General features: G+C 39.2%; 3 protein-coding genes and 2 long non-coding RNA genes across 17 annotated transcripts in view; 3 read left to right on the top strand and 2 right to left on the bottom strand.

The window, feature by feature from the left end:
• Positions 1–1,603: 1,603 nt before the first annotated feature.
• ITGA6 (integrin subunit alpha 6) lies at positions 1,604–137,768 on the top strand. 3 transcript variants are annotated; one of them, XM_027636719.1, is made up of 28 exons: positions 1,604–2,158; positions 2,835–2,881; positions 5,922–6,003; positions 66,803–66,889; positions 113,009–113,136; positions 113,539–113,618; positions 115,396–115,651; positions 117,113–117,244; positions 119,588–119,798; positions 120,255–120,448; positions 120,587–120,675; positions 121,409–121,536; positions 123,200–123,295; positions 123,751–123,812; positions 125,068–125,225; positions 126,174–126,329; positions 127,062–127,177; positions 128,067–128,256; positions 128,344–128,427; positions 128,629–128,708; positions 128,864–128,941; positions 129,042–129,144; positions 130,108–130,281; positions 131,333–131,431; positions 131,800–131,910; positions 131,994–132,092; positions 132,425–132,550; positions 135,712–137,768. In XM_027636719.1, exons 6-28 carry the CDS (start codon positions 113,550–113,552, stop codon positions 135,850–135,852), a joined length of 2,952 nt encoding a protein of 983 aa, XP_027492520.1. In that variant the 5' UTR covers positions 1,604–2,158; positions 2,835–2,881; positions 5,922–6,003; positions 66,803–66,889; positions 113,009–113,136; positions 113,539–113,549; the 3' UTR covers positions 135,853–137,768. The 3 variants fall into 3 exon arrangements, with proteins under 3 accessions (XP_027492520.1, XP_027492518.1, XP_027492517.1); XM_027636717.1 differs by lacking the exons at positions 1,604–2,158; positions 2,835–2,881; positions 5,922–6,003; positions 66,803–66,889 and adding exons at positions 88,988–89,202; positions 133,961–134,090; XM_027636716.1 differs by lacking the exons at positions 1,604–2,158; positions 2,835–2,881; positions 5,922–6,003; positions 66,803–66,889 and adding an exon at positions 88,988–89,202.
• A 2,082-nt stretch (positions 137,769–139,850) lies between these two features.
• PDK1 (pyruvate dehydrogenase kinase 1) lies at positions 139,851–153,535 on the top strand. Of its 2 annotated transcripts, none has more exons than XM_027636420.1 (11): positions 139,851–139,963; positions 144,236–144,377; positions 145,861–145,932; positions 146,454–146,638; positions 146,933–147,022; positions 147,313–147,390; positions 148,020–148,096; positions 148,789–148,887; positions 149,829–149,939; positions 151,067–151,180; positions 151,309–151,449. In XM_027636420.1, the coding sequence occupies exons 2-11, from the start codon at positions 144,268–144,270 to the stop codon at positions 151,447–151,449; spliced, it is 1,077 nt and encodes a 358-aa protein (XP_027492221.1). In that variant the 5' UTR covers positions 139,851–139,963; positions 144,236–144,267. The 2 variants fall into 2 exon arrangements, with proteins under 2 accessions (XP_027492221.1, XP_027492220.1); XM_027636419.1 differs by lacking the exon at positions 139,851–139,963 and adding an exon at positions 140,880–141,118 and having other exon boundaries at positions 151,309–153,535.
• Positions 153,536–153,947: 412 nt separating this feature from the next.
• On the bottom strand, positions 153,948–198,086 carry LOC113943964 (neurabin-1-like). 8 transcript variants are annotated; one of them, XR_003526526.1, is made up of 20 exons: positions 197,980–198,086; positions 195,608–197,458; positions 184,767–184,899; positions 184,286–184,406; positions 183,663–183,767; positions 183,364–183,484; positions 182,756–182,902; positions 180,955–181,008; positions 176,710–176,939; positions 174,964–175,060; positions 174,697–174,886; positions 173,729–173,880; positions 172,602–172,935; positions 169,885–169,972; positions 168,745–168,816; positions 168,036–168,231; positions 162,293–162,409; positions 157,397–157,585; positions 155,759–156,034; positions 153,948–154,403 (listed from the first exon to the last, which is right to left on the bottom strand). XR_003526526.1 is itself a non-coding variant. In XM_027636414.1 (19 exons), exons 2-19 carry the CDS (start codon positions 197,213–197,215, stop codon positions 155,867–155,869), a joined length of 4,122 nt encoding a protein of 1,373 aa, XP_027492215.1. In that variant the 5' UTR covers positions 197,216–197,458; positions 197,980–198,086; the 3' UTR covers positions 154,482–155,866. The 8 variants fall into 8 exon arrangements, 5 of the variants coding, with proteins under 5 accessions (XP_027492215.1, XP_027492217.1, XP_027492216.1 ...); XR_003526527.1 differs by having other exon boundaries at positions 153,948–154,400; XM_027636414.1 differs by lacking the exon at positions 153,948–154,403 and having other exon boundaries at positions 154,482–156,034.
• LOC113943966 lies at positions 184,773–190,117 on the top strand. 2 transcript variants are annotated; one of them, XR_003526530.1, is made up of 3 exons: positions 184,773–184,884; positions 185,585–185,754; positions 189,890–190,117. It is a non-coding gene; the product is annotated as an uncharacterized LOC113943966 (long non-coding RNA). The 2 variants fall into 2 exon arrangements; XR_003526529.1 differs by having other exon boundaries at positions 185,585–185,768.
• A 22,014-nt stretch (positions 198,087–220,100) lies between the features above and the next one.
• The window catches only part of LOC113944420, a 52,581-nt gene continuing 37,742 nt past the window's right edge, over positions 220,101–234,939 (bottom strand). Inside the window, exons 3-4 of one of the 2 annotated variants that reach the window (XR_003526671.1) lie at positions 232,677–232,796; positions 220,101–220,587 (exon numbers count right to left, since the gene is read on the bottom strand). This is a non-coding gene — a long non-coding RNA (uncharacterized LOC113944420). Of the gene's footprint in view, positions 220,588–230,832; positions 231,766–232,676; positions 232,797–234,939 lie in introns of those variants that run through there. The other variant, XR_003526673.1, reaches the window with a different exon arrangement.

Here is a 234,939-nt window from a genome sequence, read left to right as displayed (position 1 = left end):
TGGGACCCTCCCGGTCCCCGTCGTGCGGCTCAGGCCGCCGCCCCTATGGTCGGACGGGGCGGTCCGACCCACAACGGCGAGCGTTGGGGTCTGCGGCTCGGCCCGGCTTTTTCTGCCCCGGCTGTGCCTCCCCTGTGTGTTCCCGACCGGCCGGCGACCCCAGGGGCCTCCCGTGAGCGACATCTGCACGCGAGCGCGCCTGGCTGCAGGCCGAGCTGGGAGCGCCGCGTTCGGGGGTCCCTCTCAGATGTTCTAATCCCCGGGAGAACGGGCACATCGGGGGAGATCAGCACCCCGTTCTCCGTGCCAGAGCGGCAGCGCTTCCCAGCGGAACCTCCGCACGTTACGCGTGTGCACCCAGCACACGTTACGCGTGTGCAGCCAGCAGCTGCTGGCGGCACCCACGGGCCATCCCGACACGCGGTAGCCGCGAACGGCGCGTTGTTGCGGCCCAGGCACGACGGCGGGGCCGGTGGTGCCAGGCACCTCCAAGCAGCCGCCCGCGTCTCTGCCCGTGGGGGCTGCACCGGGGCCATCGGGGCGCGTGTCGGGCGGGCACGGCGGCGCTGTCCTTGGCCGCCCTCTGCCGGGGCCGTGCCGGGGGGCAGCGGCCAGAGTAGTGTCTCAGGGGCGCTGGGAAGCGATTCAGAACTTTATTCTTGTCCTCTCTCTCCGTCGCTGGACTGTCCCGCAGCGCAGCGGGACCGCGCGCGGCTGCCGGGCGGGGAGCGGCCGCGTCCCTGCGGGAGCCTCCCGGGTGTTCAGTGAGGGAAGGGAGGGAGGCGGCACTGGTGCGAAGGTGGCTGCGAATGGATAAAAAAAAGGTAAAAAGGATTAAAAAAAAGAGAGACCGGCCGCCGTGGCGTTGTTCCAAGACCGAGGGGGCAGCGGGGCGCCCCCGCACCTGCCCATCCCGCGAGCCCCGCGCGTGCCCCCTCAGGACGCTGCTCGTGCTCGCCCCGCCCGGCGGGGCCGCGCCCTCAGGGCGCAGGGGCCGCGCCTCGGCCTCGGCCGCTTTGAAGCGGAGCGCGGCGGGGGCCGGGCCGTCCGTGCCCGGCGGGGCGGCGGCGCTGCGGGGGGCCCGAGGGAGCGGGGCCGGGCCGGGCCGGGCCACGCCACCGGCGGCAGTGGCAGGTGGCTCCGGGAGCGGGACTGCGGGAGGTGTGGCGCTCGGCCGGGCCGGCGGTGAGCCCGGGGCGCGGCCTCCGCGGGAACCGACGTGCCCAGGGCTCGGGGAGGCACCACCGGGACCTGGCGTCCGGCCTTACTGGGGCGAGCGGAGCCCGGGAGGGCCCGGGGCCGGGAAGGAGCAGCGGCGGTCACGGGGGGGGCCCGGCGCCCGCAGCAGTGGCTCACGTCCTGCTCACTCTCCCAAATATAGCTGATGTTCAGTGCAAAAGAAAGCCGGTTCCTGCAACCCGCTGTCTGAGCGACTGCTGTCCCAGGTGTCATATTTGTAGGACTATTTCTGTCCGTTGCTGGACGTGGGCCGGCAGCCTGAAACAGCCGCTGGCTGGCGCGGGAGAAGGACAGACAGCGTTTGGTGACTGTCAGCAGACAGGGCAATCAGCTACCCTTCGTACGTTCTGAAGCGTGCGAGATGGTTTAAAGAAATACAAAGAAGAAAGGACATATATTATCTCATCATAGGATTTAATAAAGCGAAGGATTTACTCGGGAATTTGTCCTTCTATGTGGCAATTTTTGTTTTTTAATTAAATATTTTAGTGCCGTGTAGCCCTATGCATGTGCATGGTGATCTATACAAAAAGTAAAGGGCGTGATTTTGTTTACTTCAGCTTTTTTGTTTACTTCGTGCAAGTTGTTCCTCCTAAGTTAGTGCAGGGCTCACAAATTTAAATGAATTGTTACATGGTAGCTACTCCAAAGTCTTACAGCTTTGTTCCTGCAGTTTGTTTTGCTTCTGTGGAGGTAGAGACTTTGCTGGAATGACCACTGGGGAGTTACTTATGCATGTATTCACATGGCTGATCTTGTAGATCTGATTTTAGTATTTCTAATTGAACTTTTCTTGTGAGGTAGTTGTTTTAAACAACTTGTATAAATAAAGGTATGACTCTCTGAACTGCGAAGTTGAACAGCTTATGATAGAGGAAGACATCAGGCAGCAGGAAGGAAGGAGGAAGGGTTGTATTAGGTAAGAAACGACTGCTGTGAATGTTTTAAAACACACTTCTCTGAATCAGTCACTGTATTAGCAAGATGTTTTAAAAAATAATGGCATCAGGCTGGCCCGTGTTTTTGTGTTCTCACGTCAAGCTAATAATTTTAATTCTACCTTTTTGCCTCTGCTTTGGGAATTTTGAATGTTACATGGATGGGTAATTAGAAAGGACCCAGGGAGACTGGGGTGTGAGATAAAACTCAGAGGACTAGGAGTGTTTTGTATACCTGCTGTTCACTACTCGTCAGTCCTGCTTGGTTTTGGTGTTATTATTTATATCCCGTGAGAAGGAATGTTTGGGTGATACAGATTTTGTATCTTATGGACATTAGTGAGTCCATAGTGAGTCAGTTGCACACGGGAAAAAGATGCTTGCTTTCTCACTGCAGAGCAGTTAGGTGTTCCAAAGGTTTGGTTGTGAGGTTTATATAAATATACAGCACTTATTGCCAGAGGCTACAAAACAACTGAGCTGGCTTTGTTGTTGTTGACTTGTTTTCTGTACAAGCATCCTCATGCTGCTAGGGCTGTGGACATATTTTGTTTATCAAGTATACTAAACACAGTGTGTATAAACACAAAAAAGGACCATCAGTCTTCAAAATCATCATCTCCAACTGATCAGCTTGTATTTTTTTTTTTTTAACAGGGCAGTTATATATGACTCATAGAAATGGCTACAGTAACTCCTGGTTGGTATGTTTTCTTTTTTATTAAGTATTATTTCTACGATTCCCTTCTAGAATAGACTTCTTCTGAGAAAAACGTGAAAGCACTTAAAGGCTGATATTCTCACTTCATATGCATTCTATAGATTTAACCAAGGGATCAACAGAGCAAGTTGTTCCATAATGTCTTCTCAAGTTTTACTTGAAGAGAACCACACTTAGCATGAACAAAGAGATTAATTTTTATTCTGGTGTATTTTTTAATATTATTTTCCCCATTATGATGCACATTGGGCTGAACCATTTCACTTCAGTAGGAATGTGGTGAATCTTGAGAGATAGGCCTGTTATTTCTGATAATGTTGCACAAAAGTAATTGGACAGTAGTCTCTACTGCAGTGGCACCTCAACAAGTATGGATTTCTTTTCATGGCTGAGGGAAATGCTTTCCGGTGGATTTATGGTGATACATATAATGCGTGGTATAGTCCTGAGTGTTTGCCTTAATAGTAGAAGAGTAATTTAAATCATGTACCAGATGAAGCCATGAGAAGGGTTTATCCTTGCATTATACCTGTGAGATCTGGTATTACATTTTAGAGTGATGGTAACAGTTAAATCTTCCTTTTCTGAGGGATTAAGCATATCACCTTTTAGGAAATTGTACAAGTCTTTCCAACACCTCTCTGTAAGCCTGCTGCCTGCTGTGCTTAGTTTCAGAATCCAGCGTAATCATTTTCCTCTCTAAAAACTGTTTATTGTCTCATTCATCTATACATCAGATTACTTCATATCAAAAATCACATAACTCTTCTGGGAAGAATATGCCCCCTTGTGTGGCTCCCTGAGGATTCCTTTCTTAGCCCCTTGTTGTAAACAGCTTATACAAGCGTGATAGGAGACATGGGCTCTGTAAAATCCTTTCAGAGTTATTTATTAAGCTGTCGTGGTCTCAGATTATTTTTTTCAGTGATGATTCACTGGCAGCTGAGCACCTTTCTTCAGTAGAAACCTTTGCAGACTGGAGCACAAACTGTGACTTTTAATAGTGGATTAGTCTGGTGTTATTTAGCACAGGTGTTTCTCAGTTGTTTCTTTGTACAATGGTGGGGAAGTGCACAGCCTGATGCATTGGGGTGAGTGTCTAATACTAGCACATTCGTAGGTCTAATTATTGCTACAGATGCATGATGTGTGGGTGAGAAGGAAGGTCTGTGTGCAGAATGTGAAGGCAGTAGAGCAGCAATCTTTGTAAGTGGCAGCAGGTTTTGGGAATAAAGCAGAGCATGCCCAAGCAGTCCCTCTTGCCTCCTTTAAGAATGTGAAATTCTACCCTGTGCTTTAGTGGGGCCCTCATGCTGTTCTGATCACCTCTGGTGCTTCCAGGTATTTTTTTTTTCTTTACCAGATGTATCATAAGTAATACCACTGACAAAAGCTATGTGGTATGTTGGAGTTTTTTTAGTAGAATGGGATTGGTAGAACAGCTAGAAAGTAATCTTTTTACTAGTGTTTTATGGGAATGTTAACCAGGCACAGGCTGGGTAATCATGGCTGAGGTACATGTATACTCTGGAACAAGTGCTTATGAGTCCACTTTACAGTGGATTTGGGCAAACTCACATTCAGCTTGCAGCTACATCTTTGTTGAAAGTGTTTTGTATGTGAATATTTAGATGGGAAAAAAATCTTTAGTATGAGCATGCATGACAAATGCTTTCAAGATGAATCACTAGATAATTTCTAATATTGCTGTTGATGACAAGTGTGAGAGAAGCTGAGAGGCGTATTTTGTGGGAGCAGATTTAGGCTGAGTTGATAATTATAAACTGATAATTATGAACTCTTGTTTTGCACAGGTAGTGGAGAACAGATTTTTTTGCCTTGACTGTAACATCTGCACAACCTTTACTTGTGCAGTCTAAGCACAGTTAAGCAAACTGTTCAACACTGAGAATAACCTAGACTGCTTTGGTTTTAGCTCAAGTGTGATTATTTTAAAGGTTCAGTTTAGTGGACAATGGTATTTGGGGCTCAGAAATGCTGTATCACCTCAGTGTGGTTGGATGAATTTTGATTTGTAGTGCCTGAGGCATGGAGTGCAGTTTCTCCTGCAGGATGTTGTTTGCGATGACACCTCCTCTGGCTGTCAAATAACAAGGTCTGTTCCTGATGGAAAACATGAATGTCTTGCTTGGAAGGATGAGATGTGTCTTTCACTTTAAAGAAGATATGTACAGGAACAGATCTCCTAAATGGATTATACAGCTGCAACACACTTGGGGGATGTACATTCCATCTGGAATGCCACACTAAATCGACTCAAATTGTGGGCCACACAAACTGCAGAGCTTCTTCTTGGGAACACTTGGATATACGCTCTGGGATTTGGCACTGGCTATCCCCAGCCTTTTGTAGGCAGCTTAAGTAGAGATGATAAATTGCTTGAAGTTGTAAATTTAAAAGAAAATGTTCTTCTTTCCTGTAGTGAGAAAATATGCACATATAAAACTTACAAATTAATTGTCCTTGAAGTTAATTTGCTTTTTGTTTTTAAAAGTGATGAAGTCAAAATGATCAGAAGTGAGTACATTAATATGATTTTGAGTGGTAAAGCCACAGTTGTCCTGTGAACTGGCTGGAGAACCTTTTTTTCAAGCATATAGCTGAAGTCCATTGTGCAAGTATGAAAACAGAGAGAATTTGTCTGTGAGGAACACTCAAATCTCGTAGTCTGCACATATATCTGTCTTGAAACTGTTCCTTCCTTGGAGGGAAGGGGATGAAAGGAAGTGTGTTCAGATTCACAAGAGTTGCTGGCCTTTTGTTTTCTTGCAGTTGCTTAGCTTACAATATTGGCAGGTGCTCTGCACATGTATTTAATCTCATAGTATTTTTCCTGTTGGCAGAATGCCTAGATCTGAGAAGTATGTGCCTTTTATGAACAGTGCTGTAAATCTAAATAAATTAAATTAGAATGTTGTTTTTTACTTGTATGCATGGCTGTGAGGGGTTAGTGTTGTCATCTAGACCAGCTCGAGCTCCTTAAATTTCTTTTTATTTTTCAGCTTGGAAGCTATATACCCCAGAAGAAAAGATCTTGAAATCAGAGAGAGCACAGCAACTTCTGAGAAGAGATTATATAAAGTGGTAGGTGGGAAGTTAATTAGGTGAATTCTTTTGCCTTTGGGCCCTCTCATGTTATTAAATGACTTTGCATGTAATTTGCTAAAGTCATTGAACAAATGCATTAAAAATAATAATAATATGAACATTAAAGTGTAAAGAATATAAGTGGCCACAGGATGTCCCCACTGTTCCGTGCTGATACATCCTCATAGGCTGTTTATGCTGTAGTACAGAGCTTGGCATATTTCTTAAATATGATATTTTGTATTGCAGAGGTTTTGACATTTATTTTCGTATTTCAAATGTTTATGTGGCAGGGCAGCCAATTAACATCTAGACAGAGGTAGAAGGGGAAAAAGGAATTGCTTTGCTTGGTTGCTTTAGGTCTGAGTTTTCTTTTAACTTCCAAAGATTGGGAATCGAGAAGACTTGATTTTTTATAAGTAACAGTTATTCATTCCATGTAAGTGCAGTCTGGTTGCTCAAATCAGAATGAAAATTTATTCAGAAAGGTAATTTGCTGCCCGCTTTTAAAAGCCTACTACCAGTGGTTTGCATGTTCACAGAATTACAGAATATTTTGAGTTGGAAGGGACCCACAAGGATTGTAAAGTCCAACTCTTAAGCGAATGGCCCATATGGGGATCAAAACCACAACCTTGCAGTTATTAGCACCATACTGTAAACAAGTGAGCTAATCTCATGTTGACCAAGAAAGTGAAGTGGCATACTTATCTAAGGACTTGTTTGAACAATGCTGGTGGCGTAAAATACACTGAGGTGTCAAAGTAAAAGTAATGTTTTTGGGCTACTAGGATGGCTTACAATGGAAGTGGTTTAATTTAAGGAGAAGTGAGTCATTCTGCAAAATAAATGTATCTAAGTGGGAAGCTGGTGCAGAGAAAGCTTCATAAAACTTTCTTCTGAATAGTATATGTGTCCCAAAACTCTGTAAGTACTGTATGTGATGGATCAGACCGTGGCTGATACTGCACAAGGGATGTATGTCCCATCCCCGCAAGTGTTCAAGGCCAGTTTGGACAGGACTTTGCACAGCCTGGTCCAGCGGAAGATGTCCCTGCCCATGGCAAGGGGAGTTGGAACTAGGTCATCTTTAAGGCCCCTTCCAACCCAAATAATTCTATGATTGTATCAAAAGTATAAAGCATAAGGAGCTCTATGTTAAGGCTGGGACTTAATGTTAAAATGTACTCCTGAGTTGGTTTTACTAAGACCATGCTGTTACATGTAGGCTATGGCATCAATGCTTTCCTTAGGAATTCGTTATAGCTACATTACCTATATCCAGTTGCTTTGGATTTTCAGCACTTCTGAAAATCACATCCTGTGTTTTGAAGTCAGATAGTACTTTAGATGGGAAACAATGACATTTTGGGTAGCCCGTTGTGCCTGAAAACTCAAGCAGTGAGACCTTGTACGTTGGATACGAACAGAAAGCCTGAAGAGGAAACTCTTCTTTCCTGAGCAGCTTACTGCTTTTGTTTGTCCTTTCTACAGTACAGGAGCTGTGAATTACATTTTTGTATCAGTGGCACGCCTGCCTTTTCTTACTGAATTGAATGTTGCAGTACCAGTAGTATTCTGCAGTCTTGTTTATCTGGTAACTTCCAGGCTTGGATTGTCTATCCTATTACAAATAGCTCTATAGGCCAGACTTGTCTGAATAACTGCAGTAATTGTGCTGCAAACAACAGATGACTGGCATTTCACTAGAGGTGCTTCCTCGGGACTTGGTGAATTTGAACTTGCTTTCTCAAGAACTGCTCTTAGAAGTAAGCTTGGAGTACAGCACTCAACATATAATCTAAGTCTATTCTTGTCCAAGAGGACATGCTGCACGAATCTATGTGATTGTATATGCGTTTATTATTGAAAGAGCTTCAGGGGAGACAAATGTTTTCTCTTTTCCAGCATTCCTTTTGGGTGTTTTATGTGGAATGAAGGTTGGCTTTTTTGTATCTGTGGTTTTTATGACAGTATTTTTATAAAGGAAGCATATGCTATCATCCACTTCAGTATGTGCAAGATTCCCACTGGACCTGATTCATACTACTGCTACTGCTGCCTGCTTAGTCATTTGGCTCACTGACATCAGAAGCAGTTTTGCGTGAAAGAAAAAACTGATGGAGTTGTTAGTGGGGATAACTGTTCAAAACAATGGGACTCTTATGTATCCAGAGGCTGCAAATCTTGACTTGGACCCGTCTTTGAACTCTTGCACTGACTGATGTGAAGGGATCCAGTGAGGGAAGCTAATCACCAAGTAGATAAAACTTTCACAGTGCTTTTGGAACTGAAAGGCTGCAGTTGCAATACAGTGTGTGCAAGCTCCCTGTGAGCTGGGAAGGTCATGCATGGGCAACTGGGCTGTTGAACTCTGAGTGATCAGGTTTGTAAGGAGCCTGCAGTGCTGCTAATTCAAGAATCCTGTTGTATGAATCTTAGTGCTTTGAAGAGTTAAATGCATTACTAAGTGCACTGCAGCAAAGGAAAATGCTACCCTACAAACAGGGGATTTCTGTGCTTTAATTGAAGCTGTGAACAATTGCTCTTGAACAATGTGAGGCAGCACATATTGGAGGAGTAATTGCCCTTCAGACATAAACTATACAGTATAAGTGTTGTAAGCTTGCTTCAGAAGACTCTTTGTGTCCCCTTGGTTGCTGCCTTTCTTTTTCCTTCTTGCATACACATAGCTCCCTGGAATGAGGAATAATTAATGTAATTTTTTAGTGAGAGAGCTAGCTGCCCAGAGGTTATGAATTCTCTCATTTTCTCATTACCTGACAGGAATGAGGCAGGAGATGGAGTTCCTGCCTGGATGGGTTCAGGTTACATTCCCCATCTCATTCTATGGTTCTGGCCCTGTAAATGGTTAGGAAAAGGCAGCAATAAGAAATGCGGTCTCAGGCCCTCTATACAGTATGGCAATGATGGTGTGACTCTTTGGGCTCTCTGTGTGTCTGTGTGGCACAGTAGTGCTGTGGTTGGAGTATAGCAGCTCCCAGCTTGCTGTGGGAATGGGGATTTGGATGTTGCTGTCTCCAACCTGAAGAAATGTATACCATGTCCTCAGCCAGCTTGATTTTGGGAAAGAAAAACTGAGTGGGAAACATTGTGTGTTCAAGTGATTTGCTTTATGTTAGCTGGTCCAATCTTGACAAAATCCAGGAGCAGAGACAGATAGGAAGGTGTGTTCATAGCCACATTGTCAGGAAAATAAGCTTTCTTCCAGGAGAGGGCATATTTCCACTAGGTTTGTACCAGTACAGCTGTGTTGGCAGGCAGACTCCAGCCCTCTGACTGAGAAGGACATTCTGTCTTTGACCTTTCAATCATTCAGTGATGAAACCACACCTTTCCTGGCAAACTCTGGCATGGTAAAATAGGTGTGACAAGAAGCATTCCTCTGACTGGTAACTAGCTGTGCCTGCCATTTGGTACTTACCTAGCACGTGGCCTTGCATATTTTTACATGTTGAATTCTGATGTTATGTCAGTGGTAGGGAAGCTGGGCAGGGCAGAAGAGAGTACTGTTGAGTGTGAAAGTTATCTGATGCTGGAGGAGGAATGGGAAGGAGAGAACACTTTCATCTTTCAAATGAGGCGAGGGACCAATGTGTTTTAAAGTCCAGAGATTTGCTGTTAAGTTGAACCAGAGCTTGCTTTCCTGTTATTAAACTTTTTTTTTTGTTATGCATGAAGAAGACATTAAATACTTTTGAATTCTAAAAGTGTCCTCACTGTTCTGGGGAGAATTGGATAGAAGTAAGTTAAGAGTTTGTGGGAGTATCTGTCTTTCAAACAAAAATATGCTTCTGTTGATCCCTGGTTTGCATGACCTAGTGAACTCATTAAGGTTCTCTGCATTGTTCTGCAGAGACTTGATAATAACCTTACACTGTAATTAGCAGTTCTTCAAAGAAATACCAAGCTTCAACTAATGTATTACCATTGATGATTTACTTGGCGAACTGATAGCAAAGGTAGACAAATAACTGCCTTTTTCCCCTCATATGCTACCCATCAGTTACTTAAGCATATTACAGGGAGGTAAATAAATTGGACCTTTCTTTTTTCAGGTGACATGTCTGACAGCTAGCTGTTTTCTTGTTGCCTCTCACGCATTTTCTTTTTTGACAGGAGCAACTCACCTGATAGAGTTGATGTGCTGTCTGTTGTTTAGCCAGAAAGTCAGTGATGCATCATCTCTTGAATTTCTGTTAGTTTTAAATTCTCATTGCTGTATCCTTCCTTTCTTATACTGTTTTTTGGGGGGGTTGTTTTTGTTTGTTTGTGTTTTGTTTGTTTTTTTTTACTGTAAGGGTGAGCCACATTCTCATGGAAGTTGTTAAGGATGCAGTTACATTTAAAATGACATTTAAAAACAAATATACATCATGTCTGTTGCTTAATTGCACAATGATATATAACAATACTTAGTTCATCCACATACACAAATGTGCATTGGCAGTTTTAACAGGAGGTTCTGCAAGCTTAGTCTTCCTCCCTGGTTATGGTACTTGAAGGTAAAGAATACAGCTATATACTTATAAAAACCAGCAGAAAAATCTCTTTTACAATAGCAATGGTTATACTCCTACATCCTTATTCCCTGCCATTGTGCACTACTGAAAATGGATAATTGAAGTTGGAGTCAATGTAAACCACAACAGTCTTTGTGAAAAATGTGAAAAATAGTTTTAACAATTTTGTCAAGTAGCTTTAAGCTGTGCTTAAGGGTAATATCAGGAAATCTCAGACAATCCTCTACAGAATCTACAGAGGGAATAGCAACCATATTGCAGACTTAATGCAGTGCCTTCAGGAGGTTTTCTGGAGGTAGTGTTTGGACTTAATCTACACACAGCATTCATGAAGAGAAGCATCCCTGGGTAATCCCTTATTTGCATTGGGTATTTCCACTCTTACCTGAAGGAGCAATGCCTGAACTTTCTTCTGCATGAAACTGAAACTTTAAAACCATGTTGTTGCCAAGTGTGTCTGGTGTATTTGTCACTGGAGCATGGCAGTATCTCTTGAACAAACATCACTATTGTGACGAGATGATTAATGGATTAGTGCTTTCTAAATGTGTCCACTTGGCTGCACTGTAGATTTATAAATACATCCCTCTCCTGGCTTGTTTCTTAAATTAGTACTTCACCTGAAGTTGACAAACTTTTAATTTCTTGGGATGCTTCCAAAGTTCTGGCATCACATCTTCTGGGAGAACAAGACTTTGGAAAATCATCCTGAATGTAGCATAAGGATCTACAGCTTACAACCTCTGCTGGTTTTTTGTGTTTTCTCTTATATAACTTGTTGAATACAGAAAATGTGAAATTCAGTAGTTTTGTTAGTCTGTCTGTGTGTCATTTTCAGTATAGTTTTTTGGGCAAAGAGCGTCGTTTTGGAGTTCTGGAGTTAGGGTAGGGGATATATGAGCTGTGTGCAACCACAGGGACTGGCATCCCATCCTGCTAGGGTTCACTTCCCTGTCATGCTGCCTATGGCCCGGGGGAAATGCCTAAAGGGGGCAGTAGTCAGGAGGGAGACTCCTATCCACCCAAAACAGTTGCAGAGGAGGGCTCTGCATCATGATCCCTGCTCCTCGGTGGGGCCAGCTGCTCCAGTATCCACCCTGGCAGGGCATTGGACTTACAGGGACAAGCGTGGCAAAGCCAGTGGGATTTGTGCAATGTGGGGACATTAAGGATGGGTGTAAGGAGATGAAGAAACCTGGTCTAGTGGAAGGCATCCCAAGCCGTGGCAGAGGGGTTGGAACTAGATTGTCTTTAAGGTCCCCTCCAGCCCAAATTGTTCTGTGATTCTATGTGGTTGATCTCCAGTAGACTCATAATGCTGTGACCTCTTCTGAGGTACAGGAAAATTAAAACAAGAGCAATGCACTGTCACAGATGTCTAGTATAATCTCTACCAATGTGTTCCCAAGCAAAGATCTGGACTCCACCTAATTTGAAAGCTGTTTTAACAGTTGCTAGTAGTTCTACTTGTTTCATATCTCTAACATTGAATATCATAAATTGGGAATTACATTTCAGTAGAAATTACATGTTACATATCTTTCTTAGGATAGCAGAGCATAGCTATCGATTTATGGATTACTTAAATGAAATATTCTCTATTATTATTACATATTGCTCTATCAAACACAGTATTAGCTTTAAAGATCATGCAGAGAGGAACAGTGTTTGGTAATGCATAGCATTAGCAAACAGCATTACTGGGCAGTCTGACCACCCGGCTTATAACAAAGACTTTGGCTTTCACATCAGTGAGATCTTTGTATTGCTGCCAGCATGCTTTCCACAACACTGCTTCATGGTTGTGTAAAACTTGTGAGAGCAGAAGACTTATAGAAATAACAGGCTACACCATTATGCAACAAGATTATACACTGCTTATCATAGTTGAAGTGCTAAGTACTGGCTGAGTCATCAAAGAGATTGAGATTGATGTGTGTGTGAGTGGATGGCTGCATATTTAACTTCTTCCTTGTGTTCCTTAGTGTAATAGTGTCTTAGTTGCTGAGCCTGAGTACTTTCACTTACTCTTGCTGTGATTAGCTACTGCCAATTTTGACTGAGCACCAGTCACAATAAGGAGTAGAAACTCTCTAACCTTGTTTTTTCTTACCTGATATATATCTGCCAAATTCCTTAAAAGAAGCTTTATCCTTCTTACTTGGTGCTTTCTGTTTCGAGATTACCTGGATTAATACCTCTGAATTGTGCTTGATCATGACTGGAGAGTGATGGTTTTAACAAATCTTTTAATTCAAAACAGTTTCTTTTATAAAATTAAGTAGCTTCTTCTCTGTTATATAGATGTCTAGCACTTTCCTCCTTTTTCTTGTGCCTATCGATGTTTACTTCAAATACATCTTAGTTATTGCAGTGGAATCAAAGACATTACAACATGTAATGTTTTTACATAGGCAAAACAGTGTCTTGACTTAAAGCCAATAATAAAATAATTGATGACTTAAACTACAAGAACTTAAACCAGTAATTTCTCTGAAACACTTTCTTCTGTCTGGAAAATCAGGAATCTGCTTTACAAAATAGTCTGGAGCATTAAGGAAACTTACAGGTGAGGTAATCGAAACACTATAGTGCTACCCTGAGAACAACTAAAGACTATGACAATTTTATCTTTAGGAAAGAACCCTACAGTTCTTATTATCAGTGAGCATTAACACCTCTTACAGTAGACAACACTAAGGTATTGGTATTACAGAAAATAAGAGCTTGCTATTTCCTGAACAACTTAAAAATAGATATCATAGTAAGTATATTTCATTATGTGCTCTACAAGTACTTCAGTTTAGCTGCACAAGAGACTTTTGGGGGCATTTGTTTTCTTGTTTAGCTGCTAAGACTTCGTTAGGATTTTTTTTTACTGACAGTCAGTCAGTAACATCATTTGAAACTGATAAGTGGTACTGAGCAATCAATAAGCTTGCTTTCAGGGCTGACTGACGTGCTGGTTATTACTGTAGTCATGTCTGGCAACCACAGCTGCTGTTGTCTGTAACACCAGTTTCACATTTTATTTTGTAAGGCTGCTGTAAGCCCCAGATGAGGTCACATGACTATAAACAGCAATGAGTGAGAAGAGATAAAGTTGTAGGATCCTAATTTTTACACTTTAAGGAAATAAGGGAATCTGTAAATCTGCTACAAAAATGTGGAATGAGAGCTGAGAAGAAAGAAAAAGCAGCAGTGATCTGAAAACAGTGACAAGTGTCTAAGGAGCTGTGCTTCAGGGTTAGGGGGTTTGCTGACTTTTAGACCTCTGCCTATTAGGTCATTAATTCCTGGCTTCAACCTTTGATCTTTCTGCAATTCTGGAAGCTCTCTTCATGTTTTTCCAACACAAGGCCAAAGTTGTGTGATTACAATGAGGCCATTGTATTAAACATCCCACATAGGGATACAGAACAGAAGACTCAGAGAAGTGGCTTATGTTGGAAGAATGCAACAATCCACATTGTAAAATGTATATTAATCTCAAACAGCCTTTATTAAGGCTGAATAAGGCATGATTATTTTTGTTTAAATAGAGCTTAGGAAGTTGCACCTCAAGACAAGTTAGAGGATGGATAATCTAAGCTCCACTGTGACGCATTAGGCAGAGAGAAAGGGGCTGTTCGTCAAACCAGGACTGCTGGAGAGCAAAGCTCTTGGAAGACAATGAGGAGCAAGCAACATGAGACTACGAAAACATCACTAGCATTAAAAGATTATTTTCACTATAGCTAACCATGCCTTGCTGACTGTTTACATGTAAGTGGTTTACTTACTCTCTATGAATTTAAAGTACGAATTATACCAACGGTATTTTTGTTTAATGAGGTAAATTAGATTTAAGACCTATGAAAAGCTGTAGAAATTTTGGCATAATATAGCAAGATAAAAAACCCCCTGAAATAATTAATCTGACATTATTTCTTTTGTCTGTTAATAAAATACCACATCCCTGATCATATTAGAATATTATTTACAAATCAGGATTTTAAATACCAGAGAGTGAAGCTAACACTTTGTGAAGTATATTATCCACAAGATATTCATATTAAATCCCCAAAATCTTTACACAGTTGATTATGTACACAGAACTATGTTATGTGTATTGAAACTTTGACAACTTTGCTGTAACTCTCAATAATGTTATATCTCAAAAACCACCAGAATTGATAAATTATGCACCGCAGATTAATTAGAGACTTGGCTAACTTGAAATTACACATCCCAGGGAGCTGTGTGTCCTCTGAGGCAGGGCAGAAGATGCTGGATGTATGTATTTCTTAAGAAGGGTTCCCCTGTTTGATTTTTAGGAAACATTTTCTTTCTCCCTTGGTATTTAGGTGAGTTATGTGGTAGTGTCTTTAGTGGTTTCTGGAATTGCCATGCATGACTACCTTCCCTGTTGATTTTTATGGGCCAGATTCTTGGCCATTGTAAGGTGTCATTGACCATTCAGGAGCATCATTGCAGATTTGGGAGTACAATGTAGAAATTGTAAACACCATGGCCTCCCCAGTGTCTTTCAAGTTGTTCTGGTTTGTGGAGTAGGGTCAACCAAAGAGCTCTAACCTGCTTTCTGAGGCTGTGAAAGAAAAGAACTTGGAAATACCTGGAACTGCCTGATTACCCAAGGCTACTCTCTTACATATTTGCTAACATATTTGCTAATATTTTGCTCCTTCTATGGAAATGCTTTATTTTTCCTAGCTTTCCTTTTGTTCTACTCTACCACCACTGACAATCTGAACTATGGGTCTAGTAAGCTAATGGTTCCCAGGGCCCAGCTTTTGGACTATTTACCAGCTCTGACTGAAGCACAGACATCTTGTTGATAGTGCAGCACCTCTTCCTCATCCTCCTCGTCTGTATCTAGTTTAGATGTGCTGACCGTCTGTTCCCCTCCTCCATGTTGCTCAGAGAGCCTGCCCAGGAGCAGTGGGTGAGGCACTGAGTCATGGAAACAGGAACTGTATATGCCACACTGGCAGGGTCTTAGGGCACATTGGGGCTGACTCCAAGACAGATTCATTCAAGCTCACTCTTGCCTCTCAGGCTTAACCACTGGCAGGCTCTGTCTTGTCCCACATACCAACACCTGGACTCACATGGGGTTACAGAGGAGAGTCCCAGGATGTCTGTGCTGTAAACAAAGATGTAACTGTGGAGCCAAATACCGAAATCTTTTTAAGGTCTCGTAGCCTGGAAGATCTGTGTCATGAAATCTGTTTCAGCTAGTTCAGTCTGGTGACTTTGCATCTTTTTATTTTCCATTTTTTTAAGGATAAAAACCAAAGGGAACCATTAGATTATCTTTCTTGGTCACTCTCTGAAAATTAGCCAAGCTACTAACTTACTTAGCAAACAAAACTGACAAATGTATAATAAGCTGTAATTAGAAAGAATCCTCGGACTAGTGTAGGCATTAATAGCAATAGGAAAGTTAGGAAGTCACACTGTAATCAGAGGATGGTGTCTAAAATGTTACCATTAAAAAAAAAATTGAAAGACCTTCTTGTTTTCTTTGATACCACTACCAAATATTTTTCTATTTGGAAATTATATGCTTTTCCGTTATTAAAAAAGGAGCATGGCAGCATACCTAGGCTTCCTGTTAAGGTGTGATATCTTCCTACACAGTCAGTAGGCAGAGTGTCTTTACCAGGAAATGACTGAAAATCTTCCTGGAATATGACAGATGACCTGTCCAGAGCCAGCTGTCACTGACAGTCCTGGTAGAGATAGATCTCTAATAAGAATCCAGTAGTTTGGGATATATTTTAATTAGTGGCAGCCCTTCTTTTGGGTTCAAAGAGCTGGATCAGTAACTTACTACTACCAGTTGGAATACTTAATTTATATCTTGTATCTTGCTGTGTTCAGTCTGAAGAGTGAAACTATTCATTTCATGTTGTTTTTCTTATTTAAGTATTATCACTTAAGCAGTACTTCACAGTGTCTGACAACATGGCTTTAAAAAGTTAAGGTTCTTTAATAAATTTAGGAACCCACAGCCCTGTGAATTTGGCTTGCTTTTCTGAAGTGTTGCTGTGCAACTATGCATGCTTATCCTTGGCTACACTGGGTTTGATCTGTGTGAGTTTGCAGAAATGAATAGCCAGCCCAGTGGGATCAAACTTCTTGTGGAAATTGGCTGCTCTGTTGCAGGGACTGCCAGTTTTATTCAGGAACAGAGGAGGCCCATGGAGCTGAGTATGGTGAAGATTTGATCTATTTGCTGGTTGGGAATGGTTTTGCATGTGCACATTGTTAGAAGTTTGTCACGGTATAGAGAGCCCTCAGTAGAGCTCAGTATGTAAAAACTGCAGTCAGCATGTCTTGCCTGTGCCATTCAGAACAGGTAAAGCAAGGTGGACCCTGGAAACCAAGAGTGGGCAGGGTGTTCCCTTTGCAGGAAGAAGCATGCATGCCTGTTGCTCTTAAAACCCAGTAACTTGTGTTACTGAGCACAGTTAGTCTGCTGTGTGGGTGGGGAGCTGGAGTGCTGGAGACACTGGAGGTAGTGTTTCTCTTCCTTTTTAATTTTCCATTGCTTAGCGGTGCAAAGGCACTTCCCTATATCCTGGAGCTGGCTGTGATCCTGTTGTAACCCTGTTTGTGCTATAAAGGGCAAATCTGCTCAAGCAACTGTAAAGTCATCCTGATTGTTTGAATCAGTAACAAACTAGTGCTGAAGGATTCCTGTGCAGGGTAGGGTGAGGGAGGGAAAGGCAGGTGGGCCCAGGACATGGCCCAGGTGCTCAGCTTGGACTGTCTGTAGTGACCACTAACCCTCCCAGCATCACTTCTCCTTACTCTCACACTGCTGCTCACCCTCAATTAGCCCATCTGCTACTCTAACCTTGTATGGCTCATTGCCACCTCATGTCATGCTTCTTGTATACTTGAGTACAAGACCCAGGGACACTTGAGGTCTCTCATGGGTTGGCTGCAGTCTCATTTCACCTCTGAACTCTCCCCAGAACCCGTGGTTGGGCCTCTGGTGATACCAGAGGCTGTGCTACTGGCTCCAGGGCATACTGAGAAAGATTTAATAAATCCCTAAAGGAAGTTAAATGATGTGAGGTCAAGTTTGTCCTTGCATTCTAACACCTCAGGTTCACATTAGCCTGGCAGTGGCTGACACTGTCTGAGTGAGGTGGTCCTGCTGCTAGGGTTGCTTTTCCCCATGCTGGACTGGCCCCTTCATGTGCTGGCGTAAATGTACTTGTGCTAAACTGTGCATACAGTAGAGTGGCTTAATAGTGAAGTGACACCCTTGATGCTCTTCAGTAGTGCATTTTTCTGTGCTGTTGGCACACACAGTTACGTAAACCTTAAGGTGTGTCCAAGAAGCAAAGTGAGACAGTTGTGTGGCCTGAGGCATAGGACTTAGGTTTGAGAAATGTGTTGCAACATTTTTGAGGGGGATGGAAGGGAAAAAAGGAGAATTGGCCTTTCCCCCCCCCTCCACTGCTTTCCCTGTGACTTGGAAATACAGTTTTGAGCTGTAAGGGTTGATTTGAAGATTTCCACACTAGGCTCTTTGATCCCACTCTTTATGCACTTTGTGTCTCTGGAGTGACAGAACTGAAGATGGATTTTTCTTTTGGTAGGGCAAGTGTAAACTCTCTCTAAACAGGAAAGACATTTTAATACTCAGAAACATTTTTCTGTAACTGAAATGCTGCATCTCTTGCATCTCTGGTATTTGTACCCTTTCCTGGGTTACTTTCAGGGGTGTGCAGGAGAGAAGTATTTAACAGCAGAGGAGAATGTCATGGACTCAGGAAGGTCTGAAAACAAAACAAGCTATGTAAAAATTCAAATGATCTCATTCTCTTCCCTGTTTTTTGTTCTTTTTACAAGATGATGACAGACATTGACTTGCTGGACTTCTGTTTCAGCTGCATGTAATATATTCCAGAGCAGCAGAAGACACAAAAGCCATTATATTGAAAGTGTAAGTTAACTTGTACTCAGGACTGTTGCCAGATCAGAGAACAGTGTGTGAAGCATACAAATGACAGAGCTGAGTATGTGGCAATGATAATCAGGCCAGAGAGGGGCTGCCACCTTTTTGCTCCAGTGATACAAGAATTGGCAAGGAGAGAAAGAGCAGAGTCTTGGAGCTATTCATGAAGAGGAGAGAAAAAGGCATTAAATTAGCATTTAGTGTTTCTAGCTGCCAAAATGTCTCACTTAGGCTGCGTGTGACTGCAGGTCTCTGTATTCCTAGCAGCATGTTTCTGGAGCCCGAGGAGTCTGGGGAGGAGCTGGGAAGCACCCACCGTGGTGCACTCCCAAACTGCAGTAGAGTGTGGAGGCAGGAGTTGGCTGCCAAGTGGTAGCTTCTGCTGGATGGTTTAAGCAATGGAAATCTGTGGAAATCTACCTGGGATGTGTATGGAGCTAAACTGAGTGACAGAGTTCTAGTTGAAACTTCAGCTTCCAGCTCTGTGCCAAGATTAAAGGAAAGACAAGATGTGCAGGTTGGATGTGCGTAAGTGTAGGAAGGAAAATTGCTCTTCAGCTTGAGCAATGTCTTCCTCTTACCCCAGACAGAACAACCTGAAAGCACTACCTCCAGATGTGTGGGACCAGCAGGCAGCTGAATGAGGCTAAATTGCCTTGTCTAGAGTTTGAGAGTTTTTATCCACACTTTTGACATTGGACTGGATTATAAACTAGGAAACAGAAGCAGCTGAGTTATGTGAAACACAGCAGTGTGAGATCTGCAGCTAAAACAGGGTTCAGATAACTACTGTGTTGTCTATGAATGACTGGCAGATGCAATCCATGTATTCTTAGGGAGGCTTTGTATCCTGACACCTAGGAGTCAGGGACTGTGGTTGCATTGTGCAGGACAGACACAAGGAAGCGCGGGCCATCAGTACATAGCTTATTGATGAATACAGTTACTTTAAGAGATTTGCAAAGCTGTATTGCCCATTTTTTTTCTTTTTTGCAATATTTTATCAGAGGTAGCCAGGTGTATTTATTCTGTTTGCCAAAGCTGCTTGGTGGAGTCTTTTTTTGATGCAGGCTAATCTTATTTAGAATCTGTGTCAATGAATGTGTGTATCAATAAGCTGCCCTTAAGACATTGGAGTGTATATTAGCAGATTATTATCCTTCGAGTTGTTATATGGATTTTTAGATATGCTTTAATCTCTTGCTGCCTCTTCTCTGGAAGACTGATTTTTAAGTAGCAAAGCTGATTAAAGCTTTTTAAGTTTTGGGTTTTGTTCTTTTCTATTCTATTTTATTTTTATTTAAAAGGAAAGGACTACATATACTTTTATCTCTTAACAATTGTTCACCTCAGCTGTGAGTAAATGTTTACTCTCATAATTTAAAATATAGCCATTGTGGTAGTGTCTTGTTCCACAGTGTTCAGCTGTGACTCTGGTGCTAATTTATTCAGTTAATCATTAAAAGAACAGTATTGCTTACCAGTAACAAAGCAGAGTTTGAGACTGAAATAAAACTGCTGCAGAGGCTTAAGGTGGAAACTGATGTAGGAATAATAGCAATGGAACACCAGCTGGGTAAGATTTGGCTTTTATGTCTGTTTACTTTTGGATATAGAGGGAGAAAGTAACTTGGAAAGAGGAAGAAAAGTACTTCCTAACTCTCTACATGGTATATGAACTTGGTCCAACTCCTTTACTCTGATATCTAACGTTTAATGTAATGCATTCTTATTTACCTGTACTTGCTTAAAAATGAAAGTGTTTCTAACACAAGCACATTGTTCTGACCTTCAGTGTTAACATTAATTGTATTTTCCAATATCCACACTCTGAATCATAACTGAAAGACCTTTGATTTATGATAATTTAAAGCACCTCTCTAGGTTTTGTGGATTTTGTTTGGTTCTTTTATCTTTCAATAACTAAAAGGTCAATAATAGCTGCATTTAGTAGTGATAGCATAGGATTTATCCTGCTGAACAACAGTGAATACTGGGAGAAACCTGCGTGGTATAAGTATGGTTTCTATGGCTGAGGCCATCTGGTTAGATGAACTGTGATTGTCCATTTTGCAGCTGAGTTAGGCAAGTATCTAATATGGTCTGAAAAAAAGCCACTTCCCTTTTCTTTGCCTTAAATCTCCAAAAGCTAAATTGGTGGATGCTACCTTTTTCTGGTGCTTGACCATTTGTCTGTTTAGACTGAGAATGGTCCAGTCTGCTATCAGTTGCAATATCACCATGTTCTCCAGTACAATTGAGAGTATTTAGCTTAATGGAGGGAATCAGAAACCATTTTGTTATGGACACTAAGTCATTCAGAAGCAGCCTACACAATGCAATAGACAGACTTTTGCAGACACCTGATGTGATTGAATCTAAAAGATGCATTAGAGGGGATGACAGAAGGAGACTGTTGGGGACCAGCCTGGAGGAACTATCAAACCCTCTTTTATCCTGGGCAGATCAACTTTTGTTCCTCACCTTCTATTTTTAATGCAGTTTCCATGATTCAGCAAGTTTGGGATTGAGAAAAGCGCCAGACTGATGTCTGCAGGTAGCCCTGTCTTCTATATCCCTTCACTTGTGTCTGCTATCTGTGTGACCCTGCTTGAAGAAAGCAGCAGCTGACTTGCTGAGCAGCTTGTTACTGTCAGTAAGCTGCGTGAGGCATCTGGTGGCTGGTGCCCGCTCTCTGAAAGTTGGGTTGCAGAACACTTGACTTGCTACAAGCTGCACCTTGCACCTTCGCAATTTAGATGAGGAAGCACATCCTTAATTAACCTGTGAGGCTCTTATCACCTGCTAGTTGCCCCTTCCACTCTGGAAAGGAGAAAGTCTTTTGGCCAGCTCTACAGAGAGACAACTGCTATCTCCTGGCATGGTAAGCCCAAGTGAAAATGTCTTGAAGGAGAAGCAGGCACACCGTAAAGAAATCTGATGCCCTTGGCATAAGATGATCTGTAATTAGTATGTAGTTTTAAAAATAATTCTACAAGGAGAGTAACAATACTATTATGAACTAGTTGCAGCATTTCTGCCAAACAGCTTTTCAGCAGCAAAATAAGTTTGAGAAATCCTCTCTTTAAACCGCTTTTTCTTCTGATTTACATCTCAGCCACAGTCAAACTTCTCTGTGGTTTTTATTAAGTTTCTGAGTCAGACTTCTTCTTTCTCTTTTTAGATAACAGCCTTCCCTCTGAGAATAGCAGTCCTATTGTACCTGCCAGTTCCTCTCTTCTTCATGAACTCTTGTTACTCTACATTGCATAGCTCTGCTGCCCTGCAGTGGGGGTCCAGGTGCATCTACAGCCTGTGAAGCACTAGTCTTTTGTCACACCTGTCTAAACACAGCTGATTCCTACCTGCTGTGGTAACTCCTCCAAATCCTGGATCACCTTTGAGTAGTTACTGAGGAGACTGTTTGGGATACCCCCGAGCTGACTTCCGTGTTTTAGAGGGGAAAACAATCTAGAGGGATTAAAATGTCATTTGTGGGTCTCAGCTACTGCTCTGCAACACTGTGAGTAAGAGCTATGCTTTTCCTTTATGCTTTTACCTTTAGCATGTTCAGGAAGTCTCCAAGCACAACCTCTGCACTTTGGCTTTTGTCTCTGTGCCAGGACTCCATCTTGTCCCATAGTCAGGCACTTAGGCTAGGAAAGCAGTGCAAGATGAGAATTTGCTATGCTGGGTGAATGCAGTAGAAATTTTGGATAGCAGGAGTGTGTCCTAGAATGAAATGAGAGCTTGTTTTTTTACTGAAGATAATGTTTTGTTTGTTGTATTTATGTAATCTGAACTTGGAGAATTGGAAGTATTTCTTTCAGTTCCCGGCTGGTTAGTGTTGCCAAAATATTTTAGTGGGACAACTATATGACAGTGTGGACCTTAGGAGAGGATAACATATGAAAATGTGGAGTCCTTTCTGTGGATGTGAGCATTATGAAACTTGGTAGTACTTGATATAAGGCTTTAAGTTTTGCATTTTAATGGTATGGTATAGCATATTGATATCTATTTCTTTTACCTTAATGTAGCCAAGAAGTGATGCTGTTATATTTAAATGAATCCAATAGAAACAGAAAGTGTTCTAGTATGCCTTTTGGAACTAATGGAAAGTGTCCATGGCACTTCTTTGCTGAGACTGTGGTCTCATTTGAGCAAAGGCTTGGGTCACTGAGCACAGTTAGGTTCATTAGCTAACCAGACATCTTGTAGAGAACTGCTTTTGTTTTTAGTGAGAAGTGTCATATTATCAGCACTATTTTGATGTGGAGGAGTCAGAATTGCTGAGCTTGTTTGACATTTTCCGTTGGTTCTCTTTTCTTTATTTTTGGCTTTTTTTAAAAAATAAAAATGTAATAGTGACTGCATGCTGAAAGTACTTCCTTTGCTCATGGTATAAGAACACTTTTCCTGTGCTGTGTATGCATTTGGAATATGATCTAGAGCCCTGGAGTGATTCATGATGCCTTTGTAATGGGCACCTGACTCATGTGTATCATGATGAATCAGCTTCCTAGGCATGGTGGATGCTGTTCTGTGAAACAAATGTTCTTTGGACATGACACACCGTGCAAGGAAGTCTGTCTTTTTGTGTTCATCCCATCAATTACTCAGACTGTAAATCCATGTCTAAATTGTATTACTCTTTATGTAAATTAACATTTCAGAGAAACAGTATTTTGCCATTGGTTCAACTTCTCATATGAATAGAAATTCCTGGGCTGCTTTTACAGAGCCTCAGGGTGGTTTTTTCTTTCCCGTGTGACACTGGTTACTTGTAGCTGCCTCAGTGGTAGCTTTGTCCTCACATCAGAATGGCTCTGCAAAGAACAGATTTACAAGTGGGAAAGTGTTGCAGTATGAGAGTTTTTAAAGCTTCACATTCAGCTTGAATATAGTGGGATGAAGTGGAAATGAAACAGGAAAGTTCAGCTTAGGCAAAACAACACGTATTCTGGAGGGTTTCTTAGGACTAAGCTGAATTGACTCTTAAAATATTTTAGTTAACACTTTATTAGCCTTGGTGTGTTTGGAGGACTGAGAATGGTTCGTTTTCTCTCACCACTGGCCCAAGAGAATTTGTGTTTGCCTTCAGCTTTGTGCTGCACATTGTCATACTGTCATTATTATAAGAATGAAATACGTGACAAAAGGCACTTATGAAAAATGTAGATCACCTTTCATGAAATGTGGACTAGGCACAATTTTCTGTTTGCAGATATACTTCTTGAAACAGATAGTGATTATCATAGGACATGATTTCTTAACAATGAAGCATCTTAAGTACCATAAATAAAAATTAAAATTACATTATTTTTTAAAAAGTAAAGTCGAGCATACCTGTATTTCTGGTCAAGAACAAGCAAACCTTTTAGCTCTGAAAAGAATTTTGTCGATGCTTTGTTCTTTACAACAAATATTATACAGGCATATGTTAATTAATGTTCATTATGTCATCTGCTTTGATTTTGGGTGTATGTTTTTGGTCATGAAGCATGAGAACTTCAGAGTGTGCAAAATGTAGGAGTACTCTATGTAGTGTATATACTTAATGTTAATAGAGATGATTGTATTCCTTGAAATTAAGGTTGTCTCGCATTTCTCTGTAAATAATCACTTTTAAGAAGCTTATAACTTGATCAAATTTTAATATTTTGGACTGATGTTTGATCTGTGTCTGAGGGTGAAAATTTATATCCATAAATTTTAGGGAAATTATGACTTGTATTGGTTTTGTATAATGACATTTAATTTTTTTTTAAGAGTTAGGAATTCACACCTGAAGAAGTTATGTTAAAAGAGCATATGTTAAATGCAAAGTGAAACATGTTTGGGAAATACCAGATGTAAATTTTCCTTTGTAACTTGGATTCAGTAGTTTACATGGACAGAGGCATCACCTATATTCTTAGAGGAGAAAAATAAATTCTGAATGCTCAAATGCCAAATAAAGAAGTGTTTCAGAGAAATGCTTCAATAATGTAATTAGAGACATAGCCTAATGAGTATGCAAAGAGAGTCATCTGAGATTGCATGAGTAACTTTTCTGTGGGTGTGTCTGCAGTTTAATCAACTTGATAAGTCAGTTTATTAGACATAATGAACCTAAACGGACATAAGTGATTATTCTCTGGTTCAACTTTTGGGGGGTAGAAATATGGATAAGAAACACTTTTCACTGTCACTTTGTACTATGCAATACAGTTAGTTCTTGTTGGTATATAAACCTGAAACAATTGCTTGAATGTAGTGAAGTATTTTCTATTTCTCATTTTGTTGTAATGCATACTGAAGCTTTTTAATGTTATATTAATATGTAATTACCTGTAAGGTGTACTGTACTGGATTTCATCTTATACTTCCATAATGAAAGTAGATTTTGTATGCTCCACTGCTGTTATACTTGCAACAAAGGATGAAAATGTTTGATTCATAGTTAAGACTGCATTTACATTGAAGTATAACCTGGAATATTGTGTTGACTAAGAAATGGGAAAGAATTAGTGGTTTATGTGCATTTATCAGGTGTGTAATAACTTTGAATTCTTAAACATCATGATATGCTTTATATACTATGAATATGGCATAAAGTGCTGCCTTACACCTACCAAAGACCTCAACTCAGATACTGTGTTTGTAGCTAGGTACTATTACTACAGCAGTAGTTCAGAAAGTGCTACATCTCTGAGACTTCTCATCAGCCCCCAGTTTGGAGGCACTTAGTGGTAGAGGAGGCTGCTGCAGTGGGAGTGGGTCTGCATGCAGCAGTCTGGTTGGGGTACGTGCCTGAGCCTCGAGCAATGGGAGCAGGAGTGGTACCTGTGTCACTGCTTCTGCCTTTTTTCCTTTCCTGAGCCTGCAATTTTATACAGGAGAACAGAAATGTGAGAATGTTCAAGCTTTTGATGAGCTTGTAGGTTCTAAGTCTGTGAATTTTGTTGATATTTGCCTATAAGATTGTTTAATTAGGAATAAGTTAAAAAGTATTGCTAGCAATCCTCTGTAATTGCACCTGCTCAGATGGAAGAAACTTCCCATAAACAAGATCAGACTCCCATCAAGAAAACAATATTCAGCAAAATTTCATGCATGAAATAAGTGGGATCAGTTTCTGTGGCTGCCAGAATCAGAAGTTCCTTAAACAGAATTTAAATTACAGAATCATAGAATGGTTTGGGTTGGAAAAGACTTTAAAGATCCTCTAGTTTCAACCCCCCTTGCCGTGGACAGGGTCACCTTTCACTAGACCAAAGCCCCATTCCACCTGGCCTTGAACACTTCCTGGGATGGGACAGCCACAGCTTCTTTGGGCAACCTGTTCCGGTTCCTCACCACTCTCATAGTAAAGAATTTATTCCTAATATCTAATCTAAACCTAGTTTATTTCAAGTTTAAAGCCATTACCCCTTGTCCTGTCACTACATGCCCTTGTTCAAAGTCCCTCTCCAGCTTTGTTCTAGGCTCTTTAAGTGCTGGAAGTGTGCTATGATATCTCCTTGGAGTCTTCTCTTTGCAGGCTGAACAGCCTTACTTTCTCAGCCTGTCTTCATAGGAGGAGTGCTCCTGCCCTGTCATCATCTTTGTGGACTCTCTCCAGCAGAATCACAGAGTCACAGAAGATCCACATCCTCCTTTATGCTGGGGCCCCCAAAGCTGAATGCAGATTTTAAGTTCATGTTCTGTGAGTGGATTAAGACGGGGAGTCAGATCCACATTTTTCAATAGCTAAAATGTATCTCTAGCATGTCACTTCTGTTAATGTAAGAACATAACTGAGGAGAATATTGGAGGGGGATGGAATAACTGTTTTAAGCCACTTTTATGGTTTTCCTCCAGCAACTCCTGATACAGTGAAATGCAGGAGGGAGATCCACATGAGGTGATTCACCTTGCTTATGGGCAACTTACTGCTCTACTTGAAACAGGAGTGATAGGAGTTGTGTATACATCATGTTAATACCATCCATAGGGCATGCAATTCTCTCTTCAAATCTTGCAGCTAATTCAGGAAAACTTTCAGTATTGACAGATGGTGGAGACAGTACAGCACTAATAGACTTGCAGGCATCCAGGATTTCTGTGCCACCCTTATATCTGGACAGATGGCTTACAGGTCTCTGACAGTATGGGCTGTTGGTTGTTATAGTGCTGCTGAACTGTTATCAGTCCTCTTCTGATCATTGCTAGTGAATGTGTTGAACCTCTTGAAACAGCCCCATGAAAATGTCTTTTCATATTTGAAAGTTTTGGGTACAGTGCATATTGCTGTCTGTCCATTTGCAGCATGGTAGCACAATCAGAGTTTGGTTTTGTATCCTCTCTCAGTTATTCTGAACACAAGCTATATATGTGCCCTCAGACTAGCATTTGAGGCTCGTCAACTTTATGGCTTAGTTGCTTGAGGAGAAACAAGGAAAAGAAATACTGACTTCATAAAAAGCAGCAGCGTTTGGTTCCAGTAGCTGGGGAAGATAGGGTTGGTTTCCATAACACATAGCAGCTTATACCATGCAGCTGTAGCCAGTTGTCAGAAATGGATTTTGCAGTCATGGACCATTTCTTCCTACAATTGCAAGACCAAATAGCATCCTGTGAGTGTGCTTAGGATGTAGTGTGTTACTGGCAAGGGCAAATGCAAGTTCTTATCTTATAGCTAGTGTGTAGTACTGATGGTGTTATAAATGCTTTACGAATTAGAGATGCTTTTTGTGGGTTTAGAAGAACTTAAAAATAAGCCCAAAAGCTTTTCTTTTTCTCCCCAGCAAATGTAAACTTGCACTTTACCTGCAGTGGAGTCTGAAATCCAACGTCCTATTGTATTGTGTTTCCCTATAGACAAACAACTTCCTTATCGGTCTTGATAAGAGTTAAATAACCTCCTGCATTCAAAAGGCAATGTTCACAACTGGCTTCTATTTCAAAGCCAAGATCTTATTTCCTATGAAGACTATCATGCTGCGTCAGCTGAAATTATTATTGGAAGACACAGCAGTAATCTGCTTCCACTGGAGATTAAATGTTCCAGTGTGAAATTTTATTTTATGTTCCAAAAATGTCAGCTGCATAGCAGGCATTGTAACTTGCTGGAGGAGTTTTGAATTTAACAGCTGATACATTTTTGAGAGTCATATACATCTTTAAAGTTGATAAAATTCTAATGGCTTACTGAAATAATAACCCTTTTTTTTTTTTTGGCCTGGATTTTGTGCAGACATCACAGCTGCTGTGATAGTCATTACACAGGGAGTAATGAATGCTGTGCAGCAGAAGTGGGCCTTGCCCAGATGGTGGCACAGAAAACTGAACTCCTCCCATGCAAGCACTGACCGCACCTGGCATGCTCTGCCTTTCCCAAAAGGATCTCTACAGGTTGTCAAGGCTTAAGTCATTCCAATTTATGAGTTTAGGACATAGATTTGTTGGCTCGTATTTTCTCTGGGTCTTCCTGCTGTGCCTGGTAACATTTTTGCCTCACGAGTGTGAGGACTGTATATGTAACATATATAGAGCATGGTTTAGGGTACTGGCACTGGGTTTAGGGTAGTGACAAGCTGAATATGGTTTTATGATTTTGCCTAAAAGAAACTGTGAAATTTTATTACAGAAAACAATCTACAGCTGGAAGGATGTACTCTGTTTCTGCAATAGGTTGTGGAGGGAGAGTTGTACAAAACTTGTGTAAACCAGTAAAATTATTTTGGTGATTTTGAGTTGTATTGTGAAGAATTATCTTGCTAATCCAATCCACATGAGCCTGTCTCTGTGCATAGTGAACGATAGAGGGGAGTTGGGCTGAGTGGTGCTATGGTGGTTTTTGGCTGGAAATTTTTGGGGCAGGAGATCTGCTGATGCAACTATGGGCAGCATGAGTATTTCACTTTCAGTTTTATCAGTTACAAATGCAAATGCTGTAATACCTCCTGGACTTTTTTTTCCCTCTGTGCCTTCAAAATAACAGTTGCCAGGACTGCTTCCCTGTTTTACTCTATTTTACGTTTTCCAAGACTATGGCAGAGTTGCTCTAATTTAGCAGCAGAAGCAGAAAATCCATATGGATTGGTTAATAGATGATGTCTGAATGTGCTGTTGTATCATTATGACTTTCTGATAATTGAAATGGTGAACTATCTTTTGAAGGTTGGGTAGCCCATTTTAGCTGAGAGCACACCGGCCTGATATGGTTCTTGGAAAATGTTATTTATTTATTGGACTTTATGTGGAACTGGTTTGGTAGTTGTTTTTTGGTTTTGTGTTTTTTTTGTTTTTTTTTTTTCCTGTGGCCACAACTTTTTGCAAGCACAGAGAATCCTGCTAGGACAGGCCTTGGTAGCCATTTTAGGGCAACATTTTCTGTTCATGGCAATTTCTAACTACTTCAGCAAAAGCAACAGGGTTGGACCTGAGTCAGAAAGCATCAGTAGCAGGTTTACGGCTGTGCTTCAAGCAGGTTTGGGAGTATGAGCCTAGGAAAACTCATCTTGTCTGGGCCAACAGTATCTGTAACTCAAAGGCAGACAGTTGAATGAAGAGGCACTGCCTCTTCCCTGCACCTCCCCTCTTCTTCTCAGTAGCTTTCCCTCCTCCAACTTTTTCGGCCCAGGATGATTTCCTGAGATTAATGTTTTCTGTCTAACAACATGAGGCAGGCTCCCTTCCAAGCATGTATTTGCTCCTCCACATGACCCCAGCTCTATTTAAATGTCTCCATGGCATGGCTTGATTTTGATTGCCACAGTTTGGTCAGCTGTGTGAGGAAATGCTGCACATGTTGTTTCTGAACTGGCTTCTGATGACTTCATTTGTTGGATCCTATATCCAACATCAGAAGAGGCCATGAAGAGCATTTTTTACCTGCTCCTTACTCCTTTCCATCTTTTTGCCACTTGCTACTGTGACCATCACTTTCCCAGGCTGATCAGTCATAACCTGTCCAGCTGACCCATACCTCTGTTCTCCCTTGCTGTCTCCTCTGAACCTTTCACTTAATGAAATAATTGGACTAGTCTGAACTGCACTCAAGTTCTGAAAAAGTATGGATTTATTCAGCAGCATAATGTTGTTTTCTTTTGCTCACTGTCCTGTTCTTAATAACTGAATGGGTTTTTGCTGGTAGCCGAACCTATGTTTTCATGGAACTGTCATAACCCCAGTCCAGGAGGTACTGTGTACATTATAGAATTAATGGCTAAGAGTCTCTTTTCCTCCTCTGAGGTGAGAGAATCGAGTCTTTTATACAGTGGGGATATAAGAGTAGCACCTGTTCTGAAGAGAGTTTGGACCTAGTAATTTAAAAAAAATCATCTAGACATTCTGCCATCTTTTTAAAGTGGCTTGATCATAATATTCCTATAAATATTATCAAGAAAATATGCCATTGCTATGACATCTCACATGTATCTTCATACAGATTTTTTATAAAACTGCACTTTTAGTTTTATTGCAGTTGTCCAGGTTGTTAGAAATAGTCTAGCAGTTGCATTCAGTTGCACTATACATTTGAATAACAAAATATTTTTTTGTATGTCAGCCCTTGTTTTGCTTCTTAGTAGCTCTAGAGAGTACATTATCTGTACAATCCTGGAAATTTATGCTTGACTGCATTTGCTGAAAATATGAGAAACATTTTATGTTATGGAAACACCTAGGCATGAAACTGAGATTGTATTTTCTGTAGGTTTACATGATGGGCTTAAAATCTAGGGTGTTTATTTCCAAAAGTATGTATAAACTGCACCTTGGCAGATGAGGGTTAGAAAGAAGCTTCCAGTACTGGCAGACTGTGCTGAGGCTGTCCTGTGTCATGTTGAGAGAACTTGAAATGCTGACAACTCTTCCCCCAGAACATTTGGTAGCTGGGGACAAGGTTGTTCTGTGTTAGTGCTGTTCAGTGCAGGTAATACTGTAGCCATATGAATGGTCAATGTGGTGGGATAACAAACACACAAGTAGATGCAGGATTTGTTATTGAACAGTGGCATGATTAACAGGTATTTCTCTCTACCTTGCTTGAAAATACATATAAATTTTATATATGTATTAATCCTTCTATTTAAAACATTTTAATGTGATGTATATTACTACACCTCGGTTAACTGTATATTTTTAAAGTATTTCTACTGTCTCATTGCTACTTACTTCGAAAGCCTGGTTTAACTGGACTTAGAAATACCTTCTAAGCAGGGGAAGAAGGGTTTCAAGACATGGAAGAGTAGTAGGGCAACATTAGTGAGAATGGGTAGCATTTGAGAGACTAATGAAAGCAAAAATTATACAAGAGGAAAAAAAAAAAGTTAAAATTAGCTAGAGGTGTGTGGTGAACCCTGGTGGTTTATATGCAGCCAGGTTTACAACAGCAAAGAAACATGTACGTTTGCATTGTGGTGTCTGTCAGATTTTTCTCTTTCTTCCTTTTTAGTCCATCACAACTCTTGAACCTATTGGCTGTGAAATTTATCACGCGAATGAGATGTCTCAAATATATCTGAGTTCCTACAAATTTAACGAAATTCAGCAGCTGGATGAAAGAGAACAGCCTCATTAATGCTCCCTGCTGAGAAAAGGCAGCTACATCTTGGCTCCCAGTCGCCTCTGCTGGGCATCAGCCAGCTGGTCAATGAGCACACACATCCTGCACCGGCCGGTCAACCGGCACACATGTAGCTGTGAAAACATCATGACCCATATGTCACTTGTCTGGCTGAACAGAGTGCTTGGAGATAAGTGGGTTAAAAAATCTGGGACATGTCTGTAGGAAACCAGGCATCATGTTTCCAGTGGCTTGTGGAACAACATACTGTTTTAGTAGTAACCAAAATGTGATGTTTTACCTCTTGTCAACTAATGTGTGCTTAGAAAGCTTCAAGATTTGTGTCTCAAGAACCTTATGGTCAAGTCCCACACGATAGGACAGGCTCTAAAGTTAATCTCTGGAGGTCCAGCTCTGGTGTTAATGCAGAGAAGTAGTCACTTTGTCATAGTTGCAGTGATGTCAGCCAGTTGATGCATGTGCATTTCACTTTTCATAAAAGACAATTGTATTTATCCAGACATGAAGTGATATAAAATATTACCAAGTTTTCTTCACTCTTTATAGAGTTGCTGCCAAAGGAAAGAAAGGTGGAGAAATGGAGAAAAAAAATGCAGTAAATATCGCCATTAGCACTTCCTTTTTTTTTTCTTTGATTGAGAGTGTATTTTCTTCAAAAGTTTTTAGTGAGTTCTTCTGTTAAGATCTCAGTCTTCTAATTCTTAATGTATGCTATGATATTTTTATTTGAATGAAGGAGTAAAAATTTTGGCCATCATATTTTTGAGGAAATATACTTTCCATTTTAGTGATGCTGATGTAATTTTTCTGTGTATCCACTCTTAGTGGCATCAAAGCACTTTCTTATTCTGTATTTTAACGAGTAAACCTTTTTTATAGAAAAGTATGTCAGTGATGATAAGATAATTTTAATGAAGAGAATGGGAGGGGAACCTCCTAATAAACCTATAAACTCTTTAAAGGATTGGGAGAAAACCAGAATCCATGAGGACTTCCAAAGCAGTGACCTGTCTGTCACTGCCATTGTGGTTCAGGGGCTCATTGACCACTCCAGTCCAATATGCCTTTTCACTCTGTGATGTTCCTGGGTTTGTGCTAAAATGCCAGTTTCTAAATCAGCATAATACATGCTCCAGTTCCTGTTGCATGGGTTGAATCTGAGAATCTTTATCCTGTGCTTGACAGAGTTGTGCTGAAGAGAGGGAGTGAATGTGGTGGTCACTGCAGAGGGTGTGGGGACTCCTGCCCCTATCCCAGCCCCTGCTGTCGTGACAGTGCTTGTTGGTCTGCTCTCAGCTGGGGCTTCCTAATGATCACATGGCTTATGGTGATCCTTATTGCTGTGGTTGTACAAGTGGTGTTGCTCTCTGGGAAATTATGTCATTTGATGTCAGCTTTTCTGAGCAATGTTAGGAGATTAGTACCAAGCCCTTGGGAATATCTGTGTAAATATATGGGAAATCATTTGCTCAAATACCTTTAAAACTAATGTGATTATGAAGAAGAGGTTACTCTGGTTTGCATATTTACTCATGATAGTTCCACTGAAATATACATATGAAATATAAATGCAGTTGATTTAATGATAATTTGTCTTATGTTGGAAGTTGAAAGGCATGATTTATTTTAATTACATTTATATGTGTGATCAGGACTAAATATACTGATGATTAACATAACTGGGGTGAGAAGTGCTTTGCCATTATGAATGTGCCATACAATGATGTATTGCAAGCTACAAAGGATTGTAAAATTAAAAAACATCAAATTCTGGAGAACATTTGCACCAGTAGGGTATAGTGGTTAATGATGAGGGTCAAGTAGTAGTACAGTGGAAAGGCTGTATCTTTGGCACTTGTAGCACTTCTGTAAATATGACTGTATCTTTCACAGTTGAGCTTGGCAGTGTTTAAAAAACACCATATGATGGAAAACAAAAGTCTGTCTTTAAAAGTACTGTAGTTGCCTGTGTTTGCCCAATATTTCATTGGTCAAAACAGCGTGTAGCAAAGCAAAGAATCTGTTAGCAGAATCTTTTCATTGTAATTTTCAAGTTCCGTTAGCAAAGAGATGAAATCAATAAAAATTGATGGACTGTAATAGAGTAAAAGTGAACAGAAAACGCCCTTCTATTATTTAGTGATGAACTACTCTATACATCCACTGTGAGCGAGTGTCTGGTCTTTCCCTCAGATAGTTGAACTAAAAAACCAGTATATATAGTGTGTTTTCATCTCAGCACTTCAGGAAATTTTGGAGATTCACTTGATAGTACTGTGTTCTGTGTTAATGATAAAGGTGCTGAAGCATTGAACATGGGTTTGGGAGAGGATGAGTGTTAAGAAGAAACCATAACCTTGAATTTAAAACAATGAGGTGCTTTTTTTCAGTGGAAAAGATGTCTTCACGTTCATCATCATGCTTACATTTGGCTAAGAGTGTTGTATGGTTAAATACCTGCTTTTAAAATATTTTTGGTGTTTTACACTGGTTTTGATTGTCACCATAACTTTCATTAACTTGTGTGATATTGTGCTACTTAAAAGACTTTAAAATTCTTAAAACATAAAATTATAATAATGAGTGGAGGTAAAAGAGTATCAAAAAAGGTATTCTGGATGGAAGCTGATCTAGGCTGACAGAAGTCATGCTGTGTAATTATCCTGATTTGAAACAGTAACAGAAGAACAACTAGGCAAAGGGCATTACTGGACAGGTATGTGGAAAGGATTTTTTTTAAATGTTAGGCCAGCAGAAACAAGTTTAACTGAAAACAACAGAAAATCCATATGAGACTGGCAAATATGTTTGAAGTTTGTGATGAGACACTGAAAAAAGGACTGTGCTCTGCAATGACACTCCCTTTGCTCTGACTCCTGTCTTGATTTACAAGTTTTTTTTTGTGAAGTACTGTATTTCTTTGTGCATAGTGGGGAATGGAGTAGAAATCTAATGGTATTAAAGTCTCTAACAGTTGAGCAGAGCCTAATAAAATTAGCCACAAACTCAAATCTGCTTTATCTTTGAAGAATTTTTATTAAATAGTAAAGAACAAATACTTTCAATGAGAAATTTGAAACTGGTACTCAAATCACTGTCAAATGAAGCTGTTAGAAAAACTGTGGTCCTCACTTTGTTTTCCTATTAGAAACATCTGGAAAAAGTGCTATTAGAAATGGCTGGAAGAAATGTGTTATCAACCCCCACTACTTCACTGCTGTAAAACTAATAGGGAAGAGCAAAGCAGATACAAATTTTCTAGGCTTTCCTACTTGGAAAGGCAGAGGTCAGTAAATTGATGCTTTGTAAGGTGATGCCTTGGGTTACTCTTTAGCAATTTCTTTGCATAAGCAAGTTCTTCAGTTTGTCTCTGGCACAAATTTGCAAATAAGTTTTTCTTAAAATGTTAATATATTTGACAACACTGATGACAAGATTGAGGGACATTATATGGCCTGAGACACTGTTTATCCTGTGTATTTGAAAGGTCAGTGCTTTTCTGAACCTGAGAGAGATTCAGCTTAGCACGAGCAACAGGGGGAGAGATAAACACAGAAGAGATACAGAGAAACAGAGATAAATAGCAGGAAGTTAAAGACAAACAAACCAAACCCACCAAGCACTCTTTAACAACAGAAAAAACCCCAACACTCTAATCCAAACAATCCATCTATGAAGGGAAGGAAAAAACCCCAAACCACCCTATGTCTTAAACCTGGGCTTCCTCTATTTTAAAGGTATTTTACAAATTAAGTTTTAGATATTTTTTTCTTTTAACCTTTCTTGACTTGGAAGAAATAAATCTTGGTTGGGTACTGCAGTTTTAAGAGACATATTATAAATTACATCATCAGTATTTTATCTTCTAAGATAATGTAATTTTAGATGAACCTAAGGAACGACAGTCAACCATTTAATTGGCATTGTGTACAAGGCAGAATATACAAACTAAAGGTTACCATGAGGTCTGCAGCTATAATTACCATTGACCAAAGCAGACTTTTCATTTAATTAGCCCCCAGAGAAATAATGTTGCAAGGTTAAAGGTTACCATTTTTCAAGAAAGATGTCAATAAGGAATGAAGACTGCTTACAATTTTACAGGCTGTCTTGTCTCAGCTGTGCTTGAAATCTGATAGAGTTGGACCCTTTAAGTATGAAAAGGAACTATATTCAACTCATTCCTACTAAGAAAACCACCACCCCCTCAGCCCCCCCAAAACCACAGAGAATTTTGAAGGTGAGAAGACATTCAAGTGGCTTTGAAATACCTTTAATGCTTCATCACATTCTAGTGAATTTTTTTTTTTTAATGTAAACATCTAAAGAATTGATGGGGAAAAATGCTGGAAGTACAGAAGTATCCCTTGATATAGAGGCAGCTGAGATTATTTGGGGTGCTAAATTTACAGCTGTATAAATTCGGGAAGAGAGAGGTTATAGCAACTTTTATGTCCTTAACAAAGGCTTCTTAGCTGTAAAATATGCTTCCCTGCTTTCATGGTTGGTTCACATTTGGTTATGATGAGAAAATTCTGAGAAGCTGTTTACTAGATACTTTCTGGTGTTGAGGTAAAGGGTTGGGATACATAAACTTGTTGAGGCTGGGATACATAAGCTTGAGAAAATACATACTGTGACCAATGTCTTGTGCTACCTGAGCATAGAAATACAGATAAAATTGTATAAACAAAGAGAGTTACTTCTAGCTTTGAATACAGGGCGTTAAGGAGAAAAAATGTTGGAGAGCTTTCCACCTTTATTTAAAACTGTATCCATAGGCCCTGTGCAAATGGGGTGTCTGACAACTTGCATTAATGAACTGAAAACCTTTTAAGTAGCTCCGAAATAGTTTTGTGGCATGGCTTGAATCACATAAAATGGACTAATCTAAATATTGTCTAAAATGAGACTGCATCTTCTCCCTCTGGGTTTTTTGTTTGTTTGTTTTCATACCTTGGGATGAGCGTGATAGTTATGTGAAAGTAGAAAACACAGCAAAGAGAAGGCACATTAACACCATATGCAGAAAACCCTTCCTGCTCCTTCTGGGGAAGGTGCAATCAGGATGCTGGAGCAGCTGAGTAATTTCTAGGCTCTGGTGTCCCTTGCAGTACTCAGATGCTTGTCCTCCAGCAGGGAGGGGTTGTGCCATGACACCATGTGAAAAGCACAGGGCCACTGCTGCAACACTGAGCCTCTCTTTGGTTGCCACTGATCAGGAAATCTACCTCTGCCCTTGAGTTGTTGCTGTCATCCTTCCTTTCGTGTCACCTCCTTCCATCTGTGTGTGGTTTTGTCCACTTTCTGTAGCAGGATAATGTAACACCTAGGTAGTGTGGGACAGGAGTTAGCTCTACTGTGACTTGTTCATGCAGCAATTAGCACAGTGAGGCCTCAGATTAGTGTAACAGCTGCTATCTTGGTGAAGACCAGACGCTTCTCTGTCGATCTCCAGAATTAAAAGCACAGCCTTGTATGGATCTCAAGTTAAGTGCAGTAGCTGTCAGGCTTGAATTCTTGTCACATGGAGGGGCAGCACAGCTGAGTGATGGGCTGCATTCCTGCAGCAAACACAATAGTACTGGCACTAAGGAGCTGCTACAAGGGGCCAGTGAAGGAAAGCACAAGTACTACAAATTTATTTGTCTGCAATGTGGGAAAAGTGTGGTTCCTTGCATTTTAATCCCTGAAAATGTATATATAGGCCATACCCAACCTCTCTGTATCTACTTTGGTTTGTATCTCAGTGATTCACAAGTCACTTTCCTTTACACCATCTGATTTTCAAATCAACTGCAAGATTCAGGATGTGATAGGAAACATCTTAAATGTTCACAATGAGCTCAGCTTTCCAATTTTCATCAAGCTAGAAATATATATATAAGACAAAACATGGAAGTCCTACAAATTATCAGTGAATGCCTGTGTTCTTTTTTACAGGAAGTATGCTTTGGCTTACAGATCCCTCTCAGTACAGAGTTCCCCAGCAGTCTTGCTGGACAGTTTGAAAGTGATTACCCTGGTAACGCCACTTCCCACGGCCAAAAAAGCTTCAGGCAGCTTGTCTTAGTGTTGCCTTTGTGCTCAGTGCTCTTAACAATTACAGTGTAAGTCCCTCATTATCCTGCTTCACAACAACTTTCCTTCTCTCCTGCTGGAGCACTTGAAAGGGTGCAGCAAAATAGAATAAAGCAAGGATTTACATCTCCGAAACTTGTTCAAAATCAAGTCCTGATAAGGTAACAAAATGCATTACAGAAGAAAAAAATTTTAGTTATCAGTTTCCTGCTACTGCATCCTCCTGTTTTATGCTAATATACACAGACACACACACACACTTTCTCTCTCTTCCTTTAAATCTCAGATGGAACTGCGAATATGGTGCCAATTAAAAGTATAATGCTAGAACTACTAGACCCAAAAAGGGTGTGGCTAAGTGGGAGTAAGACAGTGATCATCTGCTTTTGCTTTCTGAGTTCCTTTCATGGTCTAGTTTTCAGATGTAGAGCATCCAAAACTGTACAGAGATCAAAGAAACAGTACCTACTTGATTTTTCTGAAAATTAGGTATTAGTTATTCTGCTGCGTTCTGTTCCAAATACTGCTGTCCTGCCTATCTTATGACAATGACAAATGTTTGTTTGTCCCAGGATTGTAAAACTTCAATAGGAAAGCTGCAAAGGTGAGGAGATTGCAGAATTCATGATCTTTACCTCAGAGGCAGCAGCAGAATGCTCCTAACTCAGTGCTAACTTGCCTTTCTTCAAGGATTGACATGAGACACTTTCTTAAGTTAAATTTGAGACTTCTGCCGTTGCTTTGCAGTTGAATCCAAGGACTTCCTGTATTAATAAAAACAAACAAACCCCACACTGAAGTAGCTCTTGCAACTGAGGAAAATACTTCGGTGCATCATAGGCCTTGATGTCACCTCATATTTAACTGGTTATAGTAGAATAAAGATCTGTGTTTTGGGATCTATTGTAGATACTTCTTGTGGAGAGAAAGCAGGAACCTTTTGTTAGCCTGAGATGGTTCTGTTTACCTGGGTTATGTCTAGTATTATGGCCAAATATATATTAGTATTTTTTAGAAAAAGTCTTGCTTGTCTTTACATTTTTAGGAAGGCACGTATCTTTATTAGAGAAATAAAGTTACTATTAAATGCTTCTTTTGTTGTTGATGGAAATTCCATGTTCAATTGTGATGTGTCAAGTCTGAGTGTAAAAGATCTACCATTCCACAATAGCTGTCTACAATATGTCCTGATGACAGTGAAGCCAAACTAATCTGCTGCATGCAGGTCAATATTTGCAACTGTTTAGAGAGCTTCCTTGATGGACATTTATATAAATAGTGGTTCATTGTCCCTTAAGTGGATGTCACCTCCTGAGAGACATAATCTCCCAGGGGGAAAAAACAATCATGGCAAACCTATAATCAGTCCATAGACTGAGAGACATTAATTTTCTTTTTGTTTCACTGTGAATACCTATTTCGTGTGCCTGACACTGATTTCTGTTTTTTATTTACATTCTGTAATGTACAATTGCCATGAGACAGAGACAAGTATATATATTTTTTTTTTTGTGCACAATTGTTATTGGAAATTAATAGTTTCCTTTTTTTCCTGTGAAATACAAAGTCAAGTTTTAAAAGCAGGACTATATAATTAAAATGCTAAGATACTAAACATTTCTGTGAAATTCAAGAGTTTGTACGGACTTGAGAACTACAATTGTGAATTCGTCCTATTTAGATTCAGTATGAAAGAGCTGCCAGTACATTCAGCAGCTTATCCTTAGCAGCTTCCCTGTCTTCTCAGGTCTTCTGCCAAACCCTTCTATAGTGCTAACAAGAGCCATCTGTGCTCTTTCTCTTCTCTAACCCAGGCATCTGTAAATCACCAGGCTGTTCAGTGTTGAAACCTGCTTACAGGAATAGGTGATACATTTTTATATGTGAGCATTTATTTAAGAAAGAACAATGTTTGGTTAACAATGCCTTAATGTGCACTTCAGGAAATTTATCTTTACTCTGTTTTGCTAGATTACTGATAGCTTTAACCCTCTGCTTGTCAACTACTGTGCTTCACGTAAAATAAGTAGTAGCTTCACATTCCCTAAATGTTCCTTTGAAAACTTATCCAAATAAATGTCTTTGCTCCTCAATACCTTTGTGAGACAAAATGTTTTGCTTCTGGCTCTTCTAGTCTTCCATTTTTAAAATTAGTTGTGTTGGGAAACTTCTCAAAAGAACTTCCATCTACACAAGTGGATTTTATTTATAGAAGAATGGAGTTGTTTCTCCTGCAGGAAGGACAAATTTCTTCTGTCAGAAACAAATAAATAAGCAAATTAAAACAAGGAAAAGGTCTATTTTGGCTGTCCTTACTAATTAAAGAATGAAAAGGCAAAAGATGGGCAGGGGAAGGGAGATCAGAGTCTGATTTTCTGTTTGGCTTCAGTTTCTATTTTTCTGGCTCAATGTTAGGAAATCCTCTTCCTGTGCCCCTAGTGTCACGAAAGAGCAAGGGGAGAAATCTTGGGGTCACAGATGTCTATGGAAATGGTATTAACTTCTACCAGCAATGAGCAAGTGATTTACAATGCTCAAGAGAGAGACTGACCTGTTAGCCCAAAAAAACACTGAGAGGGAAGAACTATTATGGCCATTTGAAAAAATTGTCCTGAAACCATCCTTTTTCTTTTGTGTTGTGAATGGTTAAAGCTTTAAGAGAATGAATTGTCTCCTGACAAGCTTGCCTGTCAGTCTATAATGCCAGTAACATCCAACCCTGAGGCAGCTCATCCTCAGCCTCCTGTACTTGCCATGCTGCGCTGCAGGCCTTCCTTGGAGGCTCAATATGTGGGCAAGGCTCTCAGGAAGCAGGACGTGGTTGTTGTTTGTATCTGCTTGACTTGCTGTGTAACGTGTTATGGATTTGGGGGTCACTTCTTTCACTCTAGCTTGTCCTTCTCCCTCAACCTCCAGCACTTTAAGGTGCCCGAGGATTTCACAAATACATTGCATGAGGGAAGAATACTCTCCTGTTGGTAGGAAATTTAGGTCAATGGTGGGTGTCCCCTGTGCCAGAGAGGCACAGTTTCTGTGCCTTGTGATGTTTGGGTTTCTTCTGCAATTTTACTTACATTTAGTAACTGAACAGTCCTTTAAAAAATAATTAGAGTTAGCAGTGGTTTATTTTTGTATATGTGTCTGTCTGTGTGTGATTTGTTTTGTTTAAAGCTACTCAGGAAACAATTATTAAACAAAATCTAAAACAAAGTAAAACATGTTTATAGCTTGATTATATACAGAAACACAGCAGAAAGTGGCAGAATAAATAGACAAAAATGAGACTGGATTGATAAATAACAGTATTTATCAAGGGTAGATTGAAAGAAAGGTGGAAAGAAGGGCAGTTTACAATTAAGTACTGTGTTGTGCACATAGCAATAGGATATTCTGTGATGCTCCCACGACATTTATGCTTGGCCATGTGAGGCTGTCAGTATCTTAGTATTTGGAGCACCCTTACACGTGGAGGATGTGCTATCCTGCATGACAGCTGAGGGGTGGGAGAATGTAGTTTATTCAAGGTTACTCAGGAAGTCTAGCTGTTTGTCATTCCTGTGACAAAAGCACTGGAATTAATGTCCTGTTGCAGTGCTGGTGGACTCCTCTATACACCAACTCCTAGGCAGTTGATATATAGCAAAAAGCTCTGCAGGTTTCCAGATTTTTGGACAGTGAAATGGCGCATTTAGAATGAGTCCTGCCGAGGGTGTTTGTCCAGTTCACAGTAGCAGGTAGGGCTAGAGGAGGAATTATTCTGCAACACACAAACACAGAACTCTCTGGAGTCAAGTTAATAGCTTCAGTCCCTGAATGTCCATTTCCTGAATCTATTCCAGGCTCATCTGCAAAAAATCTTGTTGCCACTGCAGCATCAAGGAGTCCTGGTCAGTACTGTGGTTATCATCATCATTTTTCATGTATATACAAAGAGTCCATGGGCCTCATTTCAGAAACAGCTCTTGTACAGCAGGTAAATTTTTTCCATTTTTAGAACAGTTACAGTTAGAAAAAGTAATAATAAAATGTTTATGAACTACATTAATAGCTTATTTTTTCTCTTGCTGTTACTGTTTTGTTGAACTCCCTGTTAATGCCAAGAAATTCACATTGTACTATGTTGGATTGTGGCCCTAGATGAGGCAGAGGTGTGTCTCGTAAGTGGCTTTTATCAATAAATTACCTCAAAGGTAATACTCCTATGCTTCACCAGTGGGGTTTTTTTTGTTTGTTTTTTCTGTTTGCCTTCCGTTTCTCACACTAAAGGAGATGCCAGTGACAAATAGTTTTGGGCAATACCCTGTTTCTGGTATTGTTTGGATGTCGATAATATTTCTCTGCAATGCAGCCTCAGGGATTGTCATATCCCCTACCCAGTGGTTTGCGAGGAACGCATTGGATAATGACAAACTGCAGTGCACTGTGCTCAGAGAGCTAATGAGGTGCATTGTTCTTGAGCATCAGTACATATTTCATCCACACCTTTCATATACAGAAGAGGAGTTTTAACTGACATTGTATGCGTTTAAAAGGGAGTGAATTTTTTTATACGAGTATAGGTACTACACTAACCATAATGATTTCATTATGTTCTCCAAACTCAGCATCAGGCTGTCCTCAGGGGAAATGGACATTTTTAATGTAGGGTAAGAAATTACCAAAGGAAGTTGAGGATGCCCTTCTGAAAGGGTGTCATAAAGATGCTGTGACTTGATAGAAGGAACAGGTCTGATATATTCTCAGACATGGCTTTATAATTGTTTCCTTGACACTAAGCACCTCTACTGAATGCTAAGGCTGCATTTCTACATCATGAATGTAACAATACAGTAAATGTACAGGAAATAACATTTGAGTTTTGTCCTTTTTTGCCTTTTCTACATATTTGAAAAAATGTCATGGAAATAGGGACACATAACCTCTATTTTAGAAAGGGGGAAAAAGGAGGACCTCAGGGACTACAGGATGGACAGTCTCTCCTCAGTGCCCAGTAAGTACATGGAGCAGATTCTCATGGAAACTGTGCTAAGGCACATGGAAAATAAGGAGGTGATTGGTAACAGACAACGTGGCTTCACTAAGGGCAAATCATGCCTGGCAAATTTGGTGACCTTCTGTGGTGGGGTGACAGCATTGTTGGATAAGAGAGGAGGGACTGATGTTATCTATCTGAACTTGTTTAAAGCATTTCATACTGCCCAGAATGACATCCTTGTCTCTAAACTGCAGAGGCCTGGATTTTATTGATGGACCACTTGGTGGATAAGAAATTGGCTGGGTGATTGCACTCAAAGAATTGTGGTCAATGGCTTGATGTCCAAGTGGAGTCAGTGATGAGTAGTGTTCCTTAGGGATTGGTACTGAGACAATTGGGGTTTAACATCTCTGCTGGGGACATGGAAAGTGGAAACCTTGAGCATTGGTATTTGTGTGAAAGATTGCTGTTCTGAGTACTATAAAATATGCCAACTTGCTGAAGTTGTGTCTTCTATTGTATAGGCTCTTATTGTGTGTTCATCACTGCTGTTTAATCATCCTGCAGTAGTGAATGAACAGGTACTGTTCATGTCTGCCACATGCTTTGTCACTGTTCTCTTGCAGGGAAAGAAGTATGTATAGCGAAATATTTTATATGAGATTTTTTGTAGCTGGGTGTAAATACAGGCTTGCACATTTTGTGATGCTCATGTACTGAGAGGTCAAAATTTAAGAAACAGTGGGGTTCATGACATTTCACAATTCAGCTGATTCTCAAGGTACCTTTGTCTTCTGCCCAGCTCAGCCTATTGCATCATGTTGCCTTTGCCAGAATACAAAAACTGTCTGCAGAGTTCTTGAGCTCTGGAGCAATGCTGGGTAGGTAGTGGCCCAGTCTGAGGTTATTTTGGCAACACTCCACAACCCCAAAGAAAAATCTCAACAATGTAAAATTTTCTTTGCATGTCTGAGTAAAACTGCAGCTCTGCTTCCCTCCAGGTTGATACAAATTTCATAGACTTATTTCTTTGCACTGGTGTATGTCCTCATGACCCCATCCCCTCCTTGTGTGTCACATGGTGGAAGTGAAGGGTGCTTCCTGAACTACAGGTGCTCTTGAAAGAAGAGTTGCTGGTTGTGTGTTGCAACCACAGGAAATATTTCAGTGTTTCTTCTTACCCCCTGCACTGTTCATCTCCTTCTGTTCCTCTGTTGTGCTGCCTTAAACTGCTCTCTCTTACCAGAAAGTAAATTAAATACAGTGTTAATAACATGAGTAATACCAGTGCTTGGAAGTGAGTAGGATAAAGGATGTAGACTAGAGGGCCTTTATCCTTCTGGTAGATCTCTGCACTGAAACTGAGCTGCAAAATTTGTTAGTTGCTGGGAAAATGTCTCCCGTGTCTGTTTGTTGCTGCCTACCCTTATTAAGATCTGCTTTTGGAAATCAATGCTAATGCAGTATTTCAAGGTGATCTAGAATCCACGTGTAGACTGTGACTTTGCTTCAGCTATGTTGCAGGCACATTAGTGCAGATTAAATAGAAGAAGATAAAAGGCAAGTTGATGCAATCATATTTGCAGAACAATGGAAGTGAGAGTGATCAAAGGCAAGAAAATGGCTGGGTCACTTTGCTGGAGTACTCCTCTCACTCTCTTCACTTGAGTTGCTCTTAGCAGTTTTCCAGGCTCTTTGGAACAGGAATTGGAAGCCTGGCCAAGACAGGTGTTTTGCCGTTATGTGTTAGTTTTTATTTAGTGCTCAATAGCTGAGAACCAAAGAGTAGACCCTGTTCTTTAATACATGGCTGACTTATTACATACCTCTATAAAATCCTCTCATCAGCAGGACTTACACATCAGCTGGTCCTGAGGTCTGAGATATTGAATGCCCCTTTGGTACGTGACAGATCTTTTGAAACCTTTGAAGTTACTAAAGCCAAAAGCACTACCAAAGTTCCAAATTGTTTGTAGGGTGTATAATGACCCACTAGAGAAAATGAGAAAGTTAGGGAATAGCTGTGAAATGTCTGAGACCTACAACTGCTCCGTGTTGAACAAGTGGTGTTCACTGCAGCACCTCAATTTTCCTCCTGTAAAATGCTTTGAGGCTGACAGCTGAAGGAGACTGTGGAAGTGTTTGGACTAATTATTATTTATTGTGATGTTATTATTGTGGCTACTGCTGCTATAATCTGATGTAGGTACATTTATATAATGAAACAATTATCTTGTCAGTAGAGATTTGAGTTGCAGTTCAAATCTGTTCCTGTGTTGAGAAAATGTAGAAACCTTCTTGTGACTTGCTGTAGCACAAACCCATTGCTGTCCTGGATTTCAGTGAGAACTGCTTAGTGAAGCAATGCACTCTAAATTTGAATAGCTGATCTGTTTGGGGTTTTTTTGAGAAGCACTGGAAGTTTGGATGTACCAAGGCTTTGATAATTTTTAACAACTAAAATGAATCTGGCTTAATGATGTGTTCCTGTAGTCAAGACCACAGACCATTCAGCAGGTGTAGAAGAGACATTGGTAAAAACATTTGAGAGATGAAGTGCCAATGTTACAATTCAAGAGAGAGAAAGAAAAACCTTGGGACTAAGAAGGAACTTACTGTTTACTCAGACTTTTTCTTACAGAAACTGTGGAAGTCAGTAGTTTTTGCAAGAAGGAAAGATGGTCAAAGGTGAAATGGCACTGGGGAAAGCTGAACTACCGCTTGATTTATGGCAATCACCCACAGCACACTGAACACCAAGGGCTGCTGAGGTATCATGCTGCTGGCATTAGCCACGGAAAAGGGTGAATAGTCTGGTTCTGAGGCAGACATCTAGGTTTTCTGAATATGACCCAAAATATTGACATTTTGCTCTGTCCAGGGAGGTAGTTTGCTCCAGCAGAAATCTTGTATTGTTTTGATTAAAGACTCTAATGCCCAAAGAGAGAAAAATCACCCCTCTTCTCATCCAAGACATACAAGTTTGGTTTTGTGACAGTTTGAGAATGAGGGTTTTCCTTAGTCTTGTTTTTTATTATTACTCTCTCTGGCTATTTTATTGTGTTTGGAGATGTTAATGAATCACAGCAGCATTGTCATTTCAGATGGGTTTGGTGAGGCATCCAGCATGTTAGTGCCTGTGAGCTGACTGCTTGTGCTCCAGCCAGCCACAGGATCACACCAGTCTTGCACAGGAATAAATAGCCTTACCTTCCCCCATCTTACAAATCTGCTGAGTGGGTCAGTCTGACTTCTTTCTTTCTTTGGCTTCTTCCTTCCAGCTTTCACTCTGCTATGCCTTTAAAATGCACTAGAGATGGTACAATACCAGTTTTACATAATAAAAGGAGAAGAGAAGGAGAAGTGAAATGACTTGACCGAGTTCAGGAAATAAGTAAGGCAGAAATAAATTTGTTAATTCCCAGGTAGAGTCAGAACAATCCCCACTCAGGCATCTGCTCTCTCTGGCTTTTATAATTTCTTTCCCATACACATTTGAAGAAAGTTTCAGGACTGCAAGCTTCCTTCTGCACTGCTTGACTTCAGTAGTAACCAAAGCGGTTTGAGACTTGAGCTATAGCTGCCGGTTTTTCTTTGTTTAGCTACATTTTAAATACCAGTCAAACTAGGTCAGATTTGTTACTTACTACTTCCGACTACTCTCAGCTACTTTCTTGCATAGACTAATAGAGGTGCTTGAGACCAAAGTCTAGTAATGCAGTTTAATTTCACAGTATGTTTAATTCCCGTCCTTAACCTGTTCACTTCCTCAACAGCTGTATCTGGGAAACTACACTTCCATTTTAAGATTAAAGACACTTCAGAGATTACTTCCATAGTTTTGGATGATAACAAAAAAGCTTTTATTGCATAGGTTACCAAAAGTTCATTTAACAAACATGCAAATATTGCTTTGCAAAAGAAACACAGTATGGACAGAGAGATGAAGGAGAAGGAGTCCCAGTGATCAGTCAGGGACTTGTGGAAGGATTATTTGAAGGTGGCAAACATTACTATTTTTTTTTCCCTCAATAACGTCCAGAAAATAAACTGTATAAATTTCATGAAAGTAGGTGTGGACTAGGTTCACCAAATTCAGAACTTCAGTCTTTATGCTTGCTTGTTCCACAATTGCATACATTTTGGATGTGGGTGCCTGACATCCCTATCTCAAATGAAATGCTACAACATAACAATCAGAGCCTGCAGCAGTGAAGAAGACTAACAGGCTGAAGTGCAGCTATCATAATGTCAGAGCCTGTCACTTTGAGCAGAAAATACGCACCTAAAGCTAGAGATTGCCTGATCAACCCTGCATCTGTGCTGATGCACGTGTGTCTCTAAATGTTGCAGTGCAGCATTTTCTACCCATTCTTTTTGGCAATTTTTAGTCATCTGAACTTGTGAAGGAATTTTTTTACTTGGGTGTTGGCTACACAACGGGGTTGGGTTATACACTGTTTAGTTTTGGCTGGGTAGTTTTTTTTTTAATATAATTTTTGGCTCATTTAAATTCTCTCTTCTGCTTCAGAGTACTTGTATATATTTGTGTACTTTTTTAATGCATAAAAATGGCTTCACAGTCAAATGTTTTCCTTCCATGCCAGTCTGCTACTTTACTTGTCTCCTTTAGTAGTTCTTGTTCTGAGGGCAGGAAAGAAAGGGATGAAGTTTCCATTTTATGCTCAGTTAGTTATCCAAAACACTTTGTTTTGTCTAAAAGAGTCATACTTTCCACTAGCAAGACCCCTCAGTCATAATTTGGTCTGTAGACATGATTTCCAAGAATTGCTTTATAGGCAACTTTTTAATGTAATTTAAGAGATTTCTCCATCAATCTTTACTGGCATTCTTAATCTGGAAAAGAAAATTGGCAGCTGAAGAGCTCTCTTACACTTCTATGGTATAAACGTGACATCACTCATTCTTTCAGTGTTTGTGGAGTGGGTTTTTTGTTTGTTTTGGGTTTTTTTAATCCTTTGCTAAAATTTAGCAGAAGCAGAACAAACAAAATTTCTAGGTAATGCAGTGAAGTTCAGTGTTTTACTGCAGTGGTTAAGATACAGTGTTCTATCATGTCTGACTGTATTGCTCACTGATTTCCTTTAATTCCCAGATGTGAATTCTTATCATACTATTTGCCTCTTCCACCCACTGCAATTACCTCAGCTAAAGTGAAGTTTCTAGAATCAACCATATTCCGTTTCATGATTGTTCTAAAGAAAAATCAGTCTCTCTCCCTGCATGTTTGGGGCACCTCAAATAAATAGCAGGTCAAATTACTAATCTATTAGCTCTTTGTCTGCCATAGTATGCACAGTTAGTCATGAAATATTCATGCAATTCAGAAGAAAGCTTGAGAGGGGTGAGGGAAGGCAGCTCCTGAAATAAAACCACAGTATCATAAGGTCAATCAGCTTGCTGCTTTTAGATTCAAGCGCAGGTCAAACCTTTCATCCTAGAAACTTTGCCCAAGAATTATTTACTTTCAGCTGTCAAGCTTGTTAAATGATTACCTAAGTCTATAGTGTGCATTTTTTTTCTTCACGGGAAGGGTTTTATAAATGACTTTTTTCCCCTAAAGGATTACATTTTTACAGTACATGGTTCTCTATATGGAAGCTTTTCACAAGTCCTAATCCGACTTCAAATTAAATCCATTGGCAACTCCTGTTGACTTCAGAACAGTATAGCGCCTGTCCATTCAGCAGTAGAAAGCACATTCAATGGCAAATAATTATAAGATTACTGGGTTTAAAAGAATACGAAGTTGCATATGTACATAAATACAAAACAAGATGTACTTGGTGTTCTTACTCCATGTCCTCATCCAGCTTTGGAAAATAAGAAAATGCATGATAAAAGAGGAGATAACTTAGATTTTAAATAAAAAAGAAAAATAAGAACCAGTGTTTATGCTAAACTTATGCTAATATTGTGTTCATTAATATAATATCACAGTACCATCTTCTGTGGACTAGCAACACACTTCCTTTCTGTTCTTGTGCTTTCTCATCAGTGTGAAAAATGTGTAAGAGAAGGCTTCAGTCTGAGGGTGATTTTTCCTCTTTAAATACAGGTATGTGCTAAGGAAGCTGAGACAGAATCCAGCTTTTAATCTGGAGTAAAAGGTGACAAGGTTGACTCCAAGGTGGGTTGAAGGAAATTAATTTTACAGATTCAAGCTGATGCTTGTAGACGCTCGTGTCTTTTTCCATTATTTCAGGTGAACGAAGTGTTGCCTGCCATCTTTATTTCAGCACCTCATTTATTTTGATTAATCTGGTTCAAAGTTTTGGAAACTTTACAAATTACCACCTGAGGCCCTGATTTTATATTTATTGATTTTACATATTTATATAAATATATTTATAAATCTATTAAAATGTATTTATTTTATATTTTTAGTATATTGTGATGCACAGTTTTGTGACTTATAGCAATTGCAGGTGTTTAAATATGTCTGGATTTTTGACACAGTTCACGACAGTCTCTCAGGTTGGAGACTCAGACTAATCAGAACCTCAGACAGACTGAGGATACATAAAATTGTGGAGTCATAGAGATATTGGCTAGAAAGAACATTTAGTCCAGCAACCCTCTCAAGGCACAATAATCGCTGGGCCAGCTGGAGTTTTGTGTGGCTGCATTCTGAAAACCTCCAGCGATGACAATTTCACCTATTCCAAGTTCTCCAGGGTGCCCTCTTACTGGAGTTATTTTCCCCCAAATATCCAGCCTGGATCTCCCAGGCCTCAATTTCCAGTTGCAGTTTGTTTTCCCATGTTTCAATCTTTGTTACTGAAGGAAGAGGTTAACTCCATCTTCACAACTGCCCTTGAAATAGCTGTAGGCTGCTGTTAGAACCTCCTATTGCCTCTAGATAAGCCTTGGCTAAACACGTTAGAAAGAACAAAATATTCTGGAGGCAAATCTTACTGTAGTAGAAAATATATCCTGTGGCACATGCCACATACACCCATCATCAGTGGCTGTTGAAGCTGATGAATCACAGTAGAATAAAGCGTGATCCATAACACATGAAATTTCCACTGGCTGCCAGCCAGAGTTTTTCTTGAACAATTTACTGCTCCACCCTTTAGCAGGATACCCTGCCCAGCAGCAGGATCAGGAAGTGAGACATGGTTTTGTTTTTTTGAATAAGAACCCTCGCTGACATGAAAAGAAAATGCGTCTAAATCCAACTACCTTTGTGCCTTCTCCAGCGGAACTGACACATTCCCATAACCTGTTCCTTTTTTCTTAATGGTATGTGCAGCCCTTTGGTCCAACACACTAGAGATGGAAGAATTGTGGGGAAATGGAGCCTGGTGTTGGATCCACCTACCTAGTGTGCTATTTCTAAAGAATCATGTTAAACACCCTCACATTATCCATTTGCAGATAGCACCTGGAGTGCTGTTGCTGTGATGTTTACGGCAAATATAAAGTAGTTCAGTAAAATTACTAAGACTGGCTAAAAAAGATTTGCCACATAACATATCATGTCACCAGACCAGTGTAATGTTTTTGCCTATTGTAAATCCCAAAGAGGCAAATGCAATTACAATTTAGATATTCTGAAGTGATAAATTTATCTCAAGTTACTGCATTGGATGAAAACGCTAAAATGAACCCATTTGCAATATGTACTGCTCTTAGAAAACTGATGCTGATAGAAGAAATGTTTTCTGGGTTACTTAGATACTGCTTTTTACATATGACAGAAGTGTTCATCCCTTGTGCCATGCTACTGACTGTGCCTTGCAGTAAAGCATTCATGATATTGCCATACAGAATTTAGGATTTTTAATGGGAAATCTCCTTTTCATTGTGAGGATATGGAAAAAAAAGCATGGTACACTTTGAAAAGATTGTTTTGTATGTGGTTATACAAACAAGATTTCCTTCAAGTGTTGACTCATAAACTAAGGTGCCATTGACTTTAAAAGTGCTGCATGTGCTGTTTCTCTACACAGTCTGGTGCTGTGACCATGAAATAAAGATCAGGTGCTGTGCAGCCCACTGAGGTCAAAATGCCAAATGCTGTTCTCAGTTGCACATGATATTGGATAATGGCTGCATCAATTCCTGCCCTGGGAGGTCGTGGGGACCTGCACGGCAGTCCCTGTGGGAGCCTGCAATGGCCACCTCGTCGCGGTGTGGGACACTCCCTCCCTGGACGCTGCTGTGGGCACACTGAGCCCCAGGCCCTTGCATGCTCTGCCTCACAGAGCTGGATAGATCCTTCTAGGAAAAGATTGCAGAGTGAAACACTGATTGTGCAGTTAAAATCTCTAGCTCTAAAACAAGGATTGTTTTGGTTATTATCTGAAGCATAACCTGCAAAGCCAAAATGAGGGGCAGCCTTCTCTCCTGTGCCAGCTTTCATTCCACCTGTATAGGAGGTCATCTCCACTTGCATTTCAAGTTCTGTTTAAATAATTTGGAGATATGCTGCTATGGGATGCTGGCTCCTGACTCCTGTCAGAGGCACTGTGAGAATTGCTGGTGCACTTGCATAGAAAATTTCTGCCTTATTAGCATAAATAAATAGAAACCCACCATGCATTTCCAGGGATTTGTGTGTTAATTATTACATTTCTCAGTTGAATCTGGTCCATGGTGACATATCTACAAGGAAGTGTTAAATCTACAGATGAAGAGAGGAGCGCAGTTCCTTAATGATTGTCATGATTCTTCTCATTTGTGACTGGAATCTGGAAAGGGCACTAACTTGCACACTGGTAGAAGATTTATTTAATATTCCTATATTTCCCTTTCTTATCTTAGATGATTTTTCTTTCTTAAGAGGTGAGACTAGTAAAATAATAAACTTGGGAATATAGGTCTACAGTCAATGTTTGATGTTATTATAGAATATTTAGAAATTGGTCTTTGATCTGTTCTTTTTTGTTCCAATGCTCAGGTCTAAAATCAAAGCTGTGCAGTGATATTGCTGAGGTCTTTGCAGTTTTGCCATCTGTAAATAAGAATAATGATACCGATTTTGCTGGCAAGGTATTTTGATGATAATCAACGTAAAGTGTTATTAAAAGCTGGGTTTTTATTTTCAGATAAATATTACGTTCAAATTGTTTTTATTTGTCACTGAATTAACATATTATATTTGTAAATTTTGCAATTTTTCTTTCTCCTCTGATGGAATAATTTTCATTTACAGTTTTCAAAAGGTATTTCATTTTAATAATTAGAATACATTTTTTAGTTTTGTTTTCTTTTTTTAATTTACCTCTGGTGGATCCCAGTCAGTACATGTTTTCCTATACTTATGCTTTTCTCTGAAGAATAACAATGGAGACAGCAGGTGTGGTGATTGATTCTGGTGACTGATTGACTAGTTAAGTGCTGATATCTACAAAAGGAGTTAAGGCCATTTTTATAAAATTGAAAATGAAAGAAAATTATAAGGGGTGGATTTTTTTTAGTGATTGAGACAGCTTTTGCTGTATATTGTTAGAAAATGAATCTCCTGCATAGTAGCAATTAGATTTCTTGAATTATATTATCATTCTATTCAGTTTAATATTATAGTTGTCACTTACATAATGAGCCTTCTGTATGCAGCTTTGATACACGGAGCCTTGCTATTTCACACAGGGAACATGAAGGAAATAAGTATCTACCTCTGGATTTCCCTGCATGCCCAATAGTCTGCACAGTAAGTTTTCAGATACAAATAATGGAACCGGCATGATCTCTAAATGGTAAAAGATGTCCTTTCTGCTGACTACCAGTGAGCTACACCAGCTCTCAGGCAGCACGTTTTCATTTCTGCTGCTTTGTTTCTAGTTAGAAATTCCCACATCCACACAGGCTAATACTGGGAAATATTTTTTTCATGGTTTCATGATTTTATTTGCTCAGATGTGTTTTTTCATTAGTGTTTAAATTTAGATTGTAAACAAAATATAAATGTATTTCTCTAGCATGAAGACATATAGTCACAATGTGAAAAAAGGGCCATGAAACAGGGTATTACAAGTTAAAGTACTGTGACACACACAAATTTACAGGATGGCTGGGATCAGGGAACCAAAGCTACATTAGCAGAAATAGAAATATTTTGGAAAGTGCTTTTCTGGAACAGAGCATATTCAGTGCTCATGAAGAATGCTGGTGCTACTTGGAAAATGATGAAGAACAAATCTGTTTAATTTGACTGTAGATAGGACCAACTCAAGTCCAGTACCAGTATCCTTGGTTTATTGGTTGGTTTTTTTTGGCCAATATGCCATGCTTGCTCAAGGTAGTCAGCAATATCAGTGTCTGAATGTTGGGTTCCTTACAATAGCTCACTTCCCAGACAGCTCCAATATAGGCAGGACTTCGGTGTGTTTCCTGTTATGGCAGTGTCTGGTTATTTCCTTTTTGTGCTTATTAGATCTTGCATGCTTAATGAAATTATGCTCTTTAGAGGCTCCAAAATGCAGGCCAGTCTCTATCTGGTATTGTTTTGGATGATCTGTGGAGTTTCTCTCTGTATCCAGATGAAATTGTACCAATTTTGCATGTCTGCAGCTGTGCAGAGCCCACTGCCCCATGGGGCGAGAACACCCAAAAGACTGGTGTGTCTCCCCTCTGTGACATAGGCTCTGTGGGGAAATTGGAGGTTAGGTGATCTGATGGATGAGGGGACTTTCCTGCCTGGCTGTTGTGGGTTGCCCTTGACCAGATTCTAGGCACCTGCTAAAGTCGCTCTGAGCTGGGAGAGGTCACACAAGCAAACCAAAAACTCAACGTGGGGTTAATACTAAATTTATTACTAACAGGATAAGATCTAAAGAGTGAGAAACAAAACACACTTTCCACCCACCCCTCCTTCCTTCCATGTTCTCCCTCCTCCCCCCAGAGCAGGGGAGGGAGACAAGTCCACCCCCTTGGGCAACAGGTCTTCCAAATCTGCTGTCCCGTAGGTCACTCTTCCATGGGCTACAGGGCGACAGCCTGCTTCACCATGGTCCTCACCACGGGTTACTGGGAGGGCCATAACTCTTGAGTCCTTCCGCTGCTCCATGGGGTCCCTCCCACGAGTAAGAGTCCTTGACGGACCTCTACAATGTGGGGCCATCCCTCAGGCAGTAGTTCTTCCATATCTGCTGTCCCGAGGGTCACTTCTCCATCCTTCATAGGATGCAGTCCTTCCTAGGGTGAGCGGTACCGATGTGGATCCCCCACAGGGCCATGAGTCCTACACAGGAATAACCTGCTCCGGCGTGGATTTTCCTCTCCACAGAACACAAGTCTCTTGAAGGACTGTGCTCCATCCTGGGCCTTCCACGGGGGGTAACGGCCTTCTTCCATACATCCATCTGCTCCAGCATGGGCTCAGCTGCACCGCAGCAGGCCACCTTGGCCCGGCTTGACTCGGCTGGGGGGGAAGGGAGGGCAGTGCCCGCTGGCAGGGACCACTCTGCTGCCCTGGCCTAGCCCATGGGGCACTCCCCCCCATCCCTCGCAGTTCACCTTGGAGGCTTTGGCACTGTCAGTGCTGTTCAGCTCCTCAGGCAGGACTGGCTCCAGCACGGGCTGCTTGTGGGGCAGGCCCGGGGGCTGCGCGACCGCTTTCCGCAGGACCGTACACCCCAGGCCCTGCTGCCCCTTCACAGGGGCCACTGGTGCCTGCTCCACGCTAGGTGCCGAGAGGCCTGGGCCGGGCTGCCGTCGACCGCCGGCCACCTCCCACCCCCCGCAGTGGGGGAGGCAGCAGGGCTGCCCGGGAGCTTCGGTCAGCTCTCCCCTGGCTTGAAAAAATTCTTCTGCGTAACAGCTTGTTCTTAAATATGTTATCACAGAGGCACAATTATTGGCTCTCCCTTGGCCAGGAGCAGGAAGTCCTTCCTGTAGCCAGCTGTCATTGTCTTCACTGGGGGAGAAACTTCTAGCAGCTTCTAACCAAAGCCACCCTAGGTAGCCCCCCCGCTACCAAAAACCCAGCCACCTCAACCCACGATACTGGCAAATACCCGAGGGTCTTTCTTCATTGTTCATGTGGTGGGATGTTGAAGGAGCACTTCCTGAAGAGGAGACATTGCTATGAGCTGAAGGGGCTGTGCATGGCTACTGGCATGTGCCCTTGCAGGCACATGGTCTTTCACTGAGAGACACCTTTTCCCCAGTCAGGGGTCCAGTGCTGATTTGCAGGCACCTGCTATAGGCACCCACCTGCCCCCCACAAGCTTAGCTTGGTTGTTTCCTCCTTGTGCACCACTCAGATGGCTGGGACTCAGAGGTAAAGGTGATGGGTTCAGCTGCACCATGAGGTATTTCAAGAAAATCAGGCACTTAGTTTGAGGCTTTGCTTGGACATTAAATGTAATGGTGTTTGTGCTTGAGTAAATAGGCTTGTTGGCTTCAAAGGCATCTACTTACATTATCTGCAAAATGTTTTCTGTGTTTGTATGAAGAACACGTGACTGCTTGGAAAGTGGGAAGTTGCAGTATTTTTAATAGAGAGAGGGATAGTGTTTAAATAAAAGGAGTAATTGAAAAGTTCATGGCTTCCCTGCCAAATCAAATCAGATTTTTTTTCAGCAATTGTCTAAGAATTTTTGGTAGATGTGCTATGTCTGATGGAGGGACATGGTGCTTGTGGATATGAGGACTAGTGACCATAAATCAAAACAAGAGCAAAATGTCCTTCCATAAGTGTGGGGCAGAAATGATTTTCAAATCAAAGGGCCATTTTGTTAAACCATCTTGTCTAGACTTAGTGTTTCACAGTAACTCCTTGTCTTTTTATGCTAAAATCATTGATTCACTTATGACTCCTAGACTTATATGAATAGACTCTTTCCATTTCACCTAACTTGCCTTGCAGCAAAATCACTGCATTTTAGGTTTTTAAATAAATGTTGGCTAAAATGAGCATTTAATTAAATAATAAGGACCTCTGTTGCTCAGCTGTTAAATAAAGATCAAGCTCCATTTCGCTGTAAAAACTTTTTAGACATTGCTTAGCAAAACATACTGTATTTTTATAAAGGCATCTGGTATTTCTGGACACAACGTTCTCTGCTAACTCTAACTGCCAGTTTCTTTTAGTGGTGTTTTTATTGTCTTTCAAGACTTGCTAAGTTGCTGCCCAGCCTTGATTTATGTCAGTAATGAAAACCAGTAGTTTGGAGCAATGTATAATCAGGCAGGATCTCATACATCCCATGACTAGCCATTATCTGTCTTAACTTATTCCCGTCATATATTTCTGAAGCAGTAAGTCTCCCAAAGAGACTCTTTTTGAGCAGGTGCTGCCTTTTCAATTTTATCCTCGTTAACAATTAATCCTTTTTCACAGTTCTTTCTGTAGGTAACAATAGGATATGTGTTTCTCCTTCTCAGAGTTTTGTATGTGTATGTCCAAGGAAGGAAAAAGGACACACTTCAGTTTTTAAGTGTGTTGTATGCTTAGCTCATTGTAAACAAGGAGTAATCTCTTAAATTCTGCTCCTTGTGTGTGCAAGTAGCAATGAAAACAAAAAGATTAAAATCACTTATTCTGTAGGATAGTGCTTAATGAGAGATCTTTTCAGAGAGAAGCATATTTCTCTTGGTAATAAGACTGGAGTCTCTTTTTCTTTCTTTGATCTTCATAAAAAATTAAGAACCCAGTGATGAATCAGTTGCATTAATGAAATTATATGGTGGTAAGTAACATTAAGCAAATTATATTTAGTTGGTTTTCTTTTTTTTCTTATGAAGATTATGAAGATTACACTGTAGCTCAGGTCCTTTATAATTATTTTGGATGTTTATACCATTCATATCTAGAAAGTGTAGAAGTCCTACAAGACTTATGTGCTTGTGGCTGTGTAGTTGCCTGTACATGAAACACTGTGAATTCTTGGCAGTTGGAGTGTGTAACTCAGGATTTCAAATAACAAGGTTAGCATAAAAAACCTGTACATTTTGAAAGTAATTTTTTTTGGTCACAGCCCTCATAAAGCACCTCTTGAGAGATGTAAGCCAGACCAGTGCATTGCTGGGTCTGTTCTACACTCCTAGACTTCCCAAGACTGCTCTTGCTTGTTTTCCTGTGTTTGAGGAGTGGCTTTTTAAAGGAGCTTTCAGAATCCTGCTCCACTTCATCACTGCTTAAGGGAGTGGATCTTCATGTTCTGGCTACATATTACGAGATTGCCTAACACCCTCCCCCTAGGCTCTATCTCTCCTTGTGCCCTTCATCTCTCAGAAGTTGTGCCTTACTATGCAGCCCTCTGGGGACACATAGCACGGAGCTTGAAACATTTACAAAGTCTTTTGTCTCCAGTTATTACAAGAAGCCACGATAGGCAGGAGTACTCTCATGCAATGCTCTGTTTCAGTATCCTCAGCACTCCTGAACTTTCTTAGGGCTAAGGTCAGTCTGCTCCTATGACTTGGCTTCCTGTTGGTTTTTTTTTTCTGTAGTTGCAATCTGAGTCATGAAGCAAGCCTGTGGATCTTGCCTACTTTCTTATTTGAACTTCCTTTAAATTAACCTGTGAGACTAATAGACCAAACTTCATGTGATAGCATGTGCCCAGCATGCTTATTGAATAGCTGAGATACTTCATTGGGAGACTGTCTGCTTGACTGTCGCTAGCCTGAAATTCATACCAGAAAACTTGACTGGCCCTGGATGTCAGTGGATTTACTAACTAACAGATGATCTATTTCAACTGACTGGCAAGTCTTGGAATATTGTCGTATAAACAGCTTCATTTGGGCTCAAGCCTGTATCATGTACCATACCTCTATGCACATTACTACTCCTGCATACTGTAAGTTTGCTATGCAGGTAAGGTAATAAGTGAATTTAAACAGCTGCTAAAGGTATTGTATTCTACTTCACTTTTCTGACTTCCCACTGGAAGTGCACAGAAGCATTTGCTTGGTACAGTGACAGTGGAGAAAGTAGTTTGGGAAGATGATGGGCTGCCAGCTAAGCCCAGGGATCTATGGTCAAAGTCAACGCAGAAAGAATCGTATCTTGCAGAATATACCACCTAAGGAGTCTTTCTGCTGTGCCTTTTGCAATCGGATATGTCTATCTTGTATTGGCCTCATAAGCCACCAGCGTGCCTGTAACAAAGTGGATAGAGCCTTCCTAAATCTTCATTTGCAAAGCCTGGCCGTGATGATGATAATATATGTTATTGGCTTCAAAAGCACACTTTAAAAATGAGGTTAAAAAGAAACCCATAGAAAATAAAAGGTATTAAGAACAATTTTAATGACCTTCCTAAAGACCTTGCTTTCTTCTAGGTAGTTAAACTTTCTTTCTTGGAATTTGGTGAAGTCCTTAGTTTTATTCTTGGGGTTTTTGTTTTGGTTTGGTTGGTTTTGTTTGGTTTTTTCTTTAATAGGTGAAAACTGCCTTCAAAATCTGTTATTGTTTGCTGAAGTATTTTATCCTGAGAGTGTTTACAAACTCATTATCAGCAGATTGCCAGGGTTTTCAATCAAGGACAAAACCACCCACCAGCCAGCCTTTTCTGATAAAGAACTTTATCTATACTTCAGCTTTCTCTTTTCTAGCTCAGATGACTCACTGCTCAGCTGAGTCATCTTCCATCACGGCTCATTATCAAGCTTGAACACGCATATACCCCTAAATCTCTTCACCAGCTGCTTGTTGATTTAGCAGAGCCAGGACTCGCTTTGGGTACAAATTTTCAATTTCTTTCTCTGAAGTTGCATTTTGCACATGTTTTGTCTCTTGAAATCTCATTTGGAGTTAGAGGTCTATTTTAATGTTTACATGAACATCAGAAAGCTGGCAGTTTTTCATCACTGAAGCTGGAAACCAAGCCAAGTGTGAAGACAGCAACATATTTTCTCACTATTCCCATCTACTCTTCCCTCCAGTTGCAGGAATAAAGGCATGGGTGGGCAGAGGCAAACAAAACCCAGAAATGAACATCCTAGATCTGGTCCTCTAGGGGAGTGCAGCTGTTATGTCAATTTTATTGAAAAGTGTAATTAATTGATATTGTAGGGGAAAAGTCAGATTTCATCAACTGGTGGACTGGAACTATACAGTGCTTCTGTTAAGCCTTCTTTGCTTTGCTCCACTAACTCTGCTGGTAAACTTTCAGTCCACACTGGGAAATAATATTGAACTAAACATGGGCCAATAACTTGTTTGACGCTCAGCATAACCTTGAGATAAACAGCAGGATGTGCAGCACTTTGCTTACAGCACAGTCTGTTTCACAAACTGTGGAAGAAGTTACTTATGTTTTCAGTAAAGACAAGTGGCTAAGTGGCCTTATTTTAAAATATTAAGGATTTAAAATCAAAGAACAGTTGAGAGAGTGATAAGCAGTGACCCAAACCTTTGAACTGAAGTTCTTTTGAAATTTTCTACCCCCCTTCCCCCCCCTTTCTTATTTTCTTATCCTCCAAGGACTGGCAGGGGCAGGGAGAAAGCAGTACAGCCTTGAAAAAAGTTTTCTTAACTCAGCTAAAACTTTGGAGGACTGTTTTTGCTGTTGTTGCCATTGTTACATGAGGACTCAGAAAACTGTGAACTGTCACAAAGCTCAGATGTGGATACAAACCCTCCCATAGTTTTAGACTAGTAAGATAGATAGTAGACTGTCTGTGGTGCCCTTCTTACTTACTTCACCCTTCTTCAAGCCACCTTGCAAGATGTCTCTTTCACTGACCTCAGTACTTTAGAGAAGTAGATGTTGTACCAAAAAAGGTGTTAGCTTTAAAATAAATCCGACAAAAATGTTGTGGAAAAAAACTCATAAATAGATGGCAGCAGCACTGCTGCAGTGTTGATGTATGTAGTATGTCCAGATTTGGCTTCATCTGATCAGTGTATATTTACCAGCTATGGATTTCATTTGTATTCTGCAAGGAGCTCCTTCATTTCAATAGACTGCTGATGGTCCAAGGCTGGCAGTTAACCTTAGCACAACCCATGATAACTGTGAGAAAGGAAATCATATAGCTAGCTAAAAAGGAAAAGCCTGTTAACATACAAAGAAATGAAAGTTGACTCTGAAAGCTGCATAGCTGAAATCTTCTAATGTAGGAGAGTAGAAGATATTATTTTCATCAAAATGCATAACTGGGAAAAATACATTCTCTTGGGTTTGGCTTTTCTGGCTTGGCACTGTTTCAGGATTGTGACAGTGTAAATGAGCATGAAGTGTACACTGCTAGAGCAGTATAAACCAGCTTTTTATGTAATAAGGATTTTATATATATATATATATATATATATATATATATAATGTTTTACTGGACACAGAAGATACTATTAGTTCTAAGAAACCAAGGTCCTGTTTCCTTGAAATCAGTGGTAAAAATCTTACTTCTTGTTTGAGAATATCCCCAAGGAAACACCAGTGCTTGACTATCTCTTTCTCTCTCTCTCTTCTGATACTATAATCTGGCATGCATGTTATGGAAGATCTGCATGCTACTGAACATCTTTTGTTTCTCACAGCAGTGCCTCTTCTTTGCCAACATACAAACCAGGATAAACCCCAACATTGTAACATGACAGGATGAATTTTCTGTGGGTTCAATACCACAGAGTCCTGTAGATAAAGACAGCTTAGAAAAATGTACAGTCCTCTTAGTTTGAAACACTTCCAATAGAAATGTGTGATTTCTGTTCCTCTGCTCCCCCAGAAATCCATCCATCTTTTGCTGCTTTAGACAGATTTCATCAGTTTTGAATTGTATTTAAACTCTACTTTTGCTTTTTATGCTTCAGCTATTTCAGGACATGCCCTTTGCTTATGAGTTCTTCATTTAGCCTTCTTGGTTGAATAACTTCTCTTTTAAAGCTCCTTGTTTCTTGATCTCTAACTTCAAGGCAGATGTATTTGTGACAATGGCAAGTTGAGTATGATACCTTAACTTGCTTTGAAATATTTTGAAACAGTGTTGACAGTCTTTACTTTTGATGCAATTAGTAGGATCATAGTTCTACCTACAACTCATATAATGATGTTGAATCTAGTAATTCTTGTATAATTTCAGAGGGCAGAAATCTTGCCCTTCTCTATAATTATTGTGTGGTTCTTTTGTATTGAGTTTTTCTTCTTTTTGCAGTATAAATTCCTACTGAAAGACTGTTTGGCCTAAAGCCTTTTGTAAAACAGAAGCTGACTTCATATTTTAAAGAAATGGTCACACAGTTTTTTCAGTAAAGAATGGTTAATTATTTCTTAAGAAAGTTGTTTATCACTCAAGATCCTATGTTTCTTAGCATTTAAGAGAAATCATATAAAGCCCATTAAATGATATATCTTTATTCTTTTCTCAGCTAGGGCTATGCAGATTTAAAACCAGATACTGGAAAGTCATGGAGAAAGGTCTTGCCCTGATAAATGTTCACAAAGAGGAGTTACTAAGCTATGCTGGTTCCTTCGATGCAAACACCTTTGCATGTGGCCTCGTTCCTGGGAACTGCACGAGTCAGCGAACACTTCTTAGATGTCTTTTGCTGGTATCTCTGACAACCTTACAGTGGAAAACCCTGTTGTCAGTTAACAGTTCTTCCGAGCCTGGAACACTGCATGATTTCATGCTCTCAACTGGCTACTGAACCAGGTTCTACCCAAAATATTCAACTAGACATTGATGCGCTGTGAGTCAATCCTCATAGTCCTGATGTCACAGCGGCTTTGGGGTTTGTCAGGGCTCCTGGCACCTGAGCCTCTCTTGTCTGGGTGCTACTGAATGCTTACTGTGGTTGTTTGAGGATCTGCCCTTGGAGTGCCACAACAAAAGCCTCTTGGAGAGAGTGGGTAATACTGCAATATGATCAAGCTGAGCTACAAACCACAAGTGCACAAATACGTGTTATTAACGAAATAGATTCTAATGCCTCTGAAGTACCAAACCCTCTTTGGGTAACCACTCCTTTTTTTTAGTGCATGGATTTTTGATATGATACATCTTGACAGCTCTTGCAGAGCCATTATAGCCTAGCACAAAACCAAATGCTTTTATTACAAAGACTCATGGCACAAAAAGACTTGTGATGATTTCTATTAAATATGGTAGTGGCACACATAGTTTAAAAATATGACACTTCCTTTGAAATTCCTCTAGCATATATACACAAGCTAGTGTTCTAAACGTGATTATGCAGTCGGGATATTTTTTCCCTTATTAGTGCAGTCTGTATTCTATGAAAATAATAGTTGGTACTTAGAGACATCTTTTCAAAGTCTCTTTCAATTTAAAAACTTTTAAAGCATTCTGAGATGCTTTAGCATGCATCATACCTGTTTTACAGTTAAGAAGGCTGAAGTGCAAGCTGAATGGTTTGTCTGAGGTCACAGAATATAGCAGTGGTAAATCTAGGAGAAGAGTGATGGTGTTAAAGCCTGTTGTTTCATAGCTCACTTAATGCGTGTTTTCTGATGTTGCTTTGTCTAGAGGTTAAAGTGCAGAAAATGCTTGTTCAGTTCAGAGATGCAGGACTGCAGAAGCATTATTTAAAATAAAATGAAAATCACATTCTGATTCGATTTTGTACTGATATCAAGACAAATTGTTTGGTTACCTTTTGGGGGGGAAGGAAAAGGGTAGAGTCATGAGTAAAATGTTATTGAGGTCAGTCAAAAGAGACGTGGTTGAAGTTGTTTGGAAGTAGGAAAACAGAGAAGTTGAAACAACTAATCCTTCTGTGTAGCATTGCAAATAGATCCCTCCTGAGCTGAGAAAGGATTGTGGGACTGGGAGGAGGGAGGAGATCAGTATTTCACTAAGTAACTGAGGCAGCAATGTTTCAGCTAAGATGATTTTGGGGAGTAGCTGCTTGATGAGGTGCTGCTTCACTAGAACATAAAGCAAAACACCTGAAAGAATCAACCTCTTGCCCCCTTCCTCCCTTTTTTTTTGTTTGAGATATTTTAATTACTCTTAGATGTAGGTCACTGGTTTTGGCAAACTTGAACACGGGTTTTGTAACTTAAAAATTCTGCACAGCTTGCTCACCAGGCTGCACTGAGTTCACTTGAGTGCATGGAGGAGTCAGATGGTCCAGCAGACCTGAGGAGGAGCAGGAGGGAGTCTCATGGTGTGGCAAACCCGAGGGACGCATGGATAGTGTTCCAGCTGGCCTGCTGCTTCTGAAGGGAACTTCCAGCAGCTGAAATGCTGTTCTCTGCTTTTTCATTTGTGTTGAGAAATTGAGATATTTCTGTTGTTTTACATACCTGGCAGTTTGTGAGTTCTGCATAGAGTGCTGCTGTGTTAGTGCTACATTTAAATACACAGGTTTGCAGCAACAAATCTCCTTGTGCACAGAGTCCTTGATGCTGACTTTGTGCCTGAGGTAAGCGCTATGTGTGAGAATGGGAACTGTCACTCTCTGAATTTCCTGGTCTTTGTGTAATTAAACTATTGGTCATGATATTGTCTTAGCTGTGGCAGGCAGACATAGCCTTGAATGCACAAGTATCTCTGGTTGGGTCACTGCGTACTGTAGAGTGTGGGTCTCCAGGATACTTATGCCATCAGGGTTAAGGTTTTCTGGAGGTACAGTAAAAAAATGGGATTGGTAGGTTGGGATCATGCTCCTGATAAAATAGCCACTTGTTGTTTTTCCTCCATCTCAAAAGAGTTATGCTTTTCTAATTTAAATATTTTCTAATTTAAAATTAATGGCTTGTCTAGATTATTTTCCATCTTTTACATCACACTTTAGCAAAAGAAATATTATGGGTTTTTTTCTGTTAGAAGAATGGTTTCATGCTCACACCACAAGGGTGAGAAACAGGTATGGATGAGTTGGCATGTGCTGTCTATCCAGCTTTTCAGGAGCCCTGCTATCCCCCCACGGGAGGGTGGGTGTTTAGTGGTAGCTATATCAGCTGCTAGGCATGGTTGTGAGCCCAGAGTTTACATAATTCTTATAGAGCTCCAGAAGTCATGTTTTGGGGATAGTAACTTGCAAATAGCTTTTTACTGGAAACCATGAATACTAACCAGTAGCTTTGTGACACAAATTCAGAAAAAATCTCCTTGCAAAAGACTTCTTGAAAGCTCCTCCAAAAGACTGCAGAAGAGTTTTATTACCCATTCCAAGATTATCAAACACGTTGGGCTCCAGGAGATAATTTCTGTTTTTCACTTCAGTTGCACTTTAATATTCTTTCAGAGTCTGACACGAAGCGTGGGTTTCTGCTTTGCAGAGCATTTGTAATATATGAGGGCACAGCCACAGTAGAGATAGCCTTTGGCTATTAAAACCCAAATAGACTGTTTGTTTGGCTTTTCTTGTATGCTATATACAATAGCTTTCTTGGTGTATGTAACCTGAAGGGGCTTTCCTACATCATGCTGGCTACTGTTTTGCTTTGGAAGGAATAGAAACATCAACATGCCTTCTAATTTCCTCTGCTCTGGTTCTGTTTAATATAATTAGCTTACTAAGCAGTAAGACAGTCAAGGTCATTAGCATCAACTCCATTCTTTGTCTTGACATGTTAGCTACCCACTTTTCCTTCAAAATTATCCTTAAAACTCCCGTTAATTTTTAAAGTTTAGTAACTATAGGAACACATTCAAATTTGTGTTTTTCTCCCTGATTTCTGCATTGTGCTCTGTTTGAGGCCGGAGAGGCTCAGGTGTCAACTGCTTTTGTGCAAGATATTGTACTCTCGGAGACCTGGTTTACTGTTCCTTGTGTGTAAAGTGGAAAATATGGGGTAGGTTCTTTAAAAAGTTCAGAGGAATGGGAATGATTGGCTCTGACTCCTGGAGCCTCACTGACTGAGGTGAATGAACAAAATGGCAACATAAGAAACACCTGGAAATGAACACCTGTGTAATTTGACCCTTTGTTGTGTCAAAGAAGGGTGAGATTAGTTAGTAATTTGTATGAAAGTATGAAAGTAAGCACCACAGGGCCCAGTCTTAGCTACATGGTGGTTTGATCGCAGGAGTAACCAGGCTTTTTCTACCTAATTTCCCTTACTGATCCCTGCAATTGCACTCAACTTTTTGTGGAAAGGATGTTTCCAAGCAGATTTTTCTTTCTGAAGATACTTTTCACTGCTTTTTCTTTCACAACCTGAAAACAAAGAAAAAATGCCAGTTAGGACTTGTCAAATACCTCTTCCATTCTGTCAGATGTTTTATGAAATGAACTATCTACGTAACTGCATTAATTTTCATTATAAACACAGCAGTTGTGTTTATCTGGGAAATACTGTGGTTAAAAATGACTCATGTATACCTTACAGAACTATTCCACAATAAACATGTATTTTGTGTATAAGAAAAATCCCAAAGGCAAAATTCTTCAGCTCTACTTCAATGTGTGGGTAGAATTTCAGACAGATTGTCTATTTCAAAATCTAAACAAATCATTTGAGGCCTCTACATTTTTAGAATACTTCTTTTTTGATAACAACCACCTTGTAATGAAGTCTCTGGACTCTTTGGCATCATCTGTTCCGTGTAAGGTAGAAATGAACGCCTCAAAGTAATTTTATTTATTTTTTTTCTAGATTTTTTTATCTATTTTTTCTACTAATAATAGTAGAAACATTTACATCTTCTATATTACAGATATTTTCTGAAAAATGCCATTTTTATTTAATTAAACTGAGAAATTCCTTGGCTTTGTATACTAGAGGACAAAAGGATATATTACATGCTTTCTAATTTTGAAGGTATTTGGCATAGTGCCATCTGTATGCTGTGAATTAAAGAATGCCTGCTTGTTTTTTAAGTACAAGTACACTATGTAGTTATTTAGGAAAAAAAAAATTTAAAAAGTCAGTCTAAATTGGAAGCTTGGAGTGTGGTGTTTTTTGAAACTGCTTTCAGTTGATGCTTAATAGTATTATAGTTGTCACAAGTAAGGTCTAAATCTGTCTATCTTACTTTATTACTCACTTCTGGTAGAGAATTCCAGAGTACCTATAGCTTTATATTTATGGATGCCTTTTTTTTTGATGTCTGAGGCTTTTACTCCTTATTATGAAAGCTTATATTGTCTTGCATTGTAAACTCCAGTGACTGTTGTTAATCTGTGCAAAACACTGATTTTGCAACAAATGATCATTTTGCACACACAGGAAATGCAACCAGACTCTTGATAACTATCTTCTTACTTTTTTTGCCCCATGACAAATATGGTGCAGATTTACAGCACTATTTTGCTGACTGATGAAAGCAAATGTTTTCCTGGGAATTGCATTTTTTCGTGTCCTTGCAGCTGCTATCCATGTTCTTTAACCTCTTTTTAAAAGGTAACACTTCATCTTCATTAGATAAATGATATAATCTGTAAAGCTCCAGAGTTGGGGCCACATGCAACTGTGCTGAACTTCTGCAGTACTTTTCACCTAGAGCAAGGTCAAGGCTAGCATTTCTGCAAGAGCTTTAGCACGATGCTTAAGAAGGCTTTTCTAAAAACTGTGATGAGAATCTCCCTAGGAATTGCAATGTGAGTGAGGAATAGACAGGCTAGAAATAAATAAGTAGATGTCCATACATATGCTTACACAGCTAATGGTTGAACAAAGAAAATTGATAACAGAGAGAAAGCACATAGTTGTAATTTGCTGTGACATATAAGGCATAAATGCAGAAATGGGGACAATATAATAGAAATCTGAAGGTCCTTTGATCCCATTTCCTTTAATCTTTTAAGGTTACCTCCTTGTCTTGCAAAAGCTGAGAGGAGCACTCCTGTTGTGAAGGAACTGCTGATGACACTGAAGGATGGTGTTGAGTGGTGAGAGGGCTGTTCTCTACCCTTGGCCTGGGCAGTGTCTGGTTGATCACAGCTGAGATGCCTTAAGTTGAGATGTTAGTGAATCTCTTGCAAGGAAAAGATAGGAATGTCTGACTATTCACCTCTTCCTAATGCATGTTCCATGCAGCAGTTGATGGAAGCTCGTAGTCCATAATGCAGATTCTTGCAATGCTTTCTTGCTATGACAGTTAATTTTCCCCTATGAATTATGTAGGGAGGTGTAACTTAGATTTCCCCCCAATGTTGTACCTATTTTTTAGTAGAACAGTTTAATAGAACAGTCTCAGCTTTTTGCATAAAAAAAAAAAATTACTGGAATATTTGGATCAAACTGCTTTTCAGTCTCCCCAGACATCCTCTAATTTTATTCCAGCAGTAGCAAGAGGAAGTATTCTCTTTTTCTTCTTCACAGATTTACAGAATGCAGATATGTGATATTGAGTTACAACAGTCTGACTCCAACATTGCTGATAGTTTGGTACAATTAAGTCAGGCCTAATCTTAAAATAGGCCAAAATCCTAAATAAATACAGCATTAGGATTGCAGTGAATAATTCCTGCTTTTTGAAAACAGTAATTGAATGCGCAGATATTAAAGGCAAACCACAGGAGGCCCAGTACATAAGATTTCTAATCTACTTAACAGGATCATTTTATATGGCTAGATTCAATTAAAAAGATAAATACATTCAGTTTTCTCACAGGAGAACCTGTACATACTTTGTATTCAATCTAACTCATAGGGTGTAATTTTAAACATTCCCTGTCTCAGTGATTTGAGGTTTTTTGACCCTCCCAAAAATGAATTTACTGCATTAATAGGGCTCTGGAAGACTTGGCAAATCCTGCGAGGCAATTTGATTTTTGTCACTCTAAGGTGTCTGCCCACCTCTTTCTTTCCATTCTCTGACAGGGCCAAAGGGAAATGTGTACTTCTGCCTCCCATCTCTCATCCCCAGACTCCTGTGCTCGCTTAAGCTGCTGGTGAAGGGCTGCAACGGTGGGTTTAGTGATGTCCTGAAAGAGCAGCTGCTGAAAGGCACTCAGAGCTCATCTGTCAACATCCAAAAATTTGTAGGGAATATTTGTGTGTCATGACCTGTCTCTGAGAAATGGCAGTTGGGTTAGATTTGAGGAAAAGAGATGGTAAGAAGATCCCCAAAACTCTCATAAAGAATTAGACTGTAGGTTGTTTGTCTGGTCTGGGTTGATGCTCTGGCCTAAACTGGAAACTTGTTTGCAAAGTTTCCATATGATTACCCACTGGCCTATAATGTATGAGCAGAGTGAGACCACGCTATTAAGTCATCCAGGACAGCAAATACGACGGCACTGAGGAACTATTTAACATGATGGTTTTACTAGACAGTAGCTTTGTCTAACCTGTTTATTAGGATTGGGTCAAGTGATATTATATTGTTAAAGCCAGAAAGTAAATGACTGAACAGAATTTCCTAAGATGGTTCTAGTTTATGCAAGAAACTAACCATATACTCTGATTTATTACTTTATTTTCTATCAGTATAGAAAAAACTGACTATAAAAGTTTGCTGTAAATCTCAGCTTAAATTTTGTGCGTGGTTTATAAAGGTCATTGTGCCCAAGGCTCCTTATTTTCCACTTAATCAACTACCACTTCCATGGCCCCGTTGCATTTCAGCAAACATCCTTTCAGTATGATGTGACACACCCAGTGAATTTGCACAATGTGTGCTTGAAGGAAGCCCTGATCTTTTTACATGTGAGGACAATGATTCAAGTGTTTAAAATTATCTGAATGTTCTGCATATCAATTCAGCATTGTTGTCATGCCTCAGTCTTTCTAAATGTGAAATTAGTAGATTTAGAACCCAGAGCTCCCCTGGAGTGTCCCCATAGATAGATTGTAGGTCACAATAACATGAGACAACCTAATTACCATAGCCATTGAAGGGACTGAATGCACAGTAGGCACTGGATTATGAATGCTCAGTTCCAAGGAATCCATTCCCTAAATGGTTGCTGCTGGGTCCTTCATAGGCATTTTTATCTGTTTAGTCACAAATTTGTTCTACAACCATTGTGACAATATTATTACTTAAAAATATCTGCAAAGGTGTAAAAAATTCATCAGCAAATACAAAATGCAAATAGCATAATTTTTTTTTCCTTTTAATGCTGAATTGGGGTGGGGGTGGGGGGTGGGGAATCTGCTGATTCTAGTTTCAATTGTCATGCATGACTTCTCTGTCCTTTTTACATTTGTTTTTGGTTTTCTATATGACATTGCAAATGTGGGATGGCCCGAGTCTGAAGCTCAGCAAAACTTGAGAGCTTAGATTTTAACTGTATAGCTGAAGATTTTTTTTTATCTTTGTCTTTTTTTTTTTTAATTTTTTTTTCCAGTAATGGTAGTAGCCACAACACTGTTTCCATCATTAAAAAAAAAAAAAAGAGATCCTACTTCAAGCTGGGGGACAGGCACCTTTTGTCTTCAAAAAGAGTACCTGGGTTCAGTTAGAGAACTGGAGTTCAATGCAACTGCTCTCCAGAAATGTTGTTATGTTCTGTATTTATGGCCTACATTACTCATTTCTAAAACTGGTCATAGCAACCATCTTACTCTCCAACAATAACTGATGTTGCAGTGCTCATTTTTCTCTTTATTTTAAAGTTTAAACATTTAGAAACTCATGAGCAGGTTCTGCATGGCAGCACCCAGGTCAGCTGGTCCATGTCCTTTCTACAGTATGGTCCAGGCTTTGCTCTTGTCATAACATGAGCGTGAATGTGAGCACTTGCATCTCAGATTCAGAAGGACCAATTCAGCTTATATCATCTGGGAAGAGAGTTAAGTGAAAGGAGAGTAGAGCAGGTTTTTGTGTCACTGTATTGTGTGTGCATCACTAGAAAATCGTCCCATGTAGATGATGCCCTACTGTGTCTAAGTGTAAGTAAATCTCCATCCACACTTACTCCCCTGTAGCTCTTGAGACTGAGCTGGGCAGATCTGGCAGTAAGCTCTTGATAAAAAAACTTGATACCTTGAAAGTTTTCATCTTAAATTGGTTTGGTTGCAGAAGTGACTGAGACAAGAAGATGGAAATACTAATTTTGTTTTGTCATCTACCACTTTGACCCTTTTAAATACTGTGCTGAAATAGTTATGCAGGGATTGGTGTAAGCACTTGCATTTTTGTGCTCACAAAATAGCAACAACTCTGAATGACATAATTTCGTTCCAAATATTGCAGTTCAGGGTTGTGCCTGGGTTCAACTCCTACAGGACAAGGGCAGCCTACCTACAGTTACCAAATGGAAACTATTTCCACTTTGTATTTAGTTCACAGTTTGGAAGCGAAAGTTGTGCCCAGAATTTAAGTGAATTGCTAGCATCACAATTCTGCTAGCTCTCCAAATAATTTTTATGGCAAAGCTTAGAAAATTTTAAAGGATGACTTGCACCAACTCTAAAAGAATTGACCTAAGAGAAATATCTGTGAACTGGGTTTTTTTGTTTGTTTGTTTTTTGTTTTGTTTTGTTCGATTTGTTGTGGGTTTGGGTTTTTTTTTAATATAATTTTGCTTTTAGAAAACCGCATCTTAGAATAATCTACTCTTAAAGCAGTAAAAATATTTTTAGTGCTATTTTTTAAAATAATAATCTGATTTATTATTTAGTAATATTTGAACTTAATCACCATTTTGGTGAGGTCATAATCTTCACATTTGGGATATTGTTGCAGTAAGAAGGCTGGGAGGGTACTGGGGGCAGGGAATGAAGTAAGAATATTTTTGTCTTGAAGTCATCACTTCAGGTCCTGCCTGGGCCAAGTGGCATTGCCCCCATATCAGTGGGTGAGGGCCTGAGCTGGTTTTCTGCGGGCTCTACAAAACAAGATGGGCCACCCCCTGCTCAGCACTTGGGATAAAGCTGTCATTATTTGATGGATATTTAGTGGCACTTTGTGAAATGAAATGGAGGCCTGTGTGGCTGTAGTCTTTGCTTTCACTGTGTGTTAACCGTGGGGTGAGTAATTGAATGCTCATCCATGTGTGATCATCTGCACTGCCACAAGCTCATTATCAGCATTAGTGTGCTGAAGTCACCCGAGGCTCCGTAATGATGTTGTATGTGGCCACTGCAAGAAGTGCTGCTGTCTTTGTCCTTGTCCCAAGACGACAGCCAGCAATTCCTGGTAGCTGTTGGAAAATCTCAGTTTATAGAACTATTACAATTCTTTTCTGCTGCAAGCTAGAATCTAAAATCTGCCAAGAAATTTGTATGCTTGCATGCCTGCTGGTCAGATACTGTGGCTGTTGTTTTATTTTATTTAGGGTGAGGGCTGGGTGCAGCTGGCTGAGCATTGCATACGATGAGACTACAAAGAAAGAACAGAGGAATAAAAACCAGAATACTTCATGTGTTATCTCAAGTCTGTGAAAGAACGGTGTTTGGGGCTTCATGTTGTGTCATTACATCAGTAGGTTCCTGGTTATTCCATTTCTGCTGCATTTTCTTCAGGGTTTTCCCTGAAGCTTCAAGAGCTGCATCTGCTTTGTCCCATGATGCTAGCAAAGGTGTGTAAATGGGTGAACACACCTATCAACGGTGAAAACCAGTAGTGAGGACAAAAAGGATGTGGTAAAGTGTGGGGCTGCCATGGGGAGAGGCAGCCTCTCCCACCTCTGTGAGGACAGGATGTGTAGAAGGTACTCTTTGGAGTTAAGATAAACTTCTACTGACATTTTCCATCACATTCTGGATCTCTACAGAACCCAGTCATACTTACTGATGCACTATGCTGGGACATCAATGACTTCTGAGAAGAGATTTACTGACCCACTTCACTGAACAATTTCTTGAATATCCTCATTGTGTCACCCCTTGATACTATATTGGAGATCCTGTGACACAGTTCCTGTACCACCAGTTTCCTGCCAGTGCCCTTTTTGTCCTTGTGGCCCAAGCCACTTCTTAAAAAGGCTATTCAGCTCTCCTGAAGCACCCATAAACATACCCTGCTAAACACTGTGGGAGAGGAAGGAGAGACTTCACAGCTGGAGTGAGAATTGGAAATTCAAGACATGTCCTCTTCTGCTGTCCAGGAGAGCACTGACTGCTGAAAGTAGATTGATCAGTGTCAAAGGTGAATGAGAGGATTGAGAAGACAGACCAACTTTTTTCTACATATTTACACATTTATTTGGAAAGGAGGGGAAAACAAATGTTATCAACTATTTCAGGCATTTTTTTTGGGTAAATGACAAAGCATTTTGGTATGCAGGAAACAACTGCTTCCCCTCTAGAGTTTTTTGGCACTTGAAAGGAAACAAGCCAACTCCAAACCTCTAAAGAGGAGAGCAGTTACAAAGACTGATTATTCTCCCTGTAAAGCTTTTTAGGAGTTTCTCTTGCATCGGACAGAATGATGATTCTTCTACACCCCAGTAATACCATTGTGTTTCATTTGGAAGAGTTTACCTGTATGCAGCAATGGACAGTACTGGAGTTTTATAAAATTCATATCTGCTACCAAGGACATTATATGTGGAATATTCCATGTAAGTCAGTCCCCAAAATAGCTAATAAAGTGGCAAAATAATAAAGAATGTTTACTGCAGAGTTTCATGAGGAGACTTGAAATTCCATTTGTGCTGAAGAAAACAGGGAAATGTCATCAGTTTTTAGAATGTTGTTGTTCTGTTTTAGAAACAATAGAGTCTTTTCTTCTAAATCCTTATTATGTTGAGGGGTTTGGTTGTTTGTCTGTTGGTTTACAAGGACACTTGCCTTAGATGCATGTTTAGTGCATATGTAGTATGATGATTTTGGTTACGTGTGTGTTCTCACAGCCAGACAGACTGCTGTATCCATGCAAACCTTTCCTGACCTCAGAGATGGTCTGGGCAAACTTAGGGAGGAGGTCTTCTGTTGTGTGCTTTGTAAGTCAGGGACTTCTCTAATGCAGAAAAGGGGGTCAGAATATCAAATATGTAGTTGTATTTATTGAGTGGGACTGGAGGACAGACAGATATGCAAAAACTAAGGGATTAGTGGGTAAGGTGATGCTGTGCAAATGCAATTTCTTTCATGTGTTACAGAATGGCTTGAATAGCAAGAAAATTCACTTTGTTAAATCCTCATACTTGCTAATTCCACATCTTGCTGTGGCTGTAACACAGACCTTGCTAAGTCAGCAGGAATTTTATGCCTGGATGGGGGAGCTCCTGTGCTGGAACTGTGGGTCGGATGGATGACCAGAAATAGACCAGTTGGAAGGCTGAGTTTGGCCATTTAAAGAAGTCAAAGCAGAGGCATTTGGTTTCACTCCTGTATTTATTAATAGCTGGCTGGTGCTGTGCAGCACATTCGACAGTGCAGCCCAGGGTCGATAGGGATTGCCTGCGTGCTTTTACCAGCTGTCAGTGTGGCAACTGTGAGGTCCCAGCTGCAGCACCAACTTCGTCTCCAGGAGCCAGCAGGTTCTCCCTCCCCAGCTGGTGTAGCTGGAGGGAGTTAGAGAGGAGCAGTTCCTCTGCTCAGAAGAGACTGCTGTGGCCTCTTAGCCGCAAATGGAACACCTAGCAATGAGGAGGGGAATTGAGAAATAGCAACTCTTACTTGGCTTTTATTTTTCAGGCATCAAGGCTGCTCGGTCTTGTCTGTACTGCTCTCCTTTTCCCTTATCTCCTGCTCCTACCCCTAACTTTGCAGCATGAAAAGTCAGCATTCAAACTGGTTCCTGTCCCACTGCTCTCCTCCTGTCTTCCAGTAATTGGGGCAAGTGGTGAACAGCCATGGTGCTCCCAGCCCCGAAGTCTTGTGCTGGCACTGGAGGAGAGCATCAGGCATTTTTTCAGGTGCATTGTCTTGTCTGGGAGGAAAGATGCATTGGGCACCCTGACCCAAAGGCACAGGGTAGAGAAGGCCAGTAACATACTGTTGGTATGTGCTCATGTTGGGATGAGGTCTGATGAAAGTTTTGTTCTGCCTGAGGAGTGCAGTTATCCACGGGACTTCTGTACCTGCGGCAATGCGGAGTCGGTCCTGCTCTTTCCTGGATTCAGCTCACTTGGTGGCAAGAGGTGTCTGCAGGAGGGTCCTGGGCCTGTCAGTCACCCTGGAGAGGCACAGACAAGGAGGAAATCTTCAATTACACTAGTGAAAGAAGTGAAACACCCCCCCCCCCCCCGTAATTATAATAGTAAAAGAGAGGGAAAGCAAGGGCTGGTGATTCCCTTTGGGAAGGGGTGTTTGTGTGGGAGGATGCAGAGCAGCTGCAAGAAAGATGTTTCTCATGTGATACGGGGCATGGTTGAGGCTCTAAGTAGGAGGGGTGAAAAGATCTTGTCTTCTCAGTTTGCTACAAGAAAATGACATTGTGAGAACCTCACCACTGCCTGTGATTAGGGGGTGATGCCTGTAAATGGATGCTGACTAAGAAGTGCAAAGAGGAGAAATGGCTGCATGTCATCTCCCCTCTCCCTTCTCCTCTGAGCGTCAATTAGTGTCTTAACTTTATTTTTCACTTGTCCTGCTTAATTTATTTCATGAGTTTTCTTAGCCAAGCCAGGATAATGTTCCTTTTTCAAGCATACTTATGCAGAGAAAGTCCAAAGTGGTCTATGCTGGTCTTTCATGCACTGGTAGGCTCTTGTTCTAGCTGCAGGTGAATTTATGCCCTTTAGACCAAGAGCGAGGATGAGGTGTAATTTCTGAAAAGGTTCTTATCCTACAGTGGCATTTGGGATGTTCACAGTATTTCTTTGTGATCAGGACAGAAAAGTAAGGAAACAACAAACAAAAATCACTCACTTTTCACAGCAGAAGTTTTTTGTATAATATATTACTTCCTAGTTGTGCCTTCCAAGGGCAAGAGAGTTATTTTTAAAAAGTCTTCAAATACATTAATGTGACTTTCAAATGAAGTTATGGAAACCAAAGGACAATCATTCAGACAGTACTCTAGAGAGATCAGTTGACAAACAAAAATGCAAAAATATTGTACTCCTGTAAATCCAAAATCAGCCAGACAACAGATTCAGTAGGGTTAAATTAGAGAGGCAGAAGGATGAATTGGGTTCTGATCAAAGAATTGTTCCATAATGGCTAAGTATAGGCAGCAGTCTTAATCCTAAAATAATGGGCTGTCAACTAACAGGTCAACATTTGAAGGGATTTCATTGTAATGCCTGTTTGAAATGACAGTCATTATGATATAACTTCATACTGAATTTTCAGAGGCATAAGTATTTGTAGTGGCAACTGGGCAGTGGAGAACCAAGGCCCCTTTCATCCTTAGGTGATAAGCATATATGGTTCCTGCACTCTTCTGCTCTGAAAAGGAGCCTGTGCAGTTCAAATATCAAAGGACCAGTGCTCTGCTCTGTTCAGAGGAGGTCATTCTGAGCCTCACTTGTGTTTTAAGAGTAACAATGGATTTTAAGGAAATAAAGATAAATATATATATGGGTGGACAAAAGAAAGATAGTGGCATAAACCAAAGTCTCAACTGAAAATGCTTTAAAGTCCTAATTTCTGTTTTCCTGCTCATTACCCTGGCCAGAGGCTACGTCCTAGGGTTGCAGTGGCACTTTCACAAGAACCACAAAAGGTGACAACAGAGTGGTAGTGTTATGCTGGCTGAGGTGTCCACATGTGGTGACACTGAGCACCTGCTTTGCATAGTTTCCCACCAGATTCTTGTGTTCTGGGAAAGAGCAGGGGAAGGGAAGGGAGGTGCAACTGAATATTTTCTGTGTTAATATGTGTGCCACTCAAGAGATACGATGGACACTGGGCAGGAACTGAGATTGCAATTGCATCATTCAGCATGTCAAACTATTTCTCTGAAAAGGGTGTTTTGGACTATGTTGTCCAGAAGCCAGGAATTGTAAGGCATCCACACGCCTTGTTTGAGAACTCTGCAGATTTCATTTTGAATATCTTTGTTTTAAATAAGAAAGTGAGTAAATGTCTATATTTAGAAGATTACTAGGCCCTCAGTTTTTCCATCTATTTATTCATATGTCTAATTATATTCCAATGATTGCTTCCTTTACAAATATTGAAAGTACTCATGTAATAAAGTCATCATATGTGCATCTTCAAGAGTAGGGCTTTAATATCACTAAATGGTTTATTTGTCTTCCCAACTGTTCCCTCATATTCAAGCTAAATAACATGAAAGAATAGAAAAAGTAAAGTACTCAAGGTACTAAGTTTTATAACAACAAGCGTGCCAGTTACTGCTTTATAAAGAGAAAAAGGAAAGGAAGGGGCAATAGAAATAAGAGGAAAAGGTAGCTGATGATTCAAAATGCTGTAGCCTTAGTGCTGTCACCACCACTGTTTCATTCGTTCCAAATGTGCCTTTTCTGATTTTGACAAATGAAATATTGAAACAGTTTTAGAAAAACAGGGTGGCTGTATTTTCCCTTTAAAGAAAAGAGGTCTTATTTTTTTAGAAGTTCTACAACTGGAGTTTTCAAGAAAATAAATTACTTACAGCAACTACTGAAAAAGGGCTTTTTAAAGCAGTACTTTCTGTTGCCTCTGTCCTAACTAATCTTTCTTGTTATTCTTTAGAAACATACAAGTATCCTCTGTTTGGATACACTTTTATTTTCACTAGTAATTTGTGAAAAAATCTTCAGGTTTCCTACAGTTAAAAACTACTTTCTTAGCTACAAATTTTAAAATAAAGTTTTTATAGATTTTTTAATCCCTTTGAATAATGAACTTCCATTCTTCATAATGTATTATTGAATGTTATGAAGTTTAAAAGGGTCAGATGTGCAGTGTATGGAAAAGCAGTAAGCTTCAAGTAAGTGGAGCAGCTGTGCTGCTTAAAGTACAAATTCATTTTGTTGGATGTGATTTCTGAATGTTATGGATTAGACGAAAAGTTACGTTGGATAGCATGGATTAGAATGAGAAGTGTGTTGACTACTAGATAATGGCATAGTGGAACTTCGACACTTAAGTGCCATCCTTTCTGGTGCAAGGGAAACACCTGCCTAGTCTTAGAAAAAGCACAGAGCCCCACCTGCTTATGTAGAGATTAACCGTCTGTGCTGAGAACCCCGTTCTGCTGTGGTGACAGAGGTTGATCCATTGGAAGGTTATTGCTCAGCCAGGAGACTGCAATCATCTACAAAGTTTGAAAGTATGATAATGTGGGACTGACAAGAATTTTATAGTCATGAATGTGCATTCATATAAATAACACCTAAGGTTATGTTTCTCTAACTAAGGCATGTGGAGACAAGGCACGCAAATATTTAGGTGTTGGCTTACTGTAGTCATGCAACTTCTTTAACATGAAAGAGACACCTCTTCTCATAAAATATTTTAGAAGTGCTTTTGTTCTAAGTTGCTGTGTGAATAAGAAAAAAACCAACTAAGTACACAGGGGTAGTCCAAGTTCTCATTATGAAATAAGAAATGAGAAGACAGTACACCTGAGCTATGAAAAACCATGAAGAATTCAGAAAATTGGTGTTGCTTGAAAAATGACTTGTTTTTACTGATGCCATTGTTGGAAGATGAACATGGGCCCAAGGAAATTAGAGATTTTAATGGAGTCTTGCTTTCTAAGAGGATTTTCATGCTGCCAGTTGAATTGTAACAATTAGCCAGTTGCTACCAGCAGCCTGCTTCATAAGAGTAGATGCATTTGGCATTATTTATACTAGGCAGACTTACAGCCTCCTGTTAATCTGAGGGGTGAAGAGCAAGAGATATTTGTAACCTTCTGAAGGGCAGACATGATTTCTGGGTTCGTGATGCCTCTTCAGTTCCTGAGATCACAACTTGGTAGGACTGAGGATAAGGAACAGATAGCAACTAGCCTTTTTTAGGCTCTGGTTTGGCAATTACACGTGTTCTAACAGCACTTAAGTGCATAATTTTGAACATGGAAATAAAGATTCTGTGTGTTTATGTGTGTTCATCCTATTTGCTCAGTACATCATCAGTTGATTCATTATTTTCTGAATTGTTAGTTTTATATGGATTTACTACTGTTCTTGAGATTTGAATGAGTGCATGTACAAAATTTCTGAACTCCCCCAAATGAAGTTTTAACTGTCATTTATCATGGTACCAGAGGAATAAAGGGGAGTACATTTGAGAAAGTTTGAAATAGGCTACTTGGGAGATTTACAGAAACTGAGTTGAATTCTCAGCCAGGAACATGATAGGAATTGTAATGGGAACAGTATTAGTGAATACATGGAAAATATGGAGTTTGCAAAGGGACATCAAGCCTCTTGGAATTCTTTCAATGAGCCTGTAGATAAAAAGATGAGTCAGTTGTCACAACCTCCTTGGATTTTTCACGTTGCTTTGAGCCCTTGAGAACTGAAACTGGTATGCAATAAAGAGAAGATCCCTTTGTAGATTACGAGATGGCTGAAGAAAAGGGGAGGAGTACATATTTCTCTTAGAGACAGATCCCAGAGGGGTATATGCTGTTTGCCATGTTTAAAAACCTAGGAAGGGATGTGAGTATTAGGGGGGGGCTAGTGTTTGCTGCCTCTATAAAATTTTTTGTGAGTTAAAACTAAAGCTGGTTCTAAAGAAAAGATTTCATATATAAATGACTGAGAAATAAAATAACAAGACTAAGGTTCATACTATACAAAGCAATTTGCTTGAATTAAAAAATGGATTATGAATTAACTTGTTCCATTCAGGATCTTGATCTTCCTGTGGTAAGTTCACCATCATCTCAGTGATTACTAGCAGTCAAAAAGAGAATTAGAAAATTAGGAATTACTAATGGAATACTATATGACACAGAGCATCTAATTATGCTACTGCTATGAGTCCCTGCCTTTGCTACATCTTGAATGTTGTGTGGTATTCTGACAATTCTCTCTCAAAAGGCATATGATAAAAGTACAAAGAATGCCCAAAGTGTTTAGAAACATATAATGATATCTATTTCAGATATGAATTGGACAATGAGCCTTCTGTGTAAAAACAGATGATTGAAGTGGTGTATGACAGAAATTAATACATGGATAAGATGAGTATGAAATGTTCTTTCGCTTGTAAACATGTAACACAGTAGGGGCACACAATGAAGTTATTGGGCAGGGTAGTTTGAAGCAGAAGGTCCCTTTTCCCAGAGTGCACAATTTAATTGCATATCTTGTTTCCACTGTGCTGTAGAGGTCAATAATATAATTATAAATTAAGTTATATAAAGTAGAAACTGTCAATAAATACAGTGGTTTGAATGAACCCATGGCCAAACAAAGTCTGTAATCTGCAGAGCACTGGCAGGCAACAGCAAGAGAAGGTGCTCTCTATTACACAGTCTAAGGTGATTACTACTGACAGCTCTTAGGAAGGATATTGAGCTATCTGAACTTTTTTCTGAGTCAATAAGTCTGTTATTTTTAAAAATAAAACTTGTAATTTTATAATTGTAATTGTTGGGGAAGGAGCAATGTTGCAGTGGCCAAAATTCTATCAGGGTCCTATTGAGGCTTTTCTCTTAAGAAAAGTGACTATTTGCCCTGTCCCCTCAATAAATCACAGCTCTAACTTTGAACTTCACAGATTTTCAAGATTTGGAGAAAGCCAAGGGTTCACCTGTGAGTCCCTAAAACATCACAATGCCTCCTATTGTTGTACTTCTGGAACTACGTTGCCAATGAAGCTATGTTGCTTAGAGATTTGAGATTTGAGTGAGACCTTCCTACCTGTGGCTACCTCTTGAATGCCTTCATACTGGGAAAATCCTGGCAGAGAATGATTTGTGGTACAGGCAATGCAGTCTCTCACTTTTTGGGGTTAATCAAGAAGCCTTTTGTTAGTGTCTTCACAGGCCATGCCCTCTCTTTCTGAGTGGATTTTGATCTTTGGGATAAAAACAAGGAATGGTGTAACAGAGATTGCCAACATCTTCCCTCTGTTGTGAATTGACTGTGGAGGATGTGTGTGGGCATATGTTCTAGTCTTGATTTACTAATCACAGAAAAAATCATACTGCAGCTTTGTTGGAACTTGTCTCACAAGATACTAAAAGCTGCTGTTGACTCAGTAGTAATAATGAAAAAAGAAAGGTCTGGCTAAGTATTAACATCATGCTAGTCAGACTAAAACACTCCTTGTACTGAGAACTGAAAATCTTGTGTTTTGTGATGCCAGAATAATACAGGAGCTCAATACTTTGATATTTTTATTTTTTTGTCCTGATTCAAGGTGCCTTTAAAGTAAAAATTGACAGAAATGGTTATCTGAAAGTATTTTGTCTGGGAGACTATTTGTTACATTAAGGTTTTCGGCTTCTTTTCAGTTCCCCTTCACCCTAGCAAAGTGTCATTGCAAAAAAGTTCTTCTTCTACTGCTCTTAGAAATGATTAGGAAGAAATCAAATCAAATCAAATCAATAGAGGCGTTTATTTCTGTTGAATGTATTCACATTCAGTTTTAGGTCCTGCTGATACAACTCTTAGTTTATGCTCTTCTGACAAAATAGTGCTTCCAGTCTTCAGGTGTTTCTGCTCCATTACTTCAATGCTATTATATTACAATACTATTATATTACAATGCTATTACAATGCTACAATGTCACTGACATTATGGAATGCCAAGTCTGGTTACATTTTGGAGCTCTGGAGGTCCGAGTCATGATGTTTGGACTTCTAGCTTTTACAGTATTTGAAAATACTTCTTTTGCCATTATGAGAATTGCAGTGTGGGTCTATGCAAGGCCAAGATGTACACAGTTTCCAGGAATAAAGATTATTCAGATGTTCCAGAAAGGATGAGGAAATGTTGGATAAAGAAAAATGTCAGGAAATGTGGCAAGAGCTATGGTGACCTTGTCAGAGCTGCTGTTTCTTGGCAGAACTCAGCCTCATACTGTCTGGGGCACACCAGCAGCATTCAGCTGACAGTGCCCCTTAGGAAAAAACACCTTTAGCCAGCAAAGCAAGGAAAAAATTTTGAGGGATTCACAAAGGGTAGGTCCTTTGTAGGGGGAGATAACATACCTTCATGACCTAGCCTGAAGTACTGGAATGCAGGCTCACTGTGGCATCTGTAAAGATATGTAAATACACATATATATAGCCATGGTCAGACTGTTTTTAGCTACCCAAGTTATTTCAATACATTGTGCAATGTTATCCACAAAAGATGAAAGAACTCAGGTACTTTGCAAATAAAGTGTGTGTTAAAATAACCCTCTCAGTGGACAGAGGTATGCTGCTGTCATTTCTCCCTTAAACCTCCAAAAGCAAGGGAGATAGGGAGCAGGACACTGTAGCTGAAAGTAGCACATCGCCCTATGATTATGTAGATGCAGCAAAAATGACGAAATAACACAGTAAATACACTGAAACTATGTAGCATTCTCTATAATCAACTTCAGCAAAAAACACTGTTCAAATTGAAGTAAATCACAAATATGTCTTCTATTACAATGAGCACAAAATTGGAGTAAGGCTATGCACCCAGCAATACTAAGCATATATAACAAATTTATTTAGAAGTAGAGCTGTTGTGAAGCAATGTAGTGATTTGATATTGTCTACATAATGTGATAAGACTGTTATTTCAAATGTAGTTCAAATTTTACTATCTACAATAGAGCATTTTTATGTTCCTACTTCACCACAATGTTTTGGTTTCTAGATAGGGCCAGCCTGTTACCTACATGTCTAGGGAAGCCTTCTTAATTGACTGAGATATTAATTCCCATGCCTGATCCATACTTGTGCTTCCGCATGCAAACTATGGTTAATGGTTACACATCTGCAAATTGACTACCTCCTGTTACAGCTTCCTTTTCTGACACCAAACAGATTGTTGAATGATGCAAACTTCCCTCATAAGATTGATACCCCGATTCTTCCCTCTCAAAACAGCTGTCATTTTGGCATCCTGAGGCTGAAATAAATTTGGCATGCAGCAGAACACAGGATCTGAAGGCTTGCATTCACTGCTGACAGGCACAGACTTATTCATGACCTGATCCCACTGCACGGTGGTTGCCCTGCCATGTGCAGCTGGACAGCAAGTGCTTGTAACATCTGTTGATTGTTGTTTATTGTCTGCAGAACGCTTGTTTGCTCAGATTTCTTTTCTAGCTGTTGTACACCTCGTGAATCTGATAGCTGTATTTCCACAAATACAGACAAATCAGTTCCTTCTCCCAGTAATGGTCAGTCAGCTTCAGGGGTGACAGCAAAGGGCTTGAAAACTGGCATGTTGAAAGTTGGAATGGAACAGAGAAAACTCCTGAAGTCTTTAAATATTAAGTGAAAATGAAATGATGAAGTGAAACAGAAGGAATGTTTTGACACTGAACACTTATTCTCTGATAAGTACTGCAGTACTGCAAAAATTCCCAGGAATGGAGAGCCAAAAAGCATGATGAGGGACATGAGTGCTCACCTACAATGTAGCATGCTTTTTACTAAACACAGTGTGTTAATCATGGGAACTGTCAGTCAAATGTGCATATATACCTGTATCCCATTTCATCAGCTGATAGCTGTGCAGAAGTGACTTTGGGAATTTTCAGGTTTAGATGAACTTTTTATTACAAGGTGGAGGTGGAAGGAGAATTCAGAAGGCAGATCTGTCTGTGGGTTCTGCCGCAGCTTTCGTCTGTGATACTGCGGCACTCTCTTGCCCTTAAGTAGACCATCTTATAATATCCACTTGGAAATGGAGATTATAAAACTGTTATACCTCAGGGGGGAAGAATGAAAATGCTTTGAGATAGTCTTTTATGTTCTGTGTGGAAAACACGTCATTACTGTAGAGTATCTGCATTTTATTTTATTAAGGTTAAGAACAGTTCCACAGTAAAATGGGTCAGTGTACCTTTATTTGCACTCAAGAAGCAAATTATCATGCCTTGATCTACCTGCCAGTTAAGTTGCTCAATTGCTTAAAAGTGGACCTTGATCCTTGGAGATGCTGATTGACTTTAGGAGTTGAGTAATAGGAACTGATGCATGCATTTCACTCAGTGTGGTCAGAAATTCACAGAAGTTTACTTTCTAGCTTGTATGCTAGAAAACATACTATTTGTCTGGTATGTCCTAAAAACACACACCCACAAGTAAAGAAAGCAGTATATGTGTGCCATGCAGGAAATTATAGGAAAGGTACAGCCCTAGTGAAACTGGGAGCACCTCTCCCTGACTGTATCATGTCACCTTCTTCAGTTTTTTGTGTTTCCAGATGTGTGGAATGAGCTGGGTTAGGTTTGGGGTGTTGTCTTTGAGATTGCTGGTGTGAGAGACGTAAATAAACAAGGCAGAGCACTCCCAGCACACTGACACAGGGACTGTTAATTGCAGTTGAGAAAAATACACATAGTTGTTACAATGTGTATTTTAGAATAGTTCCTCATCACATAAAATAAGACTGGGCTTAAAAACGTTCTTTGCCCAGAAGGTGGTTGGATGATGGAACAGGCTCCCCAGGGTGGTGGTCACAGCACCAAGCCTGACAGAGTTCAAGAAGCATTTGGATGATATTCTCAGGCACATGGTGTGACTCTTGGGGATGGTCCTGTGCAAGGCCAGGAATTGGACTTGATGATCCTTGTGGGTCTCTTCCAACTTGTCATGTTCTGTGATTCTGTGAAATGTGATTACTATATAAAAGTTCAAAACCTGACTTTTCTGGAGGTTCTAAAAGTCAGGTTTTGAACCTCCAGAACAAAAATTTCCCCTGACAGAATTAAGTTGGAGAGGATGACTAAGCAAATGATGGTCTGAAAATAAACATTAATTACAGTATATAGAAATATGGAAATGTATTTGTGCCATAAATATTTTACCATTTCATAATGTTATTTGAATAATTGTTTAAACTCAATGCTTTAAATTCTGATTGCCTACAAGGCACAGGTTATTTTGCCTTTTCCTAGGAAGATGCTTGAAATTTAGATGTATAGAAAGATGGGGGAAAATAATGAGAAAACTGAATACACAATGCATACAAAATTGAAAACTGTTTTTGAAACCTTTCCAACACTGTATAAAAATTTGCACTTCCATAATTAATGAATGACCTTTCCTTCCTTGACCCAGATTTTAGTTGTTTGCAACAAGTCAACAAAAGGAAAAAAATCACTTGAAGTCAGCAAAGCCAGAACAGCAGCTTCCATAAAACCCTTTGCCAAACTGATTAGATTTGCAATTCACTCACTAAGCCTGCCTGGTCATGGCAGCATCATGCAATGAATCTTTTCATTGAATAAAACTGGAACTGCACAGGAACTAAATTTCTGTAGTGCTTGTTTAAACATGAAGTTGTTCCTGATTAACTCACATGAGAGCAGTCTTATTCTAGAATTAAAAAGTTTCTTCCTGTTGAGCTTAATGTAGTTGTTTAATAATTAAACAGAAGCAGTTAATTGGAAAATACTGTGTATGTAGACAATCCTCAGTCTTTTTCCTTTGGTGGATGTAAATGGATAGTAGTTGGATAAGGAAGTAGTATTTAAAAAATTCTTGGATAACAGATTGTCTTAATTTGTTGATTTTAATTTCTTAATTTGTTTAACTAAATGAGAAAGTTAAAGTATCTGATAGGTTTTGCATATAAAATGGCATTACAGGTAGATTAGCATGACAGTAAAAGAATCTTAGAAAGTAAAGGTTGTATCGCTCAGAAGGGAGTTTATGAGAACTACAGTGTGTCCTCAATCTCCACATAACTGCTATTCACATCCAGGCAAATCAGGGAGAGAGAACAACCTGATTTTCATTCAGACAGTAGCTCAAATCCTGAGTGGACTGGGCTTTTACAGACTTTACTTAGGATTTTTTTACAGCCTTTGCATTATTAACATATTCATCATTGTTAGTGAGCATGTTAGCAAGTGAGATTTAATATAACAAAAGATTGGATTTGCTTATTATGGATTGATTTAAAAGACTATGGTTAATTAAAACTATATATTGTCCAGAAAAGAAATAGTTTTAAATGGTGGTGATCCAAAAAAACCTAGAAAAAGATGACTGTGGTGTTCAGTTCTGCCTTGTCCCATTTATTTTTCAGAAATTAAGGTGTTAATCTAAAGAGAAAAGGGAATAAATTTGTTAGATTTATTTTAATTAAAAAAAAAAAAAGAGAAGACTTCTATTAGCAAAGAAGGAGTAAAGAAAGTAGAGGAAGCATCTTTCTGAGGCTGCTTTAGACCTTAACCAGAGAAGCAGCCCTTGCTTGCTTTGTCTGCAGCAGTCTGAAAGCAATGTTGAAACGTGTCTTGACCACAGGTCCTGTTGAATCAGTGGCAGACATGGTTTGGTTGGCACATGCAAATCAGGTGGCTCTATACCAAATCTGTAAAACCTTTGAAGACAGTGACTATAGAAAAATTTAAATCTATTAAAAAAAAAAAAAGTTGGATTTCTTTGCATGGTTCTTGTCAGTCACTGGAAACCTTTGTGCAATCTTACTGAGCTTTATCTCCTCCGTGGAAGCCAAACAGCCAGCTGGTTGGCCTCACAGCTGGGGCCGATCCAGGACCTCATGGGGGAACAGGAGTAACAAGTGTGGAAATGACCAAGCGGCTGTTTCCACTAATTTGCTGTATGAAGAGCTGGGGATCTCAGTTGTGTTCTGCTCATACAATAAGCCAGATAGTGACCTAGAGACCAGATTCCTCAAGTGACTAAAGTTTCTGATCCTGTGCTTTGCAGTCTGTCACAGGGCTAAGTCCTCTGTGTCCAGCACCCAGTGCAGCTCTTGGAGGTAAGTGCTATAAAGGTTGGGTGGAGTTGTGCTTTGGGTGATGGCCAAAGACTCTTCAGTCAGACCTGCGTGAGCTAGGAAAATGAAAGTGTCCTGAATATGATCCTTTTTGGCTCTTGATGGAGTTAAAATATGTCCCACGAAGGATTTCTGAATTCCTGAGGAGAATCTGCAGGGAGATCCTGTGAATATCTTCCTTGTAAACCATCTCTCTTACTCTTCTGCTCTCTGCCAACACCTACCAAAGAAATACCTTGCTTATCTTTTTAATCTCCTCTGCTCGCCTATGAGCAATAGTTGGCTGCTTTGGTGCAAATTGGTTGGAAGATACACATATAGACATGGAGGGAGAGTTGGCTAGAACTGCCCAAAAGTTTGCATCTGGTATTGGGTTATATCTCTCTACCCTGGTGAAAAGTGCTACAAGACAAGCCAGGTTTCATGTGCAGGACAGTATTGCAGATCAAGAAGCATGCATGGTATAGACAGCTCTGGGATGCTGTCAGTGCTACAAGTTTCAGCTGTGGTGATGTAAGTGATTTGGGGATATAAATGGCTGTCTGAGAGAACCACAGAATGGGGCTGCAAAGGTGCTTATGATGTATTGCAGCTTGGGGTACTCTTATGGGGGGGGAATCTTAAATAGTGATATATGTAACAAGTGAATTAGAATACAGGCATATGTTCAAAATCACTGCAACTTTATGCCTTAGTTATAAGTAGTTTTGAAGGAGCTGCTTTAATTCCTTCTACAGCAATCCAAACTATGGGTACTCAATTCCCATTTGTCACCAGCATTTCTCTGATCTCTGCCTAGCTACGCTCATAAAGTGCCTCCAAGTATGTTTACAAAGATGTTTACTCTCCAAACAGTTCAGGCTGGTCATTCTGAAACTACTTAAGGAATGTACCTGACAACTTGGGTGGAAAAACATTCTCTAGATGTAAAAGACTGAAAGAGCTGCTGTATACACTGGTCACAGTGTTCACCGAAATTCTGAGTCTGAACTGAAATATTTCTCTCTACTCATATTTTTATTTGTGAAATACTTTGTCTACTAAGGTAAAATGTTTTTACTTTGCATGCAAGTAAAGAATGGCAGAATGTCATCTACAGTTGTTTTAGCCATCAAAGAGAAAAGTCATATGAACATAGCAACATTTTCATCTAGAACTGTAGTTTAAATATAGCACTTAGTAAAAAAGCTGCATCTTGGTAACTTTTCTGAAAAGATAGTAAAAATTGAGACATTCTTCATCCAGTTATAAATGACAAAAAGACAATGAGTGTCAGTTCTGTATAATTCAGAATACCAGGTGTGTAAATGTAACTATTTTAATGCTCTGGTTTTTAGACTGTTCAAAGCAAAACAATTTGCTTACATGGTGCTGAGCAGTTTGTTTCACTTACCACTATAAGCACCTTTATCTCCTGTGCTGCTGTTTGCTACTCCTAAGGTAATTGTTAACAGGAAACCAAGAACAGCCGTAGAGGATATACTGGGAAAAATAGTCTGATAACCTGGCTGCATAAAAATTGTTTTGTTGTAGCTCTTAAGATGCATCTGTTCAATAAATGTAATTAATTTGGAGAACATGCAGTTCTAGAAATGGTATGAGTATTGTGTTCAGGAGGAACCACACAGAAGGTTGATTCAGGCTACTAACACTTAAAACTAGTTTATATTTCTGAATTGAAACAACACTGTATCTTTAGAACTTGTACAGTGAACCAATCCAAACCGGTTTTGCCAGTATTATTTTTTCATCTGGAATTACGTAAATTATAAAATCAAGCAGGTTTTTGAAAGGAAGTGGGAAGGGGATGTTTACATATTTTGCCTTTTCAGGACCATTTGATGTGCTGCATTAAAACTGCAGAGCTGAGTATCCGCAAACTGTGTATTTCTTTGCGTAGTATATTGTTGATATAAATGATAGAAGTTCAGAAATGTAAAGCATTGTGCCTTCTAGGGAAAGTCTAAAATGTCTTGCCAAGCTCTAGCTTTTCCATTCCACCTCTTCTATTTTCGAGAAATTATTTTTTTTCTTTGTAATTAGCGAGATGGTTGTATGGAGGAGGAAAGTATTGCTGGCAGTAAGGCTTGCTCTAATATGTAGACACAGCAGGCAAACACCTTGCAGCCTTTTGGCTGGGTATCAACACACCATTAATAAGCAGACAGCTTGAAAACTCAGCAAGAGCAATGTGTTTGTTACAAAACAGAGAAACGCCTTTGATCTGGCCATTGCCTTTCTTAGAATCACTACATTATTATCCATAACAGGGTGCTCACGTTTAGTTCATCATCATACCTAACTTGGTCCCCCTTTATACAGGGGTTGTGAAAAAGAGGAATTCCTGAAGTACATGTTAGTTATAGATAACTCACAGCATGTTTGTTTTGGAGGAAGAGCAAAGGAAGGAAACTGACATATTTGTAAAACTTTTTTTTTTTTTCACTCTTCATCTAGAGCAAATGAAAATAGCACAAAATTACAAGAGACCATCCAAGGTAACTCTAAGCTGTTTGTGTGCAGATTTGCTCCACCCTGTGTACGGTCTATTTTTGTTGTTCTTGCTGTGGTCACTTAAGTTTTAATGTTACTACATCTTGGAATGCTTATTACTGCATCAGGAGATGATAAAATCTTGTTCTCCCCTCAGCAACCTCTGTGGATAACAACAAACAGGTACAACATGCCCAGGCAGTGCTGGTTAGCGGGAGGGGGAGAAATCAGATACACCTAATGTGCCAGTATCGTTCAAGTGGCTCTGGATGATTTCTGTGACTCCTTACAGAAGTTGCTGAGTACAGGCATTACTTAAAAAGTAACTATAGTTACTGTTAGAGTATTAGAAGCATGCAAGTTTTGATTGTCCTGAAAGGCAAACTGCTATGACTTTGGTACAGACATCAACACGGTTTTAAAATACTTGTTTTCGAATCTTTACTAATTACTGTGAAATACGTGGACTGTAGTAAGCCAGCTTATAATTAGTCTGGGACCCTTCCTTCTTATGGGTCCTTTAGTGAAACTGTAGGGCAGTATTTATGCCAGTACAGTTTTCTGCTGTGGCAGTGATTGAACACTGGATTAAGACTTTGAATAAGCTGGGCATGAAGAGGAAGCAGGGAAGGACTCTATTAGCAATAAATATCTGGGAGCCTAATTTAACAAAATGTTTTGTTTCCACATTAGATGCACATTTCTGGTGTGTTTTCTTCCTCTCTTTTGATCAAGAGTGTTTTGGACTTGAGCCAAAGACTTGTCTATACATGGAGTTATCCTAGAATAATTACTCTGGAAAAAGTAGCCTGGATTAACTCCATGGGAGCAGAGTATTGTTCCAGAAGGAGTTATTTGGAGTATCAACATATTTGAATGCTCTGTCTCAATTGCTCTTTTCTCACTTTCTCTGAATCTTAGCTTCTCTCTTCATATCCTGGATATTGGTAGAAAAGAATAACCCAGTGTCATCATGCTGCTTGGAATTTGTGAATAGTTTTTGAATAGTTTTTGGAATTTTAATAGTTTGCATCCACTTCCCTGAAGCAGAACACTAAACCAAGACCCTGTGCAAAAAGACCAAAACCTCTATGCTTGCAAATACCCTTCTGGAGTTATGGGTGAAAGCACGAGATAAAATGACCTGGGATCCAAAACCACATATTGCTTTCAAACAATTAAAAGGTAGGGGTAAGAAATTCTCAGATGTCTTCAGAGATAGGAAACGCTGGAGGAGATTTAGGTAGTCTTGAGTCTCTGTCCTGATGTGCTGTCCAAAGAATCTGGAAAACGGATAAATATGCCTTCCCCCCCGCACCCCCCTTCTTCTTCTTGTGGATGTGTTGTTTGGGGAATAGAGACTGAATACTGGGGTCATGCTGGCCGTAGTTCTGTATCAGCCTTAGCACACTTCAGCAGTGTTATGCACATGCTCGGTACCCGGACCGACCGGATCCTTAATGCCGCTGAGCGCCACCCAGACCGGTGTGAGTCCCCTGGGGACACGGTCTGATGTATAAAACACCCCCACCGAGGAGGCTCTCTGCCCTTTTCCCCCTCCAGTGAGGGGAAACCCTCACCTGCGGCCGTGACCCGCCCCCGGCACGGCTTTATTTTCTGCCACGAAGGGCACAGACCCCCGATGCGGGGAGCGCGGCAGGCGCGGGCGATTCGCGGGCGGGGCGACTGCTCCGGCTGCCCTTGCCTGGGTAAGGGAGCCGACCCCGGCTGTGCCGTGCGGTGCCGAGCCGTGCTGAGCCGTGCCCACCGCCCCCGCGGCGCGGAGCGGGCTCTCGGGGGCCGGGCAGCCCGCGGAGGGCGGGGCGGGGCGGGCCGGTGGCGGCGCGGGGCCGGCGGGGCAGGACGGGCGCGCCGAGCGCGGGGAGCGGCGGCAGGTTCCGTGCCTGGCGAGAGCAGATGGCGGCCGCGCTCCTCCTCTACCTGCCCCTCCTGCCGGCGCTGGCCGGCGCCTTCAACCTGGACACGGACAACGTGGTCAGCTGGAGCGGGGAGCCGGGCAGCCTCTTCGGCTTCTCCCTGGCCATGCACCGGCAGCTGGAGCCGCAGGAGAGACGGCTGTAAGTGCTCAGCGCCCCGCCCGGCCCCGTCCCGGGCCGCCTGCGGGGACCCTCTTCCCTTCCAGCGCCGGGAAACTTCCCCTGGCGGCGGGCCGGGGCCGCCAGCCCGCACCGGGTGCCCGGCGGGAGCGGGGCGGGGGCGCGGGGCCCTCGAGGGGCCGGGGCAGCACCTGCCGCGGGCGCTGCGGCGCCGCCGGCCGGGACAGCGCGGAACGGCGGGGTCGGACCGGGAGCGAGCGGCCCCCCCGCCCCGGGGGCCTGCGGGGAGGCGGGAGAGAAAGGGGAAGCGAGCGACAGCCCCCGCTGGGATCCTTCCCGCTGGCTGTGCCCGCGGTGCGCCCGGAGGCTGGAACCCGGGGCGGGCTCCGGGGCAGCGCCGACCTGCTCCGCCGGTGCCTGCCTGCGGTCTCGGGTTTTTATTCCCTGTGCCTACCCGGCCTCCGGTATCCCAGGGGCTGCTGTTCAAGACGGCACCTGCCCGGGAGTGCAGGTGGGAGGTGATACAAGGAAAGAAGGAAAAATAAATCGGTGTTTGTGGCATATGTATGAAAGCTAGGAACTTATTTTGGGAAATTAGGACAGCAAAGTAAGTCTCCTCTGTACGTTTTCAGCATCTCTGCTGCTTTGTGTCCATAGCTGAGCAGTGCCGGACCCCACCCTATCCAGTAGTGCTGGATAGAGTGTGTGTATAAAATATTGTTGTTAAATAAATGCCCCTTCCCCAAATATTTGGTTTCAAATCGAGGGAAGACACACCCGTTATCATACAGAGTTAGTGAGATAAGGAAGCTGGAAAGAAATAATATTCTTCTTTAAGTTAGGAGGTAAACTTACTTAAAAATCCTGTGGGCTCATCTTGCTCACACTTACATTCTTATGTGATTTCATTAAAATTACAGTGTATGGAGGAGTATAAAGCACAAATAGCCATATTTCACCTTCTATCAGTAGATAAAATGACCCGTAGCATTCCAAAGAAGGAAATACAAATCTGTGAGCTCCTTTTCAGGGACCCTTATCTTAATTCTTGACAGGATTACTCCTGCATTGGTCTCATTTTAGTTCTACGGAGAAAGCAGTGCCTGAAGCTTGTTAGCTTCCTTGTATATTGTCAGTACTGGTAGAATGTGTGTAGGAATATGCCGAGACAGAAAGCCAATTGCTGAGAAGTCAGTAGAAACACAAGGGCAGTCACAGTATTCAAGCTAGTCTGTACTATTTGGCTGAAATTCCTCAGAGATTATTGGCATGAAAGTTCTGTATTGTATGTATAGTAAGTGCTTCCTCAGGCAGTCCAAATCTGGGGACAGAGCAGAGCCAGATGCTATCTGCCTTGACATGACTTTCTGAATCCAGGCTTTCATGAGAAGCAAGGGTCTCTAATAGAGACAAAACCAGACTAGACAAACTGCGTTTTATGGTGATGTGCACTTCTGAGTATGAGGTGTCTTGGCCATTTTTCAAATCCGTGGGTTTTAGCATAAGGAATTAAGAGTGCTACCCTGGGTAGCTGCTGGGTAGTACTCATGGAATGAAACCTTTTATGTCAAACAGGCATGTTGTAGTCACTTTGAGCATCATTTTTCTGTCTGTAAGAGTAGTAGTGTGTGGCTGTAAGACAACAAGACATGCTATACTGTAGCTTTCTTAGGGACTGAGGTGTGTTTAGCTCGTTTTGTGTGAGTTCTGTCTTACGAAACAGATGGGAATTTTGGTGGCAAGACTTGAAGCCTCCCTTGTTGGGCTGCGTTTTTATATCAGATAAAAATGGGCTGTGTTGAACTAATATCAAAGGATTTGTGTTGTGTTTTCTATAGAAACCACGTGCGGTTTCTAGATTGACTCTTCATAGATGGAACAATGTCTGCTGTCCAGATATACTCAGGGAAAGTGGAAAGTTATGGGAATAGAGGTCATACTGAGGTTTCCTACTGAGAAGCAAGTATGTCTAATACCTGTATGCCACCCACTATTTGTAACAGCAGGAATTTTAGTAGTTTATTATCAAGGGTGCAATACCTCTGCATTCCCAGATGCATTTTGGTCTTACCTCTGCTGCAAAAATGGTTTTATGTACAGCTGTCTCTTAGTCAGAAAGAAGTATTTATTTTACCTCTTCTTCTTGAATGGATGCTAACTTCAAAACTCAACTGCAGTTTGAATGTGAGTGGTGTTAAGTAGTTGACAAAAATACACAAACCCCGTTTCATCACTGAAACTTAATTGAAAGTGACACTTGGGTTCACATCTGGCAGAGGCCCTCATTTCAAAAAAATCTGCCAGCCTAAGCACCCTTCTGCCTCTCCAGTTTTATAAAATTGGACACAGGTTGCAACAGACACATGCAAGATCAGTCCATCTTTGGAAAAACAAGAAAAAGAGAGAAAGTGAAATACATTAATTGTGTTCAAGAGCTAGTTTAGTCTGTGGCTTGGAGCAAGGCTTGGTAAAACAAACTAACAATATGTAATTTTTCTCTTGCCTCGCTTAAGTGGTTCTTAAGTGAAATGATTCCCTCTTCCTCACACTGGATAATTCAGTGTTAAGCATTACAACAATCCTCTGTAAAGATGAGGGTGGAGAATGTCTAGGAAGTGTGACAAATAAAGGTACAGCTGAAATAGTGTTTGATTAAACATGGTATTTACTTTTGATCAACTTTTTCTTAGTCACAGGATATTGTAGATTGCATATTAGCTTTGAATGACAATCTTTTAATGCTAAAAATGCCGTGTTTGCTAATGAGGAATTATTTAACTCCCAACAGTATGAGTAGATGCCTGTTCAGTTGCTTTTACTTTAGTTGTAAATGGTACTGAGTATAAGACTATGGGCTAGTAACAATATTTTGTTTTAGTTTATGAGTATCTTCAGGTTAGAAAAGTTGGAAAGTTTGTTTGTTGGAGAGGAGAAAAAATATAACTTACAGTGATTGAAAGTGGACTGCTAATGGTGTATGGATGTGAAAGACAGCTGAAGGCAATCTTAATGTGCATTGGGGAACATTAATGTTGGAGGTACCAAGGGCAGCCTCCCTGGATTTCTGTGTATGGTTCTGGTTCATTGTCCAGCACAGTGAATCAGGCAGCAGAAAAGACTAATGGAGCTCTGAGAGAGCTGGGCTTATTGCCCTGTATAAAGTTGTTCTGTTTGTAATCTCTTTGTCAATATGATGAAAGTCAGGGAGCTCTGGTTCTTGCAAGGGGGCAGTGGCACAACAGCAGTGCATTTCATCTGCAGACTGGGAGAACATTTGTAACTTGGAGGAGTCTGAGACTCAGGGACAGCATAGCTATAGGAGTAACGTGGTTAAAATGTAAGTAGTCCTGTGATGGAGAATGTGAGTGCATCTAGCATCTGTAGATGAGAACTACACCAACTATATTATAAATATGTTACTATTATAATAAATGTATGATTACTAGCTACTCACTACATATGTCGTGCAGGCAGTCACATATGTGTAATTGTACATGTATAGAATATATATAAAAATGGTCTTTATTTGTGTATACTCCGTGTAAGACATCCAGCAGGTCTGTTCCAGTTCATTTGTTTGTAACTCATGATGATTTAAGCAAATTAAATTGAATTGAATTAAAACAGAACCATCAAGAATACCTAAATTTGTATATAACTTTCATGGAATCATAGAATCCTAGAATCATTTGTGTTGGAAAAGATACTTAAGATCAAGTCCAACTGTAAACCTAACACCCTTTAGCCCTTTTTTATTTATGGTTTAGAATGATACAATCACAAAATATCCTGAGTTGCAAGGGACCCACAAGCATTTACTTGCATGTAATTCTGATGTTATTTTCAGTAGAAGTATGGAACTGAATTCATATGAGCTTCTTGTTATTGTATAAGGCGAAAAAAGGAAGAAATTGTAGTTATCAACATTCAGGATCTTCCTATCAGCTGCAAAGCTGTGTTGTTGAAAGCTGTGGATAGGCACTTTATGTCAAGACTACACTGACCATTAGCAGCCATAAAGTCCTAAAAATTGCAGTGTCTTAGTGAAATCTTTATTTTTAACAGGTTTTGCTGATACTGCACATCTCTACTGTGAGCTGTTGTATCAATACATAGCACAGTTGCCTTAGGTCAGCAGGGCTGCTGACATTGCTGTACTGCTGCAGTGCATCCTCAGTGGAATTTAGTCAGTACTTCCGTGTTGTCTGAGGGCTTGGGCTCACAGACACTTTGCTCCAGCAACAGAGAGCTGGATTATGCTGGTCTGCAGTGGAAGATGACAATTTGTGCTTGCAGAGGTGGTGTAGTGTAGCTCAGACTTCAGGTGGACAGAGTTAGTAACAGCACGTTTACATATTCAGGATTAAAAGCTGTAATAGTGATGGTCTTTAGTTTAATTTACTTTTAATTTAGTTTAATTGCTTCTGTCAATTTAAGAGAGGATTTATACTCAATTTCATTTTTTTAGACTGCCTTCTTACTGTCTCATATTACCTGTATTTTCTTTTCTTGAGTGTGTCTCTGCTTTTTGTCTATGCAAACTATTCTTGGATAAACTGCTTAGTACACTTATTTGCTTTCTTAATTTGTAATAGTACAGGAGTTTGACTATGTTTGAGATAAGATGTCCTGTGGCAAAGGTCAGGATCAAATGAAGTTGTGAAGGAGGAGGGAGGAGTAGTTTAAGAGTTTCCCTGTGGTGGTAAGGTATAGATTTCTAAAAAGATGATCCATTATACTAGTACCATGGGTGAAAGAAGTGAGAAGATAAATATACACTGCATAAGGGGAAAGAATGTGTAGTTATTACAGGTGGAGTCAAACTGCAGAAGGCAGGCTTTTTCCCAATACTGAGTTTGAGTTGTACTGTTGGTTATCAGTATAGTAGAGGCACAGCTGACAAGTTTACAGGTCAGGTATAAAAAAGATTAGAAATTCTGTATAATTGTCACTGTCTGACTCCCATCTGGGGTCCTTTTGTTTAGTTGTTTTCCTCAAAGGAACGGGAAATAATTGTGTGCTTAGACCTGCAGAATTCTGGTAAAGCATGAAGGATGAAACAGAGCATTGAGCTGATACATACTAAGAAGTTGCACTGATGTAACCACTTTCGTCAGTTGTTGAAGAGGAGCAGACCCTGCAAGGCGCTAGTGTAGTCATAGGTCATACAGCAAAAATGTTCTTCTATTAGGCCAGTTTAGTTCAGGTGGCTCTAAAAAGGTTGTGTCAGAAAACATATGCTGTGGTACAGTCCTTTGTCATTAGCTGTGTGAGTTCATAGCTTCAACTTCACTGCAGCATTAACTGGTGAGACAGACATTCATAGTGTAAAGCTAACCTTCCCACATGGTAAGTGGCAAAGCTCTTATCCCAGTCCTCCATCCCCTTCAGAAACTTGTTTTTCAAAAGGTCATATACTTTTCAGATAATGTTTTTTCCTTTGGTCACCTGTAATTGCATAAGAATCTTGAGTAACCCTGTGGTAGCTGTGTTACTTTTTCTTAGGCTGGTGATACTAAGAATTAACAAAATTCATTGCTGTGCTAGTTGGAGCTTTCCATGAGTAAGGACTGCAGCATATACCTTTGGTCAGCAGTGACGATAAATGGCCTTATGTGCAGACTCCAGCTTTGAGAAACAGCCTAGGCTGCCAGCTTCAATTACAGCTCATAAAATTATGCTCTTACTGGAAGATGCTTGTACCTGATACAACTCCTTAGTTTCATAGTTTTTTGTTTTACTGATGCTGAGCCTAATTGGTGCAGCAGTGTCTAATGTGGGAGGTACCACGTCTTCGGGGTTGCTAGGGCACACCATTTACAGGGTAGAGGTGATGACAGGTTTAGAAGCATTTCGGCTTATGCTTTCTTATTTTTAAACATCTCAATAGAGGGGAATGGAAGTTTGAGGAGGCACAGATTCCTCTCTTCAGGCTGAGTGTTTGGAAAGAGAAGGGTGTTCTGTAAGCTGTTACTCTGTGTAAAACATAGACCCACCAAGCCATTGCAAGAGCATTAAAATGTAAGTGATGGCTCAATTAACCAAAATTGCTTTAAGTTCCTCTGGTCCAAATCTGTTGTAGTCATTGCTTTCTAAAAGGATGACATTTATACCAGGTAGTTCTTATTAAGTAATATTAAGATATAAATCAACCCTGATGAACACAACATATGCTAGCCCATTGAGCTCTGTTGTGGCCAAAGTATGAGACACGTCTCAGAAACAAATCAAAAACTTAATCTTGCATCCTCTAAACCAAACAAGGTTAAAATAGTGTAACTGGAACAAAATAATATAGTGCAGTCAAGGACAGACCTTAATCTTGGGAAGGAGGAAAAAGGCTTTTCTCTTTGCTAAAGCAAATGAAAACTAATGAACTGCACAAAACATGAGTTAAGGACAAAAGGAAAGCATTCTCCTTGACAAGCTGTTGTGTTCTTGAGCAGGGTCTGTGGGTTCTGACAGCTCTGCTTAATGATGCCTGAAAGCTGGGTAGAAAAGTATTGGGGGGAGGGCTCACAGCTGGAAAGACCAGCAACTAGTCTCTTGCTTTTCAAACTCAGCTGATGTAGACACACACAGATAGGCAAAGTAGATGTGTCTGTGTGCATGTCTAACGTAAAGCCTTCCATGCTTTGTGATATATTCTATTGTGGAAAGGAGCTTTAGTTCTTACAGTGTTTGCTCTAAATCTTTGGGGGTAGAATGCATCCTGTATCCTCTTAGTTGGAGATATAGTTCAGTTTGAGAACTGTAGTTATAAGTTGAATGGGCTAAAATGTGTTTGAAGAGCATAACACTTAACCGCATAAAACCTGAGGTAGGAGTGAGCTGGGGAAGCATTTTCGCTGCAGTTCTCTTTACACAGTGAGAGGTGGGGGCTGGAGTGCTGACTGTGGCATGTGTGCTGCATACGTGTTCTGCCATGTCTCTCAGCTGTGTGGGCTGGAGCTGAGTGAAGAATGAAGGCTCCCTATGGTGTTGGCATCCTGAAAGCTTCAGCTGGCAGGCAGCTTCTTGAAGCTCATTGCTATCCCAGTCTTGTGGACTGACTGGCACAAGAAAATTTATGGTGCTCTTTAAACTTAAAATGTGACCCCATCAGCTATGTAAGGGTAGAAAGCAAGGCAGTCAGAGAGAATATTGATCAAGATACAGGGATGTTGAATGAACCATTCAGGTATCTGCAAGTACATAGCATGTACAGCACAAGGCCTGCTTTCTGTGTTCCACTCAGTTCCAAAGCAGCAGGATTTGGAACAGACGTGCCAGGAGTCCTTCTGCAACAGGGGCATTAAAGGGAGCACTGTATCCTTACATTATCTGTGAGCTAGAATAATAAAATTTAGCATTTTTATTCGAGGATGTAGTTTTCTTTTGATTTCTGTTTCCATTTTCCAAATCTTTTGAGGCCTTGAAAGCAGCAAAGAGCTTTCAAAAGGTGTGTGCAGAGTGATGAGATGTAGTGGTAGTATTGGGCCCAGAATTGCTGCTGGGTTTGAGTTATTGGAAGAGATGCTACAATTTCTGTATTGATTTCACTCTTGTGCTGTCTACTTTGATGGTGAATAAGACTCTTTAACTTGCATATGCTTAAAGAATAAACCATAAGGCAATCCTACCATCAGGTATGGATCTGCCCTCATCCAGACGTGAAGTTTCATGCACTGCATCATCTACTGTTAAAAAGACTATTCACCTGTGTAGAGAGTCCTAATTAATCCCTTCTTTTGTTTAATCTAGTAATTACTCGTACCAAGTCAGGAAATAATAGTCTGAATTGTATCTTCAGAAATACTGGATATCCTGCTCAGTCTGCACCTGGACTATTTGATGGGTCTGACCTGTAGCTGTACAAGACAAATGTAAATTTTTGCAGTATATGGTGTTATTATTTAATTAAACATTTTTATTGATATTTCTGAGAAGTTTATTTACTGTTGACTGCCCTTTAATAAATATTCTGCAGTTGTATAGGCTTTTTCATACAAAAATCTCAATGTTATTCTTTATAAAATAGGAATGAAGAGGAGAACAAAATCACTGTTATGATGCTTGCTAAGATGAGTGCAGTTGTCTGTAGTATGTTACTAATGTTAATTTGTGAACAACAAAGAAAAACGTATGCAGAAGTGGGACAGGTAGGTTGGCTTCTCATAAATGTTCTTTTTTAAGGTCTAACAAGCAGAGAATAATGGTTTACTGATCTAACTTGTTCCTGTCTGGTGTCTCCACCAAATAAACCAGAACGTTTTCCAAATTAGCATATTGGGTTGCCTGGCATGTTACAGTGGTAAATAGCTCACCAGTCAGTGTGGGCCATTCTGTTCTCCTCTGTTAAACTCCACCCGTATGTGCCAGAGCAACTGTCAGTTTTGTAAGGAATGCAGTCTGGTAAATTCTCATAAGAGATACCTCATCCATTTCAAAAGAACTGCTGTTTAAAATCAGCTGTTTTTTAGATGTTTCAGAACGAGCCTGGGTCTAGATGAATCATTCTAGCCATAATGCCACATTTTGAGGACATATTTTATGGAAGGGACAAGATTGAGATTAGGCTATTGAGCAAAATGACTGTTTAAAAAAACAAGTAAGTAAAGATCCATATTATTGAATGAGCAGATGGTGGTCTGTGCTGTGAAACATTAGCTGGAAAATTAACATCTTATAGTGATATTTAGGAAGGGTAGGTACAGTAAGAGGCACAGGAATATTTTAAGAAAGAACTATACAGAATGGTCTGCAAAACATTGAAAAATTCATTAATTAACATTGAATGTTGCTGCTTTGAAGGTAGTGGGAGAAGAATATGGCTTAGAAAAGCAAACAAACACGGAAAAAAGTTTTACTTCCATTTTTAAGGGAATTTGTCTCTATGTGAAAAATAAATGGTTAATAAAGCTCCCTTTGCAATTTTAGCATAAAATGTATTGTATTCGTGGTAAAATGCACTTCTCTTGGATTTAAGGTATCGTGTCACATTTTCTAACATTATTTTGAGAATTCCATAGCAGTTACTTTGGAAAAGAGCATTGCAGTTATGATGGTTTAGTTTAAAGAGCAGGCCAGATATATTCTACTGTGAAGTACCTGAGATAGATTTTTGTATCAAAATGACCGTAAAAGGCAAAAAGGTACTAGTTCTTGCATTGTGATTTTTGGAGCATTTACTAGTATGCATTGACCATTTTTGGCTCTGTTGGAGCTTTGGCTGTTTTTTTTTGTTTCCTCTTACAGAACTGCATCTAAAAATATGTCATTTCCTGTCGTGTCATGTTTAGGCTATGTTTGGAAGGGAGAAGGTCTGCAGAATCAAGAACAAAAGAAAGAGGGGTTCACAGGATGCGCCCTGTCAAGATGCCATCTACAACATAAAAATGTGCTCTAGTCCCTCCAGCATAACACGGACACATCCTGCCCTGGATTTCACTGTCAGCTAGCAGGCTTCTAGGTTACTTTTCAGCTGTATTCTCTACATTTGTGTTCTACTTCCAAGGAGTTTGGAGATCTTTAAGGAACAGTAGATATGAACAATCAGCATTGTTGTTGAGTTTGCTGGTAGCTAGTGCCCATAGGAATGGAAGAATTTCTTAAGAGAGACTGAATGTTACTTCAGTTTTAGTGAAGATGACATTTTTTGAAATGGAGCTGTATGTGCTTAGCCTCTGCTTGTTTCATTTGGCGTTGTCACCTTCCTCAAAAGCAAGTTTATAAAATAGATCCTTGAAAAACAAAGGAAAACAAGATTGCAGATAAGCTGGGAATGACTCCCCCCTGTAATGCCTGAAGTTGTTTGATCAGCAGCACATGTGTGGGTCAAAGGTCTTCATGAGCCAACAGTGTGCCCAGGTGGCCAAGAAGGCCAATGGCATCCTGGCCTGCATCAAGAACAGTGTGGCCAGCAGGAGCAGGGAAGTGATCCTTCCCCTGTACTCTGCATTGGTGAGGCCACACCTTGAGTATTGTGTTCAGCTCTGGGCCCCTCAGTTCAGGAGGGATATTGAGGTGCTGGAACGGGTCCAGAGAAGAGCAACAAGGCTGGTGAAGGGACTTGAGCACAGGTCCTATGAGGAGAGGCTGAGGGAGCTGAGGTTGTTCAGTCTGGAGAAGAGAAGGCTTAGAGGCGACCTCATCACTCTCTTCAACTACCTGAAGGGAGGTTATAGCCAGGTGGGGGTTGGTCTCTTCTCCCAGGCAACCAACAATAGGACAAGGGGACATGGGCTCAAGCTCTGCCAGGGGAGGTTTAGGTTAGATGTTAGGAAGAAATTCTTTACAGAGAGGGTTATCAGGCATTGGAACAGCCTACCCAGAGAGGTGGTGGATTCACCATCCCTGGAGGTTTTTAAAAAGAGATTGGACGTGGCCCTTAGTGCCATGATATAGTAATTGGAGTTGGATCAGGGGTTGGACTTGATGATCTTGGAGGTCTTTTCCAACCCAATCTATTCTATGATTCTATGATTCTATGTTTATCCTGGAAATGGTCGAAAGTGGCAACCAGCTGCTGCTGATAGCAAGGACACTATCATCATGTGTAGCCGAATTTTCTGTGTCCTTCTTTTCTTATTGCTCTTCTCACAGTACTCTGCTAAGGGAATTATGAAGATTGGTTACCTGCATAGTGGTGTTAAATCTCCTGGCTCTTAGTGACATATAGCAGAGTGTGTGAAAACATATCATGGCTCATATTGAATTACCTGTGATTGTTAATGTGAAAATGACATTATTTTCTTGGCCAAAGACAGTAAAATAAGTTTGATATATATTTTCTTACAGAGCCAACTCCTGTAGCTGCTACTACAAATATGGAATAATTATGAGAGTCCCTGTAATCTTTTCATCCACTCAGTTTATTTTTCTGCTGTAATAATGGTAATTATGTAGTGTGGTCCAAGAATATTGCTGAAGACGTTTGTTCTCTCTTCCCAGCTAGGCTGTGTTCCTGCCTATAGTGGTAATTCTTGTTGTTGTCAGAGCAGATCCAGTCCTGGTAATAGCTGTAATACTGTTTGCACAACTTGCAGCCTGCAGGAACATAGGGTGTTAAAAATACCTGAAAACAACTGTTTAATTCCAAATTCTGCTCAAGTGAGAATGTGGGGAGTAGTGAAGAAAAAAGTGTATGTGTGAGGGGAGGCATATAAAAATTAAGTATGTGTGCATGTGGAGGAGAAGCAGTATGCAGAGGAAGAGAATGCCGTGGGTTTCTTGGCATAGTCTCAAACAAGTTATTTTGCAAACAGAAAAATCTTGTTCTTAGGTTTTTAAAGCTGGTTGAAATTCTCAGAGTTTGTACATTCCTATTCATAGTAAAATGTAACAGCTTCTTCTTCCACAAATGTGTATATTGAGAAGTTTCTTGTGAATATATGATTTAATTCTGATCTGTTTGATCAATGCTTTAGTATCTGCGTGGAACATAAAACAAGGGCTTTTTAAGCATCCCAACTATATAGGCATTTGTATGACCTGTTTGTTCTCCAAAAATACCTTATTGGAGTGACGTTCTTCCAAGTAAATTGAATACCAGTGTTTTCAGTTAATTTGAAGGTGTGGGGGGACTATGTGTTATATACCCAGTGACACATCTGCTTTTCTCATTAAGTTCGTGGCTTGGAAGAAACGTCTTATTCAAACTGTGGATTCTGTTATAGGCATTTAAGCCAGGGCTATGATGATCTTAAGACTGCAAGAATAATTTGAACTGTGCTTTAGCATGCAAGTGACTTTTGGCTGTTGAAATGAGTGTTTGATGGCTGTTTGTGTACTTTTTCTCTATAAAATATTTATTAGGGATGACGTATCAGGAAGGTACATGCTTTTTCTACACATGTGGAGTTCTTTAGCCTGGTCCCTCATGGACTTTTGTAGTCCATGGCCTTATGGTGGCAGCTGGGCGGGTACAGCTTAGCTCAAGAGTGCCAGTGTTGGTCTGGTGTGGGAGAGCTTCCCCTTGGGGTGCTGGTTGGTATGTGTTAGTTAAATGTGATGAACTTCTGTTCAGACCATGAATCTGTCAGAGTCACATATTACTATTTCTGTGGTTATGTATCTAGTGCAGAAGGTTTCTACCTGTGTTGGTTTTCTCCCTACAATTTGGAGGGAGATAGTGATAAGTCTGGAAAAGCAGGAGCAGGAGGAATCTCATAATTGGATGTACGAGTGAAGGAACTATGGCTTGGGTTAGCTGAGGAGCAATTGCTCTTCGTATACTGCAGGGCTGTGGGATTAGTTGCTGTAGCACCTTATATTGCCCGTTGATTCTACAGTGAAATGTCTGACCCTCTTGCTGTACTTCTTTCACGCCCTTTAATGGTTTTATTATGGTCGTAAATGAAACTGATGTACTTCATTCACTGAAGGAAATAGGGGAATGACATTTCAACCCAAATATTTGTTTTGTGCTGTTATAGAACTGCAGTTTTTAAAAAAATGTCTTTTAGCATGTTGATGAACAGTATAAGCCTGTTAAGGTTGTTACCCCTCTAACAAGTAGTGCATTCAAATGTCCCTGGGCACACTGCACTTTCAGATTTTATTTTTTTTTTTTTTTTTGAGGCAAAGTCTGAGAAACTGTTTCCGTATTTTGATTATTTCCATGTTTATTTTCTAAAACATATAGCTAATAGATGACGTGATACTTCTTTAATTTTTTGAATGGAGATGCTATGTGTTGACTGGCTGCTTCGTGTAGCAGCTACTTCGTTAGAGCCCGTTTTGTCTCGGGAGCTGGGGCAGCACTGGATGAGGCGATGGACCAGGGCCCTGCTGTGTGGGCGCTGCTGGCAGGAGAACAAGATTGTGGCGTGGGGGCACCAGGGACGGACAGTTCACTCGCTCTGTGCTTGCAGATAGCTGGGGACCTCTGGGTCACCCCTGCTTTACTGCAGCTGTCCTTGCTTGCTGGTCTTGCTGCTGTCGGAACCTGCCCCTTAGTGCACCGTCGCTGGGTCGTGCCCAAATGGCTGTGGTGGGACCCTCAAAGTTCAGTCAGTCTACTGCAGACAAGGTGGCTGTGGGCAGGGGCTGGGCTGAAAGTGCCAGCACCTCGCCTTCCAAGTTGGTTTCTTGAAATTGTACACTTGTCACTTTTTGAGTTAAACTGCACATTATTGTAAGAGGATTTCATGCAGTGCCACACACACTGCCAAGTTAGAAAATCTGAGTGAAAATACCTTTAACATTATTTCTTCCATAAATTTGTCGTAGATTAATTATAAAAATAACTGTCTGTTTTACAGTACCGTTTCGCACTCAGGTCTGTTCCTGGCATGGGTATTGTTCTTTCCGTTAAATCAGAATGACTGTATAGCTTGTGAAGGAGAAATTAAACCTGTAAGGAATATACAGCTTTCGCTTGCTATTTCACAATAGCAGTTTGACAAAACTGTGAGGTATCTCCTGATTAAAGCCAGAGAATGGTGTCTGAAATGGAAAACTGGATTTTGAAACTCAACTTCGGAGCAGACTGTACCATTTCTTCTAAGAAATATGTCTTGTACCAATGGAAAGGAGATCTGCAAAACTCCGTTTCAAATCCATGCAGGCTGGCTCTGGACTGTGAGGGGAAAGGGTTTATTTTTCCATGTGACTTTCAGAAAATCAAGTGGCCTTTCCAAAACAACAGGTATCTTTTTGCTTTGTAGTATCTTGCCGTAGTCCTTATGCTGCTTTTGGCTTCTTTTTTCCAGCCTCTATCATAATCTGTTTCCTGAAAAAGGCTGAAGGAGTAAAATGAAAATCATAGTCCTTCAAGTGCCAAGCCTCCAGGCAACAGAGATTAATGGTGTACTTGGCCATGGCTTTGCACTGGTAGTTCCAAAATGCAGCTGTGGAGTAGCAGATTAGGAGAATATTCAGTCACTTAAAATAGCTGTTAATAACATACTGGCCGTGATGGATGTCTCTGTAAAAAGCGTCATGAGTAAGTTCTCTGCTGACACGATTACTGGTTGTATTTTGCTGGGAGAGGGTTGTTTTTTGGAGGAGTCCGGTCTCATGGTTCAGCTCTGGTTCCCATTAGCAGCCCAAGTGTATGAAGGGACAATCTCTGTGCTGATTAGTCTGTGGTGCTCTTGTCTTGTGACTTGTTTCTGTTGTGGGAAGCCAAATCCAGGCACAAAGCAGAGGTGGTGTCACCAGTATTCAAATACGATATCTGTCACATTGACTAACTTGAGTGATGCTGACACACTGTGTTGGTTAGATGTTCCCATCTCCAGTGTTTGTCAGTTCTAAAAACAGCTGAGAACAAACCAGTGCAGAGGACTGAAAATACAGCTCTTGTGGAAGGCTGTAGATGTCCACATTGTAGGCATCATCAGAGGTCTCTGCCTGGAGGTTGTAAACATTTGATAGATGACTAGTGACTGTGAGTGATGATTTGGTAGTAAATTTTAATCTAAGTATGAGTTAGAACTAGTTACTCTATTTTCATTTTGTTCAATCTAGTGAAGCTCCTTGCAAGAAGGTACTGGGACTGGGAGAGAAAAAGGATACAGGAGTCTCTCTGTCTAGTCAGAGTTGGAGATGTTTCATAGCATTTAGCTTCACACTTTCCAAATTTGCCCCCCTTGTGTGTTATGGGGTCTTTCTGAAAACATAATGAAATGCAAAGTCTGCAGCGGCAGCATTGTTATCTGAGAACAGCAATAATAAATTGGACATTTGTGCTCAATGAAGGCTACAAAATTGGAAATTACTTACACCACTGACTATCTTATTTCCCCTGTATGTGGAAGTGGTTAATGGTTTGTTACCCAGGAAACACTTCTATGATTTCTACTCCAGTCTGTTAGAGCTGAAACTACCGATGTGTTGCTTTTACTTTTAAAGAAAGGCTGGCAAAGATGTGGTGCCTTGTTTAGGTAGAAGATACCATGGAAAAGGAAAGAATTTAAGGAATGAAGAAAACTTTGGGAGATAGAGTATCTGAACTTGGTACAGACTGTGGTATTTTTCATATTTGTTTAAATCAAAAGGTAAATTACTCAATGGAGCCTCTTAATTTGATGAACAGGATTTGCTTTAAAAAAATGTTGAAGATCCTCTCCCTCCTTTGACTTGATTTCTTTTGAGTAAGTGTTTATTCCAAAATAGAACTGTAATGAATCTCTGATAATTTTCCTTCTCTGAAGTATGTTGTGTAAATTTTATGTTGTCCTTGGATAGTTCCAGGCTATAAGTCAGGAAAAGATTTTCACTGTGGAGTGAGGGAATAATTCCAGGAGCTTGGAGGGTTTTTGGCTTTCTTTTGATATGGTTTTCTCATCTTAACTTAAACTTTCCTTTTGGAAGTGACCAAGATAGTTTCATGAGGAATACTGGAGGGAGTTCAGATAGCTGTGAGCAGATACTACTCCCAGTTCTCACTGTTGTTTTCATTAGCTGAGAAGGAGCCACAGCCACCTCTAAACGTCTCAAAAATTACCAATGAAAGCAGGGAGGGTTTTAAAATCTGCACCCTACTGCTTAATATTCTGTAATGTCTGTTAGAATGGAAAGTTGGTTCTGGTGTATTTTGCTTTGGATCTCAACAACTCTTTTGGGCTATTTTTGAATAAATGAAGTTACACCCTTTCTTCTTGATGTTCCCCTGACTTTTCTTGTCAAATACCAGTTGTTGAAAGCATAAAATAGTGAAGAAAATGCAAAGCTCAGTATACCAGGGGGCCTGTAGGCCCAAGTGCGGAAATCGGATGGAGGTCTTGTGGTTTGTGTTGCCGTGGCATCAGGGGCGAGAACTTGGAGTGAGGTGTAGGCCACGTGGTCTCATTTTTCTACCTGATACCCAAAGATGTTTTGTACAAAGGAAGTACACCTCCTACCAAGAAACGTTCTATAAATGTGCCCACGAAGAACATTAACATTTGACCACAGTCCCACCAGCAGCATTTTGCACAATTATGGCTATAAAGTATAAAAGTACCTCAATTTTGCATCTAATCAGGGGATGATAATTTGATTCAAAATTGCAGGGACAGATCGATGGGTTTGTCCTCCTCGCCCTCCCCAGAAGTGATGCCTTTTGGTAAGCCTCATGTCCTCAGCTGGGCTGAGTGTTGACCTGGGATGTTAAGCTTGTGATTGCAATTGTATTGCTAGTGCTATATATAACTACTCTACAGTTAATGCATTATCACCAGCAGTCCAAAAGAACCTTATATATTGCATTCAATAGATCCTGCTATTCATGAATCCGACAGGCTCTTGTGAATGTGACCAGCCCTGGAGTTCACAGACTGTTCGTGCGTCTGGCCTCAGAGCTATAGTTATGTGTTTGCAACACCAGTCAACAGCAGATGGCAAACTGAGTCCTGGTGCTTACCTGAATGTGGGCAATGAGTTCCTGCTTCGTTCTGCTTCCTGGAGATGTGTTTATGGAGACAGGTTTATGAAGCATGTTTGCTACGTACAGTTATCTAAAGGTCTGCTCCAGACCTAGATAAAAATCAGTAAGATGTCTTGATGCCTTTTCTGAGGCTTGAGTAGTGCTTGGCATAACTGGCAAAATGGAGTTTTTCTTGCCTCAGCTGTTTTGTTCAGGTAGGGTGGGTGTAGCTGTGCTATGGGGTTACACAGAGGGGTGTGGTGCTATGCTGGTCCCTCTTGAGAGTGGGGCTTTTGCCTGTCCCTGTTGCATTCTGACTGCACCTTGCACATGCAGGTACAGCTGGTCAGATGATGCAGTCAGATCCACCTGAGCCACAGTTGTGCCTCAGTGAGGTCAGTTAAATGGACATCCTGGAGCTCTGATTTTACAGGATTATCTCATATTTGGCACTGAATCTGGGACTGTAAGGAAGTAAATCTGTTCCTGTAAGCCAGCAGATGCTCATAATTGGCAGTGGGACTTCAGTCATTATCACGTATTTCCAAGAAGTAATTAAGAGAAAGCAGTAATTAATCTACTTCTATCACAGAGAGCAACTGGACTGATTAATTTGGTTAAAAATTAGAATTTTAGTTTGAAATTGGAAGGTGCTTGTTTTAATTATAATTAGAGCTAAAGAACATTGTAGTTTTATGCTGGAGTATGAGAGAATTCTGATTTTTTTCCAACACTGTCACTCTATAAGCACTCCTTTTAAATTAACTTCTATTAATAGTTCATTATGTTGCATTTCTGTAGATTAATGCCTGTGCAGTCTGATTGGTTCAGGGAAAACCCAATCACTTTATAGTATATATTTAAGCAAGAGGAATGGGGAAGATCAGGATCCAAGTTGTTTGAAGCATCTGTTCCTCTAATTTATATGAGGAACAGTAATACTTCTTTTGTCTGACTTTTAGCTCATATGGTAAACATTAGATACTAAGTCATCATAACTCAAATATTAAAAAGCTAAGGCTCTGACAGGAACTGATGCTCAGACATGTTTATATTCAGTATACTGTATGGCTGAGCTTATGTTCTCTGTATAGTAATAAGGCAAACCTGCTATGGGATAGAAAAATCAGTAAAATTGTCTGCATGTTGGAGCCTTTTGTTTCTGACTCTGTGGTCTTGACATTGGGGTGTTATTTAGGTATCTAAACATGGGTTCTGGAGCCCGATTTTGGGCATTTCAGACCTGAATTGAAAGTAGTGACGGTAGCCCTTGTGCACAGACCTTCAGGAAGAAGTCCCAGTGAATAAAATGAACCATACTGTGATCATGGGTGGGGAGAAATTATGAACGCATTTTTGTGACCCTTTGTTTACAGAAGAAGTTCTTAGGTTTTAATGTCAGTATTTCATCTACCAGTGTAAGGAGATAGTGATAGCTAGGAGAGCACCTCCTCACCCCACCCCTTACCTGTTTCCTTTTGCAGAAAGAGCTTCTGCTTGCCACTGAGAAAGCTAAAATGAAACATGCATGGCTGCAGAAAAACCTAACCTGTTTTTAGCATAATGAGCTCAAACTTCATTAAAATTCTTCTATTAAAACACAGCTGAGTAAGTAGCCATACAGTAATGATTGGAATGAGTCCTTAGTCTGGATTGACTCTGTTGAGCACGTAGCACAGCTCAGAATACAAGCTGATTCATTTGGACTGCTGCAGTCATGCTGAAATTCATACTGATGCATGGTACACATCATACTTCTTGAATTTTAAATTAAGTAATTTGACTTCTATGATAATTTTGATTTTTCAAATGTATCTCTTAAACAGTAGACAAGCTGAATAGCAACTCTGCTGATCCCAAGTCACAATGTACTTGCAGTAGGATTTTTGTTTTACTTTATTTATTCAGCAAAAGATTAGATGCATGTGACTTTCTTACTTAGGTTCCTAATAATGTGATAATCCTCATAATGTTTATAATCCTCGTGATCTTCTGTAACCTGTCTTGCAGAACCTGGGAGCATAGGTTTAGTCTTCTCTGCTGTGGTCTGTGGGACAGAGAAGTAGTAAAGAAGTACAAAGGAGTTATGCCTCTTTTTAATGGGTCTTACACTTGAACTGATCTAATCCTTTGCAAACGCCTGCTTATAGTGTGTGCTACTGTTGAACTGTGTTGTAAGGACTTACAGTGGTGGATTCAAGATTTTTGTATTTGATAAACCTTGAAGACTAGTGACAGGATTCCTGACAAAAGTTGTTTGAAGTCTGGGAAGTTTTAAATAAGTCTGCTTTGAATTACTTTGTTTATACAATGGAAAATAACTTATGCAAGATTAGGGAAAAATAACTTACACAAGATTTTTATGGGGGGATATGAGCATTGGAAAGGATCTCAGATTGCCTGTTTCCTTTGAGATCATGTTGGATTGATGCTTTTTTTTTTTTGCCCCTCCCCCTTTTTTTTGTTTTGTTTTATTTGTTTTTTTGTTTAATGAAGGCTGAACAATCTGCTGATCTCAACAGGTGTCTGAGATGCCATAGGATGTTTGGGGCATCTTATCACAGAATATACTGAGTTGGAAGGGACCCACAAGGATCATCAAGGCCAACACTTAGCCCTGCACAGGACCATCCCCCAAGAGTCACACCATGTGCCTGAAAGTATCATCTAAATGTTTCTTGGACTCTGTGTTGGTGCTGTGACCACTGCCCCGAGCAGTCTGTTCCAGTGCCCACCACCCTTGGGGTGAAGAGCCTTTTCCTAATATCCAACCTAAATCTAAACCTGACACAACTTCAGGCCATGCCTTTGGGTTCTGTCACTGGTCACCACAGGGAAGAGATCAGTGTTTACCCCTCCTCTTCCCCTCACAAGGAAGTTGTAACAGCAATGAGGTCTCCCCTCGATCTCCTCCATGCTGAACAGACCAAGTGACCTCAGTCACTCCTCACACGGCTTCCCCTCAAGGCTCTTCACCGTCTTCGTTGCCCTCCTTTGGACACTCTTTAGTAGCTTAATGTCTTTCTTATATTGTGGTGCCCAAAACTGCACACAATATTCAAGGTGAGGCTGCCCCAGTGCAGAGCAGAGCGGGACAATCCCCTTCCTCTACTGGCTGGCGATGGTGGGCATGATGCTCCCCAGGACACAGTTGGCCCTCCTGGCTGCCAGGGCACTGCTGACTCATATTCAACTTGCCATTGACCAGGACTCCCAGGTTGCTTTCCATGGCACTGCTTTCCAGCATCTCCTTCCCCAGTCTGTATGGACGTTCAGGGTTGCCCCATTGCAGGTGCAGAATCCAGCACTTTCCCTTGTTGAACTTCATGTGGTTGATGATTGCCCAGCCCTCTCATTTGTCCAGGGCTCTCTGCAGGGCCTCCCTGCCTTTGAGGGAGTCAACAGCTCCTCCGAGTTTTGTATCATCTGCAAACTTGCTTAGTATTCCTTCCAGTCCTTTCTCCAAGTCCTTTATGAAAATGTTGAAGAGCACAGGGCCCAAGATGAAGCCCTGTGGCACCCCAGTAGTGACAGGTCTCCAGTCTGATGTTACCCCATTCACTATTACCTTCTGTGCTTGACCCCTGAGCCAATTGCTCACCCACCACATGATGTGTTTATCCACCTGTGCGCTGGACAGTTTGTCCAGAAGGACACTGTGAGAGACAGTATCAAAAGCTTTACTGAAATCCAAAAAGATGACATCAGCTGGCTTCCCTGGATCAGCTAGGTGGGTTACCCTGTCATGAAAGGAAATCAGATTTGATAAGCAGGACTTTGCTCTCATGAAGCCATGCTGGCTGTGACCAATGACTGCGTTGTCTTTCATGTTTTTTTCAATACCTCCCAGAATAATCTTCTCCATAACTTTACCAGGCACTGAGGTGAGACTGACAAGCCTGTAGTTTCCAAGGATCTCCTTCTTGCCCTCCTTGAAAATCGAGACAACATTCACCAGCTTCCAATCAACTGGAACCCGTCCAGATTCCCAAGGCCACTCAAAAATTGTCAGGAGGGGCTTTGAGATGACATCAGCAGCTCTTTGAGGATTCTGGGATGAATCCCATCCGGCCCCATAGATTTGTAGGGATTCAGCTGGAGCAGCAGATCCTGCACAATTTCAGAGTCAACTGGGAGTTGATGATTCTCTCAGTCATAGTCCTCCAGCTCAGGGCACTGAGACCCCCTTGGTCCATCATCCATGTTGAAGACAGAGGCAAAGAAAACATTAAACACCTCTACCTTGTCTCTGTCCCTGTTTGGGAGGTGACCATCCTCATCCTGTAACAGGCCAATGATATTTCTACACTGCCTATTGCCATTAATATATTTGAAAAACTCTTATTGTCCCCAACATTTCTGGCAGCTGCCACTCCAGCTGAACTTTGGCTGCATGAATTTTCTCTACAATGACAAGCAGAATCTCTATTCTTCCCATGTCAGTTGACCTTGCTTCCGCTGAGCATACACTTCCCTTTTATGCCTTATTTCCAAGAAAAGATGCCTGCTCAGCCAAGCCAGCCTTCTGCCTGACCTTCTTGATTTCCAGTATTTGGGAATTGCTGCTCCTGTGCCCTTAGGAGGTGATGTTTGAAAAGCGACCAGTGCTGATGGACCCCAGCACCTGCAAAAACATTTTCCCAGGAGACCTTACTTACTAACTTTATGAGCAGCCTGAAATCTGCTGTGATCATGTTCAGAGTTGAGGTTTTATTGGCCCTTTTCCTTCTATCAACAGAGATTTTAAATTCAGTCACCCTGTGGTCTCTGTTGAGGTCAGGTGGCACATCTTTCCACTTTATATTCTGTTGGCTGTACTGTTTATTCCCTTGTGTCTCAGTAGACCTTCCCCCTGACCAAATCGTCATCAAAATCACAGTCACAATATGGTGTGTTGTAAAAGGTATCATTTAGCTGGGGAGAGGATATAGTCTCACTATCCCACAGAAAGGAACAGGGTCATAATTTTCTTGATCTAGCACCGCCACTGTCAGTAGGGTGCAGACAGAACAATTAAACCAAATCAAATATTTAAATTCAAGAAGCTTTTAGTTGTGTTCACAATGTTGATCAAATTTGATCAGATTTTTGTAAGTGAAGTTCAGTACATCTTTTTTACCCCCCCACCTTTGAGTGAAAAAGTAGAAGTAATGAAAATTCTGTAAGTTAGGAAATCAGTGCCTCTACTTTCTTAAGAGTTATGGTGGTTAGTGTTAAAAAGAATAATTTCATCTGTCTTTCCCTAGGCAATAACAGAACTGAGGAGAAAATGTATTTATTCCCACTTAGTAATAGCTCAGAAACAGATGCTTTGCAAAAGAATTACTCCAAGAGATGACAGTTAAATGCACTGTTGCCAAAACGGGAAAATGAAGTTATTAATGGCCTTTCTAAAAGCAGGGTTGTTTAGATTGCAAACTGTTGTGATGACTGCTACATTTATGGAAAAATGCTTGAAAAAGTTGGCAGACGTATCTAGGGGGAAAAGCAGGAAACACTTTAAACCAAAACCCACCTACACTGTGTGCCCTGCTTTTATATGTGTATGGATCAAAAGCAAATATTTTACCTGAAAGTTTCAGCATTCAAGGGTTTACCTTCTTGAGGAGGACAAATTATGGATTATGGGAGAATTTATTTCTGTAAAAGTGATGAAAATTTGGTTGTTTCACAAACATTTTACAGATGTAATTTTGTGTTTTAAAACATCAGTTTCGGGTTTACTTTAGAGACATTAAATATTTTCTTAATAACAAAAATTATGTATTGAATGTAATTGATCTCCATGCAGTGCTACAGACTGGGGGCAGAGTGGCTGGAGAGCAGCCAGACAGAGAGGGACCTGGGAGTTTGGATTGACAGGAAGCTGAACATGAGCCAGCAGTGTGCCCAGGTGGCCAGGAAGGCCAATGGCATCCTGGCCTGGATCAGGAACAGGCCAGCAGGACCAGGGAAGTGATTCTTGCCCTGTACTCAGTGCTGGTGAGGCCACACCTGGAGTGCTGTGTCCAGTTCTGAGTCCCTCAGTTCAGAAAGGACATTGAGGTGGTGGAGCAGGTGCAGAGAAGGGCAACTAGGCTGGTGAAGGGACTCGAGCACAAGTCCTATGAGGAGAGGCTGAGGGAGCTGGGGTTGTTCAGCCTGGAGAAGAGGAGGCTCAGGGGAGACCTCCTCACTCTCTACAACTCCCTGAAAGGAGGTTGTAGCCAGGTGGGCGTCAGTCTCTTCTCCCAGACAACTATCGGTAAGACAAGAGGACATGGTCTTCAGCTGTGCCAGGGGAGGTTTAGGTTAGATATTAGGAAGAAATTCTTTACAGAAAGGGTAATGGAATTGGAAATGCCAGCTTTGCCCTCCTGGACACTAATGTCAGGGATATCTTCTCAAATGTTTTTTGTACGAGGGTCAGGAAGCACGTAGTCTGGTTCAGCATCCATCCATCCGTCCATCCATCGCACCTGCAGTGTTGCACCATCCACACACCATTATCTTGTCCTTGGTCTTTCAGCTGAGCACGATGTTTCTTCCACAAACTATTGCATACAGGTTGCTGAAGCTAACTAGCTTCAGTCAGCTGCCTGAGAGGCAGCTGTGCTTTCTCTGTGTGTGACATTTCAAAGAAGAAGAAAATATAAGAATTTTTTGGACACCCCTTATTTTGCAAGTAAATATGTCTGCTGGTGGTTTTGTGATAATACTCATAGTGTACAGTTGATACAGAAAAAAATTTACTTTACTCAGTTTTTAAAATAAGAACTTTTCACATTTGTTTACCAGAACAGTGTCTAAGGAGAGATTGTTAGAGTAGGCTTTTTGTAGGAGAAATAAGTACTTTGTGGACCTGTTCTTGATGAGAGATTTCTTGGAGAAAAATTTTGAGCTTCAAAGTGGAGTATCTGTCAAAGGAGAGGAGAGGGGAATGCATGTTTGCACAGAGCCTGAAACAGTTCAGTGAATACTTGCTTGGGCCAGAAGGGATCTTGCTTTGATCAGAGATACCAAGATGCCTTTACATTCAGGCAAACAGTGGTGCAGGACTGGTGTAAAACTAGAAGACATCTTGAAAACCACTTGTATTTACTGTTTGGGGGGTTTCTGGTCATTTTAGAAACAATATTTTTCCCACCCTTATCAACAATTCCTAGTAAGGCAAAAAAAATACCCCACTTGACTCCCTGTTTGCAAAATTGCCAGACACCTACTTTACTTTTATCAGCCACTGTTAGTGAATACTGCAACAATGATAGCAGTAATAACAATACAGGTACTGCTTTGCAGGGCCAATAATTGCAGAACTGTTACTGCTATACAGCTTTTCCCCCCCTAATTTTTTTTTTTAAAAGAGCAGTGCTGTGATGTAGCTTTTCATCCATCTTCAAGTGTTTACATGTCAAACCTCTAGCAATGTGATGAAAACGCTTTCTGATTCTGTTGCCTTCCTCTTCTCTAATATTCCTTCTACAGATCTCTTTAAATTATTTTCTTTCCCTGCAGATTGCTGGTTGGAGCTCCTCGGGAAAAGGCCTTTCCAGCCCAACAAGCCAACAGAACAGGAGGACTGTACAGCTGTGACATTGCATTTCCAAATAAAAATTGCATACGTATCAAATTTGATGAGGAGAGTAAGTTTTTCAGTGCTTTTGTTTTTAATTTAAAGAGTTGTCTGATTTTTCTTGTTTGATGTCCTTTCCAGAGGCAATGTATCAGACAGTTGCTTCTGGGAATTTATACATAACTCCTTTTTGCATCAGAATAAGTTGTAGCTTAATTGCTAAGATAGTATGAGATGCTTAAATATTGGTAGATTCTTACTCTTTTGTAAATTGATGTAACATGAAGTAGTAGGCTAGAAGTGTTTTTTAAAATGGATATTGTTAGTGATAAAATGTACAGACAGTGCCACCTGCAGACTGTCTGGTGTTCTGTGTGAAGTGCTTCTTCTGACAGACTTCAGAGAAAAAGAAAAGTAAAAAGAAAATGTAGTTAACTCTTAATATTTTAAGTTGTATTATGATACTCTGCAGCTGACCCGAAGATGGAGAGTAAAGAGGACCAATGGATGGGTGTAACTGTCCAAAGTCAAGGGCCAGGAGGAAATGTGGTGGTAAGTGTAAAGGACTAACTTATGAAAACATTTGAGGTCTACAGTAAATGTTCTAAATGTTTCTGTGTAGCTTGCTGAAAGGTAACTTGCCTAAGTTTATTCCTGTGATTCCTTGTAGGTAAAGACATAAATGTCTCCTTAGCAAAGTAAGGCGCTTGAGATTGTAAGAGCTTTAAATTAGCCTCTCTTATAAAGAGATTTAGCCTCTCTTTGTAACCTTCGTAACAATCTAGGATGGACAGTTTTCAAGGGTGCCAGTTATTTTTTGTCATATACACATCGTTTCTTTTAAATATCGCAGAAATAGGGAAGAGTAGTGTAGGTCATAAAAGTAGCAGGTTGTCATCAGTTTGTTTTCCAGGATGATCGGGCTCACTTTACCTTTCATCAGGGACTTTGAGTTGCATCTGTGAATTAATGTGGTCATTACACTGCAGTAAGACAACTAACTATTCTTTATTTTATACAGTACAGAGATACTCTTTATTTTATGCTAAACAGAGAGAAAAACCTTTTGAGAGTTACCAGAGAATGTTATTTTTTTAAAGTCTTTCTCAGTTAAATAAACCTCTCATGGTGCTGCAGGATACCAGCTACATCATAAAATAGGTCTGCAGTGAAGCTTCCCCATCTAATTATATTTTTGTTGGTTAATGTCACTGTGTCCAAAACTGGAAGCAGGTGACTTCAGCATGTGAATCTGGTTATTTAAGGGTATTTAAGTATATAGAAGCAGTAATAACTAGGTTCTGTCTGTCTCAGAACCCAAGGGGAAAAAGAGCAGATGTAAGCAGTCCTGTTCATTAACTAATTGTTCATCAACTAATGGTGTCTTGTCTTTTCTGAGAAGGAACTTTTCTTTGTGAGTGATAATTGGGAAATGCACTTATTAGATGAGATGTGAGCAACCTGCAGGTCACTCTGCAGCAGGACAGTACTACAGTGCTCTAAATGTGGAGCAGCTGGGTGTTTGCCTAATATTTAGGCCTTGATAGGAACCATAGAAAAGGTTTGTCAGCTGAGGAACCTGACTTGCTTGTGCTCTTCACACACCTGCTACATCTGGCTCTGCAAGGAATACTGCTGGCAAAGGGCTTTGATTGTTCACTTTTTTTTTTTTATAGTGGTTTGGCAATTACACTGCTTAACCCAGTGGTTATTCATCCTTTGTGTTAAATATTTGATTAGAATTCTGTTCCCAGGGGAGCAGTCTAAAAGGATAAGGAACAGGATGTGCTTAGTGCTGCAGCTCTGTCCCAGTGACAGTTATCCTATAAGTGGGAAGTAGGAACAACTTCCCTTCCCTTCATTGGTAAAACTTTCAGCCTCTGCTTAGTGGCACTTTTCTGGAAGGGGAGAGTTCTGAATGGTCTCAGGTAGATGGTAGTTGAACCAGCTTCTCATGTCCTGAACAAGTGTGTAAGTCATTTAACTCTGAGAGATGTTGGGAAACACAGACACTTCTTTCTTTGCGTGAGAGAGAGTGGTTCTCTCCTCACTTCTTGAGAGGGTTTAGGTATCGGGAATGGCTTTAGGGATTTAACCATGTGGCCTTCCTTGACCATGAAGCTGGCTGCTTTGGCTTTGTCTGTAGCTGCCCAGCCTTTCCCATACGTTGCCCACAGGAAACATTGGACTCAGCATTGCAACAGAGATACGTCTACAAGGTGCGTTACAGCATTGTTGGCATGAAGGATTGCTGAAGGAGACCAGCCTTCTGGGATGACTTGCATACAACATACAGAAAACATCACCTATTATTTCTTCTGTCTTGCAGACCTGTGCACATCGCTATGAGAAAAGGCAGTATGTAAACACAGTGCAGGAAACCCGGGATATCATTGGAAGGTGCTATGTGCTGAGCCAGGACCTCACTATTAAGGATGATATGGATAATGGAGTTTGGAGTTTTTGTGACGGTCGTTTAAGAGGCCATGAGAAGTTTGGTTCCTGTCAGCAAGGTGTTGCTGCTACTTTTACTAGAGACTATCATTATATTGTGTTTGGTGCCCCAGGCACTTACAATTGGAAAGGTATGACTTGGCTTCCTTCCTGCCTACCCTTCCCATTTCCTCTGAGGCTGCTCTCAAGGGTTGCATCCAAAGTTTTACTTTTTTTTTTGTTTTTTTGGGATGGGGGAGGGAATAATAGGGATGTAATGATTTAACCCTCTTTTCACAAAATGCTATACCTCTGTATCAAAATTATTTACTGCAGTTTCTTTAAATATCCTTGAAGTATATGAATAGATAATGAAACTTTGCACATTTATACAGCATTTTTTTCCCTTATAAGTTTAATCTTATGGTGAGATTGAGGGCTTACTTTGACAAGTGGAACAAATCACTAAATTTTTAAAAATTATTTGACCAGCCTTTTTCTGCGTTTGAGCAAATGTTAGATAGCTACACTGAGATCTTTATCCTGTAGTGTTCTCCACTTTATTCTTTGTGAAGTCTGTGAACAGTAGTACTTTCCAAATTAAATACCGGAGAGTTGCAGGAAGATAACTGAGCAGAGCAATTCGACATATATTCATACCTAAATCCATGCATATCCATGTAAAATTTCATGGATCATCTGTTTAAGAGCCAAGTACTGTGTATCATCCAGGAGATATTCCAAAACTGAGGGGAAAAAAACCGTAAGATATTCTCTGTTAGTTTGTGTTGAGAAGCATCTAAATGGCCAGCTCAGTCTCTTGAAGTGATTTTTCCCATCACACTTCATTACACCAACAGCTGTGAATTCTTCACTCTTGAGAACATCTGATCCTCCAACCACTATGTTTTTCCACCTCGCACACCTGTGCCTGCCACCTGAACCGTGCAAAATCGTTGAGTTAAGCTCTGGCACAAGGTGTACTTTAGTGAAAACTTAATCTTCCACGTATCTGTCAACAGAATCTGACTAAGCTGAAACAGCATATTGAGTTCAGACACCATTTTACTTCAATTGCAGAGAAGTGCTAGGACAGTCCTAAGACTACTCTTCTGTATAATGGAAAAACATGTTTGTGCTTGCCAAAACATTAAATACGCCTGTTGATAAAAGGGAAGCACACATTTTATTGAACAATAGCTCTTTCCCCTTAAATACTGTTTCTAAATATACCACTGGTGTTTGTCATAGCTGAACAGTAGTTTTATTTTTTTTTTTAATTCCTGTGTACTTATCTCCCTTTTAAGAGAAGCTGTATGAGGCTAAGAAATGATGAGGGTAGTTTCTGACCAGATTGGTTCCATGTGTGTTTGAGAATTTTCTTAGTATCCCATGTTTTCCAGATCATTGTATGGCCTCTGTAGAACAGCATGAGCTTCTGCCACACAGACAGAACAGAGAGAGAACACTATTCTCAGTGCACTATTCTGTGTTTGTCCCATTTTAACAGCACTCACTATCTCATTCAACATAATTGATATAAGTTGGGAACCATTTGTCTGTTATTTTTCTCACCATTCATTTGCTTTTATTTTATCATTTCATTTTTTCAGGGGTGGTTCGTGCAGAGCAAAAGAATCAGACATTTTATGATCTGGGTATCTTTGATGATGGGCCTTATGAAGTTGGTGATGAGAGCCGCCAAGATAAGAATCTAGTTCCTGTTCCAGCTAACAGTTACTTAGGTAGGATTAAATACATATGGTAAATCTCTTTAGGCCTCTTAAACATTTATGATCCCATTCTGGTGTGATGATACGAAATGGGACCAGAAGATCTTTCACTGTGGCCCTGTAACATGTTCACCATTTTGGATAATTCACATTTATGGGCCAGTTTTAAGTGTAAGATGATACTGCTGAGGTACCTGGAAGAGCTGCCATTGTAAGGTGGGATTCAAGAGCTGTGATGAGGACCTACAGAATCTCAGGGAGTGATTATAATCAGTGTGATGGTTCAGTACAGTGTGTAGATCTGTAGTCCTTAGTCACAGGGTCTCTGCTACGTGCTATCAGAAGGCTTATCAAAATTTGAGTTTCTGGATGTAATTGTTAAGATTGCAGATTTCTCTCCTTGTAGATGAGTGCAATTCTTTTGTTGTTCAAGTTTTCAAAACTCCAATGACCTTACAGACCTTTAAAATATTGACATATAAGTACTGTTTATATTTTGTATGCGTGTTGCAGGAGGTGAGTGTCTTGTCTTTTGTGCACTTATGAAAGCGGAAATATGTTTTTTGGCCACTGGATCTTTCTGTACACCAGTGAGATACATTGGTGCAAAGAAAAGGCTATGCTGCAATTTTGGAACGGCTTTCAGTGTAAAGAATCTTTCTGCACTGGTGCAGATTTCTGTGTGTTGATCCACTGCTTTCGGAGTATGCAACAAATACAGTTTTGGTAACTTGAGACTGGAATTTCTGTGTGAGTGGTGGAAAGCTGAACAGATGGGAAGGGCATTGCTAATCTGAAAAGTAAAAGCAAGTCAAGAAGAGAGCAAACTTAGAGCTACACATCTGTTAGTAGAAATAGAGCATAAACTTCTGTTAAATATCAGGAGTAATTATTTGGTGTAAAAATAACAATTAAAAAATGCCATCCTAAGAGCTTAAGTTAGACAAGCTGATAGCATCTTCTGGTGAAATAAGAATTGGTAAGGTCAGGAGTGCTGTGGAGGTAGGTGCCTTTTGCTGCGAACAGTCATTCTGACTTTTTGCAGTTTCATGACAAATACATTTATCTCCTAAATGTAAATGCTGCCTTTGATTTGTCATAATCAAAACCACTTCCAGACAAGCCAGCTCTTCACTGGCATTTCTGTTCCCTCTGTTCAGACAGTAAGTGAACATGGTTAGAGGTGTTTTGCTTAACTGCTGTTTTTTTCTCTTCAATCTTTCACTCGTGTTTACAGGTCTTCTATTTTTGACAGCGGTATCTGATACCCATCCAGATCAGTTTGTGTACAAAACATTGCCTCCCAGCACACAGGTGGACAAATCAGTGGATGTAATGATGAATAGCTACTTAGGTTTGTGACCACATGAAGTGGCAGCATCTGGTCAGATATAATCTCCAGACCTTTGACACGATCCTCTCCCCTCTATCCCCTCTCATCTCAAATACATTGTAAGCAAAGCATGTAAAACCAGGGATTCAGATGAAGAGGAGATGGCAAAGTAACCAGGCTTCAGAGAAACACTGATCTGTCATGTCATGTCTCCAAACCCTCTCATCCCTCCCCCAGCTGGGACTCCGTCAGTTTTTCTGGAACTGTCTCATTGTGAATTGCTGTAATTGAGAGTTTTCATAGTAGTGGTGAAGTGTTTCAGAAGGGAGACTCCCATCTGCTGGCTGGTATCTTCCTACCTTGCAACATGTGCAGTTTTCAACTTTGGCCTTTGTTGGATATGTTGCTATATGCAGTATAGTCATTTCACTTGGTTTTTCATATTTTAAAATGTATTGATTTTTATAAAGAATAGGTAAGACTAAATTAATTTCAACATGTCCTTTAGGGCTGCACTAAATTAATATTGCCCATTTCACCATTACTGTGTAAGCTGATTCTCAAATACTGTATACATCATTCATGTGGAACACTTTGCTTGTGCAACACATTTTGCATGTTTGCAACAGAACGATATTGACTTGTGCTTATAGTTTTGCCAGAGGTGAGATAATTGAGCTATATTGAAGTGGTAAGGTGGTGTCATTTCTAAGCTGGTATGTTTAAAAATGATCTTGTATTTGGTGTCCATGAAAAGCAGATCCAAGTGAGCAATGAAATTACACATTCTGTGGGAGAAATACTTGAATGTAATGTGTGGAGGAGTGTCAATTTGTAAACTTGCATCCACAAGTCCAAATAGAAATGGACAATTCCCAGCCCTATCCCATATCTTACTGTATTTTAGATAAAACTTGTATTCCGTGTACCACTTTAATATAGCAGGGAAAATTTTTATTTTTTGTATTAAAATGCAAGCTGTTATTTAGTTTGTTTATATTTTTTTTCTTTCTTTGGTAAAGGTTTCTCTTTGGACTCTGGTAAAGGAATTGTCTCCCAAGATGAGATGACTTTTGTGTCTGGTGCCCCAAGAGCCAACCACAGCGGAGCAGTTGTTTTACTGAAAAAAGAGAAAAATCAGAGAGCACTTTCACTGGAGCACATGTTTGAAGGAGAAGGGCTGGCCTCTTCTTTTGGCTATGATGTTGCTGTTGTGGACCTCAACAGTGATGGGTATGGCTGTGGTTAACTCCTGCTGCCTGTACAAGGGATAACAATCTTGCTTATTTCTGCTTTGGTTTTCACATTGTAAGTATAAGGGATGCCAAATCACACCTTCCACGTTTTGCTGGAGGAAATGGCAAACATCTTGAAGAACCAGTCAGGACACAGTCTATGTTTCTAATTATAGAAAAGAGTTTTATTTAAACAATTAGTGTAAACAATGAAAGAAGGAACCACTCTTATATGCAAAGAAGACCCTAGATAGAAGATCCTCGTATGCCACCAAAGGAATGAAACAGCTTGTGGTGTCAAGTGGGGCTGTTACTCAACCAGTTTAATGCATGTTCTGGTCTTTGTTCAGCAGCTCTTTGGGCAGCTGATCTTTAGCCCACAATCTGATCAGTTACTTTTCACAGTTCTTCTACAAAAGCACTGCTTTTTTTTTTTTTATCTTTTAATTCTAAGATGGCAAGACATTGTTGTGGGAGCCCCGCAGTACTTCGACAGAAGCGGCGATATCGGCGGTGCTGTGTATGTCTACGTCAACCGCCAGGGCAAGTGGGAAGGAGTGAAACCCATTCGCTTGAATGGAACCGCCGACTCCATGTTTGGGCTTGCAGTTGAAAACGTTGGGGATGTTAATCAGGATGGGTATCCAGGTAAGTGGAAGACATTGACAACAAAAATGTACGTGACTGTTTTGCTGATGCCAGACTTGAAACATCTTACCCTTGCTGTGATTGCACACGGCAGAAAGAGCAAGAACGATTTTAGATGTTGCAACTTACTTTCAACAGATATCGCAGTCGGGGCTCCGTATGATGGTTTTGGCAAAGTATACATTTATCATGGATCCAAGAGTGGAATAAATACAAAACCAGCACAGGTAATGAAATAACCTGTAATATAAGTAGTAGTCTTGAACAAAATTAAAGAAATGATAGGGCTATCCATCTTCTCCCTATTAGTGGGGTGGTGGATATGCAGCAAAGTCACAGGACCCTTCAAAGATTGCAGTGCTGACCAGAAGGATTAGGAATTCTTGATATTAATACATATTTTTATTTCTGGGGCCATCCTTTAGCAGTAATAGCATGTAGAGAAGGAAAAAGGCATGTAGATGTATAGTTTTGGATTTTTAAAAGTAAATCTGGTGATTTGAAAATAATTAGTTTCTTGGGTTTCTCTTTTACTACGACACTTTCTTCTTAAATAAAAAATGTTCATGCCTTTTTAGTTTTCAGGACCACTGTGTCCAGTTTGCAAGGTGAGAATGGAACTTGATTGCACTCCCTAGAATACTGCTAGAATACTTTCTAGAATACTTTTTCAGTTTCAAGTGTCTATAGTGCATAAATACTGTAAGTAAAGATAAACTAAGCAACATGTCTATGCATACGAGTAAGTTCTGGTACTCACTGCTATTGCAAAGTAACTTCTTGGAAGAAAAGCAAATCATCTTGGCACTTCAGTGTCATCTACCTGAACTGAACACAGAGATCCTATTTCACAGGTTCTATTTCATTGGTTTTTTTTCTGGCCATAAGATAGTTATATTCAGTTATTTCACTTTTATAACTTTTAAATGTCTGAATTTCCTCAATCTGTTTGCTCTTTAGATTCTTGATGGTGAAAAAACAAACACCAATTTCTTTGGTTACTCTATTGCTGGAAACATGGACCTGGATAAAAATTCCTACCCTGATATTGCTGTTGGTTCCCTTTCAGATTCTGTAAATGTGTACAGGTATTATATACAGAACCTTAACTAATTACACCAAGGTTTTGATTTTAGTTTTTTAAAAACAATTTTCTCAGTAGTAACAACAAGCTGTTGGGCCTGGAGTATATTTTTCCTACTAGAAGGTAGAAATTCAGGGTCGGGGGGGAGGCAGAAATTCCATAAATTGGTTTATTATTTTATCCCCCTCTTTTCCTTGAGAAACTGCCTTGCAATCAGTTCAGGGTAAGAGGGCGAATGTGGACAGTTCCTGTGAAATGCTGGTGTGTGCAGTATACCTGTACCTTAGCTTTGCCCCATGGTAGCTTGCATGCCTGTCCTTTAATTGAATTTAAGAGTGAGAAGTAATTCCTTTGCCTTAAGGAGAAGTTAACAGATATGTTTGCTAGTGCTTTTGTTTGCTGCTGTTATATAATCTAACCGTGCCTTGCTGAAGATGGAACAAAGCAAAACAGAACCAACACCCACTTCCATAGCCAAGGATCCAAACCAGTGAGGCTGAAGCCTTGTGGAAGTTACACTGGGGTCCATGAAACAGCAGTGAGGAAGCCCTGCAGATAAGATCCTTTGGGATTTCTGTAATACATGCCTAAATTAGGGATGAAGTCAGTCTTTTGCAGACCTCTGCTTTTTTCCAGTTTAACATACTGTTAAGCTGAATCACTAGTAATGGGCAGGAAGAGGACTCTCTGTCTCATCATCAGAGCTGTGAATGCTGCATCAAGTTCAGGTGGTTGCTGTCAGGTCCCAATGGAGGAGGAGCAAAAACTTCAGAACTGGTTATCTGCATTTTGGGAGTGAAAACAACTTTACTTTTCCGGCAGAAAATCCCATCTCTAAAATGTATAATATCTGTGTACATAATTGTAATGTTCTTGAATATACTGGAACAGCACCCAGGAAAAGCAACTCACATGAACAGAGTAGGTGGAAGAGGAGTTGATTAGATTATTAAGTGTTCTACTTACTCAAAAGGAACTTTAATCTTTGCTGATAAGGGCAGGATAGAAACTTTTACCAAGGTGAGAACAAAAGCCTCTAAGGTGACCAACAGTGAAAGGGGTGGCCCAGTTAAATGGAGGAGGTGGCTAACTGCCTACTTTAAACAGGCCCTAGGTGCTCTGATGAGAACAGGATCAGATCATTCGTTTGGTCATGTGAAATGTCTTCTCTTGTCCCTTCCGAAAAGGAAAGTTGTGAGGCTGAATTCTGGTAACAGCCTCCATGCAGAGGAATTAGGCAATGAAAACATTTCCCGCAGCCACCCAGGCTCCACATTAAAGCTGTTGTGAACATTAATCTGAATGAATTTTAGTACCTACAGTTGTTCACAGGGGCTGAATTACTGTTGGGGTAGAAACCACAACTGAATTTCCTGTTTTTCATAAGTGTATAAAATGACAACCACAACATCACCACATTAGCTAGCCTGCTTCCCTGTCAGGCATTCAGTACAATGGTGGTTGTTCTTTGTTGCTTACTTTGCTTAAATAGTTTTCTTTTGTTTCTAATCAGTATCAAAACCAAAATCTTTTTCTTGGGGTGTCTTTGTTGCAAATCAGTGCAGGTGTGGAGGGCATCTGGGATTCACATGAATTATTTCATTAATCTTAACAGAAACTCTTTTTTTTATTCTTTCTTTTCATTCCCCATTTTCCCTCAAATGAAGATCTCGGCCTGTGATTAGCATTAGAAAAAACATTACAGTACAGCCTGACAGAATTGATCTAAAGAAAAAGAATCCTGAGGACCACAGTGAGATATGGTAAATAAAAAAAATTATTCTATCAGAAGCCTTGGTGTATTGAGTTTTCTGTTGCCAAAATTCATTCAGTGACGATGTTAAAGTGAAGGGATATGACAATTGTGCAGGTTAAGCAAATGTATCTGCATTTTGACTTCCTGAATTTCTTACAACTATTGTGCTAAAGACAAGGTGTGGAATATGTTCTGTTCATAATGTCTACTTTTGAAAATTACTTTTAACACAAATATCTGGGCTTGAACAGCTTTCTCTTGAGTAGAGACATAAGATCAAATGCCAGAAAATTTTTCTAATTGCTTATTAACCATTTTTTCTTGCTTTGTAATCCAGTCTAGTAAGCAGCAAATACCATAGTCATAAGACTGATAAGATCAGTGAATGCACTATTAAAACTTTTCAGTCTGTTGGACCATGCCTTAGTAAAGTTAATATGAGTTTCTCTGTACTTTTTACAGGATGGATGTGAAAGCATGTTTTAAATATGCTGCAAATCCCAGAGATTTAAATCCAAGAATAAGTAAGTTTTGAAGATAAAGATTTTTGATCTGTTTGTCATGTGATTTGTTTTCTTTTTTTCTTTAGAGCTTATCATGGAAGAGTAGTACTCAAATTGTAGTGACTCAGACAGGGACTGTCAAATTCAAAATGTGACTAATTACTAAGGTCAGATGTTGCACTATCTGTAGTTAGTCATGCTGGTGTGTTAAGCTGTTCTGTGGATGACAGAAATTTTCTAACTGCTAGTGAGTAAATGGCTGCCATACAGACCCAAACCATTTTGCCTCTCTAGGTTACTGCTGCTTTAGACAATAGTTTAAAAAGCCCATTTTATATATTGTTAGTAAGCATTATTTCTTATTGTAGGGTTACCCTATAAAACTGTGTCCTGTATTCATGAAATGGTTTCGTGGAGATCAGTAACTGAAATAAAAAAATTTGCATTAATAGAAGACTGGAAGACTGTGCCACAATTATAGTCAAAAATGTAAAGCACTTGTTACAATGGTGCTGTTACTATCTCTTGGAGAACCGTGTAGGATTTTGAGAGGAAATTAGAAGAATTTTAAGCCCAAAGCTCATTTTCCTCCTGTGTTGAGTTTCTCTATTACTTGTAAAATCTGAAGGATGTGCCTGAATGAGGTCCTGGTCCATCAACAGGTCAAGTGCTACCAGCTCTCAGAGGGTGCTCCCTGTGTCCATCTGTGAGTGACCTGGCACACTCAGTGCTGTTCCCATCTGTGCAACATTGAATTGGCTTAGTAAAGAGAATGATTAAAACACGCACCGAGTTCAGGTCTATCAAAACATGCCTTAGCACACAACTAGAAAGCTCTAGTCACACTTATGTTTCAGTGTTAAAATTAACAGTGTACTCTGACCTCAAAATCCTGCTGGCTCTCAGGTGTGATTTGGGACACAACAGGAATCCCAGACAGCCAAGTTGGGATATTTACATTATGGTACCTCAGCCCTCTGCTGGCTCTGCAGCAGCAATTACAGCTCTCCCGTAAAGGAACGGTGTACTTAGGGAATATCAGGATTTGGTTTAGAAGTTCACTACAGATCATGCATGGGGTTCCTGGCCCTTGACTGTGGTGAGACAAAACTGACAGAAAGTTTTGTAAATAATTGAAAACAGTTTGTGAAGCCCAGGACTGGCTGAAACAATCTTCCAGAATAATGCTGTAAGATCATACCTGGAGAAGTTAAAGTTCTTTTTAATAAGGCAATGATTCTTTTTTTGTGGTGACTTATTTTATTTTTTCACACAGAGATCAACTATACGTTTGAAGTGGAAAACGAGAGGCGGCAGCTGGGCCTGCCGTCCAGGGTACGGTTCAGTGACCACTCGTCTGATCAGTTTACTGCAAGTACAACCCTGAGGGGACAGAACTCATGGGAGTGTGTGACTACAAAGCTTGTACTACAGGTAAGGAAGAGTATTTTATTTCTTTTTCATTTAGATCCATTTAAACCAAAAAAATGCTTTTTTCTTTTTCAGCCTCATGGAAGGAATCTTTGTATACAATTTAAAAGCCACATGCAATATAAAGCTTCAAAAATAGAACTCCCCCATAGTTTAGTACTTTACTATTCCCTGCACTCATGCTGCTTCCTCCTGTTGCTTTTCTTGCAAAGTATGTATAAAAGTTGTAGCCACTGCAGCATGCTCTGGAGGTCAATAGAGCTGAACTGATTTTGAACAATAGAGAGGAACTAAATGCCAGAAATGGAGAGCTGTTTCCAACAGAAGTAATTGTTACAGAATTTAATGGTGTGACTGTCTAGGAAAAGAATTTTAACCCATGGGTTTTGGAGTGAATGGGCAGGGCAAGAAAGCTTGGTGTGTGCTCTCTTGACTTGGCTGCTACACTGCCCGTTAACGGTGGCGTTGCTCCAGGAACTGAACAAACTCCTTCTCTGTGGCTCAGCAGGAATGAGTCCTCCTCTGAGGTTTCTTTTGACCACAGCAGATTAAAGAGCTTGAATTTATGCAATAGAATCATAGAATGGTTTGGGTTGGAAGGGACCCTTAAAGATCATCCAGTTCCAACCCCCCTGCCATGGACAGGGACACCTTCCATTATTAAACTAGGTTGCTCAGAGCTCAGTCCAACCTATTCTAATTTTATTTTACTGCTGGAGTGTGAATTTTACCTGCCTGAATTACCATCTCTTGTTCCTAAGAATTCTTAATGGTGAGAGAAATCATCAGATTGGGAAGCCAGGAAAAAGAAAGATAGGCTGTGCACTTTGTGTTCTTGCATGTGTTTAGAAAATGCTGTTTAGAAAAAGCTTGGTTTTGTGTTGTTTTTCATCTCTGCATTGTATACTAACTATGCCATTTATTTTAATATTTTATTTAATATTTTAACAGGAAAAAATTAAAGATAAGCTACGTCCCATTCCAGTATCAGTCAGTGTTAAAATTGCTGGCCTGGAGTCTAGCTCACCGTCCACAAGAAAAGAGAGTGCACTTCCAGATCTTATACCAATTCTAAATTCAAATGAATCTGAAACAAAGACCACAAAAGTAAGCCTTTGATATCACATATTCATATAAATCTGCACATCTATAAGTAACTGAATTTTAAAGACTGTAGAAAGCTAAATGATGGCCAAAGGAAACAACTGGGGTGGCACTGGACTTGCAACTACTGGCTTATTATTTTATATTTTGTTCTGAACTTGTTAGCACATGTTATGAACTAGATCCTGCATTTATTTTGCAACAAAAGTGAAGATGGCATAGGTGCTAGGGTTTTTTTCCTCTCCCCAGTAAGTTTAGGAGGAAATGTACTTTTGACTAAAAATGGAAATCCATTGTCTCCTGCTGTGAACACTTGTCTCACATAACAAAATAACTTACAGTTTAATTCTTCCACTGGATGTTGTAACAGCCTTTGAGCAATGACTGCAGTAGTGATGTAAAAGGGAGAGAATACCTCAGTTAAAAGTTTGCATTTCCTCAGTGCTCACTGAAGAATCAGACTTAAGGATGTATTTCCTTATTAGAATTCTCACTTAGAATTATTCAACTCTGCTTTTTAGTTACATTTCAAGTTCTAAATTACCAAGATCAAGGGCTATATATCTCACAAAGAAAAACTCGACAGGCAAGAAGTAAGAGTCAGGTGAAAATCTGACCTCTGTCCAGGAAAGTGTCTCTGAGTTCTGTGTAAGTGCTTTATGCAGTGCACTTGAGAAATCTTGTTTTAAGCTACTATCGTATGTCAGGCAGTAAAATTGTTTTGGTTTTATTTAGGTGGAGTTCTTAAAAGAAGGATGTGGAGAAGACAATGAATGTCACAGCAATCTGAAACTTCAGTACCGGTTTTGCACTAGAGAAGGAAACGAAGACAGGTTCACTTCTTTACCGCTGTAAGCCTTGATTAATGCATTGCTAAAGTTCAAATTATTAACAAGTGCTTAAAAGAACTTTTAGGAGAGAGTTCTGGGAGAGAGAGCAGCTTTGTTTTTTGTCTGGCAAACACAACCCAGTGTAACAGTACTGATCTGTCAGAAGGAGGAAAGAGGGGAGAGAGGATGAGCTTGAGAAGAAAAGTGGTACAGAGTCAAATGGCCACAACTGTGCAGGTGTGGGCTAAAAGAAAAAAGATTTTGACACCTGGAGAAATGAGATTCTAAACCAACCTTGCAGTAGTTTACTGTGTGACACTGTTTTGTAGATGAAATTTTATTGTGAGTATGACAACTCAACGTAGTATAGTCTAGTAGCCCAAGACAAGCAGTTACAGAGAAATAAACAGAGTAACCATTTCACTGTCACAAACATCCCTGCTGCATCCCTCCTCCCTGGAAGGCCAGTGAAATTAGAAAAGGGGTAAAACAAACAGAAGGAGGTGTGTTTAGTCACTGTCAATAGTCAGTCACCTTTAGCAGTGAGGGCCACACCCTGACTCAGAAGCCCAAATCGTGCACTTTACAAGAAAAAAGCAGATCAGTAGATTGATTTGGAGAAAATTCATCACTAGTGAACGTGAATCAGATGAAAGTGCTGGTTCAGAAATACTATAAACTTGATTACTTGAGGGATTTATCAGTCTGTTCTGTCCTGTTAACTGCTGGCCACTTTCAGAGATGAAATACTGGTCTGGGGAAAAAAACCTGACTGTTCATGTGTTTATAGCCTTCCAGTAATTCTTGCTAATACAGGAAATTCTATTCAAGTAAACCATGAGAAGAAGCAAACTTTCATACGCATTTGTTTTCCTAATGCACACAACCCTGCATACTCTTGTTTCTGTAGGGAAAACAACGTGCCAGTGCTTGTTCTGAAAGATCAGAAAGATATTGCCCTGGAAATAACAGTGACAAACAATCCATCTAATCTAAAAAATCCACAAGAAGATGGTGAGGATGCATATGAAGCTAAACTAATTGCAACTTTTCCAGACAGTCTGACGTACTCTGCATTCAGGGAGATGAGGGGTTATCCTGTAAGTATTTTTAAGAGAAAATATGTTAAAAATTTTTAAATATTTTCAGGTAATTTTAATACTGATAAATGTATTCTGTTCAATCAGGAAAAACAGCTAACGTGTGGTGCTAACCAAAATGGTTCTCAAGCAGAGTGTGAACTTGGAAACCCTTTTAAGAGAAATTCCAATGTAAGTTGCAACTATTTTACTCAAGTTGTAAAATCTCATTTCTGACTGCGGTTGTCTGAAGTTTCTGTGTGCTGTAACTGAAAATTTGATTTGTACCTGTCTTTTTAACTCCAAAACTTGATGGTGCATTTTTATAGTATTGCATATATCAATATATTTTACAAAATGTTTATATATTTCATTATATTCTTTCTTGTCTAGGTAACCTTTTATCTGATCTTAAGCACCACTAAAGTTAATGTTGATACAACAGATTTGGACATTAACCTGAAGCTGGAAACGTAAGTCTTCTTGGTGTTCATGCACATGCGCTATGTTTTTATATACAGTCATAAACATTTTGAATTCATTTGTTCCTTTCACAAAAGTAATTTAATAGTAAAGTGAAAACCATTACATTTGTAAAATAAACACCATTGTTTCCTTTTCATTGTAGAACAAGCACTCAAGTTAATTTGACTCCAATTACAGCCAGTGCTAAAGTGGTTATTGAATTGCTTTTATCGCTCACCGGGTAAGTGTTGATAGCATAACAAATGGGGGGGTCTGGGGACAGTTCTGCTGCAGACTCATATAAATCTGACTGTCTTCCTTCCCCACCCCCACCTGAACAGAATTGCTAAGCCTTCTCAGGTATATTTTGGAGGTAACATCGTTGGTGAGAGTGCTATGAAATCTGAAGATAACGTTGGAAGCCTCATAGAGTATGAATTCCGAGTGAGTATTTAGATAATGTCAACAGCTGCTTTTAATCAAATGCACAGCTTATCATTTTATGTGTATGAATACTTGGAAAAGTTGATATATTTGAATTGGCTTTCTTTGTACCAAATTCCTGACTTTCTTTAGGCTTTGATATTTTATTGCCATATTTTGAGGAAGTGACCTGAGTGTCTGTACACTTTTTTTTTTTTTGTGGAGCACTTCATGCACGTTCAGTTGTAGGGCATAAGCGTCCTGCAGGTGGGGAACAAAAGTTAGAGCAGAACCTGCCTGTGGCCTGCCCAGGCATTGGCTGGTGCCCACAGGCAGTGAGTTATGGGCACATGCTGCCTGCAGGGCTGAGCTGGCACATGGAGACACTGCAAGAGGCCCCTCCACTGGTTTCGTTTTCTGCCAAATATAAATCAAGGAGAAGACTAAGAGAAAAATTAAAGTCCATCTCCATCAGTCCTTTATTTCCTTCTGTACCTGCATGCATGTATTACAGTAGCAGGGGTTAGAATATCTGATTTAGAACTTGCTATCATGAATAGTAACACTAAGCAAAAAAAAAAAGAGGTTGAGAAACAACTTTCATACTTATCAGAGCAAGAGCTGGTTATCTCTGTGTGTCAGAGTTCCTCATAACTTGCAGTTTGCCTCAGTTATGTAAGTGCATGATTTGTTAACTCTAAATTGGAGTTGTCATTTCACATGAGAATAGATTTCTAAAAATCAACAACTAAATGTTTATGTTAGGGAGTTTTAATTCTTTAATTCTTAAGTCCTGTATTTACTTGCTATCCAAGTGTGCTACTTTTAGTATATGCTTTGTCTTTGTAGTGCTTTGACTGCCTTTCATCTGATCTAAATTTCCAGCTGGCTGCATGCTTAAAGCTTGGCTGAATCAATAATGTTTTCAAGAAAAAAATCCCTTTAAAAAGTATTTCACAGTTTAAAGAACGTTTGTTTTAATAGGTAACTAACTTGGGCAGACCACTGAAAACATTTGGCACTGCTTCCCTGGACATCCAGTGGCCTAAGGAAATTAATAATGGCAAATGGCTGCTTTATTTGATGAAAATAGACTCCAAAGGCTTGGAAAAAGTCTCCTGTCAACCTGAGAATGAAATCAACAGTCTGCATTTTGTGGTATGTTATGTTACCCTGTCTTCTGTTTGTGAATTGGTACAACATGAAAGCACACCACAGCATGTGATAGTAGGGCATATCAGAGCTTGCTCCAGAAGGATTTATTGTTTTATCTAAAGAAGCTCACAAGTACAATACATAAACAATGTATCAAAGATTAAGCTTATTAGGAGGCTTCATAACAGCTAATGAGGCTAATACACTAAAGGGTAGATGCTGTGTTGGTGTGACTGTTTTTGCAATGGGCTCTCCTGGCATATGCTCTTACACAGATCAAACTGCTGATTGCTCTAACCAATTTCATCAGCATTATTGAAATCTCTTCAATAATCAAAAAAAAAGTTCTTACTCAGAAAACAATAAATAACTGTAAACATCTCCCCAGCCTGGGGGAATTCTTTGTAATTTTTTAAAGACAAAGGGCTTGCACTTAAATTTACTTATTTACAACAAATATAATAAAAAGAATTTCTCAAGCAATTTTTATAGGCCTGCATTGTGCCTATCTAGCAATATCTTTTTCCTAAAACCTAAGCCTTTTTTCTTTTTTTCATATAATTTTAAGATCATATGGGAGGAGTTTTATTTTCCACCATTAAAACTGCATGTACATAAATCCATTCTTGTCAGATCACTATATTAATTAATATAATATTTACTGAGTGTAATTACTATACAGTTCAAAAAACCCTGCATCTGTTGGCCTCAGCACAACCTTATTCTTTTAGCTTAGTACCATTAATACCCTTTATCTAGAACAAAAATGGAGATAGCACTGAAGGATTTATAAATCTAAACCTCCCCTTGCCTTATTAAAGAAAATAGTCAGTTGGCCTTTCTTTAGGTAATCTCAAATTTTAGTAGCTGTCCCGACTCTACTATTAGCAATAAATGCAGGTAAATAGGGATATATATATAATGATGTCACTTGTGCTGATTTTGGAAGAAGAAAACACTCACTGAACTCTAGTTTCACTGGTTGTATGGGGTCAGAATTAAAAGCTTCTTATTATAAACTAATTTTTCCTTTTTTTTTTTTTTCCCCTTTTAGGAATCCCATAACTCAAGAAGGAAGCGTGAGGTTGCAGAGAAGCAGATCACGGACAGCCAAGCGTTTCCTTTATTCGCAGAAAGAAAACACAAGATCTTGGTATGTAGTCTTGGGTCAGATATGTCCCCCCTGCACTCTTAAGAGGGCTTTTTTGAGTTTGTCAGGGTGAAAGAATTTATCTCTGTCTTGTTTTTATCTTACATCCAAGTACCAATGCTTTTAAAATTTGACTATTTAGATTATCTGCTGATGAGAGAGAACTAGGAAAGAATATTTGCATTGTTATCTACATTAAAATAAACAGGTAATAGTATCTTCGTGGTATTTTTCTATTGCTGTTAGTACAAACGGATACTGGTTCTTGCATGTAAGTATCATGCATATAATCCAATTTTTACTCTTGGGGTGAGGTTTAAACAGTCTGTGAGAATGTGATCTTACTTACATGTAGAAATTTGTAATTGCAGGACTGCAATGTAAATGCACGGTGTGTGGACATAAAATGTCCCTTGAAGGGTTTAGACAGCAAGGCATCTATTGTGCTGCGTTCCAGACTGTGGAACAGCACTTTCTTAGAGGTAAGTCTTCTTACCTGCAATTTTTGAAAGGTCAGGGTTCTTTCCTGTTCTGTGCCTGATACCCATATTTTATTTTGGAACAGGACTTCTCCAAAATGAATTACCTGGACGTTCTTGTTAGGGCTTCTATCAGTGTTCCTGCTGCAGCTAAGAATGTTAAACTCACAAATGAAGTTGCTCAGGTAGGTTCAGTGTTTAGTGCTAATCACGTATTATGGTTGTGATGGTTCCAGCTTATCTCAAAAGACCAGGAAACAAACAAATTTAAAACAAAACTAGCTTAAAGTCTAACTTTTTAACCAAGTTTTGAATTACTGATCATTTTTACCTTTTAATTGGGTTGGGAAAATTCACTACCATATTGAAATGATACCAGTATGTCTTCTTCTTCAAAAACATTTTGTAGAAGACATCTTATTAGAGAAGAGATAAGACTGTATATGTTGTAGCTTTATAATTACAGGTGGATTTTCAGAAATGCTCTTTCCATCTTCCTGTATTTTCTGTCCTTTAGGTGCGTGTTACTGTCTTTCCTGCAAAACCAGTAGCCCTTTATACGGGAGTACCCTGGTGGATCATTGCGGTGGCAATTCTTGCTGGAATACTGATGCTTGCACTGTTGGTATTCTTGCTGTGGAAGGTGAGTTTTTATTCATCTGGCTATTTTTTATTTCCTGCTCTATAACTGACAAGATAGCAAACTAATTAAGCAAATGATTAAGTATTTGGGACTCAAAATAGGGCAAAACTGCTCAAACCATACATTATTAGTTTCTCAATTTTGCAGCATTTGGAATGAAAATGGTTATATGGACAGACTTATGTAATTTTTCTGTTTTCACATTCTCAAAAGGAAGTATTTTGAGCTCTGGGCAAAACTCAAGACAAATGTTCAGAGACCATAGCTGGATACAGCTAATGAGCCTCTGCAGTTAGGTGTAAAACTTCATGTGAGCTGTTTACAAATGCTTTAGCAGGGCTATGTTCTCATAGCATTAGAAATACCATTAAACTGATAGTAGATAAAAATAACCAAAAGGTACAGTAATAATACACAGCCAACTGTGCTGGTGAATTTCTGTAGTATGGGCTTTTAAAAAATCTTAGGAGGAGTAAATAAGTAGGTATAGCAAAAGGTTAACAATTTGAGAAAGAAAAAAAAAGTACCTATTTTTCTAATGACCTTTGTAAAAATGCCAACTATAAGTATAACAGAACAGCTTTTATTCTTAGTTTTTACAGGGTAGACAGTTAGTATTTGCTGTTATGGGATTATTTTAGAAGGTTATTAAGGAAGAAGAGGTGAAGAAGACTATCCTGTCACTTTTTTCTGGCAAAACTGCAGCAATTAGCTTTACTGAGGAACTACTATTTGCTGCAGGTTACTTCTCACAGGATAGTTATGACTTCCTTATTTTCTAATAAATATCCAGCTGCTCCTGCATATGTTCCTGATGAATTAATACTTTAGGTAGGCTGTTAGGTTATAACTACTGGTGTTTTACTTCACATGAAAATACAAACATTTTTTACACACACACAGAGTGTAAAATGCTGCTTTTGATGACAAACACTGTGCTGTATTATGAAGGACAAACATTATACTGCAAAGACAGATACGTAATTGGTTTAAGGTAAAAGCTTGTGTTGAACAGGTCAAAGCAGTAATTGGTTTTGTTCTACCCTTCGTTCTTGTCTGTCCCGTGCACTGGTCCACAAACAGCTTTCTAGGCTTCTTGGACATACTTTATTGTAGCTTTTCTTAAAAAAATCCGAGCAATTTATTACAAATTTACCAGAATGCCTCTAAAATAATATTGTCAGGTTATTCTGTTAATAACTTGTGTGATTCTTTTACTTTATAGATCAAGTTAGTCCAAGAAGTTCTCAGATCTAGAAACAGCTGAGTTCTTGTTACTTTTTTTTTGTTGTTGGTTGGCCTGTAGAGGGATAAGAGGAAGACAGTTCACAGAGTTAATTAAAGTTAGTTTTAATAGGTTTGACATCTTCCAGTCCATAAAAATTGACTAAATACCTTGCTTCCTTGTAGTGTGGTTTCTTCAAGAGAAATAAGAAAGATCATTACGATGCCACATATCACAAGGCTGAGATCCATGCTCAGCCATCTGATAAAGAGAGGCTTACTTCTGATGCATAGTATTGATCTACTTCTGTAATTGGTAACTGATGATATTTTTTAATTTTTAGCTGTGGCACATGCTCTGGTTGCGGTGGCTAACTGTGAAGCTTTTTCTGCATATGTTCTATTAACTTTTGGATTTCAAACTGTTGTACTTGCTTGCTCATGCTGTTGATAGATTTTCAGCCTTTGGTGCATGTGAACACACACAGGTGTTTACCTTGGTCTAAAACACTTCTTGTTTATTTCTTTAGAAAACATATTGTTCTTTTGCAATGGGGTTTAGTCTTTTTTTAAATTTATGTTTTAACACTACAAGTGAGTCTTCAAGCTTGCAAGATGGTAATCAACACTGTAGAGTTAAAATGTAAAGATATATAAACGTGGATGATATATAAACTTGCTTTACTAACCTTTAGTGCATGCTAAAAGGTCCACGTTGCTTGTAATGAGAGGGGTTTTCATAATGAGAATTTATTGCATGGAAACATCTGTTTTACTTGAGTTCTAAGGTACACTTTTCTAGGAACACACTTTGCTGAAGGTACTAGATGCTTTATGCTTCCAGAAACCTTTATTCAAATTAAGATATCACATGTTTGTACATTATATCAGTAAGTGATGCTTGGGATCAGGGGGTGGGGAAGAATTCTTCATGAATTATGTCAAAACAGTGTTTAATGAAATCTTAACTATGAGATCGCTGAAGATTTGGTCTATGCTCACTATAACTTTTTTTAATTCAGTTCCATGTAAGTTCTAATACTAAAAAAACCTCAAACTGCCAACCAAACAAAATCAAAAAACCCAGCACTCTAAACACTATGAACAAAAAGACCTTGCCACTTTAATCTTTTCTTACCCCCAGCAGTACCTAATGACAGCTGGATGGCACAATGTCTCTTAACCCTAATCTTACCTCAGTGATCTGTAAGCATGTACAGCTGAGTGTCTGCCAGTCATGATCTTGGTAACGTGGTGGCCATAGCTCCATTTTGGTTTGGAAATTAATTTCAATCTGTTCCTCTATATTTAAAATCAGTTTTTACAGTGGCTTTGGATAAGAAATTGCAGAGCACAAATAAAATGTACAGGATTTCATCTAGAGTGATTTCCCATGGCAAAGTAAGCAAGACTTGTGTTTCTAATACTGCATATGTGTAATTAGTTCAGATGACTATAGTTGAGATGGTGCTTTGAAAAACAAGGCCCTAGTGTAACTTTTCTTGAAGGTTCTGAAGTCTTTTTGTAGATTTTTAAGGGTAAATCATGTCACCATGCAGGAAGACACTGAAGTACACAGTTACCTTTGATTCAGGAGAAGCAGCTTTCCTGAACTGTACCTACTTCATTGTGTAGCAGTAAATGCTCTCAATTAGATGAATGAACAGCTTTGTACTGGAGGGAATCTTTTTAAGGTATTAGATTACCACCATATGGCCAGACTGTGCCATTTGTCTTCAAGTGCTGCTGGAATAACCAATGTAAGACCTGCTGCCTCACATTTCTACAGCTACGTATGCTATGTTTTTGGCTTACATATTTTTCTTTTCAATTTTCTTACCTTTGTACTTGTGCAAAGGAAGAATTTAGTGCCTCTATGATTGTAGTACTTTGGCAGCAACTTAAACCTAAACTGTTCTTTTTCTCCTCTGCCCCAGTGTGGGTTCTTCCAGCGTTCCAGGTACGAAGACAGTGTCCCCAGCTATCACGCTGTAAGAATTCGAAAAGAAGAGCGACAGATCAAAGATGAGACAAAACAGTGGTTCACAAAATGGAATGAAAATGAAAGTTATTCTTAGGGAAAAATGTTCTCCATCCAGAAAGTTCAGATAGAGGTTAAGGTTTTCATTAATGGAATACTGATGGAGTTAGACCTATGAACACTACGGACATTCACCATTTGATTGTAGATATTACTACTTATACTGAGGCTTTTATTTGCACAGTTAAAATTGCTTCAACAGACTTTATTTGCATTATTTAATTTTCAGACTGCCTCTTTCCCCCCTCAAATCTAACCCACAGTTCAGAAAATACTATGTTGATTTGGGGTCTTTTCTGCAAAATATGCAAAACCACTATAGCAGACCTTTTCCTGTGATCCTGACCTTCTTCCTGGTATGTAAGGAATGGACGATTAACATCAAGACAGGTTCTCCATTGTTCCCTCAATACATAGTGCTTTACAAACACACAGTGGCCTTAACACACTTTGTTCAAGTATAACTGAAGACCTGCAAGTTTGCTTTAGTCATAACCTTTACCTGCTGCAGTAGTTAGGGCTTAACAAGAAGCATCATCTTAAATTACATGTGCAATGGGTCATGTTGCTTGATTTTTTTAATTTTTTTTTTTAAGATCAGATTGTGTGATTCTTGCTCACAACAAATATACACAGGTTTTTTTTAAAAAGAGAGGCTTGAATATTAGATGTACTTTTTGTATATATATATTTTAGTCATTTTTGTATTTATTTTTGTTATAAATCATTGTCTTTGACTAACTGTTAGCCAAAGACTTAAATGAATTTTCAAATCCACTGTGTTTTTGAACTTAAGATTATGAGACCTGAGGCTTTCACTGCATTTTAATAAGTAACTGAAGGTGCCAATACTTTCTAAAAATGTAAATATTTATGCTAATAATGTGTATGGGGCCTTTCTTTTCCTGATACTTGTTTATGTGCTGTAACATCAGGTCTTGTAACATGATTTGTATATTATTGCAGACTATTTAAGGATTTGGACACCAAGCAGAAGTAGGGGTTTAGATAGAGTTTTATACTTGCTGTAAGAAAGTGAGTTCTCTCAAAACAGCTTTCCAGCTTCATAAGGACTTCCTGTTTGGCAAAAGGCATTGACTACTGCAACTGTTATACAGCACTTGAAGGAGTCTGTAGATGCCTCATGTACCTTAACTGTGTGGATCTGGAGCTGATCCACATTGAGACTACTGAATCATCTCAAATACCTGAATGTTGATAAAGCAGAACCATGATGTTGTTCATCAGTAATCTAGTTACTGTACCATAAGTGATAAAATTATTTAAAGAGTTTACTTTTTTACCCATGTTTTAAAGTGTTGGTACTATTTAAGAACAAAGATTTAGTTCAAAACTGTTTATTCCATGTGAAACAAAATTCTGCTCAAAAAGTATGCATTTAATTGCTCGTAATTTGAACTATGCAAAAACCTCTTGGTACTTTTTCCCCTCATAGGGTAAAAACCTGCTAGGAGGGCAGTTGTCAAGTGTCTTATTTTTACTACTAACTTTGAACATTAGTACGAAGGTGTGGTCACCTAAAAAGTTACAATTAATTTACTACATTCATCTTTCTTAACACTAAATAATCTCAGTATGTTATGACTGATTTTTATGAACATTTGCATATGAATTTTGATGTTACCCAGTGTTTGAGCTTTTAAAATTCTAGCTTATTTGCTGAAAGGCTCAGCAACATCAGAAGCCAGGCTAATCAGGGGCTAAGAAGCTTAACAAATAGCCCTGAATCTAAAAGCAGATTCTGGCCCTCGCCTAAGAACATGAATGTCTTAGCAGTGTTAAAGTGAAAGTTCTTGAAAAATAAGTCATGTCACTGGTATACTTTTATCTCAAACTTTCATTGTACTGGCTAACAATGCTACATCATTCCAGGATTAGAAATGACCTGTGGATATTTGTATAGAAGTGTGAAATAAATTTTTTTTAATTAAACATTGTCTTGGTAATAGTGATTTTATCATACTTAACTGAGGTGGCCATAGCTGAGTTCAGTAGAATATGCTGAAAGCCACAAACAGTAACAAGTTCTCTGATTCTCGATATTGCCATAGCTCCTGCCCCACACAGAGGGGCAGACAAGGAGCTGCAGGAGATAACGCACAATCTCGTGCTCGCAGGCTCTCTGCTACTTGCTGCAGCTGCCAGCATTGCTCAGGGTCAGGCAGAGCCTGGAGCCTGGCAGAGCTCCAAGTGTCAGCTCCCAGCAAGGCAAGCTGCCCTCTCCTCACTCCATGCTTGAGCTCACACTGCCCAGGGGACCTTCAATGCAACCAGCCTCCTAAAAATGTTCCTAAATACTGCCAGATGAGTGTTTGAGTAAGTAGGGGAGAGGGATACATCCCCCAAAATTGGTCAAGGACTTCATATACCTATCTCTGTTTAGCAGTGAAAGATTGATACTGACAGTCAGTAACACAATTGCAGGGTACAGCTTCAAGTCCACCAAAAAAACCCACAGAAAAGTCAAAAATACACAGGGGGAAAACCCACCAAACCCAACAGAGAAAACGTAGTTTATCTCCATTTTTAAGATGTCAGCCCTCACAGGATCCTTTGTTCGCCTTTGCTGAGAGGCCTTTTGATGCAACAAAGCCTGAAGATAAGGGTTAGCTGGATGTGTGCTAGGCCAGCGTTTGTTGTGGCCAGGAAACTTCCAGGACTAGAACCAGAAGACGCCACTAGACCCTTCAGAGCATGTCCAAGATGTGAACTCAACCTGCATTTATTAAACAAGTATTCTCATTCACATAGCACAACAAACATTTTTCTACAACAAGACAAAATATGGACTGGGAGAACAGTTAAGTAGCTGATCATAAGGTTTAGTACTAATATAGTATGTTGGGCTTTATATATGCTGATATATACCATACACACATAGTACTGTATATAGTATATACTATATATACAATGGTACAGCACTATAAATAACTGTGTATGTGTATAGTATGTATATATGTACCCTTATAGAACCTAATGTACTATATTTGCTATATATAGTGTGTCCTTGCGTGCAGTGTGTATGTATCTACATAAAAAATAGATACACTATATATATACACCCCTAAGGTACATAAGTGGGATGTTGGTAAACTGCAAAACCTTCGTGTACCTTTAACTGTCAGAGCACAGGAGATGCATCTTATGAGAGAAGCTTTCAATGCAAGGGACCACAGCACAGTTTCAATAACAACCCGTGCAGAAGTTATATGTGGAAAAAGAGAGAACAGGGCACTCGGGTGGACACAAATATCAGGAATCAGCCCATAAAGTGAAAGGAAACTTTTGAAAGTGGCACTGAACTACCAGTCCCCATTCAAAGCACCCACGTTCCAATGCTAATCATCACGACTGGAGTGTGTCTAAACTAATATCAACAGACCACACAGAACCAGAAAGCTGCTCGTTTACAAACAGCTGAAATAACACCTCCCAGCACAGAGTAGGCAAAGGTGGCAGCAGTTGGTTTGCAAAACTCAGGAGAACAAGCTGTAATGAAACAACCAGGCAACTGTAGCTGGCATGCTGAGCCAGCAGAGGCCCGTGGACATGCTGGACGTGCTTCAGCTGGCCTGCCAGACAACAGCCTGTGTGTCACAGGAAGAATGGCAGCAGTGTATCTCCCCATAGGAGCTGTGTAAGCAGTTGCTTCAGTTTTTATCCCGGTCCTCAGATGCCGTTAAATGTTTCTCTTCCCAGGCTGTGGAGTCATAGATATTATATACCTTTTACAGCCTCATAAGCCTTGCTGAGTCCTAACCATGATCCCTGTGAGAAAACACAGAAACTCCTTAGCCCAAGACACAGCCAAGGTGTGACACGGTCACTCTACATGGACTGGGGACCTGCAGTTTGCATTTTCCATACTGCAAGACAGACCTCTTTCCTCCTTTTCTTGCTCTCCAAAATGGTTGTCTGCAAGCTGCACCTTTTCAGGGCCATACCTCCCTCAGCATAGAAAACAGGTTTTTGCAAGAGGAGGTGTCCTTGCTTCTGCTTACCTAAGTATTGCACACCAACATATACCCCCTTGGCACTAATAAACAGTATTTCACCTCACAATCCCAGTGTCATCAGAGGATAGGGGAAGAAGGGACAGAAGAGTCAAATACTTTGGAAATAACATGGTAAGTTGATTAACAGAAATGTTTGCAAGATATTGCTTTGTTTCTTGAAGTGGAGGAGTTCAACAGTTAACAGTACAGAGCTGAGAAGTGCATCACTCCCAGGAATTTCTTTGTTGGGGTCCCTCTTCTGAGGTACCAAGCTACCAGATATCAAAATTGATCTGCACCAATAAACCTATCTGTTGGAGATGAGACCCTAGCATCAAAACTTCCTTAACATCTAAGTTTATCAGAAATGCTTATAATCACTCTTAACTGCTTTTTTTGGTTCATATTCTAGATATTTCTACTAGAGCACGACAGTAAACTATTAAATACACTGTTTGGTACCTCACATGTTGCATTAGCATCCTAACAGCCACTAAAGTGATTTAATTTGATCTATGGTCAAAGTGATTTTTAATCAATACAGATGCATATGGTCCTCATTGTTGACAGATCGGGAGTCTACCTGTAAAGGCAGAAGCCCTATTTTTTCTCTGTATTTTTTTAAAATTCTTTTTTTCCCTGATAACTGAAACAAATCCCAGCCCATCCCGCAGATGGGCAAAGGGTGCGCTATTAAGAAGACCGACTCCCTCAGGTGAGGCTCTTCCCTCCCGCCGCCCCCCGGGAGCCCCGTCCCTGTCCCCGCCCCGTCCGGCGCTGAGCAGCGCACGGCCGAGCCCGCAGGGATCCCTGTGCCTGGGCCCCCGCACCCACCGCCAGCGAAGCCCCGCAGCCCTTCGCCGGGCAGGCGGCGGCACCCGCCCCGCAGCGCCCCTGTACCGTGGCGGGGCCCCTCCGGGAAGGGAGCGTCGCCTTCTCCCGGCGGGCCGTCAGGGTACCTCAGGGGCTGCCGGGCTGCTCCGGGCACCCCGCCCCGCTCCCTCAGAGCCGCCCTCTCCTCCGCCCACCTCCCCCTCGGGCACCTCCTCCTGGCGGCGCGGCGGAGGCGGCCTGGGCAGGGACTGGGGCCGGGGGAGCGGCGTGGCGGGAAATGGCGGCTGTGCTGGGCCGGTCTGAGCTGAGCTGAGCTGAGCGGACGGAGCCGCGCCATGAGGCTGCTGCGCGCTCTGCTGCGCGGGGCCGCCCCGGGCACCATCCCGCAGCAGGTGGATTTCTATTCCCGCTTCTCCCCCTCGCCGCTCTCCATGAAGCAGTTTCTGGACTTTGGTGAGTCCCTGCCGGGCCGCACTCCCACCGCTGCCCCTGCTCCCACAGGTGCTTGTGAGGAGCGGAGCGGCTCCGGCCGCGACCCTCCACCCTGCCAGCGCTGCCCGCTGTTGCTTATCCCATGTTAGTGCTGCGCTCTCTGGCACAAAAAGGCCCTGCTTCCTTCTGGGACAAGGGAGCCCAGTTGGCGCCTTCCCGTAGACTGGAAGTGTGACAAGGTGGAAATTCAGCTGAAAACTCCAGTTTTTGGCACCACCAGAGTAGTTGGGCGTTTTCCTGCAGAACCTGCAGGGCAGAGGGTGGGGACAGCTGTGACAGCTGGTAGTGTCAGAGCAGTGACTCAGGTGAGACTGCTTAAGCCTTCTGCGTGCGATCTTTTAAGATATATTCCAAACACAGGAAACGCTTAACCGCAGATGGCACCGAGGGGCTGGAACAGTCATCACTTCTGAGTCATATGTCTGTGCCCTACAGAAACACCTTACCCAAAATTTGCTGGTTTAGAAGGAGCAGGATGCAGAGACCAAGAGCCATCCTGGAGGATTCGGAATCTGGCACTGAAAATGAGCAAATCAGTAACAGGATATTCGGTCTTATATTCTTCACTAAAACCACTCATAATGCTTCCAGGTTTGACTATGTGCTTGGAAACAAAAGGGATCACAGCAATTGTTCTGTTTTGCTTCAAAGCAAAAACCACACAGGGAAAGGTTGTGTTAAGTCTCACTGTAAGTGCCTTTCTGTATCCAAGGCACTCTGGTGCACATAAATGCTTACATAAGTGTTGCATATAAGCATTTAACTAGTTAATAGTTGCATTGCTTTTTACATTTTTGTAAGTAAAACATAACTGAGAACTAGTCATAGAGCCCCAGACTTTGTGTAAGTAGGAAGACTTACAAAGAAAACTTTCTCTTAACTGTCTGCTGTCACTTCATCCGTCTATTCAACGTTTCATTTGTGGCAGTGAAATGTATCCAACATTTAAACTCCAGATTCATATAGGAACCCCACCCGATGTTCTGTTACTACCGTACTTTTAAGCAAAGAATCTTGTAATTCAGAGTTTGCTCTGACCTGTATTATTTTACCACGAAATACTGATAAAGTAATGCTTACCCTAAAATCAGTGTTTATTTTCAAAGCACACTATTCCCTTTTGCAAAGGATAGGCTACCTTTTTACTGTTAGTTACCTGAACATAAGGTAAAAATAATTTTGAAAATGTTTAATTTTTTTTCCTCTCCTTTGCTTAAGGATTTAATCACACATAGTGATAAATTAATAACAAAGAAAAAAAAAAGAGTAGAGTGCAAGACTGAGACAGTCTTTAAGACATTCTGTAACCATTATAATCTGATGATGTTTTCAACTGGGGATTTTTTTGTCTCCTTTCACTCTAGGGAGAGCATTCAAAGAGGAAGTAAATCTGGTAATGCTAACTTAAAAAAATTAAATATTCCATAGGCAAATTTAGGTCTGGCTCATATACATCAGTCATATCTTGACTTATAAGCCCACAGTATTTCTGTAGGAGTCTTATCCATTCTTTGCCTAGACAGACTGTAGCTGCACAGGGAGGGACTCATTTGCCCATTCAACAAAATCCTGCCCTAAGCTGCCTTCCATATTTGACCCAGGATTGCAAAAAGGCAACCTCCAGATACAAAAACTGTTTTGTGGAATGTAATTTGCTGGGTATATGATGCATTGAAAGATTATACTTATGTTCTAATACCTTCAGTCTGACTTGTTTGTGGAATTTTACCCAAGAAAAGGGAAAGGCCAGTAACAGTCATGCCTGAAACACAATCTGACTAGGGAAAATGAAAGGTTTCTGGGCAGAGGTCATATGTAGACAACAAATAATACTGGTAAGTGCCACTGGGGAGGAATTTCTTTTTCATTAACTGACATTCTTTCATCAGTGTGGTTTATGACGTATCCGAGTCTGGATGCTTTAAAGTAAGGTACTCCATTTCAACTTGAAGATTTTTCCTGTTTAAGACACTCCCAGCTTCCTTTTTTTTTTTTTCCCCACGTCCCTTCCTTTAATTTTCTTCCCCAACTCCCCCTTGCCAGATGGAAAGAGTGAACTGAGCAGTACACCAGAGTTAATTTTTAGGAGACACCTGTTGTAAAACACCAGGGAGAGGTATGTACTTCAGTGCAGAAGATGAGCAGTTTAGTAAGTTCAGGTGCTGTTTACATGACACTGGTGAAGTCCAGACAGAAGTCTGGCTGAGAGTGATATACAGTGTTTCTTAGCCTCTTCCCCATGCTGCACTCTCCTGTCTCGCCTAGGAAAACAAGCTCTGTGGGAGTAAATTCAGGTCTTGATTTTAATAACCACGTTTAATTGCCACCCACACAGATGACATCTGTCTTTAAAGAAGGGCAGGTCTCTTATCAAAAGCTTCTACCTTTTAAAAATGTAAAAAAATTTAAAAGTAAATATATGGGAAAACTACTATGCAAATAGATAAGCACAGTAGCTGTCCTACTTTCATTTATTTCTTGGTATTCATGTGAATTCATTCATCTGTCTTCTGTTCTTGTAAGACAATGAACTTAAACTACAACAGATGTAGTTGAAAATGAGATCAGTATTACAGGATTTATTTTCTTAAAGTGTTCCAATGTCTTATGGCAATTCAGTAAGATCAGTGATCAAAAGCAGGGTGTATGGGGCCATGATACTTTCTCAAGCACCCTTCCCATAAATAGTTTCCTGTGCTGGTTTCGTTTGCCTCTCCAACATGCTCAGAATGACATACTGTTTGATCAGTGGTGGTTAGAGTCAATGCTTGCTGCAAATAAAATGAACAATATACATGGATAGAAGCTGCATTTAAAGTTGAATAGTTTGGGTCTGCAGCTATTGCTTTGTATATTGAAGACTCTCCTTACACGAACAGGGCTGGTAGGTTACAATATGAGGCACATTTTGAAATACAAATGGGCTGCTGCCATGAAAGAAACGTTGCCTGAGCAGCCTGGCCGAGTCAAGTTTGAAACCAAGCCACGGGCCTCTTATGCAAGAAAGTAAGACTTTGTGTAGTTTTCTGCCATAAGTGTTGACTTTATTCTGATGTCATATATTTATTTTGGTCTTAGGATCTGAAAATGCTTGTGAAAAGACTTCATTTATGTTTCTGCGACAAGAGCTGCCTGTGAGATTGGCAAACATAATGAAGGAAATAAGTCTCCTTCCAGACAACCTCCTGAGAACACCTTCAGTTCAGCTGGTTCAGAGCTGGTAAGAACAGTGACATTTCATACCTTCTGCATATACACAGGTTGGAGGAACTCATTCTTTTCTACTGAAAGAACATTTCATGGGCTCGTTACATGAACATCCCTTATGTAAAGTGAGATACTAAATATCCAATGTGATATAGATCAGAAACTAAATTTACAGACTTGGAAAAAACTCTTTAGCAGCAATTAGAGAACCTATGAGGGAATTAAAAATCATTGAGTATTGCAGACACTCATGTATGAGAATTCAAAACATTTTAATTTAAAAAAAAAAAACCAAACAAAAATCCACCAGAACAATGTTTAATAGGGGACTTACATAAAAATGAAGAGGCTAGTTGAAGAAACCAACAGAAGCAGGCTAAGGCCTGCAAAACATGCTTGCAAAAACATACTAGAAACCATTTACAAGACAGGGTATTGCATATTGATAGTAAAGATGTAGAAAATATGAAGAAAGCAATAGGAAACTCCCAAAGCCAAAACATAAAACAATAGAAAGAATATGAAACTATTAAAGTAAAAAAGATATTCTTTGAAAAGTAACATTTACTTTCAGATAAGGAACTTACACATAAATATAAACTTGTTAAGATGAAAGCAAAACAAAGAGATTGCTTGGCAACAGCTAAAGGCACAAAGATATCTGGAAAGGCTTCTAAAGTTAAGAGACAGAAAACCTGCCAGTGAATAAGTAGGATTGATTGGATGACTGAATACAAAAAGAGCTATCAATGAAGAGGAAGGCTCTTAATGAAACACAAATGCTTACATTCTCATGATAGTAAATGGCATTGATCAAATGGGAAATGAATTCTACTTGGACAAATGCAAGGTAGAACAGAGGGAGGACTCTCCTCTCCCTGTATAATTGCTTACTTACAATGGAAAAAGAAATTTTGATGCTACTGGGAATATTTTTCTGAATATGTCAGTTGATGGGCAAGAAGGAAAATTGTGTTAGGAACTAAGTAACAAATGGGGAGGAATACAATTGTATGACTGTGTTAGCCCTTTATTCCTCTGAATTGTATGCTGTTTTAGCATATCCTAAACAGAAAAGACCAAGAGGGATAATCAGAGGGTTGGAACAATTTTTACGTGAGGAGAAACCAAATAGAATTCTTCAGCTTGAAAAATATGCATCTAAGGAAAGAGATGGCAGAAATACTTAATTCATGAATAAGCTGGAAAGATTTTTCTAATAACAGGAACTTGCTGGGGCTGCAAATAAGTGATCACCCACTGGGTTTAAAATACAAAGATGATCCTTTATGCATTCTAATTAAATTGTAGAGTTCATCGCTCTGGAAATTTTGGAAGAAACGTCATGAATAGATTCAAAATAATCTAAAAAAATTCATGGGGGACAGGTACTATGACATGGAAACAAGCAACCTTGGAAGACCACAAATTGCTAACCAAAGAGATCTGGGGAGGCATATTAGAATTGGTCTTTGTCCTTTTTCTTTCATTGAAAGGTACGTCCAAAGTCTTCAGGAGATCCTTGACTTTAAGGACAAAAGCTCAGAAGATTCAGGGGCTATTCACAGGTAAGGGTTTGCTGTCACGTATGTTAATGTTTTGTTAATATTATATGGAAGAACTGGCAAGAAAACAGTAGGTTAAGAAAAATATCTCCAATCTTTACATAAGAATTGCAGTAATGTCACCCCCTGTCCCTAAAAGGAGGGTACAGGAAAACAGGACACAAAACACTTTAACATCATGTCGTTCTGTAGAGAGGCTTTGGTCAGTGTTGGCTGACCATAACTGCCATTTGAGAGACATGGGATGTTCTGCATGAAAATGGTGGCATGGTTTTTTCTTTCTTGTGGCAGTAATCCAGATAATAAATAAATAAAAAGTAATTTTATACATAGTCAAAATGATTGAATTGTTTCAATGCTAGTCCGCTGAAATACGCTGTAAAGTCTGACCTGTCTTCTTACTGCAATAGGCAGACCTGTGATATTTCTGTATGTAACAGTCTTCATTTTGGTAGGCAGGTACTCTGTTTGCCAGAGTATTAAATTCCCTTGAAAGTGAAATATTAACAATGTATTAATTTTAGTTTTACAGATACCGTGATAAAAATCCGGAATCGGCACAATGATGTAATTCCTACGATGGCTCAAGGAGTAATAGAATACAAGGAAAGCTTTGGCATTGATCCAGTGACCTCACAGAATGTGCAGTATTTTTTAGACCGTTTCTACATGAGTCGCATTTCAATCAGAATGCTCCTTAACCAGCACTGTAAGTGCCAGTGCTGAAAGGAGGGGAAATGATACCTGTACTATGTCAAGTGTATCTTCCTTTAATTTTTGAAGTGCTTACTACGTACTTAAATGCTACTTATGAGTACACTATTTGCCTTGCTATTTATAAACTCAATTCAACTCCTAAAATATTTATTAATAGTAATCTTTCAAGTATGGTGAAGACTGGAAATATAGATTGCCTATAAAATTTTTATTTAGCATAGCTGAAGATGTAAACTAAAATTATAAAATTATACTGGGTATTAAATAATATTTTCTTTTTTGGCAGCTTTACTGTTTGGTGGGAAAATTAATCCAGCTCATCCAAAACACATTGGAAGCATCGATCCTAACTGCAATGTTGTTGAAGTTATTAGAGGTAAATTCAGCAGATAAGAACTAGAATCCTGAAAACTTACATGAATCTCTGTACTAAGAGCAAATACACATCCTGATACTCATACACTGCTTAGTTCTTTTCTACCTGGAGTAGAAGTTTTATTTAAAGTGTAATACAATTTGTATCTTTATCCTATAAACCCAACTCCTGTGAGAAAATACAAAATCTCCCTGACAGTGCACAGTACTTGCAATTTTTGTTCTTGGCAAACTGTAAAGGAAAAAAAAAAGTGGGAAGGGGAAATGTAACTTCCTCTGTTTTTATTATAGATGGCTATGAAAGTGCCAAGAGACTTTGTGATTTATATTACATGAGCTCTCCAGAACTTATCCTTGAAGAGCTGAACGGTAAGTGAATGTGGATGAGGCACCCTCCTGAACATTGTGATGGCTTCTTCTAAAGTAACTGGTGGTGGAATGTCCTCCTGCCTTTCGTATAGTTAATGTGTTCTCTTGGATCTCCTGTTGTAAATAGTTTGGGTTTTTAAAAATCTGGCAGAAGGCTTTCCCCATTCCTCCCTTTAATTGGAAAACTGAAATCAGTAGAAAAGTTTTTGACACTACAGCTGTTGATGTAACAAATTTTAGCAGCCTCCTTCCCTCTCTAAGATTTCTTGTATGTCTTCACCTACACTACTGCATCTCACCCTCTCTGCATTTCTTGTGACACTTAAAAGATTTATACTAAGCATTCCATTCCATCTTCATTATAACCTCCTCAAGGGTTATAGAAAGCAACTATGATGTGCCCCGATCAGTGATGCCAAAGTGGTTTTAAGATTAATTTCTAAAGCAGCAAACAGCATTTGAAAATCCTGAGTGTGACTTTTGATTAACATCAATTTTTCAAAACATTTCTGTTAAAATTTTCCTTCTTTTGAAAATTCAACAATACGGATTCACATATTGAACTACTGAGAGAACGAACAAAAGATACCTCATTTGCAATTTAATTATTTAGACTCTCTTTTCTCCAGCTAAATCACCAGGACAGCCCATGCAAGTGGTGTATGTGCCATCACACCTCTATCACATGGTTTTTGAACTTTTCAAGGTCTGTGCACTTATCATTACGCAAGTCTTTTGTACATCTTTGTTTACTGAGATTGTATGGGTTTTACCTTTTGAATCAATTCTAGATAGCAGTGTGTTTTTGCAAGTGCAAACCTTGTGCTATTTGCAGGAACATTACTAAATTGTACTATTTAGACAAACAGTAATTGAATAGAAAATGAACAGCTTTGGAAGATGTATCTCCTTTGCCTAGCCACTGAATACATCTGACACCTTCTGAACAGACAGTACTTAAAATCTTAAAATATATGAAGATATTACTTAATAAAGCAAGTGAGAATAAGATACACAATTTTGGGGATATCTTAAAATCTGATAAAATGTGTAATAGGTCCTCCAGAGCTTTCCTCAAGCAGTTCAGTCCTAGACTTTTCTTGATCTTTGTGCCATATTGCATGTACTGTGCATTATAAAGAATTCTACAACAAAAACTCTCTAAGTTTAACTATTCAGATGTTTCCTTTAAAAAAAGTAAATATTTGAAGTCTGTGTATTCTAATAAACTATATAAATACTGATACTGAATAAACCAGAAATATTAAAAAAACTATTCTAAACCAATATACATTTTTTTTTGCTTCTGAAAATAGGTGATAAAAATAACTCCTAAAATGATGTTTTAAGGTAATATGCAAAGTGAATTAGGATTTAAGTTGTACTTGAAAATTGCAGAATGCAATGAGAGCCACCATGGAACATAATGCTGATCGATGCATTTATCCTGCAATTCATGTACACGTCACCTTGGGAAATGAGGATTTAACTGTGAAGGTACCCACTTTTTTTTTTATTACTTTGAAGGTTATTTTGATCAGGGTTTTTTTCCCTGCCATAGGCAGCATATTACTAACTTTAGCTGGTGATCTGGTTCCGTCACTAGATGGAATGTGATTATGTATGTAAGTAAAAAGACCATTATGGCATTTCACATCCTGCATCAGTTGGAAGTTCATAATGAGGTTGCACAGTCACACTGAAGGCTCTGCAATACCATCCTGTGCTTTTGTCACGCCATGTTTTGCCTACCTTGTAAGCAACCATGACTAAAAATGAAGGAGCATCTTTATACAATTTTAACAGAAGCATTTTTTAAGTGACAATGACAGAGCTATACAGGTGTGAAACAACTGAAAACCAAACAAAAAATATTGTATATTCCACAAAAATCAAACCTCCTTAAGTACAGTTTGCAGTTTCTTCTTTTTCTGTACAACATCCGTGTTGGATTTCAAATACCAGCTGCAAGCATTGGGTTTTTCATAGGTCTTTATTCCTCAGGAATACTGCCAGTTAAATATAGTTTACTAAAACCTGTTACTGAATGAGTAAATTAAAGGAGTTCTTTTACTACAGTTTAGTTAAAGACTAAAAATACAGAGAACCTGGTATTTTGTAAAAGGTATAGATACTGACCTCAGACAAAAGATAAAAGCCATGCACAATTTAAGTAGAATATTGTTGCTTCCAAGAGAATATGAATGATGCTTACAGTAGTATTTTATTTAGTGGTTTGGATAAGGGATGAAAGGGAGGGATTAATCTCTCTCTGGTCATTGTTGGAGATGAGAATTAAAGAAGACTTGTAACTTAACAGGGGCAACTTCATATTACGTTTTACCTGAACTTTCTCAGGTTTTTTATTGTTTGAGAAAAGCTGTCTTTTATAAAATTGTATTCAGGGACATAACACTACATGCTCCTTCTTGTTCCAGATGAGTGATCGTGGTGGTGGTGTTCCTATGAGGAAAATTGACAGGCTGTTCAACTACATGTATTCAACAGCACCACGTCCTCGTGTTGAGACTTCACGAGCTACACCTTTGGTATGCAAATCTTTCATATCTTGGCATCTTGGCTATGATTAATGGTCACAAAAGAAACCATTTAGCCAAAGCTATGAAGTACTGATTTTATGGATACATTGAGTATTGCCGTTTGAATGTTATAGCTTAATTCGAGTATTTTTCTGAAAATAACTGGAAAATTGCATAAAATACTAAAAATTATTCAAGATTCTATTTTTCTCTAGTACATCTAAAGATCAGCTACCTCAAGCAGAACACTTAGCTATGCTGCACGTACTGTAATGAGGACAGAACACTGAATTCTTTTTGTAGCCACTGAATGAACGGAAAAATAATTATAGCAATGACTTTGGGTCAAGGCCATAGTTCATTTGTACTGTGAGGTCAATTGTACCATCTCCCAGCAAGGATGAAGGAGCACAGATGTGACAGGCCATATGAAGAATTTACTTTGGTCTCATGTGAATGTAATAGATGCACAAGAAATAAAGCCTAAGCTCCCAGTCAGAATCTCTGAACAGCTTTCCCGTATTTATTCTCCCACATTGCATCAGTGATCAGTGTTCTGCACATAGATGAGTCTGCAACTCATTAAACACTGGATCTTTACAGAGAAGTGTTGTGTATGCTCATTGAGAGATCACCTCTAAAATTTAGTAAGTGAAAAAAAATTATGCCCAACACTTCAGGGCTGTGTCCTGCTACCGCAGTCAGGGCTTGACAGAATTTTAGTAGAAGCTACAAATTCAGAGACATTTTGTCTTGAACCTTTTTTATATATACTGCTGATGAAATGTATCTGACTTAAGTCCTCGGTGTTCTTAAGATTAGTAGCTCCATGAGACAGACACAGTAGAGTTTTCTCTAATGGTATCTCTTCTTCAAAAAGCTCCCACAATACAGGAAATGTTAACTACCAGCCCTGCCTGACAAAGGAATAAAACAGTTTTCTCATAATCACAATCATCCATGCATTCTTCTGGTTTTGGGGTGTATAATAGTTCTGAGGGGCCATAATAATTAACATATAAACTCCTCTTACTGTCAAACATCATACTTAGTTTGTCTGTTTACCTGTTAAGTTAAAGCAGAAAACACCACTGATGGATGCAATTAATGGAAATATACCTTTTTTCCTGGATCAGGCTGGATTTGGTTATGGCTTACCCATATCACGTCTGTATGCACAGTACTTCCAAGGAGACCTGAAACTCTATTCCTTAGAGGGCTATGGTACAGATGCAGTTATTTACATCAAGGTATGATGTAACACTTTACCATTTACATTTATCAGCAACTGTAATCTAAACTGCTAATGGAACTCCTTGTTCTGTTACTATAACTTCAGTTAAAAGGAATCATCAGTTACAGTCTTCTCTCCTTACAGGCCTTATCAACAGAATCAATTGAAAGACTCCCTGTGTATAACAAAGCAGCCTGGAAGCATTATAAAGCAAACCATGAAGCAGATGATTGGTGTGTGCCAAGCAGTGAGCCAAAGGACATGACCACTTTTCGCAGTATGTAGCTTTTTCCTTGGCAGCTCATAAGAAGTAGGTTTGCCTGTAAAGGCAATTTAAAAGACCTGATTTATACCAAGATGGTGACCAAGTTTGATATATGAAAGTAATTTTAAGTGGAGTAATAGAAGGTGCAGTGTAATGGTCTTTTCTAAAATTAAAAAACCAACAACCACCAAAACTCTCGAACTTGTACATACTTTTAAATTTTAAGAACGTCACAATTTGTTTCATTTTCTGTTTTTGGCTACTTTAAGAGCTAAGTCAAGGGAACAGTATTTTGGGTTTTACAGGGATCAGTGCAATCTCTAGCACATCTGGTATTAATTCATATAATTACAAAATTGTTTTAATGGAAAAACTATTGAAAAAGCTCACTGGAGCATTTTTCCATTATACAATATTACAGATTAATGAGAAACTCATGTAAGAAGTATTGAGGAGCTTATTGCCATACCTTTGCACTCGTATGGCATTTGCTATTCTTTTATCTTCAGCATGCTGAAGCCTAATTTTGCAAAGTTAGATATATTGCCAGCACACCTTGCCTACATCAAGGGTTTTTTCACCCAGCGAAATCACGCTTACCTCTGTAGGGATAAAAAATAAATAATAAAAAAATTTTAGCTGCAACTACTGGTATAATGTATCTCAGGTATGGGGCATCAGTTGAATTTCTTTTTTTGTAATGTGAATATATAATACATGTGAAAAGCTTATCTTTCCCTGATTATTGTGAATTAACAACTAATGCTGGCTTGTGTACAGTACAATGTTGTCTTGCATTTGCCTGTATTTCTGTAGGTCCTACCAAAACGCAGCATCAATGTTCTAGCCCTCATAAGTTCTCAGACTTGAAATTGTCAGGTTACAGCTGTAAAAGGAAACTATTTTAATAAACAAATTTTTTTAAATTTGCCCTTCATAGGGCATCTCTATTACTTTGACCTTCTCAGGAGTATTTAAAAAAAGTGGAATTAACAGTTTTTGAAAATACCTTTGTATTTGTGATGTACTTCATTTTTGCAGTAACTGGAAGTCACACTGTAACTTAAACATGGTGAGCAGACTGTGTATCAGTCAAACTGTCAAAACATACTGGGGAAAATAGAGAGGGGACTGAATATTACATTTCAGGTACAAACTCCTTCTTTTGAGAAAGGATTCAACTTTTTTAATGCCTACTGTGCCAACTTTGTTCAAATCGTACACATGAATGTTGCACCTCGATCCCTGTAATTCCTGAATGTTTTAACAGTGATGCAGTTAATGCCACTGAGAACTAATCCTTTTCTCAGTTAATTAACTGCATGTAATTCTGTGATTTTTGTTCTGCAGTAGACATGCATAATCCCTCTCAGAAAGAATAAGCCTAAATTTTGCAAGTTTACTATCTCTGTGCAGAGCAGAAGGTGAGATACCGCAAACGAAGGGCATAGCTGGTACATCAGAAACTGTTCTAGTTGTAGCTGAGCCAGATTGGAGATTTCCACCTGCTATCTCCCTAGCTGAGTTCTGCAAAACAATGAAATGGTTTTATACCCTGGTCAAGCTAATGTAGAGCACTTTATCTGGAGTGAATGACAGACTGCTCTATATACACAGTCTGAGGGAGGACTATTCTAGCTTAATTGACACCACAACAGTAGCATTACCTGCTCCACTCAAGCTTGTGGGCATCTTGAGGCCCCTGCTTTTCTTTCTTACAAGAATGTGAGATGGTGACTGGCACACCTTTTAATCTGCTTGGCTACAAGTGAGGAGAATCTAGAGCTGTTCTCTTCTTTGGCCCTGCGAGAGGATGTACGTGAGAAATGCCACACAGGGTAAAATGGGGCCTGGAGGGGACACTTGCAGCTACTGCATTTGCTAAACTAAAGCTGAAAGTTACAGTGCTTTTAAAAACTCAGGTTTGAAGCTGAGTAGTCTTGCTTTTATGCTAAGTTTTACATCTTTTAATTAATTCAGTTGAACTGATTTTAGTAATAGCTGAGAACTGCAAGAGATGTTTCTGAAGAAAAGCTAACTGTTTTCTACAAAGTCTATTAAATATTTGAGATATTATTGAAATAAAGCCTCTGAGTTAGCTCTCAACTAACTACCAATTGTATTCTGATTATTAGAAACTTGCTGTGTAATTATATTTGTATTTATCTCTTCACCTGACACCCCAAATGACTGTGGTGAAAACACAAATGTGTAGTACTTTGGTTTACAATGTTTAACCCTACTTACAAGCATGGTCTTTGACAACTTTTGGTTTCAACAGAAGTTCAGAAGACAACTTTCATGTTTAGTATTTCCATTACTATACTGAAGTAATTGCTAGCACATTGGTTAAGTTGAACTGAATCACTGTAGAAAATTAGTATACTAGCTCAGCTATCAAAATGCTGAGATTAATAGTTTTGTATGCAAATGGACTCAGTCGTGCACTGTAAAATTAATCTTGGTTTGTGTTAATTTTTTTGAAAGAATCACTACATTTATTCATTAAAACTGTTGTAAAAATTAAAGTCTGTTGGGTGATTATGTAGCTTGGTACTAAGCTCGTTCCATGCAGGCTTCTTGTTCCACATCTGACAGATGTTAAATGCGGTGGTCTGTGATAACCAAAGTTCTTATGCTCACGTGCCAGGTGAGTTTATCATCCCTGCCCTTGGCCCCTGTTTAACTACAACAGCTCTGAAACCATTATTTGCACTAGTCTCCTTCATGGGAGAACTCTTCACAGGGTGCAACAATAGGCTCAAGGGAAAAAAGGTAATACATGGTTGTATCAATATTCTGTGTTCTATCTGAAAGCACTCGACCTTCTTGACTGATTTAACTGAAGGGTGGTTTTACGTGTGTGATCCTGAGCATTTGATGATTCTGTACTTATAATTCCTTTCTCTTTACCAGTAGGGCAGCATTCCTCTCTGGCTCAAGGTCTGTAAGTCTGCCATACAACTCAAAGCTACTGAAAACAAAGTAAAACAAAGTAAATAAATTAACTGACCAAAGAGTAGTTTCTTAATGCATCAAACTGAAATATAACCTCTTTGCAAAAGTAATTATTACCAAGATTTTCAAACTTTATTTTGGAAATGCCTGGTGTGCAGAAGCATTTCCATACAGTCATTTTGCTGAAATTCTTAGACATTTATACAAAAAAAAAAAAAAAAGAATGTGAAACACCAATAATGAAGTTCATTCATTTAATTAAAATGAAAAACAGTCCACAGATTTAAAGGAGAACTTGGTCCACAGAAACAAACTATGTAAGTTTTGTTCTAGTCCCTTCTAGGGTGGAACTGATATTTAAACTAGTCTATGTTTCTGGAATAATCTAATTTAAGGAAGTGCTCTTTGTAGTATCTCTAGAAAATAGTATGTAAATATACAAAACACCAATTCATGTTCTAAGCTATTTTGAGAATCAAATCCTCCTTTAAAGAGAAAAAATCTGTAGTCTACAATTGAACATTTAAATACAAGGCAAAAACCCAGTGTGTCAGTGATAATTTTTCCTACAATTCTTCCCTCAGTATTTTAAGTTTGAAAAACAGTATTGTTTAAAATTAGCAAATATATAAATTTGGTCCGCAAAAATCTTGTAGCAGGTAGAAAAGAGAAATACATGTATTGCAAATTGATCTTATTCATAGCATAAATCTATAAAACTATGTATTATTTAGGAAAAATAGGTTAAAAATGATCTTATTTATAGGTTTAAACCTTGTCCCAACACCATACGGGTAGCGTACAGAAAATTTAATATTATGCTTAGGATATGTAGTTTGTGAAAACTACTTAGTATTTCTTGTTATTTTCTCAGTAAATTGCAACACAGAATTCAAAACCAATGTACTACTAAAGTGAACTTTGAATGAAGTCCCGGAAATACAAGAATTTAAACAAAATAATCCATAAATTTGAAATACATGCTTTCTTTTTAAATTAATATGACATTACCATTTTCTTAAACTTAATTTTTACTATACAACTTTAGTGGCAACAGATAACAGACTGTCACAGACTGAATTTGTTGGCAGGATTTTTCTATTGTCCCTCTATCAGATTCAACTCTATCAAATGCTAGTTGACTACTATTGGAATGATTTTAATACAGTATTCTACTTTCCACAAACATCAATTTCAATGAAAAGGGCATAGGAGGTCTTAGAAGCAGAAATGTTACTTAAGGCAGAAAGTTAAATTATTGTCTATTAGTACAGGCAGAGTCAACTAGGAATAAAAATACTGAAAACATTATTTCATTTTATTGGGCTGTAATGGGGAGGGACCACAATTAAAAAGTAAAAAACCACCTACCATATTAAACTGTTGCACTTTCCCTCCTCCCTCAATTGTACAATTATATACAAATCTGCTGAACTACGTCAAGATTAGGCAAGTCTGCACTAAAATAAAATGGTCATTTTAGCAGCTTGATTCAAGAGTGGCCACCACTCTGCCAGTCTTGCGAACTTCTTTCTCCTTCTTTTGAACCTTTTCCTTTTGCTTTTCCAGTTTTTCCTGTGTTTTTCTAATATCCTTAATTTTTTTCTTTATTGTTGATCTGTCATTTTGACTGGAAACTCCCAAAGCCTTTGGAGGGGGAAAACAAAACAAAACCTCATCAGTAATTTTTTCCACTGGTACTGTCCACAGTGCTTGTGCATGAACAATTTAAGAAAGCGTAATTGCTGCAAGATAGTCTGTTTATTTGAAAATAATGACTCAGGCTTCAAAAGCATTGTAAATAATCATCTGGGTAACAAGGTAAGTAAAGAGACTAGGGCCGACTCTTCAGTTATGAAATAACAGTTTTGCATTTTACAAACATGTAGACCCCCGAGAATTTCCAGAAAATAGCATAGTTAGTAGTAATCTCAAAATACAAGAGGAATTTATATTCAGTAACTACTCTTTAATTTCAATATTAAGGATTTTAAAGTGTGTTATTAGGAAGTGATTGAGTAAACAGACAGTACACTTCAATGTTCGGTCAGGAGGTGGCAGCAGCTGATTCCACGTTCCTGAATGCACTCACACTCCGTCAACCCGAATAGCATTCGGTGCACATTGACCTTTAGGCTTCAACATCAAAAGTTCCCCAAATAAAGACAGTCATTTAACAGGCCAGTCACTGGTATTTCTTCTGAGTCCAGGAAATTTTACAAAATACGGGACATTTAGTGTTGCACATCTATTTAAAGTGCAGGTATGTTTTGGAGACTTAAGTTAGATGCTTTTTTTCCCCCCTAGACCCCTCAAATTCTACTTTTGGTTATTAATAATAATGTCCCTTATGCCAGAATAGACCAATGAACCTCTCTTAGTCACACATCTTGCTTGTCCAAAATGCAGTCTGATAATCTAACAAGAGAGAAAAACCGAAAGAGTTTACTAGCACTATAAGGAGTACACATTACCATGCAGCTTTCAGATGTGAAATGGCAAGAAAAGGCTCAAAAGATTTAGAATACATATTTTCAGCAGGAGTAAAAACCTGAAAAATTTAAAAGGATTTTAGCCTTCCCATTTGAAGAGGAGATGTGGAAGAAACAGATTTCTAAAACAGGTCCTGCAATTCTATGCATTTGAATTGGCCGGATCTTGTTTTGATATGACCTTCTGTTGAGATGGATGACAGATGAATCAAGACCCTTTGGACAGTTATGCCTAATTTCATTTCCTCAAGATGCAAACAAGGAAACAATATTTGTTATTTCTCTGATTATAAACAGCTTGTCTTTAGTTCTACAATTACTAATTACCATCTAACTGTATAGTCTTGTATAGTCCAAGTATTTCAAAAGCAAGTAACTCCAAATAAATAACAAGAGCAAGTAAGTCTAACTCCCTTAAAAAGCCATAAAAACAAGAAAATACTTTGCATTTAAAACTATGTCTGAATAAGCAGTGAAACTTATGTGGTTACAAATATATCCTGGTATATTCACTTACCTTTAACTTCTCACTGTCGAGCTGCATTAATTGCTGTCCATCTACATTCATAGCTGTGAACTCTGTAATATACTGCTCCATGTTCATTCCCATTAACCAGTGGCATACTTGCTGAGTGGTCCATTCAGAAATAGGTCTACTGTGCCATTGATTTTGCTTTCCTGTTGTTGCAAATTCGTCATCTAATGCCTAACCAATTGAGAAAAGTCACCATAAGCAGTGTTTTACTTGACTATATGTTGATTTCCAGTTGCTAGTTGAGTCTGATTAACAAAATGCATTTTTAAACCTACTCTATTCCAGAAGGACTTAAGTTCTTGAGATCAGTTTACAGTCAGTTTGCCTAGGCGTTTACTGTAAACAAAAAGACTACAGCATTCAACACAAAGAAATAGACAACATAAATGTTTTTCTTTAAGAAATTATATAGCAAAATATTAGCTTAAGCTGGATGTATCCTAACAGTGAACACACTGCTCACTTAGTTGGTTAAAGGAGCTCAATCCTAATGTTAGATGGTACAAAAACTCTGTTATTTGTTATTGTTAAATGACAGAAGTCCAGTAGTCAGTAAATCTGGTGACTGTTCCAGCCATAGTTTTACTACATTTCTAAAAGAGAGGACTGTTCATTTTTTCAACTAATGCTATCACATCAACATTTTAAAGGGTCTACTGGAAAATGACCATTTCAGAAACATAAGCACTTGTAGCCTTCCACTGAAAATACACTTTGCCAGCTCACAGAGCTTTTGAAGCATACTGCTTCAGTTTCCTTCTGAGGGGAAAAGGTACTGCTATTTGTCCACTACTACATCACAAAAGAAAATCTACATAAAACAGAGCTCAATGTCTTTACAGAAGAAATTTGAGTGTGGTACTTGAATCAGTAACATCAGTTACCTAAAGTTTTATTAACTATCCAAAACGATCCCTCACTAGCTCGTGATTGAGTATAGGCTACGTTAGACTTGCATACTGCTCCACTAGACAGCTTCCATGATTGATCAAAGATATTTCCAAAACAGCAGAAAGTACACCCCCTTTCCCAGGGAGCCTTACACATCATTTGTAAACAGAAAACCTGGAAATAAGCAACTTCTAGTCATGGATTTGAGACGTGACCCTGTAAGGCTCAGGTGAACAACTACAGCTCCCAGCCACAAGGATCTCACAAAATCCAGCTTATTCGATGGAATATTTGGGGGAGTTGACTGAATGTAACAAAATAATTCAGGTGACTGCAAGTCAAAGATGGTGAGATGCAGGCCTGTGATGTGACCTGATCATACAGTACACTGGATCTGAGCGCTCAGCATGGCAGGCACCGGGAGTCTGAGGTGAAACAAAATTTTTAAATTTCTTATGTATTGAAGGATCACATGCAATCAGAAATGGCTCTGCTTCCCCTGGTCTGTGAAACAAAGGACAGTGGTTACATGAGGAGACAGTGCAGATAAATAGGAACGAATCTGTAGAGCAGAACATTTTGTGCTGAGGTTCTAAAATCTGTACTACAAGCATTTAAAAGGATTTTCACTTCCAAACAGCTATAGTCTGGTCACACCAACTTAATGGTCATTAGCAGCTGGAATGTACCAGAACCACTGCCGGAGCACATCTGATTTAATTTCCAAGGTAAATCAAAGTAAGGTAAGTGGGAACAATCAGGAGATTTATTTTTAAAAAATGAACTCCTTATCCAAATCAAAATCCTTATGTAGATATAACAAGTGTGAGCACATCTACCTTCCTGATGTGCAAAAGAAAAATAACAATTTACATAAAATAACAGCAAATGGCTCTAGAAGAGGTTTTGCTTGAAGTGCTCAGTACAGCATCTGTATCAAGACAACTGGGGCACTGTAGTTTCCTATCCAAGCTATCAAGCTTGAGATACTTCATACAGAGAAGATTAATTTGATAAATTACCAAGGGATTTCAAAATGCCAATTTATTTTAAATAATTTCAGATAATAGTGCTCCTTAACCTGATAATGTAATGCAAAATATATATTGGTAACTTTGTCTTACACTCGCACATGTTCATGAATAATACATTAAAAGGGGGAAATACTTTACATTTGAAGTTTGACCTGTATCTCAGAGTCATGTGTGGTCTCTCAGCTGCAAGAACTACTAAACCTATATATTGCCATACATATTTTTTTCTAATATATATCTACTTCTATTCCTTGGAGGGGAATGTCCATGTATCTATATATCTCCTTTCCACTGAGAAATGTGTAAAATGTTATATTCCAGTTGTAACTCACTCTCTAGTTTTATTGAATCTGTGCAAGCCATGCAAAAACTTTGCTTCCGTAATTTTAGAGTGTAAGTACTTGAGGAAGGTGTACTCCTGTCAAAAAAAAGAGGCACAGATTCGTTCATTTCACTGAAGGAACACAGTCCCCTGACAGAATCCCGGGGGATCTCTGCATCTGTTCCTCCAAGCCGTGTGGATTAGAGCAGGTAACAGACTGGACTCCTCCAGGCTGAGCTACTAATTGCAGTATAGGGTTTCAGCATCAGCAGTTGCTAACAAATTCCTTCTACTTCATATTGGTAAAGACAGACCCCTAAAACCAGAAGTTGTTGTAGCAATACCTGAATCTGTGTTAAAACACCTAGACCATCTCCTCACAGAAAGATATTTAATCCTGTATAATTTGAATTTTTCATTACTGCACAAGGGAAAAGCACACCTGAATACTTTTCAGAATATGAACAGGAAAGTGAAAACTGTAGAAGGGCAAGATGAAGAACACACACTTCCGAGTAATGCTTATTGCTCATTAAATAACACCTCTACATCATTTTATCCCAAATGTTCATTCAGAGGCCCAAGGAACATGCCAAGCTGTTTGTACATCAAAGTTACGGTCCCCAAAACAGCCAGCATGCACAGAACAGATCAATTGCAAATTCAGAAAGCAGAACTAAAACTACTTATAAGGTAAGGAAGCATGAGAAAGCCATGTGCTCCCACATAAAAACACAGGTGATTCAGAAAACAAGTACAGAAATACTGAAGCTCTGAAGATAATACAAAGCACAAGAAAACACCACTGCTGCCACACCATTTAACATATTAAGAACTTTAGAAGGATTACCAGCTAGCTTGCTAGCCATCTGTGAGGGAAGTGCCTCTGCTGCAACTAGCTGGCTGCTAACAACAGAACTCTCAGCAGGCAGTCACTTCCCCAAACTGCCTGTGAGCACCTGCCCAGCAGATGCAGACTGTTCAGTGCTGCCCTTGTCTACATCTCTAAGAGGTGCTTCCATCTCCTGTCTCCTACCAATTCCACGATTTGTAAGGCAGCATGCAGTGGTGCACCCCTCTGCAAGCAGGGGTTATTACACTGGATAGCATGATTCCTGATGGATAATTATGAACCCATTCAAACAACAACCATCCTGTAGAAATTCTACTTGTGAAGAGCTTAAGTTAAGGATCCTGTCCAATATCTTTACTGATGATCTGGATGAGGGGATTGAGTGTACCCTCAGTAAATTTGCAGACAACACCAAGTTAGGTTGGAGTGTTGATCTGCTGGAGGGTAGGAAGGCCTTGGAGAGGGACCTGGACAGGTTGGATCTACGGACTGAGACCAAGAGCATGAGTTTCAACAACACCAAGTGCCAGGTCCTACACTTTGGCCACGATAACCCCATGCAGTGCTACAGGTTGGGGGCAGAGTAGCTGGAAAGCAGCCCAGTGGAAAAGGACCTGCAGGTGCTGCTCAGCTGCCACCTGAACAGCCTGTGCCCAGGTGGCCAAGAGGGCCAAGGGCATCCTGGCCTGTATCAGGAATAGTGTGGCCAGCAGGACCAGGGCAGCACTTATCCCCTGTACTCAGCACTGGTGAGGACACACTTTGAGTCCTGTGTCCAGTTCTGGGCCCTCAATTCAGGAAGGACATTGAGGTGCTGGAGCAAGTCCAGAGAAGTCCAAAGCTAGTAAAGGGTCTGAAGAGCTGAGGGAGCTGGGCTTGTTTGGCCTGGAGAAGAGGAGGCTCAGGGGTGACCTAATGACTCTCTACAAATTAATCCACTGCTGCAACCTGTAAACAAGTTATATGATTTTTGACACTTCAGATTTTTAACTTAGTGAATTTATAACACTGTTTGTAAGACTGTTCTGACTTTCTACATATTACTGGAATATTAAGGTTTTCACCAGAGCCTTATTTAAGACAGCTAATAAAACCCCCCTGACATTCATGAACCACCACTTTGGCAAGTCCTCTAAATCATTTCTGTAAAATAAATGTGTTCAGCTTCTAAAGAGTCTATAAATTAAATCCTTTAGTTTAGGAAAAGATGCCCATCAGTCAATCACTAAATGAGACAACATCTCAGAATGTTACCCACGTGTAGACTTTAGGTTTCAGCTGTAGCCAATGGAGTTAGTTCTCCAGGGGGAATGGACACTGATTTTCAGATACCTAATTTCTACCTATATATCAAAACTATCATACTCTGCCTTTTTCTGGTTGTGTTTTTTTTTTTTTTTTTATTGAGATGAAATTTTACAGTAAAACAAACCTGTGCAGAAGTGAAGGTCAAAAATGCTGCAGTTTTTATTCACCCAGGAAGTTGCTTTAAATTAGTGGAAAATAACAACGTTATATCTAAAATTAAAAACTGCAATTTGATCAGAGAGTTTACTCCAATTTTTATGACAGAACTAGAATCAGAACACACAGGCTGATGTCACCCACTGGTCCGTGTCCTTTAGTTCATTAACAGCTTATGATTCTCTATAGTGCTCTTCAACATTCAAATATGGAATAGCCATCTAGTTTCACATTACACATATCTGTTTCTGTTAAACATGCTGTAGTGTGAACAACAACATCAACAAGACACATATACACACTTTGAAACTCACCTCATTTGAAGAGAAGGTTAAAGTGTGTGAACGACCTGACAGATTTGGTTCTGTCACTAACCCTGAAAGTTCACAACTTGGCTTGCTATGGTATGTATCATCTATGACAATTCTACTCTGCAAACAAGTGGAAATAACGTTTTATTAACTCACTCCTTGGAAAAGCAGGTCATAAGGTGACATTCTAATAATTTTGATTTTTGGTTAAAAAAAAACAAACAGTACAACTCAGTTACCTTTAGAACACACATGAAATGCACTAACTACATAAAGCATCTGACTTGTTTTTGTTAAACTTCTGAATTCAAAAAACCACAGTAACAAATTTAAATCAATATCCCCAATAAGAGCACCTTGTGTGCAGAATTGGTCATAATCTGAAATGGTGTTAAAGTACATAAGGAAATACATGTGGTTACTTTTTCAGCAGGCACCCCATGCTTCAGGAGAAGCAATTTAAAATGCATTTGTTGGAATTATTCATGCCAAATTTGTATTAAACTGAAGCCTACACAAGCACTATGAACGTGCTTCAGAAGGTGGTGGTTTTTAATCTCCTGTTGGAGAGATAAAAATCCATCCTAATTGTTTATGGTCATCAGGATTCCCATGGCACATGGGAATACGCCCGTATCTTACAAAGTTTGTGAAAACGAGAACTAGGTTTAGACTAGACTTCACAGCTGCCCACTGTTGAACCACTGTAGTCAACAGTAAAGCAAACGAGATTCAAATTATTTTATTAATAGAGAATACAGAGCTTGCCCAAGGACAAGCTTTCAAAAACCTTTAAATTTTGATTTAAGATACTGTACTGAATTGCAGTTCCTTTAACGGTTTCAACAAGGGTGGTAAAACACTGTAACAGGTTGCCCAGAGAGGTGGTAGATTCCCCATCCCTGGGAACGTTCAAGGTCAGGTTGAACAGACCTCTGAGCAACCTGATCTAGGGGGGTTGGACTAGGTGACCTTTTAAGGTCCCTTCCAACCCAAACTACTCTGTGATTCTGTAATTCAGTTTTGAGGTGGCTGCATTTGAGGCACAGAATCATGTAATCTGAAAATTACTGCATATGAAAAATACCACATAAATGCAAAATATCTTTAGAAGAATTTTTATAGTATATGGACTATATCAAGCTATGTAAAATTTCTTTAAAGTACCAAATAGTGTAAAAATACTACAACAAAACCGAACATTTCAGATGTTAAATAATTACTCAGATGTCTTTAGAAAAACTAGTTTAAATAAACATTAATTATGCAGTTTGACCACCTGAATATATTATTTGCAAAACATAACACTCTTCTGAAATAAAAGATTGTTACTTTAAAAATGAAATTAGTATTTTATTACTTTACTAAAATAATAAATTTGTCAAAGCAAAATTCAGGTTAGAAATATGGCTAAGATACTATCATGTGACTATCACATTGAAAGAATGTAAAATCATACTGAAAGAATGTAAAATCTCCATAGCATTACTCTTTACATTCAGTTATTACACTTAGTCTGTGTTTAAAGGAAGTTTTTGGATCCTTACACCTGGCCTAGCATCTAAAAGCAGCAAGATCTGAAACTTAGCCAACCAGTACTGGTACAACCTCAGGCAGGTTACCTGAGCAGCCTGGGACTCAACCTGAAGACTCTGAAAAAACCTGATGCTACACCTGAATACTTCACAGCATTTTGGTAAAAAATCCTTCTGAAGAATAGTAATGTATCTCTTTTCCAGAATATTCTCTAATTTGATTACCTCCATTTGCAAGTCAGATTGTGACCTGTATGATAGTTTTCTCTAGTGAGTGAAAAATAATTCTGCCAAAAGCATGCATCACATTTTTGCCTTTCTAAAATTTATTTCTCAGCACTATTCTTTGTTGCCTACAAACAGTAAGAAATTACTTTACCATTATTTTCTCTAATTTTCTTTAAGTCTCTAATCAAGTAACTACACTTTTAGGATGCCATACCACACCCCTATATGTATAAATAATCTGAGATTCTAAATTAAGCTGATCTTAAAAGACATTTTTCTTCAGTAAATTATGCTCCCATAAGAGAACTACAGTTTTGCCATTATATTCATTGAGCACTTCTGTATTTGTGTTCTGATTGCAATTTAACCCGAACTCTCAATTTTCTAGATTATTCTATTTTTGTTATGGGAGCATACACTTGATCTTTGCACTCTCTTATACTCTAAATTAATGATACACATTTCCAGCCTCAAATAAACACACCCCAAAACCCAAGAAAAAAACCCATCACCACCATAACGCAACAAACAAAAAAACCCCAAATCACAACTCGAGTTTTCCTGCTTTGTGTGGTACTCTCCATGACTGAAAAATGGTGTTCTATTTACCATGTAGATTATTTTATTAATTACATTATATTTTAGGGACTTCTTTAGTCTTTTAGATGGAAAAATTATTACCAGAAATAATAGAATACTTTGTCCATCAACCTATTCTCAAATTTACGTCAACCCAAACTGAAAATCTATTTAGGAGCTTTTCTTTCAGCCACCCTTCGTTCACTCTTTCTAACTTTACAGAGAAAATCAAGAACAAAAAACCAAACCCAGCATTATGATATTTAAGCAAAAAGCTTAGAAAAAACATGAAGAAAACACAGCAAAAAGTAAAAGCATTTGAGCATCAGTTGTAATGTCTACTCCACTTCCTGCTCCTATTCAGTTTTTAGAAGGAGTAATTTCCTTTCAAGGATTTAGAGTCAATTGCGAAGATTTTTGATCCTTGAAGAACACAGAATTTTGATGGAAGAGGTTTTATAGGCATGCTTTCTATGATTTTAGATACTAGAATATAAATACTTTATACCACACTGCTCTTCCTTGCATCAAAAATGAAACGCTGCGTACAAGCTTACAGAAGCTAAAGAGAGCTCTGGAAAAACAGTGAATATGAACAATATTTATGTGTGTGTATCAGAGAATGGCACTAAATAAAGGGGCAGATAATGCAAAGGGACTAATTTAAGGATGGTGTAGTTCAGAAGTTCCATAAGGCTTAAGAGTCTGCAAGCACTCATCATAGGATTTTAATTCCTGTGTTTCTAGATTTCACAAGCAGCAAGAAGTTGACTCATTACTTTGTGAAACTATAATTTTAAAACTAACTGCAGTATCATTTTAAGAAAACAAAAACCTTCTAGATGCAGTAACTCTTAGAGGCAAATTGTGCAGAAACAGAAACCAGTTAAAATATAATTACATTTCTTACATCATCAATGCTAAAACATAACTACAAAAATTATACACAATGCAAAATACTCATTACAACAGTGAGAGACTTTTTATATGACAAAGTTCTTATTTAAGGGTTTCTACTTTTACCTGTTCTTTAAGAAATGCATTCACATGATCATATGGGATATTACAGACATAAAAGCAGCAAATTGCTGCTACTATTGCTACACTTGCTATATATTGCTTTATTTACACATTTGGAGTTAACACCAACAAAAAGAAGTATTCTTTCCTTAAATTCTGGGAAGATGACTTAGTTCCTGCTTTTATATTGTTTTAGTAACAAGACTCACTGCTGAGTGGTCAAGCACATTTCTTTGTTAGCTTTAATGTCTTTTCATAGCAAAACAAGCCAAAGCCTTGTTACTGTAGTGCAAATGTAATTACCAACTCCAGGTTAAGATCTAGAATGATTAGTCATTCATTCCAAGGAGCAGCCACTGTCACCTTACCATCTTTGTAAGAGACCTCAAACACTGCAAAGTGAAAACGGCCTGACTTTGGAGAGGACAAGTATGATTTTATGATTAATGAATGTATGAGAATCTGTTCTTCAATGGGATCAGCTTTCTGCCATTTTACAAAGCAGGAATATAGCTGGAGACTTGCATAATCTTCCAGCTGCTGTTTTGCAACTGGAACTAAGGAAAAGAGCAGCCAGCAGCAATTACATGCTGCAGCATGAGAAGGAAACAACAAAAAAACCCCCAAACCAGTAGCAAGAAACCAGTTGGAAGGTTTAAGTGATAATCAACTTGGATAAAGTAGACAACAATAAGAAGAAAAGGCTATTATTTCAGGGCAACGAAAAGAAGAGAGCACCCAATCTGGTAAGATCTATACCTTTTTGATGGCCAAAAAGAACTTCTATATATAAAAACCTTACGAGGTGCTTAAGCACATTACAGGTGCTTATAGCAGAAATGCAGCAGTGGGACTTAGAAAAATTATTTGAATCAGAAAGGAAGAATGAAGAGAGGATGAATGGGTTCTTCAGAATCAATGACTTTGAAAGATAAACCTCTGAATGTTTATCTAGACAGAAAACATCTCGATAGCTTTGCTGCAGCCTATTAAGAGATCAACCATGCACTCCTATTTAATCAAAAATTTTATCAAAATATATGCATATACCCTGCAAGATCCTTGGTTATGTACAGAAACACCTTTTGGCCACTGCATGCGTCAACAGAAGCGAACAATGCAGGAGCTGACGCACAGCAGGCAATATTCTATAAAGTTCTGTTCTACTTCAGAGATCAGAAAGTTCCTACTCATATTAAGTTCCTGTGTTACAGTAAAGTACTGGATGGTTCTAAACCCACTTTCTGTAATTTTTAAAAACTACATATGCTGATAACTTAGTCCTATCACAGGGATTGTAAATTTACAAATGAGAAAACAGAAAGTAATTTAAAAAATGTATTAGCCTTTTAATGCAATCAGCATCTGGAAACATGGAAAGCAAACTTATTATCTGCCATCTCTGCAAAATATCAGTGACTCCATGGACTACAACCTGGCAAATTTCTCTTCCAGATATGGAATTTCTCTCTAATAACAGAAGAAAAGGAAAACATGAAAGGGTATTTTGCCCATCCGAAGTAAAGTAAAAATGTGAAACTCAAGAATAAACTTAGCTTATGAGGTTACTCAAATAACTATAATTTTCAATCTAATAAAATCCAAAGGAAACAAGAATGAAGTTAATAAGTTTGTTGGGAACAGTCTTACATTTAGACTTAGTCTTACCAAACATTTAGACAGTGCACACATTAAACTTTTTACTTTTTAAAGCTATTTCTTTCAAATGGTTTTAAACTATAAAGATGGTAACTTTATGGCTACAGACTGAACTCTGTAGTGTCACTTTTAGGACCTGGTTAAAAGGTTTTAAATTATTAGAATTATTTTAAATTATCAGTTACTCAGAAGTGGTTCCTTGGAAGAGACAGTGTTCTATGGACATGCTTCTTGGCTTTCAATACTAAATTTGTTAATGAAAACCAGGATGCTATCCTTTCCCCAACAGTCTGGTATTCCAACCCTACATTCCAGTATGGTAAGAACTGTTTGGCCAACTGTTGGGAAGGCTGACCTCTATTTATGTACACTTCCTCCAAGAACTAGGTTGGGAAACAGATTTGGCTTTTAAAGCTATGCTTTCCTAAAGCTAGTGTTACTTTTAGCGTTATAAACCAGCGAAAAAACATACCCTGCAATTTTTCCTTGTGTTACTTCAGCCTGAATAGCCACTACTGATGTTTCAACTAAACAGGAGGGAACAGGAACACTCACATAGTGTCTGCTTGTGAGGGTTGTAAATTCTCAAACTTCTGCAGCAACGTTTGTAAGAGGTGATGGGGTCATGGACTAAGTCATTAGGTTTCCACATACTAACCACTGATGTTTTTTCTTTATCAAGATGCAACATTTAAATATTCAAAGCACAAATCAGTCATCTTTACCTTGGTTCTGTTCTTCTCTTGACCGTGCTCACAACCATCCTGCCCGCTCTGGGTAACGTGCAGGCTGCTACTAGAAACTGGAGGCTCTTTGTGGCTGTCTCCAAACCAAGAGAAAGGCATGCAAGTAGGAGCAGGGGAATCTGAATCTGATGCAGACAGATTGTTGCCAGAGTCATCCAAGAGTTCTCGGGAACCTCTGAGATAAGCAGATTAAACTGTGTTTAAACAACAATAGAAAAACCTCCATCCCATCCCTCACACACAAAACCCCCGCCTTAAAAACAAGAACAAACTCAAAACACTCAATACTTATTTTCACCAGTTTCACAGCACAACTGATACCTGAACTGATATTTACCTTTAAAGATCCATGCAAAATAATGTGAGTTATTTAACAACACAAATTAAAGAACTTTTGTGGTATTTAGCACAATTAAAAAATTTCAATATACTAATTTAATTTACTTGACATTCATCTTTCTAAGCAAAATAAAGTTTTTATATATAATTTGCTCTGAAGTTTTCTGTGTATTTTTTCTTATTTAATGAGATTAGAAGCTCCTCTCTACATCATTCATCTTCATATAATTTTGTCACTGTTAAACATGACTGTACTTCAAGATCACAGTAAATGATAGTTTTAAAGACATTCTTAGGTTACAAATTTTATGAATGCAACATGTATGTACTGAACTAACAAAATAACTACCTGCTATCCAGAGAACCTCTTAGATTTTCTTTTTCTTGCTTCTTACCCTTGCCCCCAGATTTCCGTAATCCCCTGAAGTGAAAAAACACAAATTTCATACAGCATTTACATTTACACAGTTGCAACATTTTTTTAAATCAGCAAACTAGTTTTTACATTGATTTCAACAGTTACAAAAAGCATCTTGTTACATAAAGCATGATTTTGCAAATTATAGATGCAATTTAAAAAGCTGCCATTCATGTTTTAAGAATGACAGTATCCTTTCAAAGACCACATATAACCAAAATAAAACCAGAAAATGCCCGAACAAACATCGCATATAGCAGATACAACCAAGAGGAAGAACACAGTTTTATTGCTATATAAGTATTCCTATGCAGTGCACAGTGACTTGAGCCAAGTCACTACCTACACTATCTGTGTGTGAAATAAGTTATCATTTTTATGTTATATATTACGATGCATTTGTGGCAGTACAAGTTTAAGTCTTCAGTGTTAGATGCCTTCAACGAGCTTTATACCTTTCTCCAAAGGAGCAAGGCTTACTGCAAAATGTAGCAACTCTTCTCTCAAATCCCCAGAGTTCAGTTACCACACTATTTCCAGACAATATGCAGCTTGCACTTCTGTTTTACCCCTGTGGGCAACCTCATTTTTTAAATGAAACTCAGAAATCTGCTCATGCCTGCCTCCAAGGAACAGTTCAGTAAGCAGAGACTATAGCCAAAGCTATGTAATGACACCTTCTGCTGTAGAAGGAATTAAGGCAAGAAAGGTATCTATTTCATAGAATAACACCAGCAGGACATAACATTAGAGTTTAGGCACCAACAATATTTTGGCATAAAACTATGCATGTATTTGCAATTTAGTGTATTCAGTGGTGTATTCATATAAAAACTGAAGAACCCCAAGAAATTCTTTGACAGGAAAAAAGTATAGATAAATGAAGTCAAAATGTGGTAGAAACATGAAAGGAGCAATACAAATTCAAGATGATCAAGACTCTATCCAGTGATGTTGCTATGAAGTAGCATTACTGGATTTCTTCAACATTTTATTATTTAGATAACATGATATTCTCAAAAGTAACACAGGGCACCATTTTTGTCTGAAGGAACAAGAGTAAAATCTTACCCAAAATCTGGAAATCTCCTTTTGGACTTCCCTGATGATGTTCCTTCATTTGTTTCTACTGTCCTGTCTTCATTTTTCTTTTCTTCTGCTTTCCACAGAGGGGTGAAAAATAAAAACATTATTCTAAAAATACCTGCAAGTTTCAAGTACTAATGACAATGCTTGTAAGTGAGATACTAAAACCTGAGTGACCATGTTAAAATTCACATTCTCACATGCAGACACTAGCTGAAAATACAACTGCCATATCAACCTAAGTTATTCTCTATGACATCTTCCCATCATTCTGGTTGTGCTGTGACACTGAAAAATGGCAACACAACAGTTACTTATGACTGTTCGAAAATACTGCTTTTGATAAACAGAATTATTATATGATAGAATTCTATACTGCCTACAGAAAGATAAGATTTGCCACAGTATTTTGCTTCAATGAATTACAAACAAAAGATAGGTTTAGAAAAAAGTATCTTAAACTATCTCCTCCTTTTGCAAAATGTCAACTTCAAAATACACAAAATAGATAATTAAAACTAGATGATTGGTATAGGATGCATGAAAGAAACTAATTTTTAAAGCAACAGTTGAGCAAGTAGAGCATTTAATCATCCTTTATTACGCTTGAAGTATTATAGATGTTCCTTTTGTAATTTTTTCTGGTTCAGTAGTTTAGGCCAGTTACTTCAAACGTGGGCTGTGTATGCAAGCTGCCAGCTCCAGAAAGTGTGCCTAACCAACATGACAGTCAGTACCTGAAGAACAGACAGATCCTAACAAGCTGAGTTTCTTGGATAAGGTATACAAATTATGACAATTCTAAAGAAACAACTGGGACTTCGAAGCTCCTCCAACACCCATATTTTCAAAACTGCATACAACGCCTCTTAGGATCCAATTTTTCACCAAATAAAACATGTTCAATACCAACTTTTCAATAATTAAATAAAATTAGGTGATGAACTTAAGCATCACACTACCACTATTCAGTGGATTGCAACAGATTACTGCAAGTTCTAAATGTACTTACTTTTAAGTTCTCAGGCTACTAGATGTTCTTTAAATAATTGAAATATGTTTTGTATTGCAAATTAGGTGTTTCATAACTAAGCTGCTTGTGAAAGAGATGCTATCTGCTTTTTGTGAGACAAAGTAGACTTTTAAGTTCTGCCTTCAAGACAACTCCTGACATGAAGTAATGTACACAGATGCCTTCAAGGACCATAAAATCCAAAAATCGTGTTTATTACACAAAACTAAAGACAATTCCCTACCACTTCATCAGCTAATAATACTTCCAGAAACATGTAATGATTACCTCAAAGCTGACATACTGAATTATCAGGATAGTCAAGAGTTTATCCCATTTTGGTTTTTTTTGGCATATCTGATCAGTAGTTTCTGATCAACATCAGAACTTTAGTTGATTAGTTAACCACTCTTTCTAAACATGTAACAACCAATAAATTATTAACTAGAATTAAACTCGTTATTTTTTCTGTCAACTTAAATATAAAAGCAATAGAATTACTTTTAATATTGACATTTGTTTCCACCTCTATTTCCAGAGGTAATATTTAAGAAAAGAGGTAATTTCTTAAATGCAACACAATAGGTTAAAATACAGACTGATCCATGAATGCATGGGAAGGTAATAGAAAGGATTATTGCAACGAAATAATAGGTAGACATTTAAATATGGTTAGAGAGCAACAATCTAGCAGAAAGTAGCATTTGCCCACAAAGAGTAAGCTCTTTATAGTAATCCTCATCTTTGATGTACTCCATTAATTAGCTCCTCCGGGGGCCAATTTTAAAAAAAAAGAAAAAAAAAAAAAAGGTGTTTGCAATGCTTCTGCTACCACAAAAAAAATGTAGAAAAGAAAGCAAAATCAATATATTTATATATTAGGTACTTGTTTTGATAAATGGTTTGATTTTTTTTTAAACTAACAGAATCACAGAATATGCTGAGTTGGAAAGGACCCACAAGGATCATCGAGTCTAACTCCTGGCCCTACACAGAACCATCCCCAAGAGTCACACCATGTGCCTGAGAGCATTGTCCAAATGCTTCTTGAATTCTGGCAAGCTTGATGCTGTGACCACTTCCCTGGGCAGGCTGTTTCAGTGCCCAGCCACCCTCTGGGTGAAGAATCTTTTTCTAGTATCCAACCCAAACCTCCCCTGACACAACTTCAGGCCATTCTCTGGGGTCCTGTCACTGGTCACCACAGAGATGAGATCAGTGCCTGCCCCTCCTCTTCCCCTCACAAGGAAGTTGTAACTGCAGTGAGGTCTCCCCTCAGTCTCCTCCAACTGAACAGACCACGTGCCCTCAGCCGCTCCTCACACGGCTTCCCCTCAAGGCCCTTCAACACCTTCATTGCCCTCCTTTGGACACTCTCTAATAGCTTAATGTCTTTCTTGTATTGCTGGGTTAGAACTATTTTTAAGACTTTATAGAAACACAAATTGAGGAGAGCATAAAATAAATCCTGTTTCAGGGTACTAAAAGAAGGGTTTTTCTGAGCTATATAGAAAAGACAGCAAGTATCATCTGCCTTTATACATTTGTGCTAGCTGATTACAGAAAATATCAAACTTTTAAAAGATTATATTAGATGCCTTTTCCAATTATTCATAAGAAAAAAAGCCAAGTATTTCCATCAAATAATGCTTAATAGTGACTAGGTTGATTATAAACCCTTAAGTCTTACCCTTGGCCTCTTTCCCTTTCCCTTTTGCCTCTCTTTGTTTAACATTCTTGAGATACCCTTGAGGAGAACTTGGAGTCATCTCTTCAGGAGGAGGTGAACGAGGAGTGGTGGTGCTATTTTCATTGCTTGGTTTGTGTACTGGAGAAGAGTGTGTGGAAGCAGAAGGACTTGACTCTAGAGGACTTTCTGTGCTTTCTCTTTTTTCCAGCTTTTCACTCTTTCGATCTGAGTCATCCAAGCGTGGGAGAGGTAATTTTTCACTTGTTTCTAAGGTCTTGGTTAAGTACACAGTGGAAAGTTCTCTGTTGAGAACAGTATCTTCTGAATCCTCATCCTTCAACAAAGTCAAAAGTCATTTTACAATAAACATGACATATACTCATTTACTGTATGATCTTTTACCAGGATGGAAGGATACGCAATGCTACACAAAGTTGATCAGTTCTGAAAATTTTCTGAATGTACTCGCTTGTGGAGACCATCTTGAAACTCATTTTATAGGCTTTCTGTTATCCACCTTTATATAGATCTTTTTGCACATCAAAAACCATCTTTTTCTAGTCAAGTCAGAAATGTTCTGTTACACCTTGGCCATTCCAATTCAATGTAACCACTTTTCAGTCTAACTGAATTAGTTCAGTGTTCTCCTTCTATGACAGGCTCCCTCACATACCGACTATATACACCTCAGTTCTTCCACTGTTTTCCAGAAACATGATAGAACGTTTTACTGGTATACTTCTTGTGAACTTAAATGATGACTTATGGAGTAATGAAGCATTTCAGAAGTATTTAGTTTTTGAAGAAATCTGGTAACTAACTTGTTTCAGAATAAGATAAATGAGTATATTTCACAACATATCACTGTATCAAAATCTCAGTAAGCAGAATACAACAAGCTTGCACAGTTCTTTGCTAACTTCAAATTAACTGTGCCACAAAAATATGCCAGAGTTCACATATATGGTATGAACCCAAAAAGGGTTTTTTCACTTGATACAGCATAAAAATATGATGCTTTGGCACAGCCTGAATGAAGCATGGACAACACTTAAAATTGCAAATACCGATAAAACTCAACACATATTCAGGTTCCTGTATGCATAATTATCTACAAATATCAGTACCTGTAGATTTGCAGTCTGTTGTCCAGCCCCAAGAGATTCCTTCAGCTTTGATCGAGAAGGTGGCTGGCGTTTCACTTTCAAAGCAAGCTGAGCTTTTGCTTTGTGGGCACTGGTGTCTAATCTGGGAGTATCCCCAACAAAAGCATCAAAATCTGCAACAAATAGGAACTTCTTTAAAAAACCAAGCAAATAAAACAGCACAAACTGGTAGGGAAGTTCACCAACCCACTGTCCAGAAAAATATTCGGAATTTAGATCAGAATTATTCTACCTGTTAACCATTACTATATGAAAATACTCTTTATATTATACTACACTATTTTAACACATTCTGATAGCAATTTCTAGTTAATTTGAAATATACTTCTATTCAACTTCTTCAATTAAAAATAAAAAATCCAACAGAACGTAATTGTATTATGGCTTGAAAACTGAATTTTATTTTCAAATAGACGAAAATTTGTGCCCTGAGTGTATTTTTCTATTCTCGTTCTTTAAGATAGAAACTCACATAAGCATTTACTACATATTTTAAAAATATGATTCTTACTTGAGCCTCCATCCGATATTTTATAACTTTCTGGGCACAAAATTAAAAAGGAAAAAACCATAGCAAGTTTTCCTGTAAATCACAGCTTAAAACTAATGGGATTTTAACTGACATAACTCAGTGTTTTAGTCCGACTAATATTATTGATTTCACTGACAGAGAATCTGAGGAACAGTTAAAATGGTTGCCTCTCTGTCTGTCTCCTCTTTCCCACAACATTTAAGAAATACATTACAACAATACTGAAAATGTTGGGGGAACCTAAACTCAGCTATCCACACTGGCTCAGGTCAAATATTTACCCAGTCACTATGAAACAGCAAACACTTCACTTCTTGGAAGAACAAAAAAACCAATACACATGTAAATCCTCCTAATTTTTGTTATAGGCAAATCAAAAATCCTACAACCTACTTACCAGAAATGAGCATATCTAAAGAATTTATTCTGTCTTCTATTGATTTAGTTTCTTTTTCATTTTCTTCTTTTATCTTTGGCTGTTCGTTAGGTTGGCCTGGACTTTGACAGCCATCTTCCAATAAACTGCCACGTTCAAAAACATAAGGTATTTTCTCATATACTTTTAATTTAGTTTCAAGTTCCGAAATCTGCAGGAATTAAAATTCAGTGAGATACAATTCTCCAAAAATTCAAAAGTTTATTTCAAAATATAATATTGCTTTACTTTTTCCTGATATATTTTCAGTTGTTCTGCATATTTCTGGTCTCTCTCTTCAAGTAGCCTTGAATGCTCTTCTTCTTTCTTCATAAATTCTATTTCTCTGGTGAAAGAAATATATACATATCTATGAAACAGTAATACACAGAAATGTAGAAAAATACATAAAATAGAAATATGCACAACTGCATTTACTAAAAAACATTCCATTAGCAAATGGAGACAAAAATCAGCCTGTAAGGTATAACTGATCCATTAATCCTGTAATGTCATAAAATGACCTATGTATTGTATGCTTCTACTGTCTTCAAAAGAAAATACATATGACTATCATTTACTCTGAGCAGAAAAAGGATGTGTGGCAACACTTTTTCTGCAAAGTTACAACCATCTCTCAACTTCTAAAAGTGGCAAGTTGTATACATATTTAAGCCTGAAATACATGCACAACTCCAATCATTACATCTTACTCTCTTCCACAAAGATACATGCACACACAGTATTTTCCTTCCAAAAGCAATGGTAAAATTCTTTGTAGGAAAATAAATTGCATTTCAAGTTTCTACTTGGTTCATCCTACAGAAGTTGCGATGGCTGAGTTTTACAAAAAGAAACAATGACTACGAAAAGGAAACAAAAATAAAAAGTTGGTTTTGGCTGCATCATATGGAATGACATATAAAACCAGGAAATAAGCATAAAACATCTACAAAATATGCAAAAGCTTCAGGGACAGTCAAATGAATAATGGGAATTTGCTTAACAGTGAAGAAATGGAAACTAGCATGTTAGCAGTCATCTTAACGTACTTTTGAACTTCCATGCGGATAAGCTTGGGAGGAGAGGGGAAAGGAGACCTTTAAAAAGCTCACCAACCAGCACAAAAATGTATTGTTAAAAGTAACATTTCTGGATGTGGACTACAGAGCAAAAGACTACATAAACTGCCTTTAAAAATAAATAGCAAGTAGAGAAATCGGGGACAAGAGAATTATATGCTTACAGTAACTATCAAAAGCAAGAGTTGTGTTCTGTATTATCAAGACACATCTACAAATATTTTGCAATTAGCTGTTGTTTAGCTAAGAGGAAAGAAGGTAGAACAATTAGACACAACTGCAGGACAACAGCATTCAAGTCTTATACAGGTGTATCTAATAAGCAATATTACTCCTACTCCAAGCCCATTAACAGATTGAAGATACTGTTTTCATGCTGCCATTTTATTGGGATAGATACATATCCAAAACTCAATTTTTCTCATAATTCCTGTTACTCCCCCGACAAAATATAACTTCCAACTCAGACTGAATCACATGTATCTGACTTTTATTAAATATCCTCTGATGCCTACTCTATCTGGAACATATAAATCAGTCAAAGGGTTTTTCATAAACACCAAATTTTCCACAAACACCTCATGTCAAATTTCAAGTAGTCCTTCCAAAAGTATAGATGCATTACAGCTTCTCAAGTAAGTTGTTTTAAAAAAATTGTTATTGAAATATTAAATAATTGTTCCTAAGGTAAGAATCAAAAGCAACAGCAAAATTTCTGGAGAACCTTTCCAGAAGTCGGTGACTTAAGGTATGGAAGAATTCAGCATTTATAGCCCACTGCTTCCCTAAACTCTGATAAATGAAAACAAAGCACATTAAGCAAATCCTACCCCTGGGTATCGTTGACAGCTTTCCCTATAATGTACAAAACATACAAGCAATAAATAGAGACCTAGTATTTTGGGGTACTTACTTTTGTTGGTAATCTTTAAGCAATTTCTTGGCCTTGCTGTATTTCTTTTCGAGGGCATCACATTGTTCTTGAGTCTCTCTAAGATGCTCATTCACTGTTTTGCATAAATTTTGTGCCTCTAACCAGTAGGTCTCTAACTTTTTAATTTTCTCTTTGCTTTCATCCAAGTTTTGCTGTAGCTGGGCTCGATTAAATTTCCATTCATTTTTTTCAGCTTCAACAATTTTTAACTGAAAAGATTAATACTTAAGGAATTAATCTAAACTAAAAGATGAAATAAAAATCAGTTGTTCATACACGTTTAAGTAGAGAATAGCTAATAACAATTACATACTTATCAGTAATATTAAAACCAAACACAACTGTTAAAGTAATCATGTCAACTCTTCCAACCCTTGCTAATCCAAGCAAGTTTAGCACTGAAACCCAAGAGCTTTTCACTGCTTCCTCATTGGTATCACTTTTTTCTAGAGAGATAAAATGAGCAGTACCATTATTGTCAGTTTATATTGTTCCAGATCTCACTATATCTTTAGCTCCGGAGAGTCCTATTTTGAATACCTTCAAAGGCAACCAGAGATAAAGAATAATAACCTGTATAAGACAAGCTCCCTGTCCTACTACTTTGTTACCAATCACTTTTTGAATAAAGCTAATGAGACCAGATGATCTTCCCTGGTATTTTATACGTGACTGGAGTGCCCTGTTGGATGGTTACAGGCTCTTCAGGAGGGATAGGCAGGGCAGAAGAGGCAGAGGCATGGCACTGTATGTAATGAAGGGTTAGAATGTATGGAGCTCACAGTTGGCAATGCACAGTTGGGAGCCTCTGGGTAAGAATCAAGGGACAAACAAAAAATGCGGATGTCATTGTGGGAGTCTGCTATAGACCTCCTGTCCAGGATGACGATGCCAACAAATTATTCTCTGAGGAACTGATGGACACTGTCAAATCAACCTGCCCTTGCCCTTATGGGGGACTTCAGCTTGCCAGAAATTAACTGGGAGCATCACACAACTGGTACAACCCGAGCCAGAAGACTCCTAAAAACCTGGATGACAACAGTCCTAAGGGAGCCGACTCAGAAAGATGCCCTCCTTGATCTGCTGCTTGTCAACAGAGGGGATCTCCTGAGTGAACTGGAGATTGGTTGTCATGTAAAATCTCTGTTGACAGGAGGAAAAGTGCCAATAAAACCTCAACTCTGAACATGATCACAGCAGATTTCAGGCTGCTCATAAAGTTAGTAAGTAAGGTCTCCTGGGAAAATGTTTTTGCAGGTGCTGGGGTCCATCAGCACTGGTCGCTTTTCAAACATCACCTCCTAAGGGCACAGGAGCAGCAATTCCCAAATGCTGGAAATCAAGAAGGTCAGGCAGAAGGCTGGCTTGGCTGAGCAGGCATCTTTTGGAAATAAGGCATAAAAGGGAAGTGTATGCTCAGTGGAAGCAAGGTCAACTGACATGGGAAGAACAGAGATTCTGCTTGTCATTGTAGAGAAAATTCATGCAGCCAAAGCTCAGCTGGAGTTGAAGCTGCCAGAAAAGTTGGGGACGGTAAAAAGAGTTTTTTCAAATATATTAATGGCAATAGGCAGTGTAGAAATATCATTGGCCTGTTACAGGATGAGGATGGTCACCTCCCAAACAGGGACAGACAAGGCAGAGGTGTTTAATGTTTTCTTTGCCTCTGTCTTCAACATGGATGATGGGCCAAGGGGGTCTCAGTGCCCTGAGCTGGAGGACCATGACTGAGAGAATCATCAACTCCCAGTTGACTCTGAAATGTGCAGGATCTGCTGCTCCAGCTGGATCCCTGCAAATCTATGGAGCCTGAAGAGATTCATCCCAGAATCCTCAAAGAGCTGCTGATGTCATCTCAAAGCCCCTCTTGACGATTTATGAGTGGCCTTGGGAATCTGGATGGGTTCCAGCTGATTGGAAGCTGGTGAATGTTGTCTCGATTTTCAAGGAGGGCAAGGAGATCCTTGGAAACTACAGGCCTGTCAGTCTCACCTCAGTGCCTGGTAAAGTGCCTGTGCTCTTCAACATCTTCATAAAGGACTTGGAGACAGGACTGGAAGGAATACTAGGCAAATTTGGAGACGACACAAAACTGGGAGGAGTTGTTAAATCCCTCAAAGGCCCTGTAGAGAGATCTGGACAAATGAGAGGGCTGGGCAATCATCAACCATATGAAGTTCAACAAGGGAAAGTGCTGGATTCTGCACCTGCAATGGGGCAACCCTGTATGTCCATACAGACTGGGGAATGAGATGCTGGAAAGCAGTGCCATGGAAAGCAACCTGGGGGTTCAGGTCGATGGCAAGTTGAATATGAGTCAGCAGTGCCCTGGCAGCCAGGAGGGCCAACTGTGTCCTGCGGGGCATCAGGCCCAGCACTGCCAGCCGGTCGAGGGAGGGGATTGTCCCGCTCTGCTCTGCACTGGGGTGTCCTCACCTTGAATATTGTGTGCAGTTTTGGGCACCACAATATAAGAAAGACATTAAGATACTAGAGAGTGTCCAAAGGAGGGCAACGAAGGTGGTGAAGGGCCTTGAGGGGAAGCTGTGTGAGGAGCAGCTGAGGGCATGTGGTATGTTCAGTTGGAGGAGACAGAGGGGAGACTTCATTGCTGTTACAACTTCCTTGTGAGGGGAAGAGGAGGGGCAGGTATTGATCTTTTCTCTGTGGTGACCAGTGACAGGACCCCAGGGAATGGCCAGAAGTTGTGTCCAGGAAGGTTTAGGTTGGATATTAAAAAGAGGTTCTTCACTTAGAGGGTGGTTGGATGCTGGAACAGGCTCCCTGGGGAAGTGGTCACAGCACCAAGACTGCCAGAGTTCAAAAGAAGCATTTGGACAATGCTCTCAGGCACATGGTGTGACTCCTGGGGATGGTCCTGTGTAGGGCAAGGAGTTGAGCTTGATCATTACGGGTCTCTTCCAACTTGGCATGTTCTGTGATTCTGTAACATTGGTCTTCCTAATAAATGACATACACATGGTTTGCCTTCCTTGAGCTAATGTACAAAACCACCAAACGTTCCCCCAATAAACGAAAGGGATGCCACCCCTTCAGCTGGACAGCAGCCACATTATGAAAGGAAACAGACAAGATGCAGCCTAGTTTGTAAGTGTCCTCACTTTTACAGTGAGGAAATCACTGCTTTTGAAGCCAGTTAAGATCACCTGCTGATCGAACAGAGATGTTGAAAGACTAAGAATTTCTTGAATTAAAAGTGGGGCTGTAAGTTGTACTAACACCGACATTTTTAACAGCTTTTTGGCAACCCAGTGGGGCCAAATTTCAAGAATACTGCAAAGACAAGGAGCACTGTTGGAAATCAAAACTGGAACTATCATATCACCAAGTAGTTTTGTCTGCCTTGCGTCTCTACACTTGGGAGTTCTCAACAATTGCAGAGTGCACGAAAGACCCCAATAGATACTGCTATTGAAAATTATTGCAATCTGAAGAACTATCCCCTCCCCACTTGCTACCTGCTCCCAGCAATGTGCTGCAGCTTGTCCTAAGGTATGCATTTCTGAGCAAGGCAATGCAGATGGAAAATGGAATAAAAGAAGCTGCTCTCCCACAAGTAATATTTCCAGAAAAAGGCCACACACAAATCTGCATCAGTGGAAAAAGCAGCAAAAAAGAATGAGAAACCCTTTCTCAGAATAAGCAGAAGCATTGAATGAATCCTCACCAAAAAAAAAAAAGCTGGAACAAACTCTCTGCCCAGAGCAGGTCAAAACTTTGAGGACGGAAAGAGGGGAAACAGGGTAAAAGAAATAACTTTCTGGTAACAAAGACAGCCACAAACCATTGTCTGCAAGAACCAAATCTAAACTCAAATTAGCCAAGTTTTATCCAGTGATATTGTTCTCATATTTGTTTAGGAGTTTGTTTCATACAGTACTCCGCTATATTCAGCTACTCTAAGTAGTAATACTGAATCATTCATTTTGTAATGGTACAGAGGGGATTTTGGGGCCGGGATTTTCTTACTGTTTTGTGTAGATTTGTTGTATTTCTTCTTTATTTTTAATTTGAGCGTAGCTCTTCAGCTTAGTCTGTCTAGCACAACACTGAAGGCTCCTAAAGCCTAAATGGATTCTGCCTTCTGCATTCAGCTTATTCCTGGTAAAATCAGTAGCCACAGAAATAAGAAAAATCCCAAAGCAAACCATCCAACAAAAAAACCTCACCACCAAATAATAAGACTCTTTGAAAACTTACTTTCTCCTTCAATTGATTCACTTCAGCTACTGTTACTGCATGTTTTAATTGCAGCTGAAATAAATGAAAGAAATTGTATGAGTACAAAAAATTACATTTGAAATGCTAGTTTTAAGAATTTCTCCGTGATTCCCTTTTTTTGCAAACCACTTTTATAGTGGCATCAAGTCAATTATTTGTCAATTATAGAAGTAATCATGAGCTTTTATTAAAAAACAAACAAACAACCAAAACTAGCTCAAATTAAACCCCCAAAAAGTTCCACGGTAATCAATACATAACCTCCAATCGTTAAAAATCCCACATTGTTGTCTATATATTGAGAAAACTGAGGAGATTAAAATAACGTTTCAATGTGCCAGGAAAATGACAAGGTAGCAATGCACTTATGATGACAACTGGTACACAGAGTCAAGTAAAAATTTAACAGTACTAAATATTTTTACATTCAGCACTTATGAATAAATGTGCTGGTTTTGTTTTAAAATTAAACCATGTATTTTTACACCACAAATCTTTATAGGATTATTAGAAATGGAAAAGCTACATGTAAGCCAAATGTAAAGATTTTTTTAACAAGTATTAATTATTTCTTGTATCTCACTTTCCATCTGTAACCCTGTGGGGTTTTTTTTTGGCAAGGCACGGTGTACCAAACACAATTAAAACTAGGGAATCCATGACTATTCTTCATTTAGATTATGTTAGTAACAGCACAGTAATGATTCTAGATGAGAATATAATTGCATCCCAAATAAATATAGCACTTAGCAAAAGACACTGCAGCCTACAATTATGCTTCTTAACCTAGAAAAATCGTAAATGTTCTCTAGAGATCAACAGCCTGCAATTTCTACTTCCTCAATGACATCATCAACATTATCAAGAGAACAAACTTAAAGAGATCTGCAAAACACCAATCCTTCACAAAAATAAGCTGATGTAGCACCAAATGGCATTTGACAAAACTGTTTCTCTGCAGTATATTTTTCTCCTCCCAGAGTGAAAATGACAGGCACTTAATTCTACCAAAGAAGCCTGGACCCCTAAATGCCAAACAACTGTACCACTTAAATCCCTGACTAAATCCCACAGCCCTGAATAAAGCAAATATGCTCCTTCATAAAAACCTTGGGAAAGGGGAACTATACTATCTCCAATTATATTAAGTTGCAATTCACAGTCTGGAATGCCCTGTTGGGTTTGCAAATCCATTACTTCTAAAAAATACACCATAAAAACACCCTCCAAGCCAAAAACGTGCCTACCTACAGAATCAAGTGCTTTTATGTACGCAGAGATTTCCTGGAAGACTGCAGGGACTAAAATGAGAGACAAGATATGCATATCTTGTCTTCCTGAAGGACATCTCACAACAACACTTGAGACCATTCAGAATGGGCATACTTGCCCCCCACACTCTCCTCTGCAGCTAAAGCCATTCTGCTGTGCAGCAAATACATGCAAGGCCAATGGGCCAAAGAAGAACTAAGAGAAGCATCCTATCTATCTCATGCAATGTTCAGACATAACAAGCACAGAGCGGTGCTGGATTCTAATGTCTGTTTCTTTTTTTAATTTAATTTAAATCAACAGATCACTTAATGTACATATGTATAGGGAAACTGGGATAAAAAAAATAACAGAAGATCTACATTTCAATGGACAAAACAGAAAGATTTGCTGGTGATGTTGAGGAAAAACAAACCCAAAACCATGAGAGGGACATGAAGAATATCCTAGTCCTACAAGGTTCAGATGCTCCCCAGTGCAAAGAATATTCAAGAAACTGCTACACCACCTCTTTAAATTTAAGAAGAGACTCTGCTGAATCCATATCCAGTAGTAAACCAATGTCTTCGTTTTCAGGAAGATCAAAAACTTCTACAGATTTCCCATGTAAATGTGACTCATATGTATCCTCCTCATCATCATCATAGTCATCATCCTGACAAAATCAAAAAATGACATTCTGTAACGCACACACACATTTGCATTATGGCAGCAACAACCAAAGCACACAATCCAGGAATCCAAACAGCTGCAAAACTTTTCTTGACTAATTACTATTCCTTTTTATTTTCTTGCACCTCTGATAATGTTAAAGATGAATTGCAAACACCTTCATTAAAGTTCCACAAAAGAGAGCAAAGTAAAACATGCACAAAACAATTACACACAGCTGATAGTTAAAAATATATTTTGGATTATTGATAAAGTCAAAATCATGTGCCTGAAGAACAGTAATATATTAATTTTGTATTTTCCTGTTTTTAACAAGTTGTCTGTTTTATCCTTTTCTGCTGCAGTTTCATTTAAAAAAAACACATTTATTCCATTAGCAGAAGTTCTTGTGCGTAGTGGAAATCATGTATTTTTAAAAACATGTAAGTCTGTAGGATGTTTTACCTGCTCTGTATCATCATGAGCGTAGTGCTGCTCATACAGACATCTCTCTTGCTCTAAGGTCTCACTAATGAGACGGGCTACTTCACTCTCAGCCCCTGGCTTCTCTCTCCCAATCAGAAACCTACAGGAGAAAAACAAATTCTCTTCCAGCAAAAAATCATTAGATATGCTTAAGAAATGAGTTTGGCATACTGTTGCCTTCCACAGAACCCTTGTAAATTCTTCATATTATGGTTTTGTATTCTCCATTAATAAAAAATGACAAAACCGAAGTGTTATTTCATAAAAAACGTACGTACCTCACTGTGCCTTTGGTGTTCTTTAATACAGTGGCTGCAAAGAACTGAGTAACTCCCACCAGACTTATGCCATCAACCTCAACAATCTGATCATTTACTTGAATTCTGCAAAATAAATAAATGCTTAGCTATCAGTTAAATAATAATAATATTTTGGTTTGAAGTATTTTTGACAAATATCACCTAAAACTCACTAGTATTTATAATGACAAATTCTGAGCCCATTGAAATTCGTCACTTAAAAAGAGTCTCCTGATCCTCAGTTACTATGCAAATCACAAATTAAAATTTACACAGTATTAGACTTGATATCTTTTATACTATTTACACAGTGATTGGTGTCCTGGGGTATTAACATGATTTTGTGGTACTTCTACACAAGGGTTCATGCCAACCTTTTCTTATACATGCTGTAAGCAGATCTACACTTACTTATCAAAAATGTCCTATAAAAAATAATTCCCCATTTTTCAAAAAATTAAGATAAAGCAGGAATGTAATAATCACTCAGTTGCATTCAGCTTTTGTACTTTTATTCACAGTATTCAGCATATCTAATAAAAGCAATTGGGATCAGTTACAAATTTGTAAAAAGCATAATCAATTCAATAAAAAAAACTCACCGTCCATCCCTCTGAGCAGCTCCACCATCTGTTATTGTTTTTACAAAAATACCTAGTTTTTCCAGTCCCTGATCAGCACCAACTCCCATTCCAATGATACTGATGCCCAGACCCCTGTCACCTAAGGGATTCAAAAATCTCACATTAGTTGCATGACACATAATGTAACAGTTAGCAGTACTGAGTTGTTTCAAAGCATTTCAAGTCCTTCCACACAAAAAACCCCCCAAAAGATAACATATTTTATATTTAGATAGTATTAAAAGCGTTTTTGTTCCTAACTTCAATTCAGTATGACAATTTGCACTTAGCAGAGGCCTGTCCAGTTAACATTCACCAAATTCAACAGAACTAGCCACACAATGAAAGCCTAGACAAACATTCAAAAATTCAAGAGCTAAGTTCTGGGAATATAGTTTTAAATGGTTTTATCTTTTGTTCACATAGTATCTATTGCAAATGTTCAAGGTTTGATTTGCACCTTTTTCAATTTCCACAGGAAACACTTCCATCTTTTCCACCCTTTTCTCAAGTTCATACTCAGCTGAGGCTGCCACAGGGTCAACTTCTTCATTACGTCTATCGTAGTCTTCATTTGAGTAAGTACTGAAAACCTAAGAAAGGTAACAGAAAACTTTTTTAATGTTTTCTCACCTCCTTTCAAACATCATATAATTGAAAGACAATCACAATCAGTAAGGAAATTAAAGTGGTACTTTCAGAGATCTCATTTTCTAAACAACTATCAGTTTAGTGAATACTGCTGCTGTCAGATAGTTTTCAACTTGCAAGGAAGTAACATTTTAAAAGTTTCAAAACAATTTCATGAACACATTTTGTGTTGTAAATGTACAAAACAGTTAAAAGAAATCAGTTATCTCCTCTTTGATACAGTGTGACTTTTTTTTTAGGACTACATTCCACCAAATCCTTCCTCTCTTCTTCCCTCCCCCCACACCATCTGCCAATTGCAGTGTTTCAAACAGATGTAGTTTTCTGATTTTGCAAGGGAATCACGCAGTTTCCCAGGAAAAGGAAATGCCTTGCTACATACATTACTATTTTTAGTAATCACTCCAACTGAATTTCTGGATTGTTAAAAATAAAGAGATAAACAAACAACACAAATTAAGGCAGAAATCTACAAAGGAAGAATGAGGTACACGTAACAGGGTTAATTTTAAACATCAGCATGTTCATTGACTGTATTTAAATTAACAACTTAGGGGAAAAAAGGAAAAATAATATACCACCCCGCTTATCTTTAAAAACAAGGTTTCTCTGCTAAATGTTTTGCAGGCACTGAGTGTTTTATTCAACATCACTGTAAGACAAAAAACAGTTAAGGATTGCAGCTGCAGCAGCCATCTCCCTAATCAAGAACATGCAGTGCTGACACAAAGTTCATTTACACTGGCCTACTAAATTTCTGCAATTTTTGTATTTTGCCACTAAGACTACGTAGACAGGTAACTGCAATCATGTAAGTAAGACAACATTAACCGTAACTAACATTTTCCCTGTGAATTTACATTCGCTGGTATATGTGTTAGCTCTGCATGGCAGTAGTCTCAGACACAGAAAAGCAGTTATTGAAACAGGTTATGAAAAAGCAACTAATAGTTACAGTATTTCCCATGGGGAGTTACTGCTTTCCCTTCAGACTCCAGCTGGAGACCAGTTTCACACACTCTTCCCAAACCCTGCAAAACATCTACTCCAGAAACGTGGCATGGCCATACAGTCAGTCCAGTAAGTAAGCAAGATTAGATCCACTTGGCTGAAAGGGAAGGAAGAAACCCACTTTCAGAAGTCTTATGTTTCCCCCAATAAAGGAACTTTAACACAAAAGTTGTTCTTCCTAAATCTTGCATAAAGGTTAATAAACACCTTTTGACTATTTACAGACATCAGTAGGAAACAACTAGACACAACTGGACAACAAGGGTCACACTTACAGTATGTCTTCCATGAACTTTACAGAATAAATCTGCAAAACAGACAAAGAAAACCATCTAAATGGTCTAAAGTACCCTTACTCTATTATTATCAGAAAAAGGTGGCCAAGTTCCCAAGTTCTTTAATCACCCTTCTTAGTCCCCAAATCAGTAAATAGGACATTTCATAAAGCATTATTCTCCCTTTGGAACAAAACCAGTCTAGTTTGCTTCCTTTCCATCCCAATAGAAAAAGCAATCTCTCTAAAAATATACTCAAGTTATAATAAGATGAATTTTAAACTGATAATAAAAAGGAAGTTCATGAGGGAACAAGTAATTTCTTAGTGAGAATATTTGAGTTCTTGAGAACAAATCAAATACCAGCGCACGAAAAATATCAAGTTTGCTTATAAATTAGTATACATATAATCTAGTCTTAATAGTATGAGTAAAATGTCAAAGGTCACTAACTGCCAAATGGCTGAATGAGCAAAATGTGGACAATGGCAGGAGTTCATTTGGGAGACAGTGACAACTATATTTTCCTTATTTTTTATAACTCTGTGGTCTAACTCACAAAGCAGAAGATAATGCAAGTAGCCACTATCTACTGAAGAATTACATTACCACAGGGATGGCCAATTCCTTGCACAACAATTTATAAAGCACTAGAAATTTGGGGGGAGCAAAGTTGCACCATAGCAATAGCATTCCATATGCTGCAAGTCTTAGGCTACCAGCACTAAAACATTTCTAGAACTTCTAAAAATTACTTATTATTTTTCCACCTTAAAAGTAATAGAACCATACTTGGGAGTCTCATGGAATTTGCTAATTTTGATACAAAATTGATCATAGGAATTGATCATCTACTGGGAGTGGATAATAGAATTTAAAACTAGTGGTCCCTTAGGTTCCAGTGATGTTTATAATTGTTATTAATAAAACAATAGCAAAAACATATCTATGCAAATGAAGACTACTAATATTTATGCATACTTTTTGCAGCTTTTTAAGTAAAGCCTAGCTGAAATCAATTCTGAATAATTCACTAAGAGAATTCACTTTTAAGTAACAGATGAGTGTGTGAGAACATCTAGATAATATTCTAAAAACCACAACCTCACAACTAAAAAAAGGCAGCCCCATTTCAAAATGGTAAGAACAATATACCCCCTCCTAACTTCAGACTTTTAAGAAAAACATCAGTTTACAAGGAACAGAGGAAAACCAAAACTTATAACCAGAAGCCAAACACTGCAATAACAGAAAGAAAAGCAAAAGAACACTACAAAAACTATGACCAAAGAGTCAAGGGAAAAAGACAGAAATTTTTATTGTGTACATGTGGAATCATAACATGATATTCATCTTTTATGAGACAGAAATGGTAAAAATGTTGTTACTAATATAGAAAATGCAAAACAGCTCAGCAAGTTGTCCTCACCAAGTAGCAAAAGTAACATTTATACACAGTTAAAATGTGGATAATAAGTAATATAAGTTCACAGTTTAGAAGACTGATGAGAAAGCTAAACATGTTCATCCCTGCACTGTGTCTGGCAGGGTTTAGTCACTGAATCAAATGCATTACAGACAAAAGAAATTCTAATCTTACTATTCAGAAGCCACTGCTAGCCAGAGATCATAAAATTATTAGTGTGCAAGTTGTATTTTTGAAAGATATTATTTAGCAAACACAAGTGATTGTCACAACATAGGAGAAAAGAGATTAATTTTACTGTGGAAACCATGTGAATTTTACAAGCCTTTCATCAGAGCTTGTTATATATCCAGGTTGCCCTAACATTAATAACTTTTGAATTCTGTCAGACTATCTGAAAAAATAATTTCTTTTTACACTCAAGACCTTTTTCCTTCAGAATGAATAAAATTAATTTGAATCAAAAATAGTTCTGTTAGAGGGCTTAATTTTTAAGAATTACTTTAATTAAATTGTTAAGACATATAACTGTAAATTTTCAAATATACTTAGTGCTTGAACATACATATTTATTTGGAGACAGAATAAGTTGCATTCTTTACACCAGGAAAATGAAGAAATTTTTGAACATGAACAACTCAGTTTTGCACCTTCTATGAAGATGTTAATATCAACATCATCAAGGTCAGCACTCAAAGAACACCAATGCAGCCTACTGTTTAAGAGGTCCTACTGTTGAGTTCCTGTAACTACAGAGAACTAAAAAATCTCCATTTTATCATCTTAGTGCTACCACAGAAAACAGCATTATCACAGAAAAATGACAACCTCACTTACTTCAAACTCTTCACAGACCACAAAAAGGTCGACTTAAGTATTATGTTAGTTTTAGAAGAATATTATTTTTGTTAAAGGGCAAACACTCTTACCATGTGCTTGCATGAAAGTGCTACCAAGTGATAAACCACTGTCCGAAGACCTCCACTGCCACATTCATTTCTAGTATATAGATTTGTTTGTGCCCGATGAAAAGCAGAACATTACAAAAGTAATTAAGCAGTAAGATTAAGAAATCAGTAACTGCCCAGAACGGCTTTCAACTATTTGGAACAGAAGCAATATCAGCATCATTTTAAAATTCTCATGTAATACTGCAGTATTTGCTGGAAAGCCTCACAGCACCTGCACAGGCAGGAACACCTGACAGCTGAGAGAGACTCTGGAGTGTTACTGACACCCTTGGCTGGACTCCACAGCCAGCCACGGCTACAGCCCTTGGTTCACCTCACCTCTGAAACATGGGGCTCACTCTGAACGGGCAAGGTTACTGACACTCAGTAAAGCCAAACATTCGGAACACAAGTTACAGCTCAGGGGAAATTATTTAATAGTGAACAGTGTCAGCTTTCCAAATTGATGGCATTTGTGATGCCTGGCAAAATGCAAAGTGCCCAGGCAAACATGAATAATCATTTGAAAGAGTAGCACTGAAGTAGACCTGAAGCATAATGTACACTCTGTAGTTTACTCTTACAATCTCCCTCTTCAGTTCAAGTAGTCATCTCGTTACCACTACCCATTCTCCCCTCTATTTCCAAAAGCTACATGGTTAGTATCTTATTACCGCTACTTTTTATATTTTAAGTGAAAAGTGTCTATATCTAATTTAAGTCAATTGATGCTATAAAAGCATTACAGAATCAGCACAGAGAAATATCTTGCACACCTTTACTCTTCTTCAAAAAGTTTTCAGAATAGTTAGCAACTGTTGAACAGGTTGATATACAGGCAGGCTGCACACATTTATGTCTTTGATCTTGCAGCTCTGTATGACTTAAAAGCCCCAACCAAGTCAATTTACATAAAGACATAAGTGAAACCTTGCTTCGGATCTACAGTACAGACAATTTCATATAGACAATTTAATCATAAATAAACCAGGTTTTTAGCCAGGCTCATTATTCTCTACCTAATTCTCAATAAACCCAGTAAAATTTATTCTCTAGTTCCGTATTTCATTGCAGGAGCAAAATCACTGGAGCCAGCTAGAGAACAAGACAGACAATACAGCATCTATTTCAGTCGGGTTATGCTACCTACTCGAGAAGGAGTAATTCTCTCACTTTCAGGTATTTAATTTTTAAATCCCAGTGGAAGAAGTATTGAAACCAGAGAACAGCATCCATTCAGATGCAGAGCACTGATTTTCTTTCATTTCAGACATTCAAAGAAGAAGTTGAGAGAAGATCCATGATCTCCATCTGTGATCTGGTTGTACTCCTCCACCATCTCCTCCACCAGTTGAGGTGGCATTGCTCTCTGGCTGACAAAGAGGCTGAAAGACTTCAAAATAAATAGGAGATGATCAAAATACTACTCACAAACAAAAAACTACTCACAGTACCACATAAAAGGGGGCACTCCCAAAAAATCTTGGCTCCTTGACTTTGCTTAGCTGTTGAGCTAGTGAACTTGTCTCCCATAAATTTGCTTATCTTTGCTGACCTTCAACACCTCCTCAGTGTTTCCTCTGACTGTATTACCCATGAAACCCTCAAGTGCCTCCTATTCACCTCCTTTCCTCCCTCCTCTTCCCCACAGCTCTTCAGAGCAAAACACAGCACAGGCTGGGCACACAGTGATCAGCTAACATTAAGTCAAAAAGAACAAGCAATTTAAACTGAAGCTGCATGCCATCAGCTAGTGTGTGAATCCACAACTCTGCTCTACAGTCCCATGTCCTGGTACTTTCTGGACTCTCATCCAAAGACTCTTGAAATGCCAAATCAATCTACTATTGTAAAACTTACATATCAAATATTTCCTAAAAACCTAAACAGAGGATGTATGATATTAAAAAAAAAAAAAAAAAGGCAACAGTTTGAGTTGAAAGGGCTTCTTTCTGGAGAGCTGAACAACCGTCATGGAATCAAAACAGCATAAGGACCATAAAGGCATCAGAAATATTGGACTTTTTAACCCAGGTAAACCTATACACAGAACTAAATGCATTTAGGCCTAATAAACTTTTAACTTACATGAAAACTGAAATTTCAGTAAGAGTTTAAAGATTATCTTTCCTCAACCCCCCCCCCCCCCCCCCACCAAAATCTCACACGTGCGAAAATATGTACCTTCTTCCTCCAGGTAATATCCATGTTTTTAACATCCCATACTGTTAACCAGCAGGAATGCCACACTCTCAGATGCAGGCAGAACAAAACAGGGTTACTTTTGGCAAAATGTCACTGAAAAGTACCATGAATAGTTCGTGATAACATGAAGCAAAGTTGTTATGATGTTAAGTTACTAATGTTGTAATGTTGATAAACAGAGCTTCAAAATAAATCAAATCTATCAGTTACAACAAGAAAATTGTCATTGTAAAAGCTCCCAAACAAAGCACAACGGAAATGCACTCACGTTATTTGTGTCAAGAAAAAAGAGCAGACAACTTCCCACATATTAGTCAATTCTGTTTAAATCTACTTTCAGATCAAATCTCTACTTTCCTATATCAACCTACATCCACATCACATACTTGTTTCTTAATGCCACTGAAGTATTTTACTGAAGTGCTTGAGCAATGGCTGACAAACAATTGACCAGTCATCAATTTCCTAATTACTGAAGAAACTCCAGGGTTTGGGTATCTTCTACTACTTAGTGTATTTTCTGTCCCTTTCAGTACATGACATCATAAGTACAGAAGTTAACAGCTCAAAAATCAGAGGCTGTACGAAGCTGAAGCACTACTCTACAACATTGTTATTCAATGAGTATTCAAGAATCTACACATTGACCTAGAAAATTTGTGCATCTCCTAAAAGTGGTAAGCATTTACAGATATGCTGTCATACAGGAAATCTAATTCAAGGTTATCTTCATTTAGTGCTTCATTAACTTCCACAGTAAGCAGTTTTGTAATAAAAAGACTGAAGAGTAGGCCAGCCTGAACAATGTTATCATTTGTGCCCAGCTACACGTAAAACAGATCTATTCTGATGTGCAAGACAAATGGCAATATTATAAAGCATTTCCATATTCTCTCAGAAGTAGCTGAGACTTGACTGGTCAGGACAACACACAAACTATGAAACTGCTTTCAGTTTCCTTAAGAAATAAATTTAAGCTCCTGCTCAACTGTGACAAAACAAAAGTAACACCTTTATGAAGGTTTGGGTTTTGTTTAGTTTGGGTTTTTTTAAACTGTGTTCTTGACTAAATCTTAAAATATATTATTATTCACAAAAAGGTGGGAACAGCCACTCCCACGAAACATGAACTAGATAACACTGATAATTAAACAGACTTACGGAAGCAAACAGTATCTTTTCAGTTTACCTGAGCTACAGACTTTCTAAGGATCATAAATCACTGCAGAAGTTAGTCACTGTACTATTAAAGGTTTTGAGGACAAAGTTTGACACAGTCAGAGGTAAGAACAACTCAAGAAGCCAATTTGAAAACAGGCATTTGTTTTCACAACTAAATATTTCAAAATTACGAATCTCAAAGAGCACTCAGTCATTACATTTATGTTAATTAGAGCCTTTCAAGGTAATGTCTACATTACAAAGGCAAAATGAAATATAAAGGGATGACAGCAGAGTTACCTGATGTTCTTTGCACTGTGCAATGCCGATTGTTTACACAGTTTATTCAGCAAACTTCAAGAGAAAGACAAATTCAGTTCCCTTGCAAATACCTTGGGCAGCTGAGTGTGCTTTACATTCCTTATTGGCTTCATATGTGGCAACAAGAGACTAAAAATTGCTCAGGTACCATAATACAAACCCACTCTGCAAAGTTCTGCTAATAACTGCACAGCATCACTCTTTCAAGTACTGTAGATAAAACAAGCAACTGGGACATAATGTGCCTTAAGGTCTGCAAAGATCAAACAGCAGCAGGGCTAAAGAGAGTTGGGTTACCCACAGCACATAAGAAATCTTCCCACACGTCATTTATCACCAGTTTCTATGGAATTGAAACATTTCTTTTAAAAAGTCTCATCTGTGCTTGCTTTCACAGGCACAGGGCAACACAAAATAATGGGAGTATTTGTGTAATTATGTTCCATCTTTCCTGAAATTATCAGATCAAATTATGTTCTTAAGCCCTGCTACAGATGTCAACAATCATGGATCTCTGTCATGGGTCAGATGCAGTGCTAACAGAGTTAGCTCCCTTACACATCCCCTGGGAGCTGCAGTCTCCTCCTTTTACTCAAAGGCCTTGCCAATTTTACAACTGACTACCAATTTTGAAGCAGAAATATTAATCAAGTTCTCTTCGTTCCTGCAGCATAAATATTGTTTCTAAGGTGCCTGTGCTTAAGTTATATGCATTACCTACACACATATCCAACTTCTCTTTTGTGTATGTCAAGTACAATGGTCAGAGCTCCACCCCTGCAGAACCTCGAAGATCTGAGAATGTGCTTTTTTATGCCCCATACCTTCTGAATGTTTTGAATTCTTCAACTCTATCACACACCCACTAAACAGCAACTGCAAGAGACATGGATGTTTTTTTGTAAACACTAGAGAGGTGCAGAAGGAAAACAGCAAGAATGCAAGGCCAGGCTGGCCTCTCTCAGTAGCATCTGTGAGGAGGAACACAGACCTTCTCCTCTAGTGCCTATGAAGGTCTGAAAAAGGCACTCACATTTTAGTCAAATTTATTAGTATAAATAAAGCTGAAAAAGGAAGTTACTAGGATGCATTTCTCACTATGGCAATGCTCTAAGCTGTGGTGGGGACCAGGAATAATCTAGCTACCACTCAGATTTTTTTCTCTTCCAATTTAAGATGCACTAAAATCTACACAGAAAGTCAGACAGAGAAATTTCCTTCTGTGAGGTAAAACTGGGATTTTCTAAAAGGCTAATGAGATATTAAAGGTACACAACTAAAAAAAATTTTGGGTAAGCAAAAAAAAAAAAAAGTTGGAATTCTTTATTTTACAGAGTATAAACCTCAAAAACCATATACCAGGACTTATTCCCACTAAGTATCATAGAAAACATGAAGCAAAAAGGCAGACATAGGAAAAGAAATCATTGCTTAGGCATGAGGAACAAAGGGGGAAAACCTATTGAAAATGACATATAGAAAGACATCCCTATACCCAAAATAGGGAAGATACAGTCAAGTATCATTGAAAGGGGATAACGAAAGGCAAGGATCACAAGCTTCTGTTTAAGGGCCCTAAAAAGTATCTTCAGTTATCATATTGCTATTAAGGACACTATATTCTGCAAATCCAAGTGGGGCATTATGGCAAGAACTATGTTATTTTTCCTAGAAAACTGCTAACAGTTGCTACTAAACGTTCATCTCTTGGTTGTGTAAATGATAATCTGGTGCCGAAGGTTGGTTCCTTCGCCTTTCAGAGAAGCAGCTATATTTGAACAGTGCTTGTTACAAAAAACTGAGTTTTGTCTACATGAGAGGTTCCATCACGGTTGGCACTGAGATTTCTACTAATGCTTTCAACTATGTCTGGCATAGACATCGCAGAGAAAGCGGCAGTCTGTTAACAGCCCCTGTTTCAGTAGGATTTCAGCAACGATCAGTAAAACCCTGCCTACAGCAGGAAGTCACTCAACACACATTTACAGTAGACTCTATAGGCACTTTCCTCAGACATTCAGTGCACGAATGCAAGGGGAAATGGACTGATGCCCCTCCGGCTCTCTCCCAGCCCTCATCAGACTCATTATGCAGTTTTCAATACCAGCACTCTCCCCTTCACTGCTCCAGGTCACCACTAAAGCAGCATCATCTACAAGAAAGCCACATAAAGTCAGCCTGTCCATGGAGACTACCAAAAACCCCCACGTGCAACAAAACTCACATTTTGCCACATCCAGTACCTTTTCTGGGGTACACCACTGGTGTGTGTTTAGCAAACCTGGAAATTACAGCTCTCCGCTGTGGGAAATTCAAGAGTCAATAGAATTTTACATCCCTTTGATCAGTAAAAGCAAGTCTTGACTGTATGAACAAGGTGTAAAAGCTGTTTATTAAAGATGATATTTTTCATACATGTAACAGTAGAAGTGAAGTATGCTTAAGAAAGCCTGGACTGTTTCCTATTCCATCCTGGTCTGCATCTCCCAATTCTTCTCCCAAAGTTTAAGAGGGACTAGAATAATTCAAATCTGCAAGAGACTACTGGTAAACACAGTTCAAGTTGTAGAACAACTTATTTTGTGGGTATTTTGGTGAGGGAAGATCAAACATACAAATCTTTTTCATTTGTTAGAGTTGTAACTTACACTACACCTCATTACCCAGTCTGCCTTGTAACTTCCACTTCTGCAACTTCATGATTCCAAAATACTCATGTTAACACTCCTACAGCTTATTCACCAATCCAGTATCAAAACCAAATAACACATATATGGTTAATATGAGAGAATTCTAGAATCTTAAATAACATGAATCAGTCTTTCATGTTTTCTTTTAGTTGATTCTATAACCAAGTCTGAAGTTGAATCTGAAAGTTTGCTATGGGTTCTTTTGTTATTATGTTTGGGTTTTTTAAAAACTTTTTTCCAAAAAGTAAAACTGAATAAAATTCTTCCTAATGCAATGACTCAATTTTAAACAAATGAAAGCAAGTATTAAAGTTCATGTGTTCATATCTATGCCTAAAACATTTGTGGTCCTGAAAATGTCTGGCAAGTAAAATCTCATGTGCTCCACTACACTATCTTATGAAGCTGCTGTAATTAAGAAATTATTTGTGACTAATTTATAAATTTTCTGAACATGTAACTTTTCTCTTATTTAGTGTTAAATAAAAGCTGTAAACTTAAAACTTTGTAAAGGGTTTCTAGAGCTTTGAAAAAAACCCCACAAAATGTATTTCCTGGGTATTTTTGACTGCAAAACAACTAAAAAATAAAGACAATTCAAACGTACTTACTTTGATAGGAGCTGTTGAGAACTTGACTTTTCGGTCTGGATCAGGATCCTCCTCTTCAGAAAGCCCAGGAAACTCCTCATATTCACTGTCATACATATACGCGTCCTCTCCCTCCAAAATTTCTTTGCCTTCAGGCTCTTGGTTTTCTGGCTCTGTATCCCTGTCACCATCAAAAGCTGCATTCTCTATTCCAAAAGCACTGAAGTCCTCACTTTGCTTTTCCAGCACTTGCTCCTCTTCTTCAGTATCCTCTTCCTGCTCTAGAACGTCCTGAACGCGTGTAACTGGACCATCTCTTACAGACAACCCATTTCTTTCTTCTTCCCAACTGGTCTTGCTGCCATCCATAGACTCTTCTATCACTTCCAAGGCATAGTCACTCCTCTCCCCTTCCTGTACTTGACATATGAGCATCTGATCCTCTTGAACAACGTGATCTTTCTCCAAACCTTCATTTTCATGCCCTGAGGTTTCGTTTTGTCCAACCAGCTCTGTGCAAGTCCCCTCTGCTGGGGAAGCTGAGGAGGAAACACTATCTGATCTGTGCTGAGCCTCCTGACTGGGCACACTGCCCTTATCCCACAGGCTTCTCTCAAGCACCAGTTGCTCCCTTTTGTCTTTTCCAAGAGCCTCACTCGGCTCATCTCTGCGGATCCCAAGCACTTTGGGGAACACACCCTTCTCCAGACATCCTTCAGCAACAGCAGGCAAATTCAAACTCTCCTGGCCTCTCAAAGGGTCCTGATTCGGAGGACTATCATTTTTTGAAATTTCTTTGGATTCTTCAGTATCACTGTCACCCAAAAAGCTTTCCAGCCTCCTAGAAATGGGCCCTGCATTCAGGAAGGAGGATTTAGAACCACTATTAGGATGTTGCTGTTTCAACTCCTCACTGCCTTGATTTTCAACTTTCTCCAGTGCAACTGGAGGACTCGCTTCTGTATTAAAACTGAAGTTGTCCACCACATTGCTGCAATCAGAAGCTGAACCACGTCTCCTCTTATCTTCACTTCTTTCACATTTGCTGGGGGAGTATCTGTCCACTGAGCTCCGCTGTTTTATATTCCTCTCAAAAAGCTTCCTAGTCTCCGAAAATTTTTCTGCCAGGGCAACTTTGTCCAAGTCTGCCTCATCACTGCTACGGACAACCCTGTCGGCAGCAGAAGGCACAGATAATGAATCCACAGGACTGCTGCAGGGGCTGGTGCTTGTATTAAGAAGATTATTTTTTTGGACAATGAGAAAAGATGGGTTACCTGGAGAAGGTCCATACTCTGCTGCCGTGGCCCGGCTGATTAATTTGGTCTCAGCAGGTGGACTGCTTTCAGAGGCTGTGGAAGAAGAGCTTCCCATTTGCAGAAACATATTTTTGATCTTGTGTACTCTATTGCCATAAGTGGCAGCTCTGCCTCGACTGTGTGGGTCATTTCCCCCTCCATTGGAAGAGGTGTTCAGCTTGTGATGCAAGCCTGTTTTACTGGAAGTGTTATCAGGATTGTTTACACCATCAAAAGAGCATTTGATAGCATGGAAATCAGATTTATAGGCATTTCGGTGTGGTGATGCACTTCTTAAAGTCCTTTCCCCCTTGCCTTCAGTTTTCATCATTGTCAAAGAGAAAGCTCCCACGACTCCTGAAGAAGAATGGGAAGAACGGCTCCTTAGCACAAAGCTTCCACCCTCCAACAGCAGGCAGAGCAGATTTCACAGAAGATCCCAAAAGCAGCCTTTCACTCAGCCAGCTTCCCCGCTTGCACTGAAATGGAGTGCAGGGGAGAGAAAGAAATCAAAGCGCGTGAATGGCTACATCGGGTGTTACCCCAGCGCGGATCGCGGTATCCGGAGAGCCATCTGCAGAGAGACAGAGAGTTTCCATTAACTCGGGGCCTCGCCGGCGTGTGACACGAATTCGAAACTCGGGGTGGGAAACGTCGCCCGAGACCTCCCCGCGGGATAAACCCCATTGTGTCCGCCGGGACGTGCGGACCCAGCTGCTGCCCGTCCGCCCGGGCACCGACCTGGCAGCTCCGGCGGGGGATGCGGCGGCGGCCCCCCGCCCCCTCCGGCTGCCGCCCCTCCGCCAAGGGCCGTCCCGGGCCAGGCCGGGCCGGGCGGCGGGGGAGGGGGCAGCGCCGGCCCTTCCCTTCCCTTTCCTTCTTGGCGCCCGGGGGAAGCCGGGCCCGGCCGGACCCCGCTGCCCGCACCGCGGGACGGAGGGGCCCGGGCGCCCCGTGCCGCCCGAAACGGGGAAGCCGCAAGTTTCGGCCCCAAGCCGGGGCTTCCCCGTGGCGGCGCCGGTGCGCCGCGGGGCCTGCGGGGCGCGCAGCGGAGCCGCCCCGGTACTTCGCCCCAAACTTTCCGAGCCAGCCTACCTGGGGGCGGGGGTCCCGCCGCCTCCTTCCCCTCAGCGCTCCCGGCCGCCCAGCGGCCGCGCGCACCACGCCATCATTATCCGCCGCCAGCAGCCGCCCGCCTTTCCTCCCTCCCTCCCTCCCACCCCCTCGCCCTACCGCCGCCGCCGCCGCCGCCACCGCCCCGCGCTCCTCACTCCACCTTCCCCCGCCCCCGCGGCGCGCTCCGCTCCGCCGCCCGCCCGCGCCGCTCCCCGGCCGCGCTGCCCCGCGCCCTCCTCCGCGCTGTGTGTCGGGCCCGCCCGCGCGCGCTCCCTCGCTCGCACACAAAGAGAGGGAGCGGCGGGCGCGCCCTTGTTCCTCTGGCAGCGCCAGGGAAGAGGGGCTGGGGGGCGGCGGGCGCGCCCGGCCCGGGGGAAGCGCCTCCCGCGCCGGGATATACCACGCCGTAGCGGGCTGCGGGTTTCGGATGATACCATGTCGGCGAGGTGAGCGGGCCGCGGCCCGGTGCCTCCAGGCGGCCCTGAGCGCGGGGCAGCGCCGGTGGGTGCGGAGCGCTCCCGGCCCCGCCGCCGGGGAGCGGGGAATGTGCGCGGAGGGAGAGCCGCGGGACCCCGGAGGAGAGCGGGTGCCGAGCAGTTGTAGAGCTGCGCGCTATTTTCAAAGCCCGGGCGGCCGGCGAGAAGGGGCAGCCCCGGCTGCCCCGCAGAGCAGCGCGGCTCCCGCGAGGGAGAAGTCGCGACAGCTGCCACGACTGAGGCTCTGACAGCCGGAAGTAACAACAGTGCCAAACATTCCTTTTTTCCCCCCTCTTCCTTTTACAAATCGAGTTGTTTTTACCCCCTCCCGAGCAGGCAGGTATCAGAGAGCAGGCACGGTCCCCCGCACTCCCGCTGCCCGCCCCCCGGTACAACTTCGTGGATACTCTTATGTGCCTGCGCAGGGCGATGGGGTGAGCCCGCCCTGTTCCCTCGCACGCTCCCCGGGCTGGAAATCACTGCAGCTCTCCGAGACTGGGGAAATGCTGCCCGTCATCGGTAGCCCTAGGCAGTGGTAATCGCAGTTGTGCAAGCAGTGTTCCATATATCCATTTGTTAGTCCAAATAAAAGCATTGGCTTCAACCTGTTTATCAGTTAAAGACAGAATTTGGATGACTGTCTAGTTTCGAATGTAGCTCCTTCCACAGAGCATATATAAAGATCACACAAAATAATTAGAGGAGCACAGAAGAGTACTGGTAGTTACCAATTATCTGGTAACTGTTGTTACCAAATTGTGTAACAACTCTTTTGAAGTCTAAATACTTAACTCCTTGACAAGAATTGCCACTGGTTTATTACTCAAGTCTGATGTGAAATTTATACATTCTTCCAGACATTCCAATTGACTTTGGCTTAACTGGGAATCACAATGCCTGGAATACTTCACAGCTTGATCCAAAATTGATGATACAGTTTCAAATTAGCCTTAATCATGATTTTACAATAAAATAAAATCTTTTTATTGATACTTTTTCTAATACAAAGCAGAGACAACATTGTCGAGACCCTCTTCTGTGTTTTTAAACATTGCAGGGCCAGTGGAATTTCAGTGAGGTCTGCCACTGGCAGTCTTACATACACTTGGTAACACCATTTTGAATAAAATTTTAGTACAGATAGTTTCACTGCAAGAGCAACAAATGTTTCTTATTTTGAGAATATGTAGATCCTATTTAGAACAGGTAGTGGTGACCCATCTACTGCATGCTACTGAGGTGGTCCTTTGTGTAGCATTTGTAGGTTGGCTTGAAATTGCAAGGTGTAACCATCATCTTTCAGTAAATAGGCTACAAGAAGATACTAGGCAAATGGGTTTTTTTTCCCAAACCAAAGGTAAGTACAAGGTTGCAGCTTGAGTACTGTGGGCAGAGGATGTTCTGTGTTCTGCTCGGGGAGCCTGGCAGTACGTAGGAGACTGTTCAAAGAAAACAAAGGCAAGAACTCAGGAACACCATGAAACCAAAGCACAAAGCAGCTCTAAAGCATGCTCAGGAAAGCCAATGGCCTTTGTACTGGGTGCTGGCTGAAAGAGGCTGGAGCAGGAAGATACTCATGTGTTTTGAGCCCTCCCATGCATGAGAAAGAACGAATCGTAATTACAGATCCTGAAAAGAGATTTAATTGCATCAAAGGACTCTTATTTCTTCACAATTTCCCATCCTAATTAGGAAAACATACAGGTTATTTTGGCTAGCTATGCTGCTTAGGGAGGACAATATTTATTGGGGTCAGTTGGTTTCTAATGAGGAAAGACTGAATTGCATTCTTAGTGAATGCAATGTGAATGTGAAAGAAATCATAGATTTGTTTACAGAAACAATGATGAAAAAGATGGGAAGAATTCAAGAAAAAGACCTCTGGATTTTGAGCAAGAAGTCTGGGAAGGTGACGTAGTTTATGATTTCATCATAGTGAATAACTGCAATAAAACCTGGGATGAGTATCTTACACATTCAGTCTGTGATGGTTTCCTTAAAAGATAATGCAACGACAGTGAGTAAGCAAATGGTTTGCACTGAACAAGAAGCATCTACATTTTGTTATCTAAGCTTATTTAAAAAAATAGGGGTTTCAAGGGGGACCTTGACAGCTCAAAATCTTCTTGGGGAAAAAGATGTTTCAGTATATGAACTCATGAATCTAACAAAGGCAGACAAAGAGGAGAATGTTTCCAAGAAAAAAAATGAAATTGAGGGCACTTCTGCAAACTCATGTGTTCAAACTGCCACTAAAGTACAGTGTTTTTTTTCAGATGTGCAAAAGGAATCCATTTCAGTGGTCATCAGAGAGCGTTTAAGCATCTTCTGAACAATGTTCCTGTGACTACTCTTGTCTTGGCTTAACTGTTTTAAAATCCCTCTCCTATTTTACTCATAAGCTGTGCTTACAGTTTGAGGGTAATGTTGACAGAGGAACAACAAATGCTCCCTACGAGTACATCAAAAGAGTGTCTAAACTAGAACTACACAAGGGAAAAGACTCTCGGGAGGTCTAGATGAGAATGATATCCTGTTATTGGTGTGAAATTTTCCTATAAGAAAGCTCTAGTAAATGTGTAAGTACATGCGATTACATAAACTGTCATTTCTTAAATGGTTTATTATATTCTTTCAGCTTGTAAGGACAGCCATCCTTTTAGACTTCGGTGAATGATTAATGTAGCTAAAATGGGGCACATATTTAGTGGTCTGGGTTAATATTTATTGATACTGGTGGATTCACTTGCTGCTGTTCATTCAAGGTGAGCATAAGAAATTACTGAGTATATGTTCTATGCCAAAGAAGTTTGAAACTGATCTCATCACTCCATTAACATACTTTCCTCAACTCACAAAAATTTTGGTCTTAAATCTTTCTAGAAACTAAAAAACTTGAGCCAGCAATGCTTTGGCTGAGGGCTGGATGATAAAGCTCCCTCTTTCTTCATTGTTGCTTTATTGCTCCATGCAACTGACTGGGCAGAACATGGCCGAGAAGGAGTAAGAGCCCTCCAGGGCAAGGAGAGCTCAGTAGCTGGTGTAACAGTTCAACACTGTTAAAGCTGGTGATCAGATGAGCTGAAAGAGCCTGTGTGAGACAAACCCATGTCTCCAGCATTCATTGAAAAATTTAATTCTCTGAACTTTTACTCTTTAAAAGTTATCTGCTTTATCCACATTTTAGTTTCATCATGTAATTTGAAATACAGTCTCACTAGATCTCTATTTAATCTGTTTAATGTGAGTTAAATCAGCAGTTTTAAGCAGAACGAGTCAGTGGTTTTTTTATATTTTTGCAAAATCCAGGAATAGAAGGAATAATTAAGCATTCAGAGTTCCACAATTATTTCTGTAGATTTTTAAAGTTGTATTTTAAGAAAATATTTTTCTATCATTTCGGAATAATTAAAATGTTCTGGAAGTATTTCTGTCACATTCAGTATAATTCAAACAGCAATTCTGAATTTGAAATAGAGCACCTTCTGTAAGTTTGGCAGACAATTTTGTGATGCTTATTTTTAGAATTAAGAAAGCAATCTGTAATTTTAGAAGACTACTTATGTTAAATACAAAGCTAAAATAATAAAGTACCATTTTAGACTCATTATTTTGTAGAACTTCTTCAGTAAAACAAAGCAGCACTAAAGTCCAAAATGGTATTTAATGGTCAATATGACCAATGAAGGAGGAGCAAAAAGTTTCAGAGCAAATGAAGAGAGACAAGTAACTTGGTAAAGGCAGTGCAGCAATGACTGTGAACAGATATGGAACAAAAATTTGAGAAAAAAGCTCAGGGTCAAGTCCCTGAAAGACATTCCCAGGCTTAAGGGCTGCACCAGCCAGGCTGTCATACAGTACCATATGAAAAAAGGCACAGTGTTTGGGTAAGTTAGTGCGTGCTCCAGGTTTTTTTTCTCTTTCCTCACATAATTATTATTTGGAGTAGTGTTATCAACAAGGTGTCAATACTCAAGACTCATGCCTTCAGCTTGCCTGGTTCTCTCATTGCAGTAATATTTATGCCACAGAAAACTTTAAACATGGGATATCCAGTGGAACTTTAGAAACAGAAGCAGCTCCAGCAAAGGGGGACTTCCCTCTCTCATTCCCAAACATATCTGTCATGCAAAGCTCCAAGGAGGGGCCATTCTGATGAATTACACATCAGTGTCTACCTTGCTGGATTAACTTCCATAGATCAGTATCTTTGCTGCTTGCTCACCAAGAGAGGTTCTTCAAGGACAAGGGCTCTCTGCAGAAGGGTGAATTTAATTAATTATTAGTTCCATTACGTCCTTTTACAGCCCACCCAGGATGCTGTTACCCAGAAATGCTCTGAATTAATACCCTAACTACATATTCTGGCCACAGAACCACTAATTTTAGATGAAGGTTGGTGGAACATCACTGAAACCTGCATTGAGTGCAGCTGGCCTGACAACACGTGTTACTAATGGTCTTTGAAAGCTTAGGAAGACTATTTATGTTACAGCTCCAAGGCACAGATGGAGATAAAATTAGAAGAATCTCTGAAGTCTCCTAAGCCTCAAAGTAAAATATTGGCAGTTGAATTTCAAAGTTGCATTAAAAGAAAGAAATCTTTATTGCCAGGAAGGCTGAACAGAAGACACTTGAGACTTTCCTCACCTTACAAGCCCCATTCCTGAAGTGTCCAAACCATCAGAGCCACTTGCCACATTGGCAAATTCATGAGAGAAAAGAACAGGGGAGGAAAGAAATGACAACACTGTAGAATTGTCTGAAATGGTGCTTCAAGACCATGCTGGGTTTCTCAAGCACAACAAGCAGATGTTGATGTGACAAGGAGGCAGGAGGTCCCAATAACAGCATCCCACTGAAAGCTGTTGGAAAACAAAAGTCCGTCAGTGCATTTTTTGGCCTGAAAACTGCAGTAAAAAGTAAAGCTGTTGGCACAGCTTTATAGAATTTACAGGATTTTAAGAAATAAAGTTTGTGGCTATTGTTGATTTTACTGATTTCCAGTGCAAGAAATATTATGCTTTTATACAGTCCCTGTTTGCATCCAAGTGTCTCCTACTCTGCAAGGACTTTTGAAAATGGGCCAACTGGTTTAACCAGATTTGACACAGGCTGAGAGTTTTCAACAATAATTATGTTCCTACCATTTTCTTAAAAATAGGCAGCCGGAGGGAGAGAGGATAAAGAAAGACCTTGCAAGATCAGTCAAGGGAAAGGTTACAGCGAGAGATCACCACTTATAAGCCTCTAGAGGATCCTGCATAAGTCACTCAAGGCTGAAACATGATGAATGTATTAGTCACAAGAAAAGCCTTATTTTGAAGTTTCATCTCTTTTAAAGCCAAAGTCAGTCAGCCAAGAGACACACAGTGGGAGGGTAACTGGGTACTTTAATACTGGAGTTCACTGTACAATTTCTTACTCTGATATGGTAGTTTCTGTCTGACCAAGCAGTTTTGTAGAAAACCCAAAGTGTTTCTATACAATAAAAGTGCAATCCCTGGTCTGAATTATAATCATGAAAGTTACAAAAATAATGTGAAATGAACTCTGCCTACATACAACTAAAATAACTTTTTTTAAAAAAAAAGACATTATACCTCTATGTTGTTTCACAGCATTATTTAAAATGCCTTCTGTTAAAATGTTTATATCACAGTTATATCTCTTTATGTACATATAACACATTTATTAATGTATTTTTCAGATACATAAAATATAACCCTAAATACTTTGAAAGTAAGTCCTTATAAGGTATCTTTTTATTATTCAGATTCCCTAGTATTTTTTAAACAATGGCTATGTATAAGCAAAGAGACAAGTATGGAGAGCCTAGAGTTTAGACTACCACCTAAAACTAAACCAATACAGTTTGAAAGCAAATAAGAAGCATTCTAATTGTGTATCTTTTATACTGAAGTATTAGTTAGATTATAAAAACCAAAAAGGAAATAATGATCTTACACATAAGTGAGCTCTGTCCTTCAGTTATCAATAATTTCAAATAAATAAGGCAATGTTTTGAAATTCTGTCAATCCAAATATCGCTTGGCACCATCTAGGTTTGGAATATACATAGAAAAAAAGTAATAAATGTTAAAGACATTACAAGAAACAAATTGAGCTTCAAAAATATACTTATGTTTTTATATAGGTAAGTCTGAATGGTACTTGTGTCAAATAAAGTAAAAAGAAAAGGATGAGATAAAATAGGACATTGAATTTAGATATATGGTATAAATTTCACCACAAAGAGAAAATAATTTTAAGTCAAATTTAGAGCTTATTTTGACATTTCCAAATCAAAACATTCAGTTTTTATTTTGAAAAGAAATTTCTCATTTAAAAATATTTTACGGCACAAAATAAGTATAAAGTGAAACACTTAGACTAAAGAAAATCTTTTGCATTAACAGGAACTTATTTTATATTTTTTTAATAAAAACCCTTGTATTTCACTTGAGCTGAATTTTTTTTTCCCCCTTATTTTCAATTTACATTTTGAATCCAATAATATATTGTCCAGATGTACCAAGAAACAGCAAACTTACGACTAGTCTTGTAAGCCCTAAAGGAAGTGTGAAAAAGAAACCTGAATTTCCCAAATCTAAGCAAACAAGTGATCTATCAGAAACAATCACTGAGCTTCATACTATTCTAAGATGACTAAAAAAATAGTGCCTGATGAATAGAATGCATTAACTCCATCTGCATGGGAGAAAGACCTGACAACTGTAGCATTAAACCTGCATTATATGGGAAAACTGTGGTTTAAACAGGTTTTAAAATGGCTTTTGGTGGTGTCTTTGCAAACACATGCTTCTTCTTCCGAGTTTCCCTTTCCCCATCCCTCAAGGCATCGCAATGGTTCTTCAGATGGAGATGGAACTAGAACTGGGCCAGCCCCACACCGTGGATGGGGAAAGAAATCCAGAGACAACCACTTGTTCTTATTTAAAAATTGCTATCAGACATTTGCCTTGTCACTTCTAGAATAGCTTTAAAAACGTCATTAGCAGCTGGTGGGTTGTCCCTGTTTCAGCAATTACTACTAAGGATTCACTTGGGATTCACTTTGGCAGTATATTGATCCAATTAGACATATTCAAGATGCATACTAGTACTCTGGGAAGATAAACAGTGTTTGTTCTTTTTATTGGTAGGCTGAAGTTTCTATTTTCATAGGGGTTGAAACCAGACTGGTTGATTTCTTAGGCATCACAGCTAGAGCTATTTCAGAATTTGATTCCTGGGTTTTCTGACTGTAGAGCTGCCAGCTTGTTTTGCACTTATTTTTGGAACAGAAAGATGAAAGGCTATTCACAGTGACTTTTTAATGCAGGAAATACCATTGAGAGATAACTACTACACTGAGGGACCCTCAACTAAAAAGATCACTCCTATATCATTCTTAGTGTTATTCTTACAGCAAAAGTCACTGGGGATGTACCCATTTGAGGGAAAAAGCACTTGTTTCTGTATCTTCATTCAAGTAGTAATATAGTACAACTTGTGGCCAGAAAGCAAGTTATTGCTTAAAGATTCTGTTTCTGCATTTAGTACCTCTTACCACTTTAAACAAGAATGTCTTTGGTGATTAATCCAAAGTATAATGGAATAATTGAAAAACCACGCTCCATCTGAAATTCATGTTCTTTGGGTGAGGTTCGTGAGCAGAGTCCTTAACAAGCACCCCACATGCTCACCTGGTGTATCTTTGCCTGCAAGCCAGCACTAAGGCAGTGGTTTACCTTGACTGTGATATCACCTGGAATGACGAGCTGGCAAGTCTGCAGCCTCCCACCGGCACTTGGAGAGCAGGTCTCAAGTGTCACAGCATGGGGATCAAAGCCAGGTGATCCTCAAGTACAGTTATGCTGAATCATAGGAAATGAAAGAGAGCTTCACTTTCATTATAGACTTTCTCCACACTGAGGTTTAAACCTCTAATATCAGAGTTACAGGTCGAGTCTGAAAAGTTGTGCTTTAATATGGTCATAACAACTGCAATTTAGGCTACAGAAAAGCTGATTACAGCAACTTGGTTTAAACATGAAAATAAAACCACAGAGCTGCTCACATGGATGTCTTATGGGGTGAGTAGATGAGTACAGCAAAACATCACAAGACATAACAGGAAGGAGAGTAGAATCAAGCGAATATTTGCCTTGAGGCACAATCTAGCTCTGATATATTTATTGTCCCTGTAGTTCTAGATGGAGATCATAACCTTGTGGTAAAGTGTGTTGGCAAAGTAAATGATGCTATGTTTGTAATCTTTCCAAAGACTGGTATCCTAATGAGACTTTGGAAGACTTAGGTCTAAGGAGACTTAGACCTGCCAGCAAAAAAACAAGTCCTTGTATGCTGCTAATGTGTCTCATTTACAGGTCACACAACAACCTGGCATGCCTTTGGAAGGTCTGATTTGGATGCATGGATGTGCACTGGATGATTTTGCCTGCAAACCTTTCCACCAAGTCATTCCCCAGTGCTTGGGCTGACATTCCAAACCACTGAGTATTTTTAAGCAGCTGGACATTTCTTAACATCAGTAATAGAAAATATTTCTTGCTCCCTAGTTCCTAAGTTTCTTCCCAAAATTACTTCTCAGATGCAGAGTAGGAAACATTCAGCTCCGCAGTAATGAAAGCTCAATAACTTTTCTACTTGTCCACTTATGCTTTAATTGTTTGACTCTTACTGTTATTTTTTAGCATTTATTTTCTGACTCAAAAGACTTGCCAGCATAGCCTAGAGTAGGATTTTTAAATTAATAAAATTTAAGCAGGGTCATTTCCGGGTTGTTTTACTCTCATCGATTTGATCTTTTTTTCTCCGTTGTGAAAGCTTTGCACCCATGCTCTAACTACCCAGAATTTCTGGAAAAATACAAGAATCAGTTCCATAAACATAGCAAACCCCTTGAAATCTATTCCAAAAATAGTATCTTTCCAGCATGTATGAAATACACAAAAGGCATGTGATGTGGAAAAGAAGTTGAGTTAAAATAAATGGTAATATACCACAATCTACTAATAAAATAAATTTATTTACTTAACATTCAGTTCACATTAGACTTTATAGATGTTCAAAATATGAGCAAGTTAGCTCTACAGGAACAAGACTCTGCATATTTGGCCTCACCGTGTAGTTGAGCTCCTCTATGTGCCACAAAGCCTTAGTTCACTTTCCACAAACCGAGGCAGAAGTGTTGAACTACTTATGCTTGGTGTAGTTTCCTTCACACCCATTTCAGGTGATGGGAATGAGCACAGCTCTGCTGACACTGGAACCACACTCACAGGCATTAGTGAGAAATTTGACCTTTCCTTTCTGTGGCACAGGGAAATTTAGAAAAAGTACAGGATGGGAGTGCAAGAGTAAAGTATTCTCATTAAACTTGAGTGCCATCATTGTGAGACATAAAACTTTTATTAGATGTCACTGGGTGAGATCTACATAGCTTGTTCATTGCTGTCCTTAGATTATTCCTAGCTAATAAAAGCTTGTAGTCATTAAAAGTTGGTATGGTGTTGCATCACAAAGTTTCTTTTGTACTTAAATACATATATATAAAAAAAGGGGAATTCTTTGAGTCATCTTCTCTTTAAAATAAGATACTGTGACTCAAAGCTCCTTCAAATTAGTGTGAAAATATATAGTCACCCATTTGACATGATGACATTCATGTGAAAAAAACCTGTAATCAATCACAGCCATGGCTTTTTTACATTTTCTGCACCCTGTAATCTGCCCACTTAACTCCACCTCCCTGTGGGTTTCCTCTCATGCTTCAAGCCCTGAGCTAGGCACCAGGACAAAAACAATCAGAAAATTCTTTTCCTCTTATTTCAAAATTAATTGACTTAGAGGTACAAAATAAGAAACTTTTAGTTCAGAATTAGATGAATTTTTTGATGATTAACTGTTAAAATAAAAGTTCTTTAGAAAAAAAAATTATCGCCCAAAGAAAATATTACCATGTTCCCATGCCAGTTATTTCTATCCATGATTTTGCTGCTCAGGGAAAAACCAGTTTTGGAAAATATCCTTGGAAAGGAAAGCACTTAGACACAGGGTAGATTTAAAGTCAGCAGGTATATCTGGCTTGTCTTTGCTTGATTAATGGACTATGGAGGAGATCTACAGTTCATGTAGATAGTAAGTCTGAAAATCTATTTCAAAACTCTGTTTTATCCAACAGGTGCAGTCATCAATGTGACCTCATCACATCTCAGTTAATGCCATAATTCTACAGAACATAGTTAAATTTAATGTTTAAATTTATTATACACCCCACAGTTTCACTGTTTATCTTCACCAAAGATTGTATTTTATCCTATTCTGGAGGCTTCTTTCTGTCATTTTGTTAGCCTGTCTAGACCAAAATGTGAGGTCATCATCATACTATCTGTTAAACTTTTTTGGGTTAGTGTGTCTGCAACTCAGTTCAGTTCAAATGTTATTAGAACATCCTCAAAAATAAGGGTAAGTCAGGCCAAGTGATACTTCCCAAGCATAGAACAGGTACTAGATCTACTATTACAGATAATACAGCTAATATTCTGTCATAGTTTTATTATAGGAGTATTTAGAGCTAATTTCAAGCTAATCTTGAAATATTTTCATATGAATATCTGGATTCATGCAGAAATTAGCATATTTAAATGGCATGGAATTATTTAATTTATAGTACTGGCATAAATGTGGGAAAAATGCCTGTAATCTGAAGACACATGTCAAAAGAAAAGGTTATAATTTAATATTCTTTTTGGCATTGTCTAAGATCTTGCATATACCAGACCATGATCTCAGCCAGATGATGGGGAAGCGAAGGTACCACTTAGTGGTGTGTTGTGAAGATGCCAATGGTCCCTCTGTCTGTGACTCCAGTATTTCAGGGCATACAGATTCATCAAAGACAAAACTTGCAAACTTTTATCTCGATGTTAACAGAAGCAAACCAAATATCAATAGATAACTTCTATTTTGATTTATTTTTCAATGAACTCCATTGCCATGCCAGAAACAATTGTTTACATACACATGTTGCAGAAGAAGAAATATACTGAGTGAGGGCTTCTTTATCACAGCTTGGAGTCCAAACAGATGATTAACACCGTATTGTACAGAGAAATAAACAAACATTTGAAGTAAAAGTCTTTTTTGGACAATTTTAAAATAAAAAAGAGCAGTAGCTTTTGTTTGTTGTTTGGTTGGGGGTTTTGTTTGGTTGTGGTTTTTTTGCATTGTTATTTTTATTATATAGTTTTAAATCAGTACTTCATGAAGAAATAATGAATAGCACTAGATACAGCATATGTTCAATTTCTTATGAAGTTAATATTTTGAAGTGAACACTTTGCAATCATTCTTGCTAGCTCTATGATCTTGTTTCCAAGAAAGCCTTGGCTTTATTTACTTCCATATTTTTGCTATATAATTGCATTTAGTTTGACATTCCTCATATGAAACATATTATCATAAATAAAAAATCCAACAAAACTTAGTAAGTTTTTACCTGAATGTTGAAAAAGCAGCTTCCAAGTTTGTCTGCAGAAAGCAACATGCAGAAAGGAAAGAAAATTGAAATATTGCTAGATGTTTGCATAGATATGAGTTAGGTCCACAGGATTTTTTCAATCTGTATTTTCTTAAATATTAGAATTTAGTTGACAGTCATGGAACTCTGTCTTGTTAAGCAACTTCTGTTAAAGAAAAACAGTATTCTCAAATATATCTAGTACAATTCACATTTGGCTCCTTAGAAGACAAGCTCAATTAAGCAACTGTTTCAGTCATGTTGCAAACCATGGTACTCTCTTAGGAGCCGGAGAGGGAGATAAGAATGACCACAGTGACACTAGACCAGGTTGCTCAAAGCCTCATCTAATCTGGCCTTGAACACTTCCAGGCACGGAGCATCCACGACTTCTCTGGACAACCTCTCAATCCTGTCAAGGTCCCTCTGGATGGCATCCCTTCCCTCCAGTGTGTCAGCTTCACCCCACAGCTTGGTGCCATCAGCAAACTTGCTGTCTGTGTCACTGACAAAGATGTCAAACAGTCCTGATCCCAATACCAACACCTAAGGAATGTCACTTGGACAGTGAACTGTTGACCACAACTCTTTGAGTGTGACCATCTAGCCAATTCCTTATCCACTGAGTGGTCCATCCATCAAATTCATGCCTTTGCAGTTTAGAGACAAGGATGTCATGTGGGACAGTGTCAAATGCTTTTTGACAAGTAGATGACATCAGTTTCTCTTCCTTCATCCACCACTGCTGTAACCCCATCATAGAGGGTCATCAAATTAGTTAGGCGTGACTTGCCCTTAGTGAAGCCTCCTTATTTTGCATGTGCCTTTCACATGTTTCCTCAGGGGTGGGAATATACATTTACCTCTCCACCCTGTCCCTGAAATATTTTTTTTCTTTGTGCAAGTTTTGCATTTGAATTGATTCGAGTTGCACAAATTTATCCCTATTTAAAGAGCTGAAAATATCAGTAATATGTTCATTCCTTTCCAAGCAAATCCTATTAGTTCGCTTCAAAATACCTTCATCTTCTTAAACTACAGTAATGCCACTCTGTTCTGAAGGCCAGTGTGAACTGATACCATTTTTGGGAGACTGAGATTTTCAACCGGCAGGAAATGAATGAAATCAACGGGGGAAAAAAAGGCTGATTTTGTGCCAATTTTTGGGATATCAGTTCTGCCAATTGACTGTCATCCACTACTAGCAGATGTGCTACAAAAGCAGATGAAATTCATTGTTACCATGTTGCTTGGTGGCCAAAGCCAATTACAAAATGGAGAATTGAGCCATTATAATACAAGAATTTGCATATGGAAATTACATGTATTTACACATAGCGATAAGTATTTTCAAACTGCTTAAAGGAAGGCTTGATTAAACTCCTTTTATGTTAGTATGCATTAGCATAGCTCCTTATTTCATACACAGTACAGAATTTTTTTACTATTATACTTTAGACCAATACTTTATTTTTTGCTGATCATATTTCTTACTCTTTATAAATGTTTTGCAAGATAGTATACACTTTGATACCTCACAATAAAAATCTATAATGATTGCCAGGAAGAGAAAAATGTTTTTTACAGAAGATGAGTTAAAAAAACAGATTGAAATGGGTTGTTAAATCTGGTGAGGAGAGCCTGAAGCGAGAATTAATAAATATTTTCAATATATAATAGTTTGCTGGTTTGAGGAAAGTAATACACTCCTTATTTCTTACCCTTTTCTTAGTGGATAAGGTAATGCACTTAAAGCAGCAAGGGAGACAGATTACATGCTATGGAAAGCATTTCCAACAGATGCAGGTTGTGGAGCACAGAATAGATTGCCTAGGGTGATTGTTGCATCTTTCCTGTTGGAAGTTTTTAAAGAATGCATAATGCACACCTCCCTTAAGAGTCTTTTGGGCAGTGCTGATCCTGTTTGGGACAGGAATGACTTCTCTGGGTCTCTCCATTCTTAATTTCTATGAATCCTTTGAGTAGTCCTGATAGTTTCCCACAGAATTCATATTGCAAACTGCTCTAACGCCTGTTATAACAATATTGCCAGGTGCTATTTGCATGATATCTGCATGAACAAGTCTTGTGCTTGGCTTTATTTCTGTGACATTAACTGCCTCCCATGTCTTGGCCCCATTTTCTTCACTAAAGAAGGACAGAAGTGTATGCATCTAGTTTTTTAGAGTAGTAAGGAAAATCTTGCCTTTGTTTTGAATTCTTCTGATCCATTGTCCAAAAGATTTAGTAGAAATAAGACAGTGGTATGAACGCTGTGATCAGTTTTTCACTTTTCCATCTATTACAGCCAGAGAAGTTAAGGAAACTAAAAACTAGATTGGAAATTTCTGTTGTGGTTTCATAATTGGAGGGGACTGAGAAGATGGAGAGACTGAGATAGGGGTTGGATTAATGACATCATATTGAAAAATCTATATTTAAAATAAGTTCTAATTCATACAGTGGTATCATAAAATATTTTGCTATAAGCCTTGAAATAAATATTTCAAAACTAATTTATATATTACATATATGCATATATGCATACCTGTACACAAACACATCTTTAATTTTAAGTTAATTGTATTACTGGCAATATTTTAAAAAATTAAATGCAGATTTACTAAATCAGATATTGAAAACATTCACATAGATCCAGTATCTAGAAATACCCTTGCTTTCTATCAATCAAATGCATATGATAAATGTTTCTATACAAATTTAATTTGCTTCATATTTACAAATATATAAGAATAACTCTTTTGTATTCCTTCCTTCCCAAATTATGTTATGTGAACCATACTTGACTGCTATGACAGAACCATTGCATCATTACCTTTTTACAATATAACATGGGTTAATCTTGAAACCTTTTTACCCCCAAAGTCTCACTGACATTCACAGGAGATTTACCTGGGGAAAAAAAACAGTAACAAAGACACAGAATTTTTAGATGTTTTATTTCTATGGTACCAGAACAGCCCAAACATTTGAACTCCCCCCACAAGTAGGTACTTAATCTCTCTTTAAAATTCTACTATGTTCTTTTCTCAAATGCTGAATAAACATTTCCTTTCTGTAATATCTATATCCAAGCTGAAAAACAGAAGGTCTGCTTTGGCTGTTTTGTGGCATTCCTGTCATGCAAGGCATTCATGTGTCTGACTTAACAAGGCAGGTGAGGCAAAGCCAGTGCTCTTCAGTACACTCTTTTTTTACAAACAAGTCTAAGATACTCTAAACTCATTGCTAAAACTCACTGATCAAATCTGATTATCTCACTTTCCAAGCATTGCCAAATCCTCTGGTACAGCTTCAACAAATGCAGCTTTCCCCATTCTGTATGCTCAGAAAGCTGCAGCAATGGCCATTCTCCCAGCCTGGGGCTTTGACCATGGTTCCTCCATTGGTTCTCCATAACTTCAGATGTATGGTATCTGTTCTTAAGCCCAGGGTCCTAGATCCTCCTAAAATTATAGTCTTCCATTGGAGACTGTGATTGCATTCTGGTCTCCATCACATTATTGATTAATTTTCAAGGAAGCACATTTATACATTCTTCTGCTAGAGAGGTAAAGCTTATTATCTGTTTTCAAGTAATAAAACCTATTTATTTAATATTTTCTCAATGTTTCCACTATTTGCTCAACAAATAAGAACTTCACTGCAAATTAATAAAAAAAATTAAAAGAATAAAAAATGAAAATATGTATTAGTTTCTGCCTTGTGACATATTTTTAAACAGAACTAATTTTTAACAAAGGTTTCTATTTGTTAATAACTCTAACACTGGCTGTGGAGTGGTAAAAGAAGCAAGGACTATACATGAACAAAAAAGGCCTTTATTTTCACAGGGAAAATTTTGGACGGTTTTCAGCTTTTACTTGAAACCTTCTATGTTCATAAGATTTTTTTTTTTTGTAAATAATGAAAACTCAGTTTTCTAAGGATAAGAGATACGCTTTAGAAAAAAACACAAAACAAACAACCAATTTATGAGAGTAGTCTGCCATTGAAGAACAGCTTTGATAGCAAATATTTGACTAGCCTGAACAAGGACCCTGCTTTTCTAGGGAAACTATTTCTATTTTCAACACATATTGCTACTCCTTTCCACTTTGCCCACTGCTGTAGACAAGAATCATGGATTTCCACTTGTGCCTGGGAGCCTGGCTGTACCAGCCCCCAAGGTGCAGAGCCCCTGGGGCTCTCTAAGTAGCTTGAACATCTTGAACAGCACTTACTTGAAATGGCTGCTATTTGGTTTTTCGTTTCTAAGAAAGAAGAATTGTGATTTTGCTCCCTAAACTAAGTACTGTAGCAGTAAAATACTATGTTCCACAACAGATTCTAGAAAGAGAAATTACACTAAACAGAGCATTGTAAGATTATTTCATCCAGAATAACATCACTCTTTTAAGGTTTGGGAGACCTTGTTTATCTCTTGAAGAATATGACTCATTCTTCTCCCCTGCTACCTTTGCAAAGTAACCCCTCCTATAGAAAAATATAATTTTACAACCACTTACTGACTTAGCCAGACACATCACGGGTTCAGAGTGAATTGTAGGTGCACCTAAAAGTCTGTTCTAGCTGTTTTGTGCTGTTTTGTGTGAAAAGTACTGGGAGGATTAGCCAATGCTGTGAAGCCTGGATGTAACAGGTAGACTTATATGTGCTCATGCCATAAACAGGATACAAAGGGGAAGGAAATAAAAAATAAGGAAAATGGGTGGATATGATAAACCAAAGCAAATAGATTAGTCACTGAAAATTATTACAGTTGGTAGCTTATATTCTGCTTCCTGCTTAACTCATGTTGATTTTTAGGGTGTAAATGACAGTAATATTTGGTCCAATTGGGGCAGGTTTTGTTTAGTTTGTTTTCAGGCTTCTCTATGTGTGGAAACAAACAAGAATGTGAATTGCTGCGGCTACTTTTTATTTTTGAAAACAAAATCCGAACAATTCTTGGAAACTAGTCCCATGTATTACATTAATCAGATTGCCAATAATAGCTCCTGCTGTGAAAAGGCTGGTAAAAGAACAAGGTGAAAATCTTACAACCAAGCTAATTCTAATTCCTAGTTTTGCTGCTAATTGGCAAGGAAGAATATACCCTGTTCAGAAATCTTATTTAAAAGTCTATTCCCTTATTACATGACAAAGAAACTTTCAAAATAAGAGGTGAGCGGACTAAATTGATGGAAAGGCCTGGTGAGTGCCTGGGGAAGGAAAGGTTTTCAAGTGCATCAGAATGACCAAAATGTTGAAAATGGTTCTCACAGAGACTTACACTCTTAGGGACTTAAGTCAAGTTATCCCACTTTTTGGGAGAAAGTAAAATTGATATTATTAACCACACAGTAAGTTGCACAACATATGTGCTTCTATATATTAAAAAATATTTTCTAGGAGTTGTTGGAAAAGCAATCATTTGTGGTTCTTTTTTTCACTGGTAAGTCATGCATAACATAAAGAAAAGGAAGGGGGGTTGTGTAAAATCAACACACCTCAAACCAGTGCAACTTGTTATAGCATACTGCTTAGGGCACAGAGAATTTTAGAATCAATTATTTGTGTTAATAACAAAAGGAATTTAAGATGTCTACAATTTAACATAGATTTAGCCAGGCTTTTGTGGCTAATGATGTGGGTATTCAAAACACATAGAACAAAAGCATGTATGCCTAATTATTTAAGAACTAACTTTGCTCTGAATAGAATTTCCCAAACACATTAGCAAAATATATAATTTTATAACTCATTTCTGACTATGTCACAAAGTTTTGTAATGAAAAGAAAATGAGGAGTAAAAAAGCACAAACCACAAAAGAATGAGTCAAAATCTGTTCTTGTGCTGCCAAATATCCAGAGTGTTCTAATTAGTTCTAGCATAACTGAGATTAGAAACTCTCCCAGATAGTGCAATAAATTGGCCCAGGAGATGAGAAATATAATTCCATCTCATTCCATGGCCATGTTGAGCTCTGCAAGAAGCTTGCTAAGCATTATGCAATGCACAGCCATACAAAAATCTTTAGTACAGCTGATACTTGATGAGGGAGATTGAATTCAATTAAATACCTTTACATCTGAGTAGGAGGCAACAGGCATAATCTCTTTTCCAAACAGCTCTGGGATGCTGAGTAATGCTGATGGGATGTAAGGATACCAAGCATGAAAGAAATATTTCTGTATTCTTTTTATAGAATGTGGAGAGTAACAAAGTTAGTTTAATTTTGTATTCTCTTAAGTCACTGAGTTAATTCTTTTGAGACACACATTGGCACTGAAAAATATACTGTGCCTGTCTGAGTTGGGTGGTAGAAGGAATGAGACTTATTAACATGTAAATAGAATTATCTGAGCACTAAAATGGACATGCTAAGTAAATAGCTGTGCCAGAGAAACTGATTTTACCAAGTGGACTCAGAAGACAAAGGATCACCCGATGAAGATGATGAGAGTCAGCTTTCAAAAAAAATTAGAGATTAGGAAGGAAGTGTCACACACCATTTTAGGTAAATGGTGTGCCATCAGAGGAACAGCAATAATTATAGATCTCGAAAGAGGCCCTAATTAGGAGAGAAAGGCACATGCAGGAAGAGAGAGCTCAAATTAAAAAAAACACTCAAGAGTGGCAACGAAATGGGAATGTGGAAATTTAGAACACGTTTTCAGTTATTACACAGAAGTCTGCAGACTGGCATCTGCACAAATATTGCTGCTATCATGTCCCTGAGGAAGGAAAGTGAGAGAAGAGCCTATAAAGAGACAGAGATCTGGAAAAACCATGCTTGCTGATATCCTGAGGAAAGGAGAGTATGTACATCCAGTGACCATGGGTTACAGTGGTTCCCTTTCTACAAAGAAATAGCAGATAGAGCTGCAGGAAGCTTGATAGGGCACTAGAGTTCTCTGAGGCCAATGGAAGCACACAGATTTCTGCCATGCCATGAGCCAGGTGTGACAGCCAGGGTGCCTCTGCCAGTGAGTGTTCCATCATGGCGATGGATAAAGGCACTGGTAAATTTGCAGTTGAGTACCTTCCCATCATAGAAAAGCCATCTAAAAGTTTAGTATCATGCAGTTTAAAGCAAGGACATGCTGAAGTGAAAGTCTTTGTTTTCAAAGGCTTATTTTTCCCCTCTAAGAAATATACATGAAACACCCAAGAATGTGAATAGCGTGGACCTATGAATACAAATAGCATAAGCAAGAAGGTAAATAAAGTAAAATCGAGGAGCTTCAGGGTCAGGCTTACAGTAGAAATAAAGGGAAGGAAGCATGTCCAATGAAGAAAGATGCAGTTATTCCAGAAGTGGAAAACTGCCAAGCTGAGATTTGCCACAACAGGCATTGGAAGTCTTCAAATGAAAAGGCCTGGGAAGCATTGCAATTACTCTGTCTTGCTTCGTCTCACATACTGCACACTTCAGAAAGCTAAATGCCTATCACGTGTTTCTTGAATAGCATCCCTTGCCACAGAGTTCCAGAACTGTTTCCAACAAGGAAGCTCAGAAACAGGCTCATATGTCTACTAAATCAACAATTCTACTTGATTTAAAAAAAAAAAAAGAAAGAAAACCAAAAAACCCTCAGAAAACTACATTCATAACATCAAATGGGTTTATTTTAGTTCATAAAAATGCTGCATAAGGTCTTAAAAATTAAAAAATAAAGTTCTTTGAAGTAAGCCTAATTTCCATTTTGTGAAGGTCAATATTTGAAGAACTAAATTTTTAAGTAAATTTGGGGTATTTAGCAGTATTAATCTTTTTCCTTGGTGATTTTTATATTTGATTCTAAATAACACAGTGACAGCAATATTAGAAGTTAATGGTTAAGGACTCATCCACTAATGTTAGAAGTGTAAGGGTACTTAATCAAAACAATTCCACAGATCACAATCTATATGGTGGACTTTAATGCTGAATACTCCTATTAAAAGAGCTCCCAGGAAATTGCTCAGAAAATAGAAGAATTTGTTTCACTTTTTCACTTATTATATAGTACTCAATTGTACTTTATAGTCAGACACTTAGACTAGGAAAGCTTTAGTCTCCCAAAATTATCTTTGTTCTTTAGAAGATGGGTTTTTTTGTCACTAGAAGGCTATCTGAATGCTTCTGTAAGGAATGAGAAGGATTAACACACTTTTGATCATTTGTAATCTGCAAAGCTCTAATATACTGATTTCAATGTTTGCTTTCTTGAACAACATATAGTTTCTTCTACAACTATATTAAGATAGTATCTACTTTAGAGATGATTAACAGAAAACTTAAAAAATTAACATTAACAGTTTAAGATATGATTGTAATGGGGTAATGTAACTGCCATATGAGTCTATCTGTTTCCCTAGGAATCACACCCAAATGGAGGACTGGCTTACAGTACATTTTTAAACAGGTCATAGACATTGCACAGATTGCCACCATTTCAGACAGTCCCTTGCTAAGTAAACACACAAATCTCAGAACTGAATTTTTGTGCTGTATCACACAAATTTTTTCTTACTGGTCCTTAGGAAGAGTTGAAGGACTTAGATATTTCACTATTAGTCACCTACCATTATTAAATATTTCTTATATTCTTCGGTGTCTTTCTGGATTTGGCTATCCTAAATAAAGGTTGACTTTCCCCATATTTGTCTTTACCGGATCATGAATACACAAAAAATGTTGGTTGTCACATACAGTTATCTGTAACATCAACATATATTTGATCTACTCAGTATGTTTCTAAAAGATTTATAAATTGGGAAAAAAGTCCAAGTTCCTGACATGTATTTGGTCAACAGATTACTGTTTGTATGCAATAACCTATGAGCTAATTTCTACAGAACCTTTACTTTTATAGCCAGATGGAAAAAGAACTGATGGAATTTGTGGTAGGAAGAATGCTAACCAGGCATTCATTTTATTACAGATGTCAAACACAGAGGTGCTTCTAGGTTATTTCCAGTTTAAAGACTGCAGTGGTTGATTTAAAGTACTGCTATACTTAAAACTAAAAGCTATTTGACTACAATCTGCGTCAAAGAAAAATGCCATTCTTTGCCTTTCCATTTACAGAAAGATTTAATTATACTTGCAAGGTTCAGACTTTTTTAGAAGCAGAAAACATTTCCAGATATGATCGTGGATTCCTGACTGTGCTGCAGCTGTTTAGACAGCTCTGCTCTTGCATACTCAGAAGCCAATATAGCTGGAAGTGGAGGGATTTTCCGTGTCATAAATACTGGTGGGGGGCAAACTTTCTAAACAGATCAACCTTGCTTTCACTCCATAGTCCTCCAATGATTGTGACATACGGAGCATATCCATCCTGCTCTAGGGATACTAAAGGATCCTGTACCACTTTGCATAGCTGCTTTGAGAAGGTTTTGCGGACATTGCTAAGAAAACTTTCAGGACCCCTTCTGGGTCAGTGCTGTCATTCAGGGGCATGGCTGGACATAACAACCAAATTTAAGATCTCTTAGGTACTTGGCTGAAACATTGGCTACTGGTCTCAGCAGCATTCCAAACCAGTGGGATAGGTGCATGCTTGGCTGTATCTGCTGCATACCGCTGGGTAAAAAGCATAGGCATAAGGTAATGGTAAACCTTTTAAGCAAAGAAAACAACATTATCTCTAGATTAGTAGTCATCAGTCCTGCTATAAAGAATCACTTCAGAACTGCCAAGAAAAGTGAACAATCTTTTCCCCCAACTACTATTATTCATTGTTTATTTTGTGAAGCAGTTGATACATGAAAATTGAACTTGATTATATAAATGCACTGATAATCATCTTTTCCCTTTGTAGCATGACATAAAATATGGCTTGGAGATGTGTTGATTCCTGCAGAAATCAGAAGTAATTTTATTCCATATGTAAGAGGTAGAAAATAGTCAGAATTCAGATTTCACAGTTCCTGAGGCAAGCATGGTACCACTGCTTGCATGGCTTGCTTCATGTCACACCCAAGCACTGTGCTGAGACACTACTTCTAAATGTCAATAAGGTTCTGAAAGCAATCTAGGTTAATTGCTGAGAATGAGCAAAACCATCTTTATTCTTGTGGTTTGCAGTTCTAGAAACAAAATCAGAAATGTTTTCTGTTGTAACTGGTTGAGCAGAATAGAGATTGATGTGGTTTTGTGGTTTCCTTAGTTGTACCAGGAACTAACCAAAATACCCACTGGTCTTCTTGCCGTGTTACTCTCTTCATTAGTTTTCTTGAGTCATTACTACACATTACAATATGAAAAGGGGACCTCTAAGACATTCTAAGTTGGTTTTTGTTTGTTTGTTTCTATTTTTATTATATTTAATTTCTCTTTTGCAGTAGACTTCAAGTTTGCACTGTATGATTGTTCAAATGTCATTGTTGAGTCATAATCCAATGTGCATCATAGAACTATAAGATGTTAAACATTAATCTCAGTGCACAGTTTAACAAGATAAAAGCATTAGTTCTCAAACATTTATCTCTTACCCTTATGCTATCTTAGTTTGAATTAAATGGTGACTATGTCTCTTTATGGCCCCTTCTTCATGCAAGTAGGATATCTGAAATAGAAGAAAGGGAACTAAATTAAATTTTGCTCCTGCAAATCATTTTGGTAGAACATATATTTGCAGCTGCATGTCTTAAACAAGTAAATTGTAGGTGAATTGAAAATTGTTTAATGTTCAAAATATGCTTGGTTAATGAGAGGGTAGTCTTGGAAAGCATCCCTAAGATCTTGCCCTGCTTTATTCTTCCTCAGGCATTTGCTCCTAGTGGCGGGATAACAGACTAACATGAACTGTTGATCTGAACTAATATGGCTTCGAGAGAAGTGAAAGAGAACTTTAAGTTTAAGCTGAAAGAAACTAAAGACTCAAGAAGGGGAGTCTGAAGTAAATGCAATTCAAACATAACTCCTGTCTTTAGAAGCAAAATCCAAGGTACTTCAGAGAGAAACACAAACGTGTGAATCTGACCACTACTAAAAGAACTTGAGAAAAGCATTTTGGATAGAAGGCAAAAATGGAAGCAAAGATACCATATCTATGACGAACCTGGATTAGACATAATAAAATCTTCTAAGATTATGAATTTAGTTTAGAGTGACACTGCCACTTTCCTTAAGGATCAGAATTTAGTGTTAGATACATAACAAATTTCTTACTATGTCAAGTTACTCTGAGATAAAGAACTACCAGTCAAAACTCTTGCTATGCCACTCACAGGCATTTGTGAGGGCTAGAGGAGCATCTCCTGTCAATGTGAATGATCTTGTTTTTAGAGTTCTTGTTTAATACTTTCTAATATTACTGTAGGAGGTATTCCTTTCCAGATACCAATAGGATGATCTAATTTTGGTTCAATTTAAATTTTGTAAGAGAATTGTACCCTCCTATCCCAGTACTGTCTCCTAAATGATCAACATTAGCTCCTGACCATTCTTACGGTCCTACCTAGTGATTTGACTTTTTCATTGTCTCTTGGTCCTCTCTGCCACCAAATGGTAGAAAGGTATTGTTGCTTACAAATATAGCTTTCACCAGAAACACAGCTGGATTGAAGTGCCTTTACTGGGCGATTAAGAAGACTGTAGCCCATCAGCTCTGCTCCCACAATGAAGGAACAGTCTTGTGGCTGTGGAGAGGCCTCTTCCTGGAATGATGAAGGTTTGGTGAGTTGGCACCACTTCCATGATTAATACAACACTTTCATGAAAAAAATTCACCTCCCAATAGTGAGTAGTGGCTGAGGCAGAAGCACTACCACACACTTCTGAACAGCAGATGATTTGCACCTCACCAGCCTAGACCAGAAGCTGCACAAAACAGGTCAGACTGCACTGACTCTTCCACACAGATTCCATCTGTGGTGAGCTGTCCTGGGTTTTTTGAAATTGCATACAATACGAACTATGGTTTCAGAGTTTGGTTTTGTATTTTTTTTTTCCTCCTCAGGAAGTTTCTCTCTCGTTTTCAGAAAAGAAAATAAACAACACCATTTCTGCAGCTAAAATTCTCTTCATTACTATACAAAAATCAGTTTTCTTCCTCATGCTGAATTCCTGGTACTGAAACATCATCTCCCTCAAACCTGAGTTAATTTATATTTAAAGTTTTGTTTTGGCTTTCCAGCCTTCTAAAATATTCATTAAAAGGTTTATCTAGTTCTCCAAATCATGTTAGTAAACTAGGACAATTTATTTGTATTTGTTTGCATAAAATCTTCAGTAAACAAGCAACAAATTAAATTTGATTCATAAATGAACAGTGTCTTTTATGAAGTTAATATGAGTTCATACCTCTCTCTGTTGCAGAGCAAAATTTGACTAACTCATACAGTAAACACTTTCCACTCACTTTTTTTTACATATATACATATTTAAAAGTAGCTCCTTTGCAACTTAATGATGTTAATAAACTTTTATTTGTAAAATTAAGTTAATGTGATTTCAGTTTTTAACCCTTTCATGTGCCTTCCTCTACCCTGAAAATCTACAAAATCTTGCTTTTTTAATGTTTGTCATTTTATCCACTTAAACAATTTTTTAAAAACTTGTTTCAGCTCCACCTCTGTTTTCACCTCCTTTCAGTAATGCCTGAGTTCTTTTAATTGCGTGTTTCCATCCCAGCTGCACCTCCATGTGCTGAGCCTGGCTCAGATGTATGTGGTTAATTGGCTGTGCAGGTGTACCCACTTGGAGTCACCCACTGTTCCAAGTCAACAAGCTTTGTAGAAAGGTCAAACAAATAAGTCCAAAGAGAAAATGTATTTTAGAAGCGGCCATTATAGAAGTATATCAGGATTGTAAAGCTGAATTATTCAAGTACTGCTTTTGAGTTAGTACGTGAACATTTTGTGATCTGACTCCTGTTCCTTCAAGTGATGAAGCACCCTGTAGCACTATGTCTCCTTGAACAGTCGTGAATGTTTCAGTCAACTGCGTGGCAGATGTTTCAGACTAGCCATTATGAAACAAAACAACTGTAACTAAAATTTCCATTCCAACATGTCCAGGAATTTGCAAAAGAAAGGTACTGTCAGCTTTGGAAGTCAGGCCAGGTGAAAACTGGGTACTGTTCTTTCTATCTTGTTTGTGTAGTCCTTTGTTCTGTACTTCATATCATAATTATTAAAGAAAAAAAATCCTTTGTTTCAAGCTAAACAAAACTGCAAAGTTACGTACATACAGATCCCTGTTCATTGTTGCTTTCTCTGATTTTTTTTTTTTGCATTATAAGACAAGTAAAAAAGGAGCAGAAGCACTATCAAGTTGGGGGATAGCATAACCAAATGAGAAGTATAATTTATTCCTTTGCTTTGCATGGGTCTAATGCCTGGTACACACAGAATGAAGCAAAGAATCCTCTTTGTCTTTCACATAGGGGTCAAACATGCCAATACTTGTTAAGACAGTTGTAGAGTACTTACTGCATAAGGGTAAACAGCAAATAAAAAAGTGGGTAGACTTGCTTGTTTGGTATGTGTGAGGTATAGCATAAACACCCCAGTGCTCACATCAGACACACTTTAACTCTGCTTATTTGCATTTGTTTTCAACTAGATCACTCTGTGCAGATGTGGCTCAAAACACTAGAGTTAATAAAACCTAAACAGTATTATTCAAATACCCTCTCTCTATACAAACACCTGAGAAGGTATCTAAGCATATAATGCATTGCTGTTTCCTAGAATTATTCCTGTAGCACAATTTGTTTGCAGAAGTTCAAAGACCAGTAAAATGCTAAAATAGTTACAGAATTATGGAATCATTGCTCCACTCCCTCCGCCCTTTCTGGATCATAAACCTCTGGCTTTCGTTTCAACGAATGTGTGGAAATGATTGCCTATAACGAGAACATGCGGAAGGGCTTGGGCTTGCCCACTCTGAATGAAACTAAATGCAAGAACTTCAAGCATGGTTCTGAGGTGGAACGGCACCTCTTTAATACATTCAGCACTGAGCCAGGCCTGTGGATGCACCCCATTGCCACTCAAAGGGGTCACTGCAGCTTGCTTGGAAGGGTGCCCTGGAGTGTGCATCAGTATAGCCATGCCCTAGAGTGGTTTGTATTTAGGTACATGTATTTAGAGATGATGATGACGACTGTAAAATGTAGGTGTTCTAGCTTATGGACTTGTATAGCACATATTATATAACCAAAACTCTTTATTTGGTCTGGTCATTGTCCATTTATATTTTCTGTCTTGATGGATTTTTATCTTAAACATTGTTAACGCTACACTCACTTTGGGCACTAATTACCACAGGAATATATTTTATACAGAACAGAAAATGCACCTTTCCCTAAGCTTTCCTCTTTAGTACAAGGCCTATCCCTCATTTAGCCTTGTTTTTAATACATGTGATGACATTAAGAGATTTAACACTTTTCACAATACTGGTGCAATAAAAAGAGGTAGTAGTTAATGTTATTCTAGAGATTTAGAACTCTTTTGAGATAAGTCTTGATTCCAAATTGATTGAAATCAACTTGAATAAGTAATTTCATTTCACTTTGGATCACGTCTTGAAGCTTTTATTTACACACGCACACCCCACTCTGGCAGGACATGGAGAAATCAGGTAGTCCTAAATTCTCCATATATGCTGAGGTCTGTTGGCACTTTTTCCTTGTTGCTCAAGAAAGTAGGATAACTGTGAGGATTTTTTTCCCTCATAACTAGAAGCAACAAATCAAATGCTGGATTGTAAATTATCTCCCTTTGACCTTTGCCTGCAACTATATATCTAACTTTGATGAGTGTTCTATCACTGCATTGTAATAGTTGAAAAATGAGATATAGCAATGGGTGAATGATGCCCATCCAGCAGTTACTGTCCTACTCTCATGTCCTCTGCAGGAGTTAAAAGATTAACCCAACACTTGCGTCACTAGGGGGGAAAAAAAAAGAAAAAGATAAGTATTCTCATTAAATAAACAAGGGAGTAAAATGTTCAGCCCATTATCCTGGAAGCTACATACTATAGGAATTGCAGTCAATGCAGTTTTCAATTTCAGTGTTTTATATATAAAAATTTCATACATAAGATCAGTTTGTATGGCTGAAGTATTCTAATTTTGCATGTTTGCTTCTCTTGAAATCTTTAACCAATTTTGCTTCTTGTTTCTGTGGGTTATACAGGTCTAGGTGACGAAATAAGTTTTGACAGAATTCAAAACTTGTTAAATTAACAGTTCTAGATAATATACATCTTCAGAGCAAAAAAGAAATATTATCATAACATTTATGTCTAACTCAAATGCTAACACCTTATACTACAGAAAGGTCACACAAATACAAAAGTACTTTCAGTTTGGCAAGTGGGACCTGTCATGGGTTTCCTTCACCCTGAAGCTCTGCTATTTACAGAAACACTCAGCCAGGATTGCTCTATCCCTGGTAAGGAAAGACCTTAAACTAGAGGGCTTGGCTGGAACAGCGCAGGTGTTGATCTGGAGATTATCTCAGCTTCCTCATTCTGTGGTCCTGTGTGATAATGTGGGAGGCGGCAACTACTGAATTATTGTTGAGGTTTGGACAATTTTTTCCTTTTTTTGATGTTCTCAGATGCTAAATATAATGTTGACACAATGCTTATCGACAGAAAAAACAAGTAATAATATGAAGAATTACTGTTATCTGCAAGATTCTTGTGATGGGTAAATAACAGCTTCTAAAAGTTAAGATCATAAACGAGACCTGGTATTGCAGAATAAGGACTGATAGCACTGACACCTTATCTACATCTATGCATAGATGAAAAGAGATACCTATTTAAAAACCCAAAACTCTTCAGCCCTTCCTCATCAGGTTTTATCAAATCACCATAATGTTTTTGGATAAAACTACAAACATCTGTCATAATATCAATATAATAAGCACAGATTCTCATAAGACTTTTTGATTTAAGACATCTTGATGAATAAAATAGAATAACAAAAGGATAAATGTCATGGGGACTACAACAGCTCCAAAGATAATTTTTAGCATGTCATTCTAAGCAGAGCATAAAGGTACTGGAAAAGGAAGGAAGATTAAGGGGTAGAAGGGCTTTCCCCTCTTCTCTCTCCTCCCTCCTGCTCTGAGCACTAGCAACAGCAATATGACCACTGTTGGTCATATCAGGCTTTTGCAAATGCTTAGGACTTCTCGAATATCTTTCCTCCATTCACTTTGCAGTAGAGTAATCAAAAGACCCAGAGACCTACTATACTGAAGGTTGTATAGACAAGAAGTATTTAAGTACTTTTCAAGTAAAAAGTTACAATAAGGCCTGAAAAACAGCAGTAAAAACTTTAATGAAGTTTGCTCTGTTTACCTCGTAAAATATGTTTGATCTCAATCTATCAGAAAAATTATGGAAGGCACAGAAATTTTAGAACAAGGATATTCGGCCTACTGCTCCAATACAAAATAGGAAATTGTAGCTAGACCAGAAATAAAAGATAAGTTTTTAATGGCTACAGTGATTAATGAGCTGGTAACCAAAGGCTGTGGCTACCAGTGTTTCCAGTGATCATCCATTATTAGAAATTATCAAATCAGGAATGAATATTAGTAAAGGTGCACTCTTATGCAAGCAGGAATTAAACCATTCTAGTCTTCTGTTTCCTGGCATTGAGACTGGATGAGTGAGTACATTTGTTCCTAAAGCCTTAATGATACCCAACATTTTAGGCAGAAGAAGCCACAGAGGTTCCTACAGAGGCATTTGAGGATCATGGGACATGGTTTCTCATCATTGGATGAGACATCTGGAATTTAATGAAAGTTCAGACATTGTCTGCTGTGTTGGATGCAAGCCCAGTGATAGGACAGGACAGGCAAACAGTCTTGTTGAGTGACCCAGAATATTTCCAAATTCCCCTAACATAACATCCCCCTTGCTATGGGGCTGAGGGACTGGTTTTAATAATGTGATTGACACATATCATACTGTGGAAGGCCGTGGCTTCCTCAGGAAACTGGGGAGAGGAGAAAATAAGCAAGATGCTCTGAGTCATCACCCGCCTGTCTTTGAGATGGGCATGAAGTGCAACCTGCATTGCTTTCACTAGTAGAGTGCTAACTGGGAACTCCTGCCTGTATCTATGAGGATGAGGATTCAGGACTCCTTTCTTAACGCCATCACTAATTTAATGCAGAAGACAGGTAATTAGATGTCCTTTGTAGAGGCATCCTGAGATTAGTCCTATAAAACCAATATCTGAAAAGTTTTTTGATCTATTATTTTATATCAGAATATTTATGATCAATGTATAAGTGATATAGAATGATACTCTGTTCTAGCTTTTCAGTGAAGTTGCTGCTGGGTAATAGCTGATACCCTTTCTGAAAGCCAAAGAACAACAGTGTCTCTATCCTGCATAAGGAGTTGGACTGAGATTTTGTAAGTGGAGTATACTTGGCCCAGAAGGATGTTAAAGCAGTCTTGTTTATCTTCACTGCACACATTTTTTAGTAAAGATTTGCTGTTGGGAGATGCAAAAGACTCAAATATAAGCAAGCATTTTATGAAATTATTAAAAGCAAACTCTATTGTCAATATCCGGTTTATAATTTCCCTGTGATTAATTATCCTTATACATCTTACTCACCCGAATAGCTTATGAGCTTTTCTGACTGAGTTTGGGTTTTTTCCCCAGTCTTCCTGTTTCCATCTTAATTCCCAAATTTCTAGTGCACTTCCTTGTAGTAGTCTCCAGGGAGACAAAAGTAGAACATGAAAGCGGGAGCACAAAATCCAAACTGTTTCATTGCCCACTGTATGTAAAGTAAGACATAAGCAGCAGCTACTGATATAAAAGCTTTTAGAAGAAAGGTCAAGCTCTTTGGTAGTGACCAATGTGTTGTAGGAGAGGACTAGAAGATTATGTAATGTAGTATGCGATATTTTTGTTGTATATTTGTCTTGTGTGTTACCCAGAGGAGATAACAATAATAGATGTAGCATGAAGACACATTTCCTGGCATGAGCTTAGACACAGTAATGCCAGATAGTCCCAAATGGAAAAGAAAGGGATTTGTTGTCTTGACTATCCTTGTGAGACTAATCACTCTAATATTTTTTTTATGTGTGAGCTCCAAAAGTGTATATTTTTATGGTATATGCAATTTGTTATTAATATAAATACACTGTACTTCAATAATATGTAACTAATGTAAAGAAGCATGCTATTCTTACAGAAAAGAGTACACCTGGAATTATGGATTTAAATAGAAGGAAGAGAATTGGGGAGTATATATTTTGATTCAGCTGTGTTTGAGAAGGGTTTGAAAAACTTTTGTTCCTGGAAACAATGAGATACAAACCTGTTTGCATAGTTGATCTCTGGCCAGAAAGGATTCCTGTCAAGTGAAATATTAACCCATAAGGAATGCAGTTTCTTAGGGCAATGAGCTAATGGCTTCAAACAAACCTTTACTGCAGAGCTAGAGTGACCATTTAAAAAACATGTATGCATCCAGTGGTCTAGATGGCTGCCAGAGCATAACAGGATTACCCTATCTTTTAGCTATAGCTTACCTGTTTGTAATTGGCCTGGTTCTGTAGTGCTGAAAAGTAATTTCTAGCTGTATAGTGGCCAAATGTCAATTACTTTGGTTGTGTCATTGCTGCAGGCAGGTGTTCATATTATGCAAACTATCATAGCAGCTGGGAACTCTATTAGTAATTCTAATGTTTCAGGATAGAGAGAGAGTTCAAAGAATGTTTTCTTCCCTTTCTGTTCTGTGGAGCAGAGTCTCTTCTGGGACTAATGACCTTCCTAAGCAAGGTCAAATTTACACTGGATCCATGACATAAGAGGCATGAAAAGGGCAACATGACAAGCTCTGAGCCTGCTGAGGGTGATAGGTATCAAGTCCCAAACCTCATTCCTTTGCAGCAGGATGTGCTAGTTCTGCTAGTGAGTGCCAGGTTCAAGCTGCACTCGCTGAACCCGCCAGGTAGTTGCTGCTACAGGAAATGCTTTTTAGCTCCCGGGAGGCATTTGTGCTAAAATGCCAAAATACCAGTGGAACAACTCATTCCTCCTGTCAACTGAGAAAGGGCTAAGCCTCTAAAGCACAACCTAGACCATAATGTTCATGGTAAATTGTGTGTTTCCCTCCTTTTTTGTTTGCAAAGTATGACTTCCAGTCCATGGGCTGTGATGTGCTTTGCAGGTGTTTGTATGCACAGCTGGGGGAGGTCCAAATGTGCTGGACTCACAGCTGTGGAACAATTAAAAAAAAACCAAACACACAACTGTGTTCTCTGCAGAGTAAGTTTCTTCTTCTAAGCACTTTTCACTTCCCAGTGACTTGGTGGCACTATGGAGATACTAACAGTAGGACTGATTTGCTGCTTTTTATGCTGCTTTTTTTCAATCCACTCATAGGTTCTTGTAGATTCCTTAAGAACTTTTTGACTAGGAAGTTGTGGGGAGGGGAGATAGGAGGAGGTAAAGATTACATGCCAAATCCTACTCACTTGTGACACTGAAATGGGAATTTATTCATGGAAGGCATATGACCTTACAAGAAAAATGAAAGGCTTTATCAATAGCAATGTTAAAACTATCATTGCTAGGAAGCTGGGTTAATCCAGAAGAAAGGAGTGGCTCCCTTTACTGTGCTTTTATTTTTTTATTTCTCACAGTGTCATTCCAACATTCATTTCACATTGGATGAGTTTGCAGTCACAGCAGAAAGAGTAAGAAAATACTTTCTCTCAAGTTTCTTGTTGCACGAAATGTGTGACTGTAGCCTCAGAGGAGGACTGTTCTGGACAGTGTCCAGGAACAGTCTCAGCTCTCATTAAACACAGATCATTAAACATATTGCATGAAGAGTCACTGTGGCTGTCACATATAGTTAAGCCATGCTACTGCTGTTACTACTATGTAAAAGGTTACATTTTAGTACCATTACAATTTTGCCCACAAAAAGATGGAGAAAATGAACCAAAGCAGCCACTTTGCTTTCCCTAGATCCTTCCTATTTCATACCTGTTAATATTGACCTGTGGAGGGATTGCACTCCTCAGCAAATAACTTGTCAGTGGCTTACAGGCAGAGTTGATTGAAAACTCTGGCTACATGTATTTGTGGGCCTACGGTTTGTGTTGTTTTCAACGACAAGGAAAATAAGACTTCTAAGGGACTAATTCTTTGAAACACTAAACATTTCTGGCAAGGCCCTTTGAGTAGAAAGTGAGGACCTGATATTCTTGCAGCACCTAAGTGAATGTAGTTTTAAAAAGAGATAGAAGAGAGAAAATACAGCCTTAAAGGGGATTTGTAAATGCCTTCCCAACAGGAGGAGCTACTGAGCTCTTACGATAGCATCTAGAGTCTTCATAAGATCATCTTTCTGATGGAGTCATATGGAAAACAGCACATCAGACTGCCCCCTCTTCAGTTAGTGATAAAATTGCTGCTAAGCCCATGGACAGGATGGGTCCTGATGTGATGGAGATCACTGCTACTATTTTTAGTCTGTATTTCAATAGCTTCAGAAGTCTTAAGCAGGTCACATCTTGTCTCTCATCCCTATCACAGGAATCTTTGCTGTACTATCAGTTACTATATGTTTGAAGCTAGGATGCTGACTAGTTCCAGCCTTCTTCCAATGTGCTTTTGGTAATACACAGGCAGAGCATTTAGTTATGTGTGATACAAGTACACCTGGTGGTTAATGTTATTGCAGTACAACTAGTAGAAAAAGAATGCTTGAATAGAAAATCTCCTTCCTTTAAAAAAACAAACCCAAACCCAAAAAACCCAAACCACAAATACCCCTTACTGATTCCATGTTCCACTTCGCTAGTTCTGCTTTTATGTAAAAAAACCCCAGAACAGAATAAAAACCCCATCTCAAAAGAAACAAACAACCCTCCCTCCAAAGCCACAGTTAAGGTGATAAGGTGATTGATAGATAAATTAACCAATTGGATTTCAGCTTGCTTAGATCTATGTGATAACCCAGATCTTGTAAGTGGGAGCACTAACTATATGAAAACAAAAATCAAAAAAAAAAGAAAAGCTAAATTTTGAAGATAATCTGTCACCCCCAAATTTAAGGAAATGGCATCCTGTTGTTTTATCTTCATTATGACAGAAGATAAACAGATAATTTTATTTGTGATCCAAACAGAAACATATTCTGGCATCTGTTCTAGGCCAATAGTTGCTCTTGCTATGAACATGCTCACATTTTATTGCATTGGGCTATTTGCCACTTTATGTAAGCTACACCAGCTGCTCTTGCTCTTGCACCACAGATTACTGTATGCAGCATTCTGGTTTTCCCTAAAGCAGATAACGCTCTGTAAAATCCGGATAACTAAGTCTCTAGGAAGTGATTGTAAGTTATAGTAAAGCTGTGATAACTGAGAACAGAAACAGCCTTGAAGAACTGTACTAAAAAGCTGCTATGTCAAGGGAAGATTGTGATTGTGGGTAGCTGGTTTTGTTACTGTGCCTAATGTATGTTCTTACCTGCTACATTTTTTTCTACTATTTGCTCCTTTCCTTAAAATTGGCACACAATTAAGAGAAATAGTAATAATAAACCTAAACACTAAGAACATTTCTATTTTGATTTTTATGGCAATGAAATACATTGAAATCGGTTCAGATCTACTTGAAAATAAAGTCCCCGAATCCTCCTTGTTGCATTTCTGTGACAGGTTTCATGCTCTGTTTTCTTGGCAACCTTCTGCATGGAAAGCAACATTATGCAAATAAAAACTGAAATGCGAATCACAGAGGAAAAATATAACACAATTTTTCTTGACATCTTGGTGATATAGGATGGATTATGTTATCACAAAACTAAACCAAGTTCTTTTTCTGAGTTGTAAACTCTGCCTCACCTACATTTTAAAAACACTTTTCCTATGATTTGAATGCGACATGGCCACAAAATCATATTAATTCCAAATTTAGGAATGTCATGCTTAAGTGATAGTTGAACTTTGCTGGTTTTGACTAGGTATTGGTAATTCAAGCGCTCATGAGTACAAGGTTGTGTAGGCACTGCTGCTGCAGGAAAAAGTCAAAGTATAATTGGTCTGAGGGTGTGGAGAGAAGCAGCAGGGGATGCTGGTAGGGACAGTAAAAGCTCAACAGGGTTACGGAAACCTGCCAAATCTCTATCCTCACTGCAGGGAGCTCCTCATGCTGCCAGGCAGTAAGGAAAACAGATGGCTGCTGCTTTTGAAGGCACTAACATTCATTTCTGTGCCTGTTGTGTATTTTGTCCTCCTTCCCCTCAAGTTTCCAAGTCCTGCAGTAGCTCCTGTAGCAGTCAGCCATTGGCAGACATGTTGGAAGGCAGCCACGCAGGCGGGTGAGTTTCAGCTGAAGATGATGGTTGCTTTGTTTTGGTTTTCCTTTTCCCCAAGCTGCCTCCACAATTTGGCAAAGAGATGTCAGGATTAGAAATAGTGGGATTGCAGAATATGCCAGAGTCTATTAGAGAGAAAGAGGCAGAGCTATACTAAATGGGGAGATGGAGCAGTGCCAGCAGGAGTGTGGGCGTGGGGGTTTGGATGCAACTAGCACAGCCGGCCAAACATACCCTAACATGGACCCTTCACAGTTATGTGCTGAATAGTCCTCTCTATTTGTGCTTATTTTCAGTGGGGTGTAGCTGATACCTGTAGATGGGGCCTTGTTTTTTCCTCAAAACCAGCAATGATGTGGATCCTGTGAAGTCTGTAGCATGCATCGTTTCACAGAAGTCGTTTCACAGAATGCTCTAAATCAAATCTCTGTGTCTAAAAGAGAAGAACACGAGATGGAAAAAAAATTTATGTTTAAGTTTGTTTCCAATGTATTTCACTTACTCTGAAGGATTGTAAGACTGTTTTTTCCCTTAGCTTTCTGGAACTTTTAATGCATTTGTATGCTATTGCGAAGAGTAATAAAGCAGTGGTTTGAAGGAAGACAGAAATGTGTAGGATGCTTAATTTTAATTGTATAATATCACTAAGAGAGCTCAAAGAAAGAAGCGGGCTCGGGCTGACTTAGCAAGCCTATGAAATATACGTATGGATTGACATGAGGAGGATGATGGCACGTGGCTGACTTGTCACCTACCTGAGAGGAAAAAATCTGCCCTTGTGAAGGTTTTCTGACTGTTGGTCTCAACCAATGAGTGATTCATGCTTTTAACAGATGTTTCTGATTTAGGCCAATGAAAGCTTATGGGAGCTTTTTCTTGTCTCTGAGGGAAGAGCGCCAGCCCAATCCAACAAGCAAATTTGGAGCTTGGCATTTCAATTTATTAGCAAAGCTGGATCATTTCCTCTTGCAGAAGCTGTGTGCCATCATTATTCTATGACACCATAAAAAATTGATAATTAGTACTGACTTGTTATTTTTGCCATCTCGTGCACTTAATCATTTAGCCACTATTGTTGTCTACCAAGTTAGACACTAAAGCCACTTATTCAAAAGGTCTGTCTGGCTTGTCCAAAATAGCTCACAATTCCCAAACCAGCAAAATATGTTGCATACAATTACTCATGGAGCTGCCCCAGCTACATGAGTAATTGTAGCAAATATTTCTAGACGCACAGCCACAAAACAAACTCAAGATGGCTCTGTGTTAGCCAGGATTTGCCTTTTTAAAATTATTGCTAATGTCATTAACATCATAAAGCAAAGTAATGGGACTCTCTGGCAGAGGCCAAACACAGCAGAAAGGATCTCAGTCAGTAACATAATGTAACAATAAAACCAAATTCATGGGGTTGGTAATCAGAAATTATATCTTGATTTTTATCAGCTACATAATTACTGCAAATTTTCATCAAATTTCATCTGCATGATGCTCAAGTCCAGTATTGCTTGGCTTTTAGATTGGCACGGCATAATGTATAATTTGTTTCATACCTACCTTGTATAATAGCTGAAAATCAGTGACATTTCTGGAAGACACAAAGTTTCATAATATAAAAAAATCTATACAGTGAATCAGCCTACTCTTTAGAATATTCAAAAGTGACTTGATGGCAAATGTTTACATGGAATTAGTGGGAGTCCCAAGAGACTGTTCCTGTCTCCCCATCATGCTGTGTGACAGTTGCCAGTTCATGGGGTTGGAGAGCAGTTTGCTTCATTTGCTTCCTCCACACTGCTGCTGCATCTCACCCTGAATTTGTCAGAAACCACTTCCCAAAAAAAACCAGATGTCAAAATTTGACAATATTTCATGTATTTCACTTATGTTAGTCACTATATCCACACACTCTTTTGTGGGGATATTTGGAAGCCAAACTGAAACTAAGTGTAAGGTCTTTAAAGCAGATCAACAAATGAACCGAGGGAGATAACGACGGGATTTTGGAGAACAGTTATTGCTACAGTCAAGGAACTCCAATAGAGGCATCTAAATATTGGATAGAGGTGTATGTTTAATTTATATTCTTTTACATTTACCTATGATGGCATAATTTATCATCATTCTTTTGTCCTGTCTTTGGTTTATGAGCCTCACACGGGAAAGATAAATTTAGCACAAAATAGCCATAGTGCATTAAATCACAAAAAGAAAAAAAATCCAGTTAATAAGTTCTGTGGAAACTGGACTTAGGACTCACTGCTAAGGTATTTCAGAGCTATGGATCAGTATTTTTTATTACTGCTGTAGAACACAGTCCATCAAACTACCAGTAAGCATACACCAATAGACTAAAACACCTGTAGATACTGATAAATCTACTTAGACTTGAAATGATCATTTGATAAAAAACATAACATTTCTCAAAAAAGACTGTAATATAGGTATAGATCCTTAATTTACGACTTCCATTTAGGGATGGTCTGTGATTAAAGCACTATATTATTTCTTTGCTTTTAGCCCCAAGTAACCCTGCCTGCTTTGCAGTATTCAAACCCACAAGTTGCTGAAGCATC

This window comes from Corapipo altera, unplaced genomic scaffold (genome assembly GCF_003945725.1).
Source record: "Corapipo altera isolate COAL_440 unplaced genomic scaffold, ASM394572v1 45, whole genome shotgun sequence".
In the NCBI taxonomy this organism is placed as follows: Eukaryota; Metazoa; Chordata; class Aves; order Passeriformes; family Pipridae; genus Corapipo; species Corapipo altera.
This window is presented reverse-complemented; position numbering and strand designations above follow the sequence as displayed.

What these genes read in the sequence shown, in the direction of transcription:
- LOC113943964 (XM_027636414.1), bottom strand. Translation starts at nt 197,215, where the DNA reads ATGATGAAAACTGAAGGCAAGGGGGAAAGGACTTTAAGAAGTGCATCA. An exon ending in AACACCAAAGGCACAGTGAG is followed by an intron (nt 183,485 to 183,662) that starts GTACGTACGTTT and finishes TTTCTCCTGTAG; the next exon opens with GTTTCTGATTGGGAGAGAGA. An exon ending in AGGAGATTTCCAGATTTTGG is followed by an intron (nt 168,817 to 169,884) that starts GTAAGATTTTAC and finishes TTTTCACTTCAG; the next exon opens with GGGATTACGGAAATCTGGGG.
- ITGA6 (XM_027636716.1), top strand. Translation starts at nt 89,042, where the DNA reads ATGGCGGCCGCGCTCCTCCTCTACCTGCCCCTCCTGCCGGCGCTGGCC. An exon ending in TATCAAATTTGATGAGGAGA is followed by an intron (nt 113,137 to 113,538) that starts GTAAGTTTTTCA and finishes GATACTCTGCAG; the next exon opens with CTGACCCGAAGATGGAGAGT. An exon ending in TCACAAATGAAGTTGCTCAG is followed by an intron (nt 132,093 to 132,424) that starts GTAGGTTCAGTG and finishes TCTGTCCTTTAG; the next exon opens with GTGCGTGTTACTGTCTTTCC.
- PDK1 (XM_027636419.1), top strand. Translation starts at nt 141,001, where the DNA reads ATGAGGCTGCTGCGCGCTCTGCTGCGCGGGGCCGCCCCGGGCACCATC. An exon ending in GAAGCAGTTTCTGGACTTTG is followed by an intron (nt 141,119 to 144,235) that starts GTGAGTCCCTGC and finishes TTTTGGTCTTAG; the next exon opens with GATCTGAAAATGCTTGTGAA. An exon ending in GATTCAGGGGCTATTCACAG is followed by an intron (nt 145,933 to 146,453) that starts GTAAGGGTTTGC and finishes TATTAATTTTAG; the next exon opens with TTTTACAGATACCGTGATAA.